This window comes from Chlamydotis macqueenii, chromosome 20, assembly GCF_036417535.1.
Source record: "Chlamydotis macqueenii isolate bChlMac1 chromosome 20, bChlMac1.mat, whole genome shotgun sequence".
NCBI lineage: Eukaryota > Metazoa > Chordata > Aves > Otidiformes > Otididae > Chlamydotis > Chlamydotis macqueenii.
Window position 1 is genome coordinate 243,212 of NC_141575.1, and position 277,498 is coordinate 520,709.

General features: G+C 41.2%; 5 protein-coding genes across 20 annotated transcripts; 1 reads left to right on the forward strand and 4 right to left on the reverse strand.

Moving 5' to 3' along the window:
- Window positions 1-5,170: 5,170 nt before the first annotated feature.
- Window positions 5,171-11,348, reverse strand: LOC104481695 (uncharacterized). Its single transcript, XM_086763909.1, has 2 exons — window positions 11,201-11,348; window positions 5,171-7,328 (listed from the first exon to the last, which is right to left on the reverse strand). Exon 2 carries the CDS (start codon window positions 7,265-7,267, stop codon window positions 5,948-5,950), a length of 1,320 nt encoding a protein of 439 aa, XP_086620035.1. The 5' UTR covers window positions 7,268-7,328; window positions 11,201-11,348; the 3' UTR covers window positions 5,171-5,947.
- A 10,551-nt stretch (window positions 11,349-21,899) lies between these two features.
- RALGPS1 (Ral GEF with PH domain and SH3 binding motif 1) lies at window positions 21,900-133,667 on the reverse strand. Of its 5 annotated transcripts, none has more exons than XM_086763667.1 (22): window positions 133,562-133,667; window positions 127,538-127,658; window positions 122,088-122,183; window positions 117,842-117,968; window positions 114,480-114,582; window positions 110,867-110,917; window positions 106,016-106,099; window positions 105,399-105,488; window positions 103,803-103,895; window positions 101,630-101,756; window positions 60,154-60,291; window positions 58,408-58,501; window positions 47,786-47,853; window positions 33,967-34,093; window positions 32,920-33,071; window positions 31,630-31,681; window positions 31,258-31,338; window positions 29,201-29,306; window positions 28,311-28,403; window positions 28,031-28,136; window positions 26,848-26,939; window positions 21,900-25,612 (listed from the first exon to the last, which is right to left on the reverse strand). In XM_086763667.1, exons 6-22 carry the CDS (start codon window positions 110,900-110,902, stop codon window positions 25,583-25,585), a joined length of 1,569 nt encoding a protein of 522 aa, XP_086619793.1. In that variant the 5' UTR covers window positions 110,903-110,917; window positions 114,480-114,582; window positions 117,842-117,968; window positions 122,088-122,183; window positions 127,538-127,658; window positions 133,562-133,667; the 3' UTR covers window positions 21,900-25,582. The 5 variants fall into 5 exon arrangements, with proteins under 5 accessions (XP_086619793.1, XP_086619791.1, XP_086619789.1 ...); XM_086763665.1 differs by having other exon boundaries at window positions 103,803-103,892; window positions 114,480-114,587; XM_086763663.1 differs by having other exon boundaries at window positions 114,480-114,587.
- ANGPTL2 (angiopoietin like 2) lies at window positions 75,176-97,350 on the forward strand. Its single transcript, XM_086764011.1, has 5 exons — window positions 75,176-75,511; window positions 83,938-84,794; window positions 94,411-94,604; window positions 94,846-95,116; window positions 95,708-97,350. The coding sequence occupies exons 2-5, from the start codon at window positions 83,987-83,989 to the stop codon at window positions 95,905-95,907; spliced, it is 1,473 nt and encodes a 490-aa protein (XP_086620137.1). The 5' UTR covers window positions 75,176-75,511; window positions 83,938-83,986; the 3' UTR covers window positions 95,908-97,350.
- A 7,105-nt stretch (window positions 133,668-140,772) lies between the features above and the next one.
- ZBTB34 (zinc finger and BTB domain containing 34) lies at window positions 140,773-159,142 on the reverse strand. Of its 12 annotated transcripts, none has more exons than XM_086763673.1 (3): window positions 159,067-159,142; window positions 149,092-152,915; window positions 140,773-147,798 (listed from the first exon to the last, which is right to left on the reverse strand). In XM_086763673.1, exons 2-3 carry the CDS (start codon window positions 149,130-149,132, stop codon window positions 146,277-146,279), a joined length of 1,563 nt encoding a protein of 520 aa, XP_086619799.1. In that variant the 5' UTR covers window positions 149,133-152,915; window positions 159,067-159,142; the 3' UTR covers window positions 140,773-146,276. The 12 variants fall into 12 exon arrangements, with proteins under 12 accessions (XP_086619799.1, XP_086619803.1, XP_086619796.1 ...); XM_086763677.1 differs by having other exon boundaries at window positions 149,092-152,478; window positions 159,067-159,136; XM_086763670.1 differs by lacking the exon at window positions 159,067-159,142 and adding an exon at window positions 157,866-157,970 and having other exon boundaries at window positions 149,092-156,241.
- A 364-nt stretch (window positions 159,143-159,506) lies between these two features.
- On the reverse strand, window positions 159,507-170,634 carry ZBTB43 (zinc finger and BTB domain containing 43). Its single transcript, XM_086763682.1, has 2 exons — window positions 170,550-170,634; window positions 159,507-166,121 (listed from the first exon to the last, which is right to left on the reverse strand). The coding sequence occupies exon 2, from the start codon at window positions 166,096-166,098 to the stop codon at window positions 164,704-164,706; it is 1,395 nt and encodes a 464-aa protein (XP_086619808.1). The 5' UTR covers window positions 166,099-166,121; window positions 170,550-170,634; the 3' UTR covers window positions 159,507-164,703.
- Window positions 170,635-277,498: the final 106,864 nt, after the last annotated feature.

Below are 277,498 nucleotides of genomic sequence, written 5' to 3' on the forward strand. Positions count from 1 at the left end.
AACGGCAAATACATCGTAAGAGTCTGCTACTGTCATACAAATTTCTGTTGGAGATTTGTGACTGAGTATAACTCAAATTTGGTAAGTCTTTTTATTAAACACTCTAAAGTCAGAGAAAAGTTTCCCCTGAGCGTTCTTATTCCCAGGTTGTTATATATTTTAGCACTTGTACAATGCAGAATAGGTCACATGTAACATGTTGAATTTATGACCTAAAATATTGTTCACTTAAGAATAGTTTTAATAAAGAAATATTAAAACATGTCAACATTAAATAATACAGTTAATTACCTGTTATTTGTTCTGCTTTTGCTAACTATAAATAATGAACAATTTAAAAATATATATCTTTTCAACTGTGTTTGAACAGTGAACATCTCACAAGAAAAAGTACCTTTTAAAGCAGATAGCTGAGTGAAGTTCTGTCCAGTCCTCCATTTATTTTGCCAAGGTATAATCTAGAAATTGTTTATTCTAACCAGATAAAAACTTAAATATTTTAAGATAAATTGCAAGAATTGTTCAATACAGAGCATCACGGAGGAAAAAATGCTGGTACAATACCTAAGACACTTGCCGACACATTTTATTTCAGATGGCTGGTGTTCTTTAATGTCAGTAACAGCAGCCACACCTACCAGAAAAACAAGTTTTCCTTCTCTTGAGCAAAGCATACAGTTGCCTCCCAATAACTTAATTTAAATTACAAACTTGAGTGTGGAGTTGTTGACGCAAATCAAACCTAGGTGCTGGGGTAATTTTTTTTTAAGGCTACTTAAGTTTCCTTCTGGAAATTAATCCTGCATGTTGATATATCTGCAGTTCACATACATACTTAGAGAACTGGAAAAATATATACATATTTGTATTTCTCGGGCAATCATTTTTTTAGTAACATACTATAAGCCTAATTAAAATAGGTAAATACAAATTCTGATCAGGAACTGTGAGAGAGATCTGAACCAACAGCAGGTTCCAGAAGCACAGAAAGAAAGCAAAATCTAGAACTCAAGACACACCAGAACACAGAATCTTAACAAAAAGAAATATGTAATTATTTAAGGAGTGAAATTTATGGTTTTCCCAACACGTGACTCACGGATTCGGATCCCCTGAAGTTAACAGCACAGACAGGTAATCAGAAAATATATGAAGTCAGACTAATTAGGAACATTACATTTATATTTCCTCACTTCAGGGGATATTTGGCAAATTTTAACTTAAAGAATATTCTTCTAGCATATTTAAAAGGGATTATTTTATAATAACAATAATACCAACACTAATTCATTCTGGGTTTTGTGTTTCTTAATTCCATTTACTATTCAAGTAGAATAGGATACAAATTATGCATATATGCTTTAATACTAAATTTAGCTAATGGTATCATTGGCTACTTTGCATCCGTTTGTTCTTTTTCAGTATCACACTTAATAGTAAAGAACCTTTCTTCCTCCCTATTGTCCTTACGGACTGCAGTTCACCTCCTAGCTTCCTACTCACTACTTTTTCATTAAACCAGACAGGCTGTTCTAATACCATCTCCTAAGAAACACTCTTCCTTGACCAGCTGCTTCTGTGCAGTTGTCCTAGTTTCAATTTATCTCTATCACAGGAGAACAGAAATCTCTGTTCCTTGTCCATTTGTACATGACAGTGCTAAGCCCTCATCATTGTTGGAAACTTGCTAGGATTATATTTTTTGCAGATGCATCACATTGCACAGATACGTCTGAGCTTGTCACCAGCCGAAGATTAATACATCTACCCAGTCCTTCAGCCAAATGCAGTTACACAATGTGTTTTCTTCTGCAGCAAGGTCATAATGAAGGGCTCTCGTTCCAGTTAAAAGCACAGAATGGTTTGGGTTGGAGAAGACCTTTAAAGATCATCTAGTCCAATCCCCCTTCTGTGGGCAGGGATATCTTTCATTGGATCAGGTTGCTCAAATTAATCACGTTTCTCCTTATTTCTTTTGCCACCATCCTCTAACATCTACTCTAAAAACTTGGATGTTACCAAGATGGCACTTACAAACTTGTGTATACTTAAATAATATTCTTTTTTCCCCTTCCTAAACTGAGGAACTGCTCATGCTTTCTTCTGCCACACTGTACCACTATACTCATGACACATTTATTAAATACTCATTATAGGTTCTTCAATAGCTTGTCTGTCTTCTTAGAATTCTGGAATGGAAATTATTCAGTATCACCTTCCAACTGGAATGTTGTTTTTACCTTTGCAGTACAACTTCTATTTTCAGACCGCCCATTCCATCATCTTTCTTTAACACTTCATATTAGCATTGTCCTTACTAAAAGGTGAAACAAAGTGCTAATTTAGTTCAAGAGCCATTCCTAAATCATTATTAATCTCCCCTACAAGTTCTCTGCATTGCGGCCTTCCTTTGTAATTTTTCTTTGCATTGAGACAGCTGAATAGCTTTTATGCTGCTTGTTTTAGTACCTTCACAATGTCTACACTGAATTTAAATTTTGGTAACTCTCAGTTTATTCCTTTATCTCCCGATCTACGGTGAGGGTAGGGGGCAATTAATGAGGTGACTGCAAAGTTTCAGTTGCTAATATGCAGTATTAGATTCAGCAGTACAGGAACAATAAACAGCCTAATCCTTGGTTTATCCAGGAGCTAACTAAAAAGCCACCACTAGCAAATAGCCTTATTAATTCATCATTTTTTTAAAAGTTATTCTCTATCATCTGCTTTATGGTTCTTGTCAAAAGTAACAACACAAACCACTGGTGGTTAAATAAAAATTCCAAAGACTAACAATCATTTACCAACTTTATCTAGATTATCTGTTGCTAATCTTTTGACAGTTTATCTTTTTCAGAAAGGCTCTTTGAAACACCAGTGTCCCTCCTCTCCTATACGATTCAAAGTCAGAAGCAGACTTTGTCTGAAGGCTTAAACTGAGGGCAGTATTATTCCACTATTCATAAAATATTGCTCTAAAAAAATTAAGCTGGCCATTTCTATTCTAAATACAAAGAAGGTAAGCCAGACCAACATACAGTGTTGCCATATACTTAATTTGTGCCATCAGAACTGACAAACTACACATTTCCCTATAGGCTCCTAAACTTGTTACAATCTGCTGTACATCCCTAAGGCAAATTTCTCCTATTGTAAACAATTATACTTTTTGTGTCTTTTGAAAAGAAACAGATAATGCAAAATAAAAATTGTATTACAACATTTAAAGGATTGTTATTTCAACTTTTTGTCTTTCACACTGTACTTGTTTTAGCTGGGACAGAGTCAATTTTGTTCATAGTTGCTCATCGGGTGCTGTGTTTTGGATCTGAGACCAAAACAGTGTTTAAAACACACTGATGTTTTAGCTATCATTGAGCAGTGCTCACACAGCATCACGGCTGCCTCTGTTCCTTGTGCTGCTCCCCATCCCAGGAGTAGGGCGGCACAAGAAGTTTGCAGGGGACACAACCAGGACTGCCTAACCAAACTGACCAAAGGCCTGTCCCACACCATACAATTCCCATCAATAAAAGCTCATCAATAAAAGCTGGGGGGAGGAGGAAGGGGGAAACACGCAGCATTATGCCATTTGCCTACTCAAGCCACTGTTACAGGTGATGAAGCCCTGCTCTCCTGGAAACGGCTAAAAACCTGCCTGCTGATGGCAAGTAGTGAGTAAAAATCTTACTTTGCTTTGCCTGTGCACACAGCTTTGCTACAGCTCTTAAACTGGCTCAACCCACGAGTCTTCTCACTTTTGCCCTTCTGCTTCTGTCCCACATCCCCCGGCGTGGTGGCGTGGAGTGAGCGAGTGGCTGCCTGGGACTTACCTGCCTATCAGGGTTAACCCACAACAGACACTGAAACCACTCTTTTGAGGAGTTATGCATTCTTTAAATTTAAAATTAAACTCCAAGCTTGGAATGTATTCAGACGGAGACTTCAAAACACTAGGTTGTACAATTAATATATACCTTTAGCTTTAGCTTACCGTTAAGCAGTTAGCACCAGTATGGAAGAATAATGGTACAGCTGACCACCATCGTATTCGCTGATTCTTGAGTGGAAATAAAATCCCGAGCCTCTTCTGCGAGTGATGCCCATTACAGGACCGCGAGCAGGAGCCGCAGCCCAGCACCCTCCTTGCTCCCAGCCCAGACGAGCACACCGACGACCGCGCGCCCGCCTCCCTGCTCCTCCTGCTCCTCCGGCCCCCGGGTTCGCCCTTCCCGGGCGGGACTGGGGGCACCGACGCTTCCGCTGCCAGAGCCTCAACAGCGGCGCGGCGGGAAGGCGGGCTGGCGCCGCTGGAGCCCTCGCCCCACCTCCGCGGCCCCGAAACCAGCAGCCGCAAGAGTCACCCCCACCTGCGCCGGGCACGCGCTGCCGCTGCGGCCCGGGGAAAGGCGGGAACGCTCGATCCTGTCACCTGCCATCGGCGACGGCGGAGGGCGGGAGAGCCCCTGCCGGCCCCTGCCCTATCCGTGCGTCCGGAAAGGCTCCCCCCGCCCCCGAGCTGGTCCGGGTGGAGCCGTTCGCACGCACCCACCGCTCGCTTGGGGCTGGCGCACCGGGCCGCCCGGGTGCCGCCCCATGCGGCTCGCTGCGCACGGCGCCGGGGCCGGCTGGGCCGCGGTTCCGCCAGAGCGCGGCCCCAGGGCGCTGTCGGGCAAGCAGCGGGGAGTCGGCCGGGGGTGGCGGAAGGCTCGCGGCGAGTCGCGCGCCCCAGGGCCGCCAGCGCCTCTGGTCGCCCCAGCCGGATTGCGGCCGCACCCGCCACCGTCGCGGGCTCCCCGCCGCATCTGTCGGGGAGCGGGGGGGGCCCGCGGGAGGCCGGGGGGGGGGGGGCGGTGCGGGGGCCGGTCGCGAGACGCCCAAGCGGGCGGGGCCACCTGGCAGCGCTCCGGGCCAGCAGGGCCGCTCGGGAGCCGGGCCTGGCCAGCCCGCGCTTCAGCCGGCCCCAGCGGCTTGGGCTGCGCCGGTCACCCCGGTCCACCCGCCGAGCCCCGGGAAGACCCCCTGCCCGCGGACGACGTCCCGGGAGCTACCGGCAGGGCCAGCGCAAAAGCGGAAGAGAGACCGCCGTGGTGCTGTGCCTTGCTGGAGGAGGTCTCTGGGCTCGACCCCAGCGTTCAAGTGTCTGTTCGCCTAATCACCTTGCGTAAAATGGAGAAACACCAGCAAGCCATTATATTTTCAGAATGCAAATCAACTGGAAAAAAAAGTATGGAGAAATGTGATTATTACATAGTGATAAAATTCAGTCATTTACACCTGTGCTTTTACTTTTCAGAGGCAGCAGCTGCTAGTTCAGTCATTCCTACAACAAAATACAATGTCAACTTTTGTGCGAGTTCTATGGTGGGATTTTTTCTACTGCTGAAGGCCATATATTACAGACCTTTGTTCCTGTAAGTAGTAGATTATTTTAAATATACACTGCGTATATTGTTGGGGAGAACATAGCATTAAACGCCTATTGCAACACCTTTAAATTTCATACTGCATTTTAAATTGTAGCATACCCAACACAGTTAACTTTCAGAGCCAAAGATGTATAATACCTCCAAAGGGATGTGTCCCTGATAAGAGGTACGTCACACCAGTTTCCTGCAAAGACATATAACAACAATGTCATCAGGCTTTTCCCAGCCATGTGCAAACATCTCTAGTACAGGCCTCTCTGAGGCCTCAACCACACTTCTTGGGTAAAATAATTTTTTCAGTTTTGAAAATCTCTTCCCTGGATACCTTGTTTTAGTTCACCAGTCAAATGCATTTACCTTTGTACAGTACTTAAGAGATTTATGAGAACAGCCCTTTTAAGATGTAAAATTCATGTGGAAGTGATTTTAATAGGATCTCTAGATGATATCGCCTGCCTCCCCACGACACAGGTAGCTCTCCACTTCCCCTCCTTAGAACCAGGGTTTCACTTCTGAGCTTACAGTACAGTTTGATATAGCACCTTGTTAACATTCATGATTAACGATGAGTTATATCTCCACAGTGTTGTATCCCTAATGAGAGATTTTCTGGGAAGGTCTCCTTGAAGGGGCACCCGACAGTGATAAATTAGGGCAACATCCATGGGAACATTCACACTGTTCCCATAAGCACGTAGGACAGAGTGGACTGAAGTCTGAATCACCTTTCGTGGATCAATTATCATTTTCCTGGGATTGAAAACCTCTTTCCTGTCAGGCTCTCTGTGAACATGATGTAATATATTAACACCTGGCACAGCATTCCATAATGAAATGTTGAACATGTGAGTAGATACGGTGTTTGGGAAGATATGGTTCTCAAAGAGGAAAACGCCAGTCCCTGGATTTTGCTTCTGAAGACTGCTCATCATTGTTTTCCAGTCAGGGTGCTTAAGGGGAAGAATTATTTCATCAGCATCATTAAGAACCACAAACTTGCTCCTCTGCATGTTACGGTATATACAGTCATTCAGAGCTGTGATTTGTCCATAGTAGCCAATGTCTTTTTCATCCATAGAAAAGTGCCATTTAGAAGAAACCTTGAGGTATGAGTTTATTGGCCAGGGAATTACCTCTACAGTTCCTTCTTCCATATAAAACTGCAAGACTTTCTCCATCAGATGGCTGCAGTTGTTCTTATAGATCACCACTTTCTGTACCCCAAGAATCTTGTACATTTCCATACTCTGTATAAATTGCAAGATGTTGTTGTAATTCCCAAACATGGCAGAAATGCATACAGTGAAGTCAACAGAAAAGGTCTCAGCCTTCCGGTTTTTAATTTCAAACCTTGGCAGCTGGTCAATATTTCCACGTGGAGACTCGTGAATTGATACATGTGTTGGATCGCAGTTTTCAGGTTCCAAACAAACTATATCTGTTGCACCGTAAGGGAATCCAAATCTATCTGAGTGAACATCAATTTTTGCTTTTGATACATATATCTTTCCATTGGGCTGACAGCAGAACCAGCAATATAGCTGTTTTACATCTTCATTATGAACAATCCCAATCACACGAGTGACTTTGCTTTCTCTGTCATCAAAGTATGGGGATATAATAAAAGTTCTGTTGTCTTTTAATGGTGTTATTACATTTTGAGCAGGTTTTCCCCTACAGAGCTGTCCTGCTGGACTGGCAGTTGTTTCTGGGGGAAAGGTTTTTCTAGTTATATTATTCTGTAGCTGAGGATCTTTCCAGGAGCAGATTAAAATGCTTGCAAAAATAAGAATACATGCAAGAACAGCAAAAATCTGTTTTTTTCCACAGTGTATCATTGCTGAATTTCACAACTTGGAACTTAACAGACCTTTACAGTCAGTCTTCTATTCACTTCCTCTAAAACAAAACAAACACAGACAAAAAACACTCTGAGTGATTTGCTAAAAAGAAGTACAGTTTTGTATTGAACTATATTATCTTATGCACAATAGTTACTGTTTTGATACTTCAAACTTTAGTATGAAGACCTGATTTTTCATACACGTTTGGAAGAAATTGAGAGATTCTCTTACACTTCCCTATTCTGAACTTCATTATATTTTACTCTACAGCTGGGCCCAGCACAACTGTTTCATCTGTTTTGGTATACAGTAATGGTAATATAGCGTAATTGGAATTACTTTGAGGTCTGGAAGAAATTTTATGTTAGTGAAAACTCACATTCTTTACCTTTTGATATTCTGAGAAGCTTGTAAAACTATAGAGTTGTCCTCTGCCCTCTTCCTAAAAAAGGTGCTGTGAACACAAATTCAAACTGCATTCTTTTGTATTGGGTAGGACTAATCCTGTCCCAGTCTCTCAGTGTCCTGATTCCCAAGTTACAAAAAAAATGTTTTCAGAGCCTAGTAGGATCCTATGGTATTCAACATTGTCTACAAAAAGAGGTTTGAAATTAATGGCCTTTTTACTTGTTCAGGTGGCTGAGATTACCTTAAATCTAAATTGCTTTTGCCACTAAGATGCCGAATCTCATACCATAGCTCTAAATCAGCAGCTGATTTCAGTAGGACTTTATGAGAATATTGTGACCCTTCATTGGGACCCCATGCACTACTGAACGTTTAACCTTGCCATGGGAACTTCAAGATGTTACCAGATCGGACTAGAAAGTGGAGATTCTTAGTATACAGTCACAGCTCGGTATTTACACATACTAAACCATCAAGCAGATGGAAGGCAAATTAAAACAAACCCAAACTAAATCAAACTTGCTTTATTCTATGAGCAGCCATGAGGGCGTGATATAATGTGAGACATCACAGCAGATCAGAACAATTAACCATTGTACCATTTGTAGGTGTTCTGCTCTCTTTTGTATACACTCAGTCTCAGCTGAATAACAACTGCTTTCTAATTATGCACAAAATCACTACTTGAGTTACAGCTCTATTCTGACTTCAGAGTACTAGGTTTGAAGAACATGATGAAAGCACTGCTGCCTGGTGTAATTTGCAAATCCAAGATGTTGCTTAACTGTTGTTTTTCATTTTTTGGCCTCAAAAAGTGTAAGAAGTTATTTTGAACAATGTATAATGATCCATTCTCTAAAGTTAAAATCTTGTGTTGTTTTCTGCAAATCGTCGTGCAAGCTGTACATTTTCCCCTTTCATGCAAGTGTTGGTATTCACCAATTTTAAGACCGTACTTCATGTGCAGAATTATTTTTCTATTATGCTCACAAAGTTTAAAGTTACTCAGTTCTGCAGATGTTTCCTCATCTGCTTTAAATACTTCTAATACTGCCTCCTCAATTAACCAATAAAATTCAAATATGCATTTTGTCATTAGCTCACTAGTAGCTAAGCAGGACCTTGCAAGCAATGTTTGCATAGAAGAGTAGGACTGCATCATTGGTTGTCAGCTTGCACCAAAGTTCTTCAACTACTTCTTCCTATTTTTGTCTTGGAAACAATTTACAATTACTAACATGCTATTAGAAAACTAAGAGAAATAATATTTTAGAGTGAAGTGGGTTTTTTTAAATGAGAGTATTAATTGGGAGGTGAGATTGAAAAATGCTTACAGAAAACTTTGGGAGGAAAAAAACACAAGAAGAAGAAGCCGACAACAACAAGGAAAAATAATCAGTTCAAGTTCTATTCAAGTTCTTGTTTTTTATCCATAATTGCTTCTGTTCCCTCCCCCCCCCCCCGGCCCCGGCTTTGGAGGCGGCATTTAGCTGTCAGTGTTCTCTTGGAGGAAATCAACAGAATTATTTGCAGAGATGGGAGTAGGTCTGAAGATCAAGAGGCATGTAAAAAGGACAGAGGACAAAAGCTTCAATGACGTTGTAAAAGTAGAGTAGTTTATAGGTCCAGTCTTCCTATCTAAGAGAACAACAAAGTCACTGAGGAAGAAGGTAGAGAAAATAAGAGAATCCCAATATAAACTTTTCTGGGGAGGAGATGGGACAAATTTACTAAAGGGTGAGATGAAACAAAACACTAATAAAGTTCCTCACCATTGATGTCCATCATGTTTATTTACAGAAATGCAGGGTCTAGGTTTTTTTTTTCTTTGTACAGATGCCAAGTGCAAAAATTGTTACACTGTTCTGGTGAAATATGTTTTCAAATGTCAGTCTTACACCAGGCAGCAATACACCTTAAAAATTTCCTGTTAAATTAGGCTTGGGAAATTTACATGAAAAGTGCATTTTTAAGATTTAAGAAATATTAGAAAACCAGTAGTCTCTTCCTACAATAAAGACCTCATGTTAAAATCCACTCATGGCAAGTACTCTAATTTGCCGCTCTTTCCTTTTGGAATACCACTACTTTCTAGCCAACGTAAAAAGAGAGCAATTCTTGTATATCCTTCTGCACAGAAGTCTCTATCTTAGTTTTACACGCAAGTTACACAGAGCAGGAAGTTCACTCAAATATTCCCTTGCATCTCACGTCTTACAAGTGAAACAATCTTTTGTCAATTTTTAACTATGTGCAAAAAAACTTTTGATATAATTTATCTTCACAAATTTTGTATACATATGTTACCCAATCTGAGCAATTGAAATTCATCCTAATAGCTTATTTTTAGGCTAACAACGAGTAGTTTTAGCATGCCAAAAGCATTATTAACTACTTGATCTGGAAAAAAAGTAAACTAGCATTCTTATTAGAAACCAGAGGCCTCCTAGGGCATGAATGATGACTGCAAGTAAAACTTTACAGACAGGGAGAATAAACAAGTAAGTCTCTTTTACGTAAAGAAGTCTATAAAAACTACAGAGACACATAGAGATCTATATACTCTGTTTAAATAACCTACTGTTTTCCTTTCAAATAAATTGTTTAGTTTCTGGAAATCTCCAGTGGTTGCTAACCTTCATCCCATTTCTGTCTTTCATCTTGACCTACTCAAAGGGAGATTAGTTGATAGACGAATTTTCCAAGAAAGGGATGGCATCAGTTCCTAAATATGAAATACGATTTTGGGTTCAAGCTTGTGCCACCTCTTTTGGAATCCACAGGCTGCAACCCGATGCAATTGTCTACTGAACTAGGTGATTAAAAACACCAAGTTTCTCTTTTTGTAGCTGGGATGGGATAATTAAAAAAACTCATCTCAACTATTGTCAAAGCAGTAATTTCTGACCAGAAATAGCTACTGTCATTTTGAAAACGGATTATACATGTGGAGTTATTGAGAGATACTTATTGTACTGCTTTGTACTGTCCTTTGCTCAAATGAACATATGTCGGCAAAGCCTCACTTCATGTAAGATGACATCCCAGTGTTGAGCAAATGACCACTGTTTCACTGTGTCTGATATCGCTACTGTCTCTGTTACTGAAGAAAATAATTGATGTGCTCTGAAACTGAAAAATATCCCTCCTCTTTAAAAGAGGAGCTTTAAAATATGTAAGCAACTCTGGACCTTCTCTGCCTGTTCAGGTGAATACCACTTGCAGTACAGAGAAGAAACTGAAAGACGACATTTTACTGCAAGGTATCAACAAAGTTCAAGAAACTTACACAAAACAATAAGAGCCTTGCTTTTAATAACTGTTTCAGTGAAGCTTTATAACACAGTCACTCATTTTCCCTGGAATAGTTAGATAACACCTCAACATTTTTCAGTTGTTACGTAAAGAGAAAATAATGGAGTCCATGTTTGTTACGTGCAGTCTTGATATTTCACCAGAACGCACAAAATCATGCCCTTCTGAACATAAGAGGAATCAAATTATAATGTATTTACTCACAGTTTTAAGCTTCTTTGTCTAGCACTTCATGCTTTCCAGTACTCTGCTTCTGACTTATGCTCCCACTGAAGTGAGAGACCTTGCAGACTAGCTTGTTCCCCAGCATCTGCTTCCTCTACAACTGTATTAGTGCTTTTGACCGTCTGTGGGAAATCCCGTGACTCGGTTAGCTTCCTGTACGGCAAACCAGTTTGCTTTCTGTTCTGTCATTTTCTCAGATAAACAATTTTCACTTAATTGGATGATATATTTGTCAGTTGATATTTATTCCATCTCAGACTCTCAGCAGTCATGTTGGTTAACTCGGAGAATGATAGATGATCATTTTCCCCTATTTATGGTGTCTGTGTGTATGTTCTTGGAGATTTATCTAGATCAGGACTTAAATACTACCCACTAGGTTAACTGTAACCTAATGTGTTTCAACAGTCTAATCTTAAATAGCCCGTTGTGTTTTTCAGAGGGGCTTTTGGGTAAGCTTAGTCCTCTGTTAAGATTATCTCTTTCACTTTATAATGACACAAAATCAACACAGCAATTGTGTGCACAGTTGTGAGACCAGAAAATAAGACTTATATTTAATCACAGCAAACTTTAATCTACCATAACAAGTGTCTGAAATAGTAGGTGGATATAACTTGAGTCAACACTTGATTGGCCGGTGGAGCTGTATTAATGGCTAATGTAAACACTGACTTAAATGGAAGGAGTAGACTGACAGGGTGGGGAGACGTGCAAAAGAACAGAACAGTTTATTTTGGGGGGGAAAACTGGATGTGCCTGCTTTATTAGCTATTTCAAGAGAAAACCTCCTCCTTTCTATCAATAGGAGTGTTGTGCTTGCAATTTTTATTTTAAATAACTTTTATTTCTATGGAAAGACACACATCTTCAGCTGACTTAGAGGGAAAAGGGGAAATTGTAGAGGTGGCTTGGTTACACCTGAAATATTTTGAAGAGGAAACTCAAATTGTAACTACACAGCAATAGTAATTCATGACTGAGGTTGGACAGGGCTCTGAGCAACCTGATCTGGTTGGAGATGTCCGTGCTCCTTGCAGGGGGGTTGCACTAGATGGCCTTTAAGGGTTGTTTCCAACCCAAACCGTTCTATGATTTTATGGTTCTATGATCTGGCATGGAGGGCAAGAAGGCCTAACTGCCAAATGGGTTAGGCTGTCTGGGAGCAGGAACACCAGGAACAGAATGACTCTGTAAGGAGAAAACTCTCCCTCGCTGATAAGATAAGAAATGCCACAGCAACAGTCATATACTATGGATCCAGTGTGTAGGAGTGCTTAGGAGCCACCTTTGGCTAGCAGAGCTGGCACAGGGGGGCGGACTCAGGGCTGGGCTGAGGAGCCCATGCCAACGCTTGGAGGATCGGTGCTCATGCAGGTGTATATAGGGACTTTGCTCATGTCACATCGTTGCAGACTCCTTGTAGAACTGCTTATGGCAGTGGGACTCTGTCCAATGCATTATTTGTTAAATTTCTCTATAATTAAGCACCAATGTGTGCTTAATTCACCTCAAGGGGAACAATAGAAATTCTCCAACAATTTTCACTGTTACTTATGCTTGCTTGTTTCTCTACCATCATGTGTCAGTGCACTTGTGGAAAAAAAAACATAAATAAGTTTAAAAAAAAAAAAAACAACAGAAGAAATATGCAGCTTTCACCTACCTCAGAAGTTCTTCAGCGTTGTCCAGGAGTAAAACAACCAGAAAGAACTGTCCATCGCTGCTGCTGCCTGAAGTGAGGCTGCTTGTGTTGCATAGTTCTGCCCTTTAGGTAACAAGTCGCCATACAACAGTAATGTTAACAAATCTTTGTACACATTTTCCCAAGTCAAACAAGATAACAACAACTAAGCTAGCCTCAGGAATCCATCAGTAACTTTGATGCTGAGCAAAACAGTTTATTACACAACTAATACCCATTTCCCTATACCACATGTTGACTTAGCTCAGTTCAATATTAGAAGTTTTGATCTGCTTTAACAGCACACTGTCGGCTGAACTAGGTCAATATTTTCAAAAATGTATGTTAAATGTCCTTGAATTCTAGAAAAAAAATTACTATTATTTATCAAGTCCTTACTGGAGTTATTTCCAAAAGGAGTGTGAATTTGTGCTTGCCTTTCACTTCAAAAGAATTCAGCTGGGTGGGGGGGCAAGGGAGGGGAGGAAGTAACAAGCACATTAGCTTTTATGACTTGCTTATCTCTTCTCATTAACACACCTCGTATTGAGGCAAACTGTAACACGGAAAAGCCACTGCCAGTTGACTCTTCTCAGAAAGCAGTTTCAAAGCTCTGACCTGGATCATACCTTTCATTATGAAAGCTTTTCAAAGATTGAAGCAGGTTGCCAGTAACTAATTAATTTTATTTGAATGCTATTGTTATGAAAGTGGCATGTCATGACTTGCCTATTTAGTGCTTCTGAGAGAGAAGCCTGTACAGTAGCAGCAGCACACACCTCTCGGTGCCTGGTAGGGCTGAGGCTGTCCCAGTCCCAGGGCTGTTCAGCTGCTAGGTACAAAGACTGGAACAGGACCGTTTTAAGTGGTTAGCCTGTGTAAGCCTGCGCGTGTGAGTTGATGGAAACAAATTGCTAAGTCCTGAAAAAAAGTGGTGGACTTAAAAGTGTTTAGTTAGTAATGCAGTAAAATCTTCCCTTACTTCAGCTTGTTGTTACTGCTCAGCAGCATAAGCAATAAATGTCACTAAGAAACTATTACGATCAGTGAATTTCTCATTTACAGAAAACAAAGGTTTCAAAACCACACCAATAAATAATGTTTATTTTTTTCCCCCAGTTAATGCTAAATGTATAGGCTATAAGAGTTTTAGGTAAGGTTTTTAGGATTTATGTTGTTGTTCAGGGGTTTTTTTTTAAGGTTTAGAGTGACTAATTCTACAGCTATGTAATATGAATGATAACCTTCAGTAGGCTAACATGAAGAGGGACTCTGCCCTAAAAGTACTGCAGTCTTTTTTTTTTTTTTTCTTCCTGAGTAGATTCACATTGTTAAACACTTGAGCAGCAAGGGCTGCTGTGTACACACAGCCACTTCTAGGGAACTTTCAGGCAAACACCATAGCCACCTGACTGGAAATCTTAAAATCCCAACAAGTTTCTGGGTTTCAGTGTGAGAACTAGAAAAGTCTGCACTAAGACTATTTTAACTAGCTGTCTGCAGCTTTTCTATGCACAAGAAAGATTCATATTAAACAGAATTTTGTCGGTTAAATTTGGCTGCCAACTGTGTTTTCTTAGCAATCAAGTGTTAGTAATTTCCCTAATAATTTTGATTTCCATAATTCAAAAGTAAATTAAATACTTGGCACTATCTTAGCCACTCTGTTGTGGTTTATACCATCTTGCATCTCTTGTGTTTTACTTAATTGTACTAAAAGGTCTTTAGGTAATAATGAGAATGGAATGTGTAACACTAGTGGCACATTCTTCTTTGGTGACTGCAACCAATACTGATGAACTAGAGAGGAAACCTTGGCAGAAATAAAAGCAAAATTAGTTTTATTTGTATCGTACAAAATTACCAAGATGAACGAAGTAACACAGCTGGGTAGCTGCTTCATTCTCATCCTTTCTCTGGTATTCTTTTTGCCTTTTATTTAAACAAACAAACAAAAAAGTGGGTTTTTTTCTTGCTAAACAACCTGTTTTAGATAATTAAGCAACCTCTTATCACCATTCTGTCATTGTTTTCTCTTCCTGTACATAAGGAAGCAGCCCACTCTTTCCTCATCCCATCTCCCCACACATCTGTTCTCGCGAAATCCTCCTGTGCCACTGTGCAGTTTGGAAATGTTGAGTATTTTTGCTAGAGGGAAACACACATTTCTGCTTCTATCCTCCTTTTCTTTTTTTTCTTTTTTCCTTCAGAAAAGGCATAAACTAGGCTTAGAATTCAGGGCAGCGGTGGATGCCTCAGTTTCCCAGCGTGGAGACAATCACACAGAACGTGTCAGAAAGCAGCGAGGGCTGTCAGCTCTGCAAGCAACAAGCAGCTAGGCCCTGAGGGGGAGAGGACAGCTGGTGGGGCAGGGGCCTCAGCAGCTGGGGCTCAGCTGCTTCATACCTGAGTGAGGTGAGCAGGGCTGGCCACAGCCGTGGCCAGGGTCAGCCTCCCCATCCGGACCACCCAGCAGGTGCACGGGGTGCGTCGAGTCCGAGGCCAAGCTGGGAAGCCCACCCACAGGTCAGGTCCAGTGGCTGCTGGGCAGGTCCATGGGGACAAGGCAGGATCAAAGCCAAGCCGGGAAGCCAGTCTGGGGCTGGATCCACAGGGACTGCAGAGCTCAGGCAGGGACCAGAGCGGAGCTTAAATGGGTCCTGGGTCCACGGGCAGGGGTGGGGGGGCTCAGGTGGGGCCAGTCAGGGCCATTTGGGCAATTAGTGCCCACAGGGCCCTGACAGAATGCTTTACAAAGGTACTTCCTTTTTAACTGAGGTACAAGAACTTAGCATACGTGTTCATCATAGAGGGCAGTTACCTAGGGAAAAAAAAACAAACCCAAAATTAAAACAAAACAACAAAAACCCACGAAACTACCAACACCATGACAAACAAAAAATTATTAGAAAAAAAGGCTTTCACCTTCAAGAATTCACATTTATTTTCATAGAACTATACCACAACACCAGAGCTGCATTTATTTGCCTGGGCACTATAGATTTTCCAAAGGGCTTGCGCTCATGCATGGAGTCCTCTTCTCCCTTCCTAAAGGAACTGAGTCACCTCATAGATGCAGGTGACTCCAAACTTCTATGCTTATCCTTCGATTCAGTGAAATATTTTCTTCAGTGAAATCTCCATTCTAGGAGGTCTCTTCTCCTGGCCCTGATCGTGATGTCAGGAGATTACTAAGCTGAAGGAAGAGTAGGAGTCAGCAAGAGGCATACATCTCAGTCTGATCCTTTTTGACTTTGTGTAAATAACTGGCGGAAGGAACCAGGCCATTGTCAACTGGCCTTTGTACTGATATGTCCCTCTTTCCTGGTACAGCTTTCTGGTGGCTACATTAACTGTTAATTAACCAGAGAGAGAGGAATGTTTGATCTCGTTTAAAAAAGGTCCTGAAATACACTGACAAGTTTCCAGTGTTTCTGTGGAAATGGAAAGTTCACTGAGCAGCTCTGCTTATTCTGCCTAGTAAAGGGTAAGAGAGAACCAATGAAGGTTAGAGGCAGGTAAGAAAGGAGACTAAAGGTTCACTTAAAGGCATAAAGGAATCACTTAGCCCATTTACTCTAATGGGCTAGTCAAAGAAATTAGCTCATGACAAAGATTAACAAAATAATAACTGGAGGAGAAAAATTAAAAGAAAAAAAAACCAAGAAGAAAAACCTCCTTATGGTCCTTTCTTCTCTCATTCCCTCTTTTCTCAGGTGAAAAATCTAGCAAATTTAGAAAAGTTTTAACCTCAGACATAATCATCACTTGGTGATCTCTGTAGGAGTTATGGAGCCCTATGCCCCTCATAGTGCGTGCCAAGGTTGGCAGGTGGGCATAAGCCCGAGTGTGAACTGTGTTCCCTGTCTGTGTGTGTCTCCCCTCACCTCCCCTTTCCATAAATATATAGAGGAAAATAAAAAAAATATTGCTTTAGCAGGCCACTATGCTAGCAACATAAAATAATTGCAACTAGCAGTTTAAAGTCCTGTTATAAACTGCAAAATATACAAGACACTGCAAAGTCACCTTAAGCTTAGGGTGTGTTAAGACTCAGTGTGGATGTGTGTAACCAGAGAATATATATGGATATGGGAACTGCAACCTGCACAGTGTAAGCTTGCTACAGATCACATTCTTGTCTCCAGTATACATATGTTCCTTGCACTTTTAAATATGAGTGGCTATATCGATGCTAAAGAGTAGAAAGGCCAAGCAAAGACACCTGACTAAAAGCCATGCACATACCCACAAAGGCTTTGCTTGTATAGTACATTCTTGCTTTATTTCTCATTTTGCCTTGCTGTTTCTAGTTTGGTTTTGTCCAACAGTTTTTTGATATAATACCTGAACCACCTTGGAATGCGGCTATACATTATCTAAAACTCTTACCATTACAAAAATTTACAGAATACCAGAATATACCTTTGAGATTAAGATACACTTTGATTAATAATTTATCTAACAAAGATATAAACTATGTAAAAAACTCTTCAGCCTCCTGCAAAGCTTCAGTTGGCCACCAGATAACAGGACAGGAGAGAATTATCCCACAGTTTGAATAGTGCCCAATGGCAGGTACAGGATTTCTTGCTGCTTCTTAGAAGGCAGCTGAGCCCAGTCACTAATGAAGATGGGCGATCAGACAAGACCAAGCTTGCTTTTCACCCAGACATGTTATTGTCCATGTTCTCACAATAGGTACAGGACTTGCTGAACATTTTTTTTTTTTTGAAGAACACATTTTTTTCTGTGATCTTCCATATGTAGTTATCACCAGCTGAAAACTTACCAGGTTCACAAGATCAAGTCTCCTTAGCAGTTACAAAGGTACCCTCTCAGAGGCTGGTAGCTGAACAAATACTATTCTCTCCCCTCTCCCAGTTCTTGAAAGAATTAAAACAGTTGCACTACTAAACAATCCAGATAGGACTATCAGGACTTTTGAGTATTTTGTAACTGAAAGCAGCAAAGAATGTCTTGTACTCTAAAAGGAAGTGTGTGGTTTTTTTTTTTGTTGTTGTTGTTGTTTTGTAATCTTCTCCTACTCATTTCTGCACCAGCTAGTCACCCCTTCCTTCCCTTGCCTTTTTTTTTTTGTCTCTTTGCCCCATGAAAGAGTATGACATTACCCTCTAAAAGACAAGGCATACGTTCATTATGTTCGTGTCAAACACATTCACATAAATAGTTTTGTATTATTACAATAAATGGTAACCATTTTGCTACAACTAACTTCCAGTGTTTCCAAGGCTCTAGGGTGTTCCTCTGTGTTAAAAAATTAGATTTAGCATTCTCTTAAGATAGTGGTATAAGTTAAGAGATCATATGTAAAATAATTTATCTAGCTGGCTGTTTACTTGTTTTATTCTGCAGAATTTGATATACATACACTAGAACAAATCTATTTGTTTTCTGACCTTGCTTGTTTGCTTTACATCCAGTTACATCATGCTTGCAGATCCACACCATGCCATCATCTGAAGCGAGTAATCACTTGGAACACAATCTACTCTTCCTTAAAGCTGAAAACCTGATTTCTGTCACTAAGAGCATGGCTACAAAGTCCAGAAATCCAAAGGATACTTCTTCCAATTCATTACTGTCCGCACTTTTTTTTTTTTTATGCACAACTGTGTTCTAGTTGACACAAAATGGGTGTTTTCATCTTTCCTAATACGCTTATCTGACCTGGTCTCACATCTGAGGTCTACTGAGACCTGTAAACTTTGGCTTCCTTACTTTTTTAATTACACTCCCCCTAAGGAAAGGTCTGGAATATTTTCAGAATTTGATAAACAAATGTTCATAGTAGTAGATCACAGCTATGGCAATACTACAACAACCATCACTGATTTCAGAAGAAAAATTAATGCAATTTACCAGTGCCATCACTTACACACCTAGCACAGCCTGATGTCTAAAGTAGCATCAAACTTACTACAGATTTCATTTTGTTTTTCCTTTCCCAGGTTAAAAACAAGACGCTTGGACATAATAAGCATTTAATGAGGTCTTCAGTACTCATCTTTGGCTGTTGTATCACAAAAAGCATGTTACCTTATAGTAAAATACTGCAGTGCAGAAAGTAGTCCTCTTTCTCCTCTTCAGTTTGCCTCTGTAACAACGATAATGACAATGTGGAATATAGGGATTGTTGCTTTTCCTTCCTTATGTGCCTGCTTTGTTTTCTATCCTGTTGCCTATCGGGAGGAGAGGAATTCCAAACAATTTTTCAATTTAAACTGAAGCTATCAGTGAAAAGAACCATTTGGTAAAGTAAGAGACACTTATTGATGCTTCCTTTATAAAATATTCACAACTAAATACTGGACATGACCCTGGAGGAAACTGCATAGATCCAAGTGATTTCCAAGACTACAAAGTAATAGAATAGTCTTCCTGTTTCTGCAGGATAACAGGAAAAGGAGTATGTGCTTTCTTTTTCAGCTCTAAAAGTAGCCATTTTATATGAGCTTGTCTTGCTCCCACCTTCACATTAGATAAATTGTTATCTCTTGGGCAACTGGTCATGAAATTATCTTTCTCCAGAAATTAAAGCACCTTCTTTGCCAGTCACAATGTGGAGCTTATTTACCTTGAATGGGGAATCATACAATTACACAATCATAGAACCTTTAGGTAGACCTTTAAAGCCCATCCAGTCCAACCCCCCTGCCAGGAGCAGGGACATCCCAACCAGATCAGGTTGCTCAGAGCCTCGGCCAACCTGGCCTGGAATGTTTCCAGGGACGGGGCATCCACCACCTCTCTGGGCAACCTGGGCCAGTGCTCCACCACCCTCAGTGTAAAGAACTTCTTCCTTATATCTACTTCAAATCTACCCTCTTTTAGTTTAAAACCACTACCCTTTGTCCTGTCATATCATGCCCTGCTAAAGAGTTTCTCCCCATTTTTCTTACCAGCCCCCTTTAGGCACTGGGAGGCTGCTCTAAGGTCTCCCTGGAGCCTCCTCTTCTCCAGGCTGAACAGCCCCAACTCAGCCTGTCCTCACAGGAGAGGTGCTCCAGCCCTCTGAGCAGCTTCATGGCCTCCTCTGGACTTGCTCCAACAGGTCCACGTCCTTCTGATGTTGGGGGCTCCAGAACTGGATGCAGTGCTGCAGGTGGGGTCTCACCAGAGCAGAGTACAGGGGGAAACCCCCCTCCCTCAGCCTGCTGACCACGCTGCTTTTGATGCAGCCCAGGATGCGGTTGGCCTTCTGGGCTGCAAGTGCACATTGCTGGCTCATGTTGAGTGTCTCATCAATGAATGCCCCCAAGTCCTTCTTTGCAGGGCTGGTCTCAATCCCTTTATCCCCCATGACCACTGCGATGTGGATGTGACTGTTCAGCCAATTCCTTATCTACTGAATGGCCCACCCATTGAATCCATCTCTTTCCAATTTAGAGAGAAGGATGTTGTGGGGAATTGCATCAAAGGCCTTACAGAAGTCCAGGTACATGACATCTGTAGCTCTTCCCTTATCCACTGATGTAGTCACTCCATCATAGAAGGCCACTAGGTTGGTCAGGCAAGGCTTGCCCTTGGTGAAGTCATGCTAGCTGCCTCAAACCACCTCCCTGTCCTCCATAGGACAGGGACATAGGACAGCATAGCTTCTAGGAGGATCTGTTCCATGATCTTCCCAGGCACAGAGGTGAGGCTGACAGGTCAGTAGTTGCCAGGATCCTCCTTTTTACCCTTTTTAAAAATGGGTGCATTGTTTCCCTTTTTCCAGTCAGCAGGGACCTCATCTGCCTGCCACGACTTTTAAAATATCATGGAGAGTGGCTTGGCAACTACATTAGCTAGTTCCCTCAGGACTCTGGGACGCATCTCACAGGTCCCACAGATTCAGGTTCCTCAGGCGGTCACAAACCTGATCTGCTCTTACCACGGGAGGGACTTTGCTCCCCCAGTCCCCATCTTGCGGTCCATCCTCTCAACAGGTGTGGGAAGAGGTGTTACCAGCGAAGACCAAGGCAAAAACGTTGTTGAGTACCTCAGCTTTCTCCTTGTCCGTTGTTACCAGTTCACCAGTCGTGTTCATCGCTGGGGTATACTTTCTTTGACCTTCTTTTTCTGGCTGACATACCTATAGAAGCCCTTCTTATTATTCTTTGCATCCCTTGCCCAGTTCAGGTCCACCTACGCCTTGGCCTTCCCGACCCCATCCCTACACAACCAGGCAGCATCCCTGTACTATTCCCAGGATACCTGTCCCTGCTTCCACTGCCTGTGCGTTTCCTTCTTGCCCTTTAGTTTGACCAGTAGGTCTTGACTCATCCATGCCAGTCTCTTGCCTTCCTTTCCTGATTTCTTACACCTGGGGATTGAGAGAAAAATGATACATATAAGAAGAGAAGTTATCAAAGAAGATGGACACTGGTCAACATTTACCACATTGATCTTTTCCAAGAGAAAGTTCTATTGAACATCTGATTGCTAGACTATCCCTGTCAGCTGTGCTCGATGTTTCAAGGTTCTGACTAAACCTTAATTTCATCACTGAAATTAGAAAAGGAAATTTCAGATTTGAATACCAGAAGATATTATTACACGTCTACAGTGATATGCTGTGTAATGCAGTTTGGATTGTTTTGTTAGTGTATGAAATATTTTTTCCTGTTGATTTCAGTGTGTGGAGTTGAGAATCCAAGTGTGTAAATAAAGTATAATGGTAAGCGCAAAGAAATTTACCTTGCTATCCAAGTCAACATGCAAGTTTGGCAGTGATAAAACATACTTCTTAGGAAAACAATAGGATAGGTTCATGTCTACCTCTTTGGACTTTCCAAATCCAACTTGAAAGAAATGCAAATTTGGAGGGTTTTTCAATTTTCTGTAACGCATTTGGATTCTGTTGTATTTACACTATTAAATGGCTACACACTGTGCACTATAAAGTCTATTCAACTGTATTACTACTCATTCACAAGTAAAACATGATCACTATCTTTGAGCTAAAATGTTCCTTCTATACCTCTACTATTCTTTTTCAGAATATTTTATTGTTAACAGCATACATACTCTGCATTTTTAAACTTACAACAAAATGCAATTGCTGTTGAAGTAAACAAACTTTTTTTACATTAAAGTATTTAATTAGTGAAACAATCATTATCAATGTGACAAACTGAAAAATACAGCAACTTGATACAAGACTGAGGTAACAAAATACTTGCCAAAAACCTAGATTCCAACACCAGGGTTATTATGGGTGAAACAGTTCACAAGAATTATAGAAAGAATCCTTAACACAAATGGCATGCAGTGGACTGTTGGAAAATACAGCCAAAAATAGTGCAACAATTTTCACACAAAACAAACCAAAATGTTGAAATTGGTTTACATTATAATGTGACAAGTAAGTCGCAATTTGAACACTGCTTTCTTTGCCTCATTTTAGTGCTATTTGGAAAAACATGCATTTTGGCACTGAATTACATCAACATTAATAAATTAGAAATATTGCCTATGTACATTTTCTGTCTTCACAATTCTGAAAATAGTGATGCTGAGATAATTATTTTTACACAACTACTGCAGTTATTTTCTTCGATGGATGAAAACTTGTGCAGTTTGTGGTATTTTTGTGAAAATGCTGTATTAATCAGTACTGACATGCAATATGTTGTATTTCAACAGCACCTTTCAATTCACATTAAAAGTACCAAATGACAGCATAAAATCTCAAATTAGCAGCTACAAACTGTTTAGTACTTAAAAACTCATTTAAAATTGGTTTAAGATATTTTAATAATATTCTAACACTGCCATCATTCTGAATTTTTTTATATTGTGCAGCAATGTCACAATTGTGCTATACTGAAAAGATGTTTACTTAACTGTTGTGTAAAACTATTATTTGCTATGTTAATCTTTCGTCTTTATAAAGCTTTTTACATTCAAATGATAGTAGTGTGAGGGAACTCAAGTTACTTTTGACATATTTCCAAATTCCAAGGTTTTGAGTAGGACTGAACGGTTTAATTTCTCCACAGATTCATCTTCTGTCAATGACAAATGACTCGGTGTGAGAATCATTCATAAACATTGCCTTTCATTCATGCCACACTGTTTTGGGGACCTCATAGTTTCTGGCAAAGATGCTTCCTTCCTCTGTTTTACAAGGAACTGAAAATGGACTCTTTTGTAATTTCTCCAACAAGCTCTATGGCTTGTAATTTTAAGTAAAAGTGTATTTTTGAAGGCTAGAACACTGCACCTCTTGTACATACAATGACATATATAGCACTTCAGAGACCCTTAAATTCTAAAAGCCACTAAATACTGAGTGTGTACAGGCTCATTCTATTGCTACTGTATCAGTCAGCAGTTACTGTTCTTTCCAAGGGAGGCTTGTTAAACATAACTGAAAGTTGTTACAACATCCCTTAATTCATCTTAATTGCAATATGCTGGAAAAAAGTCACGAGTCCTCATTGGTGTTTAGTTCCGCTGTATCACATGAGAAATAGTAGGTATCTACATGCTTCTAATGTATGTACATTTCATTCCAGTAAGTATTCCACTTTACATTTAGCTTATATTTAGAGACAGATCACGTTATTCCCTTTTAAGGGGAAAGGGCTACTAATAAAGTAACTTAAAAAAAACCTCCTGATTTGAACAGTTCTATTTTGGTTAGTGTGTCATCATTTTGGTCACTGTTCTGCACATGGTTCAAACTCTATGAATGCTAATAACACAAAATACACATGGTCATACGTGGCACATTCATCAAAATGGCAGTCCGTGTAACACTTGCATCTTCATGAATAATCTCATGGATAACTAATCACAAAAGTCCACAGGTGTAGAATCATTCAGATTACGTCTTATTCTAACAGTCTGAAGCCATTTACTGGTGATAGGACTTCACCACATTCAAAAGCTTCTCCACTGTCTCTAATGGCACTGGGATGCTCTGCCCTCACAGATACGGCTGTTTTTCCTAGTTCAAAGTTGTGTTAATTCAGCAAAAAAGGAGAAGAAAGGTATAAATATATTTTGTATTACCACTCTTTTCACACAGCTCCTGAGCGATCAAAGAAGCTTTCTCAACTTTACATACACTTTCACGCATCCCAGGATCTAAATGCAGTTGTCATCAGGAACTGGTTTTCTTGAAAAGCTGGTATATATTAGGCTTCATTCTCAGGATTGTAATGTGAACACTTAAAATAATACAAAATTTACAGTTGACCTACATTTAACAATACAGGCATTTTTTTGTGGTTGTTAGAACTAAGTTTCAAAATAAAAATTTAGAAAATTAGGCAAGTCCACAGAATAAATACTCCTAATGCCAGAGAGCTTGTTCTAATGTAGGCTCTGTTCAACTAAACTGACTTCTATTATTTCATGGACTGTAAGCTAGATGTTGGCTTGCAAATTTCTCCTCTATGCAGATCCTGGAAAATTCGGACGAGGTTTTCTTCTGATGTCTTATGGTAAAAGAGTTTCAAACAGAAAAAGTGCTGAACTTAGCATGGGAACAGAAAAAAACTCTGACCACGGACAGCAGGGATACAGGTATGGATGTAGAGAGAGTTATTTCAGAGGAGAAGGCTCAGTCACATTTTTTTTGTTGTTGTTGTTGTTATTGTTGTTGTTCTCTGGACACTGGTATGGAGGCTGCTTTGTACTTGACGCACTGTCAGACAGTCTTGCCTAGCATTCATTGCCATCGTGAGTTCATAAAAGTAGTACCATGTGCCAGTACTGAATATCATAAAAGTGCATCATGTACTGGAATTGAGTGGAGCCGAGTCATCCACAGAAAGACAGAACAGAAACAAAGATACGGAATCATTCTGAGGAGTCAGGGCCATGTGATACATAACACCTGATTACCTGCTTCCCTGTACCAAGGAACTTCAGATGAACAACATTCAGACTGGAGAAAAAACCAAACTTGTAAGCAACTATGCCACTGGTAAGAGAATGAAAGATGACCTTTAGCACAACATTAAATTTAAACAGCCTTAAATGCATTGTCAGGGCATTTCTGAGCAACATAACTGAATGAAAAGAAAACCAACTGTCCTGTGCCAAAATACATTTTTCCCAAATAGCTCAAATGTGAACAGCAGAATTGTCCAGAGATTTGATACAAAATCTGAGGCAGCCACATTGCCAAGCAACTCAGTGCACTTAGATTATAAAAATGTTGTTCCGCAATTTTCTACTCTAATTGACACTTCGCAGCAAGTTAACACTGTCAGTCATTCTGTGCATTAGAAAGAACTGAAACCCAACATGGGCCAAATATTCTTCAGTCACACAAAGCAGCTTAACAATAAAAAGAACCGTTTAAAAAAGAATAGGCAGAAGATAGGATGCTCAGTTAGTGATCAAACATCAGTTCATGGCAGTCTCTGACCACAAAAAGTCGAGTGCTCTAGAATCCTGCAGGAGTCAGGATTAATCTTCTGGCCATCTAACTTGTTTGCTTTCACTCAGTGCATGAGACGATATCTGGTCCTAAGGACAACATTCACTTTCTGCTTTTAAAAGCTGTGTCAGAATCACTTTCAAGTTACATAGCAAAGTGCTGAAATATTTGTGGCTGGCTCATGTCAGGAAAACCATTCTCCTCTTCCTCCTTAGAGAACAACAGCCTGTTTCTTCAGTTTGGCACTTGAAGTCGCATCGATTCGGAGAGCAAATTATTCAAATGACATTAGATTAGCCGGTACCTGGAAGAGGATGTGAATTATTCAGCAGTATAATGCTCCTCAGCCTATTACAGCATTGGGAAACTGCAAAGTTACAAAGCAGAGTGGGCTAATCATTCATCATCCAATGTGTATTGGAGAAGTGTAATCAGTCCCAAACAGGCCCGGAAGAGGGCTAACCCCATAACTGAAAGGAAAGTTAAAGACTCAAAGGATTTTTCTATTCATGGACCAAATCCAGCCAAAGTATTCTAAGAAGTCATCAGTATGCACGGGTGAGGATATGTGTGTGTAAAGAAGATTCTCAAGCTGCATCCTGTTTTAGGTCCCATATGGATCAGCATTCTATTAATGTAACTTTTGGAAATCCTTTTAAGAGTGAACATTGGGCTGGAGCACCTCTCTTATGAGGACAGGCTGAGAGAGTTGGGGCTGTTCAGCCTGGAGAAGAGGAGGTTCCGGGGAGACCTGATAGCGGTCTTCCAGTACCTCAAGGGGGCCTACAAGAAAGATGGGGAAAGGCTGTTTAGTAGGGCCTGTTGCAATAGGACGAGAGGTAATGGTTTTAAAATAGAGGGGGGTAGATTTAGATTAGAAATTAGGAAAAAATTTTTTACGATGCGAGTTCTAGAACACTGGAACAGGTTGCCCAGAAAGGTGGTGGATGCCCCATCTCTGGAAACGTTCAAGGCCAGGCTGGATGAGGCTCTGAGCAACCTGACCTAGTCAGGGATGTCCCTGCTCCTTGCAGGGGGGTTGGACTAGATGACCTTTGAAGGTCCCTTCCAACCCTAACCATTCTATGATTCTATGATTCTATGATTTTCCTCAAGAGAAGAATATGCTGCTATATAAAGGACAAATATAGCATTTTATAGAACACTCTCTTCAATGGCACTTATAGACCCAGTCACTGGAGTAAATGCTAGCATGTTTGCTTTCTTTGTCCATGAGACAGTCCCTTCTGAAGTAGAGATGGGGTTACCTCACTTGAAGCAGTGAGTGTAGAGGTTATATGCTGTTAAGGTAACCAAACCTACAGCTAGACCTGCACAAATCCTGATTTGGTGGGAATTCTGTAGTTTTAAATGATTTTTATTCCTCCTATTGAAAAATTTGATCAATGTACAAAATGAGGAGTTATGTCTATCCTCACAGGACTGTGTGTGCACACAGACTGAAAAGAGGTATCTTTTCTAGTAAGTATCTTCTGGAACTTTTGAAAAAGTGGGCAGAAATAAGTTTCACAACCTTACCTGAGGCTTGTTGCTTTTGCATGCATCATCCAAATGCTTATGCCATAATATTGCATGAAACCTTGAACCAGTCTGGAACTTGTAAACATTGCCTACAAAAATAAGACAATCAAAGGCTCCAAATTTGCAGACAGACATGTAGTTTTAAGGGATTCTAATTTCTGTGCAGAAGCCAAAGTCCTGAAGTAAACCGTTAAATTAATTTGTACCTCAAATGCTCAAACAGGATCTTGCTTATATAATAGAGACAGTGTGAGGCATGTTATCCAATAAACCTTGAGTGAAGGGAGTATGAGAACACATCTGGCCTGCAAAGCTAAGAGGAGTGCATAGGCACAGAGGCCAAATTACAGCTACTTAGGTCACATCTAATTTACTCCTGGCCGCCTTTTCGTTAAGACTGTTGCGGTTACAGACAAATTTCTTATGAACGTTTTTCGCATCTGTGAACTTAGTTTTCTTTAATGTCCTATTGTGAGTTTCCTCTATGCCTCATTATTTTGTAAATTGCTTCTTGCAATCAAATACTTTGTGCATTTTAGTCAACATCCAAGAGATGCACTTTGCACAGTAGATGCAAATCCATGTCCAGCATCAAAACTGAAAATGTGAAAAGTGAAGGAAGCCTCAACAATCTTTATGTAACCACTCAAAGTGCAAAATAACTCCAGGGGCTTTCTGATCTTTCGAACTTTTTGAGGTTTAACCAAGGCAGAAGAGTTACGGCACTTCAAAATTAATTATAAAAAAGTAATTAATAATTACTTTAAAGACTTTTTTTTGGTAAATTGTTTGATGTTTGAAGAATTTTCATAATGTATTAATTGGCCTCAGTGTAAGTCAAGATTTTATATTCACCAATTTTAAGAAAGCTATTCAGAAACTTAGAGATCGGGGTATGCAGGCACATGGACACGCAGCAATCTCATACTGGTTGGGCAGTTTCTGCAAAACTTACAGTAACTGTCAAGATACGGCAGTACCTCTGTAGGCACCACAGAAGCACCACAGGATATTGTACAAATATGTTCAATTTCATTTGTACCCTCCCTTGAAAATTCTCTATTGAAAATCTCCCTCGGCAGTCTTTTAAATGAGTGCCACTGCAAGTTCTGTAATCTACAAACTCAATAATAGAGATTAATCTACTTCCTGTCACAGAAATATACACTGCAACATCTACCTTTGTCAGGGTTATTTAGCTGGAAAATATCAGGATGCTCAGGGTCGTCAGGCAGTGCCACCATCCAGCCCACAATGGAGACTTTTTTGCCAGGTGTTGATTTATACTGGAAGAGACAGACAAATCAGCCACAGCTGAGACTGTACTAGGGATTAACTTTTGACTGTAAAAGCTGTGCAGACATAGGGCTTAGCCTGGAACAGCAAGTACACTTCAAACACCCTTCCAGATCTGCTTATAAATACGCAATTTTTGTTTTTAGAACAAATTTAAAACTTACATGTTTTCTTTCAGTGCCTCTTAAAGATTTTGCTCCAAAGTATAGAAGAGTTGATCCTGAAAGCATAACCCAGTATCTAGTCCATGAGGAGAGCTGAATCAGAAAGGAAAAAAATTAGGAAAAACTCTGCATATCTACAACATTTCAAAAATCTATTAATAACAAAGTCCAAGTGCTACCAAAGTTAATTTCAGAAGCAAGGAATGGAGAGTTAGATAGAGCGTCTCCTGGTGTAAATCAGCCCAGCTACCTAAGTTTGGATGGCTGGCTGTGAATACAATCCATCTTACTTAGGCATCTCATAATAATATCAGGACTGATTGCTTCACAGTAAAACAGTGTGCTGCCTTCTACTGGACAAATCTTAGACTTCTGCATCTGATCAATAAAATTTATTGAGATAACATCTCTGCAATTCTTCAAATCTTTTGGCACTGAATGGTAGGGTTGCATATAAAAAATATCAATGAACTCTACAGAAAAGAAAAAATTACCAAATCTGTAGGACCAGAACCATGTGAAACCTGTGAATTCAGGTTAAGTATGAATTATGATGACTTTGGTGCTATGGGTGGATGCCCTGCAGCCTTCCCATTTCACCACAATACTAAATTTCTGCCCTAACAGCAACACATGCTGATTTATAGAGCTGCTCTGCTCTCACAACCTTGCAAATGCAGGGAGAAGCAAAACTGATGTAGATCAAATGACACACAAAGGTTACAACCTTGTTATAACCAGGTTAAAACTTTGAACAGAAAATTATTTTACAATTGATAACAACAAGGAACATTGTTTTCTGTGATATCAAGCTGCAAGTTTAATCAAATCCTGGAAATTAAAACAGCCACTACTGAATTAGAATCACAGGAAGAATTAGAATCACTTACAGTAGGTTTCTTTCCCTCTTTGAGTAATGTTTTTCTTCTTAATGGCCCTTCCATGGTAATGACTCCTGTGGAACTACCTAATGTACAGCTGCAGGCCCCTGTTGGGCTGGAGAGACAAAACATCGCCATATGTATTTGAGCAGACAAGTAAGGACAAGAAGCAAGCAATATAATTTAGCTCTGAATACATTTTTCCTCCATTGCCTTATATATATTGTATTATCTGACACTTGACCTATAATATGTATTTTCCTAGATACCATATACAAACCAGGATCCTTGAAAAACAGCATATCAACAAAAGGCTTTACTCTGGGGATTTAGATGTGAAAAAAAAAAACCCAAACCCCAGGAAAACTACTGAGGTCCAAAGTCAAAGGAAAAATAGGTAATTTTCTATTTTATTCTGGTAAATTACAGAAATTATCTGCATTTCTAGAAACTTAAGGCTTAAAATTTGGCAATAAGAGCTCCCACAAATGTCATTTTATCTTAAAATAAACTTTATCTATCAAAAAAGAATGTAGGAAATCACCTTGTCTAATTGGTAAAACTATATAACAATGCCAAATAATTTATTGTACAATGATTAAAATATTTTTTCCTTTTCCAGGATGAAGATAGAGCTTCCCACAAAAAACAGTGAAAAAGTGCTAGACTGAAAGAACCCAAGGACAGGCTAAGTTAGAAACGTAAACAGCCATTAAGAACATAACAACCAAAGACTGATTGGTAGTGATGACCTGTGAGAATTATCTGCTGCTAACCTCTCTTCATTGCCATGTGATCACAGCCCTGATGTTCTTGTAAATGTAAGGGCCAATGAAGTTTACCAGAGCCAACTAAATCACATCTAATATTGAAAAGAAGGAAAAGGACATGTGCATGATCTACCATTCACTTGTGAAAGGAACACTATTCTGTCTATGAACAAGTATGATAGTGTCATATAAACACAAGCGGGTGAGAGTGATACAAACAGCAACAACACCTATGCAAGAACAGCACTTCAAACTGGCACGAGCATCTTCTTCAATTAAATGGAATTGCTTTGTCTGTGCTAATGTGTATTCTTGCCAATTCTAGTTTTCTGACAGGAGCAGTAGATGATTCCAGAAAAGGAAGAATGAATGCAAGCATTAGAATTACCTGCTGGTGGATAAATATAAGAAATGTATTTTAGGCAATAATTCTTCTTTGTGGTTATAATAGGCTTTTCACATTTTAATCTTCTTCTATTTTTTATTTCTAGCTTGTATACATTTTGGAAACAAATCTACCATGGACATGCTAAGAGAGTATTTTCCAGAAGCAGGTATATTAGCTGAAGTACTGTTCCAAAATGTATTCCTTATTTATAATGTATGCATTTTTACTCCTGTCTAACTTCTTCTAACTTGTGCTGAAATCAGATGTTACTAGCTCAAGTAAAACGGCTGTACTTATGTTTACACATTAAATCAACATTTCTACAATGGCTGGAGCAAACTAATTTACACAAAATAAAAAACGACTTTTCCTGTCACCTCTCTTTGGGCTGTAAATGGATTACCTGTGTCTGAAAAGTGACAGTGTCTTAGTGACTAGCAACACTGGGAGTGCCTGCTACATGTGCATTGCAGATCTTCCATCTCTTTACTGTACAAAATCAACATATCATACTATAGCTCTCTGACACAAACAGATGTTACGAGTAGCTGTCCTTCAAATCAGGAAATAAATAGTGAGAAAGGGTCAAGAAGGTAATCTTCTAACATCATTATTTGTCACAGAAGGCAAGGATGGCCTTCATAACAAAACTGCTTCTGTAATGTCATAAAACCCAAAATAAACAATAGTTTTCTGCAATACAGAAGCCAGATATAATTAGTTAAATCAATAGTTAAACTGCTTTAGCATTAATAGGAATTTTTACAAGCAGGAGGGGAAGACTCCCATGAATTGATATGGTCATATAAGGATACTTTTCAGCACAAAAGACATTATGCTACGTAAGTGTAGAGACTCAAATGAAAATTTAGCACCATACAGTGAGCAAGGCAGACCCTGAACTGTACCTGTAGACACAGCTTCGACTCCTAGGAGAATTCCGGATCGGTACCCTCCAGTTAGGCCCCAGTGTGGCATATAAACGACCCCTGTTTGTGAATGCAAATATCTGATGAGGGAAATTCTAGTCTGTGACTTCAACAGGTAGGGTTTGGTAAACATGACAGAGAGAGTTCCCAGTCTTTTCAGGTCCATGGGAAAAAAACCACAATAACTTTACAGTGCTTTATTTCAAAAAGTTTTCAATTTTTTTTCCTAACTAATCAATAATTTTATAAAAATAACTACTGATTTAGGGCTTACCTATGTTAGAGAGCATTTGTGAATTTCTTAGCTAAGTCTGTAGAGTGCTCAGTGAGCGTACATGAAGACTAACTCACCTTTCAAGCCCTGATGGCAGCTCCTCACTAAATTCTGAGCTTTCACTGCTATCTAGAAAAAGAGTAGCAGAGAAGGAATAAGAAAAGCATCCAAGGGAAAATACAAAGCCAATGTATGTGGATCACCAGAATAATCTTTATATAGTACCATGGAAATTGCTTACTCAAATCATGTTTTAAAGGTGAAGTCTTGAGTTCACGGTAAAATCTAGAATTGGAAGAGGCTTACATGAGCCTTGCCATTTATAGTATCTCACTGACAAACAGAGTAATTGTTACTGCTGTGTTTAAACACCAGACATCTACATGTTACTTTGATTTTCATGATGCTGCTTTTCCTTCAAAAGCTAAGCACTTCAGGGACACAAAATCTACTTACTTTGTAAGACAATACTTCTACCACCACACCTGTAAGTCGATTCAAGTTTTTAGACATGATATCGTTGTTTGTTTTCAACAAGCAAGCACACCTGTAACAGAGGATATGCCAGCGGTATGCTGCTGCTAGGAGCCATAACAAATCAGTATGATGGTATTCACAGTGATAGTCCCTATTTCTCCTCCAAGCCCATGACTGATTTTTTTCTCCTTCCCTGGCACAGCTATTTAGCTCACAGTTTTAATTTGCCCAGAACTGATCTTCTAACGTTCAGTATAACACAGTGAGCTGTGCCTGTATTTTGAGAAGTTCAGAGATCGTCTCAGTGCCAAACTCTTCTTGGTCAAGTACCCTGCTATCCTTCACAGTCTATTTCGTATTCTATAAACAGCCTGAGTCACTTAAAAGGTAGCTTTCTCTTGCTTAGAACACAGATTCTCAATCACTTTGTTTTTATTATAGTAGTTATTTTACTAATTATAATACCAAAATGTAATTGTCACCATTTGTCATCATCCTCTTTCACGAGTTCATTTCATGTTTCTTTTGACGTCTTGGAGAGCACAGCTCAACTAGTCTCCATCTTCCAAAGCATACTGTTAAAATTAAAGTTTTCTTTGCAAAAAGGTAGCCTTCAAAATACACATCTGCTTTTCAGTAGCACATTTTTTTTTCCCCCTGGTGAAAGCTGACAGCTGCGCTGTGTCACATACAGAGCATCTACAAAGACAGCCTTCCCTCGGGCCACTTCTGCCAAAACCACCGGCACGCAGCGCAGCAGCGCCCAGACAGGGCCCACCAGGCCGCTGGCGGTTCTGGTCGACTCTGCCCGGCGAAGGGGACCGGCCCTCGCACGGCAGCTACCGGCCGCCCCGGCCCCGCGCTCCCGGGCGCCCCGGGCCGGGCCCTACCTGCGGACAGGCCGTTGGCGAGGGCCGCGCCCCGCGGCTGGCTGCGGGCCGGGCTGGGCGGCTCCAGGACGCTGTCGTCCAGGAGGTGGCGCGGCCTCTCCGTGGGGAAGGTGGCGCTTCTGCTCTCCACCACGCCGAGCTGACACATCGTGCTGGAAAATCGCAGAGGGAAAACCGCGACCCCTGGTATGGCACCGACCGGCACCCCCAGCGCCCCAGACCGCCGCTCGGACCGCGCCTCCGCGGCAGGCCGCGGAACGGCACCGCTCCCACCCTCCCGCTGCCGCCCGCTGCCGCCCGCGTGCTCCTCGGCTACCGAACCGCGCTTCGCATTTTAGTGGCCTTTGTAAGTAACAATTATTAAATTTCTGCAGATGGAAAGTTTTAAGTTTTTTGGCTCCTCTCTATACAAAACCTGAGTGGAGGCAAAGGTAGAAAACCAGAAAAAGCAGATCCCAGCTAAGCTGCTGCTTAGTGGTCCTTCACTAAGCTGAACTAAGACATCACCGCTCTATGACCGTGAATAAGTCATGTGAACTTCTTTTTCTCTAAGCTATCAACTGGGAAATTTGGTGGTTGCTGAAACCTTAACTGAGGAGCAGGTGCCCTCACTGAGCTGGGTAAAAATGTTTCTAATCCATACTGCCCAGGTAAAACAGTGCAAAAGGTCACAACTTTCCTGAATGGTAAGGTGTGCCAAGCAGCTAGTAAGTTTCCTTGGATTTATTAGCAAGATGTTTATTAAACAAAACAAAACAAAAAAATCAGTTACCAGTTGCTCAGTTGCTTACCAGGAATCCACAGACCAAAGTGGATGCACAGCTTTCAAGTACTGCCAGCATCTGACACTAGCAGGGAATAGTCCGCAAAAATAACAAACTGTCAAGAGAAAACCTAGAGAAGACCCAGTAAAGCCTGAAGGAGTCTTACAATACAAGAAATGGAGGGACAAATACCAGTGTTCTCAAACACCAGTGTCCTGCTGCTATCTTAAACCTTTGTGATGCATGAAATTGCCTGAGCGTTGAGACAGCCCAGAGAACCCACTTGTTTCCCAAGCTGTGACTCTTCCTGTGCCTTGGTACAGGAGGCGTAGGTAGACTTGCTGCTACTGAGGCATCAGGACACGTGGGTCTCCTGCTGAATTTCATAATTACTGACACGTCCGATGGACCTAAAAGACAGACATAATTTAACTGATTAAAATGAACTGTTACAGATAACCAAAAGGCACCATTTCTGAAGAACTGTTTCTTGCACATTAGGGTTACACCATCCATTTCTGTTACGAATTCATCTCTATATTCTTGAACTGTCTGGAAGTAATTTTTAGAACAGCTTTGTGCATACTTTAAACAATGAACTCCTACAGAAAGTCTTGGCACCCTTACAACAGCTGGATGTGCCAAAGTGTAATATGCAGAGCCATAACGTAAGTTTGTATTTTGGGCGTGAGCAGGAATGCTCACACATGTTTTGAATTTTGTTCACAACTCCATGTTTTGAATAAACTGTAAACAATCTGCTCATACTGACTCACAGCTTGAGCATGTAAGAGAAAGCAGGGGTTCTTCATGTATCTAATGGCCAGACAGATGCATTACTTCTCAGTCATCTGTGAGCTCTAGAGATGTCTCACTACAATTATTCTTCCTCTCATTTTATAGATTTTATGAGGCCTCACAGAAAACATGGACAAGCTGTTGCAGTTCCTTGATGCTGTTCACAAAAGGCTGGCAGTGAACTTTGCAATACAGTGGATAACAACATGGCTTATCATCATCCTCAGTGAATGCAAGGCTATTCTTGGCTTCACAATAAACAGTTGATATTTCACTTTTAAGCATTTAGTTGCGACATTGATGCTTGTGACAGAAGTGGGAATAGAGGTCATGAGAGTGGCTGTCCGCACCATATCTATCTCCAGACTTGGTACAGCTCAGCTAGCAGTTAAGCAGGCTTCTCCCTACATTACAGGAACCACTTCTTGGAGGCTCCAGCGACCTTAGCTTAGTCAGCTTCTGGCCTCTAACCTGAAACCACCTGTTAAAGAGGTCTACAGAGACAGAAACTTTGTGATGTGAAGAACTGCATACAACTATCATCAGAATCCTTACAAAAGTCTCTAGCCTCAAATTAGTGATGAACAGAAATAGAAAAAAAAAAACTCAAACAACTCCACAACATTCCAGGACACAGTTTGACAACAGGAGGTGAAGGTACGCTCGTAACAGAAATGGTTCCGAGAGGGTGGTTGGTCACTGGAACAGCCTGCCCAAGGAAGCGCTCACGGCACCAAGCCTGTCAGAGTACAAGGAGCATCTGGACAACGCTCTTAGTCATATGGTTTAGTGTTAGGTAGTCCTGCGAAGAGCAGGGAGTGGGATTCGATGATCGTTGTGGGTCCCTCCCAACTTGAGATACTCTGCAATTCTCTCTTTTATATAGGCTACTCCACCTCTCCCCAAGCACAGAAGTTATTAATCAGTTTCTTCTGCCTTGAACTGAGGATTCATGAGACATAAGGAGAAACAGGAGAACCAGTAATGAATTTGTCCTGGTAAGAGGCAAAATCCAGTACAAATACATGCAAGATGCTTTACTGTTCATATTCACTCTGCAATATCGACTTATATCAAGTTTTATGAAATACAGGAATTAATTTTTTCCAAATTAGTTGTATTTTTATTTCCCCATAGCCTAGACTCAGGAATGTCACTATGAACATCACTAAGAAGAATTGCAAGGGTTTTTCCCTAGCAATAATAGTAAAAATCTCACTCACAGTGTTCTGCGAGTGAGCAGATTTGCTCACTCGCGATTTGAGCAAACCGTTCATTGTGCTGTTTAATTAACAATGAAAGGAGCCTCAAGACAAGCAGAAAGAGGAAACTGCTTCCAGCAATAGAGAGAGAGGAAACGAGTTAAGTAGAGGAACCTTCAGTAATACAATTCATCAGATCATTAATTTTGTGGGAGAATAAAAAGAGAAAACAGTTTGTAATCTTGTTTTCTACCTTATTCCTATATACCATCTTATAAAGGACAGCATTTTTGCCTGCATGTCTTTGCTACCATCACACAACTGAGAATCTGTGAAACATGACACCAGTGGCATAGTCACTGGCATATGTGGCTTCAGAGAAGGTCTTATCCTTAACTGCCACATGCAGTTTTAAAAAAATGCACTTTTAATCATTACTTGATCTGGAGAGCCAACCAGAACTATACACCTGGGAGGTCGGAAGAGGGCTGAGTACAACATTCTGCTGCATTTTCAATTAAAGTTCTGTTGCCTTTGTGCTGTAAGACGACATCGGAAGCTTTTTCCATAAAGATGACAGGGTTTGTCTTCCTTTCCTTCTGTGGAGGCTAAGCACAAGTTAAAATATAAAAAGTATGAATCCAAGCCCAATTAGGTGGTGACTAGTTTAGAGTAAAAACTGTTTGAATTAGTATTTTACCATTAGGTCTGAAAATCTTGTCCACTGCATTACTAACCAGAATGTACAATTCACTAAAGTCCTTCACCACAAGTTTTCGTTATGAATTCTTAAAATTCATGCAGAGACAAATCAAATACATTCAGAAGTTTCAGAAATTATTACAAGTTCTTTTATTTGAAAACCTCCAGCCCTTCTGACAAGCTAAGGTTCACGAAAAGGAGTTATCTCAACATGCTTTGTTTGTAGTGCCTTTCCATCAGATATTTTTCAACTTGTGAACAGTAAAATACTTAGGACTACTGAGGTGTTCGCTACCTGCTAAGAAGCTTAAAATACATTAGAACTGAGACCCAGTACGAAGATAATGGCAGGTGAAAGAGAATTTTCCTGAAAATTATGAGCATGTATCAGCAGGAGTTTAGTCTGAAACTCAGCATAAATATCAGTGTTAATGCGGCCACTCTGAGGTTGCCATCACACCTTGCAATGCATTAAGTCACTACTTGTCCCTTAATTTGGCTGCAGGATTGATTCAGTTTTCTATTGCTTCCTGTTGTCTCACTCAGCTCTTTCTCTCTGGCATCAGTTCTAAATCCTGATTTACATGAAATCTTTTTTAAGTGGATGACATTATAGTTCACTGAGAGCTACTGAAGCATTATGTTTAATGAACTGTTCAAACTACAGCCTCTGAAAGAGCAGGAGTCTCAAGGCACAGCCCTAAATGAGTACAAGTATGGTGCAGGGCTTTTTCACACAGATGCTATGCCACATGTAAAAATAACAAATTTTCTAATACATAAGACTTTAAATGTTTAAGATTCTCACCGTGGAGAGTCACAGAGCTGAAAGCAGTAAGACTGTTCGATTAATTTGATTTTAAGACAATGTTCATTTGAAACAAAGCATGGAGACCACATCAAAACTACTTAATCTAGAGAAAGGCCAGCAAAGTAACAAGTCTTGTGCTGACACAATCAAGTGATTACAACATCAAAGTCAGCTGGATTTGACTCCAGGTACTTAAAAGTATTTATAGTTTCAAATGTTATCACTATCAAAATCTACAAAATGAAGATATGTTGTCTACCAACAAAAATAGTTATTTGAGAGTTTTCACTCTACATTCCCTTTTGTTGTGGTTTTGTTTAGTAGGGGGGGGCCTAAGGTGGTAGCTTCTGTAGGAAACTGCTAGAAGTCGCTCCCCTTTGTTTAGTGGACTCGGCCGGGCCTAGGGTGGACCCGCTGCTGGCCAAGGCCGAGCCGATTGGTAGCAGAATGTCCCGTGATAACGCCTCTGCGATAACGTATTTAAGTAGGGGAAAATAGAAAAAAAAAAAAGAGAGAGAAGATGTGAAGAAGCTGAGCGGGGGCAGAGGTGCAGAGGGGGAGGCGCAGGCCTCATGGGCCTTGCAGGCCTCACCCTCTGGCCTCCCGCCAGGCAGCCAACTGGGCCCGACTCAGCCCGGCCCGGCTGCAAGAAGTGGAGAGGAGATGAGCTGGATGATGTGAAGAGATTCTGAGAGGCGTCTGCCAGCCTGTTGTGAAGAACTTTTCTTGTGAGAGGAATGGCTGCAGACGCCAAGGTCAGTGAAGAAGGAGGGGGAGGAGTAATGTGGCTCCTGGCCAAGATTCCCCTGCAGCCTGTGGTGACGACCATGGTGGAGCAGGTTGTCCCCCTGCAGCCCATGGAAGCCCACGGAGGAGCAGAGATCCACTTGGAGCCCGTGAAGGACCCCACATCGGGGGAGGTGGAGGCCTGAAGGAGGCTGTGGCCCGTGGAGGGCCCGCTGGGACAGCCGTTGTAGAGGGACTGCACCCGTGGAAGAGATGACCCATGCCGGAGCAGTTCCACGAAGGACTGTGGCCTGTGGGTGGGACCCCACAACAGAGTAGGGGAGGAATGCGAGGAGTTCTTCCCCCGACCATGAAGCAGCAGCGTGAAACAACGCGTGATGAACTGACCACAACCCCCGTTCCCTCTTCCCCCCTGTGCCGCTCGGGGGGGAAGGTGGTAGAGATAATGTTAAGCTTGGGAAGAGGGAGGGGTAGGGGGAGGTTATCTTGTTCTCTGTCTTATTATCCTGCTGTTTGTAGTAATAAATGAATAGTTTTCCCCAAGTCGAGTCTGTTTTGCCCATAACAGTAGCTTTAAGGATTTCTCCCTGTCCTGATCTCAAACCTCGAGCCATTTTTCTTATATTATCTCTCCCTATTGTCTTGGAGGGTGGGGGGAGTGAGAGAGAGAGACTGCGTAGTCTTGTCCCCATCGGGGCTGAACTACGACACCTTTTATTTGGAAATTAAGACTCCCATTTAGGAAGCATGGAGTGAAATTTGCACTAATATGAATACAACACAAAAATATTTAAAGATTGATCATTGTAACTTGATTTTAATAAGAGCTTTTATTACCTGGACAGCTCCAGAACAGAAAAAGTTTGTTTAAAAAAACCTGAAACAAATGATGTAATGTGTCTAAAAGGACTGCATATCTAGATGGAAATAAGATTATAGAATTAGACTTCAGGTCAGGTTAAAATACTGCCTGGCTAAGGTGAGACGTGGCAAGGGTGACAGAATTTGTGGAAACAGGCCTTACAACTTAAGCCACCAGTTCCAGCTTGGCATTATACATGGCAATCACAAATGCTTTCATCAGTCCTGTGAAAGGAGGTAATGGACTTACTCTAATTCCTAGTTAGGTGTCTTTAGTGAAGATCCTGATGACAGAAAACAGAATGCTTTGTGAGGTAAGATGAAGACAGAAGTATCAGCTGTGTTGGTATCACTGTCTGGAGCGGCCATTTTCTATGTAGTTCTGCATCTTCCTCATCTTGAAGGCAAGAGAAGGAAATACATACCGTTTGGCTCTGTTAACCCTGTGCTAAGTTAAAAAGAAGCTTAAAAACCCTTACAAAGTCTTTGCATCTGCTCTGCTGTCAAACATCTATGAAGAAGAACTGTGAAGTTCAGAGTCCTCGTTAGACAGGCCTAGTGCTGCATGGTACACCCAGTCCAGCAAGAATCTGGGGTGCAGAAGGTGTCAGGATGAGTTATGGGGCACAGGGGAGATGACCTCACTTCTGTAAAGGGGTAAGAGACAAGAGAGCCTGTGCCAAGAAGAATGTCAAAGAGGGTAAGTGGTGAGATACTGATGAAAACTGCACAGACCAAGGGATGTTTATGGACATACCAGACTGCTGAGCAATTAGCTGGGGAAGCTATGCCTGATACTGCTGATAACAAAATTCCAATATGTGAATTCATTTGAGATTGAGTTATTTTGCTTCTTTTTTTTCCAATAAATGAAGTCATCTGCTACTGCTAACTCTCCTCTTTACTCTCCTGGCTCCACTCCTAGTGCATACTGTTACCATGATTGCTATTCTGTTATTTTGCCTTTCATGGAGACAAAGCACTCTTAGCAGGATTTTCCACTCAGCTGGCATGAACAAGGGTTAGTTTGGTTTTCATTATTTCTTAGCATCATTTTCAAGACTATGCTGACCTGCACAAAAATAATGTATAAAAATATTGAAACATTATTAAAAAATTGTTTGCGTTAGGGAACGTGAGACAACTTCATCAGAGTGAGCTGAGTGCTGTTCAGAGATCTGTGGGAAGAACATTTGGAAAAGCTTACACGTATCCCAATGGATCTCACTGTTTTTTCCTTTGCATAATTTTTCCATGAATAATCCTTCAAATGTTATAAATGAATGTTACTTTTGCAATCCTTCAGTAGAACATGTGAACATTTACAGTCTCCAGAGCTTTTAAAAAAAGCAACAGGGTGAAAGAGTTACAGTTCACAATTTTTCTCCACTAAAAATCTATCAATAAACCAATACTAGACATCCAAACAGAAAATTGAAAATGAGTTGCATGTTATATGCTGAAAAATGGAGTGGTTTTTTAGTAAAGTAAAACAGTCTCGACTATTTACTATTGTTTGGTGAGCAGCTAAGAAGTAAAACTGATACTTACCAGCTCTGTTTCTAAAACTTAATAAGGACATTCCAAACCACAGACTCTCTAGTTAAATCTTCGCTGTAAATTTTTACTGTTCTGTTGCCATTGTAACCAAAGTCAGTGGGTGATAATTAAAACTTTCAAGTAGAAAGACCTACTTTACAAAACACACAATAAAGAACTTGAGAAGAATTTTGTGCACAGAATTAAGAATGATACACAAAAAAATATCTAGAATTATGGCTATTGTAAAAGCATAGTTTTAATTGTTTGAGCATTGCTTTACAATTCAACTAGAGTCTATTAATGCATACAACATGCTAGAGACATGTATGTTATGGCTGCTTCTCAAACAAGAGCAAACTAAGAACAAGAAGAAAAAGAATCGGAGTCTTCGGCTGCACCGCTCTGTGCTCCCCCAAGTCCCCTCAAAGCCTGCCCCCTCCCTCCAAGTTTTGGTCAGACAAATTGAAGTCTGCCTGCTCTCTTTGGAAACATTATGCAACGGCCTCTTGCTGCAGAGGTCATGAAGATGACTTTGCTTTCTGAATGAAAGGACACTTTTTTTTTCCAAAAGGACTATGGACTATTTCTAATACCATGCCCTGGGAGTAAAGGGAACATAAACAGGATCATGATCCCTGTAGCTGTAATTAGTGTTGTTTTCTATTCTCCACCTCCACTCTAAGTAACAGCAAAAGGTACAGATCCATTTATAAAAAGTAATTTGGAAACCTTATTCTGCAGTGCATTTTTTTTTTACCCTAAGAACAATAACTGGTATAGCATATTGGTCTAATTTGGCAATCAAGAATTTCTAATTCTAGAAATATCAGAAGAAAAAGATTAATTCACTGTTTCATTCCAGACTTTATATTTTTAATCTTTCACAAATCCTCATTCTCTTTTCATTTTTTGCTCTTAAGAAGAATATGTAAAATCCAGGGAAACTTTCAGTAGAAAGCAGCATTATTAAGATGGCTGCAAATAAACTGTCTGGCTTTGCTGCACAGTTCTTTCCTTCTCTATATGTTTTTCTTTCACTGACAGTCCAGATGGACCACAATTTTCTCAACTGCCTTCTAGTTCTAATATGTGTAAAGAACATCCTGCTATCTGTTTACATTTTCCTTCAAATAATTCTCAGTTTCTTTAGTTTCTATTATCTTTTTCCTGAATAGAGGTGATACTTTCAATTTCAGGTGCTATTTTTATGGATCACGAATTGTCAGCACTTGTGTTACTTATAATGCATCAATGGAATGTGCAAAACCCTGACTTACACTTAAGCAAAAATGTTGAATTTCTTGCAGCTGAATCTGGAGGGTAGTGCATGAGCTTGGATGACATCCATATTGGCAGCAAAGACATACCCATTGTGAGAGCATAGCTGCAGGGAAACTCTGAAGTTTGAGTTCAACAAAATATATTAACCAATCCATAAAAAAAAAAAAAAAAACAAAACAAACCAAAACTTTTTGCATAAATTATTTCAGGTGACTGCTCTGAAGAGACACACACAAAAAAAAAAAGAGCAGAAAAGCCCCTTGTACTCTGGCTGTTTTATATGTTCTTAACATTCCTAGAGAGTAATAGCGTGGTAGTTAAAATAAGTATCAGTAAACTAGGACATTTAAGAGACTTGTAAGGAAGTCACAGAAAGTAACAGAAAGTGATAAAGTTAAAAACTAAGCATGATTGTTCTCTCCCTGATAACTTTATATTTACTTTGACAGAATATTTTTCTATAATTTCTGTGAAGCTTTGGTCTGTTAAGGAAAAAAACCACAGCACACTAATTCTGGCTGGATTTAGTGGTTGATAACAATATGTGAATCTCACACATTTGTCTGGTAGGGCAAGTATCACAGAGGAAGAGATTGGAAATGAGTACAAGTTTGAAAGCGAAGAGCAAAGTTTTCTGGATCGTCTGTAAACTTTTGTGAAGAAAACTTAGTTCTTCCATTTCTACCTTAAGTACGGTGTAGGGAAAGCAGACACTATGCACATGAAGCAATAACCAAGCACTTGCAGGAGGATTAGACAATCCTCATTTCTACACAACGATTGGCTGCTAAAGCACTTAGCACAAACTATTTATTAGTTGCCAAAGCAACCAGTAAAACAAATGGCAAAACTAAATGTCAACTCAGTGTTTACATGGAAAATGATGGTGTGGGGTTTTTTTAAAATTCTAAAATGCTGGGACTGCTGTACAGATGTCACCAGTGTGCTTCTACTTCCTACTTCTGGATGGTTACAAATGTGCAAGCATCCCAGTCTTTCTTCCTCCTGTTTCTAAATTTTCTACATTTTAAACTCCTACATATCACATACTTTACATCCGATAATTCTACTGCTTCTAATTAATTAAAATAAATATTAAAAGTTCTTTAGCAACTCTCAAAGCTGAATGGACTCAGCCAACGGTCTGAATTTTACGCCAATAACAAAAAAGAAAATACAGATTATTCTTTGTATACAGAATGTTTCAGATTAATTACTCCAGATTCCTAGTAGAGTGGTAACATAGTTACTTATTCTCCTCTCAAGAATTATATCAAGACCTACTTGGAAAAAAAAAAAAAAAAGAAAAACAAGGAGGAGGTGAGGGTCCATTCCAGACTACGGCATAGCGAAAACCCCAAAATAAGGGCTACCCGCAGCTGAGGCCTGGCTGTTGCTAAAAAGGACTTGTAAATGCTACCTTTACTGAAGAGGTTCACTATACATCACAGAATCATGAAGACTAGTCTTTGAGTTACTTAGTAATAGATAAAATTTTCTGGATATGGTAATTATTTTAACGTTATTTAATCTTTTAATATTGTTTTCCGAGACAGGATAAACACGTATATTTCAGAGAATGAGTAACCATTTTCTATATTCTGATTAGCACTGTGCCCTGAACTTTTCAAAATAACATTAAGATGATAAATAACATGCATTCAGTTTTCCATACTGAGCTACACTTGGTGTGCAAATTCTAAGGAACTTCATTTGCTTAGAAGGGTAACTTATTTATCATATATTACATTAAATCTTTTCTTTTGTTCTGGGAAAAGGTATTGAGTTACACCTTCCAAAACAACCTGTCTAATAGCTGTACCATAAATGCTGGGCACCTCCTAGCTAACACTGCAGGAACACAGATGTCTTTTACAGCTAATCCAACTGGAAACTGTGAACAGCTAGCATACTATAAGCTCTCCAGCTACATTCTCTCTCAAACCGAAGCAAGGCAGAATGAACAGACTTAAGTTGCTGCCAAGGAAGTTGTGTGAATCACACAGTTCCTGAAAGCATAGAATTAAACTGTTTCAAGCTCCTTTTAAAATGCTACTTGCAAGAGACAAGAATCTCTGCAGCATTATGCAAGGCATGAAATCCTCCTGTGAAAGCACTATTCACAATTATATATGCATTTGGTAATTACAGGAGACCATCTTAGCCACTGATACACAAAACATAGCTTGTTGTGAGACATCAACGTTAATCAGATGTCTGCCTCCTGTTCGAATTTACTGGAAAACCAGTTGGCAACCAAAGTGGAAAATGGACACATGGTTTTCTCTAGTACTTTGCAAACAGAACTATTGAAGGATTTAACTGTTTTTATTGAGCCTCACATGCATAAGATACTGTAAGGGGAAAAAAAAGAAACCCACAATGTCCCTGGCTAGAGTAAACTGTTAATCTTCTGAAAGAGAGAAAACTGATGTTGAGTAGAAGAGAAAGTCACAATGCTGGGAAGGAAAATCCATTTCTACCATCAACACAAGTAATTATACTTTAGGACATGAAGAAGACACTATTCCCTGCAGTTAAGACCATTACAGACTTTGGAATTATTACCACAATATCAAGCTTTTTCTCTGTATCTGGAGCACATGGCAACCTATACGAAGGCAGTATGTCACATGCAGAACTCAACTAGACTTATTGCTATTAGCAACGTATTAACTTTTTGACTATCAGGAGAATTGAACTGATGAGTGCCCTTACGGGCCAAGAACCTTTATTTTACCTTAAAATCACTATATTCAGACTCTTATGCCTTAAACAATTAACTGGAACATTAAACTACTGCTTAAATTATTTTAAGATCAACCCTTATCATTATAGCATGCTGATTGAAAAGGATTTACTCCTGGCACACAGTGGCTGAAGTGGAAATAATCTCAAATTGTAATCTGAATTCAAATAAAGTTGACTAAATATCTTTGAATGTGCTATTTTTAATTCTCCACGGTCAAATATCTCATTACTGATATTTGAGTATTTTAGCTAAGAATTATTCAAGACTAACATGACCATATTTCTATTTATTAATGTTGTGAAACAAACAATAAATTATTGCCTTTATGCTTAGTTAAATTTCAATCTGAATTCATGCTAATTTATGTAACTAACCTTCTCCAGGAAATATATATTTTTTTTCAATAAAGTACACTGGGTTCCCTTCAGTAGATTTTTGCAGCCACATAGGTGCAGGTCACTGAAAAGTCCATGTGGGTATTACTAAATGCTGATGGCATTCATTGTCTAACTGGCAGGGAGAACCCTCTAGCTGAGCAAGAAACACAGTAGTCCGCAAGCATGTCAAGCTTTTGAAGGAAATACTAAGAAAAATGGAGCAATAGGAATGACTCAAGACTTGGTTTCTAGTCATCATATTAATTATCTGTCTGAGTAAAGCAGCCTTACAGAGCATATAGAGACACTGCAGATTCAGAGGGGAAGTTCACCCTCTCCTAATACTGCCAGATAAGATACCATGCGATCACATATTCAATTGAGTAGGTACTACTGATCATTGTCCTGATCAATGTTTGCGGGCTCCAGCTGAGCTCACTGCAGTATAAAGCCATATTACTTGTTTGACTCAGGAGAGTTCAAAGTTCTTGTTTCCAACTTTGGAACTGTATTTTTAATTGCCTTCCATTACAGCTGTAATGAACTCTAAGCCCTCCATTAAGAACTACCAAGTACTGGTGATGATCACATACTATGCTGCTACGACCCGAGTTTGAACTTCCACAATCATCCTAATGAAATGTTGACATCAAACCCCCTAGTGTAAAGTATTTAAACACAAGCAGTACAAAGTGAAAGCTAGAAAACAAAAAAGTTCCCTCGTATGTGTGTTTCGCATATGTAAGCTATAATCATATGTGAGGCAATGTCTTAGTTTTAAGTATGAAAAAGCAAATCCTCACAAAAGCAAAATCAAATATTACAGGATGTGGTAGGCTGACCTCAGCTGGCTGCCAGGTGCCCACCAAGACACTCTATCATCCCCCTTCCTCCACAGGACAGGGGCAGAGAAAAAACGATAAAAAAACCTTGTGGGTCATGATAAACGCAGTTTAATAAAGAAAAGCAAAGGCTGCATGGGGAAGCAAAGGAAAACAAAAATTAATTTGTCTTCTACTTCCCATCAGCAGGCAATGTCCAGCCACTGCTTAGGAAGAAGGGCCTCAGCACTCGCAGCTGTTGCTTTGGAAGACAAATAACAAAGCTCTAATAACAAATACCCACCTTCCTCCTTGCTCTCAGCTTTTATTGCTGAGCAAGTCATATGGTACGGAATATCTCCTTGGTCCGCCTGGGTCAGCTGTCCTGGCTATGTCGCCTCCCAGCCTTTTGCCCAGCCCCAGCCTACTGCCCTTTTTGCGGGGGGCGGGTGTGGAGAGACAGCCTTGATGCTGTGAGCACTGCTCAGCAGTAGCCAAAACACTGGTGCCTTATCAACACCTTTCTAGCTACCAATACAGTGCACAGCACTATGAGGGCTGCTATGGGAAAAGTTAACTCCACTCCAGCCAGACCCAGTACACATGTCTGTACAAAGAAAATGTTAACCAAGAACTCCTTTTGAACTTACCCAGTTAAAAAAAAAAAAATCAACCTGTGAACTACTTCCTTATATTTTACACAGCAATTAATAATATCGAGCATTGAGGGGAGAGGGGGAGAGCGCCTTCCCGAAGAAATGTTTTCTTCCAAATTATTATTTCTATAGATTTTATTCCTTCTTCCTTAGAACCGAAGGGACTGAAGACCAGATCGAATGTTTAACTGACTCTGGAAATAGTATTCACAATGCTGAGATGAACGAGAGGTTGCCTATAAATGACTGGCTATTTGACACTTAGAAAGGGTTTCACAGCAGCCAACATGAAGAGCCGGGAGGTGGAGGAAAAACACTTGTATTTATTTTTCTCCTTTCATATTTAGCATCTTCCTTTTTCTTTTTCTCTGTCATTCACTTGTCTCGCTCTCATTTAGTGAGAAGAAAAGACATTTTGAACACCAAACTTGTCAGATGTGGTCTGGACCCCTTGAGTTTTTTACATTCACACATGGTTTAACATAATGAGACAGAAAATTGGCCGTTCAGGTTTAAGAGATTAAAACAGAACAGCTTTTGAGATAAGGGTTCCTATAGCAGTAAGTACATTTCACATAGTCTGAAGTTTGTTTAGTCTGTTCATAGAAATAAACTGTGCAATTGTTTATATGCAAGTCAGCAATCTTCATCGATGACTCATGCAACTGAGAATACCTCTGAATTACCAGATCTAGCTTCTGGACAAAGAAGCTCACAGCAATACTTCTGGGAATCATGGCGCCTCAGTAGACTCCCATATGGTAACAGGGTTAGCGGGAAACTTGGTATCGATACTGACAACCTTGGCAATTTGCTCTGGTCAATTCCAGGGATTAATTTTAGACCTACTATGCTGTAGGTGGGGTTTTAATCTCAGTAGAGGAAAGTCCAGTACATTTTATGCTACCTATTAAAAATGTGACACCTACTAACAAATAATCTTAAAACCACTCCTCTTTGTCATCCAGGTAAACCCATTCTCCAGAAAGGCAAATAACAGTACATCCCTCCTCTACAATCTGTGCAAATTAAGTCTTACTTCTGAAATCAAGTTGTTTTCATCCATTTAACACCAACGTATTTATTTTGCCTAGCCAAATGAATGTTGATATGTGTGAAATCAATCTTGATACGTGGGATATAATTTGTTACTGTAAGAACTTCCAAGGGTGAATATCATAAAGGAAGAAAATTATTCAAGACAAAGGACACTGCTCACCCAAGTACAAGCTGGCTATGTAGAAATTTGCAATAAAAATCAGAACTTTTACAAGTATCAGCGGAGTGGTGTTCTGGATCAAGGATGTTCTGAAACTGGGCATATGCATGGAAAGGGATCAATTCTCTGACAGCCTTTACCATGACAATTCTGTAATTGCAACAAAAGCCCATATTTGAAACTGCTCTTTTCCTTTTTCCTCAACCTTAAAGATTCTATGATAATTCCTCCAAAATCCCTCTGATATAAGATGGGTTTTCCCATACACTTCAGCGGAGGATTTCTGTAACTAAAATTATTTCCTTACTCAAATTTTCAAATGTAGTTTTATACCTGCAAGATCTTCTTTGGAGGAAACCAGTCGAGGAGAGCTGTTACCTGGCTCAATTCTTAAGGATAATCTGGAAAAACAAGTTTTTAGAGAAATTAACAAAAAAAAAAAAAAACAACCTCAAGAAAAGTTGAAAGAAACTGAAGAAAGTATTTATTTTGGCAGAGGTAAGCAGGAATTTTACTTTGTTGGAAGGGCAGTTATTTATTTTATTATGTAACAAAACAGTATTTTTTTTTTTAAAGTAAATCACTGCTTGTTAGATCCAAGAAAGAAACTGTGAGGGAAGTCTATGAAAACAGAAATGGAAATTGATATTTTATACTCCCTATCAGTGTAAAACCTAAGTTCATATAATCTTTCACCTGAAAAAAAAACCTCCAACAGTTAGTAAATTTAGATATAAACCTAATAGCAAACATTTTATTCCCTCTGTTTGTGAAAAGCAAATTTATTCTGTTACCATGTGGAAATGTGCACTCAGAAATAGCTATTTAGAAATGTCAATTACTGTGACTTACAGAAAAGGAGCATAAGTGGGTAAAGTGACCAACACTTAATAGAAAAAGACGATAATTAGAAGATAGTTATAATATTACGCGCTCCTGTGCCTCACTCCATGTGTTTTATGATGCCCTCACTGTTGCCTTATCTCAGCACTCCAACACGTCTTGATCTTCCAGTGCATATGACTTCTGTCACCTCTCAAGTTTATGTACTCTCAACTTGACATTCATTGGTCCTTTGTTCTGTACTAGTTTGACAAAAAAGTATGGAGGACTATAATGTCCAGTAAATTTTAATGGAATAGGTATAAAACCAGAAGAAATAACTGCTGTCATTGCACAGCATTAAACACACAAAAAAAGTTGTAAAGGTTTCAAGCTACAGACTGCAGTACTCCACCCATATAAGCACCAGTGAAAGTCTTTTAAACTTTAGATAAAAGTACACAAAAGCGCAGGGGGAGGGAAACCTATGACACCATTTCAAAATATCACGTATGGCTGAACTATCACTTTCCTTACTACCTTGTCTTTCATGTACAGAGAGTTTTAGGGGGAATATCTTCCAGTCCATTCTCCACAGTATTCAGTAACTGTCAACTATCTTCTACTGTGAAGTTAGTTAACAAACTTATCATCCCTTTTCATGCTTTAGAATTTATATTCTTCCAATAGTACTAGACTTTTAACTATCCAAAGTAATGCATTTCAAGTAGGTCATTCCTTTCCAGACTCTCTTTTCTTTCCACCAACATGATTTCCATGACCAGGAAGTGGCAACATGCCTCTCCTAGAGGAGAACAATGAGAAAGCTACAATAATATAACTCAATGCACAATTCAAATGTTAATCATATAGGAATTCCTTTCAGTATGGAAAAAAGGCAAAAAACAGTAATCAAGTATTTCCCTGTAAATAGGGCCCTACTATGTGAATTCCTCTTCCCTGTCTGTAGAAATGTTCCAGTTGCATCCCTTGCACAGTAGTTACTCCTTTGTTCATTTTTGAGGCTGATTCGTTCATTACTGTATTAGAGGTTTATTGTTCTGAAGCTGTGAACCTGATTTTTGCACAGAAAGCTTTTAAAAAAAAATTATTGGTTTTAAGAATCTCCTGCAGAATGGTGCTATTTACAGATATTGAGAAATTTGGATATTAATCTCATTATACTGGGTTAACTCATATTTGATGAAACAAAGTCCTTATGCAAAACAGAACACCCATTTCAACTTCTTTCACATAACAGTTGTTCTCTAAACAGAAGCAGATAACCCTTCTCCTGCTAACCTATCTCTGTTCCACAATTGCTAATTTCTTTCTTCTATTTCTGTCCGTACAAGAGAGCTGTTACCTTTCCTTCCCCATTACGTGGTAACTGCATGTTTTGGTTTCTCCCAGCTTTGAGGAACTCATCTCTGATGCTCTTTTCTCACCCTGATATCAAATAAATTACTCAGTTTTATTAGTCCCCTGTGGCAACAGCCACAATTTATTCGGTCACTGTGGAAACATTTGTCTAGTAAGTCCATTGCAAAAAGATATGACTGCAATTCAGTCCATGTAAGCGAATAGCTTCTCCCTTGTACAATTATCTAATTTGTAATGTATTCCTCCTGAAAATTTGTTGCTTTGTTACACTAAAAGGAATTTAAATCTCTGTGTAGGGATTACAGTATTCTTCAGCATGCTGAAATAAATTGTGCTCATTAAACAGGTCTAGTATAATTTCAGATAACTATTTATAGAATCAGGTATTTTTCAGAGTGATTGTGGCAGACTACCTCACACACCTGAGGAGGCCACAAATCACTCATCCAAGTTTACATTTTATATCAACTTAATCAGCTTATTATGCATCAAGTTCCAAGACCCAGTACAACTCTTACATGTTTGAAAAACAGCACAGGTGAAATACTGCGTATGAATACATACCTAAGGGGAAGTGCCATGACCTGCTATCAGACTTAAGGCCAGAACATTTGACAAAAGCAAGTAAGATCAACTTCCATGCAACTACTTATACTATACTATTTCTCTCTTTCTGTTTAAAAATATTCTTACAAAAAAGAAGGAAAGATAACAGCAGAAAGCAAGACCTAACAACTTTATGCTTTTAACAAGGTTTTAGAAAGAACAGTTATCATTATACTACCTAGAAAGTTATCATAGTTATCATCATAGTATATAGATATATGAGTATCATTACACAATCTAGAAAGCACCTGTGATGTGCGCTGCTCAAAGCTCACTGACAGAGCAACAAGTGAGCATTCAGTGCTATAAAATGAGATTATATCACTCTCCACTGGTCGTCTCTTGAGAAAATGCAAAGTTAGATACTGTTGCTTTTCTGTTTGGTTATGTTAAAGTACACTCCGAAATCTTAGCTCTTGTTAATTATCTGACCGTTTGGGCATTGACTTCAACAATGACAGAATTCTACAATGTTTTCAAAATAACAAAAATGCAATTTAGCTATTCAACTTAGGAAAATACAGGATGTATAAAAAGAACAACAAATAAATATGAGCCTAAATTTGAAGTCTGGTAAATGGAAAATACTCATGATGACATGTTTAACAAAATGGGTTAGTTTTATTCAGTGGGGGGAGTGGGGGGAGGGCCTATGGTGGCAGCTTCTGTAAGAAGTTGATAGAAGTTGTTTCCCCTTTGTCCAGTGGACTCGGCCGGGCCTAGGGCGGACTCGCTGCTGGCCAGGGCCAAGCCAATTGGTAGCAGAATGTTCCCTGATAGCGCCTCTGGGGAGGTGTCTTTAAGAAGAGGAAAAACAGAAAAAAAAAGGAAGAAGAAGAGAAGATGTGAAGAAGCTGGAGCAGGGGTAGAGAGGAGGAGGTGCGAGCCTTGTGGGCCTTGCAGGCCTCACCCTCTGGCCTCCCGCCGGGTGGTGACTGGGCCCGACTTGGCCTGGCCTGGCTGAGAGAAGCAGAGATGAGAGGTGAAGAGAACCTGAGAGGTGTCTCCCAGCCGGTTGTGAAGAACTTCTGTGAGAGGAACGGCTGCAGATGCCAAGGTCAGTGAAGAAGGAGGGGGAGCAGTAATGCTGGTTCTGACAGAGATTCCCCTGCAGCCTGTGGTGATGACCATGGTGAGGCCGGCTGTGCCCCTGCAGCCCGAGGAGGCCCATGGAGGCACAGAGATCCGCCTGCAGCCTGTGGAGGCCCATGGAGGAGCAGAGATCCCCCTGCAGCCCGTGGAGGCCCACGGAGGAGCAGAGATCCACTTGGAGCCCAGGGAGGACCCCACGCCGGAGCAGGTGGATGCCTGAAGGAGGCTGTGGCCCGTGGAGGGCCCGCTGGGGCAGCCGTTCTGGAGGGGCTGCACCCCGTGGAAGAGATGACCCACGCCGGAGCAGTTTCACGAAGGACTGTAGCCCACAGAAGGGGCCCCACGAAGGAGCAGGGGAGGAATGCAAGGAGTTCGTCCCCCGACAAGGAAGCAGCGGCATAAAGCGACATGTGATGAACTGACTGTAACCCCCGTTCCCTCTTCCCCCCTGTGCTGCTCGGGGGGGAAGGCAGTAGAGATAACGTTAAGCCTCGGAAGAGGGAGGGGTGGGCGGAAGTTATCTTGGTCTCTTTCTCATTATCCTGCTTTGGTTTTAGTAATAAGTGAATAGTTTTCCCCAAGTCAAGTCTGTTTTGCCCATAACGGTAACTTTAAGGATCTCTCCCTGTCCTTATCTCAAACCTCAAACCTTTTTTTCTTACATTATCTCTCCCTATTCTCTCGGAGGGTGGAGGGAGTGAGAGAGAGACTGCATAGTCTGGTCCCAAGGGGGGCTAAAACACAACACAAAATATTTAAAATAAACTGTGAGAAAAGGAAATACATTCTGACAATGAGATGTCATTCCTGGTCCACCTTCTCTTCTTCCCTCTCTCCCTCAGAAGGCTGTAAACAACCAAAACCATTTTAATTTCAAATCAGAGATACTGACAGTCAGTACAATTTCAACCAGTCTTGGCTTGTTTGTCACTGCTGAAATTAATTTTTTCAATTCCTCTGACACTGCATTTTCCACTGAGAAGCACAGGTTACATGCATGCACACACATGCTCATCTGCTCTCACCTTGCTACATGTGCATATAGTTATGCCAGCAGCATGAACAATGTCTCCCAAGTAGCACTCATGGAGTCAGAATCTTTGGCCCCTCAGAGGCTTAGTGTGATACTATCAATAGGTCTAGGTCTGTGCAGACTTCGACATCTGATGTGCTTACAACCAACATTCATCATTCAGATCCATCACATACCAAATTATATTCTCACAGCTCACTGTCCCCAATGATATTCACTAGTATTACCGCAAGTGAAAAACCTTTGTTCTAGCATGCCTAATAAACAACTCATAACTGATAAAGACATTCTCTGTTTTGTGTTTGCACCTATATACAATCAGAAATTCATCTTATAAGTCACTGTATTCTTCCAATATCACAGCACAGATAGAAATTTCTTTTTCAGGAATTATTTTCAAAAACAAAATCTTTGCTTACCATGGTGACAAAGCCTAGTCTTAGTTCAAGGTCTAAGTGTCTAAGTGCTGACACAAAATTTCAACATTCCAAAGTTACGCAGCAACAGTTCAGAGACATGCCAGGATAAATTCTAGATATCAGCCTCAGAAAATGACCATTAGAAACTGAAATTCCGAAACGGAGGAGTTAGTGTTAACAAGCTAAAGTGAAACCAAAACTAGAAGTAAAATCTCTAGGAAAAAATCAGCATAGAGATTTGCTGAATTAACAAACCACCAGTTTACCTTTGGGAATTAAGACAAAGCTTTTAAAGAACAAGGCATAGGGAGAGTATGTGAAGGCTTTGATCTTGGACAGTAAAAAGATGCCATAAACAATATCTTTTTTTTCTTAAAGGCAGATATTCAAAATACTTTCTGGAACGTGTTAGGGCTGGTAAGCTTTATAAATCAATCTGGACCTCTATCCCAACCTAGTCTTAAGTAACACTCTGCTATTGAGTGCCACCTTATAGCTCATTTAAGAGTAACCTTCCTGATAAGCAGGAGAAGAAGAGCCTAACATAATGCAGAAAATAAATACCCAGTCTGCTTCATCGTTCTGCTTCATGGGAATATGCTCTCCAGTACAGGATGAAACTACCGCTAGGACAGTAAAGCTACTTTTATTCAATTCTCCTAATATTAACCAAGCGAATGAAGCCAGAGAATAGCACTACATGAACAAGAAATTTAGCTGCTCCATGAGGAGGCTGAACAAAACTTATTAATCTTTCTTGAGACAAGGAAGATCTAAGTTGCAAAAAAGCAGTGCAGTCCTCAAAGCTGTCACTCAAGGCACTGCTGACCAGTACTTGTGTACAAAGCAAAATGGGCTGACATATCTGGAACATTTTGGACTGCCCGTGTAGCACTTAAAGAGTAGGTCCAACAGTTTCTGGAAGCTTCACTGTCTCTGAGAATGTCTTGTGGAAGAGGCAGCTAAGTCACAACTACAGCTATTGATCCATATGGCCGCTGGATCACTAGAAATCTCAGACTAACAGTGAAGGTTTCCCCCTATCCCTGCTGCTGACAACAATTCTTAGTGGAACAGGTCCAGGGAACATAGCTGCCTGGGAGGCCTATTTAAGATGGACCTTGGCCAAGGTACTAATATTTTAAGCACCTGCCATATAGTTCCTGTTATCACAAGACTAAAAATAATATGGCACAACTGGCACTTTTATAGCATCACCATTGTTAGGAGTCAGTATAATGTTTTAATTTCCTATTAATTTCTCTTGGATGCTTTCCCATAGCATCCTGTCTATCTGAATCTAAATTTGAACCGATTTTTCTGTAAATCATCTTACTAGAATATTGGAATATCAGTGTCTTGCCTAATACGCTCCAAAGAACTGAATTGTATGTATAGATAGCAGCTTACAGAATGAGATTCCAATCCTGATTGTCCTGTCCAGATAACACTGCAATACAAATAATAGTCTTCAAACTGGCTTTACTCAAAGAAAATACCAAGGCCAATTTAGACCAAGAACAACTGTGGGGAATACTAGGCCTGACTAATCATACCAAAAGGTTAGCAAAAAAAATTGTTTTGGAAGCGCTGCAAGGCATGGCAGGTTAGGAGAGGACGTGGCATGATGCCACAATGTTCGGACAGCGCTGTCTAGCTCAGGGAAAAACTGCATACCTGGGGATAAGAACTCTCCTCTGATCACTTCTTACACTCCTGGAGGAGGAAGCAGCTCCTCCAGCAGCTGCGTCATGGTCTCTGAAGGCTGTTGGCTGCCATTGATGCCCTCAGATAACAGTGATTAGCAATACATTTTGGGTGTAACTGGAAGGAATCCTGATCCTTTAGGTCCTATTTTTGCCCCCTTAGTCTAGTAACTAGCAGATGTTATAATTTCTCAGCTTCTGCAGAGAACAGCATATGGGCTGAGTAAGAAAGATCTTTTATTTTTAGGATGTGACATCATTGTCAGGGGTTTTCTGGAGCATTCCTACTTGCTGACAAGCACAAACCTAAAGCAAGCAATTGGACTGGCACTAAAAATTACAGAGAAAAGCTTTGTTTACGTGAAGTGGCTGCCAAATTCTGCTTTTCAGAGTAACTGAGGTTCTCATTTGGCAAAAAGCGTGTTGGGATTCTGCCAATACATTTTAGGGCAACTATCTACACTCCTCTCCCTGACAGCCTGGTACTGAGATAGGTCTGTTCTCCCTGCCAAAGGGCAAGCATACGTCTCTTCAGAGTACACTAATGCAGTCCCTGGCTCAAAAGAGTGGTCACTGGAAAGAGAAAGAGAGAGGAAGTTCTTTCCCACTATAAAAACTTAGCACTCTTTGCCTTTTTAAGGCTTACAGTTTCTTCTGGCATGGGACCAGGAAATGCTATGAAACTGAAGATCCATTAGGGAAAACTGAGAGGAAAATGTGAAATCAAATATTCAAAACAAAATGCAAAAACTTCTTATCAAATACAAAGATGGAAGAGGATGAGAGTTATCTTCAAGAGTAGTTTTGATGAATATAAACTTCAAAGTTTTATTCTGATGAAACACACATGGTAAAAAAAGGTCAAAGTTCTCCACTGTACATAAACTGCAGCAACTTTACTATGCTAAAAATCAAATCTTTCCCTCTAATACTGCTTGTGACTTCAGTCCAGTTTTTCCTTGCCATAGTGAAGCCTAGAAAGAAAACTGCTAAATTTGATTGAAATATTCTCACAAATAACTAAATCAAAATAAAAAGTACTGAATTATCTTTAAGATACATCAAATACCTTCCAGCGTTATCAGCAAGGCTGCTGCTGAAGTTAAAATGATTTTAAAATTTAAACTGGAATTACTCATGACTTGAAGGTCTTCCAAATATAATGTTACAGTATCATATACTTATAGAAACCACTTGTTTAATCTATTTTTCCTGAGATATACAGCTATTGTATATATAATGTTAACATTGATGCATAATCAGGAAACTCTATCTAAAAATCAAATTAAGCAACTTGACCAGTTTCTTGAATCCAATCCCGGGGCTGTGGAACATTCTTCACCTTTACCAGTCTAATTACGCAGTTTAATTTTGCTCTATGTCCACGACTTTAATAAAGCATGGAAATTTGTGCAAAATTAGTAAATAATGACCATTTGTTAGATTTTAACACTGAGATTTAAATCTCAGACTACCCTTAACAGAAGTCATGGACTGCCTGACCTTTTCAAAGAGCTGTGTGCAATGCTAATGCTCAATTTGCATCTGTTCCACAATGCATCTCTATTTGGGAAACGTATACAACATTGTGAGACTGAGAAAAGGAAGAACGTACGCATTCTACCATCAGTACTCTGGCAGGAATTCTAATTCCATGAAGAAGATAAATTTTGTTACAAAACCAGTTACAAATACGTTATTTTTTTCCAAATAATTTTTCTACAGAAACATCACTATTCTTAGCATCAGTGATCAAACAGACACAAAAGCACAAACCTATCAAACCACAGCCAAGCGTGACCTTTTGCAGTGAAGTCCCAATGCTGGTTCCGCTTCTTTTGCTGATGTTTACCCTAAGCAAGGGGATAGATTTGGGACATTTTCTCTTTATTTGAAGTATATCCTGATAATACTCGGAGAAGTTCCAGAATGATACCTTGTCTGAATGGTTTTTTTTTTAGAATTATTCTCTCAGGAAAAGCAAAGTTACACACACACACATTTATCACAAGAATCCACACTGACAGATTTGGCTGAGGAACAGTACTGCACGCACGGTGGCCTGAACCAGAGCTAAGTGGAACAGCTTTGGCAGCTGGAGTTATCACCAACTGCAGTTATGTTCAAAATCAAAATGAGAAATTGCTTGACTCATACTATGCTCAAACATGTGGGGTTTTGTCTCTGTTATGGTGATATCTTTTTTTCCTGAACTGTCTCAGTAGGATTTTGTGTCTGTATGCCAGCAATAACAGCTATAATTGCAGATGAATGTAGAATGATTAGAGTAGGTCATTCTTTATGCTCATATGTACATGATCCCACACTGGTAATACAGTCTTCTGAACCACTGAATCTGCTCTTTTCTTTTCAAAAACACTAACATGCAGCCTTCATTTCATTAACTGATAAAGTTTCAACTTAAAATTATTTAATTCTTCTTCTCACTACTCCGATTAAGAAGTAGTTCCAGAATTCCATTACTCTGATTGTTAGGAATTGTATTTCAGCATTCAGCTTCTAAATTTTTGTATTCATTTATCCTTGTGTTACTATTACAATTTAGTTTAAATGGCTCTTTACCCTTCGTATTTTCTCCCAATCGTGTTTATACATAGTGATTCTATTACCTAAAACTTCTCATTTTCTGTGCTAAACTCAAACCTAGTTATTGAAATCTGGTGTTACAAGACAGAATATATTTACCTGATTGCACCAGCATTTTTTAAAATCCACTCTAAGCATGGAAGGTCAGAATTGCACACAGTACTTCACAAAAGGTCTCACTAGCTCCTTTTGAAGCAGTATTAACAGTTTAATTTTTTATAGAAATATTGTATTTGATAGGGTGTAGGGATGAGTTTGTCTTTTGATGGTTCTATCTCACTTCTGACAGACATCTACAGATAAGCACCAAAAATGATTGTCAGGAATAAATACATAATATTTTAATTTCTGTGTCACTATGACTTCAGTCATCAGGCCATCTGATTCTTCCTTTGTGATATCCAAATCATCTCCTACTTTGATGAACCCTTCCAGCACTGTTTTATCAGCATATGGTCTAAGTACGCACAAATTTGATGACAAAGTTCTTAACTGAAGTATTTAATAAAACTGGTAACAAGACTGGTTTAGCAACATTGCTCTCCAAAACATATTCTAAAATCTTTCATATCACCACCATATTACTGAACATCTGGTTGCCTTGAGTATTTTTAATTCTGCTCACCTAAATAGAGGTTCTGTATTTGTCAATAGCTAATTACATAGCAAGGCATCTACCTTGGTTGGGTTATTTAAAACTTTGGCTGCTAAACCTATAATTTAATGTGCTACTTCTTTCAGAATTATTGGACAGCGATTATCACCTCCTTTAACTGGAGCATATTCACATATTGACCAATGTGCTCTACCTCACACCATTGTGTGGGTTAGGTCTTCTCCACCTCTTTTGTAAGCATTGCTTTAATATGCTTAAGCCCCCATGGTTGTCAGGTTTATAATGTAAAGTAATTTGAAATTGGAAGATTTTTTAATGTATTATTTACAATAGCACAGAGTCAATCCTGGAGATGGCTTTAGGGTTCCTGAACAAAATTACCAGAATATAACCATCATGTAATTGAACAAGACTAGATTTTCATCTGCTTTTAACTTTTACAGAAATACTTCATTTTGGAAATCTGGTTAGAGTCATGCAGGAAGACTGTCATTCTGGATTTTACTCAGGCATCCTAGTATTATCGGTTCCATTAATAAAATATTAAGAACACCAGACAAACCCCAAAACATCGTCAGCCAATTGCTTTTTGTTCAACTCTTATTCAAACTAGCAGCCAAGTGATCTTTCCACTAAATTATCTAAAAACTGAAGAAAATAATAGTACTTACTTATAATTGTCATCTTCTACAAATTTCTGAAGTTCTTCAATGTAACGGACAGACTTCAAGTACTTTTGCACATGAGGCAGTGTTATAAGATGGTCTGTGGAGTGTTCAAACAAACAAACAAAAAAAGAGTAACGTTCATGTCATCCAAAATTAATTCTTCTTTCAGGTTTCTTTTTCCTGGTTCTTATGGTTATCTTAATGAAACCAGAGAATCTGAGCTTTCCTCAAGAATAAATCAGGCAGAAATATTACTTTGACTCTAAGAAGATGTTAAAGATTGATTAAGCAAAACTGATGCTCAGCTGTTAAACAAAACACAGATGCATTTCATCATCATGAAAGAGAGTGCATTTTATTATGTGCTATCTCACAAAGGGAAAAGAGTCATTTGCTGCAAGTCCTGCTCCAATTTTGTGCTCACTGTTGTAGGGGAAATTAAAGCCTGCAGCCATAGCTGTTAGTAATTCTCATATGAACACAAACTGAAGAGACTTAAAAATTACAATGCTGAATACCAAGAAAGAAAGACACTAAGTTCAGAATGACGCATGCAGCATGGACAGCAACACGCCTTGTAATACCTAACCTAAATTTTATGCTCTCATAAAGGCAACTGTTTTAAAGGCACCCATTATTTCAGAATATTGTTTTGCCAAGGTCGTATTTTAATTCTGATTTAAAAAAAAACCCCACTCAAAATTAATGCATAGCAACAGAGGAAGCCACCAAAACTATAAAAAGGAAAGGGTCAGTGAAATAATGAGGTTTCTTTGTCATTCAATTTATTCAAAGACAAAAACCCTCACAATAAGAACATGACAGCTGAATAATCTAGCTATTCAGAATCATACATTCTGAATGTCTAGACTCTACCTTTAAATACTTTATAATAAAGAAGTTCACAACAGAGGACAAGGGCTGGATACTTAAGCATACACAAGTAATTTCTCACGATTTAACATTTAATTTTCTTCTGTTCAAAACTCTCCAAAACTGTAGCACTTAAATGTTGTGAATTTATTTTATTTTACAGCTGCTCTCAAGGTCTTCCAGCTTCTTTCATGTTTAAGCAAATGCAAAGTCATGCTCAGTCACTAACGGTATGCTGAGTATTCGTCAAGATCCCCAAACCAGCACATTTCTTCACATAAGACTTCACTAATTGCAGAAATGTATTTTAGAGTAAAATCTTATGAACAAAAAGCAGCGGCCCCCTCATGTCCCTTACTTCATCAAAAAGTGAGGTATGTGTAAAAGCTTAACACACAATTTAACAACTGTTGTATAGATTGAAATACTTGTATTTAGTTTTGTAAATATATTATCAGGATACTAACAATAAAATTACAATTAAATTAACATATCCTACACTTCAAAGACATCACATGTACTGCAAAGGAAAGGAAAGATATTAAGGTAATTCCTTCTGACTGCCTCTGGTGGAAACAGAATATAACCCAAATGCAATAGCTGTACTTGGAAGTATGTCATTTGTAGTCCACATGTAGCAGTAAACTCTGCGCAACTTCTGTTATAGCTCTTACAATTTAGAATACGTGCTTATTTGTCTAATTCACTGGTCAGATTGAAACCGCACAGAAGTGGAAGCTACATCTCTTACTAGTGTTTAACCCTACCAACGTCAGCCTCTTGTGTTGCCTTTACACAGGGCTGAAACCTGCTTTCACAATGTTGTACTAAAGAAATTTTAGTTGAGGCTTAATAGAGGTAACAAAATTTACCAACCATAGTTACAGGAGACTTGCAGATCAGCTATTATTCGGAGAATATTGTTCATTTGATTGGATCTTTGTTCATTCTCCATAATGCTGCCTGAAGCAGGATATGCAGAATCAATGTAGATTAAATCCAAGAGATAAATTCCTGAAAGAAACAGAACAATCAACTAATTGATCTAGTGTTTCAATCAGAAACAGTTGCATAATTTTTACCGAATGTAACGGTCAGCAACTATTTACCCCCATTGCAGTCTGGGTCCATTAAACAAAGGAGAGCTTGGGATTTGCATGTTGAAGAATTGCATAATTAGCGCCCGAATTCTATGACATCTCTTAAAAAGGGACAGAAAAGATTTTGCTCATGTGCACTTATATAGGGCAATGTTTACTATGAGGAATTTGCAGGACGATAACAAGGACAGTAAAAAAAGAAAAGAGTGGCAGCTGCCACGAACCGCTGCTGGCAGTACAGGCAGTCTGCGTGGGGCTGACAGCAAGCACAACAGCCTCTGGCCACGATGAAGAGAGCTCTGCCCTGCACAGTAGTGCCTTCTTGGGCCGCCACTATTTACCACATTACGAAATTACTGCATGCTTGGGCTGAGGCTCCAGGCTGCATTGGGTGGAAGACAAAAGGAGATTACATTTAGATTTTGATCATGTGATGATTTAAAAAAGCATAAGGAAAAGGTTTTTATTTATTAATTTCTTAATTGAAAAAAATGACATAGGTATTTACCTAGACCCAGATTTCTCAGTAAATACAGAAAGATGGTGATTATTGTAGTTGCCAAAAATGCTGATTGTTCTTATTTGTATTGCACTTTTCCAAAGCACTGGATGACCAGACAAAATGTCATTTTTGGTTGGTAAAGAAGCATATTATATACAGAAGTCCTGTTTGGCAAGATGTCAGCTAGCTTCATAATCAAAAATATACCTATATCCAATGTTTGGTAGGCAGGTATTTTGCAGAGTTAATCTCTTTTGTTCAGTACTTTTAACTTTACAAATTAGATAAGAAAGAAAAAGGCAGGCTTAAGGTAGAAATGAATTCATGATACAGCACCACATTTCTTGTGTAGCACCCAACTGCTTTTTATCAATACATGCCATTCAGTTTCACACGTACCATTATGACTCGTAGCGGGCTTTTTTACAGCCCTAGAAGAGTTAGAAAGCAATCACAAACGAAGGGAAAAATACTGACTGGGAAGTACATACAATATACAGTCATCAAGTTTGAGAAAACTGAATCATACCTGAGATTGCCTAAAAAGTTTTAGTTTTTAACTCTGGAAAACTGAAAGACAATTCTGCCAGTCTTGCAAAACTCATGAAAGCTACTATAGAAGCATAACGCAAGGCTCATCCATTTACTTCAGAAACTAATTGAATGCATTTAAATGAAGATGAGGAAGAGTAACACTCTTGCCTTTTGTAAGGATACTTTAATCAGTTTTAGTATTTCAGTCGTATGAATGCAGGAAAGGAGTGCAGAGGCTCTGAGTGTGTGTGTAAAATTAATTTATTTTTGGACTTCTAGCTACTCTCTCTGTTGACCAGGCCTTGGGTGGAGAGCATAGGAAGGAACCAAGTCGTAAGGCACAGCAGTTCACGTCTTAGGGAAGTGGAATAGCTAGTCTCCTGAGGCAGAGCTGTAACAACACACTTCATCACCTCCAGCGTGCCCTTGGCCACCTGGGCACTCTGTGACTAAGATCTCCCGAAACAGGTGCGGGCAGTCACCCTCTAAAGGAGACTTGCTGCTCTTTTGCCTCTTCATGGAGCCGCACAATAGCCAGAAATACCCAAACTAGACAATACAAAAAAGAAAGCGCCGTTTCATAGGTTTTACTTTTTTTTTTCTTTAAAAAAAATCCTGTAGCTGCATGCTCAACCTGCAGGAAATATGAAATGCTTACATTTGTAATCACGTAAATTTGAACACAGGTTTAGAAGCAATTTATACAAAATTTACACAAAACCAAAGCCATTGCCAGTAGTGATAAATAATAATGAAGTGGATGCAACCCAAATACTGTAATATCACTTACAGTAGAAATCTTTTATATACAGTCTTCAGTATTCATACTTCTACTGATAAAACAAAGAGCAGATCAGATTCTGCTGGATGTGCATTTCAAAGAGGAAACCACAGTTTGCGCAGTGAACTTAGAGCAAAATATAACAAAGTTCTAGCAGGACTAAATCAATCTTTTTGCATTATCTCAGTCAGATTTTTCTTTAAAGGATACGCGATACATGAGCAACAAAAAGGATGGGAGGAGTTAGCATAGGTCCTGTAAATTCCAAATAAAAGTGTAAAGAAATAGGCTTTTTGTGGGTAGTGGGGTGCAGGAAGAAAGAAACCAAACTGACGGATGCCAATGAAAAATTAAACTGAATGTAACATGCTGGAATGTAACAGAACATATTCTTTGCAAACACAAATCAAGCTACACCTTTTCAATGGTGTTCCTCTCCCTCCCTCCTTGTAAAGCAAGAGGGATGATTAGTTTCTTAACTAATTTTTTTTTTTGTGTGTTACCAGCCTGCGTTTGGGCAGTGGCCCTTTGAACTCTTCTATATATATGATGTGACAATAGGAACAGATGAGAACCAGTTTATTTTGCTCAGAGGAATCACAGAACTATTCCCTTTAGCAGAAGATTTTAAGACCTTCTCAAAGGAAAGGCTCAGGGTTGCCATATGCCAAATAAAACACACAGCATTAGCTTTTCAAACCTTGGCTTACATTCGTGCTACTGTGCACTGAAAAAAGCTCTCTAAGATGTGAAGCCATCAGGATATTTTCCAGAGGGTGAGCTCATGGGCAGCTGCTTCCACAGGCAAAACATTTTCCAGTGATACTGACTTTTCTCCATTGTTACTAGAACTAATTTTGCAGCTGGATATTGTATGCAGACAACAAAATATTCATTGGTTTATGGTATCACGGAAATAATTACACAGTCTAAGGAAAAGCATGGCCAAATAACCCAGAACTAAATTTATCAATAGAAATCACACTGTGTAAAGGGGACCGATCATTTTTAAACTGGCAAAAAGAACTGTAATATCTAGCTCTTAATTTTTTATTGTAGAGCTCAAACAAAGTAGTAATATTACTGACAGTTTAAAGACGGGGAAACTGAAGTACGAGAAGGTGAACTTGAAATGTAGTAGTCAATACCACCCAGATCATGCATTTTGACTGCTCCATCCACCAGATAACAACTTCCAAGGATAAATTTTACTGAAAAAATGGAGAACTACAGCATTTAGCAGGATGCAAACCTAAGGCTGTATATTTGTGTCTTGACTGACAGTTAGGCTTCTCCTGTTATTTCTCTATTCAATACTCAAGGCTTCTGATAAAGAGAAAATAACGCTGAGACAGTTAATAAATAAGCATACTTTGGAGCCAAAGCCTTCTGAAATCAGTGGTTATCCAGCTATACCCAATTCTGACAAACCTCAGCTTAAGGGTATAAGCTTTAAAATTTTCATTAACAGCTATGGTGTGTGATTTGTTCTTCACTAAGAAAGACTGACCTAACATGCTATGAAAGACAAAATTCTTTCTGTTCACCACTTGTACAAAGTTATACCAATGAGAAAAGCTGGGAGGGTATTACTTTAAATTGCAGTAGCAGAATCAAATGGAAATCTGTTTTTTAAGGCATTTGCCTGGAAGTCAGAAAATCTAGGTTCAAATTTTCTGTTCTGTCACAGGTTTCTTTGACCTGGGAAAGTTATTGTTATCCCTATTTTCCACAAGTTCAGTGAGAGAGACAGCATTTCTCTGGCAGAGAGACCTGATTAAAATAAACATTATGACCGGGAAGATGTAACAAAAGTGGAGTTTAAAATCCTTACAGAAAATATGGAAAAATGTGCACCCTGTAGAAGTAGTAGCACCATTTATCCTTAACAATTCAGAATTTCAAATCTCTTTTAGGGGTTTATGACAATGTGCAGGCACAAGGTGTAATCCAAAACTTACAATACCTAAAGTCATCTCACAAATACACACTGGTTTGCTTACACAAATGCGAGAAAGTTAGGAAACAGCTGCTGTATGGTATTTTTGTTAGTCAGATATTCACCTCTTCGCAACAAAGAATAATTAGCTGATGGGGAAGTATTTCTGATTAGCCTGAGTACTTCAATGTGTTATTCTTACTTAGTATTTTGATCAAGTACTATAATAATCTTCCACATTTGTTTTGCAAATTGTACTGTTACTATGACAACCACAAACACGTTATAAGAGAGAAAAAAAAAGTTACATGTTTTAATGAACAAATTTAGTTCCACAGTTATCAACACATACACTTTCTAAAGATATTCACAACCCAGAAGTCCCTGCATGCACATACGCTGCCGCATAACAAGGATGTCTGGGTACAGAGCATTCTTTTAGTACAGGAAACGGTGTCTACAAGACACGCAGTAACTGGCACACGTAACAGAAAGGAACCTATGGAAAGTAGTTATTTTCCCTTTTTGCTCCCCAGAAGTTGAATAATGACACTGGTTTGATAGGAAAACCAGAAGAGACAAAAATGTTTCCAATTTGTAGTCAGCTATATTTATGAAAACCTTTTCCCACATACAGTAGAGCGGTTGTATCATACTGAATAAAGCAGAGGACAGAGAGAAAGCAACTTATCAATTAACTAAGTGGTAGAAAGGCCAAATCACTACAGTCAGCAGTCTGTAAAACCAAAGACACCATTCTTAGGAGATTAGCTCATAGTCAGAAAAGCCAACAGTTTTGTGGTATCACTGGTTTCAAGAAGACTGGATATTTTCCATGGACTAAGGGCTGGAAAATTTTTCTACAAAACCAAATGTATATACTGGTTAACCTTGGTAGGACTTGGAGTACTCTAAAAACAACTGAAGATACATCTTTGCCAAGGCGACTACATGTGATCTGTAATACGTATTGCCAGCACAGCAGCCAAGTGAATGGGATACTCACAGGAAAGTAAAGGTGGGATTATGACCAGGTTTATCCCTTCTATCTGATGCCAGCTAGCCTGAACATAGCATCAGTATCACACATGTGCACAAATGCAGAATTAAAATGAGCCTGAGTCAAAAGGACAAAAAACTTTCTCAATCAAAAAGATCTGTATAATTTTCACTTACACAGTTCCAAATTCCAAAACAGTCATTCTGGCCATTCTCTGGCATCTTCCCTTGCATATCATCAGTTTAATGAGAGTGTGAATACTCACAGTGCCACAAAAGCTTTTTTTTTTCCAAAAATACAGGTAAAAGCCATGTCTATAATGATGTTGCTAGTAAGTTACTAAGAGGGGAAGTAGCTAAGATGATTGCTTTCTGAACACTTTTTTTTCAACACAAGGATGAATTGAAAGATGTGTTTTCTGTATTTGCCGGACTTTTTTTTGTAGCTGTTGTTTTTGTTGCTGTTTTGTGAACATTCATCTACATGAAAGGGAAAACAATTATGGCTTCAAACAACATGATTTCTGTCTTTCAAAGAGAGTAATGAGAAACATATTAAAAACATATCAAAAGCAGCATCTTCCTGACACAAATCCTCATGTAAGTAGAGTAAAAAGGGAAACTTTTAAAATAGATGCCTTTCTTAAACAGATTACAGATATATTAATTAGAGCTTTAAATAATTATTTAAATGGCTTTAAAGCATTTTAATGATGGTCGCTACAACAAGAGTTACCAGAAATAGCTTGACATGAAAATACAGACCGCAACTGTTTTCATGTTGAAACTGTAAACTATACAATTAATTGACTTTTCAGTTCTTGATAGGCCTGAGAACCTCTGCTTACTATTTACACTTTCAATAGGGAGGAAGATGCAGATTTGCATATGTATATTTAAATCAGAATCTCAAAACTGTTCCCCAGTGCAGCACCATGGAAAGGATTGAGAGTATAGCTTTGTGTCTACATTTTCTCCTTGAAACAGCAAAGATGTTTGGCAAAATCCACACTAATAGTGAAATCACTAAAACAGGGATTGAACTAAATCCAAACAACTGCTGAAGTGAGTATCTTGTTTATTGTTTCTTTTCGCACACAGAAATATATTATTGATTAAATGTCTTAAAAGATACTTTTTTTTTTTTTTGCCTCAGTCTTCACCCATAAGGGTTCTTGTCTCACCACCCAAGCTGTGGAAGGCACAGGCAAGGACTGCGAGGATGAAGAACCGCCCACTGTAATCAAAGAGCGGGTTCGGGAACATCTGAGGAACGTGAAGGTGCACAAGTCCATGGGACCTGATGAGATCCATCCGCGGGTCCTGAGGGAACTGGCGGATGAAGTTGCCAAGCCGCTGGCCATCGTATTTGAGAAGTCGTGGCGGTCTGGTGAGGTCCCCAATGACTGGAAGAGAGGGAACATAACCCCCGTTTTTAAACAAGGAAGACCCGGACCTCACCTCTGTGCCTGGCAAGGTCATGGAGCAGATTCTTCTGGAAACCATGCTAAGGCACATGGAGAGCAAGGAGGTGGTTGGTGACAGCCAACATGGCTTCACCAAGGGCAGATCGTGCCTGACCTGTTTGGTGGCCTTCTGTGACAAGGCTACAGCATCGGTGGACAAGGGACAAGCAACAGACATCATCTACGTGGACTTGTGCAAAGCTTTTGACACTGTCCCGCACGACATCCTTCTTTCTAAACTAGAGAGACACGGGTTTGATGGACGGACCACTCGGTGGATAAGGAGTTGGCTGGATGGCCGCACTCGGAGAGTGGTGGTCAATGGCTCAATGTCCAAGTGGAGACCGGTCACAAGTGGCGTCCCTCAGAGGTCCGTGTTGGGCCCGGCCCTGTTCAACATCTTTGTCAACGACATGGACAGTGGGAGCGTGCACCCACAGCAAGTTCACTGACAACACCAAGCTGTGTGGTGCCGTCGACATGCTGGAAGGGAGGGATGCCATGCAGAGGGACCTGGACAGGCTGGAGAGGTGGGCCCGTGCCAACCTCATGAAGTTCAACCAGGCCAAGTGCAAGGTCCTGCACCTGGGTCGTGGCAATCCCAGGCACAAATACAGGCTGGGCAGAGAATGGATCGAGAGCAGCCCTGAGGAGAAGGACTTGGGAGTGATGGTGGACGAGAAGCTTAACATGAGCCGGCAATGTGCTCTTGAGGCTCAGAAGGCCAACGGCATCCTGGGCTGCATCAAGAGAAGCGTGGCCAGCAGGTCGAGGGAGGTGATTCTCCCCATCTACTCTGGCCTGGTGAGACCCCACCTGCAGTACTGCATCCAGCCCTGGAGCCCCCAACATAAGAAGGACATGGACCACTTGGAGAGGGTCCAGAGGAGAGCCATGAAGATGATCAGAGGGCTGGAGCACCTTTCCTATGAGGCCAGGCTGAGAGAGTTGGGGCTGTTCAGCCTGAAGAGGAGGCCCCAGGGAGACCTTAGAGCAGCCTTCCAGTACCTCAAGGGGGCCGCCAGGAACGATGGGGAGAGACTTTTCAGGAGGACCTGTTGTGATAGGACGAGGGGTAACGGTTTTAAAATAGAGGGAGGTAGATTTAGATTGGATATTAGGAAAAAATTTTTTACAATACGAGTTGTAGAACACTGGAACAGGTTGCCCAGAGAGGTGGTGGATGCCCCATCCCTGGAAACGTTCAAGGCCAGGTTGGATGAGGCTCTGAGCAACCTGATCTGGTTGGGGATGTCCCTGCCCCTTGCACGGGGTTGGACTAGAGGACCTCTGAAGGTCCCTTCCAACCCAAACCATTCTATGATTCTATGATAAACAATTACGAGATGGTCCCATGGATGGCCGTCAGGATGACCACAGGGCCGCAAAACTGGAGAAGGAAGAAAGGTTACAGGAACTGGGTTTGTTTAGTCTAGAGAAGTGAAGGTGCAGGAAAGGGATCTAGCCAGTCTTCCAGTGCCTACAATGCAGTTACAGAGAAGATGGAAATACTCTCTTCAGACTGATAGACAGCAACAGGACAAACGGCGATGGTGGAAATTCTCTCTGCCTGTAAGCAAAAATTCTTCACTGTGAGAACAATTAAGTATTGGAATAGGTTCCCCAGAGGAGGTGTGCAACTTCCCTTGCTGGAAATACTGAGATTTGGCTTGACAGCACCCTGGGTAACCTAACCCATGGCCCCGCTTTCAAGAGAACATTGGATCTGATGAACTTCAGGGTCCCTTCCAGCCATGACTCTATTATTCTACAATAAATGTGATAAATGTGCTAGCCTATGCCTACACATCTATTACTGTAGGGCAGTTTGGAGTACAGCAGTTACATGGACCAATGTGTTGTAGCAGGGCTATGCATGTACAAGCAGATAACTGACACTGATTTTAACTGCCAATGAAGCAAGTACTTCAAGCAATTTCTGTTACCATGACATATAAGCAAAACTGACCTTATAAAAATGTACAACTAGAGAGACAGGACCTTATTTTAGCTCAATCAACCTCAGCAACATCATCTAACAAAATTAAAATTTGATATTTAAATGTTACACATTTAAATATGTTGTAAAGCTAGTCCGGTGAATAAGCAAGAACACATTAATAACTATTATAATTAGAGATAATAAACACCAACATTGTACCTGAAACAGTGTTACATCTTATGCTGAGAAAAAAAAAGTGGAGTATGCACAGCTTGCAAGCCTGCAGTATTTTTTGACTTGAAACAGCAAGATATCAAACAAAACCCCAAAGATGTTCTGTACCGGACCATTTTCTAGACCATATGTAATTTCTTAATTGAATCAAACTAACTTCTTCTCATACCAATAATAATGTATATGCTTACTATACAAACATCAGTTTCTGTCTTTTCTGGTTTCAGAACCAGGAAACGGTACTGGAGGGCCACATTACCGCTCTGGGCTTGTCTGTACCTGGAAAGCATAGACAAACTATTTTGGAATATTTACTCTGGAACAGACAGTCTATTACAGGCCCAGCATTCCTTAAGAATGATCACATCCAAATTGAGACATTCACTGGAATAAGTACTTCAGTAAGTTTTCGGTGTAGACAGCATTCACCTGAATAAAACTTAAGGATCATTTAGGCAAATGTACTTCATGGGTTCAAAAACTGTGTCAATGTAACACCTATGCATAGCATAACTCTAGTATACAACTCTACCTCCATTAATCAAGCACAAAACCTCCAATAATTCAATAATTGGAGTGAACATTCTGAAAATTATTTTACTTCACAGCAAACAAGAAGATGTAATTGCAAACAAAAAAATGGTACTACATATAATTAGTAAAAAAAAAAAGTTAAACTAGTTGTAGTCTGTTACCTCTGTCAGAGCATAATCTAAAATCAATTTATAACTATATTTTTAAAAAGACAATATTTCCATAAAGTATTAAAAGATTTGTTCCAACTGACACTTAGAGTAATGGCAAATACATTTTTAAAGAAATGGATAACAGCAGTAATGGAAACTATACTGTGATTATTATAGTGCGGGCATGAGTACAAAAGCAGTTCTACTCACAAGCAACAGCTTCTACAATGGGATATGATAAGCAACAACAACGTTATTCCAAAACAAGTCCCTTGAAAGGTATCTTTAAAATCAAGTAGTCATTCAACAAAAATCAAAACAAAACTCCAGCATTGATACAACTTTTAATTCCACCCTCTACCAAGAGAATCTCCTGTGCTGCCCTGCCTCTTTTGGCTCCCTCGCTACTTAAAAAAAGGAATAATGATCACCAGCTCCAGAAAAAAAGAAAGGGTTCAGATCACACTGCCTTCTCGCAAGCTGCAACATTACAATCTCAAGGCAGATTTTTTTAAGGCAGATTATAACATGCAGTTTGCAGGAAACGTTGCCGAGCAGTGTGCCTCCTCATAAAATGCAATGTTACTGCGGGCACAGAGGTGACAACCAACAGAACACAGTTCATTTTCCAATAGGTTGTAAAGGTTTTGTATCTACTTGGCAGCCGTGAGGCCTCATCTGGAATACGGCAGTACAGTCCTGCTGCACCTCTGCAGCGGGCAGATGTTGAAGTGGAGGGGCCAGCGCAGGACCCCCAAAATGGCCGGGGAGCAGGGGCGCTGAGGACAGGCCCAAGGAGCGGGGCTCCTGTAGCCTGGACAAGAGACGGGGCCAGAAGCAACAACCTAACTGAGGCTATTCCCCTGCAAGAAGGAGCGTGTGGGGGAGTTGTAGAGAACAGACACAGATTTTTCTCAGAGATTCACTGTAACAGGACAAGAAACAACTGGCACAAGCTGCGGCAATGGAAATTCCAATTAGAATAGGGAAAACATACCACCACGAAAAAACAACCCCCCCAAAAATGACTTTAAGAGGGGTTGCACTACAGCATGGCTCAAAAGGCCTGTGAATCCCCATCTAAAGAGGTTTACAAAACTCAGCTGGACATGGTATTGAGTGACCACATCCAGCTCTTCAGAGGCCAGCCCTGCGGAGGAGGCTGGCCCGGCCGGCCGCCACAGGCCCCATTCCTGCACGGTTTTTTCCTAACCCCTGTCACTTGCTGATGTGGCTATGGAACTGGCCTGCGTACCGTACTATATGCGTGCTGACAGAAACTAGAGCGAGAACACCAATTGTGACAGATATTTTATAAGATTATGCCCTTACTAAACGCTATACTTTTTACAGTAATATGAAGGTGATAAATGCTATTTGTAAAATGTATCTTTAGGTAAAACATAACTATGCTGTGAGGAATCAATTCAGCATATGCAAACAAAAGAGCTGCGCGGTACAAGAATATATTCTTTCCTAACACAGTGAAATCAATTATACTTTTGATGTGTGCATCAAAAAGGAATCAAAATTATTTTCACAAAATTTACAGGAACAGCACTAAAAAGAATCTAAGTGGGAAATTACAAAACTAGTCTACCCCTTTCGCTCTAGCGGTCTTTTTTCCCCCTATGTCTAATCTGGATCTACCTCCCTCTATTTTAAAACTATTACCCTGCATTTTAAAACCATTAGAAGCAGGGCTGCTAATCCGAAAGGCTGCTCAATAGTGTCTGTGAACATCCAAGACTTCTCAGAAAGTCACTATCACCTGGAACGCCAAAGAAACCCGTTCAACTCAACTAACTCGCTCAGCCATTCCTCTCATCTATGTTTAATGTAATAAATAAAATATTATCATTGTTCCATACTTAGACATCCAAAAAACTAAAAGAAGGAAACAATCCCATGATGTTTCCTGAATAACCTCACCCTAATGGATCCGTGGAATTAATCATTCCTCCTTTGCCACTGTAGCAATGAAGCCTAACGTAGAAAGAGACAAATAAGTGCAGCATAAATCAAGCAACTTTCAGATAAGATACCAGTGTGTGGAAAAAAAAAAGTTACCAGTAATTCAGCTGGAATTATGTTCAGGAATTTATGACCCAAATCACATCTGACTGGTGCAAACCATCCTCTCATCCACTGAAAGAGGAAAAAAAAAATCTGAAGCTGTTTGGAGCTTCCTAGCAAAGCTTTCCCTGTGAACAAATCAGATTTTCTCAAAAGGGCTGACAATTCTTTTTTCCCCATTTTCCCCCCAAACCCAACTATTTCCTAATGCTTTTCCCACAAATCCAGAAAAATATATTACAGAACATTAAGTATTGTGTTAGTGATTCATTTCAACATTTTAAAACATACGTTACCCAGTATCAGAAAGCAGAGAATGCTTCAAAAAAGGATATAAGAAAAAAAGCACAGGTACAGTAATTGTTTTCCAGATGTAGCTTCCTACCAGCAGTGAGCTGTGGTTTAGGGACTTCCTGAGACAGATCTTGTATAAACACAAGATTTTGTGTCTGCGTCTGGGTGGTATTTTTTCTTTACAATGTTTCTTCTGTGAATCTGTCTGTTCCCTTTCCTTTTTCCTGCTATTCCTCCATGCACAGGATTTTTAATTTTTTTTTGTTTGTTTCTTGTGGCAAATTAACTCAGCAATTGAACTGCACACCATCTGAAAAAATTATCAGTTTGAATTCTCAAAGTTTGCCTTTTTAAGATTGGCACATTCTTATCTATTTTGTTTACCTTGAGCTTCTGATCACTGACTCAAAGTCAACTTCTATGACCAGCTGTTTTACAGTATTTTCACTAGTTCTCAAAGCCAAGTCTAGCATTAGACCACTCCTTGCTGACTGAATTATTCTGGTGAAGACAACTGTCAGCTTTCACAGCCAGAAATAACTGGCTATCAGTATCCTGCTATTAGCAGATCTGTTATTCGCCAATCATATTTCAGCGTAAGCTGATCTCCGAGATTCTCAGTATGAAAGGCAAATGGAACAACTATGAAATGTTTTGAAAATCACTTCATTCAGCCTAAAGCCTTTAACAAAAGCAATAAACTCCACTTCATAGCACTATAAATCCAAGGACAAGGCATTAGCGTTTCCTCCGAGCAGAAGGCTAATCCTGTTTTTCTCTTCAATCCTTCCCAAAGGGCAAACACCTAGTGTTACCCAAACAATTCAGATATCCTATGAACACTTAGCACATCCAAATAAAAGTTCCCTGTCACCTATCAAGTTGGCACAACTTTATTTTTCCCAATAGACAAAGCTGCAACAGACTGAAGAAATAAGCTAGCTTTTTCATACACAATTTGGAATGACCCATATACAAAAGTTTCCAGGAACAGGCTATTTAGCTAAAAAAAAAAAAGACAAAAAAAAAAAGCACTTCGCACTTCATCAGAAGGCTGATCTGTGTAATAATATGTTGTTTCTTGTTCAGAAAAAAAAAAGGAGGATCAAAGAAATAAGGTTGGGCTATTTTTCATTTTTCAATTTTTTTTTTTTATAACACAATTGTCTGTTGGAGAACATTAATGACCAAAAAAACCACACCACAAGAGAAGTCTCTATTTAGTCTCCTTCATTAGGTAAAATCTTTAGGCATTTAATTGCACTTATTTAAGTGCCCTAAAATCACTGGAGCTTAAGTATATGTTGAAGAGCTTAAAAGTGGTTATGGATGATTTATAAATATGGTCCTAAATGAAAACTTTATTCTTGGGAAACTTTGTATTTCCAAGAACCTTGGTGCTCCAGGGTACAACAGCAAGTTAGAAACCAGTATTTTTCTACAAAGGCAAAGAATCCAAAAATGTTCACTTTTACATGAAAATGAATCACTCAAGTAGCAATCTAGGGAGGGAATCACCTTCCTAGCTCTGAAAGTAGCTAGGAATTTGAGAAATTATGTCCTGCTCCTTGCAGGGGGGTTGGACTAGATGACCTCTAAAGGTCCCTTCCAACCCAAACCATTCGGTGATTCTAAACCGATCTGCAGAAGAAACAGCCACCTCAACACCTTCGGAAACACGCACGGCAGCCTGCTCCCTTCACTCTTCCAGCTCCCCGCTTCCCTCCCTTGAGATGCTCTGCCTATCTGTAGGCTGAAAAGGTACCTTGGAAATGAAGGAGTCTGAATCGTAGGCAAGTTGGCCTATTTACTGGCAATTTATTTGGCCTGCTGCTAACTCTGTCAAAAATGAATAGAATGATCACATTCCAGTTCAATTAAATCAGCTGCTTCAGTATAAAACTAGTGCATTGGAAAAGCTTTGGACTGCTTTAATCCCGAGTATCCAGACTACACTACTGACACGAGCACTTCAGTCCTCGGTTTTGTGTCCTCTCTCTTTAGATACAGAAAAGAGTAAGCTGTTGAGTTAAATTAGAAAACAATAACGTAATGACAGTAACTAATAAGAGGCACTAATATTCCCTGTGGGAATCCCAAGCCATACAGTAAGGGTACAAAAAACTTTAAAAGCCGAAGGCATACTGAATTGCTAGTGTAATATATTTAGATGTGTGTTTTTTTTTTTCTGATACATTAGATGTTCAGATTTACAATGGAAATAATTTGTTACTAGAATAGCCACTACTTGTCCATGTTTTAATTTGAACAGAAATAGCGTTTGTTTTAATCCAGTGCCTTTAAACCTCTTAATTTGTCCTTTGATTAATCTAAGTGTTCTCATATTGGTTTCCTCTGTTTCTTCAAAACCCAAAGATCTTTAAAGCTGCTTGAAAAACTATGACTAAATACATTATGTCAGTACAGCATAGCTTTCTAAAGATAGCTATGACGTATAGGGACAGTGAAATAACAGTTCGGTTTGTTAAACTGTTGATAAAAAGTAGCTTTAAAAAAGAACATTTTTATATTGTGGAGTTTCACATTTAATTTTGATAATTTCTTTGTACATACATCTTAAAGACAAATTTTACATTAATTCAAAAAATCTTTAAACCAGAGGTGACAGCTAATAACCAAAGTATTCTACCCACAGAAAGTTCGGTAACAGCAAATTTTCAGAAAGGGTCCAGGGAAATGTTAAGAGTTCACAGCCATCACATGAGAAACATGCTTCAGATGACTAACACGAGTAGCAAGCAAACATTAAAAAACACACTGGTGTTCAGCCAAATCATGGATTCTCAATCTGCATTAGATTATTTTAAGAGTTTGCTTGAATCTGGACAATTTTATTTTCCTTCATTTCTGGGACCATGCTGTTTCCTGATAAAAATTACCTAGGAAGTGGTAAAAAGGGAGAATACCAGCGCTACTTTGAGTAAAGCTGCCTCGCTTTATTTCTCTAACGTGAAGAGAACGGTCAGTAAAAACTGGTAGAGAACAAGAGCTCCCGGCTGGGGAGGACGCTGCGGGTACGGCCACCAGCGCGCAGCACCGCGGCCCCGCGGCCGGCCCGGCGCGGCCCAAGCGCGGCGCCTGTCCCCGCCCGCGCAGCGCCCGCCGGGAGCTCACGGCGCGCCAGAGGGCCCGGCCCCGCTGCCTGCGGCGAGGGCCCGCGGGCGGCCGCCGCGGGTGGATCCGCGGTGCCTGTGGGCGGAGGCAGCAAGCTCGTCCAACCAGAGCCGGGCAGCTCGTTGCGGCGTGCTCCCCCTGCAGGATGTAAGTCTGCCACAAAGGAGCTGAAGTTCAAATAAGGCTGCTCCGGCGCCGCTCGAACGATGGGTTCCCCGCGTTAGCACCGGAACGCGGAGCTCTCCCCTTCCCCCGCGCCGCCACAGCAGCACTGTGCGGACGGGTGCCGTAGCCTGGGTACTCGAGCTGTGAAAAATCTTAAGGAAGAAAAACGGGGACAAAGAAAAGAAAGAATTTTGTAGATCGCCCCGTTATTTCCGAGCCCAACTCGGCGCAGCACACGGAGCCGCCCGCCCGCGGCCCTGGAGAGCTCGGCCCTTGCCAGAGCCGCTCAGTGAGATGTCACGGCTCCCGGGGGCGAGCTGCGCCGAGGGCCTTTGATGAAAGCAACGCCGAGGACGGAAGGAAGGAGCCGGAGGAGACAGGGTAAGGACGGCGAGCGGAGGTGGGTGGCGCGGGAAGCATGCAGCTGTGTTGTACGCGCGGAGCCCGCCCGACCGCCGCGGGGGCTCCGCGAGTTGTCAAAGGCAGTACCGCTCCCTCGTACAGAGCGGCAAGCCTGCCCCCTCTTTTTTTACCCCTTAAAAAGCCCCCAGTCAACCATATTAAAATAGTTGTAAAGACATTTGAGACATTTTATCATGCGAGGAAGTAAACAGCCTTCGTGCTATTATTTTCAAGAATATGGAATCTTAAAAAAAAATCTTATTTAATTCTGCATGGAATTTTGCTCTTAATGCTTCCTCAAACTCGCTGAAAATGCGTATGCCTTTCAACAAACTTTCTAGGACATACTAACTTCTAGGATAACTTTTCTAAAGGACTACCTGTATTAAAAATTACAAAATCTCCATTCAGTCTTTCTTACACTCATGTCTGATCAAGGAAATATAAAAGTTCCTGGAACTTTAACAGAGACTCTAAAATAAATATTTGAAAGATTTTGCAAAAATTTCATTTAAAAAAAAGAACCTAGCATTTATCAGTACCTTTGTGTAAGCATAAAATATTTACTATGTGATCTAACTACCATTTTTCATGGGCAAAATGAGTCACATTTATTAAAATGTGAATCTGCTTAAAGGCTATTGTGTACAATGTGCATGCATGTAAGCACACACGCAGATAAGCACACAGTGTGAACACTTTTTGGTCGTGATTGGATTAAGTGAAAATAAGGTGAGGCCACTGTTAAGGGAAGTAACAACAAAAGCAATGCTCTCCTTCAATAACTACATTCCACATCTATGACAGAAGTTCAGTAAAGCACAAAGAACAATCCACAAACAACATGACTAAAATTCTTGGTAATCCAGAAAGAAAACTTGTACTTCATTTAACTAAAAAAGCTATCTTTTGCCAAAACTTGAAAAGTTACATGGCAGCAAAAGCTACATAATCTTTTGAAGTTTCTTGCAGCACTTGACAGTATTTCAAAACAAAAGTTCTCCAAGAGCTAATTAAGATACTCTCATTCTGAAGGGTTGCTTTAGTCATCCCTTCCCCTTGGTGACAAAAGAAGAATGAAGTAGTGCTGGAACCGAAGTTTCACCACAGTTTTAAGTGAACAGAAAAGCTGAGTATAGAATGCATTATAATAAAAGTATCTAAAGCAATTAATTGGTTTCTGTCAGTGTGGCACTGCTAACAATGAAATCAAATAACTAGTGGCAAAAACCACTCCAAATTCATTCCCTCCCGAAAGTTTGGAGTTATATTTTTCAACTTACTTTTACATCATGTTTTCAAAACTGAAACTGCATGCTACTATGTGTCAGCCTTTCCCTATTATATTTACTTTAAAACTTCAAACAAAACTTTAAAGCTTTTCCTAATACAGCTGGCATATGCTACTCTGCTGTATTTTCACTGTGAATTGCTGTTTCCTTTTACAAAACTGAAAAAAAAATAAAATAAAAATCAGTGTTCAGGTTTTTCCACAGCAGTACTCTTCATCTAAAAAAAAAAAATCTAACTACATGTTAACTCTAAAAGAAAACCTGTAGCAGTGGAAGTCCCTTTCCTTAAAAAAGAGTGAAAATTTTAAAACTCACATTAAATATGAAGACTATCTGAAAAATTGAGAGGGTGGATTAATAAAATTCCATGCAAGAAAATGCTTGGGAGAAGGAGTAAGAACAGAGCATGAGCTCTGAGAAGAGGGGCAGGGAGTAAGAAAGCAAGCTGCTTCAGAAAATTAATGCTTATCTATCTTATCAGAATAGTGTTGTGAAATCCAGATCGTATTACTGGCCCAGTGCCTGGAACATGCCAGCTAACTAAGTCCACAAACACTGAGTATCAAAGGACTCTACAGAAGCAAAACCTAATGTTTGTTAACAAAAACCAAAACCAAACCCTCTGATCTTTTTATAGTAGGATTTTACATTTTCGACACCCTTGCTCCATTTGCTTTTACAATCCAATTAAAATGTGAAACTGCACTAATCTAAAACCCCCTTTTAATATCAAAGACAAAAGTATTAAAGAAACAGTGAAGATCTGTTACTAGTTTTTAATTTTTCTTCTTTAGAATGGACAATTGTCACCATATGTGTGAATTCACAATCAAATAAAATAGTTTATCTTTTCAAGAAAAGCTAACACTGTACCTTTTGTCATCGTGCCTTCATTTATATGTCCAGATGCTTGAGGAATCTGCACAAGAGGTGCCATAGCATCTAGGAAAAGCCAGCCCATCAAATGACTGCTAACCTCATCATATTAAATATGACCAGCACACAAGAACTCATTAGCCCACAGAACTGAATTTTGGAAATGAGCAATCTGAACGTAGATCGCTGCTACTTTTTTAAGTTAAAACAACTATGCAGGGAAATGTCAGAAAATACTGGTGTTGTGCAAAAAAAAGCATATCTCATCCTTCTTAATACATGTGTGTTTTCATCTGAGTATTTCTAAAAGGCTCTGAAGTATCAGTTTAATGATGGTGCATTCAGTTCTGGCGTTAGACCTGCACACACTTAGCGATACAGCCGCTAGACTGTAACAAGCCCTTCCGTCAGAGCGGTTTACAAGGATGGGAACAAACTGTACGTCCACTGGACCTTGCCTGTCCACTCCCTAACGAAGTGAAAGTCACCTATTGCCAAAAACCTGAAAATATGACACATAAATAAAACCATATACAGAAAATAGAGTAAAATAACAAAAAATAACCCCCCAAATTCTGGAATTCACAGGAGGCTGAGTGACAATGATAGAAAATGGTAGCAGTTTGTTGTAAAAACAACAGTTGTTATCCCAAAGATACAATGACTTAAATGGAGAATCCTGTTGTATTTTGACAGCTTACCGAGTACTCCTGCTTAAGTATAAAAAGTCACATAGGAAACCTACTCCATCTTGTTTACAATGAATATCATAACTGAAGCCCAATAAATTAAAAATGCCTCCTTAGTTCCTGATCTGCGACATACAAGCCAATAAGTTTATTTTAACTTTCTGAAGTGAGAATTGCTGCTATCTTCATCATACACCAGGTTCTGATGTATTACCTCCTCAAACCAAATTGATAGTGTTTTTTCTTAATTAGAATATTTTTTCAAGAAATTCAACTATACTGCAATTCAAATAGTTTACCGAAGTCCCCAGAAATCCGCATGTTTTACCACGGAAAATTGCCTCCTCTGTAAAGCAGCCTCCAACGGTAGACACAGTGTCACATATCACTTGTACAAAAGCTGCATTTATATAGCTCAGTGCATCACACTTTCATACCTACAGTCCTCTGGTTTAATAACAGTTTACTATAGATAGATAGATCGATAAACAAGAGCAGCAGCAAGAAGCAACTCTATTGCTTTTACCTACCAAGTTCTTTTATGTTCCTTTTCTGTAGGCGTAACCCATACCAATGCAATTTAAGATACAAAATTTAGATTCCAGTATGAAACCCAGGCAGTTATTTTCCACATTTGTCTTAGTTAAGGTTTTCTACACAAGATTTACATGGATCATTATTTTGCTTTTGTATTTCTCCAAAATGCTATAGTACAGGTGATGTCTTCCTTAAACGTCAAAACATTTCCTCCTCAAACCGACTTGTAATCCAAAGTAAAGCATAATAAAGTTCAGTGCTTAGCCACCATCCAGTGGTCTTCCTACAGTCTCAGCTCTTTTTTTGCGGAACATTGAAAAGTGCAGGCGTAAAAAGAACACTAAACTCCCAGAGACAAGATGCCAATCTCTCAGTGGTTGAAATACTCAACATTGCAAAGCCATTTTAGACCCAGACGCACAGTGTTGCACAAAAAAGCCATAGTGCTGACATTGCTACCTTTAATGCTTTCTCTTAAGGTACCCTGACTTAAAAAAAAGTGAACAATTACGAAACCATAATATTTTGCACGTAGAAATATTTTTACCTTTATAATTTCAGGATCATGACAGCAATTAAACTATAGGATGTGAAACATCTCTATAATTTTAGATGGTAAAATACTCTAATCTTGTTGAAATATCACATATAAATTTCAAGATATTTGTAACAATCAAAAGGTAACATATTTTGACTAACTGAAAGTCCCATATAAGCATGACAGACTGCAGGACAAAAAAAATACTTCAAAGCAAAGCTAAAGGAAGATTTTATTTACTTTTTTCCATTAAGGGACAGGAAAAAACAATCAAATGCTGAAACATCTGATATCCCTTTCAGAAAGTTTCTTCCCTCTTTTTTCACCAGGTCATGGGAACATCCTCAGTTGGGCAAACAATGAATGATCAGACAAACCAACTTACTACCTACTTCCAGTTACATACATAGATAGGCCGACATTTCATCTACAAAGTGGAATTTTAACCAAAGTGCTTATGCTGGCTAAAAGTATGAAGATTACTATGATTATACAACAATGCTGCCACAAGTTTTCATACAGATGCAGTTATACTGGCAAAATACACATAGAAAAAACCCAAATTGCCCAAATAAAGTAATATATACTGCCAAGTAGGGTACACACACACAAAATTGGTATCAGGTGCATCTGCACTAGGGCAAGTTTATCCCAAGCCAGCTCCCACTGAAAAGTGCTTTTACGAGTACACAAGTCTTGAACAGCCAGAACCTAGAAATGAAGTTACTTCAAATGTCCATATTTTTTCTAACTAGAAGTTCTACCTGATTTTTAATTAAAATTACACATATCTTTCTTTTTAAGTGTGCTTCTTTCACTTCTGCTTTTTTGTTTGTATGCTTGTTTGTTGAAGTTTTGTCAGGGTGCACAAGGATAAAAGACAGACATGCTGTATTTCAAATAATTAAGAAAATTTGCACCAAACCTGCAAGCATACCTTTATATAATGTAGTTTTGTGCAATGACAAAGTTGAAAAATTCTGCACTGGGGACAAATATAATCCCATTAATATAGCTCCCTCCCAGTCCACTGCAGAAGAGCTACTGGGAGACGGAGAGAGGCTGAGCCAGAGAAACAGGAAGAACCGAGTGATTGGCAAGCAACAGCACAAGTTAAGCACAAAGAGTATGAGCAATTACTTGGCATAAGTGCAAGAGAAGAAAATGAAAAGCTAGTGTGCTAGACATCAAATAAATACAATCTTCCTCTCCCATGGGAAGGAATTCTGATGTCCTAAGAGTCTGATGTTCTCCTACTCAAAAAGGAGAGGAAGATACTAAAACACATTAAATCCTTCCTGAAAATTGTTTCTCTGGCTTCCCTCCCCACTTCTTGTAGCAAGCTTTTTTCTCCCCGAAAGATTAGTCATTGAGAGTTGTTCAAACAAGCATGTTGGTTATGAACTTCACTTGAGTCCAACTGCAGGAAATAAGTAAAGCCATGTATGTTATGTAGTCCATCACCATATGCAACAAATAGGCCTCATTCTGAGCACTTTTTTTTTAACTGAGCAAGTACAGACTTAAGAGACCACTTCATACACAGACTCTGCAGGAAGAAGGACATCTGAATACAGCAGTTCTTTTTTCTGTTTGTACAGGAGGATTCTCTTACAAATGTACTTTTCCTTCACTGTTTTTTCTTATAGAAAGAACACCTTAGAAAAGGTGACATGCAGGCAAGATCATGAGAGAGAAGCATTTCAGCGCGGTCTAATCATGCTGATGTCATTCACTGAAGGCTTTACCTTCGGCAAACAGTGGTCAAACCCTGGAACAGGCTTCCTAGAGAGGTGATGGATGCCCCAAGCCTGTCAGTGTTTAAGAGGCGTTTGGACAGTGCCCGTAATACCATGCTTTAACTTGGTCAGCCCTGAAATGGTCAGGCAGTTGGACAGATGATCGTTGAAGGTCCCTTCCAATGGAAATAGTCTGCTCTATTCTATTTTGAAAGATGTTTGAACTAATATATTAAGATGAGGCTAATGAACTCTGTTCCATTTTTTTCTTAAACAATTCTTTTAAAAATTGCAAAAAAAAATCAAACTTATATGTTGCTCTGTATTTTTTCAGCCTGGAAAATAATGTGCACCCCAAATCCTGTCCTCAATTAGAGACATGAGATGCTGTAACAAAGACAAGTGAACCTTGAAGAAAAAAAATTAATTTCTTTTCAGTGGTCACAATAAGGGAGGAAAAAAAAAGATATTTCAATTCAAATAGTGAAATAAAACTCATTTTACACATATATACGAGAGATCTGCAAAAACAGTCCATCTGTGCAGAAATATGAGGCCTGGAAAACTGCCAGGGTTTCCAAGTGTGACCTGCTGTGCAAATGCTGATTATACAAGTTAAAGCTGTCTGGGGCAAATTTATGTTCCTGGTGTTCCAGGGCTCCAAATAACATTCTTTTACTTACAGAAACCATGTCACAAACTCCAAACTTTATCTGACAAATTTTAGAGATTCTTGACAACTTCTGTAAAGTACAATTCCTTTCTGTTTGCAAAAAGAAAATTGGTTTATTACAAATAAGAAACTGAGGCAAAGTTTATATCAAAAAACTTTAAGAAGGATCAAGTCTTGGTCTGAATCATTTACAGAAACGTCTATGGTTTATTTCAAAACAGAAAAATGTGAATGACTGACAACCATATCTCTTCTCAGTATGAATAATTATTTAAGCATACACATCCATCATTATATTGAAACTCTAAAAAAGATTTCTTAAAAGCCAGCAGCTGCCTAGAATCATAGAACAATTCAGACTGCATGGGACCTCATATTCGTCTTACAAAGCAAAACTAATTTCAACATCAGATCAGGCTGCTCAGAGCCTTGCCTAAATCACAACTTTACATATTTCCAGGAATGAAGATTCCACCACCTCTTTGGGTGACTGCTTCAGTCTTTTGTCACCACCACTGTGAAATTATTTTTTTTCTAAAACTGAGAATGAATCTTTCCTGAGGCAATTTGTCTCCATTGACCACTATTCTTTCATGGTGCACTTCCAAAAAGAATCCATCTTCTCTACAAACACCCATTAAGTAGTTGAAGACAGCAGTAAGATGTCTCCTTTGCCTTCTCCTCAGGAGGCTAAGTGAACCAAGCTCTTTCTGCAGCTCCTCATCCATCCCGTCTGCCAGCCTCTAGCTATCCCTGTTGGCTGTGCTCAGCTGGACTCATTCCAGTTTCTCCTGTTACTATCATCATTTCGTGTCACTTAGAAAATTTAATTGCACTAAAGGTGATCAAGCAGTAAGGTGACAGTTACTTAAACACGGAATGGTTATTCCATGTGAAATGTTTTAGAAGCAAGGACAAATATGATGGTAACACCACCTTGGATTTAAAAAGTATAAAGCTTTATACACTGAAAAAGCTCCATACTGCATTTGTTCCCCACATTTATTTTTTAAAAAAAGCTACGTTATAGATACATATGCCTATTAAAATTCAACAACAAAAAGCTGTTAGAAATACCCAATGCCAAAGTGCTTTTCAGACAGCTGACAGGAGAGGGATTTGTGACAAGGGCATTCCCGTCAGTAGCAAAAATGCTAAGCTCACGTTTCCAAGATGACTGCTGCCTATGAAGCTCTGGTATTGACTTATTTTTTAAGAGATTGTGATGGCCTCAAATTTCCACCTGGAATATGAATCTGCTCTGAGAAATAAGTTAGCATAATTTCACCAAGAGGGGACTATTGCAGTATGTCGATAAAGACCAGTAGGCAATAGTGGAGGGTCACCTTTGTGCGCCATGCACATATGCACGTGTTTTATCCCTTCTGAGAAGAGGCTATGAAGTGAAATGATCAGGATGAGCGTAAATACAATGTCTCCAGTGGCGAATCACAATAAATATTTTAGTTATAAATTCTACTATTAGAACTAATGTAGAGTAAGTTTTTCCCTTTTTTTTTTTTTAATTCTTAGGTTTAATACTGCTGACTGAAGTAAAATTTTTACATTTAATCTATAGCTATATCTCCTGCAATATACATTCAATTGTAAAATACTGCAAATGAGCTATTTGATATTTTTAGAACTTTTAGCAGCACATACTAACTTCCATTCTGCTTACATTTAAAGGTTGTATTTGTAACTGTAAGAAATGAAAATGTAATTCATATTTAAATGAAAACACCAATTTTGGAAACTTTTGTGGCACTTTCCTGGAAGAAAGGACTCTTCAAATCTTGATATTTATTACTTTGTCTCTTGCAGTGCCTGGCAAGCTTTAGATAAACTAGCAACTAGTAACTACAGTGCTGGCCACAGAATGATAAAACTATTCCCCATGATGTCCTCTTTAGCCAACATAAGCTCATGCTGGACAAGAAAAATATCTCATTTGTACACAGACATCCTAGTTAATATGTAATATTTTTAGAACAGATTATCAGTTGTGAGTTTGCATTGATTTCCTATTTGTTACTTACTGATAAATTTCTTTTAAAACAGATTGTAAAAAGTTCTTTGCAGAAGAATATTTGACCAGAACTAGAGGATAATGATGACAACAAGACTCATCTGTTTAATGCTAATAGCTGTTGTGGGAGCTACTGCAAGCAAAACACAGGAATTCGAAGGCAATGACAAGGAAACAGAACAAGAATTCATTTATATGAACAGATATAAGCGTTCCAGTGACACACAGGACAAATGCACTTACACCTTTATTGTACCTCAGCAGAGAGTGACAGGTGCCATTTGTGTTAATTCTAAGGAGCCTGAAGTTCTACTTGAAAACAGGGTAAATAAACAAGAATTACAGTTACTTAACAATGAACTTCTTAAACAAAAGAGACAAATAGAAACTCTCCAGCAACTGGTAGAGGTGGATGGTGGGATTGTTAATGAGGTTAAACTCTTAAGAAAAGAGAGCAGAAACATGAATTCTCGTGTCACACAACTCTACATGCAGTTACTCCATGAAATTATCCGAAAACGTGACAACGCCTTAGAACTTTCTCAACTTGAGAATAAGATTTTGAACCAAACTGCAGATATGTTGCAGCTTGCAAACAAATACAAAGACTTAGAGCACAAGTACCAACATTTGATGTCAATTGCCAATAATCAGTCAGTAATAATTGCCCAACTGGAAGAACACTGTCAAAGAATGCCATCCATAAAGCCACTGCCACAAACTCCACAGCCACCAAATAAAGTGTACCAGCCTCCTACTTACAATCGCATTATTAACCAGATATCTACTAATGAGATTCAGAGTGATCAGAATTTAAAGGTTCTGCCACCTACCTTACCAACCATGCCTGCAGTTACTAGTATTCCGACTTCAACTGATAAACCATCTGGTAAGTACGTTATTGATAAGTCTACATTAGTTTATGGTGATATGCAGTGGGTAACATTTTAATTTTAATATTAAAAACACAGACAGAATTCATTTATTTAGCAAAATAAATGCAAATGAATTATATTGTACTAATTGAGATTTCTTTGATCTTTGACGTTGTCTCTGTATTTATCTTGTGTATTTTTAATATGCATGTTGTAGTACAAGTGCAGAAAGAAAAAAAAAAAAGAATTCTGAATGTCTAGCAGATTCAGACTTTTCTTTCTGTCTAGCCCCACAGATTTTTCTGATGTTACTTTGCCAATGCAAACCCAACATTTATATTAGATTTATGAGATAAAGGAACTGCAGAAAAATCTTACTAATCAATAATAACCTCAATTTTATTTACCTGTGTCCAAGACCAAACTTGTATAATTCATGATATCTGAAGGGGGTTTGATACTTTTAATGTAAACATTTATGAAGTTATTACAAGTTTGCTGATGTAGCATGTGATAATTTTTATACTTGTGTAACTCAAAAAGGAATACATATCTGTTCTTTACTTCACACAGGGCACTGGCGCTCTAAGACAGGAGCAAAGGGAAGCCAAGTGGTGGAATAGTAAGGGATATTATATACAGCCCTCACTAAGATTCTAGTTCTGCTATAAGCAAGATTAGAGGTATCTGAAATCACATAAGAGATCAATTGATCTACATGATAAAGAAATGACAGGTAAAGAATCCAGTTTCACCTACGGTCCCACATATTTCAGAGAAATAATTCAAGTATTATGTGTCCCATACAAGAGAAGGCTGTTCTTCAGTGTGTGGGCAACAGGTACTTGCTTCAGGAAAAAAAAAAAAAAAACGGGACCAACAGACATCTGACACTAAGACTTGAAATGGAGGAAGGCACATGAACTGCACTCAGATATATTTCAAGGCTATCTGCAACATTTTCCAAATGACATTGTCAGAATCTTTAGAATTATCAAATAATGCAACCACCACATTAAAAAAAAAAAAAAAAAAAGGAAAAGGACTTTTCTCCATGGAAATATCCACAATGAAAGAAACTTGAGCAGGTGTTTCAGTCAAAAGCACAGTCTCTGAAATACTTCGCTACAAAGCAGTTATTTCATAACATTGCCAGAGCTGAACTCCCCAAAGCTGGCATTCTGGCATGTGGAACCCTAGCCAAGAATATCACAATTCTAGTGTTCTATGTAATAATAATAATAATAATAATAAAATAATAATAATCAGGAGAAAATCAAGTCTATCAGAATTTCTTTGGAGTAATACATTAGGGGATGGCCTCTTTAATAATTACACTTTGATTTTTCTCTGAAAGTAGGTTCAAGCTTAGTACAATATTTCCCTGTCTTTCTGTAAGTGAAGTAACTTTCAAGCATTCTTTTAAGACATTTCTCCTCCTGTTATTCTTCTGAAAAGTCTTCTATTGGTCCACACCCTGTTTCTGCTTTTAAGTACCCAAACTGAAGTTGAGGCTTCACCATCACACAGCAGAACAGAAAAGTTCTTTCATGAGCATAATACTTTTGTTACAGCATTTTGCTTTTTTACAAAGTAAAACATTGGCTTGTGACCAACTTGCAACCCTGTAGAACCCCTAGATCCTCACCTGAAGAAGTGCTGCTCATCCAGCTATTTTTTATGTTGGTTTCCAGAGGTCCCTTCGAAAGTCCATGACTCAAAGATAAGGTTTGGTATCTGCTACTTCTCCCTTATCTACATAACTTATCAAAGAAAGAAGTTTCACATTTCTTCTGCACAAATCCATTATTTTCTTATCTGCAGCAGTTTGATTCGATCAAGCACATTTCCAATAACTGAAGTTAAGCTATTTAACCTTTAATTTCCAGGGTAACCTCCTCCTCCATCCCCACCTTTCTTTTTGAGTAAGGCACATTTAATACCTTTTCCTCATCCTCCAGAATGTTCTTCACTCACAAAGCACATCTCAAAAAATCCCTCCCCACAATTAATGCTGTAAATAATGCTTCAGACAAGCGTCTGGAATGAACTAGGAAAAATCCACAAAAACACGTGCTGCACCACCACTCCCCCCCCCCCCAACCAGCACCCCACAAAACAAACAAAACTCGCTACCACCACAACTACCCAGCCACTGGGCTGGGGGGGGGATTCACCTATATCTTATCCAGTCCTTTCTCTACTGTGTCTTGAGTTCTCAACCTTTGCCAAAGCTCCTGGCTGTACCACCCAGCTGATCACAGCCAACTTGTGCAATGAAAACCGAAGCAAACTGGAAGAAAAATATTAAATGCATTCTCAGTTTAATCTGTTGACAGCTCCCCTTCCTCACAGTAGCAGACCAATATCTTCCCTTGATCATAGACTTACTACAGTCTTACTACTCTCAGTAGCTTTTTAAGTTTTGTCTATTTGGTCCACACTGTTGTTTTCAGGAGGAAGGCGGGGGGTTGTGTGTGTGCTGTTTTGTTAAAAACAAACAAACAAACCCCAGAAACAACCAGTCATGCCTAATACTTTGGGTGAGCATCTACTTCATCTGAGCTTTCTTCTTCTCAAAGCTACTGGAAAGGTCATGATTTAGCTAGGTCAATTTCTGACCATGTTCCTTACCCACCTCCTACAATAGCAAAATCCATTGCAATGTCCTTAGAGACTCTTCAACAAACTAGTAAACTCTTTGCTTAGACTCCCTGTCTAAAGCATTTTCTCTGCACGCTCCCTGAATATGCAGGCATCTGTTATATTTAAGTTAGTTTTCTTTGTTTTGCTTTTCACTTTCCTAAGAATTGTGGCCTCCATTATTTCACGACCAAGATCACCAACACTGCTTTCCATTTCACATTTTCAATCAATTCCTCCCTACTCACTAGGTTCAAATGTAATATATCTCATGGTTTTTTGCTTCCTGTATTTTAGGTATCTATAAAAAACCTACCCCTAACAAATTCAGAAAACTTACTCTATATGTTTTATCTGCTGTATTCCTCTCCCAGCAGATAAGATGGTTTGAAGTTGGTAACTCACTGAAAGAGGTTTGGGTTTTGACACTTGTTGCCTACAACATTTAAGTTAATTATGCACATAAACTGAGTAGACAGTAAGACTTAAGTTACTTCACTGTTTTAAAAGGAATCTCATATTTCCCTTTCATTTGTATTAATGATTTCAAATGAATTAAAAGCTATGTCCAAGCCATATCCAAGCTACCAGTGCCCCACAGACCACTATGTACGATTACCAAGTCTCACCAAAACCATAAAAGACATATGCAAGAGCTTGAAATATGACACCTCATTTCTGTAAAACATTACGCAGTGTGAAAATATCAGTGCAAAGCAGAATTAGGTGAGTCTCTAATTCATAAGAGCAATTACATGGACTTGTTTGGAGCAGGTCCAGAGGAGGGCTACAGAAATGGTCAAGGGGATGGTACACCTCTCCTGAAGAAAGGCTGAGAGAGTTGGAGCTGTTCAGCCTGAAGAAGAGAAGGCTCTGGGGAGACCTTACTGTGGCCTTTCAATAGTTAGAGGGGACTTGTAAGAAAGATAGAGACAGACTTTGAGCTGGGCCTGTAGCGACAGGACAAGGGGTAATGGTTTTAAGCTAAAAGGGTAGATTTAGGCTAGATAGAAGGAAGAAATTGTTTACAATGAGGGTGGTGGAGCACTGTCCCAGGTTGCCCAGAGAGGTGGTGGATGCCCCATCCCTGGAAACATTGAAGGCCAGGTTGGCCGGGGCTCTGAGCAACCTGATCTGGTTGGAGATGTCCCTGCTTCTCACAGCGGGGTTGGACTGGGTGGGCTTTAAAAGGTCCCTTCCAACTCAAACAGTTCTGTGATTCTACAATAATCCCCCCTCCCCCTTTTTAATTACAAGTTTAAAAAAAAAATTGAGAAAATATTTGTTTAGTACAACTTAATTCTTCAAATTAAGGTCAAGAAATAAAACAATTGGAGACTTTTTTTCAGAATCCAAACAGAATTAATAACTACACAAGACAGAAATTAAGGAGATGCAAGTCAAAAAGACAGGACTGGGAACAGTAATAACGTGGCTTGGGTTAGAAAAAATACAGACACAGTTTTAAAAACTTATTTCACATTCCTCAACTTGGCACAGATGGGTGCAAGTTCAAAGCAATACCTCTCACACAATTGGTTATCAAAACCTATTTTGGTCTTCATGTAAGATAAGTGTGTGGTCTCTTCATTATACAGCTGTCTCTCCATCCTGTACATCCAATACTACAGAAGTATTTTTGTAGTTAAAAGTGTTTGTGCCAGTGAAGAAGCACTGTTCGGATTACAAAGGTCTGCTTGACTCTGTACAGGTGATTTTATCAAAACTACCCACTATCTGAAAATCAGGATGCTCTCACTTTTTCAAGGGAAGATAAGATGACCCTTGTTTGTAAAGCATGCTAATACTTCAGAAGGAAGATATGTATTTTATTATTATTAAAACACTAATTACCAGGCAGATCTAGTAAAAGAACTGTCCTTTTCTGCTAACAGCAGCACTTATGCTATAGAGGAAGTTTATACAATTGCTGCCCAACTTCTTTCCCAAAAAAAGGGCAGTATCTGCTATAGTTGGCCCACCAGTAATATGACTGGGACAGTCACATGTACCTCAGTCAAAAACCAGGAATCTGAATTGGAGAATGTAAGAACTGCCACAGAAATGAATTTAACCACCTTACAGAGAGTTCTATACACATCACTTATCATAGAGTGCTCATATTTTTTTTCTACATAAATATTTTTGAAACAACCTACTTGATAAGTTACTTAGAATTTAAAATCTTCAGAGCAGCCACCCTTTTTGCAATGACTTTATACAGTGCTAGGTTACTAGGCCCCTATGCCTACACCCAGAGAAAGGTACTTCAGAATAAAACATTGTGACGACTATGATCTAAAACAAGACAGTCGTTTGGAAGTATTTCTGTCATGTTTGAAGTGTCTTTCCCTACCTGCTATTAGAGATTTACCATGTAGCATGATTTGAATGTACAACTGAATATTTTCTCCATATTCCCAAAGGTAAGCCAAAACAATTAGCCAAATAAAAAAATAACGTGACAGATTTTGAGAGGCAAGGCATAGAAGAATAGCATCTTGTTAAAATTTTATTAGGAATATTTGAAATGTTGGCTATTTCAACAGAGACATCATAGTCTATTGCCTTTAAGATGATAAAAGGTGATGACTGCATAACAACAATGTCAGTAAATAATGAAAAAATTACGTAGATAAAGAACCACAGTATAGTAAATTTAGAGGTAAAAACTTTATAATAGACAAGTTAATTTCACTGCAAGTACTGGTGTCATGCTTTGATCCATGCACTTCCCAGAAAATCTTATTTTATTAGGCACAGAAATGCCCCAACGTTCCTGCTGCTGGTTCTTTTCAAAAATAAAGGAAAATGTAAAAAATATGTGGGTTTGATTCTGAGAAGACTTTACAGCTTCATCCATAAATTATTTACTTCAAATTCTTGTTTGTGCATTCTTGATTCCCACTCATGCTCAAAAGAATAAGCTGGGGAGGTTTAATTCTGTCTACAAAATACTGAACACGTACACAACACTGAAATTCTACAGAAAAAAAAAAGATTAAATAGCCAGTAAGTAACCTGACATCAACACCAGAGACTGTTCAAAATAAATACAATTGTATTTTACTCCATTCTACTACGCAAAATAGTAATTCCACGTAAAACTTCTGTAGTCCTATTTAGGAACATTGCTCCTTAGACTTGCCTGAAAGAGCTAAAAAACCTAATAAAAGACTTAAGGATGAAATGGTTTAGCTGTGACACTAACAACTCTGTTCTTGGAGTTACTGTCTAGAGGTTTGGGGTGGGATGTAGGGCTATGACACACTGAATCCCAACAACTTTCTATGCATTAATGCTTAACAGCTACAAGTTTTAATATTGCAATGCAAAAAGCAGATGTGGTTTCTCGACAATGGGTTTTAGTTTACAACATCAAAAGGTTTAGCCCACAGGGTCAATACTTCAAGTAGATCTGAAACAACAATTTATTAAGAGTGTAGAATTCCACACACAACAAGACAAACACTATTATGTGAAGAACTGCTCCATTTTATGTATAAAACAGACTTACATTAATAGCTTATCAAACTATTCTGCTTTGTATCAATTTGCTAGGGCAACATTGGAAGATGACACACAATAAATGAAAGCTGAACTTGAAATAGAATTAATTTGATTCATCATCCTTACCCAATAAATCAACAAATCTTTTTCTGGAACAAAACATTTTGTAGCCAGTTATACCAATTATGAAACGTACGTTTTCTTGTGCAATTGCTATAGAAGACGTTTTTCCTAAAAAAACATGCACACAAACCAGTTTATTATGCTCTACCAGATAAAACTTGCAGGTAAACATTTTAACCCCATGCTGCATTATAAAAAAAAAAAAAAAAAAATTAGTTAAACGATAAACAGCGAACAGAAATGGCTACGGGTAAAGCAGTATTAACATACAGTGTATGCTATGGTCACACACTTTTTTTATAAAAAAAAGCATTATTAGTATACAAAGATAAAAATATATAGTAACATTGGTAAGACAGAAAATATATATTTATACTGATAATTATGGCTTAAGGAAGCAGATGGTTTAAACTGATAGACCTTTTAGGTGAAGTAATGCAGATTTTGTACTATCAAGTAAAATCTTGAATAGAAGCAGCAGACAAAATTTGAGTAAAAAAATGCTGAAATGTAATCTGAAAAACAGATTATTTAAACAGGGCATAGAAATACTACGCCAATATATATGTGTTAGCCCAAGTCAAATATATATATGCTTCTAAATAAATATTAACACTTAAACAAAACAAAAACGTACAAGAACTAGAAAGTTGGGGTTTTAGCAAGATTTGATATGATAGCCTATCAGAAACTTGGAGACACAAACGACACAAAATGTCAGAATATTATAACAACTTCTAGCAGCTTCATGCAGAAGCTGCCACTGTTGCTCCCCCACTAATTAAAACCAGGACACCGATGCATAAACTAAAAGTGTTAACTGAAAAGGTAAAATGTTTTCAAGTACCACAGAGATTATTTAAAGATACGCTATTAGAAATTCAGAACTGAGAGGACACTTCGAGGTTCCTGTGTTGACTAGGTTAGTGGCAAGGAGGATACACCGCAGGATTTATCTCAAACTGAAATGTTGGTAGAAGGTCATAAAGCCAATGAAAGAAGTGAATACTAACAAACTGCAAAGGAAGTTAGTATTCCCCAAGAGTCCTAAAGGAAACTGAATGAAACACAATTAACTACCATGTAATCTCTCATCAAAAATTGCCTTAGTATGTGAGGAATGAAAGCTGCCAAATGGGACACTGAAAAAAAAAATTCCACTAATTGATAGAAAATATGCTAAGAACAGTAGAACAAGCAGTAAACAAATCTGAATCATGTATCATCATCCAGTCACCTTGAATAAGAATCAACTTGGTATTTGTAATACCAATTTTTTATCACTTTTAGAGATATTTGAAGGGCTCAGTGCCTATGCAGATAGTTCTGGTTGATATATAGTCCATACACACTTCCAGACAGCACTGAACACATTTCTTACTAAAGATGTTTAAATTAGGCTGCTACAAAGTACAAAAAAAAGAGCCTAACAAAAATAAGCCGTAAAAATCCCTTCATTATTAAGTACTTTTTTCATTAGGCAGAGTTAACCATGGCATCTTTCAGAGATCGTGCTGGGGCCAGTCATCTTCAATACTTTCCTTTTAATTTCTGATGCCAGAAGACAAATCTGTACACACCTTAGTCAAATTTTAGAAAGTTAGTATCTGACAGAAAAACCACCTGTCATGGAAAATGAGTAGCAAACTCTGCTTTGAAGTATTTATAATAGTTAATCTTTATCTTAAAGCACTTATAGAGAAAAGAATCATGTGCAGTAGAGCACTGTTGCCACGTGGCCTAGAAAGAAACTGCAAGATTAGAAAGCTGTAAATACTATATCGTATACTGCTTGATATTTATTTTTATGAAAACAAGATCAGAGATCTGAGGTTGACTACTTCAGGAGTCTCTTCAATAATGAGTTTGAGCTGACATGTTTGTTTTTGTTTTTAATAAGTGCCACATTGTGATGAAATAAACAAGAGCAATTTAAATTAACAACATTCATCACATTGGTCTTCTTGCACCTCTCATAATAAGCCATGTCATACTGCATCTACAACTGCCAGATACCTGAACAGTCAGCCGCAAGAGAAATGGGGAAGGGCTCAGAAGCAGCACTCTAGGTACAGTCTGTGAACGTGACTAAGGAAACAAGAACAACACAGGGGGCCCACAGACCAAAAACTTGGATTGCCTCCTGGTACACTGACTTTTTGATTAACTAGTTAAAAAGACAAAAAACCCCCTCAAACACCTCAAAACACTGAGGTTCTTTCTATAAAACTAATTTATTACTAACCCATTTACTGAGTACAAGGGTAACTCTACCATTACCAATACTGGACAGTGAACTATGAAAAAAAGAGAGATGAACTGAAGTAATTTAAAAGAGAAATTACTCTTCATAGTAACAGATGCTTCCAGAGGACTCCTCACGAGAAGATCTGACAGGCCTTCCTCCTTCAGTAGTTGGGGGGGGGAGGGAGGGGGCATGGAAGGGGATGGGAATCAATAACAAATCTCTTATCCTGAGGGTTCTTGTTGACTTCACTCTTGTGCTTGGACAGCAAAGCAGCTGGAGGGGTCTTATCTGCAGATATCAACACAGACTCCTAAATAATTTACATTTCAGTTTCTCAGACTCATTAAAATGGAACCTTACTATCTTCCTCTTGGAGAAAATTTCTTTAAAAACAATGAATGTAAGATACTTTCAAAAAGAGGAAGCTCCTTATGGACTCTCCTAAACTCAAGGAAAAAAAAAAAAAATGCATTCTCCTTTTGAAAATAGGAGAGCATTATCTGTAATTTCTGTGAATGCAAAGTATTTTAAAAGTCTTCTCATTTATCTAAAATTTCTTTCACTATGTAAGTGGATGCTTCATGTTACAAATCTTAATTTCTATTTTGTGTTATCATTTATTAAGCTGACAACAGTAACTCCTACATTCTTAATTTATGTTGGCAGTTCCACTGTTAACGTCCACGCCAATGACATTTTGGGGGATCTAGAAAGCTGAATTTCTCAAAGACAGAAACAAAGTCAAACTTACCATTTTGTTTTCTAAAGGAAATTATTAATATTAATAGTTATCGATGGAGTAATTAATATTTTGTTTCTCTGAAGATATAATAAATGCTATAAGTCCAATTGCCTTAAATAAAACCAACTTTTTTAAAAAACTACCTTTATCAGTAATCCATTGAGAACTGTTTCAAAAATAAAGTTACAACAAATCAATCTGTTTGAAAACATTTCGTGGACACTGTATCTTCAATAAGAACAAAAATAAACACACTACTCCGCAGAAGCAAAACTACTGTAAAAAGCTGCCAATTCAAATACTGCCCTGCATTAAAGAGACGCTCAATTACATTTTGATGCGGAGTCCTTCTGTTTTGACACAGGACCCTGGAGAGACTGTCTACAAGCATTAGAAGATGGCCACGATACAAGCTCCATCTATCTTGTAAAACCAGAAAACACAAACCGGCTCATGCAGGTGTGGTGTGATCAACGGCATGACCCTGGTGGCTGGACAGTCATTCAGAGACGGCTGGATGGGTCTGTCAACTTTTTCAGGAACTGGGAGACATACAAGGTTAGGACAAATGAGCAGCTTAATGTCTTCTATCATCTAAAAATTATTGATAAAGTTAATTTAAAGGGTGATTGTAGCATCCGACCAACAGCTTACTTGAAAAGGAACTTGTGTGTTTACTCTTCCAGAAGAGGAAGTCTCTATAAAATAAGTCACTTTGGTTTTCTACTTAAGAATACACTCAGATTTATCACAAAAATAGATGGACGATATTAACATGCTTCTCTTGCTTCCTTTACAGCAAGGATTTGGTAATATAGATGGAGAATATTGGCTTGGATTAGAAAATATTTATTGGTTAACAAATCAAGGCACCTACAAACTGCTTATAACAATGGAAGACTGGTCAGGTCGAAAAGTATTTGCTGAGTATGCTAGCTTCAGACTGGAGCCAGAAAGCGAATATTACAAGTTGAGACTGGGACGCTACAATGGCAATGCAGGAGATTCTTTCACGTGGCACAATGGTAAACAGTTCACCACGCTGGACCGAGATCATGATGTATACACAGGTACAAAGTCCCTTGCAGTTGACTTGGATTTTTTGCCCTTCCCCCCTCCCCCCACTTTTTTTTTCCCCCCCTTTTTTTCTTTTTTTTTAAAAAGGAAAAATACTTATGGTCATACGCACAGACAAAAAAAAAAAGAAATTACATTTTTAGAGATTTGTTAGTAACTTACGAAGCACAGACTGATGTGTCCACCCTTATACATACTAACACTGAAACAAAAATTCTCACTGAGTTATCATTTACACTAAACAAGGGTGTGTAGAATATGCTATGGGGGTTATCTGAGACATTAATGCAAACAAATCTTCCACCAAGGGAGAGTATAACACTCATGAGTTTATCTGTCGAACATAACTACAGAGCTGGCTCCTCCCGAAGAAGCCTTAATTCACCTTGTACCACATGGTATCTACATGTCAGACACAGTTTGGGGGGGTGGGTGGTGGGGGGTGTCAGGGGGACAAAAAAAAAAATTTTAAAAAAAAAAAGAAAGAAAAAAGCAAAAATGAGCTTTGTGTTTTGATTGATTGCTTGCTTGCTGTTAAGATTTTCCATTTGCTCCTAAGTCTGAATCGGAGTTTTCTTTTGCAGGTAATTGTGCTCATTACCAGAAGGGAGGATGGTGGTACAATGCATGTGCTCATTCAAATCTCAACGGAGTTTGGTATCGTGGAGGACACTACCGCAGCCGGTATCAGGATGGTGTTTACTGGGCTGAATTCCGAGGGGGATCATATTCACTGAAGAAAGTTGTTATGATGATAAGACCTAACCCCAACACATTCCACTGAAACAATTTTTCTCTTGGTTTGCCTTCTTGTTCTAAAAATAATGTAAAGCTATGATGTCATTACCCAGAATTATTTTTTCAGAAATTAGGAGTGTAAGATATTGTACATTTATTGCTAAGAAGTGAGGGCTTGTATATTGTATTTTCGAGAATCATTCCAGGAAAAAAAAGCTGAAGAAAAAAAGGAACTGAAATGACATAACGTTCAGAACACCTCTTGGTCGTAAAAGTAGTTACATCAAGCCTTTCAGAACTGGCAGTTTAGATGGACTGTAGATAAACTTTCTGGTTTTTATTCCCTGTAAATTAAGTTTGGATGGTAAAAATACTGCCAAAACATTTAAATATTTTTGTATGTTATATTATGTATAAATATTCTCAAATACAGGAAATACTACAAACTGTACAGCAAGAGTTTTATTATTATTATTATGAGCAATCATTTGACACAGGAAATCAAATCCTTTGAACTGTGCAGCTAGTATATGTACATTAGTGTGATTATTCTAATTTAATCTTTGTTAACTGCCATGAATAAAGTTAGTACTATATAATTTGATTTTGAGAGCAGATACTCAATTACTGGTCGTGATAAATTCAGACTTTCCCCTTCACTTTGAACATTCTAATAATCTGCTCCTATAAATTAGAATTCACATTTGATTCAAATACTTTAGATTAAAAACACTAATGATTTTTCTTACCAAAATGAAGTAGCTACCTGCATATGGAAATGAATCCAAATGTACAACAGATAGTGTGCTGTATGGCCAACGTGTTATACTACATTACAACTGTCACAGTATTTTGTACCCGACTTCAGTCATTACCTGCTGTGTAGCATCTGTAATCAGAAATGGCTGGATATAAGTTAGAGGGACTATCCAATTTTGCAGACAAATGATGGATACCAATATATAAGCTACTTAATATCCTTAGCCAGTAGACAAAAATTATATAAAGAAGTTACTTGTAGCCAAGATAAGTTATATTTACCATATTTCACAATTATAACATATTACTGTCAAATTATTAAATACTCATTCGTATTTCAAGGTCAGTCACAACTATGAAATACTGACTGGGATAATTCTAATACTCTTCTGAGGTAGGTTTCTACAATGGATTGTTGTAACACCCATTTCCAAATAGCAACTACTACAAAATGTAAGTTTAAGAATGCATATAAGAGGGAGAGCAAAAGCCTCTAGAAGTTCAATATATTTTTCACTAAGCCTGCAAGATACTTAACTGTGTGTCCACGTGTGTGTACTTGCACACTTTTTCCCTTATTACCTCATCACTTCTTGACAACAGTATGATGTGCATTAAACTGATGTGTGATGTAGCATGTGTTGTATAATATACAACATATATTTTTTAATATATTAGACTACCCCTGTAATATTGTAATCCTTTAATAAAGCAACAAATGTTATTTTGACATGTTCAGATTTCCTCCTGTTTTAGTTCAGATTACTCGTAGCAAAGAATAGAGAATTACTTAATTTCACACCACTCTGCCTCATGACTCAAATCATACCAAACCACAAGTCTGTCACTGAGGATTGTGAAAAACTCTTACAATAGAGGAAATAACCTGGATTTTGGGTGATAGGGCAGTGTGGGTAGAACAAGCAAGGTTAGTTTACCTACACTTACATTTAACAAATTCACTAACAGAAAAAAAAAAAAGTTGGAGAACAGAAAAGTTTTGAAAATGGAGGAGAGAAAAAAAAAAGATTGTGCTGTTGTATCATTGGCCAAGAGTGATGTTCCCAAGAACAACTGTGGAACCCTGTCTCCGCAGGCTGAGAAAGAACTGAGGACATCTGACACATTCAAACCAAGTGGGGGTGGGAAGGAGGGAGAGGAAAGGATGCAGAAAACAAGGTCCAACTGATCAAGAATGTATGTCCAGCTGTACCTAGCAAGTTAGTGCCTATCATATTTTAAAAGTCATATTTACATCACAGTAAAATACTTCGCAGAAGTGTTGTGTGCAAAGTTTTAAACATACAGATTCACTGAAATTAAAGGCATCGGAAAAAGCTGCCTATGTTACTACACAGGTTCTACTCAGGAAAGGTATCTACCAATTGGAACTTTGCTTGGTCGGTGGGGACCATTGAAGTAGGACAACAATAAGGACCATATCATTATTTTGTCATTTAGCTAAGGCTTAGTCAGATAAGCCCTCTAGAAAATGGGAAAAAAAAAAAAACAAACCAAAAACCCCAACACACCAAACCCACAACAGCAATCCACAAACCCACAACACACAAAACCCACATCCCAATGTTTAACGTGGCATTTTTTGCATAAAATAATTTTAAACAAACCCAGAGGCTGGCACATCAAAACAATTAAACATATGGAATCTGGAACTTACACAGTGAAGGAAGTTATGAACAAGTATACTGGCAGAATCACAGATTTTCAAAATTTCACTATGCCTATTTTTTATTTTCAAATTCACACAACAGAACTCAGTTTGTACTAGATCCACCATTTCACTACTATAAACTGTGAAAGGTCTTAGTTTTTCCTGTTTCTCTAATTATTTCCAATTGTTTCTATTACATTCTTGTTTCACCACTTGCCAAAGAAGTACATCTCTGACAACACTGCGCTGCCTAAAAATCACATACAAAACATTTTCCTATCATTAGCAAAAGCACGCATCAGATGAGCTTATACAGGAGAGAAATGCAGCACGATGGAAGAGTTTAACAGCTTCAATTCTCCTGTACTCCCAGACAAAAGGCTATCTCACAAGATTTAAGTTACTTCAGAAGACAACTCATTATTCTCTTAAACACATATAGGACTTCTTTCCTGAAACTGTTCTGTTATCAAAGTTCTCAGCATTATCCATGTTGTTATATACTAAGAAAAAAACCCAACAAAGCAAAACACCACAATTCAGTGAAATACTTAAGACTTCAACAGAACATACAGATGCAACCTAGAAGATCACCTACAGCGAAGACAGGAAAAAGCTATAGCTAGCCACTGTGCCCATGAATTTTCAAAACAATGTGTCTACTATTTCTTCTTAGACCACACTGTGGCTAAATGCTACCAACAGCCCAGACCACAGCCTTGTCAATCTCATTGGTTTTTTTTCCCCTCTTTTTTTTTTTTTAACCTTGGAAGACACATCTGAAAAGAAAACAACTGTTGTACATTTTTAATACAGTAGTTTTAAACATAGTAAGGAATGTAAACAAACTGGTCGTAAACATACCAGTTGCTGTCTCCTGTATTCATCTGGTTACACAAAGGTTCAGCTGCACCTCTTAGGAAGCAGGGAAAAATCTTACTTTAAAAGGGCAGTATCACTGCTTAGTCTTTGCAATTGCCGGGGAGAGGCTCTCTGTGATATATGAACCTGAGGTACAACACATGCAGGAGGATAGGAAGTCTAAAGCAGGTTTGCTAGACACCAGTGGGAATTTCAGGTTCAACCCAGCAACATGCAGATTTTTCCCTTTCACTTTCATTACCTATGTCTTTTATTAGGCTTGTAACACTTTTGCCCATTTCACAAATATTTCCATTTTGAATTTCACTAAAATTAGCTTGGAGTGATGTCCCAATAACTGGATAGTACTAAAGCATTTCTTACACAAGCTATGAGCCAACTCTACAAAACAGAGTATTTGGACAACTTAAGCAGTTGTTTAACTTCCCAGCGCATCCTCCAGTGCATCTCACACAATCTCAGACAGTCCCAGATGGAAGGAGAACTGATATTCCATAACTAAGTACCTACTACAGTGAGAGACAAGAGGCTCTACAGCATGAAATGGGAGTCCTATGAACTCTGCAAATCTTCAGAGACTTTGTGACTCTCATTTCAACTTCACTACCTACTCCTAACATAGATGTACTGGTCTACGTGTTCATTTAAGCAGACAGATTAAAGAAGCTTTTCCATATCTAATTTTCTCTCCTCCGAGAAGATACTTATTCACTGAAACAAGTCCCCTTTCAATATTCTCTTTTGATAAGCTAAACATTTATTCAAAACCAGAATTATTGTCAAAGAAGTTTCAGTAACTCATACCAATTTGTCAACACATTTTTTTAAGTAGGATGGCCGTCAAATTTATTTATTAAGAAATATTTTACATAAGTAGTGCTGACTGTTATCCACGGGAATTTGTGCTGGGACTCATGCTGTTCAGCATCCTCGTAAGTGACCTGAAAATGGAAGCGAACAATGGAACAAAAATCTGCTGATGATATTAAGTAATTGAGGGGAGCAAAGAGTTAAAACCTTAACATAGCTTGTTGATGCACCTCAACTGCACAACATACAGAAAACAAGTGATATCTAAGAGACTACTAGAATGCTCATAGCAGCACTACAGTTGATGCTGGAGTACAACAATACAGGGAGGTACCCCAGACAATTCTTATCAGGCATGTATCTCAGCCATGCAGAACACATAGTCCCTATTGTTACATAAATTCACTAAGGATCACCAGAAAAAAAACAGGATCTTGTGTCCCCTCAAACTTTCAGCTAGAGATGCTCTCTGGACTTGTGCACTGTCCATTACAGATGCAAGTAAAGACTAAGGTATATTTTACGCACATCTAATGTGAAAGCACCACAGGGAAGAAACAAAATTCTGCTTTCAGTAATCAAATCTACCAAGACTTTGTCCGTTTTTTTTTCAGCTAAAGAATAGAAAAGTAGCATAAACACAAAACCAATACAAAAGCAACCATCAACTCTAAGCGCTAACAAAGCTGCTGTAACGCAGGAAGGCTTAATGCAAAGAGGTTGCATGATGCAAGAAGTCTGTCCAGATGACCATTTTGAACACGCTTGAAATAAACGGAGGTGAGATCTGCTATGTCATGTAGACATAGCCTTTTCAGACCTATGCAAGCAACCTTGAAGAGAAGATTAGTATAAAAGGTGTAGCATTTTGCGATTTTAACTTTGACCAAAATGAAACCAAGCCTGAATTACTTCAGCAGGACCATGCTTTGCATATGCGGACATGGTTAAATACCTCTTAGAGTAACTCTTTCTTTTAAAAACTCCATCACTAGAAAGACATTCTAGTGTCTGAATGGCCTTGTTTAAAAAGAATCTGGTTTTTGCAGTGTTCCTTAGGAATGCCAGCACAGTTCAGCAATGGGCAGGAACTGCAAGTTAAAAGAGCCACTGGGGAAATAATGAGACAGTATCTGCACGAATAATAGAAGGAAATACTGAAAAAAAAAAAGGTCAATCAACTGAATTTACTATTTTGTTTGTATCTTTTTTTAAAGCATTTACAAGAAACTGACACAAACCAACAACTACAGTTTAGAGATACCAAGTTATGAAGTATCTGAAAAAATAGTCCAGCCAAAATGAAAACTAAAGGAACAAGGTCTTAAATCATGCTGTACTCAAAGACACTGCTGAAACCCTGTGCTCTTGTGAATTCTGAAGACATAAAAAGGACAGTAAACAAAGACATATCTGTAAGTTTCAGATGTCAGTAATGCACAAAACTTCTACAAGACAGAGATCGTAAACAGTGTACGTAAAAATCTCCATCAGATCTATTTTTTTAAAATATCAAATGACATGAATCGTACCTTATATATATATATATATATATATATATAGTGTTCCTCAGGTGCACAACATCCTACATTAGTTCTTGTCAGTCAAAATGAGCTACAGATAAATAAGGTAATTATTCACTCACCTAAATATGGAATAGTAGGAACCATTTTTAAGCTTCTAATGTACTCTCGTGTCCTTTTATAATTATCTTCCTTAGACAGTAAATAATCTAACTTCTCAAAGGTGGTCTTGTCCTTGCGATTTAAAAGCTACATAAAAAAATGAAGATGATAATAAACTTTAAAAAGACAAATCTGCACAAAGACAACAACATACAATAAAATTCGTTGAATCACCCACAGTAAAGATAAGCATAGTCAAGACTAAATTCATCAACCCAAACCAGCACAATGTGTGAAAATGTGCTACCTGTTAAGAAAAAAAAAAAAAAAAAAGTGCAATTCAGTGTAAGTCAAACTACGAACAAACATGATTATTTATGAATAGTTTATCAAGGGTCTACATATCACTACCTCAGAGTTTTGAATAACTTCAGTAATATTAAATTTTTAGAATAAAGATGTATGTTATTATATAGTCACGGACATTCTCATAGTTTATCAGAATTGCAAAAAATCCTCTTGAATTTGAAAGTAGAAACAGCAATGTAAAAGGCTCTAAATAAATAGAAATCGTACTACTTCAACAGTGTCTTATTAAAAGTATGATAAAACCTTTTGGAAAAAAATGTATAAGGAAAGTAAGTCACTATGATACTTAAATCTGTGTTTTCCATTACTGGACTTACTACAGAATATCAGAAAAATATTTAGCAATGCAAAAGATCCTAAGGTGACAGAAGATCGAAAAGTAAACTTAAAATACACAACTGTAGCTATAAAAACACCTTCCTTATTTCAGTTTTAGAAACACCAGCAATATTTTAAGATTATTTTAAAAGCCAGCCGAGTCAGAATGAGTGGAGAATTACAGCACTGTACATTGTTGTACTGACAACAGGCAGCTGTTCCATAGCACGTATCTTAATAAACCTCTTCCTCTGTGAAAATTCAACTCTTGTACTACAGAGCTCATAAGCCGAGCTGTTCTGTTTCTAGAAAATGGTGAGTCTGCCCATTGTTATAAAAAATTCTGCAATGGATTTGCATTGACAGGAGTCATCAGTAAAAGAGCATTGTAAATGGGAGCCCTGAGGCCCTTTGCAGCTCTGGAACAGTGCACACCACATCACAGTTAAATAACAGCTGTTAATAAAAAGTAACAAAATGTACAAGAGTGAAAAGATTTCAGAATAATTTCACTGTTTTCTTTCTAAACAGTACTGAGAACTCCTTGAGGCCCTAACTCTGCACTGTACTGTATTTCTGAACTACTGTGGCTACAAAGATCCTTACATCTCTTGAGGTCTAAGTCCTGCAATGAATTATTCACACGCTTAGTTTCACATGCGAGTGATTTTCCTTATTTAAGTTCCAACTTCATCAAGCTGCTCAAAACAGCAAGCACTTACATTTTTATTAGACTATAGCCTAATTTTGAGCAACTAAACCATTAAAAAGTTACAGGTATTTTACAGACATAATAAACTTAGGTTCAAGAGTTAAGTATAGCCACCTTTATTTATCAGTTCTGAACAGTTAATGGGATTCACATTGGGTGGAGTACTAAATTAATGAGAATGATCTAATACTTTGTATATTTAAAGATTACATACAGCAGGACTACATTGTAATTGTGTATTCTACTTTAAAGAAATAGCAAAACTTACAGTAAATGTAAGTGACAAATTCTGCCCTCAATAGACTAAATTTCAGAAAATGGAATTATCAATGCTTTTAATTTCTAAATTAAATGAAAACTGAAATTCATTGTACAACAACCACAAAATTATTGCTTCTATATTTGTAATGGGTCATTTTTCTTTCTTTCCATTCAGGCAATATATTAATGACATACACAATGATTTGGATAAGGGATACCGATACACACTCTCTAAGAGGGTATTCCAAGATTACTTATCAACTAAAGTTCTCTTAAGCATATAACCAGTGGCTTCTAGAACAGACAGGAAAACAGGAAATTCTTACAGGAAAAAAAGATTGTTCAAAAATAAGCAGCCATTTAAACTCTACTTTCACAAAACATGTAATAGATTACTTCTCCTACGATGGTACCACAAAATCAAGAATATAAAGAATCTTCTTCCAGAGCACGCAATTCAAAAATTCAAAAGAGTTCAGAAAACCTCAGAATTCAAATAAGACAGAAAAGACAATGGTCAAGGAATAACTTACGGCCCAGGTTTTGGTCAGTCTGAAGATAGGTGCACTTTGCAGTGCTGACACCACAGACATAAGAGAATGAAGGTTATTCAATTCTAGAAGCTTCTGAAAAAAGGGAGTAACAGCTTTTAGCACATCAAAAAGGGAAGCAGGATTAATTATCTCAAAGTTGCATTAATAAAATACAAAGTTTTCATCAGTGACTGCACACAACATTATCCAATGTTGTCAATGTGCAAAAACCTTAAGACCACTTTAAAAGTTGCAAATTTTCCAAACACAACCCTCAAAATAATAGGCATTTCAGTAGTGAGAATACAACGTGTATTTGAGTTTATTATTTTCTCAGGCTCTTCCTGAACAAAAAATATGAAAAAAATATTTGATTAATTGTTCTTGAAAATTAGTATAATTTTGGAAATTAAAAATTTAATCAAGCCAAAAACATCACCAAAGATGCTGATGTCCCTTTCAGAATTATTACAACTTTTTACTTTGTAATCTGTTTTAAAGGACAAATTTTATTCACTTCAGTGTACTTCAAATTCACTCTGTGTTGACATTTACTTAAAACACATTGATCTCAAAAGTGATAATACTTTGGAATAAAGCTGTTTTAGATTATAAAATTTCCTGCAACATAGTTCCAGAAAGATAGAAAAATGAGAACTGCTGTCATGTAGTTTCTTCACAAGTCTTAAAAAGAGGCTGGATTCATCCTTGAGTGATTAATTTACTCATTGCTCAGGAGTATTTGAGGAATATCAGGATTTTATGGAGGGAAAAAACAAGCCCCGCTTTTTTCTAACAACAACCAGGCACCTCCAAGTTGACCATCCTCCTAGTACTAGGACTGCGTTTGTGCCAGGAACTTACTCAGATACATTCTCTTCTGCATAGCACAAACCTGCCAAGTACACTGATGGGAAATATTCACAACACACACACACAAAATTATTTTGTATTACATGGAAAATATTATTCTCATTACCTACACACACACACAATATTACCACTCAGGCCTTTGATCCAAGTGCGATCTTCTTACTAATATTGGTAAGTGTCACACAGTGTCATAAAAAACAGAACAGCCACAGGTCACGAAGCAGAAAAAATTTTTTTTCAATAAATATATTTGTTAAAAAGTTAAGAATTACTTGTAAAATGCAGTGCTCAAACTCGTTAAAATAACCGAGCTTTAACAGTGGTACTTTATACCAGCAGCTCCATGTTACAAGTAGGAATACAAGTCTCTCAATAACTGTTTTAGAAGTAGGAGATTTCTTTTCATAAAAGATAAGTTTGAATGGTGGCGAGAAAATACAGAACAGTTTACAACCACGTTCAGTGTTGGCAACACATAGCTGGCCATCAACAAGACAAACCACTATTAAACTTGTTAGGCAAAGGTACACTGAACTGGGCATTTTTATTTAACCAAGTAAAAACAACAGATGCCATATCTTTTATCTTATTCATGTGGTACACCATAGCAAATATGCTAACGAAGAACACCACCTTCTGTAACCCAATAACTGTTCATAGGAGTAGTGCAGAAACAAAAAGGAAATAAGATTTTGAATAACAGTACAATAAATTCACACTTACTTTGGCTATTTTCACAAAATGGCTCAATATTTCTGCCCTTATTTTTAAGGTCTGTGCTGTTAATATTTCTCGTACAACCCAAAAACTGACCTATAAAGTAAACACATGTAACTGAATTTATTTACCAAAAAAAAAAAAAAAAAAAAAAAAAAAAAGAGACTTTATTAGATGAAATATTTGTAAACTTTCATCATGCTCCAGGGAGAAAACAGGGTAAGAAAGAAAAGAGTTCTATCTTATGAATTCTTATCTGTATAGCTGCAGCTACCCAAAAGCATTACCACTAGATATAAGATGTAGGTAGAGAAGTGAAGCAACACTAAGATAACTGAATGAGCAGGTGAAACACTAAAAAAGGAGAAAAAGAACTGCTGATGTTGTACCATGACACATCAGCAAAAATTATTAGGAACTAATAATTAGGAACCAATGGTCTAAAGGAACACCATGAAAATCTAGATAAAGCAATTGAAAACAGGAACTGCCATTTTAAAATCTCAGTCCTCATTTAAAAAAATATTCTTAAGTTTTAATTCGTAGGATTAGTTCTATTTAACTTTACACTCAAAGACAACTGTCAAACAGTACCTGTTCATCGCAGTAATCAAATAATTTACCTGGTTAAACCTCCTAGTAAAGGCAACAATATTTGGTGCGAGGATATGTTTTTCTTTCTTATTCCATCCACAGCTGGCTAGTTCCTAGGACACATGTTTTAAAATTGCCTTTAAAATCAGTAATGCTTAATAACATTTGAAAACGTAAAAACTGTTACATGACAGAAACATCTAACAGATGGCTGCTGAAACCAATCCAAGGCACCGATTTGATGACAACTAGTCTAAGCAAACACTTCTGTGTTTATATGATTCGTATATTATCCCAACACTATTAAAAATATACATCATTATTAAAATTCGGATACAGAGAGAGTAAGCAATCAGCCACAAATAATGCTTCTGAATTTTTATTCTGCATTGATTATTTCAGTCCAGGATTCCCTGGTATGAGCAAATCAGCAGACACAGGAGTAAAGACTTTGCTAGTATATAATTTTACCTGGTTCATAACTGAAGCTAAAGCTAAATATATCAATAAGCAATATTAGCAGTAGTTAGATTATAAAATTTAGCTGTGCAACTAGAGGTGGTAACCTCACTATTATTCTTGAATGTCATCCTCATTATTACAGTTAGTAAAACTTCCATGAATACACCACAGCTTAGCATATCCAATCTTTAATGTTTTCTTAATCAAAACATGAGATCTAAAGCATTTGAAGAACACAGTTTTGGAACAGTAACATTATTGTTTATGGTAGTTAAAAAAAAAATTTAAAAACCCTGAAATCTCAATATGTGATTCTCAGACTGAGATAATTTATCATCTGGAAAAGGCTGAACAGTAACAGTCTTAGGGGTTAGAACTCTGTTTTATTTTGGTTGGTGGGTTTGGGGGTTTTTTTGGCTGTTTTTTTTAAGCCAGAAAAGTTTAGTCAGACTTGACTGAAGTGTGGCATGTAGTTACAAATACAGACTAGTACTTTGGTGCCAATAAAGCAAAAAGTTGCCAGTAGGCTGCATAGTGCAATCACAGCACGCAAAACAAGTCTTTGAATGCTCTTTCGTTATGATGATTACTTCAAAGCCAGCCCCATACAAAATAATAAGAAAAACTGCAAATTCTGCAGTATACTCGTAACCACTGCCAACCAATTTCAATGCATAATAAAATCATAGCAAATCTATGGCAAAAAATAATCTTTCACCCAAACTGCAAAGTAAATAGTAGCAATCCTTATGGGAAGTAGAAAAGCTAAAAAGTAGATTAATTATTTTCTCCTTAAATAAATTATATTAAATTATGTAGTAAAAGAAATTTGAAATTATAACTACAAATTTGATTTAGACAGAAGGAAAGTGTCCATTTTCCAACAGTTATTTCAGGCAGTTCCAAATATATTTAGACAGCCTGGTTCTTTATAACTACAGATTCAAGTTACCACATATATATACACTCTTTATATTCAGATCTGACAAGTGGTAGATACATACATACTGGAAATGAGTTCTCCGTAACACCCGTTCTAAATCACTCTTCCGTTTTTAGAAACAGAAATTCCAGTTTCAAGCAAAATGTTGTTCAACTTTCCAAATGTACGCTATTAACTTTATAGACATCTTCACATGAAAAGGCACAAAGGCAGCCAAAGTGAATTCTGCCTCTGAAAAGCACTTTGTACATTCTGATAAACCAACACATTCTCGAGATGCAGAGGTCTGCATGTTCCTGTGTGAGCACCAGGAAAAGCATTTCCAGTTCCAAACATACTTTGTATCCCAGTCTTCCAGCATTTAAGCCTTCTGCAGATAAACATGCCAATTTGCATCTGTCAAGACACAGATTCTCCACACGACTGGTGCACATCTGGTCTTAAGAGTCTGGAAATTATATATTTATGTGGAAACAATGGAAAATCCTGTGCATGGTAAAATCATCTGACTGGGTTTAAAATTTGGACTGAATAAGAAAGGTTGATAAGACTCAGTGATTCAACATGTCCCTGCTGATTTTTTTTTTTTAATACTGCTAAAATGTAGTGTGTTCTAGCACTACACTTCATCTTTTTGTACGGAAGGATGCAGGCAACTTCCTCATTGCACAAAATCACAAGACACTTTTCAATAAAGTATGCAAGAAAATCCTGAAATTTCTGGAGATTGCAATTTCCAGGACTTTGGGAAAAAAAAAAAAAAAAACAAAACAAAAAAACCCAACCTAAATAAACTTACTCAGCAATGTAGAATGTAAGCATAGTTGTTTCTGTTGCGGAACAAAGAATTGTTAATTAAACGTCCTCTGACTGAACTCTTGCAAAATAACATGCAGATATGTTTTTAGTAATAGCTCAATTGAAAAGCAGAAAAAAGCCTCAGCAAGTGCTAACTTTAAAGGGTGTTTGTGTGTTTGAGACAAGACTTGGCAACCAGAACTCTCAAATCTTAAGTCCTCTCATCCGTGCATAATCTCATATTAAAGACTAAAACCCAAAGAAAAAACAATAAAACACTCTTCTCTCAAACACAAAATTCAACAGGTAGCTCACTAAAGCAGTCAGCCCAACGGCCGCTGAGAGAGGAAACCTTCTCCGTGCAGAGTTCTACCCTGGAACTTCGCTATGTGACATCTAGCAAACCACATCAACCTCTCCAGGCTTTTTTCACACCGCCTTTCTAGCACTGGAAAGCGGAAGTAATCACTCTTATTCACACACCAGTGTATTTACCACCACGTCCTGCATGCAAAAGCCGATCCAGCAGAGCAATTGTGACCACCTTGCACAAGCAAGCATGGAAAGAAAAGTAGGACCCATAACCCTGCCTTCATCATACCCAGTGATGTAATAAAACGAGTACACCATGAAACACAGGTTTCAACCAGAATATTGGCCTTTTCTTCTTCCATGCAATACAAGGACACCAACGGAAGACTCTGACAAGGTAGATCTCTGCTGTAAAATTAGCAGTGTGCGAGCTAGCAGTCATCCACGTGAAGCCCTGCAGGCCTCAAAGGAGTAGTTCACCAAAAGGTATCCAAGTTTACAGACACAGAAGAATGAATACTCCATCTTAATTTAAAAGGCTACCAGGCCTCAAACAAATGCAGACATTTACAGACTATACATTAATATTTGAGCTGACTGGAAAATTTTAACCTTCTTAGTCTAACAACTTCCCTAATAACAAGAGGCAGGTAGATAACAAATACACAGGCTGTATTTTGCTTTAAAACCTAGTCCTACAGTTGGCAGAATTTCAGGACAAAACTAGTCGTTTAATTTTAGCAAAGAAACAATTAAATTATACTGGGAATTCCTATAAGATGAAAGTCAGAAAATACAAATAAAAACTAATAGTCTATGGCAACTGCTACTTTTACACACACCTCTATTCTAGCAGAAGCTGAAAATACAATGTTAGTTTTTTTCTGATCATTTCTCACTAAATTAATTACATCTATCTGCCAATCAGAGTAGCACTTCAGGGAATTTCATTTCCAAAAGGCAAAATGAAGCAATGACAAAGGAAAAGAACAACAACAAATCAGAATTTTGTTTTCCTTTAAAATTCCACGGCACAGATATTTCACAGCAATTAAAGCAAATGCAAAATTCACTTTAAATATGAACATCTATAGTTTTGTATTTTATTTTGTATTCATTCATGTTCTCAGAGTATCACACTACCTCTGCTTTTGGTGAAACCTCCATTTTGTTCTAACTGATGTTTTTCTTAGCAAAATTTTCTCATGAAAAAGTATCTGTGTACCTATTTGTGAATACTGATATTTTTGTGTTAACAAATTTTTCTGCGGATATTGGTGGTTTCTTATTGCATTGTTCGTTTGTCATGTTTTTCCCCACAGTAAAAAAAAGAATCCCCAACTGCCTGGAAGGCCAGACACCAGAAAGAGAAATTTTTATATTCCTTCCTACACTTTCTCAAGACAAAAGGCTGCTAATCTCTCTGAACCACTGTGTTAGTCACAACAAAAAACCTCACATAAATTAGAAGGATTGAGCTTCTACTAAGAACCTTCTAAACTGAACTGCCCTTTCTGATGTCAGAAATTCAGTACTGCTAATATTACTGGGGGTTTTTTTTTGCCCTTTATGCATCCATGATATTCCACCTAGGCATGAGAAGACAATAAACCGTAATGGATCTAAGGACATGTTTTTATATTAAAGAACTTGAAGCCGAAAACACTAAACTCTTGTACCTTTTGCAGAAAACAAATTTATTTCATCAAAATACTGAGATGACATATCACTTGTATGGAAATTTAATATATTCTCATAACTACCTTCATTCTTCATTTCTGAAGTTCTTACTTCTGATTTTCAAATGTCTATATTAACTTTGATTGCTTTTTCTCAACAGATCTTGACTTTCTTTCTGTGTCTTTCTTAAAAGGTTAAAAAAAAATGAAAGGACACTAATATGTTAACTTTAAGGGTTTAGGCTGATTTATTCCCTCAGAATTGAATCTTAAACATGATAGTACAAATTAAAAAGTTTACCAAGCAGCTGATGCAAACTAAAATACAGGTTTTGACTAGAGGCATGAGTCAAACTCTGAAATCAGATGTGAACTGAAAAACAGGAGCAGAAGGAAGAGTAGAGAATTTCGGCATTTGATAAATTCATCCTGAAGAAACACTCAACACAAAACAGGACCAGAAGACTTCCAGAAAAGCATACTTGTCACTTCCGGCAGTAGATGACAAATCAAAGTAAATCAGGCTAGGTTACAGATTCGAAGAGCTAGCAAGGAATAAGCCTAGAAGAGTATTAGTGCAGTGCAAGAAGCTGAACATTTCTGAATGAAAAAGCATTATTTAAATAGTTACATTTGCTCAGGTACTGAATTCCAAAGATGTAAACGGATAGTTTAATAAAACTTACCTCAGGCTGTATAGCTTTAAATACTGGCATATCCATCAATGTAATCTGGCTCTGCAATAAACATAAAACTTTAAATAATGTAATACGAAGAGATAACAATCATGTATTTACAGCTGCCTGTTAGTGAACTATAAACCATACAAATGTACTTCCTCCATAGACCAGAACTGACCAGAATTTGGCCCCCCCGTCCAGGCTGACACATCACAAGCAGAACCCTCACCATCCTGAGTGGCAGCACATCATCATATTATCTTACATTTACCGGCTATACTGAAGTGAAGATTTATAGTACCTGCAGCAGTTTAAGAGGAAAAACCTGTATCTGAGAGTCTTACTGTTCAGGCCCTTTATTGACATAAGAGAAGTAGCAGGAAGAATTATTTGCCTTTCACCCAGAAAGCAGCATACATTTTAAATTCACTGGGTTAGAAAGCAATAAAGCATTATGATGTGGTAATTAGTTATGATTGGAACATGCTTTAAAGGAGCAATAGACAGATTTTCAGTCACAAGTATGTCCTGGTAAGACACTGTAAGGCTGTTTCAAAGTCAATGATGGGGGGGGGGGGGGGGACCAAAAAAAACCCCCAAAGCATTTATAGAACATTTTTAGCATCTGAGGGATGAGATACTTGAATTGCTTCAGTGATCAAATGACATTATGTATTTGGAAGTTATGTAAATTATTTTTAACCAACAGGTACTTCAATTATCCTGTGAGTGTATAAACCTACAGAGCTTTGTAATTTACATGACTGAATGTGTAAAAGAAAGTCCCAAAGAACACTACTTTGGATCTTCCCCCAGCAAAGCTTTCCTGTTGGCCACTTTGTTATGCTATCATCTCTCAAAGTGCTCATTTGATTCCACCAATTAAAAATGATTTAAATATATTTTTAATTACCTTTACACTATTAGTATGATTCCTCAGACATAAGTCTAGAAAAGTTAATGCCCCCTACAAAATCTGACAAGACATAAAAAAAAAATTATTTCGATAAATGGTTAACTTACAATCTCTAGCTATGTCTTGCTTTTATATTATGCAAAGTCAAAGATTTTGCCACAAAACTCTAGCTGACTGCTCTTAGCAGCACTCAATTTTGCAATTTATACTTCTAAGTAATGGCTAGGTATTTACAAATTCAGTTGTCATTAAGATCTCTCTCTGCTCCAAGAAATAACTGCAGTCACAAACGCATGTTTGCAACATCTTGATTTGTCTCTTAATAAGGTGCCCAGCAGAGGTTCCAAAAAGCTGCCTATAAGCCATATTATGTGACATTAATAAATAAGTTTTCATCAAGAATTAGTAATCATTTCAACAAGACAGAAGGCCAACCGCATCCTGGGCTGCATCAAGAGGAGCGTGGCCAGCAGGTCGAGGGAGGTGATTCTCCCCCTCTACTCTGCTCTTGTGGGACCCCATCTGCAGCACTGTGTACAGTTCTGGAGCCCCCAACATCAGAAGGACATGGACCAGCTGGAGAGGGTCCAGAGGAGGCCAGAAGGATTATCAGAGGACTGGAGCACCTTTCCTATGAGCACAGGCTAAGAGAGCTGGGGCTGTTCAGCCTGGAGAAGAGGAGGCTGCGGTGAGACCTTAGAGCGGCCTGCCAGTGCCTAAAGGGGGCTACAGGAAAGATGGGGAGAGACTCTTCAGCAGGGCCTGTCATGACAGGACTAGGGGTCATGGTCTCAAAATAGAGAGACGTAGATTTAGATTAGATATTAGGAAAAATTTTTTTAGAATGAGGGTTGTGAAACACTGGCCCAGGTTGCCCAGAGAGGTGGTGGATGCCCCATCCCTGGAAACATTCAAGGCCAGGTTGGCCGGGGCTCTGAGCAACCTGATCTGGTTGGGGATGTCCCTGCTCCTTGCAGGGGGTTGAACTGGATGGGCTTTGAAGGTCCCTTCCAACCCTAACCATTTTATGATTCTATGATTTACTGAAAAAAGAAATTATCTGCTTCTCTGGATGGAACAGTAGCTCAACCTTCCTTGAGCTGTCAACAACAAAAAAAAAAAAAAAAAAAAAAAAAAGAGGATGAGGGTAAACCAATGAAAGACTTTAATGGGGCACAAGGAGAATAGCTAATCTGGCTAAGTAAAGTTAAAATCAACATCATCCACCAATCAACATTAAAATCCACACCAGCAAACAAACCAACCCCAAACAAACAGCCCTACCACTAGGGTTTACATGAGATCTTTTTCAAGCTTCACTGCCAGTCCTACAGCCACACATTTCAATTTTTGGTTTTTTTGGAGGTTGGTGGGTTTTTTGTTTATTTTATTCATGACTACAGGTGGCAAGTGGAACTGGAGAGACAAAAGCAACTTAGAGAAGTTTGGACTTCAAAGTTAAAAGACATGTTACAATGACCTAAGAGTGTGTGCGCGCATGTGTATGTTTTTGAAGTGTACCATTAAATCAAGACACTCAACAACAACCTTCCATCTCAAACCAACAGCTTTAGGAATTACGAATGTAACAGAAAACTGAGGAGCTGTTAAGTTACAAACAACCTTACCTTGAGTTGATTGTTTTCTAAATACAGTTCTGAGAAAACTTCAAATTCATTTTTGCCGGTGTAGACTACACACTATGTTCTGGGCTATATTTGGACTTAATAGTCAGTCTCCTCTGATAAACCTAGACATCTCTATTTTTGTGCAATTTTACAGGCCTGTCTAAATTGTGGCTTTTTTCACTTCTGAAGGTAGTCCTTGGCCATGGATCATCTGAACTTGATGAACAGGCGTGGAAGCATCAGGCCATTTTTTAACTGAGTTGATAGAGATTTGCCAACCAAGTATTTTTATATTTTTACCCAATAGCCCTCATCTGTGTATTCTATATTAGTGTTATTAAAAAGACTCAGAGTTAGTGCTGTTAAAAAGACTCATCAGAATTTGTTCCAAAGTGACAAACTTACAAGAATAATGTAGGTGTATCTCTGGGACTTTTTTTTTGTGAATGGTTATTACACGATCTTACGCCAAATGAGGGAAACATCATTTTGATGCCCAGAATGTTAATGAAAATGTTGAACTAGGTTCAATAACTTTCATCCTCACTCCTTTCTGCTCCCCAGCAAGTTAACGTATAAATTAGAAACAAGGGGCCAAGCACAAGAACTATACTGGACTTTTGCCAAAACTGCAATTCTGCTTTCAGTTTAGTACTGAAAACCTGTTATTAAGGAATGAAAATTGCTTCCTCTATACAAGCCTCTTTCCTGCTTTCAAGAAACTGATTTTTCTGAGAAAATAATGTTTCAGCAGAAAAGATGAGTATTCACGGTTTCAATTAAAAAAAAAAAAAAAAAAAAAATCAGACTGTGGTAGGGTCTTCTAAAACACTAGGAAAAATTCAAATGGCTTTATACAGAAAAACAAATATGCTGTCAGGTCAGTACGGAATGCTTAAATCTCAAGACATGTTTATTTTATTAAAGAGTACATAATCAGGAATTTGTTTTCAACAATACTGGAAGTTCATTTAAAAGATTTTTATTTTAAGAAAAAAGTTTGATGTATTTTTTAGTATCCTGCAAGCCCTGAATATTATACGAGCTTAAATGCAAAAATAACATTTCTACTTACAGCAAACTCCTCAGGAGTTACTTTCAACACATCAAATACAACTGCATCATAGCTTTTATTGGCATAATCTGAACTTCGCCCTTCCAGAGAATCTGAGCTGCTACTACCCTAGGGAAAAAAAAAAAAAAAAAGTAGGCTTATCTGCAGAATGATGAAATTTATGTCAAATTCAGAAAACAAATGTGTAAAAATATTAAGAAATTACAAGAAAATGCATGAACTTCAAACAGCTTCAGACACTGAATTATAAAATTTTGATTAGCACAGTTCACGAAAGTTTCCAACTAACTTTTTTCTCCAAAAACTATAGTGACATACAGTTTTAGCTCTATGAAGTTTCCAGCTTTAGAAAGCCATTTAAAAAATAATAGACTACATAAAAGAGCTGCCACACAAAACAAAAGGTGTTGGGATTTTGAAGATTCATTCAATCGAAGCTTTTAAATTAAACATGCAAGGTAAAGAGTGGCTAGATCCAAACCATGCCGCTCTATCCATAACATTATAAAAAAGGAAAAAATGACACATCCTGAAATTTAACCCAATGTTAGCTCCAGGGTTCTTCAGAATATTACTGTGTCTTGCCTTAAAAACTGGTGCTTTTCCTTCCTTTTGACATTTCTGTCTTTGGTGTTTCACCCCAAGAAGGCTCTGACACCTTCTGTGCCTTTCAAGCCTGTCTGCAGGCACTTGTGGCTCATTTTTGTTTCTTCAAGAATAATGTGATTTACTAATAATAGCATTATTTTTCTATTTCTTATCTTAAAACTACATACTGAATAAAAATGTATGCACATAAAATCTTAAGCCCTTTCCTCACTGAGGTTATTTGTTTGCTAGAAAAACCTTGTTGCCAAAACAAGATGTTCTGGCATCTTAACTATGACATGTAATTCTCACTTAAAACTGAAGGGTAGCAAAGAACTAGAAGGTGGTAAATGAGATGCTGATTTTTTTTTTTTCCTTAAAAGGATCTGGGGAACTACTGATTAGGAGGTCTGATATTTGTACTGGGCAAACCCAAAAACATAATTAAGAGGAATTAGTAGAAATACAGATAGGTATGCTGTATTAGCAAGTTGACAAGTTAGCATTTAGAAAGAGCAGCACTGCCTCAGTATCTACAGACATGTGGGTAAAGGAACATGATTAATACAGTCTTATTTGACTTCCAAAAGATTTTTGCCGTGGTTCCTCACCCTGAAGACATTAAGGAAACTATGTAGCCCTAGCACAGAGACTATCCTTCTAATTACAATAATTAATTACAAGACATTGTTACAAACATCAAGAATATGTGCATCAACAGAGAATTATGCATGGATAAGTGATAATTACTATTATTCAACAACCTGAAAAAGAAAGTGAACAATGAGGTGACAAATTGTTGATGAATATGGACCTTCATTTTATTTATTCAGTATGGTAAAACAAAAAAAAAAAACCACAACTCAAAACCTGACAATGAAAAAATGAGAAAAGACTTCACAAGATTTGGTAAGTCTGGAAAAGGAAAAGAGAAAATATGTAACAGAGTATGAATATGCTCCTTTACAAATCCATAGTGCACCCAAACCTAGAATACATATGCAGTATTAGTCTTCATCTTAAAAGACACATCAAAGAACTGGAAAAGTTTCAGAACAAGGCAACAAGGATGCTAACAGGTACGGAAGGAAAGACTGGCTATGCTAGCAATCTTCAACCTGGAAATGAGGTACTAGGTTGCGGGGAGGAAGAACAATAACCAACAAAGTAAGAGGAAATATAGGAATGGTCTCTCTTTGCTTCATCTAACACCAGGAGAAGGAATTCTCAGTTAGAGTTGGATTTTAAATAAGTAAGAGGATATAGGTCTTCACACAGCATGTAGTTAACCTGAAAACCAGCTTGTTATGGGATTCTGTATAAACTAAAAGGTAACACAGAGTCAAAGAGGAGACTAGGTGAGGAGACTATGGAAGACAAATACATTGAGAGATAGCAAACAGGACCTTCCTCTCAGGAAGTCCCTGGGTTGCAAACAGCTGAGGCCAGGATGGTACTAGCAGGATGTTTCCTGTGCTTGCACTGCTCTTCTTCAATATTCGCTGTTGGCCACTATCAGAGGCAGAATAACAGATTAGAAGAATCTTTGGTTTGACCCTGGAGACTTCTTATGCTCTGATCTATGACAGATACTTCTGTTTTGAGAAAACAGTGTGAAAAAGTCTTAAAGAAATTTTTTTTTTTTTTAAGACAAATTTCAAAATTGTGTGTTCACATACCCAATTCAAAATGTCCACCATCTTGAGAGAATGAAAAACTGTTTTTGTTAGTCTGAGGGCATTTACACATTGAGAACACGATCATGTGCAGGGCATATCTGTGTTATGTATTTGTTTTGTTATAAGATTTTTAAAGGTCAGCTCACTACTGAAACAGCTGATTTGATTCAAGAAAATCAGGACATCTGTTTTCATAGAATCAAGTTGTGCATGTAAAAGGCACCACTACAGTGGAAACACTTGCTTCACACAGCTCTTCAGCTGTCTTAAGAGATGAGGAAGTAGAATTTTTCAAGCAGGGAGGAATTTAATCAAAATGTTACCTTTCTAAAAAGCAAAAAGTGCCTCCAATCATATATTTTAAATATGTGCTTTTAAACATGTGCTTTACTGGGCAAGCTTTACTGTAGCTGATTTATAGTATTTCATCATAATATTAAGTAAAAAAAAAAAAACAACAAACAAACAAAAAAAACCCAGAAAAACTCAACAGGGTAACTAATTCCCAAGCAGTCGTCAGTTGACACCCCTGGACCTACACACATAGGCTGTTAGCTGTGCACAGCAGCTCAACGCGGAACTAGGTAGGTTTTGGAAACAGCATGACACTCTGCCTGGTCTCCAAAAGATACAAAGGCTTAAAATGAACCAAATCTTAAAGAGCACTTTCTTACTAGTAGACTAGTAAATTATTAAAAACACAAACAAAACAAAAAAAAAAACCACAACCAAAAAAACCCACCAAAAAAATCCCCAAACAAACAACCGGAATATTTCAGACTGGCTCTGTTTATATGGTATGTGACATTGCTCTTAACTCAATAATAAATGGCTGCTGTAAGTAATGGAGTAACAGGTCAAAAATGCTATTTAAAACTAATCTAAATCAGTAATCATCACCAATAACAATAAAAAAAAATGGCTGCGAACGCTCAGAACCATGGAGTATCCTAAAATTACTCTGTTGTCAAATACTACACCTTTTGTAAGAAAAACAACTGACACGACTGGTAGTGGAAAGGGCTTCTGTGAAAGTTGAAAGTAGTCAAAACTTCCATTTTGATACAGGAGCTAACAAAAATCAAGGAACTGTACCTCTGGAGTGGCAGAGGTGACCATCACATTGGCCATGAGGTCATTCTTTTTATACATGCTCTCCCCAAGACGCAGGAAGCTTCAGCTCAGCCAGCACTGGTGAGACAACATGGCGAAAATAGAATTCCTGCAAAGCAAATGTATTGGGTGCAAATAAACACATACAATTTTTTAAAACCCCACAACAATACAAGAGATTTCATTGTTCTTTCTCAGAGACAAGAACTTCAGAAACAAGATGATCTTACGAGTTAGATTCTTTTTCAGGTACCAACTGTGAAGGAGTATAACTGAATATCACTAAAGCCACATCAAGTCCTTATCTCCACTTCCAATCAACTCAAGAAAAAAAAAAAAAAGGTTATTATTTGTCATTTATGTTGAATTAGGTTTTACATGAAGTCCATGCTAGGCAGTATTCATCCAGAAACTGCAGGTTACCATAACATATTTTAAAATAAGAAATCCAAGTTATTAACTGACTGAAAAAAATAAAGGTGCTTCTTCACTTTTCCTTGCTCATCACTTGTATTAGTCTCGTAACTGGTGATTTAAGTCACAGTGTCTTTGTAATGCACAAATCCTATTTCCAGCTGCTTAGGTCTCCACTAATATCTATACAGACAGGAGCACTTGAAAGTATTTTATGTCAGGCCTCAAAGAACAGAAGAGAAGAGAATGAGACAACATCATCCTTCTTAGTTGGAAGGATGAATCTCAAGGATCTTGGCTAACCCAGGAACAGCACTGTCTGAGGTGAGACTTTTTCTAAACTGGATTAAGCAGACAGATACAGTTCCAAATTGGCTGCAGACTTCACACATGTAACACACCTTAAGCTTCCTCCAGAAACCAAAAGATTGGACTGCAAAAAAATCTGAGTATGTGGTACCACGAAGAAGCTGCCTCTACCCATTTGGATCAAATAATCCATTCCAGAATTATGAAGCATTGCATGTAAATGAATACAAAGTGTTTCATGAAAACGGGAAAAAAAAAAAAAAAACCACCAGCCAAAAACTCCCATATTGCAGTTCTGAATTAACAAAGCCACTGATCACAACAGTAATACTTGTATTTAAAGGAGTTATCAACCCTTGAAGTAAAGCACAAATAATTATAAACCAGCATATTCCTGAGTATTGACAAAGACAAGTATTATGTGTTTACAAATATTTACCTCCCTGATATCACAAAATCAGATTTCATCTTCTCGGACATATGCTAATTATTATACACTAAAAGCTATGCACCATATGGACATAGGTGGATATATAACTCCACAAAACTAATCAAGTTGCATCTCATTCAGCAAAAACAAAATTTGTACATAAACAAGCACAACTAAAATGAGAACAACTGACATGATTATAGACTCAACTCAGATAGCAAGGGTACTCATAAAAGAATTACACATACATTTTTAAATAAACCAGGCATAAAAGCATTCCTTTTGGTCAAAATTTTATGTAAGGGGAAGTGAAAGGAATCCTAAGCAATTTTGTTTTCAACACAGCAATGAAAATTTTATCCTAAGATTGGCTAATTCAGAAAATCGCTCAGAAGGCTTTTTCAAGTCACTTAAATAATTGTCACCAATGGATACTTCTGGTCCCTCCTCCACACTAGACCTCCGATTATTGTTGTAAAACTTAAGAATTAATTAATTGTTCCTACAGAAGATACTGTTTGGAAACAAGCATTCCCTGTATTTATCTGAAATGAAGTAAAAGACAGAACCAAAATTCCAGTGCTACTCTCAATCACAGCAAAAATAGGCTTCACACTGACAGTGTATTCAGAGTGTTTTGGGCATCCATACTAACTACTAGCTTAACAGGTTGAAGCTCCCTTCCATTAATGGCTATGACAACTAGCACAATGACAGCACCTGCCAAAGTCCTTCAGTCAAACGTTCAGATTAATACATTCCGCTCTTACCTTCACCACTGACAATTTTGTCAGCTTAAACATCATAATGATATAATTGAGGTTTAGGTTCATTGAATCATTAATCGGAGTTCATATAATCTCAAATCTAAGACTACTCTTACGTTGTAAATAATCTCATAGGAATACATGAACAGACCCTTCTGGCTACAGTGAAATGGCTAATGAAGTGTACAAGGGGGTAGCCATGGATGTCTACAAGCCTTACTGAAGTTAGTGCTCAACACAATCCATTGCAAACTTTTTTAATAGCAAAGGTCTTAGGACAGGATCTGCCTATCCCTTTGTCAAGTAAGCAATGCTTTGTAATATTCAAATCTGAAAATCCAAATGAATCCTTAAGTGAAAGCTTGTTAAGATGGGCATTAAAAAGCTAACAGAGTCCAGACCCATAGGATTTCATAGATGAGACTGCTGAATGCACCTGTCTCAAAGGAAAGAGCTCTTCCTCCCAAATTAAATAATCAGTATTATACCCATGAGGTGAAAACTAAACTACCTGACTATTTCTAGTTATTAAACCTAAATTGGCTGCTAAGGACAGGTTAAAATATAGACACCATATAGCCCTATTTCACTGTGTGAGGAACTAGCAATGCTGCAGAAAGTTCACACGCTTTTAAGCATGCTGCTAGCAGACAGCCAGTTAAATTTTTTCAGGTACAGCACGCATATACAAATTAAGAGCTGATCTATTTGTGTGTGTCTCTGCATGTGTTAAAGTGTACGCACACACAAAACTCAAGAACTGCTTACAGAATTACAAAAGTCAGCTCAAGCTCCGATTCACTTTAAATAGAGAAAACAGCATGGTTGTTTCATCATTCCCCACAGCACACACAGATGAACCCCATGACAACCACTGCCCCAGACTCCTGCACGTGTACTCTTAGCCAAATCTGCAGTTGCTCAAACATGCAACTAGGGACACTGCCACATCTCCCTTTGTGTCCTCACCCTTTCCCACAACACTCTGATCACGCAAACAGGAAGATGCTGACAAAGCAAGCAGCTGAGAATAAAAGTAACCTCTTATTTTACTCCCTTGAGAAAGAAGAGGTCTTTGCCCCACCTGTCATCCCTACAAGACCTTACATGACAAGCAGCCACTCTCCCCACGATCTCATGGTCATGCAGGAAACAAAGCAGTGACTGTGTTTCAAATAATGCCATTATTTCTTGACTAGTTTAACTGAGGAGATTATTTCCTATATCTTGTGTCCTGATAAAATTAACTCATATTTTGTGTACTAACAGACTGCAAAGTTTTTCTAGGTCTGGAGTTCCTCCTGTTAATAGCCATTAGAGATACTGAAGTGGAAAGAAATTTTCATAACGCAATTTCTTTAAAACGTGGCATTTGCATCAAGGCCACAAAAGTATTCTCGTTTCCTCCTTCTCAGCCTTTCTGACTAGGCTTTCCAGTGTGTGGGGGCTCAAAAATGCTCTGAAAGGGGAAAGAAAAATCCCATATGTGATCTTGTATCCTGTCCAAGCTGTTTTACGCCAAGTTTTAATGTTCACTAAACCAAAAAAAAGAGACAAAACTGCTTTAATATCTGAAACAAAAAAACACTAACATACTTTTGCCTTTCAACATTCAGGAAATAGAAAAAGCTTGGGAAGTTGGATCCTTTCATTCTAAAGAGGATCAACATAGATTTTTTTTCCCCCCAAAATGTTTCAAATATAACACAAGCATTAAAAATCCACTGCTTTTTCCTATGTGCATAGGTTTGTCCAAGATTCACATCTCCTATGAAAAAGTATGTTTCTACACACCCATTTGTTTTGCTGCCTTGAGGAAAATCATACAGAGCAATTAATCTTTGCAAGTCAAATTCAAGAAGGAGTTTTTATTCTTATGACATCACCTGGTGATGTGCGGTTATTTCCACACTTGCTATCACAAAAGGTATTACTCTGCAAATTAAGTAACACTGGAGTTACTACTAAGCCTACCGTAACAAAAGGCTGTCAGATTACATACAGAAAGATATTAAAAATAATTAATATAAAAACTACTCCCCCATACTTTCAATATTTCGTTCCAACAACATTTTAAAATGAATCCTTGAAATTCTGAAAATTATCAAAGGTCCAACACGTTGGCAATAAAAGGTAAAAAGTCACTAAAATGACATATAATTTATTTTCATAGCTTTTGTTTCTTAAAAATTCTTTCAGCTTGCTCAGGTTGTCTGTTTGTACAGAAGGCTTACAGGTACATTGCAGGAGATCTCATTCATAGATTGCTAGAAGCAAAGTGGATAAATCAGGATGGAAACATACATACCACCAGAGGTTGTCTGTTCTTCTTGGCCAACTTAAACCCATTTAGATATGCAGTTCTCTCTGAAGCAAAATTCAAGACAGTGCAAGAACAACTAAACTGGAAAAAAACAAAAACCAAAACATCACCATCAAAACTGAGCACAAAAGTAATCCCTATAGCCATTATTTTATCAGCATTTGTCAAATTTTGTCATCTATGGCACAGAAGTGACATTCTCTGAGGGCAGAAATGCAAATTTTACATTGCTATTAGTAACACGCCTCTAATCCAGTTACAATGACCTTATTACTAGTCACCAAACTCACAAGAAAGTCACTAAAAGACTCTTAGGCACAGATACCACCTCTGGTCAAGGAAATTCCTGTGCCCTAATTTCTGAATGGTAGCAGAGCAATCGAGGGAAGACTGCTCTCAGCAAATATGAGAATAACCATGTAAGCAAACAGTGATGAGCATTGTTCTTATTTATTTTCTTGTTGGAGGAAAAAATACTGAGCTAGACACGTTGTTGATCAGACCTAGTACGGCCATTCTAGGCTCCAAAACTTAACTTAGCTGATTTAAAACTCCATTTACTTACTAATTTAATTAGTTCATTATGGTTTTCCTAATATTCTGGAATCATGAGCTGCAGCTGTAGCATGCTTTTAAGAAAACATACTTCACTATTCTACCAAAAGGTAAGTGTTCTTTCTTAAGCTTAAATTAGCTGCATAACTGGTTCAGTGAAGAAATTAAAGAGCACTGAGGCCCCATGTGGGCACTGAAACTTGGCTGGAACAAACAAAAGTTAACAGTTCAGTTTTGCCTTTTTGTTTGGTTGGTTTTGTTTTTTTTTTTTTGAAGTAAATTTAGAATAGAACAGTTCCAGTTGGAAGGGACCTTCAACGATCACCTGTCCAACTGCCTGACCACTTCAGGGCTGACCAAGTTAAAGCATGGTATTACGGGCATTGTCCAAACGCCTCTTAAACACTGACAGGCTTGGGGCATCCATCACCTCTCCAGGAAGCCTGTTCCAGGGTTTGACCACCCTCTCAGCAAAGAAATGTTTCCTAGTATCTAGTCTGAACCTCCCCTTGACTCAACATTGAGCCATTCCCACACGTCCTGTCCCTGGATCCCAGGGAGAAGAGATTAGCACCTCCTCTACATCATCTTCTCAGGAAGCTGTAGAGAGCAATGAGGTCATCCCTCAGCCTCTTTTTCTCCAAACTAGACAAACCCAGAGTCCTCAGTCACTCCTCAGAGGACATGCCTTCCAGAATTTGGTATCAAACATCAGAATGGCTAGCTGTCATCAACCAAGATGATGGACTGAAGAATACTGAAAGAATCTTGCGTTCTACCTCCAGCAACACCAACAATACACTACTCTACTTCATTGACAACTGCCACAACCTAAGTATACATTTACAGCAGACCATATTCAATTCTGAATTGTTTTCCATAATTGCGCTCATTATCCTCTTTCTTCATTCCAAAACTATTTCTCCAGCTGTTCACCATTAGACTCTTTCTTTCCTTGATGAACCATGAACAGTCATATTCAGATGCTGTAGGTGTAGGGTACAACTGAAAATATGTTAGTACAGTTAATGTACTGGAAGAGGAAAATGGGACTGTATTATTAAAACAGGATGAAACAATAATGTGGTTATACTCGTGCCCCTGTGCTTGCATTCAGCCACTGACGTGAAACTTTTATCATATCCAGCTTCAGCCCAGAGGCTCATAAAAGGTGGGAAAAAAAGTCCCATCTTTTTGTATTATTGCTAAATAAAAAGGCAATTAACTTCAAGGTATCTAAAATCATGTGTTGCTTGTTCTCCTTATCTACATATTTACATACATTCTTTCCCCTTGCTAAGTTTGTTTAGTATCAGCATTTTAATATTAAAAGCAGAAAAAAAGTAAAACTTCAAAATCCTTCTGAGCCTGAGCAATTTACAGCTGTTTTTTCATTGCAGTGACTGAGCAAGCCCATCTGGAAGGGTTTCTAGAGAATTTATTTAAATCTTTCACAGAAGTAGCTGCTTAGTCCTATGTGGATACTTGCTAACCTAGAGAAAAGTTAATGCACAAGTCTCAGAAGCACTGAGCAACACCGGTGCAAAACCACTTTAATTCTGACAGCATCCCCTTCCAAAAGTTTAGTACATTCAAACACTACATCATATCTTCACTTTCCTGAGTGTCCCTGTCCAGTCAAGTATGACCTCTCAAATCTCATTTCTCATCCCTTCACATATGATTTCTGCAAAGTGGAGAGGAAAAGGACCATATCTCCTACGGTAAAGGCATGTGAACCCCAGTTCCTTTGGAAAATAGTAATCTTTTGGATGCCATTCTGAGCCCTTTCATTGCATATAATACCTGCACAAATGCACATATAGACCAGACAGTCGAGTTGTCTAAATAGTCATAATGCTTTACATAAAAGAGCTCTTTTCATTTCAAAAGTCCTTTTGAAATAATTCAACATTAGACCTTGGTGGCCATTTTGCATAACATGAAAAATTCTGAAGTATTCAAAAGGCTAGATTTAAATAAGAATTGCCCACTAACAGTTTAGTAAGGAAAAAAGCAAATAGGCTATAGAAGATTAAAAAGCTATTACATTTATATGACTGAAGATCCTCCTAAGCAAAAACTGTCTTGTGTATTTTCAGTATCCGTTTCACTGGAAACTCCTTAATAGATTTCATTGTGCTTTAGGCAACAGTACCACCTACAGATAAAACATGCCATTAACAGTTTAGTAGAAGTCAGCAGGAACATCTCACATGTTCTACTATAAATAGGGAAGGAAAAAAAAGCGGCATTTCTTAAACAAAGAATAATGACTATAAGCTACTCCAAAAAAAGAAATCTAGTCTCTTTTGTTGCAACTTGGAATCTCTCATTCTATGTCAACCATTAAAATCTGTGGAGTCTCTCTCCAAATCAAGTTTTAGAACACTTCGAGGTTTTCAGCATTCCACTAGGTGGCAGCGACTCGTAACTGCTTACATGCCTGTTTTCAAAATGTCTTATCTCTTTTGTTTTAATATGTACTCATCTTTAACAGATTAAGAAATTAAAATGGAAGAAAGTGATTTCTAGGTTTTATATTTTTTATGCAATTACTCTGAGAACCTGTTTTACAGCATCCCTTAGAAAAATAATGGAAATAAATACACAGAAAGTGTCACAACTTGGTCAATGTGAAGTCATTCAGAAGACAATGCTGAATTCCACTGTACTGTCCTAAGTCCTGAAGAACAGAATTAACACAGGGCTAGACAATAACTTCTCCCTCACAGCTTCCATCATTCCAAACTACTTTCATACTTGTACTAATTTTGTCAAATCATTTTGGCTGAAAAAGCAAATATTTTGGAAGAGATTTGCAACGTGCAGGAGGCAGTGACAACCATTACTACCTTGCCTGTGATTTAACCTATACTTCAGTGACCAAGGTGTTCACGTAGGACTGTGATAAATACTCCCTCCTTAGCACAAAGAGTTACTTACCACAGCTACTGCCACGCATAATACATATACTGAGAGAGAACATATATATAGCATAATGCTGAAGCCAACAAAGTGAAAAATACATCTAGGTTAACAACAGTAACTACAAAAGCAATACTTGTCCTTTACAAAAAACAAATAAAAAATAATGAAAACCTTCAAGTTAAGAACCCAATACCATCCTGATCCCTTCCCAATGACTGCAAGACGGGTGACATAATTCCCATTTTTATAAAGAGGAACAGGGAAGACCCAGGCAACTAGAGGCTGGTCAGCCTCACCTCTGTGCCTGGCAAGGTCATGGAGCAGATTCTCCTGGAAACCATGCTAAGGCACATGGAGAGCAAGGAGGTGGTTGGTGACAGCCAACATGGCTTCACCAAGGGCAGATGGTGCCTGACCTGTTTGGTGGCCTTCTGTGACAGGGTTACAGCATCGGTGGACAAGGGACGAGCAACAGACATCATCTACCTGGACTTGTGCAAAGCTTTTGACACTGTCCCACACGACATCCTTCTTTCTAAACTAGAGAGACATGGGTTTGATGGACGGACCACTTGGTGGATAAGGAGTTGGCTGGATGGCCGCACTCGGAGAGTGGTGGTCAACGGCTCAACGTCCAAGTGGAGACCGGTCACCAGTGGCGTCCCTCAGGGGTCCGTGTTGGGCCCGGCCCTGTTCAACATCTTTGTCGGCGACATGGACAGTGGGATAGAGTGCACCCTCAGCAAGTTCGCTGACGACACCAAGTTGTGTGGTGCTGTCGACACGTTGGAAGGGAGGGATGCCATGCAGAGGGACCTGGACAGACTGGAGAGGTGGGCCCGTGCCAACCTCATGAAGTTCAACCAGGCCAAGTGCAAGGTCCTGCACATGGGTCAGGGCAATCCCAGGCACAAATATAGGCTGGGCAGAGAATGGATTGACAGCAGCCCTCAGGAGAAGAACTTGAGTGTACTAGTGGATGAGAAGTTCAACATGAGCCAGCAATGTGCACTTGCAGCCCAGAAAGCTAACCGCATACTGGGCTGCATTAAAAGCAGCGTGACCAGCAGGTTGAGGGAGGTGATTCTGCCCCTTTACTTCACTCTGGTGAGACCCCACCTGCAGCACCGCATCCAGTTCTGGAGCCCCCAACATCAGAACAACGTGGACCTGCTGGAGTGAGCCCAGAGGAGGCCATGAAGATGATCAGAGGGCTGGAGCACCTCTCCTGTGAGGCCAGGCTGAGAGAGCTGGGGCTGTTCAGCCTGGAGAAGAGGAGGCTCTGGGGAGACCTTAGAGTGGCCTTCCAGCACCTAAAGGGGGCTGCAGGAAAGATGGAGAGAAACTCTTCAGCAGTGCCTGTTGTGATAGGATGAGGGGTCATGGTTTTAAACCAGGAGGTAGATTCAGATTAGACATTAGAAATTTTTTTTTTTTTACAATGAAGGTGGCAGAACACTGCCTCAGGTTGCCCAGAGAGGTGGTGGATGCCCCGTCCCTGGAAACGTTCCAGGCCAGGTTGGCCGGGGCTCTGAGCAACCTGATCTGGTTGGAGATGTCCCTGCTCCTTGCAGGGGGGTTGGACTGGGTGGCCTTTAAAGGTCCCTTCCAATCCAAACCATTCTGCGATTATAAGACAGAGCTGCAGCTCTCTCTCCAGCAGAAGTCCTACCTCAAAAGCCATTACCCTTCAAGCAAGTCTACAGTCTTGCACAGCTTAGAACGACAAAATGTATGTTTAGGAGTTATACTTTAGGGGTATCTCAATAAAACAGTAACAGAAAAAGAAATAGATCTCTGCTATATTAAAGTATAATACCAGCATGACTAACACGACTCTAGGTTCTCTAAACAGAAGAGAACCAATGGTCACTTCCATAATCTCTGGTATCAAACATTAAGTGAAAATAGGAAAATACCTGCTACTTTAATTACAGTTGCATACTTACAGTGGCATAAGGTAGTTCTGCACTCCCTCAACCCATTTTGCTGTACACCTCCATCGGTCTGTTGCTGGGTCTGGCTCTGCCTGTTCAGCAGGTTTCTCTCTTGTTTAAAAGCATGACATTCCTGTAAATTAACAGGAAATAGGATAATGGTGATGTTTATTATACAATTCAGTTCTTCTCAAACTCTGCATTCACCACCTGAAACATGCACTCTGATATTTTTACTCTTAGCTCTCCCTTCCAGCTTTGACGGCTAGTTCCCCATGACAGTTTTATTGCTATCTGACAAGCTCCAGAACTCAAAAGAACTAAAGAATATATCACAGAGGAAGGAGAAACATAGCATGAATTTTGTAACTAAATGTTCTCCAAATATGCACCTGTAACTTTTCTTCACTCTGTCAATCAAAACAATGTCCAAGCTGATACAAGTTTGCTTATTGGTTTTAATCCCTTCTTTCAATCCCTTCATTTTCACTAAGTTAGGCTTAACCAAACAAAGCAGAACGGACACAAACCCAAATACAGTTTCTCTACACTGAGAAATCAAGCCACAGCTCTTCCATCAAACATGATCACCAACAAACCTGAGAAAATACCATTTAGGTAACTCGCTCTGGTGATAATTTAGGCATAGCTCTTCCCTTTTCTCCTCTTTTGCCTTATACTAGCTTTTATAACAGCTAATATTTAAGAAAATTATACATCAAATGAGAGGAAAATAATCTCAAAGACGGTTACTTTCATGTGGAAACTGATATGAAAATCCTGTTAAAGCTCATGTTGCTTTGATAAAGCTAAAAAGCACTGCAGATCACATGGTGCTACTACTGTGCCTCTGCTACAGTCTCTACTCTTCCACAGTTAAGGAACATCCACTTACAAAAATGTGTCTTCTAGTCTTTAAATACACGTAATTGCTCCTGGCATCAAAGTTCTCTTTTGCTGGAAGGACAGCATTCTCTTCATACACTCAAAACTCATCCAAACTCCGAGTACACATATAGCAGACATTCCCTGCACGAGCAAATGATCCCAGTTCATAAAAGAATCAAAATGACAAGTTACGAGTGAGTTAGCATCCAAGTGATGACCAAAATTACAGACATATTGTATGACTGGCTCCCTGGCAATTAAGTTTTTGTTTTATGTGTGCATGTCTGCCTGTGTGCTCTACCCCGTCTACTTCTGAATGTCTTTGAAAACTAACTTCCCAAGCAAAATTTTGATACATCTGAAAAAATCGCCTTTGCAAACTCTGTGCTGGCAGTCTCCAGTGCATCTGAACTCTTCAAATAGGCAGCACTAATTTTTCTTGTGCCTCCATCTCCCCTGTGCTGTTAATAGTCAAAGGTCCTTTGGTATTGAAGACGGACAGCAATTAGGCAGATAGAGAGAATTTATCAGGAACAGATACACACGCTACCCGACATCAGCAAACAGAAGTTCATGAAAACATTAAGAAACAGGAAAGAGAACAGCCTCTTCTTGGAAAAGAAGTCATCATTATTTGGAATCCTGCATTAAAGAAGACCTCTGCACCTCACCACAAAATAACTGAAAAACTTTTAATGAGACTAACATTCACTCAAGTTGAAATATGCGTTTCACACAATAAACCAAATAAAAATATTTTTTCCCTATAATCCAGTTATCCACTATAGTTGATGAAAAGCTTTCAGCCAAGGAAAATATTTAGGACTATGTATAAAAAGAAATTACAGGAATCAGAAAAAAAAATCCTATACAAACTAGATAACTCCAAACTATGTCTTAGGAAACTGTAAAATAGTGCAAAATCCTTATGTTTCATATTACTTGCTAAAGGAACCATTAAAGCTTCCATTAACCTTTCATCTTCCTTAATTTCTTTGGTGCAACGTGTTCCACAGGAGAGTCTAAATGTTTATTTTGGAGAAATCTCTGTGAGACAGGAAATTGCTTTCAGATCCAAACATGACAAAATACACACTTTTTTTTTTTTTTTTAAAAAACCCAACAAACCAACCTCCAACTAGTTTACTTTCTTAGTTAAAAATACTTGTACTTAAGAGAGGTAATACTTCTGAATATCTATTTCTGACTGCTTATGAAATCAACAGATGTAGTCATAAAAGAAAATAATTGAAAGTAGCATAATTTAACTGTGTTATTTAAGCAGTCTTTTTTCCTTTGGTAAAGGATCAGCTATGCTTCGATAAAACACAAAAGTGGACTCTATATTCACATACCAGTTGGAGAATTTTTTTATTTAACATTTAAAAACTGAAAATACTAATTGGTAGTCAAAAAAACCCTAAATCTTTCTGCTGTTCATTTTCTGTCACTTGAAGATGTCATTTATAAGATAAGTCTAAAGATACTAAAGTACTATTAAATCAATCATTAGTCTGTTGAAATAAGAGAATTTTCTGAAAAGCCATCCTAATGAAGTCTCAGAAAACAAATCTGTACTGAAGACTGTATCTAGCATATTGCTCAGGAAACAGAATATATATGGAACATATATCTATATACAAAAATATATAAAAACCAGGAATATATATGACATAAAGGCCAACTGAAGGTTAAATAAAGGCAAAAAATACAAAGGACAGTTCAGATGCAAGAGGAGAGGCTGAGAGAACTGGGCTTGCTAATCTTAAAATGATCTTGTTGCTAGCTTTAACTGCCTAATGGGAAATGACAGAGAAGATGGAGCCAGACTTTTCTCTAAGACAGGCAATGAAAAGACAAGAGGCAACAGAGACAAGTCACAGGAAGGTAGATCCCAATCATACATCAGGAAAAATACATTCACAGTGAAAACGCTTAGGCATTGGAACAAGTTGCCCAGAGAGGTTATGGAATCTCAACATTCAAAAGTCAGGAAGATGCCGAGCAACCTGCTCTAAACCAGCCCCGCTCTGAGTAGGGATTTGGACTAGATTATCTCTGCGGATTCCTCCCAACTTACATTATTCTATGACTAGAGTAATTCCTTATCCTAAAAGTTGCATGTTTTCCTCACATGACATCACTTCAGTCCAAGCTCAAGACTGCGAATACCTAAGCATACTGTTCCATATCCCACCCTAAATGTCTTAGATTAAGTTTTGCATAGTCATTCAAGAAGCATTCGGACAATGCTTAGATACATGGTTTAACTTTTAAGTTGTCCTGTACCGAGTCAGGAGTTGGACTTGGTGATCCTCAGGGGTCTCTTCCAATTCAGGATATTCTGTGATTCTATATTGCATCAATACTATGTCTAACCTTCTACTCACAGCCATTAAAAATCACTTAGATAATTAAAATCACTTAGTCTGATCTTCCGTTTCTAGTGACAGGTCTTTAAATTTTACCCAGTTGTTTGTGTGTTGGCCTCAAAAATTTGTCTCAAAATGAACATAGGATGTTTTTCCTGAAAGAGAACAGACAGATCTGAAGTCCCCCGTTTTCCTGCTCCAGGACTGCATCCTAATGTCTTATTTAAACTGTTTCAGCTTCAGTTTCATTTGTTTGTACTCTGAACATAACAGCAGCTCTACCAGGAGAACCCAGCCATCTGTGCAGCACAGCTTCCAAACTCCACACTGGTTCAAAGGTAGAATGTACTCAAAAACAGAAGATGATGGAAATCATGTAACTTTACTTCCTCAAAATATTTTTTCCAGTCTAGCATGATTTGCAGTTCAGGGACTTCCTAAGTCGCAGATAAAAATCTTCACTCCTAATATGCCCTCTAGACTTCTCTCTTATGAATTCAAGCTCTAGCAAGTACAACTGGCTCCAAAATCTTTGGTTATCTTTTCATCTATGGTACTTCAAAAATTCCAATTTATACTGCTACCTAGTTGCCCTACTCCCATTTTTATATATTCATTTTTGCTTCTAAACACCTCCATTCTGAAACTAAGTCAGTGTGAGCTGCTGATGAAAAGTGCTACTCTTCTCAAGCACAACAGGAATGGAACACACGATTTTTAAATGGGACAGTCTCTCTGTTGAATCCCATAGGCTAATATCCCAAATATGATGAAAAACAGCACTAAAAATTTGCAGAATATTGGTTTTAGAGAAATGTTGTTGAAAACTGGTGTTTAATTAAAAAATCCCAGGTTTTGGCAGTTGAGAAATAGAAGCTTTTGCTGATTATTAATAAAACATATTACTTTAACCAAAGAGATCGAAAAACTAAAAATAACCACAATTCAATTTCACCACTGTTAGTCACAGAAAACACTGAATGGGACAGAAAAGAGAGCAAATATGGACACTTAAAGACTTTTTTAAGAATAAGTTTCTCAGTCTCCTAACCTGACAAAAGCTGTCTTTCCTATATAAGTTTGCTTTAAAGACATAATTATATACATGATAAATTAAAATATCTTTTATTTTCTAAAGTGCTCATTAGTAACGCTTTTAAATGTACTATCGTATCAACATGTAAAGTTTCATTACAAAATGTGCCAAGGGCCTGGAAACGAAGTTGACATGGAATAAAAGCCAAAGCTCATAGCTACTGCCCATCTTGATTTCTAGATGTCACCCCTTTACTAAAATAAGGTAAATTAACAAACAAACAAACAACAACAAACTTGGTTAAAATATTTTTTTTTCTAATATTCTTCTTCAAACTGGTTCTACACCATGCAGGATGGACAACGTACAGAAAACGACCAAACAAGTGCACATAGTTCTGTCCTTATTACGTACTCTTCCTGCCCTTCTCACACATGAAGAACAACTACTAGCATGGCATGACTGTTCAGCATGAAAACATATCTGACTTTCAAGGCATCTGTTGGACATAAAAAGCACAGACTGCTACATTCAACGGTAAGGTCTTTAAGACAAGGAGTATCTTTCCACATTGTAAGAGGGATCAACTCAGATTGAATTTGTTTTCCATAATAAATAAGCCAAGAGACTGCATATGTTCCATTTTCTTGGGTTCAGAACAACAGACTACAGACGAAAAGCATGTCATGGTTCTGCAGCTGAGAATTTCAACAACAGATCCTTCTCCACTACATGCCAAAGCCTTACACATATTGAAGCCTGCTGAAGCCAGATCAAAAATTATTTGAAGTTATTTGAAAACAGACCTCAGCCAACGAAGGCTCCTTAACTGCATCTGCACAATATCATCCACACCGAATGCAAACAGTCTTCAAATTTATTCCAAAACGCCAGTGAGGGCTATGGCCAAAGTCGGAAGGGTTTCATCTGCTCCCCCCATCACACTACACAGCAAATACGCCCCTCCGAAAGGCCGCTCTCAGTGTCTACCGAGCCTCGGGAAGCACAGACCCCTCCGAGCCCGCGCGGCCCCAAGTAACTGTCCCGCTCGCCCGGGCCTTGGCAACCCCTGACTCGCGGGGTGCCGGCACGGGCGGCGCACACAGCGCGCAGCTGCTCCCTCTCCCGCAGTGCGCAGGGCTCCCGGCAGCCGGCCGAGCCCCGGACCGCGCACGGCGGAGGCGGCGGCACAGGCGCCCGGGGGGTGCGCGGCCCCGCACGAGAAGGCCACGGGGCTGCCCGCGCGCCGACGGGCCAAGAGGCCGCTCCCCAGGGCCGCCCGGCCGGCCCCGACGCTGGAAGGCCGCGCGGCGGCCAGCCGCCGCCTGCCCCGAAGAACAGCCCGGCGGAGCTCGGGGCCGCACTGCCGCCCACAGGGCGGGGCCTCACAGCGGAGAGCGCCGGGAGCGGCTCGCCCCCCGCACCTGCCCGCGGGCCGCGCCGGGCCCGAGCCACTGCCGGCGGAGACGGGCTGCGCGCCGCGCTCGCCGCCCCTGCGGAGGGCCGGGAGCCGCGGGCTCCTCGCGAGCAGCGCGCCCCTGGAGGGCGGGCTCCCGGCCGGGCCCGTCGCTGCAGAGCTCCGCCCGCAGCGGGGACGGCGGCGGGGGCCGCGGCGGACGGGCACCCAGCCCGGCGGGGCAGAGCAGGGCGAGTGCAGCCGCCCCGCGCCAGCGGTGGCGGGGAGGGTCCGTCCGGGTCCCACCTGTCCCGCCAAGCACGCAGGGCTCGTCCGCGTCTCACCTGTCCGGGGCGGCTGCCCCCAGCCGCTGCCCACGAGCCCGCCGGCACGGGGAGGGGGGGGGCGGGGAGGAGCGCGCCCTCAGCGCCGCAGGCCGCCCGCCCGCCGCAGCCGCCGAGGACGAGGCCCACGGGGAGCGAAGGGAGGGGACGGGGCGCGCCGGACTGACGGGCCCGCCGGCCAACGGCTGCTGCGCAAGGGAGCGCCCGCCAATCGGCGCGGGGCGGGGCGGGAGCGTGCGAGCGCGCAGGCACTGCGCAGGGGCCGCCGCCGCGCGCAGGTGCGCCGCACCGCGTCGTCCCGGGTCACGATCGCTGCCTTCCGCGCTGGCGGCCTTGGGCGGCCGCGGGCTGAGAGCCGCTTGGCTCGGCTCGGCTCGGCTCGGCCCGGCCCGGCTGGTGAGGGCGGCGGCTCCCTACGGCGCGCCGCGCAGGGTCAGGGCTCTGGGGCGGGCCCTCAGCGGGAGGGGCTCGGCGGGCCTCCGCCAAGGCTGCCGGCAGGGCCAGCGTCTCCCCCGCGGAGCAACGTACTTGTGCCCCGGCCCGGCCTCCGGCCCGCCGCCGGGCGGGTTCGAGCGCTCCCCGAGGAGACGCGGCCAAGTGTGTGCTCAGAGACGAAGAAGCGGTTGTCCGTGATCTGCTTGCCACCTGCTGCAGCGCGGGCCGTGACTGCGCCCGCCCGCGGCACCGGAGAACATCTCACAGTCCCCAAACCGGGGTTCGGGCTCACGTACCAGCGCTAGTGCTGGAGCTATCGGACAGTGACGGTAATGTGTTCTTCCAGGGCAATTAAACAGGGCTTTGTGAGCGTCTTGAAGGTACTTGAGAGTGAGAACTGTTCCACAAAACTACATACAGCTCCATTTGCCACGGGTGGAGGAGAACGGAACATGCTAAGTGTTTTAACTCTTCTAGAACTGCTACAGGGACTTTCAGTGCTTGAAGCTACATGGCAAAATGAAGGCGTGTCGTTCTCTGCATTACAGCTTCTCTGAAAGCAATATTCAGAGGGCAGGTAGTCTGCAAGCATCACTATAGGGAAAATGTTTGCTCTGTGGATTGGTCGCTACGCGTAGGATTGCTTTCCGGTCCATCAGACTGAACTGGAGTTTTGAACGTGAGAGAACAAAAGCCTAGTGAGGTTACTGAGAGGGAGAGACTGTATGGTGTCCAGAATACATGTAGAAGTTGTCTTTCCAATCTCCTAGTTACTAATAAGTCTTCAATGACTATCAAGTCCAGAGCAGTTTAAACATCTTCAGGTACCCCAATTAAGCATGTATGAGCTTTCTTTCCAAAGCAGAAAGATTCAATTTGAGAATAAACTAAAAACAACTTTAAATATAGATTTGGGATCTGCTTGTGAATACTGATGCTCACAACTCCAATATCCACATCAAATGCACTATATGGAAAGATATTTTGCCTACATTTCCCTGCCTCAGAATGTCTGAAAAATTAGAATTAATTTCATATTAATCTCCAATCATTTCATAGGCATAGATTATTCTTTACTTATTAGAGTTTATCCTATTGGTACTGCTAAGCTATATACACTTTCCTCTAAAGCCTCTAGCATCAGCTCCCACTAGAGCAAGAGAACGGGATCCTCTGGCAAAATGTTTTCCACTGTCATATATCACTATGCCAGGACATTAAAACAGCACTTCATGGGCTATAGTCCTATTAAAATATATATATCTCTCACTACTGGTATTTCTACAAGGATTCAGAAAAAAAAAAACAAAAACAATTTGAAAGCTAGTTACCTCTTATCCTAATAATTATGAGATTCTAAGTCAGAGCTTGCAAACTGGTGCTTAACGTACTGCTAGGTGATAATGTCCACTCCCTAAATAGGTCTTGTGCCTTACAGCAGGACAGCCTCTGAAATCATGGATATAAACACTGCCCCGCTAAGAACAGAATTACTCAACAGCTGCTCCTGTTGACGGTTATCATAATAAAAGAAGACTGGAAACTTCTTTTTTAGTTCCAGTTTCAGGTTTCTGCTATGGAGAGCACCTTAAATTATCCCTATGTAACATATATTTAAAAAATTGCCAGCACCCTCTGGTGGAAAAAAAATGCATAGACAATTTAGGGTTGTGCTGCACTGAGTTATTTGAAAAGGTTGTCAAAATGCATAGATGAATAATGTCACTTTAGACAATGTCATTAGCCATCTAATTTCCCCAAATTTTAATGAAATGTTTATAGTTCAACTGACATGTGATTGAATATTTGATTTAGATTTTTCCTAAATCTATGCACAATACAATTTTAATATCCTATTTCATATAGTTAATGAAATGTAGCATCCATAGGATCAAGCTCCATTTTTCCTGCATGATTATTGCTGAAAGAAGATAAATTCTATTATATGTTATGTTCATTGGCTATTCTAGCTTCCCCTCAAGCTGTTTTCAACAAGTTTGCATTATGAAAAGTTAAACAATGAGGAGTGTGTCTGCATGTACACAAAGATCAGTTGAACAGAACTGTGGTTTTTAACCTAAAGCAATTTTTTTTCTTAGCCTTCTTAACATAACTTCTTTACAAAATCTTTGTCTTCTATCTCCCACTTTGCTAAAAATTGTGTTTTATAGCACCTTTTTAACAAATATTCAATCTCCGAGTCTGTTTTTCCCTTAATGCTGAATTCAGATGTGCCAGCAAAGATGAGGAAAGCTGAGGTATTTCAGAGCATTCATAGAATCAGAACGGTTCGGGTAGGAAGGGACCTTGAAAGATCATCTAGTCCAATCCCCCTGCCGTTGGTAGGGACATCTGTCACGGAGGTAAGTTGCTCAGAGCCCCGTCCAACGCGACCTTGAACACTTCCAATGATGGGGCATCCACAGCTTCTCGGGGTAACCTGTTCCAGTGTTTCACCACCCTCATTGTAACAAATTTCTTCCTTACGTGCAATCTAAATCTACCTTCTTCCAGGTTAAAACTGTTGCCCCTTGTCCTGTCACTACAGGCCCTGGTAAAAAGGTTGTCCCCATCTTTCTTATCAGCCCCCTTTGTACATTGAAAGGCCACAAAAAGTCTCCCCGGAGCCTCCTCTTCTCCAGGCTGAACAGCCCCAGCTCTCTCAGCCTGGCCTCACAGCAGAGCTGCTCCAGCCCTCTGACCATTTTTATGTCCCTCCCCTGGGCCTGCTCCAGCAGGTCCATGTCTGTCTTGCACTGGAGACACCAGAGCTGGACACAGCGCTGCAAGGGGGTCTCACCAGAGTGGAGCAGAGGTGCAGATCCCCTCCCTCGACCTGCTGGGGATACAGCCCAGGATGTGGTTGGCTCTCTGGGCTGCAGGCGCGCATTGCTGGCTCATGTCCAGCCTTTCATCCACCACTACTCCCAAGTCCTTCTCAGTAGGGCTGCTCTCAATCCTTTCATCCCCCAACCTGTATTGATACCAGGGATTATAAGTTATTATAAATAGCATTATAAATATCAAACCATCAAATGCATCAAAGATATACTGGCACTGGGGAAGTAAGTACAAAGAAGTACAAATTGACACTGAAATTGTCAGTAATTAAACTCAGAATTAATATTCCATTCAGAGTAACAGAACTTTGCATCTCGTAAGTGGTTTCTACTGTTGCTTTTTAATTCTACTATCCTCTGATATTTATTCCGTCCCCATTAAGGCTTTGCATGGGAATGGCCACATCTTTCCTTCCGCTGACTCTGCTACATAAATGGTAATTTCCAGCGAAGGAGATACATAGCAGTGCAGAGCAACATCCTGTAAATCTTTATATTACAAGAACATCTATACACAATAGCTAGAGTAGATTTAGAATGGTGGATACCCATAAAACAAAAGGTAAGTCCCTGCTTATAATATTTCTTCTACTTAAATTACAGGGACAGTTTAGGGAAGCAAGTTACACTATGTATGAAAGTAGGAAAAATGAACCAATTGAAAGTAGTTCTGATATGCAGTTCAGGATTCGTGTTATCTTAGATCAAGAAGTTCTGTTTGTTATTTAAAACGATGAACTATTAAGTAGTTTCAATAACCAAACATTTTTGTGTATGCATTTGTCTGCACTGCTTGAAACTGATTTGGAGAAAATCTTTTTCAGGCTTTACCAAGTTAGTGCTTTGGAAGTAAATTACTTTAGTTTACGCAATACAATTCTTTTACTGGATATCTCTGCTGAAACAGCCTGAAGTATTTTCCAAGTTATTAGGGACAAATTCTAAACAAGCAGGTAAGCTGAAGTTTAACCACACATACTGTACTATGGCACTAATTATTGCCACGGATTGCAACTTCAAACAGATACAAACTGCCCAAGGTCAATGGTGTATCCCTAGAGAGAACTAGATGAAGTTACAATCTTATGCAGCAAAAATGCAGTTTAAAGTTAGCTAGAAAAAGAGGAGTTAAGGAAAAACCTGAATAATTTCTAAGTGTTAAGTGCAAAGAATAGCAGAATTATTCTGATAGTCTAGAGACATTTTTAAAAATCTTAAAATAATCTCATATACACCACCACAATTTATCTTATTTCCACATCTTCATGTGAACAAAACAGACGAAGGGTCCTTTAAAGCCCCCAGCCAGTTCGCACAGGCAATTGACCTACATCATCTCATATCTGAGCACAGTGGAACTCCCCGTCTTTGTATCAGATTTTTCCTCTCTATAAAAGGAGAGAAACTAATCTTAGAAAGACTATTCCGATACTGTGAAGTCTGCTGATGTATTATGAATGGCTCTTGAAGTGATAGCCACTGTCTTTTACATGGTGTGAAAATTTGCTTGTAACATCGTAATTTCAGCTTTATTTGACTAGCTTGGCAAGTTTGCCTCATTAAACCCACAAAGACAGTTTTCTAATCTTGTTGCTTTGATCATTGTTTTTCCAGGTTTTTCTCTTCCAAAAGCCATTGTGTATCTTCACATCTAAGGGCTCCTCCATTAATCATAGAATCATAGAATAGTTTGGGTTGGAAGGGACCTTTAAAGGTCATCTAGTCCAACCCCCAATCCTCTGTTTTCTTACCGTCACATTTCACTTGCATCCAGCCAGGGTTACTGTCCTTTGCCTGCTTACTATGTTTTCAAACAGTCACCTTTGTACTTTCTCTGATACTGCCTCATACTGATGAATTCTCCATCAACCTTGTAAACTTGCCTCAAAAAATCATCCTTCAAAACTTTTCATTTCAGTGCCAGAAAAAGTCCACTGGGGGTGACTGCAAGTTGCCCCTCTGACCAAAATCCTTTTATCTTTTCCTCTCCTGTCTACAACCGTTGTCTTTTGTTTTACACAGTGCAAGACTTCTGGGGAAGTCATACAGAAACAGGTCTTTCTTAAACATGAGTCTGATCTATAGTACCACGGTGGTCCAGAGCTCCCTACTGCCTTCGTAAGCCTTCTGTTACACTCTCTCATACAGAAGATCATCCCTGATGCTATTTTATGCTTTTTTTTCTCTGATGCCAGAACTTAAGATGTTTGGCAGAAAGGGAGATCTCTTGTGGCCTCTCAGCATTATTAGCTCCTGTACACATAGTTCTTTTATATAAAAACAAAAAAACCCCTCAGTTTGCATGGTGACATAGAAGAATGAGCCTTCATAAAAGTAACTTTTCTCTAATGCCCTTGACCAAACTCCATTACATTCAAGGACAGGTGACCCAGACCAGTAGTTCTTCCCCCTGCGAGGCCAGGCTGAGAGAGCTGGGGCTGTTCAGCCTGGAGAAGAGGAGGCTGCGGGGAGACCTTAGAGCGGCCTCCCAGTGCCTCAAGGGGGCTGCAGGAAAGATGGGGAGAGACTCTTCAGCAGGGCCTGTTGTGACAGGACAAGGGCTCATGGTTTTAAACTAGAAGAAGGCAGATTTAGACTGGACATAAGGAAGAAATTTTTCACACTGAGGGTGGTAGAGCACTGGCCCAGGTTGCCCAGAGAGGTGGTAGATGCCCCATCCCTGGAAACATTCCAGGCCAGGTTGGCCGGGGCTCTGAGCAACCTGATCTGGTTTGGGATGTCCCTGCTCCTGGCAGGGGGGTTGGGCTGGATGGGCTTTGAAGATCCCTTCCAACCAAACTATTCTGTGATTTTATGATTCTATATTTGTATTTTGGTAATGCTACAATTTTGTACTTTCCAAGAGAATACAAATTTAAAATGTACTGGGAAAAATGCAATTTAAAGGAAAGAGTATTTTCTTTCATTAACAATTTAAGTTACTTTTATAACTCACCATACCACTCATGCTACAGGGCACGCCATCCAGATGCTGCTGCACACATTACACATGTATGTTGCTCGGATGGTGCCAAGACATACATCCCATTCTTACTGATAACCACATTTCCAGAAGCACCAGACGTACCACTTTTAGGTGGAAGAAGTTCCTTGTTACTTTCCCTTCCCCCAAAGCTCCCAGAAAGTTTGGTGCCCTTAGGAACAGTATCTGTTCTAAAGGGTAACTTGATCTAGAACTCCGTAACTTTGATTGTATGCAGCATGTTCGTTTTGCTTGACTAAAGGAAGTAATTCCCAGATTGCCCACTGTTGTGTAACATCTGTGCCAGCATCCAGTGGACAGACTATCTGCTGCAAACAAACCTGTGCACGTTTCGCAACTGTTGAGGATCATGTCAGCTCACACTCTTCCCAGCTCACAAGTCTGCACTGGAAACAGCTAAAGCTCTTTGTGTCACTGTCTGTGGACAGACACCTACGATGAAGGAAACAGCAAATACTTTCTGAAGGGACTGGTGAGCAGCTTGGCTCTAAAAGTTACCTGCATCAAGATCCATGGACACAACCTTGCTGCATCTTATTTCTAACCTTTATGGCTCCCGGACAAGATGAAACAATTCTACCACCCCAAACAAAACAAAACAAAACGAGACAAAACAAAACTAGCTGTGGAGGGCAGTGTAAGAACTATGCTATGTTCTGTCTCTCTGCTCTCCAGCTAAAAGCAACGTTACCTTTATTCCTCTCCTGGCAGTCACGTCTTGTTTACCCCATTCTGCGTTACTTGAGTTTTCAGACCTTACAAGCAAGGGGATTTGAGCAGAGGTTTGGCTACAATAGTCAGTCATTCTGAGCCTGCCCACAGGGCGTCTGGGGACCAGCCAGCCAGTAAAACCCCCAAACTGCAGAGCCAGCCAGGACAGCTGTAGCCTTCAGCTGCATTAGCGTTATAGAAACACACCCTTTGCTGCCACGGGAGCTTAAAACTCATTTAATGCAGTTTTATTATAGAACAGAAGTCTATCTCATACACAATGAAAATCTGGCAACAATGTTGAAAAATTTTAACCAAATTTAATATCAGCTGTGTTTTCATAAATATAGAGCAAAAGTTTTCTGCAAAATTCCAGTTGTCCCAGGAAGGGTAAGTCTGTCTCAGCAAATCAGTGATAGTTACAACTGGGCTGAGGACACATTAACTCCTCCAAGAAGTTGCTTGTTACAAAGGCACTGACGGAGCTGCCAGCAGCCAGCCGCTGTGGAACCAGGTAGGGCTGTGCCAGCAGCTGAAAGTAACTGGGCAGCTGCTGGCTGCCCGTCCTAAGTTCAAGCTCGTCGGCGAGGAGGAGCCGTACCCTACACTTGCTGACAACAGCATTAGCTCTCCTGTCACACACGGCATCACGTCAAATGCAAATGCTGCTGTGGAAATGGAACAGTGCCTCCCTACCCAACTGACTTGCCTCTGGCTTGGTGTTAGACAGATTGCCACCTCCCAGTCAGGTTTTTTTGTTTTGCTTTGAGAGTTGGACAAGGTTTTGGAGCACAAAACTCAAATCATCATCTGTTGAACTCAACAAGCAATGCTGGCAAAAAAAGAGAAACTTGAGTAGTTAGTCTCTAAAAATTTTGATTCCTAGTTGGTACATGAGTATTAAACTGCAACTTTCTATAACACTTCAGCAAAAGTATATAAATGCAAGCCCCTTAGTAATAAAATACCTACATGTAGACACTGACACCATAGATTTGCTCTAGAAGCATTTTAATTTACAAACAGCAACTCCCATTGACTTTATACCATAAAAAATGCAATTTACAAGCAAGAAACAAATTCATCAGAACAAAATAAAGCAGCACTGAAATATTCATGTCACAAATCTAAAAACAAAGTGAATACAAGAGTAAAATATCATTTGAATAAATATTTTTAAATTCATGCTATAAAATAATCCTTAATGGCAAGTTATTAATTGTTACAGCATCAGCTTAGCTAGCTTCATTTACTTCACATGTTGATGAAGTGTGGAGTTGTGAGGTTACCGGTTTGTATTGCAAGATAATGACACCAAGTCAAGTCATTCAAACTGTTCAATTATTTACCATGAAAAAGAACCATACAAATAAAAGTTATTTAATTATTTTTTTTTTTCACTCAGAAACAAACACTTGAAATCGTGCAAGAGCTCTACCTCTAAGCAGAGACAACCAGAGGCTTGCCACACAAGTCCCAGGGCTGAATCCATAGTGTGTGGAAACGGGAGAGACGGCAGTTTCTGGCATCTCCCACAGCAGGCGTTACTCACAGAGACCGGAAGCAAACCTGCTCAGTTACGGACACTTCACTTCACATCCCCCGGAGAAATACAGGAACACGTGTCCCAGGCCTACTTGTTTGTTTAGCATTTTTTAAAAAATGTAAACTTGTGTAACTTATGTTAATGCTGTCACAGGGATGTGCGAGTAGTACTAAATCTACAATATTAAATACAACTATTCTGGCACTTGTTAAAATATCTGTGAAATGTACACAGATTACAAGCGTTGAACATTTTGAATGACTTCACTAAACTTCCAATTCAATCACTGAGTATTATGAAATTTACAATTCATGAAATAAACAGATTCATATAAAGAATTTACATAATTCCCCAAATACTTTCAAATATAAAATTTAATAAATAACCCTGACCAGTCAAAAAGCACCATTCAAGGGTAAAATTCCCTTGGAAAATAGATTAGGTGTTGCATATTTGAGTCCCTTTCAGTGGTTTCATGTGAAACCTGTTTAGAAAAACGACAATAAAAGAATCACAGTAAACTAATAGAAAAATTCAAATAAGATATATATATATATTTTTAAAGGTAAAGCTCATTCAATTTTTTCCCAGCCCTTGATTTTTATTCCTGCTGTTCTTCCCGTAATTCAGCCTGAACATATTAAGAGGCCTCATTGTTTTGTCTAAAAGTGAACCAACGGCTGCAGCACAAACGAGTTTCTGCTTGGGAAGACCGCGTGAAGAACTGCCGGCTGAGGCCTGCAGTACGTTCTGCCGAACAGTGAACTGACAGCATCCTTTACGCTACTGAAAGGGTTCACACTAAAAAAGCAAAGCCAATCTTGAGGCCTTATTGATCAAACGGAACTTTTAATATACTGTATTTACAAAGATATCTTCTAAATTTATTTACAAGTTTAAAAGAACTAATATGGAAAATAACTGATTAAGAAAACTAAACTAGCTGTTTAAAACCACAAACATTAGCAAAGGTATAAAATCCTTTATTTTCACAGTTTGTCATAATAGGTTAAACATCTAGAGGAAAGGACACTGTCACTGCTTTCACATTTGTCTATAATTAAAAAGGTAGATTAAGAAGAGACTCAATTATGAACCAGCCTATATAATTTCATTATTTATTTTGCTCTCAAATATTTCTTCACATTTTACTGACTTCTGCATTAATTGTAGATGAAATGTGTAACAGCTCTGTGCTAACTTAAAACTGTACAGACAGAAGACACTGTACAGTACTTCCATAATTTGCTTAAAATAATACAGCTACTCTGTTTTGGTGGACTTGTGAAATGAACTTCAATTAGATAATGCGTCACGTTTAATGACAATGTTAATCCTGGCATACCACTATGTGACAAGGCACAATTTAATTGCTGTTGCCAGGTTTGAAGTTCGTTTTCTACCAGAGTCACACACTTTGTAAGTGTAAATGTAATGCTCAATGATGTTCTATGCTCACCTACCTATGCATCTTCTGAAGCACTGCTGAACTTTACAGTACTGTGTTATGGCTTGGTAATTACTAACACTGCTAGCAGTGGAAAGGGTAAATGGCATATCAACACGAACAGGAGCAAGCAGAACTTGCAAACTGCTGAACCATGATTTTGCAGAAAAAGCGATCATCTCCTGCCCCTTAACAGTCCCGTTAAAATGTTTTGAACCTGAACCTGTACAATCAAAGTTACGTTGGTTTTGTGTGTGGTTTTGTCAGAGACAATTTTGGATAAGTCACTCTTTGGTAAACTCAAACCATTTAAATACATTTACAAGTACAAAGAACTAGATTTCAGTAATGTTAAGATTGTGACACAGAGAAATTCAAGAAATATAAAATTAGGACCCATATCCTGCTATCCTCAACTCATACTTCCATGGAGTCACACCAAAGGCACCACAGCACAGGTCCAAGATAAAGGGTTAACAATAACTGTACATTTCTTGGATTTTGCATGTCTCAAACTTAACTTATCAAAACACTTTTTTTTTTTTTTCATTTAATTACTTAAAACAAACATTTAGGAAAAAAAAAACAGTATCAGAAACACCAACATGTTTCTAAGTGGGTAAACATATAGACCATCTTCCCTAGACACAGACATCATACTTTCCCTTACGGGAAACAAAAGTTCTGTTGTTGCTTCAAGGAGAGAAACATCTCCCCACCCCCTGCCTCTTCAGTAGGCAGCTTTAGCACGAAGAGACAAACGATGTGCTCAAGTGAACTGAGCCTGCTCCAGTGGAGCAGTGGGGTCTATGCTGTAAATCTGTATTTAGTGAAATGAATTCTTATTGCAGACTGCCACAATATTAAGAACTAGTGTCTTTAATAAAGCTACTGCACAAATATGCCCCAATTTCACAGGAGCCAAAAAAAGCCTTACAAAATAGCAGACCTACCTTTTTGCTTTTCCGCAATTTAGGAATGAGCTTTTATTTTTCCAAACTTCAGGAATTAAACAGCATGTTCATAGATGTATTTTCAGTATTTTCTAAACAAACATATGGCCCAATTATATAAACCCTGCATTTTAAAGAAGCATGTGATTAATTTAATTCTGTTCATCAGGTAGAATTTTACACAGTAGTGTTTGCCAGTTGATGCTTTTGAGGTCTCTTAAGCTATTGCGATTTTTTTTTTTTGTGGTGGTTTGTTTGTTTGGGGTGGGGTTTTGTTTGTTTGCTTGTTGTTGGATGGGTTTGTTTTTTTTTTCTTTTGCTTAACTGTTACCTTAGGTTTCACATTTTATATATTGTACTGACCTAAATGATGAAGTTAGCACCATATTATAAAAAACATTTGGTGAAACAAAAAGATTTAGAGTATTTTTAAAGTTGTTGGTGGTTCCTTTATGCAGAAAACAACCACTGAAAATAGTAGGGAAGCCATAGCAACTCTGTAATACTCACACATGAAATAACAGACATATTGCTCGAAATTCCCATAGAGTATTTGTGGGTTTTTCTTTATACAAAAAAAAGTACAAATTCCAAGTGCTGACATGTCACCTGGAGCTTTAAGTAGGAAGTCAATGTGCACCTGAAAACAGCTCTCTGTGAAGAGACCTATGAAAACACTGCTTGGAAATACTGTAGTTTAAACTCCAACATCTCTCTCAGGCTTCAACCAACCAAGAAGAGCGATGAAGTTAAATTTCATTACCTGGTATGGTTCTACAGTACGAAATGAAGGTAGATTCTGAGGCCAGTAAAAACACATTTAAAACCACAATGCTACTTTTAGGTTTGCTAAATTTTTTTTCGTGATTTTTTTTTTAAATATATATATATAGATATATATAGATATATCTATCTCTATATATATAAAAAGGTCAGCACCACAGGTTGTCCAGCTTGCATTCTAGACAACTAACAAAACCCCTCAACAGTTTAACCATAATTTAATACATTTATGGCATTTGGTTTACATATGTTATAAAGCAAAGCTATTAAAACAAGGTAATTCGCTTTGCTCACTTTTGCACACAAAGTAATAGTTTAATAAAATGAAAACCAAACAACATTCTTTTAAAACTAAAACCATTCTCCCAAAGTCCGAAGTCCTAAAGCCTAAACAGAGAGGAGACCTAGCAGTTGAAAGAGTGGTACATGGTATAAACCTTGACATACTTTTACATTCACCTCAACCAGAATAAGAAAAGTGAAAGCATTTTATATATATAAACAGACTAACTACCAAAAACGGTTAGTAAAAGCAAACTGATTTCATTGTGACACACGAATCAAAGCTATGATCTTCTCTCTCCCCACTGCTGTGTAACTCACTACCAGCAACATGATTTAGGAAATAAAATGAGGGAGATTACAGCTTCTTGGTGCATCCAGCTGAGCTGCCAATCTTATTCTAATATCCTTCTCCACTGGAATTTATGTCTTGCCAGATCAGCCATTACGGACTCTCTTCCTATCCTTTCCCCAGCACACTGTCTCTTATATTTTGAGCATCTTCAAAAGTAAAATAAACCCAAACAACCCAGCCTCCTTCAAAAACAAAGAATACTTATGTAGTCTTCTCCAGAAACCATTTCAAACTGATTTCCAGAAGGTCAGGAAAATTAATACGCTGTTATACTTGTACTGAAGATTACTAAGAGAATAAAAGATTTAAAAAATACATTAGTCATGTGCTTGTTTGTGTTGCACTTAGAATGTAATATTTTAATCAGATGTGTTAGACATTGCATGAATTTCCATACTAGAATCCATAGCTTCAGAAGCTGAAGTATCATTATCTACTTTCTGTTCCACAAATGCTTCTGTTCTGTCTGGAGACTCTACCCTGTTTCTCACTTCTGTTACCCCAGGGTGATTTTTTCGCAAATGCTGGTTTAGAGTACCCTGGAAAGGAAAACATTTTCCACAGATCTCACAGCGAAAGGGCTTGTCATCTGTGTGACCACGAATATGATACTCAAGTTGGTCCTTGCGGGTGTATTTCTTCCCACAATACTTGCACACAAAAGGAGTTATTCCCATGTGCAATCGCATGTGACGATCAAGGCTCCCTTTCTGGTTGAAAGACTTTCCACAGTAAATACAGATTAGCCTCTCATTGTATGGATACCAGTGACCTCTCGTATTTCTTTCCCGTGGACTATTTTCATATCCTGGGTTACTCACCATGGATTCACTGTCAGCCCCCTGCATAAAGCCCTGAACATCACTATGCAAGTGACCAGTGGATACCCGTTTTTGGCGTGCACGACCCCCTCTGAAACAGCTCAGCATTGATCTTGAAGGACTCGTATTGCTCAGGCTTCCGAAGGTTTCAGACACACCTGTAGCCTGTGATGAGGCATGAGTAAACGAATAAACATGTTGTAAGACAGACCCATAAGAACCAACATTTACTGCCACCACTTGCTCTCCATCCACCATTTCCGTATGATATCCATCATCACCAAGGGAAGAGCTATCAGAGCAGCTTGGCCTGTCAGACTTTTCCATTTTAACTTTCACCTCTGCAATCTGACTTTCCCTTACTATCAGGTCTCCTTGCTCATGATCACCTTCAATCTGAATCTCATATTCAGAGATACTCCCACTGCTTCCTCGATCTGAATGCCCTTCTTCTTGCAGACGACTACGTAGAGTTTTGCCTGGAGCAGCTTCCATCCTAAGATCGCTGCTTGCTGTTGACTGTCGCACCTGAGAGCAATAAGGGGGAGAGATCTCAATAGGATTGGCAAAGTAGCTGCTGTCTTTAACTCCGTTGCGATTTTCTGAATTTTCTTCAGCACCAACAGTGACAGAGTCAACATCACCAACACTGATCTTTGAATGAATACTCTCCAGTATCTGTGTGCATTTATCAATGACACACTGCATCTGTAGAAAGCTAGCTGCAGTTAGAAAACTAACAACATCCTTCAGCTGTAAGGACATCCTTCCAGTGTAACAAAAAGAAAGCAACTGTTCAAAAACATTGGGATTTTTAATAACTGATATTGATAAGCCACTCATGGTGCTTAATGCTGAATGGTCACGGAAATACGGAGAACTGGCAGCTAAGACAGCTTTGTGGGCTCGAAATGGCTGACCCTGAATATGCACAATTATGTCACATAGCTTTCCTTGCAAGCGGAGTTCGTTTAACTGGCTCAGAACAGTGTTGCTGTACTCAGGCACATCAAACTGAATGAAACTGCTGCTGTCCATTTCTACTGATGTAAAGAGTAATCTGAAAGAAAAATGAGAAAATTTACAACTGAGAACGAATACAGAGTTTTCCATTTCAAAAACAAATGCTTGCACATGTTGAAGGTTAAATTACCACATTGATCTGTTTCAGGTGCATTACAACAAAACAGTTGGTGTAAACACTTGATATAATACAAAAAGTAGAGTCTTAATCTACCCTTTTCTTGCACTTCTATATTTTGAATTATCCCTCTGCGACATTCACAATTGAACTGCGCATAACACACCAAAGGCGCCCTAGCACAGTCTATGTCCTAGAAGGAACTTTGCAATTTCACTCCCTGGTAAGAACTGCAGAACAACACGCCTGCCCTCACAAAAGAATAGTAATTTTACAGTCACTAGGCAAGTTAAAAACTTCAGAATCTTTAGTAGGTCTGCAATCTAGATGCTGCATCGATACTTGCAAGGAACTGCACTGTTAAATTGCCCAAGAATAAATTTTGGAAGGTACTTCATGCAGTTTGAAGAAAAGCCACAGGTGCATATATGTGTGTGTGTGCGCACATACACACAAGGATCTTTTAAGAAAACCCATTCCTTAGGTCTAGATATGTCAAATTTGTTTCAGAGGAGATCAATATAGTACACCAGTGGCATTTCTGTTTAAGCATTTGCCTCTGAGGAAAATAATCTCAATAATTATTTTTTAAAAGTAAAAATCGATCTTTCAATATTCACATCACAAAACAAGGAAGTCCTAGTGAAAGGAAACATTTAAGTGTGGACTCAATTCCAAACTGTTTACCCACTGTGCCAGAGGTTCCCAGATAATAAAGAATTTGTGTTGACATGCGAGGCAGCATTGGGAGGAAAGGGGTTTGAGCCATCTATGGACTTTCATTTTTTTTTTTAAATTTCCTTTTTGATATTTTTTTTTAATAAACCATGATGTGAACCTTGAAGCTTATCTGACACAGCAGTGATTTCCTAGCTAGAATGATCTGACATTTAAATTCTACCCTAACTCAAATGTCATGCGTACTCAAACTTGCCTGATACACTGGGAAAGGATGTTCCAAGAGACTTTAGAGGAATGTATAGATATCAGAACAAGATCTAAAGAAAAGCACATTACCAATTTTTCATAGGGTATTATCATAAAAAGCACACACACACACTTGGCCCCATGAGAGTGTCTCTCCGTAGCAGACAACACCTTACATTTCCAAGACTGGGCCCCTAATCAAGTGCCAAAAAAATCTTCAGGTTTTTATAGCTATTCTTGTTCTTACTAATGCAGAAGTCTGAACACATAATATTGCCACCATACCTGCTTTTCCAATTGAACAAACAGATCTCAACATCATCCATTGACTTCTGATGCAGGAAGCATGTCCAATGTATCACAACATACTAGTGGATTTTTTTTTTTCTATTTATGTCTTATGTTACATGCTGTAATGGGACATATGAACAATTTAAATCAAATTATGAAAATTCAGGCACTCTAAAAACAAAATCAACAGGTAGGATTATGATAAAAAGCCTACAAGGAAGAACTGGAGCTATATTAGCTGACTGTCACTTAAAACTAACATTCATAATCTTCAGAAATGGAACAACTTTTCAGCATAGAAACAAGACAGCAGCTTCCGGCCCTGACTAATATTATGTCTGATTTAGGAAACCGTCCAAAACTCTCACAGAGCATTCAAAATCCGGTTATCAGAGTTGCTAAACATGCTCTGTAAGCTACCAAAGTGTCATAGATAGAATGGGTAAACCAGACTTCATCTGAGTTGTTAAGTAAAAGCGGGGGAAAAGATGTTTTATACGCTCTTGTCTCTGACGAGGGAAAGAGGGACTCAAAGGCGGTTAACAGAAGTGGTACGACTGCAGCCATCTCTACAAACCTTGCTATTCTGAGCATCCCTGCATGTTGTGCAGAGAATCACTGTGCAAGTCCCTAGCAGATGCACCCACTCCATTGGGAAGTCGCAAGTCTCAGCAGTTAGGATACGTCTTTGTCAACTTCCATCTCATTTGACAGGGCAGCAGGCTTCCTTACAAACACATCGGTCACTACCTTTAATTTGTGGGGCTTATCAGCCATGCACAGATGCAACGTCAAGACATTCCTGATTAACCTTCTCTTTGCTAAGTGGAGGAAGAGCTTTTGTTGACTTGAAGTTACATGAACCGACAAGTTACCTAGGTTGAGGACTGTGTACAAACTACAAGACCAGTCTCCAACAGCAATAATTTGTCATTCCTGCATCTTTTTGGATCCTTGAGCTAAGAAATGAGATCTTGGTCAAGGCTCACTCAAATCCCATTAGAAATTACTCTTTTTTTTTTTTCCATCTAGAATGTACAGGAAGTTTGTTATGTATAGAAAGTGGCCTTCCTCCTTGCCCCATACTTCCCCAAGGGCTCCTACTCACCGAAAAGAAGAACAGCTTAGTTCTAGACAAAATATTAACATACAAATTGTCACCACTAGCACTAGTCCAGACAGAAGGAATGAATCGATAGGTGCCCAAGTAGAAAGTAGATGGACATTTTATGCCCTCCCATGGAGAAAATTGTTTTGATCATGGCATCTTAGCATCTTTAGACGAATTCATACACCCTAGGACATGGGCACACATGGAAAATGGAGTGTGAACAAAGAAAGCACGAGAACCAGGAAGAGAGGGACACCAAGAGGAAAGGGATCCTCAGCGATCCTTGCACATCACAACTCTGTTAGAACATCTAATTATCTCCATAGGCATATATTTCTGTAAGTAATTCTACATCCTTGTTCTCAGAGTTGCTTCATCTTTCTTTTGGGAAACAAAGAAGCTTATTTTCCTTAAAATGTTACGAGTAAACAACACAAATCCTAGTGGTGAGTGGAGAGGATGATGGAGTTAAAGGTCTGTAAGTCTGGCTGTCAGTGTAGCAGATAAACAGTAAAAACCAGAAATAGGGATGAAGGGAACATAGAGTATTGCTTTGAAAGCAAACAAACAGATCAAGTACACAAAACAGAGCCCAAAAAGCACTGGATGTTGAGTTTCTATACCCATCTGCTCTTAAGAAAGAAAGTGAACAAGCTACAGCACGCACTTGTTGCGACTACTTTTCCACCTCAGTTTCTTCCTTTGAAGACACACGGTTCCTGTGATCTTGAAAACATCTGTAGAAGGCTGGGGTTAAATAACAAGAATTTTGAACAGCAGCAGCACTTGGCAGAAGGGAACTCTTCTTTCACTTTCAGCCAAACTCTGAAATCTCTAGTTGAAAAGATCCTGGAACTGATGACGTTGCCACATTCACGAGTATGCAGGACTGTAGCAGGAACATCACTGAGACTGCCGTAATTTTGATGAAGTTAGAACCAGGGCACTCCAGCTTTCTTGCATCAATATGGGAAGGCAAGACCCAGGGAAAAATCTGGGCATTACACATGTGAGAGAAGCAGGCACCACTGGCAGTGTTTTATTGATGAATAATGGTTAGAAGAAGAACAATCTTATTTATTCACATAAATCCCCAATGTCACTAGCTAGAAAATAAGTAATCTTTAGATTATATTCCCATGTACAAGGTTTTATTTTACTTGTATAAAGAATAAAGTTAGCAGTTCCATAATCAAATTCCAGTAGAATTAATGAAAATTTGTTCAGCAGGGTACTGCACCATAACAATACTCAAGTATTTATCAATGCTGGCAGGCCAGTAGCTCTTTCAAGACAATATGATTTATGGTTGAAGAATTTCTGAAACAATCCTGGAAGATCACTACAGTTTGAAAAAGCTAGTAAGAAATCTCCAACTTCCTAACAGCTTCCTCTAAGTCAAAGTGTCTTCCTAACCTCTTCCCTTTCGAGGTGAGGCAAGCAGTATTAAACTGAAGCAGAAAGGGACTCTAAAATGCAAATTAACTTTGGACACATCCACTGTACGCTCTAAAGAAAAACGTTATCTCTACAGTTAACCAGACTGAGTTACCAAAGCAATGAGAATGTAATTAGTTTAATTCACATAACAATTCTTCACAGAATTAGCAGAGATGAAGCAAAAAAACCCCATTCTGTAGTCAGAAGTTGTGTCCAGTACCTTCCATGATGATTCAGCACATGGGAGGTAACCTGTGTTCTTTAGGTCCAAGACCACAGTATAGTACTTCAGAATGAAGACAATTTTGTTTGTTATACAAACTCAAGCATTTGAGGGGGTGGTGAGACAACTCATAGCAGTGTTAAGTGCTCTCATTGTTAAGAAGTAAGGCATTTTGTCTTGCTTTAGCTTTCGCCCCAGATTGTGGGATAGTGTAATGTTAGGTTAAAGTCCTGTAAAATTTGAGTCCACCTCTGGGCACCTATGAATAGGTCCTCTCTTAACATTCCTGCATAAGTATATCAAAGTATTTAAGGTTTGCACAGATATTATGGTTCCAAGAAATTGGCCGAAGGCTTTCTAGTTTTAAAGCACAGGCCAGAACTGGACACTAAGTTCACCAAATTTTAGCAGTGCTCTGTGTTGAGGCTCCTGTCTATTTCTGTAGGAGATGATCCAGTCATACTCAAAAGAATCGTATCAATTCTCTTTGTGTCTGTGTTACATTTATTCATGAGAGTCTTATACAGCAAATGTAGACCATAGTACGGATTTACTAGTAGCGCATCGCTGCCCTATGTCTTCAAACAAAAATGTTCATTGAAGTAACCTGTGAACATGAGAGTGATATGGATTTAACATTTCTCATTAGATTTCAAAAGAAACTTACTTTAAAAATTACATTCTATGAAAGCTCTTATTTCACTTAAAAAAACAAGAATAGATGGTGATAAAACATATTTGGTATTTAATTTTACTGACATCATACAGTAGCAGCAGGGAAGCATCATATAACTACAACATGAAGCTGTATGTCTGCCAACGTCGTATTAGTTTCTGCTTCTAAGTCTGCACCTGTTTAATTTCATTCACTCACTGATGTATGATTTGTCGTTCTCATAGACAGGTGAATGATACAAATTATGCCCATTTTAACTCTCACAAAGGTGTGAGAAAAGGTCCCTTGCATTTTCTTTAGTTAGCTCAGCAATACGAGTTCCTTGGGAAACAACACACATTACAAGTAATTACAGTTGTTCCATGTGTCTGAAAACAGAAATACATAGAAAAGTTAGGAGGAGCATAATGCAAATTAAGACTAAAACAAAAAAAAAGTGCTCCATGACACCAAGAATGATACTCCATACACTACTGCTGAGAATACAGAGAAAAAGCAAGAAAAGAAACAGGTATTTGTATAAATCAGTGCACTCCTCCCTTCCATTTTGTAGGATTCAGTATTTACTACACCATCTGTGAGAACTTAAGACATAATTGCAAAAATGTATCATCAGTCAAGAGATTTTTAACCTAGGAATGTAATCCTATCAGCTGTGATCACAAAAGTGTTAGGGCAAAAATCTTCATCACTCTCCCTCCTTTCAGTTTGCATTTGCCTGAGCCTTCAGATGACAGCGGCCACAGTAATTAACGCTAGCTGTACCAAAGACAAACTGCAATCAGATGTGTCACAGCCTAGGGACACTTCTAAAACAGTCCTCTTTAATTAATTCTTGAAAACAGGGAAGAAACTGATCATACAATCTTCTCCCAGTTCACAGCTCGCATAACAGTAAAGTATTACATTCTCTTTCAAAAGTCAACATATAGTGCCCTTGGATGGCCTCAGGTAGTGTGACACGCAGCACTGCTGCTTCACTGCAGATCTGGCCCCTGAAGTATGGCAAGCTTCCCTACAGCTAGAAAACAGATTTTAATATTGCAGAACTAAAAACCACTTATAATAATATAACCAGTAACATGTAAATATGTAGCATTGGTTTTTACACTAATTCTTCCTGAATTCAAGCAGACATTTTCTTAACGACTTTCCAGCCTGTAAAGATCATGAAGGAGACTAAATTATTTTATATTTATCTCAAGCTAGATTATAAGGTAGCACTGTTTTTTATAGATTTAAAAATCAATTGCACTAAATGTTTTTCCAGAAACACACACAATAAATAATAAAAATACAGCCATGCAGTCTGTTTTGTGGTCTATACAACACACTGCCAGAGACATGCTCCTGGTGACAGAAAATGACCATCTTAATGACACACTTCTCCACGTATTTATGCATTAAAATCATAAGGATACATAGGCATATATATTTATAAATTTCAAACAACTTATTTCGACCATAGAAAGGGTGATTGAGGGAATCTTTCCCCTTGATACCTAAGGGAACACTTGGAGCTTAATGGAAGGGATTTACAAAGTAAGTCTTTGTGTACTAACCAGATTTTTCTAGGATTTGACTGCACTACATAGAACTAACTTTTAAAAGCTCTCTATCGTAACATTTATCACACAAATCATAGCACTACAGTAAGCAAAAAAATGTTGAAAACTGTTCAGTCTGAATTTGGTCACCTAGATGTTACCTCATAGCAGTAATTCCACAAGCGCATGACTGTTAACTAAAACCAAAGAAGTTAATGACACAAGGCAATAGGCATCACGATTGGTGGTAAAATTGCGAGTATCTGCTTGACCACAGAAAGTGATAGTTTCATCAGCTTTCCTTCAAAGCTTCCCTTGAATGGAACATTAAACAAGTATGGACTTACTGCTCAAGTATTTGTCATGTCAAACACAGTCATTTCTTAAATCACTCGTATTTATACTCTTCTTTTGTGAACCCTTGGTTTCCAGGGAATTACAAAGCTGAATTCTAGAAGCATTATTATCCATAGAAGAATAAATCGAACCGCAATCTTTGTTTAGGGTGATTTGTATTCTTTGCTTTTAAACTCATCAAATATATTTAAACTTAGACACAATGGAGAGTGTAACTAGAGAGACTGCTGCACATAAAGATGAAATTTTGATATCTCAGAATAAGTTACTATCATGCACTCAGACAGAAGTTTAACAAAGAGTTGATATGCAGATCCCAAGAGTTGCTACAGCACAACAGAAAATTCTGTTAATATTGCTGTTGCAGCAGGAAGTTTCATTTTGTTTGCAGCTTCTCCAGTAGCGTACAATGCACATTATTTATAGCATCTTTTAGATCTACAGTGATCTTGAAACCCTTTCCAGCTCTGTTCAACACATCATTCTGTTAGATTCCCCTCTAACAGGTAAATAAACTGCCAGCATGATTAAAAACAACCAACACAAGCCTATGTTTACATATAGCCCCCCGCCCATACTTTTGTTAAGCTCAGTACTGTTTTGAAGAGTCTATAGTATAGCTGATTCCTGATTCAAAAGCCATCCAAAAAAACCCTTAAATGAGAACTAAGCTACCTTTCTAGTGGTCTAATAACAGAGTAATGCAAAAGTTATGGAGATGACCACATCTGTCAGAAAGAAATGGCTGTGGAAGTAATTTGTTCCTTTCTTAACAAAAGAGGATTTGAAACCCTCATTCTTCCAAATATTAACCATTCACAAATTATGCTACAGACTAAATTCACAAGGCATATTAAGTTTTGGGAAAGTTTGAACTAAGCGAAAAAAGTGCCCATTGAAATAAACGGAAATATAGACAGTTTGTCTTGAAATAGTGAATTATCTCTGTAGTACAGCATACAATAAAAGGCACATATGCCTTGTTATTTATCAGAAAACAGCTTTGAAAGTGAGTCTGCTTCACTTCTATTTTAGCCTAAAATACAGGATCTGTTATAGTAGTGGAGACTAACAATTTAAAACGTCATTACATTACCTTATAAAAATGCAGGAAAATCCTAGTTTCCTCAGAAACCGAAGCCAGTTAGTACAGGCTGAAATGCAGTTACTAGAAAACTCAGTTCTTGCACACTTTAGTCAGTAAATATCAGAACACTACAGTGAAAGCCAATGTCATTATTCCTCCTCTGCAGAGAGAGAGGCAACATTCTACTCAAAGTACTAAATATCCACAGTGAAATGAAGAGTAAAACTCCTATCTGTCAAGCAAGCACTCCTAAAGAGTCGCAGAACACAACCCCATCCTTTGCATGGGTGAGCAATAGAGTAAATCCCTACATTTTTTTCAGAAAATTTTTTACTAATTCAGACTTTCGTCTAACAAAAAGTGAAAAGGATTTATTTTTACCTCAACAACATTCACAATGCGATGAATTGAAAACCACTTGAAGGAGTGGTTCAAAATACAAAATATTCACATCAAAATAAAAAAAAAATTATGTAAGTATATACATATGCACACGCTAATATTGATAACACTACAAACCTATTCTCAATGCTTACTATGGTGCAGCAGGGAAATTATTGGAACTGCATATTTAGCATTTCATAGAAAAAAAACCGAGCAGCCTCTTATTTGAGCAAATATCCAAAGAAAGCAGTTGTGAAACTGAAGTCCAAGGGCCACCTTCGTCCCTTATTCTCAAATTGTCTTCCTCACAATTGCTTGCCTGTATGGAAGTGATTAAAAGAGTAAAAATGAAACAACTATTGACACATAAACAAAGTTTCACCCAATGACTAGAATCCTTAATACAAATAATCTCTAAATGTTGACTCTAGAACTCAAGTTACTATAAAAGCAGTTACAGGTATGTATCTATTTCTGAATACAGAAAAAAAAGTTACTAGAAGGCAAACCGGAGAGCCAAGATCAGCAGAAGTATTGTGTTAGACAAATAAAACAAAGGGGCACATTTATGACACATAGACTTAAACCAGCAAGACCTTACAAGTGATGATCACAAACTTTTTTGTGCACCAATTTAATAATATACCCATTACGTAATCTTAAATAGTTACCGTCCACTTTTCTGAATATCTGACAACTTTGAGATGTATGCCTTGAGAAACCACTATCAGTATAAAAAACCCCACCTGACAGCACGAGACTTCCAATATATATACCCACCCAGAACTTTACGGGACGGGCAGGGAGGGGAGGGGGAGAGGGCTTTTGTATCTTCTGCTATTACAATAATAAATTATTTGCTACCAGGGTAATACTTGCTTAGTAACATGCACTTGAATCCACTACTTTTTTTTTTTTTTTTAAATCTTAGTCACTCTTCATCAAATCATAGCTTTTTGGCTCCAGTGTTTCTTTTAAGCAATGAAGTAGGTATATTCTCTAGATATCAGTAACATTTTTTGCCGTAAATTTAAAGTAGCTCTGAAGAACACATTTCCACAGAATTTTCCCAGTCTGCTACATCTGACAGACTGAATACGGTGTAGCTCTCATCGAACAGGCAATGAAGCGCATGCATATCCCGATTCCAGATGTTGAAAATTCCGTAACATCTAACAACTGCAGGGCAGCCAGTCCTATGTCAGGTTTTTTCCTGGCAGCCAGGCTCTCCCATATCAGTGTTTCTGAGACTGTTCGGTCTTGTTCCAAATTCACTTTTAACTTTGGTTTATTCTAAAATAAATCCAATTCTGTACGCTATGCACGCCTGCGGCATTCTGAAGGGCCTTCTCAGTTACAGAGACGGGCGGCCGCTAGAATTTCCGACCGCTCTAACAGAACGGCCGCAGCTGAGGGGTCCCCCACCTTCTGGCACTAACACTGCAAACGGCACCGGTCCCGGCTCGCTCCAGCCAGCCGAGCCCACCGCGCCAGTTATCCCCTCTCTCGCTCGGGCTACAGGGGAGCAGGACAGCGAGCCAGCCACAACCCCCCGCGGGACGCGGACCCGGGTTACGCGGCGGCTTCTGGCAAGACGGGGCTGGGAGCTGAGCGGCCCCGGCGAGCCGGGGGCGGCCGCCGCAGCAGGGGGGCGGCAGGGGGGCAGCAGGGTAGCGGCAGGGCAGGGCAGCAGAGCCACCGCGCTCAGGCGGCCCAGCCTGGCGGCTCCCCCCGCGGCAGCCGGGCGGCCGCAGACCCGAGCCCTCGCCCGCCGGCACGAACCGCGGCCGAGCCCTGCGCGGCGCCCGGGCCGCCGCCCCCGCGGGGCCTGTCAGGGCGCGGGGACCCCCGGCCCCGGGAGCGGCCTCCGTCCCGCACGGGAGCGTCGCCTCGGCCCTCGGGCCAGCCGCCCGCTGCGGCGCGCCGGCCCGCCCGCTGCTCACCTGGAGCTGTCAGGGTCTCTCACATGGCGGGGGCCCGGCCCGGCCCGCTCCCACGGCCGCTTCCCGCCCGCTCCCACAGCTACTCGCACCCGGAACTGATTCCGCTGGCAGCGCTTCCGCTTCCTGGTGACGGGCGGCGGGCGGAGCGGCGGGCAGCAGCGGGCCCTGGCCGCGGACCCCGCCGGCCCCCGCTGAGGCTCCCGGCGGCCGCCGCCTCCCTTGCGGCTCGGCTGCCCCCGCGCCCCGAGTGTCCGGCACAGCCACACAGAAAGGAAGCTTAGAGCAGAGCCCCGCCCCGGGGTGACCTACCTACCACCTTTGTTGAGCAGTGTAAGCGAGGAATTGAAAGGGTCACCTGTGTTACCCTGTCCTCACAACTTGACACAAATTGCTTTAGCAAGCACACACATATTTTTTGAGCTTATCCTGCATATGTTCCTAGTTTAGGTAAGGCAAGAATTCACTGTTCTACCAGACTTGGTAAAAGTCAAGAGTGACTGGTGCCAGTAGATTCTGCTGGGATATCCACGTGGTCTAACTTGGGACATCCTACTTTGTCTTCTGGAGGCATCTTCCTCTCCCTATAAAACATACGGAAGACAGTCTTCAGAAATTAGGTGCTGAATGGTGATCAGATAAAAGCAGCAGCCTGGGGGAGCATCCTGAGCAGGGCATGAATAACAGAGTTATATAACAGGTGCACAAATGGTATTTGTTCGCTCATATCAAAGAAAATCAAATGACTAATTTTGAACAGACAGAATACTTTGAGCTTGTTCTTACGTGCATTTAGTAAGCGTAACCAACAGCAATAGGAAATGAATTTTCTTGTAACCATGTTCATGTAAAGTTGCTGAAGACTGAGGAATGTGATATACAAATACTGGTTTCTCCAGGAATTACCTGAATATGCTAATATGCTTTAAATGAGCTCTTTTTTGTTGTTGTTTAGATGGCTAGCATTACGCTGCTGAGTGAGAAGCATCAGCTATGACACTTCCATGAAGACTGAATAGATGGAGGTTGGACAAAGTAAATTTTTCAGTGAGAGTACCTAAATTTGGTCAGGGAGAGGAGAAATCCTCACAGGAAGATAATGGAAACTTGATCCTTAACACTTTTTCACAGTATGAAATTTCTTTCGTACTTTCATAGACAAGAAAAAAAATCTACACGTTTTCTGTACCTACTTCAAATTTACCTGTAGGCTTTTTGGACATGCAGTTGCTGCTTCTGTGAAGTGAGTGTTCTGGAATTTTTCTATCAGCCTGTACATTGTAACTTTTTGTGATCACCATTCTGCAAAAAAACCAGTTATAATAAAACCTGTTTGATATTTGGACTAACATGGGAAATAACTACCGAAGCACCAAAGAAACGGGCCCAGTTCCACAAATTCATCAACTTGCTGTGTTATAAAAATCAAGTTTTGCTTTAGTGTTTTCTTAGGCTAGGCTGGCATGTTCTCAGTATTTCAAGAAGACACGTTACTAGATGAAACTTTTGCTTTATATATTTAATAAAGTTATATATCAACAACTTTTGGATTTGTACTTTTGTTTGAGCACTTATTTTGGCAAAAGTGAAATATTAAATACTAGTACTAGACATGCATTCCTTTCATTCAAGCTTAAGAAAACATTTACAAAGTTGACAGATGACATTTATTAAAACATGTTATACAAAAAAGGGGCATGGGACTCTTCTATAAGAAGAAAATATTGAACAGTAACATTAAATTAAAACCATGCTGTACAATTAAGACAGCAATATTTATAGACAAAACTATCCAACCTCTGCAATACAGGCATTACATCTCACATAATATCAAGATATGCAAATTTACTATTATAAATGACTTGTTTAGAATAAAAACTTATAGCTCATTAAGGAAGATTCACTTGACTTGCATAAACAGTTACATTTCTGGAAGAAATAGGGAATCCCATGAATAATAAAAAAAGGAGCAGCAGTTGACAGACACAGGCTTCAAGCAAAAATTGGAACTTATATTTTAATCATATTAAAAATACACCGTTTTGTTTTCCAGCATCTTCCCCTAGGGCACTGACAGTTTACAGCTTATAGCTAAAGAAGCCTAGCTATCCAATGAAGCATTTAAATGACAAAAAAACCACTTTCCTTTGTTGCTTTGAGAAAGGTTCTAATTCTGTTAAAGCTAAATACTGAAGATACTGCTGTAGGCTCTCATAATTCAGAGACAGGTCACCTTTCTGGCACCAATGCAGAAGTGTTGACAAGACCTGATGTACCTCCATTCTTTCAGGCTTAATAATACAGGGACAGCAAGTATTCTTTTTGTAATGAGAAGCCCAATACATCAGCCTTTGACCATCCACCTTGCTTTTGATACAGGACAAAGTTTCTCAACCCCAGAAACAGAGATGAAAAATCTAAGACCAAAAATTGTACTGACAGTACCTTCTGGAGCCTACCTGCTCACTCACAAAACAAACAAGGTAATGTTTAAAAACCAAAACAACAAACAACCCCAACAGTGGTGTGTGAAATGGGAACCTCCTCCCTCAAAAGGGTCAGATACACACCTAAGCCAAGATCTCAACCCTGCTAATAGTTGAATTTTTCAGAATGGCAGTTACACAGATTCCACGGTAATTAACATCTTAGTTACAAAATGGAATTAAAAAGAACTTAGTTGTAGTATCATTAAGTGTTCTTACCACTGATTGGAAAATGAATGGCTTCACAGCAGCGGGAAATTCTGAAAGCCTCCTGTGTGTACAGTGATTCTGTTTTTCAGAAGACATTCACTTCGCTACAGCCAACAGCGAGTAATATAAAAACACACAAATGTTTCTAAGCCATATCATTAAAGGTGATGAAGCTTAAGGGAAGATTAATGGAATTCATAATATACATATGCATTTATATTTTATACATATGGATTCCTTCCCTCCTCCCCACAAACAAGAAATCATTTCTTGTATCTTGAACAAGACCACTCCAGTAGCAAAGATTAAGAGCCTGACAGAAGCTGTGTATGCACATCTTGGTTTATTATGTACAACTGTATTCCCCACAAATTTCAGGGTTTCAGTAGCAGGGGGCTGCAAGGGTGACACGTGGCAAAAGGTTGCGAGCTGGCCTGTGCTAGTCAGAACAGCTTCTAGCCTGCACTGAAACTGGATGTAAACAATCCACTGCATGGCAAAACTTCTCAGGTCCGCACAGCACCTCCGCCTGAACGTATTTAAGGAAGAGTGGCAGCTGCTAGCAAGAGGTGCCGGGAGATGCATAAGGAGAAGAAACACATGCAGAGAAAGTGAAGAGCTGCTCTTGGGAAAACACATGGAGAAAACACTGAGGACATTTATAGAGACACACTCACAGAAGGACACACTCTATGCTTCAAGGAGATTCACTTCTGAGGGGACTTTGGCCATGCCAGAGCAGGTACACCTCTGAAGTAACCGAGGCCCGTAGGAGACCCAAGCTGGAACAGGCACATCCCTGAAGGGACTATGGCCCAGTGTCACCATGAACAGTGACACTGACCAGCCCAGAGCAGCAGAGGACACCCACAAAGAAATGAAGAGCATCAGAAAAGCTAGCACGCATGAGCTCAACCTCCTGTGTGATCTGTCACCTCGCTGAAAGAACTGGCACAGACCAAGGGCAACTGTCAGTCAAAACAAGGGAAACAGACTACAAAGGCAGGGAGGAGAAGTGTTAGACCTAACTGGAGCCTGAGGAAAGGGGAGGAAAGATGTTTCCTTAAGTGTTTAAGTAACTTCCGTTATCTTTTCCCCCCAATACCTGAATTAGTGATTAGAAGTTTGTCAAAGGGCAATAAATTAAATTCAGGAAAAACACAAGCCAACTGTTTTGCCTGTGATAAGCAAAAGTAAGAATTTTAGATGGGTATCTCAAGCTTCCCTTAAATCATCAACTCTCTCAACTAGATCTCATGACAATCACATCAGTATTGTCCTGCAATCAGTTGGTTTCATGTAAATTAACATCAGAAAGCCAAGTGCTACAAAATCAGCAGAGCAACATTTGCTGGACTTCCCAGACAATGTCATAATACGGGCTAAAACAGTAATAGACAAATACTAAAAAGTTACTATTCATGCTAAGTCATTAAAAAAAGGACATGGTTCTATAATATGATCTACTGGACCTGTTATAAAACCTTTAAAGTGTCTCTCGCAGTACATTTTATTTTAAAGCTTTATTACAAAGTAATTTAACTGCAAACAGGAGTAATGTGTAACTTTGAAATGTCCCATATAAAAGTCATTCCAAGCTGGTAAAATAAACAGTTTTGCTGGCAGCTCTGTAGGATGGCCTGGGTTTAACAGAAATACTTTTTGCTTGACTATGGTTTTTCAGCCTGGTGTTTCTGACCAGCCTTTTTCATGGTTAAACGGGAAGAGGCACCCTTAACCTTTTGATGCAACACTGAAGTGACAATTTGAAAGGGGTTGAGAACTAATGTAATATACAAGATCATTCTTGAAATGAGTGTGAGAACAGCTTCCCTCAAACGTGATGACGGTACTTGCAGAAATGACACCCTGTATGTAGTAAGGCCTTGGAGAATGGAAAAATAGGGCCACTGAGTGCAAGAACCCTTTCCTCTACACTCATGTAAACAGGCAAGCATTATAATATATTTTTTTTAAATATTAAAAAAGACAGTATTAGCAGTGTGGAAACAAACCATAAAGGGAATATAATTTCTAAGTTTAAAAAACATACTTATAAAGTTTTATGGTTTGGTTTTTTTTTTAAATACAAAGTGCTTCTATACATTAAGCAGGTTACAGAGTTAGTGAGCAAATCCCTGTCTAGTTACCTTGATTACAAGGGTTATATATGGCCACCATCATATATTGTAGAGTTCAATTAAGTGCTAAGAATAAGAACTCTGTGGTACTGACCATTCATGCCCATTGCCAGCAATGGGTTCACCATATTTGGGAATATCTGTTTTAACAAAATTCCATATGAAAAATATCTGAAGCATTAGAAGATTAAGAATTAAGAGCCTCTTAAAAAATTAAAGTTTTTAAGTAGAATGTCAGAAAAGAAGTTACAGTAATTACAGCCTACTGAGTAGTAAACCCCCCGCTTGTACCAGACATTCATGTTCAGGATACAGTTCGGTTGTATCACAAGATAATTTGTAACTGGGAGTCCAAAAAGCATCTAAATAGTAATTATCTTTGTGTGGTTTTGCTTCACCATACAGGGGCATCTGTTTAAGTACATTATCCTGCATATTGCAGTATCTAATACGTAAGGTGGGGCCAGACAGGCTTAGGCCTTTGATGCTAGTTAACTTTTTTCCCCATGTTACCAGCACTGTAGTTGGACATCACCTCTTTCTATTACACTCTATGTGTGCTCTGAAGGCTCTTTCCTTTTTTATAGGTTTCAGTAAACTACAAAGAAGGGTTAATTGCTTTTGCATACGACTGCATTAAGCTTTCAACCCCAAAATCCTGTTGCCACCTTTAAAATTGATGCATTCACTCTACCTGCAGAGCTGGCAGCATCTCTCAGAACTACGAACACTCCTCCATATGTCTCCAAGAACGAGAGTCCAGCATATGGATCCTCATCCTAACAAAGCAGAAGTGCCACTTTCCCAGCAAAAATCCAGACTTCGGAGATGAGCGTGGTACCATATTCTGCAGTACCATGAATAAATCCAAATATCATACTTTCTACTTTTTTTCCACAAGCAACTTCATTTGAAGAGGTAAACAACTCTGGCTGCCTGTGATCACACATAATCAGTCACAGTAGTTCAGTACCAAGAATCTGTATTATAGTTCTTACTATTCAAAGAGTAAAGAATTAAAAGTATAAATACCTACCAATGACTAAATAATTTTCCTAAAGCAAGTTTCTAAAACTAGATAGAAGTTGTCAAATAAGTTTTTGTACCAGTAAAAAGTCAATTTGTGAATCCACGGAGTTTGGTACTTGCTACTGTAGTAAGCCACAAAAATCTGAGCAGAAAACTACAATTTAAATGTTTGATTATTTTGGCTAAATTCCAAATGTTACTTTTTTTTTTTTGACAAGACATTACATACACTTTTAGAAGCTCTCATGATAGAGCGAACAAAATCAAGTCAAGCCAAGAGTCATACAGCATTAGACACTAGAGGAGCAAAGACAACTTATACTTAATACAGATTGACATTTATATAGTGCTCAACTATATTTAAGTGCTTTACAGACTCTAAAGAGAAATTGGCACAAAATTAGACATTTGTTTTACTGAAGATGGCTGAAAAAATTGGAAGATTGATAAAGGAAAACCAAACCATCTTTAACACAGCCTTTCATTAAGCACTACAGCAAAGGCTATTTAATGATGCAGACTTTCTAATGATGCATGTTAAGTATGTTGGCAGTCTCCAGTTTGAAGTGGAATCCTGGTTTGGTCATCCTAGTCCTCTTTTTCATTAAGTACTCGAATTCATGCTTCATCTAAGTATTTGCAGGATTTGGCTCAACTTTCAGCTGGGTTTTACTGTGAATTTAAAAGATTTAAAAAAAACCCAGGGCTTTTAAATACTGCTGTGATTACAATCAATGTCACAAACACCTTACAGACCTCATTTTGCAAGCACCTTTCAGATTAACCAGTTGCACTTCACACATCAAACATCTGAAGTAATACTGTGGAAAAAAAATAAAAATTTGGTCTGCTTATACCAGCATAATCATTAAAACTTTTTTTTATGTTAAGAATTTACAATAGCAAGTACCAGACATTATTTGCATAATTGGTATATTTTGCTTACTATACTAAACAAATATAAACACTAATGTCTTAGTTCATCTCAGTAGTACTCTGCTCAGCTTTAGAAGCTTGATATGACTTGGTACAAGAGGTCACATGCCGATGAAAACTGTCCCGCCACATAAATCTTTTCCCACAGATGTTACACTCATATGGTTTTATGCCTGTATGAATTTTCATATGGCCTACAAGATGGTGTTTCATTTTGAATTTCTTACCACAGACACCACAGCCATAAGGTCGAAGACCAAGGTGCATACTCATATGCCGATCTCTCTGACTTTTGTGTGTAAAGCTTTTTCCACACTGACAAGGATACAGCTTATCAGCATGTGAGAATCCAGTGAGGGATGTTTCTTCTTTAATTCCTGTAGCCATTTCAATGCCTTCACCATAGCCCGCTGCTATCATAAGATCCTGTCGGTGAGCACTTACATTTCCATCTGCCCTTTCACCAGAAAATTCTTCCATTGAAGAGCCATAGAAGTCAACTTGTTCATCGTAATTACTTTCATCTGCCTGTTCATCAAATTCTGCTTCCATCTTTTTGTCACCTATATGAAAGTCTTCAACACCTGAAGACTGGATTGAATGATCTGCCTGAATGGCATTCATGGATTCAGAAACTTGGTGTTCATCATAAGGATTATCGACACCTTCACAGTCTTGTTCAAATCTTTCTGGTTTCACGTGGATCCACCGCTTGTGAGACATGATGCTGGGTTTGCTATACATAGGTCTGGTATACTGATACTCTGCGCTATCACTAGTTCCTTCTTCACCATCCTGACTTGTCATTCCAGTGCTAAGTCTGTCATGTTCCGTTGAAGAATTACTGGGAAGGTACTCATGTTCTGTCAGTTGACACGACAGTTCATCTTTAGAGCTCTCTTCTTCATTTTCGCCATCCCTTAGTTCCTGCACTTTGTGGAATTCTGTCTGTCCTCCAGAGCCAAGTTCAAAGGTTTCAACAAGGCCATTGTAACTACTACTGCTCGGAGACTGATGATCACTGCCATGATTCATCTTCTGACAGAGAACTGTTGGGTTCCCCTCTAGCACTTCGGTGCATTTATCTACTACGTGCCACATCTGAAGGAAACTCGCTGCTGTCAAATAACTAACAATTTCTGGAGCAGGCATTACCAACCGACCGGTATAGGTAGAGAGAAGAATGTTTTCAAATACTCTGGGATTCATCACATCAGGCAGGACTATTCGCCTGCTGTTCTTTAGGAGAACCTGATCACAGAAGTAAGGTGAACTAGCTGCAAGAACAGCTTTATGGGCTCTGAAAAGATGGCCCTGAACTACAATGGACACATCACATAATTGTCCTTGCTGGCGCTGCTGGTTTAACTTCTGCAAAATGGTGCTAGAAAAATCTGGAAATTCCACTCGGAAAGAGCTTGACCCAGACTCCATTTCATTACAAATTTAGTGCTGTGCTGCAAGAGAAAAAAAAAAAATAAATAAAATCAGAAATTCTGCTTAGTAAAGTACTGATCTTTCATTTCCTTCTACACTTTTTCTTTAACAAATAACACTTAAGCAGATTCATATGGAACTCAACCCAACATTTTTTGGAACCTATGTCACTGCTGTACTTCTTTCTCCCACCCCACCTCATTTCCCCCTCTTTTCTGAAAGTTGTACTGAGGCCACAAATTGCTATGTATGCCAGCATATTTTGTTGTGTCTTCTGTCTAAGAGGACTCATCAACTATAGCAGAAGCTACAAACAGCATGGCACTCAGTTGAGATAGATCAAACATGAGTTTAGGATAACAAAACCAGTTATTTGATGAAATTATAGCAGTAGAGTTCTAACTCCAGGATGTCCCAGAGTTTACAACAGCATATGAAAGATTCTGCATTTCAACTCCCAACAAATCATCTCATTGATCCCCCAATAAAGACTGTACTCTTATGAAATACACCACTTCAAATGAAGTTTTAAAAAGTCAACATACTGATTCATACAATGACAAATAAAGCACGGATAGAATTACAGTGAAAATGAAGCTTAAGACTCTTCTAGAGACTTCATTAACTAGTCATTTTATTAACTGAAAGGTGGAATAGCAACATCCAATTTTTAATTCTGAGCTTTTTCAGATGTTATTATAGCATTCCTTACTTTAAGAAAAACTTTACAGAACTTAAAATGTTAATCAGGAAAGTGTATTCTGCTGTACAGATTTTTTTCTGCATCTACCTTGTATATTTGTAACAACGCAACAATCATAGAATTGTTAGAGTTCGAAGGGATCTTCAAAGCCCACCCAGTCCAACTTCCCTGCCAGGAGCAGGGACATCCCAAACCAGATCAGGTTGCTCAGAGCCCCGGCCAACCTGGCCTGGAATGTTTCCAGGGATGGGGCATCCACCACCTCTCTGGCAACCTGGGCCAGTGTTCTACAACTCTCAGTGTAAAAAATTTTTTTCCTAATATCTAATCTAAATCTACGTCTCTCTATTTTGAGACCATGACCCCTAGTCCTGTCATGACAGGCCCTGCTGAAGAGTCTCTTCCCGTCTTTCCTGTAGCCCCCTTGAGGCACTGGAAGGCCGCTCTAAGGTCTCCCCGCAGCCTCCTCTTCTCCAGGCTGAACAGCCCCAGCTCTCTCAGCCTGGCCTCATAGGAAAGGTGCTCCAACCCTCTTGTCTTCGTGGCCTCCTCTGGACCTTCTCCAGCTGGTCCATGTCCTTCTTATGCTGGGGGCTCCAGAATATACTAGAAGCTCAGCTAAGAGCTCACAAATTTTAATGTCTGTATTCTTGCACGATCCAGATGTCCTACCACAAAGTTAACAGTCTTTTAAGCAGTAATACAATGCAAATTTGAGATAAATTTGCATGTTATTATTATTAGACATAATGACCGAAATTTAAATGCAACTACAAAGACCAATGTTAACTGCCTGAATAAGTTAAACTTCTGCAATTTTTCAATTTGATACTGCATAAATTGAATACAATGGAATTCCAGAAGAGCCATGGAGTAGCAAGGAGTTTTCCTCTGTCAAGTTATTTTTTTTCATGTGGGAAAGTGTCATTCTGTATACATACAGAATTTTAAACATTTGGTGCAAAAATAGAATTTGCATTACAAACAGTTGGAGGGCTCAGAAATGAAAGTACTTCTATGGAAATACAGCATCGAGAAAATATGATTATGGATTTCTGTACAGATAGCCTGTACAGTAACCATAGTACTTTCCACACAGTTACGTAACCACCCGTAGAAAGCTGTTCGTTTGGTGCACTGTGTTAAAATGCCGGCACATTGGCACAAATGTATGAGTGCTAAGTGCAGAAAAAGCAGTACCGTTTGCTTATGAAATGCAGACTACACAGGAGTCATTATGTAAACCACTCAATGTTCAATCAACAGCTGATGGTTACATAATCCCTTCCCTTACCATTCTGATCTGTTTTCTAAATCATGACAACTCTCTCCCACTCCCCAAAAACCTCAGTGTTCCATCTCCAGAGTTTCACAGCTAGAAAAGGATGACAAGCATACGGAGCATAGGTGAACACAGATTATTCACTGTTATCTTACATAAAGGTGAAAGGTTTCCATAGAAAAGCAAGCATGGCAGTCAGAAAGCCATCAAGACTCTTAGATAAATACAGGTCTTTACAAGGTAAAGGAGTTTACAACTCCTTGTAAACATTGAAACTGGAATCTTCTGCAGAACTGTGAAGATTAAACTTTTAGATTTCCTTTTAATTTTTCACTAGAAGCATGGTATCAATCCGACTCTCTTACAAAGCTCTCTGAAGAAAACAGACTGGGAAGAATAACCTGTTATTTATGAAATCTATTTGTAACCATAAGTAATCACAGCAACACAGTCAAAAGGAAAAAAGGTACATTTTTTGACCAGTTTCCTCCTTTCTTCAAATCTTACACTAATTTCCAATGATAGTTAGCAGGAGGAACTGAAAGGATCAACTCAGTGTTTACCAGCTACTTTGGGATCCTCAGATTTAAGATAAGAACGAGTCATAATTTTAATTTTTTTAATTTTTAAACACTTGGTGGCACATGGCAGTTTTCCTACAAATACTGCCTCACATAAATCATGGGTGAGCAGTTACATTCTGCTGAGACAGTAACCAAGACGCATCAACTGAGGAAACAGCCTAAAACTTGCAAATCTAGCACGCCCCTACTTTCAAGTGCTTTGACTAACAGTGTTAAGCATTACAAAGCACCACTCCCCACAGAGTCCTCACCTTCAGTCTTCACAGCTTGCCTAAGTATCTTACAAGCTAAAAATAATAATGCATATCGTTGAACAAACTTCTTGAGATGTATTCCCAAAAGTAAATGGAAATTTCACATGAAGGTGCAAACCAGAAAACAGCACCATTTCCCCACCTTTTAAGTGAAACAAAAAGTCTAGGGACAGTAACAGACTCACCAGAAGTGAATTACCACAAACTGCCACACCTCAAGTATAAATGTGGAATTTGGATTGAGTATTGCTATATTTATAACTTAGCTGTCATCTAACCACTTTTAGTTAGTCCAACAACAATCTGTATGATTGTGAATATAAACTGTTCAGTAGTCTGAATGGTTCTTAATTTAGTAAATAAAATGGAATATTAGAAACAGATTTTTAAATTACTCCCTGGAAAAGGAATCTGTGAAAAGCTTGCAGTTCAGCTGATGTTCTTGAAGTTGTCACCTACATAATAGAAGACGACCACCTTTAAATTTACTGTCTTCAGCACTCTTCAGTTTTTTTCCCCTCAAAGCACCAGTCCTGCCACGTACTCATACAACCAATCCACCTCAGGTGACCAAAGCAGCTACTGATGTTTTTCCAGAGAGTAACAGAACACTGTGCCTGACAGTTGAATTGTTAATTTTGCCTAAAACAACTTGACAATGTTATTAAGTATTTCAAACAGTTATCTTATACCTAGCATACAAGATCTCTACTATTTTAAACAACCAGATTTTTTAAATGCATAATTCTTTACCTCCTCTCAGAATATTCTCAGATTTAGAACTCTATTTTTCAATACTTGCCTACAAAAAAGGTAAGCTTTCAGGATACGTTCAACTAAAACTGAACGAGACATGTCTACAGACCTGACGTAATTACTGCTAGCCTGAACTGCCGTCTTTCAGCAAGGACTCAGCATGCCACCACAGAAGCAATTCCAGGTGGGAGCAGATTTTTGTATATTTTAAGTTCTCATGAAAATCAAAGCCATCAAAGCGTAAGTAAAATTATTTTCTATTAGTAAAATCACACACATCAGGAAAACTTTGTTTTTCCAAAGAGGTTCGACTTCCTCCTTTTACAACTTATTCTGTTTCTGCATTTTCTTTATCTAAACTCATAAGGAACAAAGTCTTCCCATTTTAATTAAAAAAAAAAAAATTAGTCCCCATGCTGCAACACTACCTGAAACATACAAGACACCTACTACTTGCTTAAAAAAGAAAACTCCTTTAAGAAGTGCTGGCAGGGAGTTACTCCACTTCTCCGCACGCAGGGCTCCCGAAGATACCGGCCTGCCACGCCTGAGCGCCGCGGCCGCAGCGGGGAGGCCCGGCCCGGAAAGCGCCGCAAAGCGCGGCCGCAGGCCCGGCCAGGCTCCGGCGCCCCCCGCGGCCGAGCGGCGGGCGGACCCGCCAGTCGGCTCCGCCTGGCGCGGGCCAGGCCGCGCGCCCGCCTCCCGCCGCTCCCGGGTCCGCCGGGGAGAGCCGCCCCGGCGCGGGAGCGCTCGGGCGCGGCGGGGCGAGGGAAGGCCTCGCCCGCCGCCCCGCCCCAGAGCGGGCCCGCGGAACCCGGCCCGGCGGCAGCGCGGCTTCCCGCGGGACACGAGCGGGCAGCGTCTCTCACCTGCGGGCCTCAGAGTCTCTCGCATAGCGGGATGCGACCCCGGCCTCAGCGCCCGGTACGCCCAGCTCTGCCTCCGCGCCCCAGCCCGGCCGACGCCGGAAGCAGCCCCCTCTCCTCCCCCCCGCCCCCGCCCTGTGGAGCGCTTCCGCATCCCCGTCACGTGACGCCCCTCGGCTTCCTGCCGCGAGGGGAGGGCGCGAGAGGGGGCGGCCGCTTAGCGGCGCGGGCGGGGCCGCGCGCGACTTCTTGCCGGGGGCGGGGGCGGCGGCGGCGGCGCCCTCTGCTGGCGCAGCCTCCCTGAGCGGCGCCGCTTGGCGCCTTTTCTGTCTCCGTACGGCCGCGCGCCGAGGGGCGCCATTTGCTGACGCCCCGGTTGCCAAGTGCCCGTCAGGCCGTGACGTTTCGGTAGCTTAAGGCGGAAGGGCTGGGATTCAGGACACGGCCTCCATTGCTCCAGGAACCCCTTGTGCCGGTTTTGGCTGGGGCAGGGTTAACATTCCCCCCACCCCCCGCGCCCCCCCTGCGGAGGTTGTGTTTCTGGAACCTTTCTCTTGGCGCTGGCAAACGGCGGCCGGATGTGCTCGAGTCCCGTGGGAGTGACGTCACAGGCGCCATGTTCTCCCGAGGCCTGGGGCCGCGCCCAGCAGGTGGCGCCCCAGGCCGGGCCGCCCGCCTCAGCCCAGGCCTCGGTGCAGAACTTCTAAACCTTTACTCTTCAAAAAAAGGAATCAGGCGATCATATCTAGATTGTAAAATTAATCACGAAGACTTCTACTAGATTCGACTCCTCACTGAAATGCGGCAATCTGGAGAAATACTAGGGACGAAATACGCACTGGGTGTATTTGTAACGGGTCCGTCTCTTACACCAAAGTGGAACCTGCGTTTGCCTCCTGTTTTCGTTGTCAAAGCTCTAAACCAGAAACTTGCTTTTCTGTTAAGGCAAAGAAGTGGAGCATGGCCAGGGCCAGTGCTCAGTACCATCACGCTGATTTAGATCATTCACAGGCTGTGGACGTCTCATCCCGCAACTCCTTAAAATTTCCCCAGGCTGAAACAATAGAGATTTTTTTTTTACTTAGCTTGAGCAAGAAAACATGTTAAAACACAGAAGGGAAGAGAGAGAGCATGCTGTTCCACAGGGGCTGAACGACTTCTTTGAGACAGAAACCATACTCATCAGGTACTATATTTGAACAAAATTTGGTCTGTGCGTGTATTTTCAAGTCTAATAGTGCACAATCACAAATATTAAGTCCATATCCTTCCTACATTAATAGGAACCCTAATAAGTACTTTAATACAAACATGAGAAAAGGAAAAGTTGGTATTTAATACACCACAATTATCTAGTTGTCTTTTGGAGTCATTATCAGAATACGTTAGCAAATTAAGCAATATATGAGAATGATAAGCAGTAGGGGAAGGAAGTTTTCAATGAGGAAAGACTTATTTTCAGATAAAATTTGAACAAGGAAACAGTTTCATAATATCACAGCACCTCTAGCACTTACAATGGCAAGGTAGGGGAAAGAGAAGGCTTCAGTACTAAAGACGGGCAGATGAAAACGGGTACAAGTGAAACAAGGTCTAGGAGGGACTCTGGCACATTTATGTTGGAAACCTGATTGAAAAAAATTACCAGAGAAACATTGTTACGGTGTTATTGTACAGTGTTTTGGAAAACTGTAGAACTTCCAGATGAACGCAGAATATACAAAAAATAGCTTAGGATCAAATCGGATAAACTAATAAGTCTCAACATACAATATAAAATCTCTGTATTGAAGTTGAATTTTTTTTTTCAGCACACAGCTGACAGTTGCTGAGTCTGAACTGCTCCTTGCTGCTGGTGGGCAGTCTCATGGACCAAATCTCCATGCTAACAGCAGATGGGAGGTTTGGGGCCAGGGTCAGAGTGCTGCTGCATGTGCTTTTAACGGACCAGATTAACAGGTTTTGTTTAGCATTTTGTATGTCAGAGAGAAAATTCCCATCAAGAAAACAGGCCCTTGTGTGATTAGAAAAGAGTTCTTCCACCTTTGACAGGCTATCAAGCTGTTGATAACATTTAAAATGTCTTTTAATCAGTTTCCTGTCTTTCCTTGTAATCTTTTCTGAAAGTTGTCTTTGTTATCTGCCCTACTGTTTGCTTGCCCAAAAAATCTTTCTGATCAAGCTAATGAGGATGATTGTCTCAAGATGTCATGTCTTACTGTTTTGCAGAACAGGTAGCAAATCAGCTGTTCTAGACCAATTTCCAGATGTTGGCTGCAGATGCCAACACTTGCAGCTCTGCGTCAAAGAGAAAAAAAAAAAAAAGAAAGGAGTAGTTTATTGGAACATCTTTTTATTTCTGCTTCTGAAACAAGCAGTGCCAGGTACTGTTCTGCTGCCCACGCCACCTATCAAGAATTCTTTTGATACAATTTACTTTCACTCAAGATGACAGCAGCAAAAACTTCTTATTTACAAGCAGGAAACACTTGATTTGTTAAAGAGCAAGTTTATGCCACCTGCCATAGTTTTTCTTTTAGGTGACAAATAAACTGTAGTTGAGAGATGAAATGGCAAACAGCTGAAGCCTGTGTTTTGGCCTGTGTAGAGGACAATGTGATCCCATAGAAGTGCAAAGTGTTGCAAAAAGTGAATATTGATGCATAGAGCAGATGTGAAAGAAACTCACTACAGAAAAGAGCTCAGCCCAGCCTTCGCTAGCACAAACCGCAGTAGCGGCTTCCTTGGCTGCCCTGGCAGTCCTTGTTGCATGTTCAGCACGCAAACAAGATGAGAGAGGATTCAGTTTGCTCCTGGTGTGGGAGTCAAGTTCTCCCTACAGGTAGGCAAGCTATTCAGGTACAGCCTCAGAGCGTTACCGCAAGGGTGATCAAATTTCCACTGTAACTGACTGCACAAACCACCTTTGTAGAGATATATTGTGGAATTTCTCTCTGGACTGTCATAGCATTAACTCTGCACCTTGCTTGGCCTGTCAGGTAGCTTTGATAAGCATTTGGATAGGGAAACAACCATGTACTCCACTTTTAAAATGACAGATTTCTGTAAAGAGACAACAACGCAAATGCAGTTGCTTGTTGACCCAACAAGCTCCATCCTCCGGTTACAACAGCACCAGAATTCCCCAGCCAAAAGCCCCCACCAGCAAGTCTCACAGTTCAGAACCTATCTCAACTAATGCCCAGTTCATACTGCAACCTGGGGCCTCAGTGAGATTCTTAAAAGCTCCTGCTACTTGCTCTGCTAAACTAGTCAGGTGCTGATGATTATTCACCTGCTGGACTCCTCTCTCACCCTTTCCTTGAAATGAACTCTGACTCTGCATTGTCTAATAGAAGCCAGCTGGGGTGGGATATGTCTGATACAGCTCAGAACTAAGGATAGAATTCTGAGATCATGGTGAAGAATATAAAATTAAACCCTCTTTGTCTCCCTCATACTTTTGGAAGCTACGAAACTCTCTTCTTTAGATGGGTTTTTTAGATCTCTATTTCTGCATTTATATGATACAGAATCTTAAACATGATAAGGAAAAAAAAAAGCATTATCCTCTGTCCCACCTGATTCTTTGTCGGTCAGGAAGTATTGCATTTTCTTTACATTTAAGGAATGCATGCTACATTGCTCTTTTGCATAACACTGTCAACAAAAGATCTGAAATATCGTATTGGCTCAGCATTTACACTGAGTTAGCACTGGCAGTTTCTGTTAGATTCAGGATCCCATAGTGCCAAGTAATGAATAAACACAGGATGTTCCTGCCCAAATATTTGTTGAAGAAGGGGTGCAAGACGTGGCAGCTGGCTGCAGCACACTCAGTGGATGGAGTAAGTGGGAGAAGGGCATTGTGGCATGAGGAATATATGATTATGATTTTAAATACAGACAAAATCGTTCTATATAGTTAACGGACACTTCTCCTGTTAGTATCAGAACTGTTGTGCTGTGAACTCGTAATGATTCACTTTGCAGGATTTGGGAAATTAACAGGTACTTTTGCTAGATTCTTCTGATTTCCTGCTCCTGCATTTTCTTCAGAAAAAAAAAAAATAGTGTTTTTAAAGGTAAAAATCTGCCTGTAATGCCAGTTACGAGTAACCATGAGTGTGGCCTGAAAAGCATTTTGGATTTCCTTCCTGTGATCAGTTCTGCAGTTACCATGTGATCACACTGACTCCAGGAGCAGAGCTGCAGGGTCAACGCTATTTTATTAAATTAAGAGTTCTATTTTACAAGGGAAGCAAATGGGAACAGCATTGACTATTTTTTCTATGTTTTGCTTTTTGCTGAGGTTATAAAAGTTTGGATCAAACTCATGAATATAAGCAAGTATATTACAATTTTCGGCACTTTCTGGTGTTCCCAGACACCTGTAAATAGTGAAGTTTCAGTTTGGAGTCTGCGGCCATGACAAAAGTATAAAAGCCTTGTGGATACCAAACCAAATGCTAGATTTTTTTTTTGTGTATTATTAGCATGTCTCAGTTTTTACTTTGCATTTTAATTGCAGCGCAAACAAGGGCCCTAAAGCTAGTGGTTGTTATAACCAGTGGTTGTTACAATCAGCATTAAAACCAGAATAATAGAGTTGTAAGTAGAATTGTACTGCTAAAAATCACTGTAGCCTCCATCTCTTGCTGATGGAATTTAGACCGATGGCTGAACTTCAGGTAGGGAAAAGTCACGTGCTTCTATGAAGCTGTGTCCTTTGGTGTGAGGTGTCAGTCATTACAGATAGTTCTTAATCTCCTAGGATCCATTTCTTTGCAAGCTGAGACAGGCAATTCATGTACAATTACAGGACGAAAAGAGGAAGGGCCTGTACTGTTGCACTTCATCAGAGGCACGGAAGGTTTCATTTGTAGCAGAGCAGGTGTACTGAGCTAGCAGACTGCATCTATGTTGCCACATTTTCATCAGTGCCCTGAAGAAAATAATTTCATGGCTTATATATGGTACCTCCTGATGGTCTGGTGATTGCTAATAGAAGAGGTATTTGTGGGGTTTGTTTTGTTTTGATTTTTTTTCCAATTTTCCCCTCATTTTCTTGCTACAACATGGCTTTATTGGTTCTTCCTATTTGGAACTGCTCCTCTTGCATCTGGCTTTTTGAGGTGCACTGAATACAAGTTGTTTAATGCAGCGAAGTACTCTGCAGGCAACTAAGATAATTTGATGATAAGGAGAAATTCAGCGTAACACTGCCGTCATCAACTTGTTTCCAGATCAGTGTCTGAGTATTGGAAATGTGCACTTGTAAGAGGTCATAAAAACCCTGAATGAATTTGAACTAATCATTGTAAGAGCTGGTCTAGTGAAAATGAGTAACATTAAAACTGAAAATCCTCTGCTGAAAACACTATAGCTAAGGAAATATTTTCCTATATGTTTTGTGAGCCTTACAAAACCTTTGGCGTGGGCACCCGCGTTTCAGGCGTTGGGCAGAGGGCTTCGGGAAGCTGTATGCCCTGCTCTCCAGATGCCACAGGCACCTCCTTCACTCCATGGCCTGGCCACAGGGAAGAGCTGAGAGCTTTGAGTCCAGTTCTATACCAGCCTTCTAGTAAAAGCCAACTTTTGCTCTTTGGAAGAAATTTTACCTGAAAATGCAATAGAAATAGCTGTCTGTCAAGCAGCTGCACCTTGCATTTGATATACCATGACATCTCTAGTGGGAAAATCTTTGGGAAAGGTGAGTTTGCACCAGCACAGTTGAAAAGACAGGAGCTCTTATGTCTGCAGGACTTCAGTACCTTGCATAAAACAGTCTGCAGTGGTATGGGGGGTATATGGTGGACAACTGTAGCCAGGCCTACTCTACAGCCTTCCAGTCCCTGCACCAGCAGTCAGTCTGTCCTCACTCAGAGGACGGCGGAAGAACCATCCTTGGGAGGAAACTGAACTCCCGAGCCCCCCTGCTCTGGGGAGATGGCGTGTGATGCCTCCCAGTGCCCAGCGCTGTGTTTAAGACAGCAGTTTCAAAGCACTCGCCATTCTTTTACCTCTTTTTCCCCACTGCATCAGCTATGGGCTAAAATGCCATTTATTGGTTATTATGCTTTTAAAGTTTAACTAAGTTGTGAAAAGTCTTCCAATTATCAAGGTGTAGCTTCAATTGCTCTGTTTTATTTGCTTCTTCAGGCAAACTAGTGAGACATTCTGGCAAGGCCCGTGATCCTGCATCTGGGCCTGAACCACTACTGTCCTGCACGGTATATAAGTGCCAGTACATGTATAGACCCACTGTGATTCAATGTTTTTTTCAGTGGTATATCTGCTTTGAATGGATAAAAATGATTTGGAAAGGAGAAAAGCAATTTGGTCTATTGCTTCTGATATAAAAACTCCTAACATTTAACCTCCAAATTCACAAACATACAGAAATATACAGTCACCAGATTGCACGTCTTGAAATAGCAAAATGACAATGCCAAAGGAGAATTTTATCATTGGGTTTTGGCAGAAACCAGAAGGCTGCAATTATTTTAGGAAGGGATTAGCACTTACATGCCAAGCTCTGAGTACTAGGTCTGATATGGATGGTATTTAGGAGTAGGTTTCAAATCACCAGCAATTTGGAAACAGAAATCTGAGATGAGTCTATAGCTCTCATTCTTTTCTTTTTTTTTCCTCACTCACATCTTGATCATTCTAAGCTTAGAGACCATCATTTTTTCTTCCTTGAATGCTTTTTTAATAAGTGTGGTTTTTTCCTCCTCTATACTCCCTGCTGTGATTCATTTAAATAATTTATTTTTAAGGTGGTGTGTTTTACACTTTTTCGTAGTGAGAAATATAATGTTCAGCTGAAAAGGAATCCTTAGTTGACATCTGATGGGCTGACATAGGTGTCTTTCCAAAGCATACTTATTTTGATTTTGAGATAGAGATACTTTGCATCACCTTCTGTTGGTAAAAAAAAAAACCACCTTTATTTGTAACTCTTACAGTAAGCACAACAATGGCTTTAGCTGCACAATGATGGTGAAAAAATGTATTTAGGTCTGTCCCATGGTGTTCAGATACTCTGAAAGTTTTTATCCTCATTTAATTTAATAAGATGACAATAGTTAGTACGTTGATGTATGTGTCAGACTTTAACTAGCAACCTACTGAGAAGGGCAGCCTCCAGTACCTATGGATTCTATGTGGATTCTGTGGATTCTATGTTGAGGCATAGAAAAGTTTCCTTCTCCAGGGAACTTGGGTTTTGATGCCACACTCTCTGCTCAGATAAACCTCTTACTGATTTTCAGTGCTGGAGAACTTGTCCTACAGACTGGAAACAGGGAGCATATTTTTTCTTTAATCTGAGTCCGGCTTCTTCATAGTTTTCACATTTTTTTCTTCAAGTGAGAAGAAAAATTTGACACATCTGCAATTATGCAAGGTAGTTCATTTGCATGTTGTTAAGTTTGAGTTTTACATTTGTATAAAATTTTATATTTCAGCAGACAGTCGCTGTCACTAAATCCATTGTAGCACTATTGTTCAAAAATACAACAATCCATTAATCTTCATGTTATCTTATATTATTGCAGAATAATAAGGAAATAATTATGTATGTATCAAATATTTATTGTTTGCTCATAAAAAAGGGAATACCACAATTATAAGATAGATACACTTTACAATGTAACAAAAAATTATATGTAGAATTTTATAGCACTAATCAAGAACAGGAAAGTATTGAGTTCCACAACACCTTTAAATTTTAAACAGACACACATTGTGAAATCCCTTGAGCAAAACTTAAATAATACATTATAAAGATATAAATTTCATTCTGCTTCTCCCCAAAAAGGGAGGCTGTGTGTTGAGAAGACCAGCCTGTGTTGAAAACAGACTCCACAAGGATGCTTACAGAAAACAAACCAACCAAACCAAAACCCGTTTATGATTCAGCTATAGACTTGTCTTTATTGTACTTATAAAATATACATAGCCTTTTATTGAATTGCCTGCTGTCGAAATCTGCAAGAATTTTATTGCTTTTTACTGTCCTGGAGAGGAATAAAGGAGCAGCCTCTGTGTAATTTCATAAGAAGCAAGGACAGTAAATCTAATTTTGCTGGATATGGGATCGATGATAAAAAATCGTGCAATGACCAAAATTTAGAAGTTTTGGAATACACAGTATCTGTGTGTTTCTCCTCATTTGTATTTTCAAAACATTTAAAAAAATATTTATGTCTGAACACATTTCATATTACAGTGCACTGTATGAGCAGTGTATTTATAAGCTTTGTATTTATGTATTTCCCACAATAAGTACATTAGCCTGTTCCAGTATTAAATCAGGGTTTGAGTCTGTGCAGTTTACAGCAGTATCTCCTTTCTTTCACTTTGAAATGGGATGTAGTGGGCTCTGCAAGATGATGGGAATAAGGCCATTTAACAAAATCCGTTCCTTGCCTTCTGCTTCCTTTCTTCTGAACTGAATGAGAGATCAAAGCATGATATCCTCAAACTGTCTCCACAGAAGTCACTATCCTGGAACTTGAAAATGGGATATAGTTTTAAAGTAAAATGTGTCGCTTAGGATCTTTTGACAGTATCCTGCTGTTGGCTGTGTTTCTAACCTTGGGAACCCTCTGACTCTTCCCCAAATTTCCTGGATATCCAAAGGAATACTGGGCCAATATATGAGTAGCTGCTTTGTCACATCCTTTCACAAGTGAAATAAAGCTCTGAAAAAGTTATTTGACCTCCTATCTGCCAGATACTGATGTTCAGCAACAAGGTTAGTTTAACAGTTCAAAGAAAAAGTAGGAAGAAAAAATTATTAGCCATTGTAAATTTTGTAGTTTTGCACGAGGAAAGGACATTCAGGAGCTGATATCATAAGATATGGTCTATCTGTTCTGATTCTGAAGCCCCTCACAGTTTAAAAGTCTGATGCAGTTGTTGCAACTGCAACTTTGGGCACTGGGAACTGAGGACATACAGAATCAAGCTGTTAAACTAATAACATTTAGGACAGAGAGTCAAGAAGAAACAATAATCCCACTGAAAATTTTGAATGACGGGATATGAAAGGAGAAAATTTGAAGAAGGGGTGGTACAAGGCACAGATGGCTGAGAAAAAAAGGAAAAACAACATCTTAGCGTAAGACATATGAGTAAGAGACTACCTGTTGCTACCAGGAAACTACAGTACCTCTACCTCAGTTACAATAAAGTATGGAATGGCCTGGGAGCAAGATTTTCTTGTACCATAAGCTGAAAAGCCCTTCAGTCATAATAAAACCTGACCGTGAGTCATCAACTTGTTGCTATCTAGAGTGCTGAAAATCCTGACTTATCTTTTTATCCAAGTTATGTTTGTAAAGGTCATTAAAGTTTGAATTTTGTAGAAGAAAAATATAGTGCAGATCTTAGAAAGATGCTACTCAGTGTGATAAGCAGAAGCCTTGCAAGTCCAGACATTTGTAATCTGAAACGTGAAAAAAAAATCAGATTAATTTAATCAGGGACACATCATTTTAAGGTACTACTAAGTGAGCACTTGTTTGGCATTTTGGAATGGGATCCAGCAGAGCTCATGTCTTTCCCAGGTGCCCAGTCAGCGCCATGGGGGGTGCGCGAGGCCATGGCACCGGGGCAGTTCTCACCCGCAGTGGTCCAAGCACTCTCCTGGTGACTGGCAGGTGCGCTTTTGAACATGGAGCGGAGGAATGAGAGTGCTAAGACGCAGCTAACAGGAAGCAGCTCTCTTTCAGTTTGTGGCAGAATTGTCATCATCAGTGTCTAGATTTCACATTGAAAGGTGGTGTGAAAAAATCTGTGAACAGTTTTTAGTGGAGCACTTGGAGTCTGGCACTCCCTCCCTTGGACTGAATTCTTGAAATGAATGCTGAAAGTTTGGCTCCAGGAACGCCACTGAAAAGCTGAAAACCTGTTCAGTTTTCATGATGGACTTCTGCTGCCATAGTCTTCTCCCATGGGGAAGCTGAGGCAGCTCAGATGCTCACGCAGAGTGAGTCTGCAAAGCCCTCTCGTAAACAATGACTCTTCTGAATGAGCTCCTTTGAAACCTCTCCAGAAACAAGTCCTAGAACAACTTGCCAGGCTGTTGAATGTTGCCTTTGTGGAAATTAAATGACTGCTGACCTTCCACAGGTGTGCAGCTGGCTGTGGCACTGCTGTGCTTGGGTTTCCCTGGGTGTGGCAGAGCAGCTCCATGAGCTGAGGATGCTCATTATGTTCAACAGTGGGGCTCTTGCACATGCACGTCTTCTAGCTCAAATAGTTGAAGTTGAAAATCACTACGCTGTGGCTTCTAGATTTGCACGTTTTCCTATTCTACTGATATCAACTTTAGTCTCTTTTTGGAGGCAATTTTGTGTGGCTGCATGAATACCCGTAACTTTGATTTTGTATGTTGGCTTGCCAAAGCAACTGGTGTACTTTAGTGTGTTTTCAAATAGGTAAGAAATTTCAGCATGTGACGGTGATTAGAAATCTGTGAAAAGCCTTTAGTCTTGACCAGGAGGCTATTGACACTCATTTTTTTTGTTTGCAGGGAGAAGAAAATGGTATTATTATGAAGCTAGGCTATGCCTTGTTAGTCCATGAAATAGATGAACTATTCCTGAAAAATGTTGGTTTAATTGTGTTGCTTTAGTTTCCATATCTCTGCAAAGGGCATTCTGAGAGAAGTGTTCTGAGGTTATATGCATTTATTCCTGTATAAGAAAGTTGAAGTGCTTTTGGCCTCTAGAAAATTTGACAAGCATATATTCTTACATTAGCTTCAATTTTCTTGCTGGTTTTCTTGGCAAAAAAATGTTATTTATTCCTGTAATGTAAAGTAGTTATTTTGTGAAACACAAACAAGCCTAACAACTTTGGCAACAGTTAACTTTGTTTTCATGTAAAAATAGTGAGAAACCTGCAGAAAGTTGTCAGTGGAAATAGTTTTTATTTGAGCAAATAGAAGAAATTCTCCCTATGGTGAATTTGAGTACCCTCACAAAATTCTGTAAAAAGAAGTTAGTGTCAGTATGGGAAAATACATTTAAAAAAAATGTATAAACCAGAAAAACATTTAAGCTCAGCTTTAATACAGCAGTAGAGAGGACCATGCATCTTTCTTGTCAAGATGATGTCTTTGGCAAATGTATCATTGTCTTGTCTGTCAGCGGTGATGGACAGAACTGATGTCTCAGGCAGGCAGCAGACCCAACTGCCGTGCGAGCCTGCGGGATGCCAAAGGGCATGCTGAGAAGCCGAGGGGAGATAGGCTCTCCTGTCCCACTCTGTTCCAGTAGCAAGTGAAAGGCAGCTGCACATAAACTGTAGATGTGGCTGGAAGCACTTTGAAATTCAGTTCTAAATTGTAGGTGTTGTTATAGAGATTTTCTGAGGGGGAAAAAAGAAAATTCTGTGTCACGTGTCTCAAAAACAGTGCGTCAGACACTATTCTCAAACATTTCTTCTTTATACAATGGATCTGCTTTCTGTCTGAACTTGGTTTTGGTTTTTTTTTTTTTTTTAAACCGCACAGGTGATTATGAGAAGGTGCTTATCTAGGGGCACCAAGGCCAAAAAGAATCTTAAAAAATTATTTGGCATCACATACTGCATCCTGGTATTATCAAGAAGCAGCTTGTTGCCAAATGCCTGCAAGTAAATATGTATTTAGGAAAAAACTGATACCAGGCTCCTGCAAGAATAATTTGTTATCAGATGCTGGCTCTTTAAAGCTCTTAGATACTGGATACCTGCAAAATTCAATTCATTCTTTCTTGTGAAACAAATCTTATTTTAAGTGTTTTACTGTCTAAATTCTGTCATGAGGCCAGGAATGAGACATAGAGCATTGTATTAATACTGATGCCGTCTCTTTTCTTTCAGCAACCTTGATGAAAAAGGAATTCCAAGGAACACAAATGGAACTTACAAGTCTAGTCACTGGAGGAAAAAAAGCAATGTTAACCTTTCCTTAGATACATTACCTGAGAATTACCGATGTTCAACAGGCCGAAACTTTTGGTGTGGCACTGGCGATGAGGCTCAGAACAGGTCAGTCCTGCAAAAATCACCTACATTAATGTATCCTTTGAAACTTCTGCTCAGTTCTTAAAAGCACATCTCTGCAGAACTGCATAGACTGTGAAGTATGCAGAGCTGCTTATGCAGGGCCTGGTCTTTACATCTGTGTGCTGTCTTCCGGGACCTTATGGGCTGTGCAAAGGTATTTTTAAAAAAACTCTTCTAGAATGTGAAATACTGCCTTTAAAACCTGTCTGTTTGGCGAGTGGTGGTGATGTAATTTTTGCTTTTGTGAGACTTCTACCTGGCCTACAACTGTCCTGCACATGGGGAGTTTTTCTGGACATCAGGCTGAGTCCTAAGCAGGGAAGCATACAGACACTGCTAACCGCAGTAACTTCACTGATTAACTCAATAGATCACTCTCGCTGCGCTGGAATCGATGACAGTGGTTAAAGGTCTGTCCAATTGCTGTTTTTCCAGTAATGAGTTTATAACAAAGCTGCCACCAAATAGTTTAGTGTCATGTGTTTTCTCCTTTATTGATTTCAATAAAAAGGCTAATTTGGAGATATGCTGGATTGTCATTTCTGGGAGGAGGGTAGTTAATATAACTAATGGCATTGCTGCAGCACAATGGCAACACCAAAGTTGCCTCTCTCACAGAAAACAGACTGAGTTTAGCAGACAAAGGAGGATGTTTCAAATGCACATCTTCAGCTGGACAAGATGTGGCAGCTGCCATGATGCATGTGGATTGAACTGCACATGAAAAGCATAGACAAATCCGTCAGCATCTTGCTTCTCCTTGGTTCTGGAAAATCAGTGCCTTGTTGCGTATTGCCGTGCTGTGTATGTGGCAGGACTGCAGGCCCACTGTCATTCTCGAGCACAACATGAAGGGACTGGGACGCGGAGGCCTTGCTGCAGGCACGCACGTGAAGCCTTTCTGGCGTGTCAGGGTTGCAGCCCTGTTTAGGGCTGCAAGGCGGCAGTGCTGGCACCTCCTGGGGCACTGCCCCCGCGGACCTGAGGCAGGGGCTGGCTCTGCGAGACGGGACTCCCGTGCCCAACAAGTGGGGTGCTCTACACGCAGGGCCTGAGTGCTAGCGGGCCTTAGTGTCTGGAACCGCTGCATCTTTCCAATCAAAACTGCTCTTCTCCGTGCTGCGAGACCAAGGCCGCAGTGTCTGGGTGGAGCAGTCTCTCTGCAGAGCACTGCTTAATCCTCTGAGCCAGGAAATTGCACAGGGCCCCTGAGTGCAGCTGGGGTGGTTCCTTCACCTTTGCATGCTGCTGGCATTCTAAGGGATTATTCCTTCCTGGGCTCACATTTCCTTGGGTTTAGATCCCACTCTGTTCACTGCATCCTCTCATGAGTATTAGGATTATAAATTCTTACACTTTTCAGACTGCCATGACCGATGCTTAGGAAAAGGCTGCCATATTGATGCAAGAATTGCCACAATAGTTTAAGAATACAGAACTTGCCTAGAGTAAAAAAAAGTTTTAGCATCAGCCTTTGTGGTATGTGGCTCTGAGCCATTTGAGATTGTGCCCTTAGCTTTTTAAAGAATTCTGGCTTTGGAAATATTAGCCTAAGCAGTTCTGAGTAATATTTCAGGAAAGTATTATATTGGCTTTAGCTACTGTAAGTCCAGCATTAGTAACAAAACTCCAGTTAAATATCTGATGAAAACAAAGCCATTCTCAAAAGACTGGATCAGTTTAAAAACAGTGTCCACTTTAGCTGTATTAAAGGTTCCCTTATTTTAAAATAAAAGGATTTTTATTTTAAAGATAATTTTTTAAAAAAAGACCAAACCAAACTAAACATAGTTTGTCAATGAAGAAAACCTGTTTAGCTGTGACCTCTTCTAAATACTAAGCTTCATTCAGTGCAATGGGAGTATGCAGCTGCCTGCTACAGACTCTGTGGTTTGCATCCTCTCAGTGTCTTGCTGAAAGGTGAATTAGTCCCAGTACCAGCTACTTGAGCAACAGTTGCTTGCAGCCCCATACCCCAAGCACACTGCATCCAGTGGAAGGACTCCCACTGATTTCCACAGGGCTGAAACTAAGCCTGTGGAGGTGAGGCCCTGTCCTGATTTCCGCTCTAGGCCCGGGGCAGAGAACGCACCCAGGAGAGTGATTGGTGAATCATCACGTCCACCACTCTGCCCTGGCTCCCTTATCCTCTCATCAGCCCTGCACCCTCAGCTTCCGCTCCCACAGCTCCCAGTCCCCTCTCCCTCTTTTCCTAGCCTGGGGTGGAAGAAGCAAAGATGTTCTTCCTTTTCCCCTCACTGAGGAATTGGAGCTGGCAGCCCTTCATAACCTCCTTTTTGTGTGGGTGGAATGGAGGGCAGGCCGCTGACAGCCTCTGGGAGAAAAGAAGTCGGGAAAAACAGGATAATAAAGGTGCTTTCTTCAGGCTACACGGGAAGCGTACTCTGAAATGTACCTTCCCCGCTGACTCCAGGGTAGAGGTCCCATTTCCAGCCGCGGTGCAATGTACCCTGAGCACTAGTAAGAGCTAGTTTTGAGGATTACCTACTGATAGCCCAGCACTGTGGTCTATGCTTTCCAAGAACCAGATGACAAAACTCTGGATGGGGATGTGGCTCTCTTGTCTTGAGAGAACAGGTAGACTTTTGCTGTGACTCAATACAGACAGGGGTATGAAGCTCAGCAACACAGGAAGCTCTTCATATCTGGACTTTAACAAGAGCTGTATGTATATTGTTGATGATAAAGACGCTTGTGGAAATCATGCCTTTAAATAGTGGGTAGCATGTGATTTATTATGGATTGAGAAAGATACGATGTCTCTCCCCTTTCTTAATGCGGAGCTTTTGCACTTCCTCCAAAACAGGTGGTGCTGGCCATGGGGATGTACGGAGACGGGATTCAAGCTGGTAACTTCTGAGATTATTTGGTGCTAGAAGAGACTCTTGTACAGTGGGCCCAAGCCTTGTTTTTAAGCAAGAGTACATCCAGTAGCACTAATCCGTGGCTTTGCTTATGGTTTAGTTTGTCATGACAATAAGATAGTATTGGGATGCATTTGCTGTATGCTTAGCTGTTGTATGTTGCATGTGCAAGCCTCTATACATGTGTGACCACACTCACGTGTATCTGAAGACAAGTAGCACATGGAGACCTACTTTCTCATTTCACCTCCTTTTACTGTCAGGTAAGTGGACACAAGCGCACAGGTGCGTATCTCCAGCTTACGTGGTCTGATGGGAGCGTTCTTAGTTTTCATCTCTGCTTATAAATGAAATTGCTCAAAATCACTGTGGTTTAAGATAGAAACACACAATAAAAGCTGCTCAGCTGAATGATTTTTGGCACAATATGAAGAAAAAAATAGATGCTGGCTTCTCTTTCAAATAAGTGCTGTGCTCTGCAGAGCAAAGATCAAGCCAAAGTTCACGTTATCAGCTCCTGTACCTCACCTGGGGCTCTGTTATTGATAGGTCTGTCATCCTCCCTAATATTGGAGGGGTAATAGCAGCCGATGATTAGGCCACTCTCAAGCTATTAACTACATTTCTTATCCCCTTTATAAGAGCTTCTTAGTCAGATGGGAAACAAAGGCTGCCTTCAGCGAACAAGAGCCCAAATTGTGGGCCTGCATCCTGCAACCTGAAAGACACAACTGTTACACTTAGAGAAGCCTCCGAAGGCAGCAAGGGGGTGGATGTCAAAGGTTACCCCATGGTGTTATCTGAAATGAGCGGGCTCTGACTGCCTCTCGTGCTGACAGAAGCTCGCAGAGAAATTACAGAAAATTGCCTGTTTTGTCAACATTTTCTCGGGAGGTTTAGGAAAAAAAAAAGGACTCTAGTTTCAGAGAGTTAAAGGGGCTCAGTCAGCCTAGAAGTGACTGACAAACACTCTATTATTCATCTATGTAAAAAAGTGATATTTTATATCATTTCTTTGAGTGATTGTTAAGTGACTGGATAGTGACATTGACGTGCAAGATAATCCCAGTAATATTTCCAGTTCTTGTTTGAAGGCAGACTCCCACATTTGTCAGTATTGACAATAGATAGTCAAAAAGCAGTGGTGATGAACAGCCAGCTCCCAGTACAAACCCAAAACACTGGGAGGGATCTGCACCCTCAGATCTCAGCACAGAGTGGATTGGAAATGCACTGTACTGTGATGGAAAAAACAGGCACGCAACCTCCTTAACCAGTCATTTTAGCTTGGGTAAAACTACAGATATGACCAACAGGACTTTTGCCACACTGCAGCTCAAAAAATAGCTTTTCCTGCATGGCTCTTGTTTTAACAATACAGCAGATTTTTTTCTGTATAGACTGTTACTGAGTTGGAAATGTTTTTGCAAGAATGAAACAGCTGGTAAGCTTGAAAAAAAATGGCTTTGCTAAATATTAGTTTACGGATGGTGGATGGGTCCACTGTGAAAGAGTGCGATCTGTAATCCTCCTTGCTTTCTCGCAAAACGTGGAGTCTTGGTCGCTCTTGCCTCAAACACATTGTAAGGAGACTGCCCTGTGTAGTTCAGCTTCAGTGGTTCCTTGTTGGTATCACAGGGAAGAAAGGCGTCTTTAGCAGGGTAAAAATCTAGCTAGTCTCCCTTATCATAAGCCTGAAAAGTAGTCATGTTACAATGATCTATCCCTGCCGTTCTACTGAAATGGCCCTGTCCTATCTTCCAGCACTGATCCATCACTCAGGGTAGTTGCTGGCATATGCAAATTGCTATCTATCATAATCCAGTCATCGCCGGCTAGTTCCCCAGTCCTGCCTCTGTGATGGAGGCTTGGAACTGTGATGCCTCCCCTCAGCCTTTTGCATTCAGCAGAGCAGATGTTAGAGGTGACTTCATGAGGCCCGTGAAGGCTATTTACACCTTAGCTGAATTGGTGTCTCTTAGCTACAACTCATAAAACCATCAGTAAGTTGTTGGATTTGTAGTGTCGCTGCTGGTCAGTAGACATTGCCAGATTGCCAGATTGCCAGAGAAAATGTTACAGAGCAACTGAGCTAAAAAGACAACTTGGAACAAATACGTATGAGCTTCCTGAGGGACGCTCTCTGGGATCAAGTATGAGTTTTATAATAGATGTGGCTTTGAAGTATTCTACTGACATACTTTCTGACAAAATAGAACTTTACTTTGGTGATAAGGTTCCTTTGTCATTGTTGCTGCTGGTGACAGAAGGCTTACCGTCAAGGAAATAGATGCAAAAGCACAACAGAGAGATGCTGCTGTTCAGACCAGGATTGCACTCTTGGAGGGCTCACCAGATGCTAGTGGCATTCGAGCAAGTCTGCAGTCAGTGCAAAGTGAAAGCTCTGGAAGTGCAGATAGTGTGGATGTAGGATGCATGGGTGCCCTCAGCCTTACAGAAGAGTGACAACATGTTTTGGCTGCTGGCAAGAAGGAGAACAGATTTGGGAGAGCAAATTCTGCAGCAAAAGTGTAGCCCTTAGTCAAAGAAAAGGGCAAATAAAAATTAGGCAAACAAACTAAAACATGTTATAATTACATTACTCAGATCCAAGCTCTAGGGCTACTCTGTCCACTTCTCTCCTCATTGTTAAAATGATACAATACAAAAATCAGCGAGTCCAGAGGCAGGCAACAAAAAGAGGTCAATTTTACTGCAAATAACTTGGCTTTGTTGAGAGAAGAGATGAAAAAGAATGAATGTAATAATGGGAAGTCAGAAAATTCCACAGAAAATCATGCTCTCACATTTATCCTTTCTCATAATGTAAGAACAAATGCAGCTGAGGACAAGAAAGGCTTTTCTCCATGGTCATCCTACAGAATTCACAGGATGCTTAGCAGATTTTGAACAGTGAAAAAAATAACATCCATTGTTTCTTTCACATCTTTAGAGATATTAAAAACTGTGGCTTGAGGTAAGACAAGCACTAAACAATCTGTTTAGGAAGAAACTGGCACTCGAAAGGAAAGCCAGATGAGACACAAAGCATGTCCGACTGCCAGAATGATACAGAGAAGAAGGTTTCACCTCACCTTGCCTCTCCTCTCCAATTTGAATTTCTCTCTTCCTTACCACACAATGAAAGTTTTTTTCAGCCACCTCATCAGCAGGGTAGGAAGGGGTTTTTAGACTCTTGGCATTTTTTCATGAATGCCAGCTGTGACAGCACAGCAATTAGTCACAAAAGGAAAGGTGAAATTAGAAGATATATGAGGGCTGTCTCCAGCAACTAGGTAATAAACAGCCTAGTTTTATATACCTGTATTAAATAAGCCAAACTTCTCAGTCACATGATTACATTAGCACAGTTTAGGTAATTACTGTATATCAGCAGACCCAGCACATCTAACTCTCTGCACTCAGTGCATCGCAAATGCAAACCAAAATAGATTACTTTAAATTTCCCCCATGAGAAGAAATGAATGTGTTGCACCTTGCGTTTGTGGTGTTACTTGGCGTACCTGGGGTATTAATGAGGGCACAGCTGTTGCTGTTGGACAGCCTGAGGCCCCCACAGAGCATGTGGAGGCACAGGCGAAGGGGCGGCCGACGGTGACCGTCATTGCCAGCCGCACTTCTCAGCCAAGGCCTTCACACCAGGCCGTGTCTGTTCTCTCTTGGCTTGCTGCAATGTGCTGGTTTTGCTCCGCAGCACATGGACTATATTTCTTCCATGTAAACACCATGAAGAGCCCAAGGAACATTTTACATCCTCCTAATTTCAAAAGTAGTTTCCATAATGCTTTTCTCTTGCTGCCAGTTTTGCCAGGAACATATGTAGATGAATAGAAGAATTAAATAAAAATGTGGGAGAAATTGTATAAATGTCTTTGTCTCCGTTGGTTAGTCATTGAGTGCACCTTGCGGGGACTCGTTATTCATTCATATTGAGCATATTACTTTAAAAATGTATGGCTTTCAAATCTCTTCAAAGCTAGGGAATTTGTTGGAAGAATACTGTATGTTTAAGCACTGCATTCAGAGGGAACTGCTATTACGACCCATTTATAACAGTGGTGATGTGTATATGACAAGATGTCAAGAATATGCTCAGAAATGTGATACCCTATACATGAAATCTCCTGGTTTGTTTTATTCAGGGACTACGCAACTCACCTTGTGACCTCTGCAGTAACATTCTTGGCTCTTTCGGAGCACCAGATGTCAGTTCACAGTTAACCATTTTGCTTCTCTGTGTAGCAGGGCAGTTCTCAGCTGCACAAAATATTCTCTAGAGAGAGCCAGCAAGAGAAAGTTTCAATAATGCATGATCATTTAATCTTTTAATTTTTTCAGTACCAGCATTTTGCTCTGTGTCCACAGAAGCTGACATCAGCTGTGGGAGATCTAGATCTTGGTTGCCACTGCTGCAGGACTCTATAAACATTGCCAACGATGTTTGGTTATAAAACTGTAAACCCAGATGTTTGGCCACCTCATGTACAACTAGTATTTTGTAGGCACTTCTGATTGCCTACTGCCATAAAGTTCAAATCATATAAAGTTTCTTGCATAACAAGTTTAGTATGGCAATCCTTAAGTTTTCTCACTCTAGTAACCTGCATGTTAATATTTTCCTTCGCATTTGTTTGTTGCCTGACACCTTTTGCGTGCGGGGATAAAGAACAATAAAAATAGCAACTCTAATGGCAATATAGTATGCCATAGTCTATTAGTTTTTGTTCATCTTTGCAGAGGATGCTTTATTTATTAAAATATACCTCACACCAAAGTCTGCAGTTTAAAAGGCTGCAGAGTAAGACTGCTCACACATCTGGGCTTTTACAACTTGTCTTCAGAGTTGTTTCCTTCACATCAAGGAGTTTGCATGGGCTTTTACAAAAGTGCTCTTCTATTATTGTTTTACATTGCAAAGTCTGGATGACACTAGAATAAAGAAAAATGTCTTCTGATCGTGACCTCTTTTGGGTGTGATCAGTTCATGTAATTATTTTTAATCAGTTGCGTAGTTATGTTAGATTAAAAAGAAGGAGTAGGACTGCAAAAAAAAAAAAAAAAGAAAAAAAAAAAAGGAAGGATAAAACATAGAGTCTATCTAGGCTTCAAAACCCTGACTACAGACTGCAGCCAAAGGGTCTAGCATAACTGTGATTTTTCCTCAGTTTGTTTCTGGTTTCAAAAAACATACAGGATGCGCACTTGGCGTTTGGGGAAGAGGAAGAGCCACATGCCCTGAGGTGCACCTCTCACCACCCAGCCACTGAAGATCACCTCTCTCCAGAGAGGTTACACCATCCTTTCTGCTGTGGGTTTTCATGTTTTTCAAGGGTCTGAGGGATCCTTTTCCCTGGGATGGCTGGCCAAAGAGAGCTTGCACACCCTCATATGAGACAGGAGTGTTTTTACGGTGCTGCACCTTCATCTCTCCACCAAGAGCATGGGTTTCCCTGCATGCTTTCACTGGCTAATGGAGGATGTGGTAACAAATCCTCATAATCTTCAAACGCAAAAAGTATGTGTAAGGCATCCACAGCTGCCTCATGTTTCCCACAACAGTTGAGAGATGGGAAAGTAGTTAGACTAGTACTCATTTTGTAATGGCCACTGATTTATTCCTGAAGTGGATTTTACTTCCAGCACTTCTCTAAGTGCCTCTCATTCCCTCCATGGTTCCTCTGTGCATGGTGAGAGACCTCCTGACAGATACTTCCCAGCTCTGCTCCTGTCTCATATCCTGCTCACATTTTCTATCCTGAGAAACGCAGCAACCGTATCTGCAGCAGGAATAGCCATGAAGTCCAACACTAGAAGACACATCAAGGATTGCTCTATTTTCTCTTGCATATACTATGCAGATAAGAATTTGTGATCATTGCAGACTTGTTGTACAAATGTTAGACTTTTCATTAGCAATCAAAATAATTCAGCTTGCTTGCATCAGCCCCTGCCACACTCCCAAGAAGATCCAGAAATCTTAGGTTAGCATCAGCAGCAAAGAGGTAGATGAATAAAGCATTGAAGGTCTGTGGGAAAGTAATTGTTAATATCCCAGAGATACCAGTGTTTCCTAGAGGAATGCCAGCCAAGCTTGTTAGTAATGTGAAAGAGGCTTCACTAACCTCTATGTCTTTCCCCACATGCAGCAGTTGTTAGATTGCTGCTCCTTAGCTAACCCCGATGCTAGGAGCAGTTTGTGTCAGGATAAAAGGGGTGGAAGTAACACTGCAGCTTCTGGGTAGGCCCTGAGAGGTGCCCAAGTTCGAATCACCCAATTCAATTGCAATCTTAGTTTAGCTCTATTGACTGATAATGAATTTGTTTTATACGTATTTTTTGAGGAGGGTTATCTTAAACCCACGTCACTTCAAGGATTCAATTTACAGTGCAGTCTCCTAGAGAAGTGTATTGGAAGAGGTGAGGATGCAGCAAGGGTGGACCAAGAGAGACAAGAGTATGTGAGAAACCTCACCAGCAAACTCTGACGGGGAAGCTGCAACGTGCAGGTTTATTCTCAGGAGCCAGTATTTTGACACCACCGTTGTGTGAATGTTTTGGACTCCTGCGACATGAGCGACAAGTGTGAGTATGTCCTTGATGTTTGCACTGCCGTGCAGAAGGACCACTATACAAGCAAATGTCTGCCTAAGAAAATACACAGCAGAGCAAAGGAAGCACAGGTAGCAGTGCTGCCGGCCAGGTGAAGCGTGTGTCTCGGTCACTGATTTATAAAGATTGTAGGGGAACATGGTAATCAACGGCTCCAATCTCCCACAGAACATACGGCATGGGACTTCCTGAAAGTCATGACATTGGAACTAAAGAGTTATTTTTAGTAAAAGTACATAATCTCAATGGAAAAAAAGTGCTCTTAGGGAAAGTCCACTACAACTCTCAATAAGTGACTTAGCTTTCCTCACAGTAAAAGGAAGAAAAAAGTCCAAAACCCAACACTGACTTAATGTTAGCCTGAATTTACATGGTTTCAGCTTCTTTCTAGACCCACACCTACTAAGCAATGGTTTCCTATTAACAACACATTCTGACATTATCCATTAGCCATTTTCAATCCACTTTACATGTTGCATATTCTTTTGTTTCAAGTTTTTTTTTTTTTGCTTCTAAATTAAAATTTTGTCTTATAACAAGTCAGTTATTGTGGTGAAGTCTCTTTCAGCAGCACTTGTATCAATCTTAGCAATCCATGTGGAAAAAAGATGGATTTAGTGTCAGAATTATTCTCCATAAATTTAACTTTGCTGGCACTGATTCTAAGTCTACCTTTCAACCATTGTCAAAATACTGGTGAAACTGAAGACTGGTTTTACTGGCTTACAAACCCTTGGACTACCTCATATACTCTTTCTAAATAAAAATTAATTTTCTTCCAGACTGCCAAATGTTCAAAGGCGTCTTGAAAGAATTAGCATTGGAAGTTCAAGTCAGTCTTTACTTATTTCTTCTTGAATGCTTGGATGTAAATGATTTGGATTTGCTGATTTAAAAATATCTGACTTTAAATATTGCTCTTTAGTAACATTCAGACTCTGATGAAATTTGTTTCATCACCTTTCATCAATATAACTATTTTTGGTGATTTTTTTCTCACATTTGGGATAGAGATATATGCTGAACACTGCCTTTTCTGCCTTATCAGACAGTTTACCATTTCCGTGGGAAACAGTAAAATCTTAGAACTCTTTGTCGTCCTGCTACATACAACCCCCCCCATAAGTGTCTCAGTTAGACAAATATGTGACAAATTCTGAGCAGCAGGGAAGAGAAAACCATGATCTTTTGAAACCATGGAAGTTCAGAATTCAGTGTTCTACCAGCTGGCAATATTCAGTAGTGTGGTTTTTTTATACAATTCTCTTTCCTTCTCTCTCGTAGCTTATGCTCTCTGTTTGGAATATTTGTAACTTTAAATGAATCTGATTTCTACCTTCTGCTTAGTGAACTGGGCAGTGCTACCTTTAGAATTTTTCATGTACAGGAAGAGTTGATATGTAGAAGTAATGTAAACATGACTGATGTTCATTGGCACCCCATATGCCATGTATGATTTTATCAAGAGAACAATATTCTTTAATGAAGTATCAGGAACTCTAGTAGTATTCTCAATAACCACAAAGTCACGCACACAGTAACGTCATGACACTCTCTTGAAGACTGGACTTCCCTTCCTTTACTTGACAGCAATGGTAGTTCAGATTTACCTGCTACAGAGCACTGGGGGATTCTCTGCAAATATTTCTTCTTAAAAAAAAAAACCAACAAAAAAAAAAAAAACCAGAACCTTTAATGTGCTCTAAAAAGCCTTTCTAACTTGAGTTTTCTCTCAGTGTTATTAATTTTTTTATTACAGATCTTGTTATTTTCAGGGTTCCCAAAGGACCTATTAACAGCAGACTTTTATGGAAAAGAAGCATGGTTAAAATGGTGAAAATAACTGTGCACAAGTCATAAGTAAGTAATATAAGCTGTGGCAAGGATACTGTGTGTTGTTTTAATTTCCAAAATAGCAACAGTTCAGACATTTAATTGCATTTTTTATGACTTTTTTTCATAGCTGCCCAGTGTCAAATACGTTGCCAGTAATATATAACTGCTAACAACTTTTAAGTTTCTTAAGCTGGCATTAGATTTCTTATCCTATTGAAAAGGAAGGTCACTTAATGTACTCTTCATCCTGATGAGGAGAAAAATATGGATGCTGGATGTATGTCTCTGTTTTTATGTTCTTATGACATCAGTATTACCTGAAGTCTTTTCTACAGTAAGAAAGATACAGGACAGTGAATTACTTACGTCTTCTCACAGTCTTAGGTGTGCAAAGGAAGCTTTTCCACCAAAGAGATTTTACGAGAAGCCAGCTTAGCTTAATTTTATACTAACTGACTCCTAGTGCCGTGGACATGCAGATCCCCAGTCCCTGTCCCCCCCATTATTGTGCCGTAATGGCCGCAGTGTGCCTCCTGCTCAGGGCTGGGCTGGAGGCTCTATTCACCTTGGAGTTTTTGAGGCCCCAGCAGTGCAGCATCGCTGGCAGGCCCTGTGCAGACGCAGCCTTCTGCTTCAAGGCAAAGCTGTGTTCGTTGTCCCAGAGCAGCACCTCTCCACATGTCTAATCATCTTGAGATAAGCAGTCAGGAGACGGAAAAGCAAGCCTGGTGGAGCAGGGCAGGACATGTCTTTTCCCCTAGACATGGTGGTGAAAGTTCAGCAGCTGACAAATGTCTCCTTATGTTTTTCTCTTTCCCTGTCTTTGGCTTTTTTACTTTTTTTTTTCTTTTTTCTTTTTTTTTCTTTTAGCCCTGGTGACATTGATAGGAGAGCCTTTCATGTGCTCTGGGCATTCAGCTGGTACCAGTTCCCCATCCTATGAACTCACTGGTAAAGGCCCTTTAGGGTTGGAACTCCCTCTGAGATTTACCTTTATATTGACCTACAGGAGCCTCTAAGATCATGCTTGTTATGGAGGACCAGGAGGATCAGAGCTTGTCCTAAAGCTTTGGCTCAAGCATCGTATTGATCTATTTGATCTGAAATTGAATAAATATTGGAGGAGGGGTGTGTAGAGAGAGAGAAGAAAGTGGGATAAGATTTCTTTACCAGGCTGCTGGTTATCCAACTGCGTACTGACATTCAGCAGCTGTGAACTTTGCTATCACCATTTGAAAACGGCAGATGTGTACAGCTCATGGAACATTTGAGAGACAAGAATAGTTCCCCGACATTGAGTTTGTTTTATCCATGCACACCAGCTGTAGCCCCAAGTTTGCTCAATAGTTTTAGTATTTAAAAGTTCTTACTAAAGCTGTCATCATTTTCTGCTCCAATACTGCAGCCTGCTTTTCTAGACTTCCTCTCCCTGTCCCCCTGCCCAAACTACAAAGATTATTTTCACCTGAGCTCTCTATTCATCCTTCCACTGGCTCTCTTCACTGCCTCAAATGTCTGCCACTTGACTCCCCTCCATGGTCCATCAGTTTATAGCATTTTGCTGCCATATCTCACTTGCTGTTAGGGTTGGGAAACTACCTCCAGTCAGTTAATTTTGCCCATCACTGTCCACATTTTCCCTTCTTCAAATAAGCTTTAAAATAAAGATGTCTTCTATGCTGCTCCTATCTCTATCCTACTGTGCCTACCAGCTCTCATTGTGTAGGGATACGGACTGTAACAGCGCTTATCTTGGTCCCTCATATTGACCTATACAAATATTAATACTCATAATAGCTTGTAAAACAAAACAATCTGACCATTGACTTTAAATAACTTCCTTTTTTCTCTGCTTCACATCCTCAGTCTTAATACCATTAAAGATACATAAATTCTCTAAACTCATAGCAAGGTATTGACATCAGCTGCCCATACATCTTGCCACTCTCTCTTCCTCTTTGTCTTCCATCCACTGGCTCCTTTCTAAATCACTGACGGTGTGCTAAGGAGTTGTTGTATTTATTAGGATCCAGTAATGCATTACACATTCCTCCATGTGATGCACTTCTAATTATTCCCTTGGTGATTATTCAAGCAATACTGATGTTGGGAATATACATTATGACTGTTCAGGTTAACAACCCTGTGATTCATTGGACAAGACATTCTTGGAAAGTAATTGATTGCATTAATTGTTTCACTGAACAGTGTGAACCCCAGCTGCTACATGGCCTTCCCAGCACTGGCCCAGAGCTTCTGCTGTGGCAGAGTCAATGGGGCAAGTTGCTGCTGGTCGTCATGCTGTAGGTGCACTGAATCTTCTTGTTTTCCTTTGCTGCCTTTGGCTCTCTTTGACTGTTTCTAATTCCTTCAGGAGATCTGCAGTGTCATCTCAGACCAGGCTAGGTGCTGGGGCGTGGGGAGGGGCACGTAGCAGGCAGTGCTGGGGGCTGCCCGCTCTTTGGCACTGACCAGTATTAGGCTACTGGATAGTCTTATTCAATAGGGTTGAAAAAAAGGGCATTTTGGAAAACTTTATTATGCTCAAAACAGCAAATGCCTTGGTGAAAGTCGTATTGCTCAGAATGAAAGCAGCTGTGATTTAGATGGCTCTTGGTGGTGATGGAGGTGAAGACTACATGGCCTGCAATAGAGAGAGATAAAGGAGGATGGCAGGGACCAGTATGACCATCTCTTATGTCATGCACCCCATTTTTCACATGGTAATGTTCCCCTTGGTTTTGCTGCAATAAGCTAAGGAAGACAAACAGTAACAACACAGCTCCTATTATACCCAAGATTTAAAACAGCTCATTGGTCCACACAAGCTGTTAGTTTTCCTGCCCTTCCCTGCATCCAGTATGCTGTGCAGCTTAAGGTGAGATGTCTGCCTTCTGGGGTTTGGCTTTAGGGTTGACACTAGAAAAGGCAATGGAGCAGGAACTTCAAGCCTGTCAGTGCTTGGATGGGTTTCTGCAGAATCTTCCAGTTTGTGGTTAATTCTTGTCTCTGATCAGAGATTTATAGCCACTCCCTTCCTAGTCTGGCAGCACAAAAGCTGACATTTGCATGGAGTGGCTAATTCCCCTCTGGGGCTGACTCATCCCAGTAGCTTTGTGTAGGCGCTGTCTGTGTCATATAGCTCTGAGGGCCCATCCTCACGGGTCAGAGCAGAACCCAGGCTGAAGTATGTGCATGACGCTGTATGGAAAGATCTGCTTTAGTGACGTGGGGAATTGCTGCATCCAGGCGACAAAAGGAAGGTTTCTTTTTGGAATCAGCTCACCACACAGCACCTTGTCCCAGTATGAAGGGTAAGAACTCTCCTACTTAAGGAGCAAAAACTAGTTCTTTTTCTGTGTTGCTCTGGGCATACAGGTGGCATGGCGTGGGCAGGGAATAGCCGTGCTTACAAGCAGCCCTTCCGAGGTGGCATCACGTGGCATGGCACACCTGTGTGTAACATCCCCAAGATGTAACGGCCACCTACCACACAGAAAAATAAGCTGTTTCACAGAGGCGCAGAGATCCTACTGGAGAGCAATGCAGCCAGCATGTACTCTGCTTGCAAGGGGAAAATATGTGCCAACAACATAAATATTTATTGAAGTAAAAGCAATGCAAGCCGTGGCTGCAACCCTCTAAGTGAATTACGCATCCCTGCTTATTAAACCAGCACTATGGCAGTGTTGATTGTGATCCTTACAGCATCTGGCCTTGCAAAACATAGAATGTATATCAGGCAGCCTAATTTCTGAGCATTTTAGGTGGCAGACCAGAGAAATTTGGCAACTTGTAAGACAAATATAGCCTGGGAAGCTATAAATTATAGGAGACTTGATGATAAGGAATATGCAGTTGAAAGTATCATAGATAGTAACCTTTCGTAATTATAGTTTGCTTAAATACTCCCTTGGAGACTTCATCATTATAATTTACTCTTGCTCAGAACGTTATCTTTGTGAGGAGTCATGGTGATTGATTACTTGGTGAGTAGCTGAGCAGTCAAATGGGGAAGAGTTGGGTAACTTCTAACAGAGAGGGAAGCAGAATCCCTATATCCTGCAAATTCCTGACAGGACAGTTCTCTAGATATTGTGTACCTGATCCAACGGCTTTACCTGGCATATGAATAATGTTGCTATATCTATTTATGAAACCTGCACACCTCCTAAAGAACATTGCCTACACATTTGAACAGTGCTCTGCTACACACACAAGGAAAGCAGTCTATTAAAGAAAAACAACAACCAAACTGGAGGACACTTTGGAATTTAAAGCTGCACATTCTGAAATGCCTTGTCATAGACCATATGTCATGAAAAGACATATGAAACTCTTTCTTGCAAATGGAAGAGAAATTAAGGCTGCTTGTCAGAGCAGCTTCCTGGAAGCCAGGCATTAATGACCACGAGGGTGCCCAGCCATACTGGATCGGATCAAAAGTCTGTGGTCTTCTTTCTGGCAGTGGCTGCCGTGGATGCTGAGGGAAGACCCTAAGACCAGAACATGCAAATAGCAGTTCTTCCCAAGGCATACCTTCTCAGACTCCAAAGACAGTGGTCGGGAGGTATCCCAAGCTAGGGGGGAATCAGGACAGCTCTTCTTGTCCTAGGGTCCCTGTAGTCACAGGGAGCTGGTCAGGGTGCGGAGAACTGAGCTCTTCATTGCTGTTGGGTGAACATACATGTTTGTGTGCATGCATAAAAACTCCATGTATTTGTCTGTTGGACATGTAGAGTGAAGTAGTCTTTCAGAGAGATGCTGTAAGACTGGCTTTAGAGAGAAGTTAAATAATAACCTCAGTTAATCTGAATTTGGAAAATAGAGTATATGTTTCTCATATGAAAATGTGACATCACTGTCAAGAAACAAATACCTCAAAGAGCATACTGTTGTTTTTCGGTGACTGAAGAAAGTAATTTGGTACTTTGGAATAAATAAATTTGGCTTAAATGATGCAGCTCAAGGCAATCCTAACTAATAATTGTTTTTAAAGGTATATAAAATTCAACAAAAAGCTTTAAAAAGAGATATCTTAGACACAATATCAATGTCAGGGGATAGCAAAATCTTCTTTGAACTTCCTGCCAACTGCTAGTCACTTACTGAAGTTTTATAGCATTAGCTTAGTAGTGGCAGCCTTCTGTATCTGTCACATCTTGTTTTATTTGCATCAGAGGCTATAATTATATTCGTACAAACTTTGCCTTATTTTAAAAGCTGAAAGCAGCCCCTGATTTATGCTCCCTACAAGGCAATTCGTTCTCTTCTGGATGTAATATGTCACAAAAAAGAGTGAAGCTGCAGTATTGCCGCTATCCCTCTGCCTCCTCCATGCACGCCTCCAGGATACTGCAGATACATTAAACAGTGACAGCAAGCCCTGGCTTCTTTCTCCTCTCATGCAGTGCTCACACCCAGGGGTTGCCTGTGCCTTTGCAGTAGAATTTATAAGTGATGGCTTCTCCGAAATGCTAAAACATGTTCCTGAGAACCCATACATGTCTAGTCCTCTCCGCTTGCAGGAGACCCCTCTGGGGATACAGCAAGGCCCATGGGGGCAACCACTTACTCGTTAGCGAACAGGTGAAGAAAATGAACACAAGCATAAGCATGGACTAAAGGCCAAGAGAGGCAGTGTACCTGACCGGGCTAACGGTGGCCTTGGGGAAAGGTGCCACTCTGGCCATGAATCTGTGGGTAGCCCAGGTGCTGAGGCTGCGGTTCTTTAACAGATCCCCGATAGCCACGCGTTTGGGTCTGTGCGTACCCCTTGGCTGGCACTGGAGTCCTCACCCTTCTCTGGTGCTCCTGGCGGTGAAGAGCTCCTTTGTCCAGGGCAGGTTGCAGCAGTGGGTCAGAGGGCTGTCAGCTCTCCGACACAGGTCTCAGAGTGGGTTTTGCCAGCACAGGCACAGGTTATTCAAGCCACGAAAGTAGCATGCCTGTCTCTTCTGGAGAGCTGCGTGTGTGGGCTGTGCCACCACGGGGAGGTGGTGGTCCAGGGTGCGGGGAACGGCGGAACCGGAGGTGGCCCAGGACGCAAATGAGAGGTATGGTGAGGCCTGATGGGAGGGCTGCGAAAGAGCCCTGACAGAGGCTGGGAACAGCGCTGTGGTTGCAAAGAGGCTGCAGGTTTAAACGTTAAGGTACGAGGAATGTGGAGGGCACGGGCGCATCACAAACCCCTCTGTCCGTATCCTGTCTGCCTTTGGCTAAAGCAATGACATCCTTGTTTGATCTGTAACTTTACTCATAAAACTTCTAAAATACATTGTGGACAATAAAGCTTTTTTGAGAGAGCAGACATACAACACCAGTGCTCCCATTTCAAAGGCACTGGTGTGAAGAATTTTGCCTCTAAACTATTGGATCTTCCTGCAGTATCTCTTACTTTACTTTACAGAGATTCAGCTGCACACCCTGTCAAAGTGCCATTAGCTGACTAGGAAAATATGGCTTTTGGCTAAAAGATTAACATGAAGATTTATCGCCTGTGATGCTTCTGCCTAGGGTCATTCCCCAAACTTTCACACAGCAGGAGTGGGGTGATACTGTCTCCTTTCCATAAATATGTTTTGACAACTTTTTCTTAAAGCTTGCTGGTTATTGTCTCTTAAAACTGCTTTAAAAAAAACTTTCTGAAAACTTTTAGTGATGTCAGTAAACATGAAGCCATCTTTCCATTGCTGAGCCAGGACTTGTTTGAGGTTGGCTGGTATGTAAGAAATAAACATTTAAAAAGGAAAAAAATAGAACCTCTAGAAAAAATCTGAGCTGAATACTCACAGAATGTACTTCCTATGCACAAATATTGCATGGGTTTATATTTCTAAATGAATCAGGTTTTTACACTTCTGTAGAAACAATTGGGAAAGGAAAACCCAGCCTCAGAAACTATTCCTGTCAGTTACAACAGGGGGAAATGCTCGGTTTTGAGACTTTTTGCTTCTTTTTATTTTACGTGGTTAATACGGGACCCATGGCCTATTCAGCTGTCATAATGCACAAGTGGCAATCATAACAGAGGCAGAATTCAGGGGCCCTGACCAAGACGAAGGCGTGCTTGGATATTTGTGACACTGGAAGAAAAGGCGGTCCCTTGTCCTGAGCCACGCAGGTAAATAGATAAGGCATGGACTGAGAGTACCACTGCTGCTGCTTGATTGAACAGGAACCAAGGGTCACAGAGATTAAGGGCCTGAGATGAAATCAACTGCAATCAAGGTTAAATCCAGACAATTTCTTTCAAGTTTGAATGAGACCTGAAGTAATCAACCCAGTAGTATGGAGAGGGTGCTACTGGCCCCACAGCAGAACTCACAGTTGTCTCCCCAGTTCAGGGTTTTACCAGAGCCAGCCATGGTGTATGCGTGTGTATATGTGTTTACTGGAGAACAGTGTTGTGGTTTAGCCCTGGTCACCATACAGTTTCTCACTCACCCTCCCCCTCCCCAGTGGGATGGGAAGAAATGGGAAGAAAGGAGAGCTCGTGGGTTGAGATGAAGAGAGTTTACTAGAATAGCAAAGGAAAATTGCAAGAATAACAAAATGTCAGGATAATAAAATATACAAAATGAACAATGCCTGATTTCTCACTACCCGAAGTCCCAATGACTGATACAGCCCATCCCGAGCAGCGACCACGGAAATGAAACCGAGCAGCAAGGGAGCGAAGGGGAGCCAGCAAGGTAGAGATCGATGAGATGAGAACAGAGCTGCCCCGCTCCATGGGCAACCCCCACTTATATACTGAGCATGACGTTTCTGGCATGGAATACTCTCTGTGGCCAGTCTGGGTCAATTATTCTGTCTGTCTCTCTCCCAGCTTCCTGCATCTACACATTAGCGAGACCTGGAAAGACGGACAGTGTCCTTGGTCTCATTAGCAACAACTCATATCGTCAGGGTGTTTTACCAACATTCTTCACAGCAGAAATCTAAATCACATCAGATAATGAGGGGAAAATTAACTCCATCCCTGCTAAAACCAGGACAAACAGTTAGAGCTTTTCCAACTTTGGAAGAAACAGGGAGAAAATTTCCAACTTGATTTCAAAGACAGACTCTCGATCTGTGTACAGAAGGTTTCCTTGGGTTGATCTGTATTCCAGAAACTTCTACCTTCTTTCTTTCTTAGCTGATACCCCCATTTGGTGTTTGAAGGACAGCAGTTACCTTATGTTATGCATTAGAAACACCCCGAGCCCCTGTCCTGTGACACTCGGTGCCATTTTGCAGTGCAGCATCACTGCTCTGCTTTTGCTGATGTTCATTCTCACAGAAACACATTCACATAAGCAGTGTCTGCAAGCGGTAGCATAGAGGTAACCTTCACTGAGCGACACTTAAAAGTTTAATACTGCAGGGAGTTTGCTAAATGTCTTTAAAATCCTGGGAACAGTTGGTAGAACTGCATGATTTATCCTGTGCATCAGCTTTCCCTTCCTATATTCCCTGTTAAATGTGACAAGCCTGATAAAGGCATGATTTTATCTGTGATTTCTGTGCATGTACAGAAGTCAACATATGGTTTCTTGTGGGTTCACTTCGGGGTCCGTTAACCATTTACAATGAAAAGCTGCTGATTGGGGTAGAGTGTGATGTGAGCAAACAGCCGCTGCTGGGCAGCAAGCCCGTGAGGCTGGGCCTGCACACACCTACCCTGCATTTACCCACGACCTTAGCGTAAGTCACTGTTGAATGAATGGCTGGCCATGTCAGAAGTATGGCCGGAAAAGCAATGCTCATGTCTGTTTGGCAGGTTTCTTCTGAGGTCGTGACAGAGACCTTCAGAAAAAGAGCAGTGCTGGATGTGCATCAAACCCCTTGTGTTCCTGAGCCAGCACTGGACCTGCATTCTCCAGCATCTTCCCAAGCAAAAAGGTTTCTTTCTGAAATCCCTGTTCTTGCTCTCAGCATGTTATTTTCCCAGCAGCTTCCCAGACCCTCTCTGGACATGGTGAGACTTCTGAGGAAGCATGGCTCACGGAAAGCTGCAAGAGGAGCAGGCCTCCGGAGCTGGTGCCCAGCGAGCAGGGCTGAGGAATTTACAGCACTTCCAATGCTCACACTTTATTTCTCTCCACGGTTGTCGTTATTGTGCAGCCATGTGAGCCTTCTGTGTAGTGTCAGCCAGAGACCTCGGACACTGGAGGAGAGTACTTTCCAGTGCCTTGTTTGTTGCTGTTATTCCGAGTTTCCCATCTCCGAACTTGGGGAATATTTCAGGTCCCTCACAGGGTGTATTGATGTCACAAGTTCAAGTGCTGCGGCTGCAGCAAGTGGGGGTTTGTTCTGGGGGGCGAAGGGGTGTGCGGCTGCTGTCGCCCAGGAGGGAGGCACAAACCAGGACCGCGTGAGGCCGCGGCCTGAGCTTCCCTGCTGGCTGCTGGCCTGGGCAGGGGAGGGGGACCCACAGCCCCTCGCTGGTCCTTCGGCTCTACCATCTCAGGACAATACGCATTTCTGCATTGCTCGTAAACAAATGTATCTAAAACACCACACTTTATATCCACTTACAATTCTGAATACCTTTCCATTTATCTAAAGCTTGCTGAGGTGAGTTCCTATAAGGGAAGACTTATTTCATTTCCATGAAATGTTTATATTTTCTGGGAAGTTTCTCTCTCACCTCTTTAAATTTTACTGCAGTTGGCGTGCAGCCTGCAGCAGGGTCCTCCCAAGGAAGCTGGTGAGGCAGGGAGGTTCAAGAGGGACTATAAATTTCAAACTCTCTGGGTTAGAATAATTTAAGTGCACCAAGTTCTTAACCTTAAAGGATCAATACTGAGTTATTTTTTTTCTTGTAGTGCTGTAAAATTCGAGCTAAGAAAAAAAACTTAAAAAAAATCCAAACCCAAACTACCCCCCCGCCAAGCCCCCAAACCAAAGCAAATAAAGATTGTATGTGAACAGGGGATTGATCCTGAACTATATTTCTGGAGTTTCAAATTATATTGTCAGAAGGACGTCTGTTTTGGCTGTTCATGAGAATAACCATCTCGGGAAGGTTTTCTTTACAAAAAAATATAAAGACCCATGACCCAGTACTCATCCTTGCAAAATGGATCTAGTTCTCTTTCTGCATCGAATTTCTTTTTTTAAAGCCCAGAAGGGACTTGGCCTTTTCAGCACTGATTTTTGTAGTGGATTAGGGCTGGCAGATATGATATGTCCCCATGGGTGATGAGGCTGTGGCTGTACAGACCACTTTTCTGCATTTCACTCTGCTGCAATTACATTTTCTGACTAGTTTGCTGAGTGTCCAACTTAATATCAAGCATATATATGCAGTTTTTATGTCTAATATGCTCTTTTATGGCATTTGTATTAAAAAAGGCATTGACTAACCTGTTTTCTTCTCAGAATATTAATGAATTGCATCAGTGAAATCTCTAGCAGTATATTCAGGCACCTATCTTTGTTTTGGGAAAAAAAAAACCAATACCTTCAAATGTGGCTCACAAACTTATACCAAAAAACACACAAAGAATTCTGATGCAGTATAAAACCTCAGATGTTGTTTATCCAGCAAGCATGTAGGTAAATACATCTTAAAGGAAAGATTTATATGCCATGTTTCATTTACTCTTTCAGACAGAACTTGGGGTTAGGATTTTCCATATTTTTCCTTGTGGCATCACAGGCACCTAAGCCAGCTTTTGTAATCTTATTTTAGCAGAATAGGTGAGATCACCAATCTAATATAGAAAATATAGGACCCTGAGATCAATATTTGACAAGTCAATGCAGGAGAAGCTGTTTTATAAAATACAAATTCCTGTTTAACCTCTAACCCTACACACAGTCTCCAATAAATAATTTTCAGGCCAAAACAGTTCTGTCGCATGGCACTCCTACAGCCTCCAAAAATTACACTCATCTTTTATACTCACCGAAGGGAAAGATTCTTCATCGAAGACATTACTAGACACAACTAGGTCAGTGTGTTGTGGCTGAGCGCTGTGCCACGGATGGAGCTTGGTGCGTGCTTCTGGGGGGTACCCACAGCTGCCTCTGGGGAAAGGTGCTGCTGAGTCTCCCTTTCCCAGTGGGAAAAATAACAGGGATGGGAAGTGCTAGTACAGGCTACATCTATGCTGGTATTTAAACACTCCAGGGAGCTGGAGTTCATTCATACCTCCGGTTGAACTGTTAGTGTGGTCCTTGGCCCGGTTCTGACTTACACCAGCTAGCGTTCTCCAGTCAATCCCCAGGCATGGTTTGGAAGTTAACCCAATTTGGGAACCATTCCTGCTCTGCATTTTCCGTGTGCCCAATGTTTCCGCAGGCTGAGACGAATGATACAGACACTGGTGGCTCTGTGCCAGCTGTCCTCAGTGCCATTGTCACTGGTGTTTTATTGATGGATGTGTGGCCTCCCTGTCTGAGGCAGATGCTCTTGTCTAGCATGGCTCCTCCAACCCAAATGGGCCCTTGCTTGGTTTCGTATCTGGCACCACTGAGAAGCCCTTGACAAACAAATCTTATCAAGGGAAAGTCACCTGACATGAGAGGTACTACTGCCAGTCCAGCACAGTGGACTGAACTTGCGCTGTGGTACTGAGTCACTTAACCTCTTTACTTGTTCCTCACAGCTTGCCCCTCAATAAAAACGGGGAACCTAAACAAAGAGAGCAAACTAGAGTTACAGGGTGCATTTTGGGTCTCTCTAGGAGCTGCCCTGTAGAGAAAATTCTTCAATTAATCTTCTGGATGCCCTCACTTGACCTGGGATTACAGAGATGACGCTCATTTTGGCATCTTATCTAGAAACTTGATTTGTAGATGCCAAGAACTGCTCAGAAGAAATAAAGGATACCTTGTGTGACAGTGACAAGGCTTTCTATAGAGAAAGCATCATCTTTACAAACTAGATCCGTAGCACAAAACAACCCAGTATGAACTCTACTGGAGTAATGAGAGCTGGTGACCGTGCTTCCACTGCTGCCAGTCTCCACAGGCTCAGTGGCTCCAGAACCAGCGTCTCGGTAAGGCACTTCCTTTTTCAATGACAATCCTAGCTTTGCCAGGCTTTAAGAGGCATAGCTGAATCCAATCTAACCTCTGTAAAAGTCTGGGAACAAGCTGTACTGACACCTCTGTCTTCTAAGGACTTGGAATACAGGGTAGAAGTGGCAGGGTTTCTCCTGATAGAAACATTTGAATTAGGAGAATTCAGCCAGTGCTGAAAAGGGACAAAAAAACCCCAGTGTATTAGATTTATTCATCTAGAAATCCTATTCTCTATATTTTCGGACATTTTTTTCTGGCATAGTTTAACCACATCCTAGATTGTGTCAAGAGGAGGGAGCGTGGCCAGCAGGTCGAGGGAGGTGATTCTCCCCCTCTACTCTGCCCTAGTGAGACCCCACCTGCAGTACTGCATCCAGCCCTGGACCCCCCAGCATAAGAACAACGTAGACCTGTTGGAGCGAGTCCAGAGGAGGCCAGAAGATGATCAGAGGGCTGGAGCACCTCCGCTGTGAGGCCAGGCTGAGAGAGCTGGGGCTGTTCAGCCTGGAGAAGAGGAGGCTGCGGGGAGACCTTATAGAGGCCTTCCAGTGCCTAAAGGGGGCCTACAGGAAAGATGGGGAGAGACTCTTCAGCAGGGCCTCTTGTGACAGGATGAGGGGTCATGGTTTTAAAACAGATGGAAGTAGATTCAGATTAAGACATTAGAAAAAAAAAAATTAAAATTAGGATGGTGTAACACTGGCCCAGGTTGCCCAGACAGGTGGTAGATGCCCCATCCCTGGAAACATTGAAGGCCAGGTTGGCCGGGGCTCTGAGCAACCTGATCTGGTTGGAGATGTCCCTGCTCCTTGCAGAGGGGTTGGACTGCGTGGGCTTTAAAGGTCCCTTCCAACTCTAACCATTCTGCAATTCTATGATAGTTTGTAATTCCCAGAATCATCTCTGGCCAGTAAGATAAATATGAATTAATACTCAGAAATCCTCCATTCACCTATGAGTGGACTTTCTGAGGAGCTGAAAAATAGAAGAGGTAGAGTTCATGGTGCTTTTGGTCACATCAACTTCAGTTGAGACTGTTCTGGTCTGTCATCAGCCAGCTAAAAGCAACAGGGACCACTTAGCAGCAGTAAGATCCACAGCTGGCTCCTCAGTGTGCATGCAGCCACTGCCTCTGTATTTTAACCACAAAACCCACCCCAAATCATGTTCTAGCTGAGCACGTTCACAGGCCTGCCACAGCCTTTCCAATAGCTGACTGCCAGTGTAGCACGGGACAGGTTTGTAAAACCGCAGCTGGCTGTTCTGCAGGAGCATGGCAGGAGCCAAGGCAGAGATCCACGTGGATGTAATTTGTCCTCCCATAGCTTTCAAGACAAGGAGGGAAATGTGGTAGTGATTTACCTGGCAAAAGTGACACCCCCCAGCATGCGGAATCCATCCCTGCTTGTCCCTCAGGGCTGCTCTGCCTTTTTGGACAAGGTGGCTTGTACGTGTGAAGTTAACGGGCAGAAGCATTGCCCAGCCTGCCAGCCAGCTCCAGAAAGGGCAGGTTTCCCACCAGTGCGAAGAGCCTGTGAGAGACCCAACAGCACTGAGCAGTGCGCTGCAAACCAGGCTGCAGGAACATGTACAGACACCTGAGTCTAAAGAGACATATTTCTATTCCTGGGCACAAATCCCATGAGAGGGTTTAATTAATGATTAATTTAAGCTGCTTCTATTCCATGTACTTATCTGACAAACCTGAGTGATATTCTTATGAGCTTACACTATGGAGAAAACCTTACAGAAGAAAAAGCTTAGGAAATCTATCCACAGCTAATCTCATACAGAAGAAAAGGGGTCAGTGGCTCTTGCCTTATATATGTCACAGTTTTCAGGTGTATCTAGTGAATAATTAAGGCTGATCACATCACCTGGTTAGTAGTTCCTCCCAGGGCCTGGGGCTTCTGGTAATTAAGGCTAGATGGAATGGATATTTGTCCTTTGTTGATGTTTAAAAGTGTGAGAGCTGGAACTCAGGGGCCAGTGTTAAATTCAGTTGTGTGGTAAGGTCACTTGGTGTCCTGCTTGTCCTTTCCCTCTCTTCTTCCTGTCTGTCTCTGCCAAACTGTTTGGCAAGGAGGCAGAAAGGAGCGAGGCCTGTCTCCGAGCTGATCCGGCGGCAAAGCCAGGAGGCTGCAGCCAGCTCAGGCTGAGCAGCCACCACGGGCTCTGAGGGGAAGTACCTGAAAGTAGAAGCTGGTAAGCTTTATGCTAACACGGGAAGTAATAAATAAGTGGGATTCGATAGGTAATTTACAGCCCTGTGAGCCTGGCAACAGTCACTGGAATGATCTACATCAACTGATACAAGATTTAATCAATAAGGTGGCAAAGACAAAGTGGTTATTAATGCTGATCACCTGGGTTATGAACAGCAAGGTTTGTCAACTAGCTGAGATTTTTTTTTATTATGAGAAAATGTGGAAATCCATAATGGATGGTAGATGTGAAATGGAGATTTGTCCTGGGAAGGCTGTTATGTGTGTTTCCCCTTAGCATTAGCTAGTGACCAGGCTGGGGATGTTCAGACAGGATGAGCCCTGAGCGCTGCACGGGCAGGACAACAACCCGAGCAGAGCAGCCCCAGGTACGTCATCTGGATTGGTACCATCTACCATTTTCTTCAGGAAAGCAGCATGTCATAAGCATGCACAACGTGGTGGATACTAAATGTGGAACGTGGAGTGGAAATGGGGAGTTTTTATTTTCTATGTGTTTGGCTTTGTAGCTGAGGCTGGATATTTATTCTGGTATCTTAGTTCAAAGAGTGGATCTGTGAAAGAAAGAACAACAGAGGAAATAACGGAGGTATGGCAGTGTTCTGAAAAGTGTGTCTTGAACTTTTGCACCCCGGTGCAAGCCCTGGTGCAGTGCCTGCCCAGCCAGGTTGCCTCTTGCTTGGCTGGCGCTCGGGGCGCAGCCTCGGGGATGGGCCTCCCTCCGCTGGGCTCCACAGCAGCGGTCCCGCTGCAGGGCTGGCTCTTTTGGCAACAGCCAGGATTTCCCTGACGTTTTACTGTTAAACATAGTATTGACGAGAGACTTAAGGTGGGACTAGTTCAGGTATTCCCCTCATTCTTGGTCTCTTGCAGCTGCCATCTCCTGCCATCACAGTCAACTTAACCACGCAAAGCATCTGCCTTTGGCACTTGTGAAGAAATGGTGATCTTCATTGGTAAAGGTCCTTACTTAAAAAAAAATCACTTTAGTTTTTCTAGTTCATGCTGGGTACACTCCCTGCTTCAAATGATTTTTCAGCTAGGAAAGTAATGATGTAAGTAAGTAATTACAGATTGTGGTCATTATAATTACAGTGAAGAAAAACTGTTTCAAATCCTTTTCTTTGCAAAAGAGATTTTCTAGGATAGTTAACAACAGTGCTACTTGCAGAGGCCTCGCTTACGTGAATGTCTCTCTAGTGAGAAGGAAAAGAGAAAGTGACACCGAGGAAACGTAATTGTGAGCAAGGTATTCCTGAACTGAATGTTTTTCACGCCTGTTGGGAGGCCCAAGGATCTTAGATGACCAGCAACTTAACTGTTCTTGCACACAACTTACTCCACCAGCGAAAGTTTCCTTTGCAGTGGCGAGTAATGTGAGCTCCAGAGCAAGATGCAGAGCGTTCTCTCAGGTTACCGCTGCTGTGTTCTAGCGTGACAGAACGAGCAATGCAAACAATAAATAATGGCAGAAGCAAAAAGCATGGAAGCCCTTTTCCTGTAACAATATATATCTTTTGGTGAAACACTCTGATCTCACAAAAGTAATGCACCTTTATGCCCCTGAGGCCACTCTTCTGATTCTGCATTTTATGGACAAGCTTTTTATTCCTAAATTCAGCAGATGCATGGCTTATAGCTGGTCCCAGCATGGAATGCATCACAAGCAGCTTGTCTATTACTGGTGACCTGCAAAAGAGAAGAAATAGCGTTTTAATCCTCTGTAGCATTTTTAAGGTTAAAAAAGATGACTAGGAAGATTTCTTTTTTTCTGGATCCTGCCAATTGCTCAATATTAAGTATCTGGAATATTAAAAAAAAAAAAAACCTGAAGACCCATCATTTGTTTATTTTTCTGATAGAGGGGTGGAAACAGGATGAGTAGTGGAAATCCTTGGGAAGGAGACCGCTTGAACAATAAGAAAACTAGAAATTATCTACAGCTGCTCTCTGGGATTTTGGCTCCTCACATGGAACTTTAAAGGCTTTACTAACAGTATGATTTTAAAAATAATCTGTTTAAATTGCTGTGGAAAGTTTTATAGTTTTTTTTTTTTTCAAGAGTTCTGTTCAAATAATCCTTAGTCTTTTCCATTTTAGTAAGAGATTATTGTATTGCTTGTTATTATAGCATAGAATACACTAAGTAACCACAGAAGCCTCCTTATGTCCTTAAAAATGGTCTATTATACATGTGTCCTTCCAGATTAGACTCCTCTACCTAGTGATTACTTTTGGGGTGCAGTGCTGGGCTGTCTGCCAGGTTTAAATTGCAGTAATAGAAGTGATGTGCAGCCTGTAATTCCAGTTAACATCTATGCGAATTCCTGAGATAACGCCAGACAAATCTTTGTGTGTGTGTTCACCTATATATACACACATATATATGTATATATGCATCAAGTCACTGCAGAAATGTTCTGGAGTACAGGGTCCACATGATGGCTAGAAACACAAGCATTCTAGACCAGTGGAAAGTAAAGGCTCTAGCTGCCACTGCCCAAGAGCTGGGGCTATGCCTGTCTTGACTGACAAGTGCCTGTCTCCTGTGAAAATTAATAAAAGTTAGCTCCTGGTCACTTCTGTTGTGCCTCTGGTTGTGACTTGGCCATGAGCAGCACAGCCAGTCTCCTGTTCTCGTGGTCATATTGCTTTTTGGCAGGCAACACTGAGCTGGGCACTGCGAGAAGCATGATAGACTCCAAGAGGACCTAAGCAGCATTACTTCAGGATCTTTCCGCTTGCAATATTTTTCATGTTGTTCCAGTCCCAGAATTCGACAGCTTAGTCATAACAATATAAGTTGCTTTAATGGCTTTCTCCAAATTTTCTTCATCACACCCTTGTCCATTTCATTCCCAGAACTTATTTACAGCTCGGCTTTCTCAGTGTTTTTGGACAAGTACTTCAAACAAACACTCTGGGGCGGCTCAGAGCAGACACTGATCTGTGAGGGAGATGCTAGATGAAAGAGGATTCATATATGCATATGTGCTGGTTAAACACCACCCGCATACTGCGTCGTGTCTCGGTTGTGGCATTGCACGGGGACTCTGATTTTCACTGTAGACTGACTATTCTGAAACAAGACACCAAAGCATATGGCACAAAGCAGAGCTACTATTTTCTTTGTCTCTTGTTTTCCTTCTGCTGGCTCCAGCAACCTTCTGTGGCCTATTCACAAAAGCCAGCTTTGCATGTGAAGACATAGCAGTCCAGTGGCTTGCCTCTATAATTCCTGCATGGAGATTAAAAAAAGGCAGAAACAGCGGGGAGCTATGAATTAAGGAAGACATGTGCTGTGGTACATTTACTGAATGAACATGTGCACCCTAAACCAGTGTGTTCAGGTTTGACAGAGGACAGGCATAGCCGAGAACTGGTAGTTTCAATTCCTTCACAGTAAAGACTGGAGCTGTGTTCTGCAGTTAAGAAGTACCGGTGATATAATTAATATTTAAAGAACACACTTGTACTTTTTGAAGCTAAGTTTCATAACTTCTATTTCCTTATGGAGAAGTCAAAGCATCCTGGAAAGCTCTGTATTACCAGATTGCCCAGCTTGCTCAGAGTGCTTCCTATGTCAAAGGGAGTTTGAAATTCTCTCTTTACTGGTGGTTTTTTTTTTTTTTTTTCAGAATGTGTACTGCAATTTACAAAGTAATAATGTTTTAAGAAAGATAACACGACAGGCAAGGGAGAAGGCAATGGAAGGACTGGCTCCCAAGTTATGGAAGAGCCTGATCTTGGTTACCTGAAACCATATGGGCATCCAAACACAACAGGACTGCAGCAGGAAAAGGGAGGGAGAGCTTATTTCTTCCCTGGAATGGAATGACATGTCTCAAACTAACGCTTTGCCAAGAAGCTTTATTATTGTTGGTGTGATTTCAGAGTTATAAGGGAAAAGCTCAGAGTGCTGATGGGAAGGACTTGTACTCTTGCTTCGTGGTGCCTAGAATTTTAAAATAATCCCTTGAAAGAAGAGCACAATTGGAATCACAGTTGAATGTGTTGATTCTTCTCCCTGCAAAGTCTACAGAGAGCCTTACTAGAAGGAGGAAAATCGTCTGTGTGGCCTTGAAACCTTATATAATATTTCTGTGTTGGGCCAATAAAAAATATCCTAACTGTTATTTTGTCTGAGCTCAAGTCTTGAAGGAAATGTTGGGCTGAGTAGGAAAAAAGTTCTATGGTTACAGCTCTTATAATTCTCAGAGCTTTCCCCCAAATACCCCCTACTTCCAAGCCCTGTCTCCGAACACTCAAACTGTGGAAGTGATAACCTGCAGACTTGGCAGTGTACATGACATTTTACTAAGGGAGCTTACACAAATATTATCTCAAGTGAAATGAGGGTTTAATTCTATTATCTGTGGCTTTTCTTTCCCTGGGGTCAAAAGTACAGAAAATGGTCATGTTGTCTTTATAGCCCAAGAAACAAAAGACCTGTTTTTAGATGAAATAATTAGTCATCCAGAACTAATGTCCCACAGCACTAACCACTAAGGGAGCTTTAGAGTGATCTGAACCACTTTGCAGCTCTCCAGACACATCATTTCAGAAGTGCTGGTAAGAATGCGTTGCAGGGGATTCTCTTGAGATGGCTGACACTACAGTCAGGGAAACAAGGAGTGGGCATTCTGCGGGTTCTGTGAAGAACCCCTGCAATGGCGTGTTTCTTGAAAAGTGCTGTTCCTCATGTTGCCTGAAAAATTCCGTTCCCTGTTGCTTTAGCTTGACATTGTGCAGGTTGCAGGAGTGTGGCTGTATGTGGCACGCCCTTGTGACAGCTAGCCGTCCACCGCGGAGAACAGAGGGCAGATCTAGGGTGATGCTGGTAGAGCTCAAATGTGAATAGTGTGTGGTCTAGCATCCTACAAGGCATCTTAAATTCTGCAACTGTGATCGGAGCCATTTGGAAGAAGAAACCTTCCAGCCCAGCACCCAGAATGGGGATTGGCATAAATCTGCTCCTTGGCTTTGACCAGTCACTTGCTTTTAGCAGTTGTTGGGCAAAACAAAAGGAGTCCAGACTCAGTTCTCTGCCTTTTAAACTGTTCATGATCCAGATTTGGGAAATGTGAAATTTGCAAAAGACTGAAAAGCACCAAATAAGATTTTTTTTAGCTGTGGAGCTAAAACCTTAGTAACTCCAGTGTCTGAATCCTGTCTCCTCCACTTTTGCTGAGGATGTGGGCTCCACGGAGCTCACAGTCTAGAGAAATGATGCATGAAAGTGCTGAATCACTGTATTTGCTCTACATCCTGTTTGGCCCACTGCTGTAGTGTTACTTCTCTCTAAGTAATGAGTACGGTAGGAAAGAATTGACACAAACTCTCTCTGACCAGGATTTCTGCAGTGGATCGGGTCAGAGGTTGTGCAAAAGAGCTTTTGGAACTGGCATGATCTAAAGGAATGAACTGGGAAGGATGCCTGTGTCAGTAACGCGCACGTCCATCAGCTTTGCCTTTGCTGTCAGGTGTCACCGTGGAATAGAGCTGCGCAAGCCTTCTCCTAAACAGAATAGAAACCCTGAAAGAGTCATAGCGGCCGTGACACTGGCTCAGGGGCTTACGGAGTTAGTAACTTGCTACAGTTCATGTCCAGGCCAACTCTTTTAGCTAGTCATTGATTTACAAGCAGTGCCCGCAGCTCTGATTGTTATTGTTCAGAGGAATGACTCTAATCTATCCAAAGCTTTCATATTGCTTCCAACGCAGATATGCATCGCGAGGCTAGGAGCTGGATCTTCTTGTTCACTGCAGGTTCTCAAGGAGGAAAAAATAATAAGCAATTTGAAACTCCTAGAAATCTCTGTTTTCTCCTAGCATCCGCTATGATTGTGTATGATTGGCCAAAAATTTTACAACTACTTGATTGTACTGGTTTTGGCTGGGATAGAGTGACTTTTCCTCATAGTAGCTAGTATGGTGCTGTGTTTTGGATGTGTGACCAAAACAGCCTTGATAACACAGTGATGTCTCAGCTATTGCTGAGCAGTGCTTACACAGCATTACGGCCTCTTCTGTTTCGTACACCGACACACTAGCTGGGAGGGGACACAGACAGGATGGCTGACCCCAACTGACTGAGGGATATCCCATTCCATGTGACATCGTGCTCAGCAGCAAGAGCTGGGGAAAGAAGGAGGAAGGAGGAGACATTTGGAATTACGGCGTTTGTCTTTCCAAGGAACTGGCAGGCATGATGGGGCCCTGCTTTTCTGCAAATAGCTGAACACCTGCCTGCTGGTGGGAAGCAGTGAATGAATTCCTTATTTTGCTTTGCTTGCGCGTGCAGCTTTTGCTTTACCTATTAAACTGCCTTTATCTCAACCTGTGAGTTTTCAGACTTCCACCCTCCCAATTCTCTTCTATTCCCTGTCCCACTGTCGGGGAGTGAGCGAGTGGCTGTGTGGGGCTTCGCTGCCTGCAGGGGTAACCTGCGACATTTGTACGACAGCAGCTGAGACTTTCAGCTCACCTCACATCATTTGTCAGGTAATAACTGCAGTCCCCTCTCAGGATTCAAGAGATACTCTCCACTGTCTCCTACTCCCAAAGTCATCTCAGACCTTTCTTTCACATTGTTTTTTCCTCCACACTGGATTGGGAGCTCTTAATGAATGCAAAAATGGTTGTTTTAATGAAGAGGAAACTGCAAAATGTGTTTTGTTTACAGCATGTAAACATCTACAGCATGTGGTGGAATAAGATCCGATGATACTGCTATGGTAGTTACAAATGAAATAGTCCTTCACCCTAAAAGATACTATGCAGGCTCTGTTTGTTGAGATGGCACACTGTCCTTTTGGTTTAAAGCTATTACTTAAATTTTCCACATAACAACTTCCCAAAGATGCCTTTGAAAATTTCTAAAGACAACATGTACTTAATACTTTAATATAAGCAGGTTTGATTCAATACAGATTGTTCAGAAGCACCAAATATCTGTGGATGTATCTTGGGTTGTATCTAAATCTGTACTTCCGTGCATAGTTTTGTGTCTGAAAGCAATCCCAAGCCACATGGTCTGTGAAACAGCACAGTGAGCTTAGTAGAAATATGAACCATGTGAACTGTGATGCCACTAAACCACAGATCTTCCTTTTGTCTGTTTTGATAGCCCTTGATCCTCCAAGGACGTGGAAGTATTTTTCAGTCCAGCAACTGAAAAATAAGGCCACTTTGGATTCTGGAAAGAAAAACATTCTGTTTAAATCCACCCCTCTATACTTTTGTTTTCAGACACTGTCTGTCAGTCTAGCCTTTGAAATTAGCACAAATACCCATGAGAAATATAATCCTGCTCAAGGCTCTGAATCAAATACATTGCAGCCGATAAATACTTGCCCTTTGACTTCCAAATGATGTTTAATCTTTGAAGCAGGTACAGTAACCTTGGATAATCTGCTCATCAGTTTTCTAGGTTAAATAAATGGATAGATTAGTTTCCTCTAGATTTCATTGTTCTGTAATAGCAATGGGAACATAAGATCAGGACCACAAAAAAGAACCAACAACTATCTGCTACGCTCTGTGGGGTCTATTAACGAGCCCCAGAAAAAAGGATCTCTGTCACCCGTAGAGTGACTCTATGCTGCCCAGCGAGACAGTAGGCATTTCTGGGGTGAGGAAACTCTACTGTAGGAATGCTAGGTCTGCCTTGGCCAGAGGGAACTGGCAGCAGAGTTGGCGACTGTTAGACTGAAATGAGATGTGCTTAGCTTGGGGCCACAGGAGACACTGAGGCTGGCACCTTTGCTCTGCTTGAGGTGGAAACGGTATCACCGAGTTTCTCTTCTCAGAGTTTGCCCATTTATCATCTGTATCCCAGTATCCCTCGCTCTGCACCGAAACTTGTTGGAGACTAGTTTACTTGGAAGAAAGCACAGAAAAAGAACATGATCACAGATGTTTAAAGAAGCAACATAAAGATGATTAGTTAAAAGAAACTTTTATACAACATTGTGCATGCTAATTAAAAACTTCTTAGGAAATAAAAATAATGTCAGTATATTTAGATGAAAATACTTTTAAAATTCAGATTCAGCTCAGAATTAAATGAGTGGTTGACAGAACCCCTTGCCTAGTCTATAGAACTCACACAGCTCCTAATTTTAACGCTTGTAAGATTCTTCATTTTTTCCAAAGCAAATCAAGAAACAAAAATGAAGCTCATCTAGTACAAAGTATTCCCAATGAATCCTAAGGACACAGCAGCCACAAGCTCTGTGAGCATCTGTGTTCAGGAGGTGGTGTCCTGCTGAATTATCTTTTGGTAGGACACTTACACATCGCTTTGAATGCGAGTGACAATAGTCAGCTTGGCTTCCTTGTCATATAAATCATCAGAACGACTGCAGCATGTACAATTACCTGCCTCAAATCCATACCTATGTAGGACAGACAGTCAATGGGGAAACTGTGTAAAATTCATTGTTTAATGCAATTTAGAGATCATTTGGAGAGATGATTTTTTGAATTATAAAGGTCTGACATTCGTTGATCACTGAATTGCCCTTTAAATTATTAAATGCTTTGGAGATTATCTGCTGACCTGTGGTGACCTAACCTGAGTTGGCTGTTGCAGCAGTGACAAGCATTGCCTCTGCTGTGGTGCAGGCAGGTCACATGCAGATTTTACACCCTGTTGGTAGTAAAAACAATTCATTAAGTCCACACTGGTTTTGCAATATAAAGCTATAAAAAAGCATTAAAGTGAAGGTCACATCAGGTCAAGAGTCCCCAAATCCTCTTCCAAGAAGAGACCAAGCTGCCCACACCTCTAATTTATCAAGGCTGAAATCGGGTTAGGTCCCTATTTGCCAAAGACAACAAGCAAAGCCAGGCATTTTTCAAAAGGTACTAGAGGTACATTGTACTTCTGTCACTCGGAGCAGGCAGAAATCATCTTAACCTGGTACATTGTACTTCTGTCACTCGGAGCAGGCAGAAATCATCTTAACCTGGCTGTGAAGGAGTTTTTGTGAGAAAGAAAGCAGATTGGACATGCTTGGTGGCAGTAACAGTGGCACTAGCTCTATACTCCAGAAGCACTTGCTGCAATAATAGGTAGTTATGGCATTTTTAAACTTTTGGTTGACAAGTAGATCTCTGAAACCAAAGAAGAAAGAAACAGGAACTTCCTAGCTGGTTTTTTTCAGTCTAATACTTGGAGATGACTTTTTTGCCTCAGTCTTCACTGATAAGAACTCTTGTCTCCCAACCCAAGCTGTGGAAGGCACAGGCAGGGACTGCAAGGATGAAGAACCGCCCACAGTGCTCGAAGAGCAGGTTCGAGATCATTTAAGGAACTTGAAGGTGCACAAGTCCATGGGGCCTGATGAGATCCATCTGCGTGTCCTGAGGGAACTGGCGGATGAAGTTGCCAAGCCACTGGCCATCATATTTGAGAAGTCGTGGCGGTCTGGTGAGGTCCCCGATGACTGGAAGAGAGGGAACATAACCCCCATTTTTAAAAAGGGGAACAAGGAAGACCCGGGCAACTACAGGCCGGTCAGCCTCACTTCTGTGCCTGGCAAGGTCATGGAGCAGATTCTCCTGGAAACCATGCTAAGGCACATGGAGAGCAAGGAGGTGGCTGGTGACAGCCAACATGGCTTCACCAAGGGCAGATCGTGCCTGACCAATTTGTTGGCCTTTTATGACGGGGTAACAGCATCGGTGGACAAGGGACGGGCAACGAGTATCATCTACCTGGACTTGTGCAAGGCATTTGACGCTGTCCCGCACGACATCCTTCTTTCTAAACTAGAGAGGCATGGGTTCGGTGGATGGACCACTCGGTGGATAAGGAGTTGGCTGGATGGCCGCACTCAGAGAGTGGTGGTCAACGGCTCAATGTCCAAGTGGAGACCGGTCACAAGTGGCGTCCCTCAGGGGTCCGTGTTGGGCCCGGCCCTGTTCAACATCTTTGTCGGCGACATGGACAGTGGGATAGAGTGCACCCTCAGCAAGTTCGCCGATGACACCAAGCTGTGTGGTGCTGTCGACTCGCTGGAAGGGAGGGATGCCATCCAGAGGGACCTGGACAGGCTGGAGAGGTGGGCCCGTGCCAACCTCATGAAGTTCAACCAGGCCAAGTGCAAGGTCCTGCATCTGGGTCGTGGCAATCCCAAGCACAAATACAGGCTGGGTGGAGAATGGATCGAGAGCAGCCCTGAGGAGAAAGACCTGGGAGTGTTGGTAGACGAGAAGTTCAACATGAGTGGGCAATGCGCCCTTGCGGCCCAGAAGGCCAACCGCATCCTGGGCTGCATCAAGAGGAGCGTGGCCAGCAGGTCGAGGGAGGTGATTCTGCCCCTCTACTCTGCCCTGGTGAGACCCCACCTGGAGTACTGCGTCCAGTTCTGGAGTCCCCAACACAAGAAAGACATGGACCAGTTGGAAAGGGTCCAGAGGAGGGCCACAAAGATGATCAGAGGGCTGGAGCACCTCTCCTATGAGGACAGGCTGAGAGAGTTGGGGCTGTTCAGCCTGGAGAAGAGGAGGCTCTGGGGAGACCTGATAGCGGTCTTCCAATACCTCAAGGGGGCCTACAGGAAAGATGGGGAGAAGCTGTTCAGTAGGGCCTGTTGTGATAGAACAAGGGGTAATGGGTTTAAATTAGAAGGAGGTAGGTTTAGATTAGATATGAGAAAAAAATTTTTTACAATGAGAGTTGTAGAGCACTGGAACAGGTTGCCCAGAGAGGTGGTGGATGCCCCATCCCTGGAATCGTTCAAGGCCAGGCTGGATGGGGCTCTGAGCAACCTGATCTAGTCAGGGATGTCCCTGCTTTTTGCAGGGGGGTTGGACTAGATGACCGTTGAAGGTCCCTTCCAACTCTAACTATTCTATGATTCTATGATTCTATGAGATGAAATAGTCTGTGTCATATTTATAGAAAAAGAAAATTGAAAGTTTTGTTATGAATTTCAGGCTATGTTAAAATGAAAGCACTTCCTTGGCACATCATGCTAAATAAATGAGATTGATGGGAGGATTGCTTTTCAGAGAGCCACTGAAATTGTTAGGAAATGAACAAACATTTAGAGACCTTTGTGCAGAAGTTACTGATCCTGATAGAAGCTGTCTACACCTCACACACAACAGAGAGACATTGGAGAGTAATGTCTGTGAGAAGATGACAAGCTAAAGCAGGTCTGGGCACATGGGTGGCAAAGGGCTATTGTGTGAGAAGCGCTTTGGTATGAGTGAAGAACCCACCACAACTATACTAGTGACTTTTACACTGTTGGAAGTTTTTCCAGAGTTAGACTTGCCCAGTTAGCATAAGGAGAAGAGATATTTCTTTTTAAAGTTTTGATGAGTACTTTTGATGAGAAAATATTAAGAAATCACGTTTCTTCCAAAGTTCTAAACTGTGACCCGAAGCCTTTCATGCAGAAACATAGAAGTCCCCTTTTTCCCATGTGATTTTACTGATGTAATTGTTAGCTTAGTTCTGTGGCCTTCCTGGTAGTTCCCAAAGAGAAGCACTTCAAAGTGGAACAAGCTGTCCTGTCAAGGTGTGTACAGTAAGCTGGTGAAGCTGCATGACATGAGTCGTGCCTCACAACTTCCATAGAAAATGGAGTAATTGCCGCATTTCCCATCAGCATGCTATAAAGCAGTGGGTAGAATGAATGCCTTCCTAGGTAAATTAGAAGAACATGCTCTGTAGAGTGTCTGTCTCTCCCTACTCCCCACTTCCCCTGTGTTTCAAACAGCCTATGCTGCTCATCCCTGAACATTTTACACGTACAGAAATGAAACTGGTGAGCTGTTAGGGGTTTTCCTCTGCTGAATTTATCAGTGTGAGGAATGTTCATCTAGAAGTTACTTTAATCTTACTGTGAACTGTAATCAACAATCCCAAATATCCTGGAGTTCCCAAAAGCAATCCCGCTCCCGTGCAATCTCTACACCTTTAGGGACTTCAGGACTGGTGGTTGTGTGTTTTTAGTTTCCTAGCGTCCTTAGAAAGCAGAAGGATCAATTTTATTCAATGAGAAGTTACACGCTGATTTCACTAACTGAGCGATTTTTCCTTTAATTTGTTTTCTTCTCTCTTTGTTTTCCCTGTGACATCAGAAAGCAAAATCCTTGGGCTAAACATATGAGCCCATGAGAAAAAAAAATGATTTACTGAGATAAACACCCACTTTGAAGTTAATTTAAAATTTTGAATAGGACTTACCAGAGGACCTGTGTCTATCCCCTTTGCAGGTCTCCAGCTGAAATACTGCTCAGCAGGGAGAGGCTTGATTGTCACTACAAATCCTGGACTATAGGCAGGGCTTTTTTCCTCTCACACTAGCATAACTTAGTTTCTAGGAAATTATGTTTAATTACACACACAGTTGGTATAAAACCTTCTTTGCTTAATTTTCTTTCTTAAGATCAGTTATGTGCAGGGGTTAGGGTGTGGGTGTGCGTTTGTGTGTAATGTGAGGTCCCTGGTCAATCCTGCCAGTGTTCAGGGTTGGCAACAGACCGTGCAAACTCAACTGAACAGTTCGAGTTTCTCTCTGCTCTCTGTAGTGTTGGTGTGGGTATAATAAGTAGCCAGCTGCAGAAAGAAAAAGCCCAGGGTTGGAACTCACCGTTAGGTGGTGCCCCTGCCTTTTATTAAAAAAAAAAAAAAAAAAGGAAGCACACACAAAAGACTCTACTGTCTTCATTTTAATTATGCAAATAGGAACAGCTCTAAGAAAGAATCTGTAGGGGAAGATTAAGTTCTAATGTGGGAATAAATGAAAAATATACATATATTTTTAATGAAAGAGACTTTGGCTGTTGAAATGGTTGGTAGAGAAGAGTGGCTTCTTGACCTGAGCTCAGTTAGGACGCCGCGTGCCAGAGCTGAATAAGCGTTGCGCTGGTAGGGCTGCCGCCCGCCCTTGCCCCGCGCGTCTCACGTCCAGCCTTTCTCACTGCAGGTTCTGTAAGTTACAGAAAACCGACATCCAGGAGGGCATCTCTCTGACCCACGGAGAGTCATTTTACACACCAAAGCGTGCTTTCTTCTGCATCGTTGCCTAAGCTTACATATTTGTCTACATTATTTGGGGTTTTGCCAATTTACCTGCCCTGTCTTAAATCTTGTGAAAGTGACTTGCCTTGTAGCCTGCTGATAGGAACGCCACAGAATAAAATTACTTCTTTACCTGTATTTCCTATTGACCGATTTTTGTTTTGTTACTGTCTGTCCCCTTGCCCAGTGGGACAGGAGATGGATATCATTCAGTAGACCCAATCAAGCCCATGATGTAATCTCTCTAGTTGCGAGGTGCCCACACTGTTCACCATAATGTCTTTTTGTACGTCGTCTACAGGCAGCTGGCATTGTTTGCTTTGTTCTCAGGCTCAGCTCATGGGATGAGGTAAATAAGCCAAATACTGAACCTTTGCTAGTGACCAACAGTGGAATGAAACTCGGAGCTGCTGGCCACCTGATCCTTTAACCCCAGTCCCATAAAGCCACCTGAACAGCTGGCTCAGTTGAAAGAATTTTGGCTGCAACCAGGGAAGGTTTTAAGAAAAACAGTGTTCCCTGACTTAGCTATTTTTGTGTCAGCTGCTTCCTAGATAAACTCCACTGTATAGCTTCGAAAAGTGGCAGGTGGGGCGGGGGAACTGTTCAAGATATCTGAGCCTGGCTTGATTTAGACCTTTTTTTACCTTTTTGAGAAAACAAGCACCCCCTGTTTCCTGCCCACGGATCTGGGATGCTCTGACCAGCTTGGCAAGAGTGGCTGGTAAGAGCGAAGGCCTGGGGAGGTGCCTGGTACTCCTGGGCTCCAGCAATCTCAGCAAAATCAACAGCCTCATTTCTGCACATCAGCTTTGCCGTTAGCATAATTGAGAATAATGAGCTGAACAAACAACCCCAAGGTTGACTAATAACTACAGCTTCTCTGATGATGAAAAGCATTCCATATCCAATTATTAGCAGATCAATGTGAATAATTGGCTGATATACAACAAAAGCTACTGGTCGCAGAGATTTCTTTATAGTATTCAAGTCAAATTTCAACAGCTACATTTTTATGATTTAAATATTCTCTCTGATTTAATATCTTGAAACTTTCAAAATTACTATTATTTTTATAATTTGCTTATCTGCAATTACAGAAACCAGAGTCTTGTATTTGTTCTGTCCTCTTATTTCTTACACTTGCATCACTCTCACTGTCCTTGGGATTGCTGTCACAAACCTGCCATCCCAACATTGTGAGTCTCATCTTGGTACCCGCAGAAGCAGCAGCTGCCGCTGCGTGCTCCCTACCTCAGGGAATTACCCACTGCGCTGGCCTTGTTCTCCTGGAGCCTGTGCTCAGGTTTAAGCAGTAAGCTGCTTAGTAAGAGAGATTTTCTGCAGTTCTTCTGGCCTCGCTGTCAGGGAAAATTATTTTCGTTCCTGTATGTCTGCTGAGCATAAAGCTGCAGTATTCAGCTGGAGTAGGGGAACAAAACAGATGTCATATTATTTTTGAAATAGAGATCCAATCACCTGCAAACTCGAAGAAGCCGGCACTAGAGATCGGTGCTTTCTCCACTTTGCAGGTTGTTGAAGAAGGTACCTGGCTGAACGGGCAGCTCCTGTGCTTCGCCTCACCCCTCTTGGTCAGCAGACCCAGGGGTGCACGCTGGCTTTGTGGGGAGCTGCACGGAGCTCGCTCCTGGTGTGACCGCACAGAGCGCTGCCGCAGCTGGTGTGCAGCGTGGTGGTCCCGCGGCTGCAGAGACCACATGGACTGTGCTGGTAGGCACAAGCTACAGGGCTCAGCAAAGTCCTCATGCTGGAAAGGAGTCATTTCAGTCCCCTCCAGCTCTGGCAAACCCCGTACCCACAGGCACAGGTGAGGAGGAGTAGGAAGAAGTATTCTCTCTGAGATGCCATCACTTTTATCCCTGTACTTGTCCCTCCAAGCTTTGCAGGATCTGGCCACTGTGGCAGCATTTTACGTGCAGTTCATGCTAGCCATTCTCCTGATCCTCACCCTAACTGGGCTGGGTGAGGGCTGAGGGGGGGTGATCAGCACATTTTATTTATTTATTTTTATTTATTTATTTATCCTGTGTTTTATTTTTAAAACTACAACTTGTTCCTTTTGGGAGTGATGTCTTTTTTTCCTTTTTTTTTTAGGTTTCCCAAATTAATGTAACTAATATGGAAAGTATCTTGCACTAGGAAATTTGTAGATGCAGATGAAAATATGTCTCTGGTGCTAGTTACCTTCACTGGACCCCACCCTGACCTGGGGATTGACTTTGTGGCTTGACCCTGGACCTGCCTCATCACTGCAGACTTGCCCGATGATCTTCACTCTTGGCTGACACTGGCTTGCCCAGTCCCTGGGCTTGTCCTGCTCTGCTCACCTTGCTCAGGTACTCCAGGACAGGGCATGGCTAGAAAAGCATCTAATCTGCCAGGCGCGCGGTCACGCTCGGCTCCCATCCCTTAGCAAGCAGGTGGCCTTTGCTGCTCTTTGGCACCTGCTGCCTTTCTCATCTGCATCATGTTGTCTCCAAAATATGCACACTGCGTAATCAGCGGTGTGTAGCTGATACTATCTCTGACTTCTAAGTCTGCAGAGATGTTTTTAAACAGAAACTAAATTTGATGTTCCTGTGTGCCACACATTCCTTCTGTTTCAGAGTTTTCTGGGAATCCTAACGCAGCTCTTGCCCAGGAAGTTTTCTGTGCTGATGCTATGGTGAGTGGCTGCTGTGCATGGTGAGGCTGTCCCTTTGTTCCCTGACTCTGGTGGAAACAATACTTGGGAACGTGGTTTGCACCTGCCTCCTTTCTTGCATGTCATATTTGGAGATGAACTTTTAGGCTGTTTCAAACAAAAAAAAAAACCCTACCAAACAAAAGCTGTAGTCATTGGTGTAGGATCTTCTTTTTTGAACTTTTCCCAACATCACTAGCTGCATGTTACTTCATCTGCAGGTGAACAAGAACATTCTCTGGGGCAACAGCACGTTCCAAAGACAGAAGCAGTTGCGTTGTTACTGCATGTCTTTATAAGGAGGATGTGAATCCACCCTGATGCCAGGTGAGACAAGAAAGGCACTGAGAGAGGAGGACTGAGTTTGCTGTCAGCATTGCTCTCAGCAGCGCAGCTCCAGATCTAACCGGAGCCAGGGCACAGCTCCTTGCGGTGCATGGGGAGGGATTCAACTCAACAGACATTTTCCTTGTCTGGAGTACCAGGTTTCTGCTAAATGAGGGCACGGGGGCAGCTGAAAGGAAAACAAACTTCTTTTAGATAAGCATGGTGCAATTAACATCTGGTTTGTTTTCCTTTAAAGTTCATTGTATTCTTTTGTTAATCCTAACTTTTATCCAAGACGAATTCTGAAATTTGTAAGTTGAAATTGCCCTTAAAAATCTATCCTGTGTATGTGCTGGGTTTGTAGAATCTGCTTTAAAGTCACATAGGCAATCAGTTTGCACCTGTAAATCATCTGAGCCAGGTGTTTCCCCAGTGCTTTCAGCTTTTTCACAATTCAAAGGGCTGGCACAAGTTGCAGAGTCTTTGACCTACGAACAACCAAGGAAGTGAGAAGATCTCTGCTGATTATGTCCCTAGGGCCTCTGGGTCCCAGGAATGACCTGAGTGCTGAGGAGTGCTGGTGCTGTGGGGCAGTGAGACAAAAATGACACAAACAGCTCTCTGTTGGGGAAAAGCTGCTGTGGCCAGTGGACCAGGAAACTTCTCAAAGGCTGTCTGACACCAACAATCCTGAACTGAAAGGGATGGGCTTGTTGAAAAGGTAAGTGTCCAGAAGGGATGATGGTAAGAAAACTATTTCGCAAGGGCCAAAAAAATTTCCTAGGGCAAAAGAATACTTCCGTTCCAGTCTCTGTGCAGTGGGCTGCATCTGCCTTGAGAGTAGCAAGGAAGCCTTTACCTGGTGGAACGATCTTAATACATCCTTGGCATGTTGGAGAAACATGGCATTGGTGTACGGCTCTCAGAGATCTAGCTCCAGAGATACTACTGACCTTTACAGAAAACTGGTCTGAATGGGATGGCGATGTCCTAGGTCTCCTGTGTGCCCATCGAGCCCCACAAAGCCTCAGGGCTGGGCCACCCTGACGTGTCACACGTGCTCTAGCTGTCTCTCCCTGTTGTTTGTGTGTGTGTTTGGTTTTGAGGTTGTCATAATGGTGCAATGAAGTTGATGAACCTTTCTATTATTTTCAAAGTCATTAAAGACAGTTGCTATTTACTTCTAATTAGAACAAAAACTTTTTTTTTCCCTCAAGATCAGATTTATTGCTAAATTGTTTCATTATAGGCCCCGCAGATGGTAGTTTGTTGCACATTACTTCTATTGTAATGTACAAGTAATGCAATTCTACAGCAAGGAATATGTAAAAAAAAAAAATGCAAGTAACAAAAAATGAAGCAGGCTCTATAAAACACTGAAAAGGAATTTTTAAAGTGTTCTAAAGTGAAAGTTCTTCTGTGGAAGTTTTTGTCCTTGGAGTTGAAAAACCTTGACAGAAAAGTTAAGGTTCATCAGAATAGACTTTTTGACAAAAAGCCTTGTTATAATAAAAATTTTTCTGCGAAGCATTGCTGAAGGGGCTTGTGTGCCTGGTGGCAGAGACAGGCCCTGTGTTTGCAGCCGCCCTCCGCTCCAGCGTGTCTTCTGTTTCTGTAGGCCTTGCCGGGAGAGGGGACAGTTTATATCAAATCTCGGCTTTCTGTAGGCTGACTGCGCTGCAGGTTGACTTGATGGAGTAGGAAAAAAATCCACCTCTTGTGGAAATTTTTAACGTTCAGACATAATATATTGAAATGTAAAATGCATTCAAATTAGAGACTAGGTGTAACAGTGTTAGTGGCTTACCGCAGCTGGAATTCAGTGCTGAGCAAGGGAACCCAGCACAGGCCTGCTCTAATTTGGATCAGATGGCATGCCAGCACACGTGTGCTGAATCTGGAAGGCTTTCTGTGGGTGTGGTAGGGGGACTGCACCACAAAAGCAGCGTAGACTTGCAGTGGCCAGCTCTGCGCTCTTCCATGAGACCGAGGTCGTCCCAGCAAATGGGAGAGTGCTCTCAGCAGGTTGGCCTAGTCAAATAGTTGTGCATAAATAAACAGAGGGAGTAAAATATCTTCTAATTTTACCAAAAAAACCACTGGGCCCTCCCGGAATGGGGCTGGTGGGGCAGCGCAGCAGCGGCCCGGTGGCTTTGGGCTGTGCTGTGACAGCCCGGGACCAGCTGCCTGCCCGTGCTGAGTGGCCGCGAGGCTGGGGCTGCCGCTTTCCAGCCGCAATGGCCATTTCAGGGGGTGCCCTTGGGCAGGGAGCTCCAGGTCCGACTGGTGTCCCTGCGGTCTGGCAGGACGGCTGGGGCAGCCTGTGACCTAACTCTCCCGCTGCCCCTCTGACAGCCAGGCCACGGGCCCGGACTCGAGCGCGGCTGTCCGTGTTGTCCAGACGCCCTGCGTTTCTGCAGAGGAGCAGCTGCCCACCGTGCCCGGCCTGCCGCACGGGGTGCTGCCAGCTGTCCCAAATGTTTTGCCCGGTCCCGAATCTTGCTGAACATCCAGCATGACTTCCATGCAAAAACGTCAAATCCTTCTTTGAATTACAAGGAGGTAGAGGGAAAACTCTTCAGTGTCACTCACAGAATTTTGTAACAGACTTGATGTACAGGAGTTCACACCAGTTGCTGTTTCACCAGTCTCTGTGTGAAAATACTGCAATCGGATAGTGTTGGTCTGGGCAAGGCAGCAATACTAGATTTGAGGTTTTTTGGCAAGGCAAAGCATTCTGGGGCTTTTGCTGTGTTCTGCTGCAGAAATATAAAGTCAGTCTCAGCAGCCTTTTGCTCTGTGTGGCTCAGTGATGTTGTCGTTGCTTCTCTTTGCTTTCCATTGCTGAGTGTGACTTCCGCAAAGGCCCGTCTGTGCTGTGCGCTGCCTGGAGTCAGAGCTGTGCTCGCTCCGTGCCCCACACAGCTACCGAACGCAAACTGTGAGGCAGCGCAGCAGGGGCCGCGCAGTGACCTGCGATCAAAGGGAGATGCTGCTCTGCTGGCCCAAGCACCAAGTGATCTTGTTTTAACTTAAGAATGTCAAAATAATATGGAATAAAATACGTGAGGAATGATCTCCCATTGCTCATGGAGGGATTCCTTCTTGCCTTCCCGCAGAGTCCTGCCAGAGCTGAGTCTCGCTGTGGGAAGGTGGGGAAGGAAGAGGCGGGAGAGAAGAGGAAGGGCAGGGAGGAATTGAGTGGAGGGGTGGTGAGAGAGAGCAAGGTTGCCACTGATGAAGCACAGCTACAGAGCAAGCGTTTCTGAAGGGATTTGCCCTGCTCCCAACTCATGACAGGCTGGGTTTTCAGCAGTTAGGAGGATAATGGCTTGGTTACTGACAAATATCAACCTTCTTCCCTGCTGTTGTGGGTGAGGATGGCCTTTCTGACTGTGTTCTTATCTATTTGAAAGTGCAGCTTTTTGCCCCCTCAGACGCCCTGGCAAGTGAGGCCTGGCAGAGAAGTTAGGCCAGTTGCCTCTGTGCTTACACATTTGTGCAACACCGATAGCTCATGGTGCGGGCTCACTGCCCAACTCGGATGCCAGAGGCTGCAGCAGGGGCAGTCAGGTGTCGTCAGGGCAGACTCTCCTGATTGCTGTCTCCTATCAGTATTTTGTGCAGGAAACAGAAGAAAATTGGCCCACACTTTCCATGGCCTCCAGGAAGAAATAAAATTCAACCTGAGGTTCTTGGGGAAGGCAGCCAGCAGCGTGCCTCCCTCAGGTACCCCTGAACAGGAGGGGTCTCCCCCCGGGATGCAGTGGCTGCACAGAGCACATGTGCAGCGCAATTCTGAGAGGGCCTGCTCTCCTGCGTGCTTCTGGCTGACCGTGAAGGTGCTATTTGACAGCAAGACTCCCTGCAGAGAGCCGCTTTTACTTACAAAGGCCTCTCATGTATTTTGTGCTACTTGCAATGGTCACGTTGACAAAGAACATAGGACAGAACAATATGGGGACCAGGACTGTGAGGCTTCAGATTAAAAATTGCATAGAAATTAGGTTCAAATAGAAGATTTTGCATTTGCCGGTGCCTATCTGCTGGAGCCCAACCCCTGAATTTTGGGTGCTGCAATGCAAATTCACAAAGTCTGTGTGGAAAACCATGGCGTCAGTTCGTCCCATGGATGAGGCGGAGGTAGTGCTAAAGCGCTGAAGCCACGGTACAGAGGAGCAGCAAACACTCAGCTACAGTTTGTTTGTGAATAAGGGAAGGTCACCATTCAGCTAAGACTTTAATATGGAAATTGCTGTTAATAGAGACATTCCAGGGAGGTGAAAAGTCAGACTTGGAGCCGACTGCATGGATTTGGAGGTTCCTTCAGTCTTGTCCATCTGTCCTTAGGCTGCTCTGCTTGGCCTGGGTTTTGCTTCGGTTTCAGATAGATGTTTAAGGCCAGGAAGTTAAGAGAAAGTAGCAGCATTAGCTGTAAGTGTCATGACATATGCAGGTGGAAATTGAACCCTTAAGGTTCAAGTGCAAATGTATTCTTTTGTGGTTTACTGTAAAAAGCTGTAGGAACAGACAGCTTTTTAAACACAGGGTAATCTAGCCAGAGCAGACAGCTTCCCACTTGATTCTGACAGTTCTGGAATTCAACCTTCAGCTCCATCTCTGTGCTTTTTTGGAAATGCTCTTTTGTGCAAAAGAAAAAAAAATTGCAATTTTGAGACTTTTTAATGGCTTCCTTATCAGGCCAGTTAAGCAGAGAATGAAGTAATTTTTAATGGGATCTCATTACCTGCCATTGCGCTCTCTGTCTGCTGAGAGGTGCTGTGGGACACGTTCCTACTTCTGACAGGTTGCTAGCTCTTGCTAATTGTTTGTAGCCCATGCCCCAACTGAGGTAAGCAACAGAATTATCATTTAGGCAATTCCTGCCTTCTGCTGGGAAGTCTTGAGCAGTGCTAGAATAGTACTGGTGCAGTAAAGGAGAGTTTTAAGGGGGAGAGTGTGTACTCATGAGAAACACTGAGTGAAAAATTATTTTGAACCCCTGGTAGTGCTCTGACACAATTGCTGAGCTTGGTGGGACAATTGGGCTTTCCTGCTCTCTGTGGATTTTCTTGAGAGGCTGAGAACTACTCTGATGTGAGGGCAGTAAGAGAAACTCATCTGACTAAACGTCATGGAGCACTCATCAAAATCACCGAGTGCAGGTGAACCTAGCTGAGAGCCACGGGTGTGTGTGAAATGGGAAACCGCTCTCCCTACCCACAATGCGATAAACCTTTCCCACTTTCAGAGCACAAGGCTTTTATGCTTCATTAGCTAATTAGAGGCAGGAGATTCGTTCAACAGTATTGATAACATATTGCTACCTCCACTTGATATTTGTCAAGAAAATATCACACCTGTCTTGGAAAGGAATTTCACCACATCCTCTGAAATGGGAGAACTGTGAAGTATCCCCATGGTAGATAAACTCTGGTATCAGAACCTGAACTAAACATTTTCTTTTTTTTTTTTTTTTTTTTTTTTTTTTTTTTGCATTTTGTGTCTGGTTTCTTTAGCTAATACGAGGACTCTAGGGAATTATCTCCAGCAAATAATTTCTTTGACAAATTTATTCTCACTTTCTGCCTGTGAAATAACATGAATGTATGGTGTTTTTAAAGACTAGCTCAAATGCTTTTCCATCTTTTGCATATTTGGTTGTAAATATTTGGAATTAAAGCTGTGCTGCTTAACAGGGAGTGGTCAGACAACTTCTGTGATGCTTTTAAATTTTCTTTGTTAGAGACTGGTTAAGAAATCTGGTAGCACATGAGCATGGAAGTTTACTTCCACATAGTTTTGAGTTCCTTCACCAGAAATGTCCTTGCTGGTTTGACTGTTTATCGCATGTGAATCCCAAAGGGGAATGAATGTGCCTGTGGCCTGTGAACATAGAAGATGAAAGGATGGCTTTTGTGCTCAGAAGGGTGGGGAACCCCCCCAGTGTCAGCAGCCCTGCAGTCCTGCACTTCTCCCAAGCGGAGCGTGTCAGGTTTGTGGGAGCGGTGATGAGCTGGGACCTGGCGAAGAAGCTTGTGATGAGCTTCTCCTGGCGAAACCTGCGTCAATGCTGTCTGAACTCAGAGTGCTCAGCCCTTGTTAGCTGAGGATAAAATGGTGTCTTCAAAATGCTGTTTAGTACAGGAATGCTGTACAGACCGGCCATTTTCTTTGGAATGGTATTAATGCCAGACTTGGCCTTTTCCTAGAGGAGGCTATCCGCTTGTACCCTCTGCTGTCTCACTTTTGGCAGGATTGCTGTAAAGATTGTTGAGACTGACTAGAGTCTGGGCCTTTGGGGAAAGATATTCATCTTCAGAGCGGAGGAGATTCTCTGCATTGGAAACTTCTTTCTTTATGCAAAAGGCAGGTATTGATAGAACAGTACGCAAATAATATGTCTGATGGTCCAATGCGTGGCTGCATTTTGGGAGAAGAAAGAATAAAAATCCCTGAAGTTTCAGCAAATTAGCTTGCTTTAACTCCTCCTTTCCTTGATCTGGGATCCCTGCTAGCTGTTAGTATAACCGCAGCTGATGCTTGTGGTAGACTCACTGACTCTGCCTTTCTTGGTCTCAAGTATCCGCAGTAACTTCACCTTTATTCTGCTAAATAATACAGCCCATTGTCTGCAGTTCCCCTCAAGACATTTCAAGCAGTTCTTAGTGTCAGCTGTAATTCTGTCAGTAACTCAATCCAGGATGGGCTCTCACTGTTTAGCAATGCTCTTGAACTCTGTAGCTCCTTGGAAGCAGTTGCTAAATTAATGTAAACAATGCCCTCGGGATAATAGACGATACTACTTTTTTTTTAAATTTATTTTTTATCTGTAAATAAAATAACACTCATTTCCACTGGGAATGCAACTGGCCTGGTAATGTGATCCCAGCCTGGGCTATCTTCAAAGTCCACATTTCTTTATCATAAGAGGAGTCACTCCTGAATATGAACCTAGTCAAGGTCCCAGACTTGGAAAGAAAAGCAGGTGTGATAAAATAGGGCATAAAAATATGGGAAGTCATATTTTCTTTTCTTGTAGTGTGATCAATAGATGGTTTCAAGAAACAAAGCATGTGCAGAGATGCCAGCTCTTCTGTGTCAGCTGCTGAGCACTATTCCTGCCCAGTTGTTGGCAGATTGACTAGCTCAGATCAGCTACAGAAGAGCTGTCCTCCTGGCAGCTTCCTGCACGGAGATGAGTGGCCTCCCCCTTGCTGGCCTTGGTCGGGGACCGGAACGAGATGCGCCCAGGCAGCGTGGCCGAGCCCCAGGAGCGCGGGAGCGAGCCGTGTGCTGCCCTGGCGCATCGCAGACCTCCAGCAGCCAGGGAGGCAGGCGAGCATGGCAAGGAGATACCGTCCTGCCCCTACCTCACCCTGCCAGTATTCGGCCTGCTCTCAAACGTTCTGTGACATCTAACCTGTTACTGCAGGTATACAGCTATGGGCACAGAAAACGTGGCTGCCCAGTAACTGTCTTGTGTAGCACAGTAATGATCTACTGCCAAGGTAGAGGTAGCACTCCCTGAGGAGATACATGTGCTGCTGGTGAAATCAGGCTTGCAGGCATAGCTCTGTGTGAAGACAGCATAAAATACCTATATGTATTCCAAGTCCATCAAGTCTTCAAATACTTTGCAATACTGAGAACAAAACCCAGTAAATTTCTCCAGTTTTATACCACATTTGAATGGATGATACATTTGAAATTTTTTTTTAATTTTAATGAGAGTGGACTGTGTGTGCTTTTGCAGAGTCCAGCACACTGGGTTACTTTGGCACTCGCAAGATGTAGGCATTCCCCGTGCCTTCCTGTGCACCAAGGCGATTCTGGATGTAGAAACCTGAAATTAGCAAAGCAACCTCCGCCCTGTGTACTGTTGTAAAACTCCAAGTTAGTAGCAGCATGTTACTTAAACCTAGTTAGTTGTGACTGCCTTTTTGTAACACAGCAAACTCAGAACTAGCACAAGCAATAAGAGTAAAAACACAAGTGGAAAATTGCAGATGCCATTTTTCCTTTTTTTTTTTTTAATTAAAAAAAATATTTTTCCCCTTGTTTCCTGTTAGTCATCTTCTTCTGACTCTCTTCTTGCAGCTGATGGGTCACATGACAGAACTGAAGTCTGGCATGGCACCAGTGCGTTGATCTCTCCTGCAGACAGGATCCCTATCGTAATTCTCTGCAGGACTTTCAAGGAAGTTCTGCTTTTCCTGCTGGTTGCTTGAAATCACTGGCTATGTTGTTCTGGTTCTTACTCTGTATTATTTAATAATTGGATGGCTTTTTTCAACTAGTGCCCTGACCTCTTTTTTGTTTTAATTTTTTGAGGTAATCAAAGGATATATTCGGGCTTTTTCCAATACATGGCAGACAGAAGCTGACGTACATAGAAATGGTAGGCAATGTAAACAGCTTGTTAGATTTTCATATTTGGCCCAGAAAATCAAAGCACATAATTTCTGCAATTAAAATTACTTGTATTTCTTTATTAAATGCAGTTGACTGTGAACATTTTGCCTGTCTCACATAGACTTTTTTCATATGATTGTAAGAGCGTATTGTGACACACCAAAGCAAGCTCTCAAGTTTACTAAAAACCTCCAAAAATCACTCAAGCTTTTAATGTTTCCTTGGGGTCTCATTCATCAAGTGTAACCCATGACCCCAGTGAAGCACTCAAAAACTGTCCCTCGTAGGAAGGTAGGTTGGGATGGAGAGGAGAGCTGCCTTTGAACAGAGAAAGCATCCCCTCAATGAAGTGGGCTGTTTCTGTTTCATCTGGCTTGTTTGGCTCCTTGTAAAACCAGTCCAGCGATGGGTGTCTCCTGCGACACTGTGGGCTTCATGACAACGAAGTGTCATCTTAGTCTCTGTCTGCGTGCTCACATGTGCTCAATGGAGGCCAAGACCCCAGGGGTTTTCTCTACCCCTGCATTTGGGTAAGGTGGCCCTGAAAATGAAAGATTTGAACAGATACCTTGCACCTCACGTTTCCTTTTGTATATTAACACAGCATCCATACTCTTCAGTGGTAGCACTGGGGCAGTCAGAAGCCATCAGACATGGCTTTCCTTTGCTTCAGGAAGGTGCTGCTGCATGCTGGCCAAACAAAGGATGAGCATGTGGCTCGGGGTACTCTGATCCCCCTCTTCCCTTTCACTAAAAATCGGACACGGAGTTGTAATTGTTATGCAAATCCTTGTCTAAAATGTCTTCTTTATGTTTGAATTTTATTCTGCAGCTCAACAGTGTGACACCTTGGAACCTACCAGCTTAAATGGATAGGCAGGAGCAATGGCTTTTGTAGGATCTTCAAAATAGTTCTTCTGTTTTCAGGGTACAGAAAGTTGTTCTGGGGTGGGGAGAGGAGAATTTGGTGGAATATAGCTCACGCTGAAGGAAGTCTTATCTTTGGCAAAAGTACTTGTGTTCAGGCAAGTAATACCCTGAAACCTCTCCCATGCATCCCATTTCTCAAATGCTGGAAAACATGATGCCTAAGCGTACCCAGCACAGTGTGCACACGCTTACTGGAAGTGGAAGATTTCTTATGACTTCCTGAGAAATTTCTCTCCTCTTCAGTAAGTTTTTACAAGTGTCCTGGATGGAATTTTTAGGATTTTTCAGGGTTCTTGAGATTCTTGAGACTGTTAATAATACTGCACAGGGCCTCGGGGAATGAGCAAGATGATCTAACAGGTTGTTTCCATCTCTTATTTCTGTGTCTCTTTGATTTAAGGATTTTCTGCATTTATTGGCTGCTGCTTCTGTTGGCCACTTTATACACCATCTAGTGATTTTACCAATCATAGGTAATGGCAGAGGCTACTTGAAACACCACGTTGCCATAGAAACACAATAGCATCTAGTTGGGTTTAACCTCTCTCTCTCCCATATCAGCCCTCATGGGAAGCAGAAATTCAGGCTTTAAAAATTAATCAATTTGATGTTAAGTTTTAGAAGTTATTTTCTTTTGGTTGCCTGGGTTTCCTGCTGGATGTTCTCGTGCAGGTTTAATAATTTACACTACTAATACTATATTAAAATTACAGCAACTAATTATTAGCACCAGTAACACTGCAGTTAGCAGAGCCATCATAATTCCTGTTACTACTCCTATTGTTATTGTTTGTTCGCTCAAAACGCTAATTAGATTCCTGTTTCAGTCATCTACTGATGCAGCCATGGAGGGAAACTTTCAGCATAACATGGGTGATGTGAACCCAGAGAGACCTGGGCGAGACCTCCAGAGCGAGCGAGGCTGATGAATCCTGTGCAGGAATGTGCCTCTCGGCCAGGGGCCCGGCACACCGCTGCCTGCTTGGCTCCATTACCCTGAAAGACATTTCTTGTGTTTGCAGGTGTGAGTTAGAATTGCTTCCCAGCCCCCTGCAACCTCTGTTTAGCCACACAGTGCTATGGCCCTCTGTTTGGAGATGTGTGACTCAAGGCTGTTTTCCCCCTGTTACGGATGGTTTTCAGATTCTTGTCCCTTTTCTGGGGAAGTGCTGGCCATCATGTCCACTGCAGCCTGACACAGGCACTGTATGAGCACCTTGTGATTCAGTGATCACTTCAGCCTGTAGAATTCTGTTATTTTCTCTTTTTAGTCCCATCCAAGAACGGCAATATCTACAGGTCACAAGGGACAGAAAGCACCTTTATAGTAAAAGTGCTGGGGAGCGCTATTCCTACGGTATTTGTCTCAGATAGGCAATATGACTTTATAATTGGGTGCATAGAGAACAGTAATTTCAGGTAATCTTTAATAATCTGCAGCTTCAAGGAGCCCATGGGAACCAGAGGCTTGTGTTGTATTCAGTCCCTGTGCGCTGCGGTGCCTGGATCAGTTTACTGAGGTTGCACACACGAGTGAGGACGCACTGTGGCGTCAAGGGGCGGGCTAGGGCTGTGGTACTTCAAACAGGGTGGGGAAAACCATACAACTAGTGTTTTAAATTGCCATTACGGATTACAAAGAGATAGCAAAGGCCTATGCTGGGTGAGCTCTGCACCATAAAGAGCCGAGCAGATCCAGGCCCACAGCAGATTGTGTGGGCAGGTCACTGGAATTGCCTGCTTCTTCCAGTTGCTTTTCTACAGTGACTGCTGCTGTCAGGGAAAGCTGGAGAAGGAAAAAAAAAAAAAAAGGGTTTACAATATGAATGGCTTTTGGCAAAGAAATACCGTGTCTCAGCTCACTCAGAGATGACATCAGACCTCGCAACCCCTCTCTTGTCCTGGCCTATGGGAATAGGAAGTCTTTAATAATTTTACCTAAGAGTTGGCTTTTACAGAATTTGTTTAAACTCGAGGCCAGTAGTTCCTCGCAGTGAGAATGCTGACAAACTTATCTCTAGTTAAATAAGTGAGGAACAGCCCTCTAAGAATGGTTTATGCTGCAAAAGCTTAGTCTTGCCAGGACTGGATTAGGAAATTACAGATGCGACTGCGCGGCCCCTGTCTGCCGTGCTCCCACGGTCAGCTCCGGCTGTAACCTTTCAGTACAGAAAACGGAACCACTCTGTATCCGTAAAGCTTTAGGAGACAACTTTAGGATGCAAGTGGAATATAATCAGCTGTCTCAAAGTATAGAGACAGCTGCCTGTGTTCGAAGAGAGTCTTAAGCAGTAACCTTGGCATAGCAAGGACTCCTGACGTGGTTCTCAGGAGCGGTCACTTCCAGACCAACAGCTCCCAGGGCCGCCTGTGCCTCTGGGGCCAGCGAGGAGGGTGCTGGTGGCTTGGACGCCAGCAGAAGCCGATTGATCGTGCTGCCCCCTTAGTGGGAACACTGGGATCACGCTACTGTGTCTGGAATCAGCACGGAGCCCCGGGCCCTACCGTGACACGTTAGTGCTGGGCGTTGCTGACACTTTCATTCCTGTAACAGGAATGTGTATGTTTTTATTTTGTCAGCAGCGACAGCATTGATGTCCTTGGTCTCATTAAACTGACTTTGCCCCTGTACGATCTGCGCATAGTTTTTCTGGAGCGTGCAGTTCATCTGCCCGCCCTGCACCTCTACGTTTCTTGGAGAGCTCCAGTTACTTCACTCCTCCCTTCCCTCTCCTGGCTAATGTGTTTCTGATCTGTACCAGCCCGAATGAAAACTCCGAGAGGAGAAACACTCTCTGCTCTCTTTCCATAAACTGGTAAACCTCTTCCTGAGACTTCACAGCCCTTGGGAAGCACACAAAGTACATTTCATACTTTCCAGGTACAGTGCATGAAAATTCTGCTAAGTAAACACTGTAAAGTAGGTTTTGAGAAAATATTAGTCACCATTATGCAATTCCAAACCCAAAACCACAAATAAAGTGCTAGTATATTTTGTTTTATTGGTTGTGACTGCAAATACTGTGTACACAAAGGAAACCTTTGAAAACCACCCAGCCTACAATTGTACGCATTTTACTCTTACCAGGCAATTTGTCTAGTAATCTCAGTGTTAATTTTTCTCATCTGATATACACAGCTGATCCACTGGACGGTGTTTTCTGTAATACACCTGAAAAATCCATATAAGGTGGGTTTTTTTCTTTTTATTTGGTTTGTTTTTTTTTTTCTTAGCTCTTTCTCCATTTAAAAAAATAATCTTACCTGCCTTTCTTTTTTGTCTTTGCTATTAAATTTAGTGAAAATGATGTTTTCATACGCTGTTGTTTCACTTCAGAGTTTTCAAAGTAAATACAAGCAATGTGCACTCCGTTACAAAAAAAAATGTGCGAAGTATCTAAATCCTAATTTTTCAAGCCTGCCAGATCTGCATCTGTTTAAACATGTTACTTATATGCACGTGTACAGTACAGGAAGCTGGAGTGCTTTTCAGAACTGCCTGGAGTTGTATCTTTTTTATCCTTCTCTTTCTCAAAACAATTTTAAATCTACAAGAAAGGTCAGAGGAGGTCACGATTCCTGACCCAATGCTGAACCGAGGTTGCCTGTACCGTCTTTTTGATGCTCCGACCAGGGTCACTGCGCTGGGGGTTATTATTGGCTCCCTGTGTCTGTGAGGCACAGCCTATCCCAAACAATTTTTAAATTACCACTGGCATGAGACTGTCAGGAAGGATAGTAGCTGGGAATGTCTAGACACCGCCGCCAAGACAAGCTCCCCTGTAGCGGAGACACCGTGCACCGAGGGGGGTCGGAGAGAGGGGCCGGGAAACTGCCCCGGAGCCCCCGGGCTGAAAGACAAAACTCCCATCCTGCGCCCCGCAATTTGCTCCAGGGGTTTAGCCGAAGAATTTAAGATAAGGAAATCTATAGGCCTTACAACGGGGAGAATTTTTAACTGCTTTATTGCTTTCCAGCGGTTCTAAAGCCAGCTGTCTGCTTTTATGAGCTCTTTAAATCACACATCACAGCATCTCGTTTCAGTCACACTGAACTGTCTCTGAATTTATACCGCTTCTTCCTGACTTTATTCTTTAGAAATTAACATTGAGGTACGGTTTTAAGGGTGTATCAAAGAACTCTCATCCTTCTGCAAAGCTGCAGCACTCTCCAGTGCGGGTCAGCTGACTGCTCTGGTGCGAGGCACTGCGAGGTCACGGGAGCCTTTAAAGGGCTTTTTCCTGTTCATCACCCTGCTTGGGCAGAACTGCCCGGGGAGAGAGATCAGCTCCGCTCCCTAAGCCCTGCAGCTCGGGGTCTGTGTTTTCATTCCGGGTTTCTTTGGGGTGTTTAGGAACTTTCATCCAGAATATGCTGGCAACTTATTTAATAATGATATATCAAAATCTATTAATATAATAATTCACACATTAATAAACACCATGTTTTTAATAGCAATACAGGCATTTTCAACTTTATACTTTTCTTTTAAACAGAAAAATGCCCTGATCAGTAAAGTTAGATTGCATCTACTATTAAACTTTCACCCAGATTTGAAACAAAATTTTGAAATAGAAATTACTAATTTTACTTACAGTTTTGAGAAGCTATTGTTCAGTTTTAACAGCTCTGCCTTCTGACAGATGTTTAAGAGATGGCGTCTGTAATACCCGATTTACTGCAGGGCGGGGGCGTCTGCCGTAGCGCTGCAGTTAGCAGAGAGCTGCCAGGAGCTGAGCCGTGGCTGCGTTTGGGAAGGGGCTGGTATGACCCTGTACGCGAGGACTCCGCACTTTTAGCATACTCGCCTCAGATGTTGCACAAGTGCACATGGCTGAATCTGTCACTTGCAGCTTCTTCGAGGGATACGGTCCTACCAGGAGCCTGCCTGCGTGCGTCCCAGCCCACTCGCCCACTGGTCAGACACCCGCCCGGGACCTCGTTCGGGTCGGTCGTATGGGTGCCCTGAACGAAGCCCAGTCCTGCGGGCCCTGTTGGCTGCACCCCAGTGTGTCCCAGCGGCGGGGGCGGCCCGGGCACCAGGGATGCCCCAGCCTGCCCCTGCTCTCTGTCAGGCACCCTGGGGACCGCTGCTGGGGATTAAGCACTGGCTTTGCATCTCGGTTTGCTTTGCAGTCACCCCCTCCCACAGGTGGGAGACAGCCCCAGCGCCCTGGCCCACGGTGCTGGTCGTGGGCGCAGCAGCTAACACAGCAGGACTCCGACTCCTTGTCACGTGCTGTAGTTGAGCACACAGCAGACTTTGGCACAGAGCAGTAAGGACATCAGCTCGCTTAAAATGGAGCAGTAACGTTGTTTAGCACACCTGTTACAAGGTTCACCCGCTCACTGATAAAATGTCAGTGCCCCCTTTGTCACTGAGTAGAAAATGGCCTAACGCAGCCAAAGCCACACTTGCAGTGTAAATTAATGCACGTTTCAGTTGTTAGCTTATGTGGAATTTAATTACAGAAGAAAAACAACCCAACGAGATGATACTATACATGCTAATAAACTTTTTAAAATATCAGTGGCGTTAGGGAAATGACAGTCCTTACCTTGCTCCCAGCAGCAACCTTTCAGTTAAGCAATTATCACATCCGTGCCTAAGCCACAGACGGAGGATCGCTGATGTGTTTATGGAAGGAAAAGAGAGATGCTTCCCATCACCCACGGCTGCCTGGTAGCCCATTCAGGGTGTCACTGAGGATGTGCTGCTGGGAAGTGGTAAACAGTTGCTAAGCTCATCCTAATCCTCCAAGGTCACAGGTAAACCCCTGCCTTTGCCGCTGCATTTTCACAGGAGGGGCTGGGGTGCAGCCGTGTCCCACGGGCTGGTACCCCCGGGGCCTCCCTGCCGTCAGCGGGCTGTGCTGGGGGCTGCGGCGGCTGGGGCAGCAAGGAACATCCTCTGCTGCAGCCTGTTGATGTTCTGGGAAAGAAAAGCTCTTGCACAAAGTACAAGGACAATTTTTACCTCTTCCTTTTGTTGAACTATATTGGAAAATCAATGCATATAAAGTAATTCACTTCAAATTCCCCACGTAAGATTAGCTCCTGCTATGGAAACAATTTTTTTTACAAAACAGTCTTGTTCCCCTCTTAGTTTAGTCCATTTTTTAAACACTTCTTAGCTGATTAGGAAAAAGATGCTTTTGTGCCCTCAAAGGGAGTTAATCAAGAACAGTTGAAGCAAGTTATTTTACTGGCTGGGCTTCCGGAGTTGCTGGGATTTTCAGCCTGGGTAGGACTACGTGTCAGTGTATCTTGCATCTCTTTTTCTTACATCCTGAAATAACTGTGTAGTAAACCAGGATTTTTTGCTAAAGTTGCATTTGCCTGTGAGTAATCCTATTTTGAACCAAGCCTCTTTCTTATGAACTCAAGCACAGCTTTGTGTAGATCCCATTTCAGAGGATGCAAGAAAAATCGTCTACTTCCCTTAAGCAAATGTTTGCAGAGAAGTATGTTGCTCAGCTATGACCTGCCTATTACTGCTTCAACCTGTTAAGTTTGGGATGTAAGTGCACGTCAAAATAAGGAGCTGTCATGTGCGAGCCTCCCCTGCTCGCCATGACAGCTCCTCCCTGCTCTGCTGATCCGGGCTGGGCCCGGAGGTGCCTGACGGCTCACGCTGCGGGCTGGTCCCCTGGCGCAGACTCGGGCTTTCCTGAGTGTTCTGCATAGACCGAGTGACAAACTGTAGTTGGACAAATCGACCCAGCATGCTTTTAGAAACTGAGGGGTGGGCCACTGAGTACGTGAAGGGGCAGTTTAGCCTGTGCTTGGCCAGCTGGGGTAACTGATGGGCAGGGCAGCTCAGCAAAGCAGCTGAGAGGGAAGTGGGCAAGAGCCCAGCCGAGAGCAAAGACTCCCCCGAGGTCCCAGAAGCGTTACCTGTGAGAGATGTGAATTATGTAATCTGTGACAGTCCTGCTAGCTTTGCCGAATGTATGACACCTGCACGTGGCATAAAAATGCACTTATGGCATAAGAAGAGGTTAATGATGTACATAGGTGATGTCAAAATTTGTGAGCAGAAAAGTGGATCTCTTATTTAAGGCATGGGATGTGGTTTTGATGCTTGCCTTTTAGGAATATTCTTCTGAATATTCCAACCTGCAAAATGCTGTTGAATGTCAAAATGCAGCAGCTGAATGTCTAATTCAAAAGAGAAAATACAGAATGAGAAAAAGAGACTGTATTAGCTACACAAAATACAAACAGAAAACACATAAGGAAGTAGCACTCCCCAGAAATCAGTCAATAAAATATCCCAGCGTCTCTGGCTACCAGACTGCTCACCCTATCATTGTGGCTCTATTTCCCCCTCATACTTCTTGCAACTATCTCCTATGGAGCTTTCTAGCTTTTAAGCATGAATATAAGTGTTTTAAAGAAAAAGTGGTAGTGCTTTGGTTGTTCAAACAATTTAACTCTCACTGTACACTGGAGTTAGAGAAGCTCAAGAAATAAAATTACTGCTGTTACAAAACAGCGTGGATTAGGTCACTGATTTTCATCCAGTTGACGGGAATACCCAAAAAAACTGATCAGGCCACAGAGTGGACTCTGTTTTTCTGATTTTCAGGGCAATTTTTTCTGATTCCCCACAAGATGGAAACCTGGACATTTCCCTGTACAAAACCTGCCCATTTACGTGTGTGGCACCCAGAAGGGTTAACTCTCTCCAGGATTAAATGTCTTCTCACTTCCAAAGAACACAGCAAAACATTTGAGGCAAGAGCACGGGAACTGATACTCTCTGTGGCAGACGGATACTCCCAGTTTCAAATCAGAGTAAATTTCCCCAGCAGAGCTGCTGCGGCTCTCGAGCTGACGCAGGGCACAACCAGGTCCTTGCCTGGCACAAAGCCCTTGCCAGCGTGTGCTGCGCGGTGCTCCGCTTGTCCGAAGGCATTTCCCTGCCAGTCACAGCTCAGGCAATGCTCAGAAGTTTCTGCCAATGCTTCTGATCAGGCTGCAGAGCAAAACGTTCTTCCGTTCCACGAGCAGCACGGCACGCTGCTGAGCCGTTCGCAGGTGGCTGTCAAGGGCAGGCTCTGCGGCTCTGTCAGCCCGCAGTGTTGTCCGCCGTTTCCTTCCCTCCTGGAGAATCTCATTTACAGCTAGCAAGGTAACTTGAGAATAAAAACAGTACCGTGAACCAGCATCAAGAAACTCACCAAGTAAGAGTGCAGATGAGCCTAGAGCTCAGTTCTTACATCCCAGCTGTGTCAGGCATCAAATATTTATATTAAAAACAATTGCTGTACAAAACCGGAAAAGAGGCATAGTGTGGGAGGAGGTGATTCCCGCTGTCGCAAGGGAAACACTCTCAGGTGCGGAGGGAGCACCAGCTTTGTCCCAGTGCTGTTGAGGAGCCAGGGGTGCTCTACCTGCTGGGCCCAGCTCCGGGACGCCACTGGGGTCTGCGGCGCGAGCGCCCGGTCGGGCCCGTGGGTAAGCTCTGGGAGTTAAACACTTGGTGTGATTCTTCCCACCTTGTCTTTTCCCAGACAGGTGTGGGAGGTGTGGGAGCGGATTCTCTGCGCAGGTGCAGAGCGGCCCGTGCTTGGCTTTGGGGAAGCCCTGTCCAGCGATCCCAGGAGCCGGGGCGGGCAGCGGGACTGATGGGAGGCAAGAGGAGAGGCATCGCTGGGGCTGTTTAGCCTGTGGGAGAGAGAAATATCTTTACCTTTTGCACAAGTTCAGATTCAGTGGAATTAAAGGCAAGAAATTTGAGTAAAATTGGACCCTTTTACAAAGCAATGTTATTGACCCGTAAACTCAGTGCCACCAGAGGATCCCGGGGCTGGGGTTGTTCCAGGAGCCGGGGACGCTCTGGGAGGTGCGTGGGTAACCAGCACACCCAGCACAGATACAGACCTCCTCCCTCGGGCCATGTACAGCCTGTCTGTGGGCGCTGGGAAGGGGCTTCGCTGGGGGACAGTGGTGGGGGCTTCTCCATAGCAGCCACGATGGCTGGGCTCGAAGGGAGCAACCGCTGATCCCGCTCGATCTGGTAATTCTTGTTTATCTATGGCAAACACCTTAAAACTCAACAGTAACGCAAATTGTTGGTGGAGCTAAGGAAAAATTCATATCAGTTATCTTCTTCAGTTACCAAGCACCCCTGTTTGCAACAGATGATATAAAGGAACTCGTGATGAACCATCCCAGAGCCCTTCCCTGCCCAGGGAGCTGTGGGCTGCCTTTTCTGCTGGTTCTTTCCTTCTTTTTTACTTTCCCCCTACCTCCTCCCTAGGCTTTCACGTTGTTTACAGGCAGGTTTACTGTGTCTTTGGTCTGATGCATGAATAACACACCTGATGGGATGTGTGTGTGTTCTCTTTCCTCAGAGGAAAGTCTTGCCCTGATTTGCATCATCTCCTTGCAAACGTCTCAGGGCTGTGGCTAGCTTAGAAATTCATTGTGGAAGTTGCAAAATAATTCTAGGAAGTAAGTGAAATACAGCAAGTTAGAGAAAATGAGCATTTCTCTATAGGTTCCTCAGTCATAGGAATACCATATTCTTAGTGATGAAATACATGGCAAGAAGCAGAAAATTGCAGGTTTAGTGTTAACAGAGTTTTGAAAATAAAAAGAAATCCTTAGAAGGAACATAGAGAATAAAATTATAATATTAGTTTGTGTAAGAACAATTGCCTTTGAAAATATAAATATGAGAAGACTTTCACAGTTGTCATGTTTTGTACACAGTCACTTGCACACCTAAATACTTACCAAGTCTTTAAAGAAAAAAAAAAAAAAATTGTTGTACGTAGTCTGAAAATGTTCTATGAAAAAAACCTTAAAAAATAAATGCACTTGAATGGTGCCAAATTGTTCCAGTCCAAGTCACTTGATTTTAAACTGTAACATTTTGTCTGTCATTTTCATGAGGTTTTTTTTCTAATTTTTTTTTTGATGTATCAATTGCTCTTAGCTCACAGTAAACAAAAGCTGAATGTGAACATGTGTATAAACATTTTGTCTCTTTACATAGGCTGCAAAGTAAATACATTTTTTTGGTGTAATCAGATCAACTGCAAAGCATTCTTATTGCAGTGACAATTCAAAAATAGGGTCTTTTCCTGGAAGCAAAGTTTGGTACTGACTGCCATAGCATAATTTCACATATCTTTGTTGGACTTCTTAAACTACTTCAGTGTATTATGATATATATTAAATTATATATTTTTTAAAATAATTTATATAAATTATATAAAAATTAAAGCTTCAAATAACTAATTTTCATTCTTTAAATCATAAGAGCAATTTCTGTTATAATACAAATCATTTTGAAAGGCCAGCAGTTAGGAATTTGCTGCAAATCTGATCCATACTAATTGTATTGAGTCTGATTTCAGGAACCTAAGTCCTATTATTAGCATGTTTAATAAAAAGAGCCTCTGGATTCTTCCTGTGCATGACTATCAAATTTGCACTAAAGGTGATACTTTCAAGTCTAATACACATTTCAAAATAATTTGTATTTATTGATCTTCACAGCAAACTGCACTGAGTTTTAAGTTTAATTTATATGATGCATTTTAAAACAAAAAGGTGACAATAATATTGATATATCAAATGCAGACTAAATGCTCCTTTATTAGACATTTCCCCTAAATTATTAGGGATAGCAAGTGCCAAACTCTTGCCCTCTTACCCCTCTCCAAACTTAGAAGATGGAGGCTGATTTCAGCATGCCCTAGGAAAGTGGGAAAATTAATTCAAAAAGCCTAGGAAACCGGATGTGCAATTTTGACACGGAGTCACTCAAGAGCAAGAATTCTTAATATAAAATTAGAGCAATAAATCAAGGGGTTTTGTCACAGTTTCTTGTCATGCGGATACTCCAAAGAGGAACACTCACAGTACCTGGTACACAAAAAATGAATTCTGGATATTTGCAATATATCGCTTTTACATAACCCTTCTTTCTTTTAACTTTTCATCACTAAGCAGCTGTGATTTTGTGCTTCTATCTGTATGACTCATCTTAAATTACACTGCCTTTACTTAGAGAAGATTTTAAGCTCTGAGAAGATGAATTTGATTAAACTTCTGTTTTCTAAAATAATATACCAACCAAAAACTCTTTGAGAAGAGTAGTAATAGTTAAAAAGAAAAATAATGGAACTAAATATGCTATTCTTCCCTTCAAAATATTTTTTTTCTCTTTCCACTTATCTCTTTAAGCTACATTCAGATGTAATTTGAATTAAAGCAGATTCTGTGGAGGATTACTTTCTGTTAGCTAATAAAGAGTAAACGTCAGCAGATAAGAGACAAAAAAAAATTTTCTTGATTATCAATGCTGTAGTTTAGCAAATAAATTAGCATTCTGATTAGACAATTTTCAGAGCATGCAGTTTCTAAAATCTCAGCATTCTAAAATAGCTAAATAGCATATTTAGACTCTAAAAATAAAAAGAAATTCATATTAATTTACTGGGAGGGGGAAGCAATAATATAGACACAGTTTTAGCCCCCTTTATAGCTAAGTTTTTCATTATGCTTTAATTCCTCAAACAAGGTATATAAAGTGTCTTTTATCTCTCAGTCTTCAATGTGAATTTAATATTTGTTCCCATTGAATCAGATTCTTCAAAGTCTTAATAAGGTGATTCTTTGTTGTTAATTTTAACATGGGTGAACTTAATTTTTCAGTGTACAAAGGAGCTTATAATAAGTGGTTGTGAAGTTAAATAGAAAAACAAAGGGAGCAATATTTATAAAGAAATGTGGCCAAATGCATTTTAAATGCAGAATATTTAGGACATTGCTAACCGGTAAATCCTTTTCTGTTCTCCGGTTAGCTGCAGCAGCTGGTGATTTTTCAGTTTACAGGTACAGTATCAGTAGCATAGCATTTGTTTTGTGACAAAGGAATATAAGTTGCCTTGGAGATTTTTAATTAACTCTTCTCCTGTAGCTCTGCCTGCTTATCATTTCAGTAGTTATTTAAGCTTCACATCAGATTTTGGATATTGTTCTTCAGAAATGTCTTCTTAATCTCCCCAAATTAGCATTTCAGCAAAACACTGTTGCCATAACGCACCATTCATTCCACTTTTTGTTAAAGGCACAGTTAGTATTTACAACCATTCATTCAGCCTTGAAAAGGAGAGGAATCTAAAGAGGGGAACCTGTATGAAGTCTGCAACCAAAACAAATGAATGTTCTTATTCTGAACAGGAGAAGTCGTGGTGGTTACTTTCCTACCTTTCATCAGACCAAGATACTTCTCAATCACTTCTTATGCTTTGTTTTTCTCAATAAATTAAGGTGATTAGATCATTTTTTGAGGAATTTGGATTACTCAGACTAATTGATTTAATGCAGTATTATTCATTTAGCGAATAAATTTACCTTGCAGAATCTACTTAACTTGCTCATTGCCATTTTGGAATGGCTAATTCTCTCTACCAAGTGGGTAAAGATTTTCTATATATATATATATATATTAATATATGTGTAAAAATAAAATAAAATAGAGCTGGAAGAGGCAGAAAATGCTGCTTATGACAGTCACGTCTGCAGATGTCAGAAATTTTTTCACTATACTGTTCTTTTTAAAAGTATGAACTTCACTATCATCAGACCTGTTAATGTCATTCAAGTAGCAGCTGGGTTTTAGAGGCTTTTTTTTTTTTTTGCCAGATCAATTATAAATGTCATAAATGCTTCCAAGAATATAGAATCGGAAGCCTTTTCTAACCGGAAAATGGAGGGATGCGGTTAAGCAAGCGCGAGTTGGAGACGGCGGGTTAATGCCATGAGCTAGAGGGAGCTCCGCCACAACGAAATGCGAAGGTTCAGCTTCATTTGTCAGTGTGCTCTCTGGCTTTGTCTGCCTCCGAGCATAAAAGACCCAGTTTTATTGCAGATATTATCTACACCATTCTGTGATATGAATGTTATTGTTTAAACTGTTGCTGAGACATAAACCAGCTGAAACCCTCTACCAGCACCGTATTTATGCCAAACCTTTTGATAAATACACAGTTCTTTTTGTTCACCATCACTGTCTTTGTCTTCATCATAATACTCAGCCATCTTTAATGAAAATGCATCCTCTATAAATCCAGAGCACAGATATGCTTCAGGAACGGGTCTTGTACCCTAACCGTGCAAGGTGATGTCCATCAGTCGTGCGAGAACTCTGGGCAAGCCCCAAGCTCTGCGGCTGCAGACGCTGATGCCCTCCTGTTTCAGGTATTTCACCGTGCTCCTTCCAAAGTAATTTACACCACAAATTCACCCTCTGACGACCTGTTTTATTCCACAACTGGGCTTAAAGATCAGCAAAGTGACTGGCTTTTAAAGGAAGTGTGGCTGCTGTGACCGGAACATTAATAATCTGTTTGCCCCTGTTGAGCATCTCTGAGACAAAGTAATCCATTAATAGTCCCAGTAATTCTACAGTAAGCTTGTTACCCATTCTGCTGTACTGGCTAAAGGACAGTATTTGTCCACTCTTACTGTTAGACACAATCTCAGCGGAAGGATGGTTTTTAGTTTATTTGCATCCCTGCCTCACCTCTGCGCTGAAATTTCCTAGCCTACATTTAAGGCCCTTTTTCTCACCTCCTGGTCCTTGATCTAGGCAGACTATTGCTCTAGTCCTAGAGATAATAAGAAAGCACCTAATATCTTCTCATTGATTTTTGTTAATGAAATACCACTTCACAGAGAAAGCAACGGCTGAAGCCATCAAGGCTGGGTCGTGGCTGTGTGAATGAACTTTACTTTTGCCTATATAGGGTATATAATTTATGGTTAATAACTTATTAAATTAATCTGGCCTCTTTCCTGTCTGTGCCATACCCATAAGCAAGTTATGATCTTATTCCACTTTTTAGAAACCCTATTATTGTTTTCTTCTTTGAATTTTATAAGCTTTCAAATGTAATTGACCAACTCTCTACAGCATCTCCATTAGCACAGTGAAACGCATTGGTTAGGCACAGTATTCTCCTACCATAAAATACAAATAAGCTCTCCAAACAACATTGGTACAAATGTTCTCCCAGTATAAATTTAAAACTGGGTTTCCAAAGATGCTGCTAAGAATACATCCACATTTGCTGGGTACCAACATTCCTGAGCACAAAACCTAGTGGTCTTAAGCTCATTTGTGGGGAAAGGCCAGAACAAGGCTTAGAACTGGGCCCATGGAAAATTCCATAGTTGACCAAAACTGTCATTAAAAACCAATGGAGACTTTTCTGAGGTGGTTAAAGAAAGAAAATTAAATGAGAATTCAATCTTGCGTTGAGCCTCGTGTGTTGGAGGTACCACCTCTACGCTGGCCTTTTGTAGAGTGGAAATTCAAGTGTCGTGTCTCAGTGGTGCACCTTCCAGCTTCCCACAGTGGCTGGGAGTTGGGAGATCAGTCCAGTTACCTATGCAGGTGTCTAATGACCGCAGAAAGAAAAGTGGCCTCCATTAAGCATGGGAAAGGAGCCCTCCAGTACGTTTGTAGCGTCTGGTGAAGGAGTGTGCCTTGTGCGCATCCTCAGTAAGACCTGTGCTCTCTCAGGACTAGGTCCCGAGTCTTTGTAAACATGTCATCTAGAAGTCTATCTTGAGAAATTTAGTAACGCTATCATCATCATCATCATCAGATGCTGTGCTCGTGTCTCTGACGCTACCGAGGACTACCATGCATAATTAAATTCCAGTTCTATTTTGCAGCGTTTTCAGGAAAGAGGCTTTTGAGGCCATTTTGTGTTACAGGTTTACAGTATTGGTATAGAAAATAAAGACCTACTGTGGCTTGTCAGAAATATCAGTTCAGGAACTGAGGCGCAACAAGTATGGTCCATAATCAGAGTCCATATCACCCCTATGTCAGGAGGAAAAGGGCGTCCCCTCACAGCTTTTCTGCCTTTCTTTCCTTCTGTGTATCTCTTTATAGTTTTTAAAATGTATTTCTCGATAGAAGTCTCTTTTTCCAGAGGAATTGCCTTCTGCATTACCACCAAGTCAATCACCTGCAAGCAAAAAACCCCACTCTTCCAGGTGTTTTGCCTTGTTATTACCCTGGCCGTACACCTGTGTATCTGCAGTGCAGCATCATTTTTGCCAAAAAGATGGTACTGGCAAGTAAACTCCTAGAAATGTCTGGATGTCCTGCTTCTTACAGGATATTTATAGGACAGCTACACGCTTCGCTGGCAGTTCTTGAGTAACATGTCTCCTTACCTTCACCGCCTCACGCCGGTGGGCCGCACCCCAGCTACTGTGACAAGCAAGGTGAGAGCCCCTGGAACGTCGTTCCTCCTGGCTGCCGTGTTAGGGAGGCCTCCACCAGCGGGCAAAGTTCCCACGGGCTCCTGTGTGCGAAAGCTGACTGAGAATATAACAGTTACAGATTTGTCTTGCTGATAGGAAGACACTTTCATTCCTAATTGAAAACACAAACTCCATAAAATGTTGTTTTAATTGGGGATCTTGTTCTGATCTGAACTGGTACGACTATTGAGACTTGGGTAGCTTAGGCTGCTCTCAAAACTGATCAGACGGATTTGCCAATCTAACCAACACCTCATTCGTTTCGGAATTCCCTGGCTTCACCTAACACTTCAGAAAACACTGCTGGCTGCAATCAGCATTGCAGAAATGGTTATGCTGGATTCCCCCTTGCTTCTTCCTTATATCTTTTGAGCCTTAAATACGCACTAATTACAGGAAAAACCTGATCAGAGCACTGGGGGAAGTTACTTTGCCAAAAGCAGCTTGTTTCTGTGCCTAGCGTGGCTAACATTACTACCATAGCAGTAGCTGCTGAATTCTGTGGTGATTCTGAGAATGGCGACCAGGCAGTCTCCAGGAACATGCAATTCTTCCGGATTTTATTGCATTCACTGTCCAATTGCAAAGTAGATATCATGCTAAATGGGCCCTTATGATAAAGTCATACCCTGCTTTTTTAAGCCTTGTCCAATGGAATTCAAACAACTAGAAAAAAGTTATTCTATTATTCTTGGGTAAGAAGGGATAAAAAACAGTGATGTGCTTTGATTTGGGAGGAGCACAGCTTTCTTTTACCTGTCTGTACAGGGAAGGTGTGGAGCCTCTGTTGTGGTACTGCTACTGCGTGTCATTTTTCCATGGTGTCTGCATTATACACCAGCTCCTGTCCCAGGAAAGTGGAGAAACACCCATGCATGGTGATGTTGCACCAAAGACATGGAATGCTGCCTGTCTCCATAACTGTAGCACAGTTGTATTGGTTTGGGTTTTTACCTTTGACATTTTCAGTCACCTGGGAAAGAAGTGCTGTGTCCCTGTTCCAACCATGTGAAAACTGTGCTACACAGTGGGGAGGTAGAAACCACCGTATTGCCAAACACGAGCTGTTCTGGGGACAGGGAGGCGTTTTTACAGGGACGATCAGATCTTGCCTCCCTCCTTTGTTGCTGGCTCTGAGTAGGAGCCTTGGCTTGGTACCGGGCACAGGGTCAGCGTCTCGGAGTACTGTTCTGCTGACACCTGGCCCATTCTGGACGCTGAGCGGTGCAGCTCTGCTCCTGATCCTGGGGAAGTGATGAAAGTTTTAGCAGTGACGTTAGTGACTGCAGGACCAGTCTTCAGCATTGCCTGTGTACGGGTCAGATCCTTACCTGGTGCGGGTTAATGGAAAGACTATTATCTGCTGTGGTGGGCGCCGGAGCAGCCCCTGGGTGAGTGGCAGATCCTTCTCAATAAGTATGCAAGAAATGTTTATCCTTCTGAGAACTCTGACTAGAGAACGGGCATTAGTTTGCAGGTCAGGACATTTGTTTCCAGCAAAATGCCTGAACTTGTTTCTTGACAGATTTTAATTTCTGTAACACAAAAGCAAAATACTTAATAATTTGTAAATATCCTCAAAGATCACACACACAAAAAAAGGACTTATTTTGAAAGTAATTTTTCTTTTCCTCTCTCAACTTGAAATAAACTTTTCAATGTAGATGTTCTAAGAAAAATATTTTTCAGTCAGAAGTGGCAAAATGAAACTGGTGCTTTGCCACCAATCAGGGCTGCTCACACAAATGTTTACCAACATCTGCCTTGAGACTATGTAACTGCTCTCCTGTATTTCCTTAAAAATATAATAGAAAGGCAGAATGAGATTTCTCAGTTCTGCACCTCTGATATACACTAACGCCTTTTATCTCAGAAATTCTCTCTTGAAAATGTTTTTTGCTTTATTTTCTACTTAATATTAATTTGAATATTGAGAAGTTCTTGCTGGTTTTGTGAACAAACATGCAAGAAGCTGTTCCTAGGATTTGCTGTCACAGCACAGACCCTGGCCGTCATTTTGGTGTCACAGAGACAAGGAGCCGGAGGAAGCAATGTGGTCTGCAAGGCTGTGTACAAGGTCATTTTAGAGCTAGCTGTTTGACAATCTTCAGTTTGTTTTCTGAGTTTGTTGAAAAGTCCTGCTCAACACCTTTGTGAACCGCCTTAAAACAATAAAAGAAGCTTTTAAGCAGTGTTTGTTTCTTTGGCGTATGCGATACTGCCTTCGCCTCCTGACAGAACCACTTGGGATGCAGCCTCATAACGCGGGTTTCCTGTCACACTGGCACCTCGCAGGTTGCCATAGAGACAGACATAAGAAATATTACTTCAGAAATGTTGCTTTATTACAGTTAAAGTGCATTTTGAAACAGGATCACATTTCAAGTTACTCCCTGTGTTTTATATAGGAATAAGCAGAATTATTGGCTTCTACTAACAGGAATCAGTTTGAACCCGCCCACCCCCGGCACGCGTTCAGAGGTGAGGCGAGGCAGGGCACGCGCTTTCTGCTGCCTTTGCTGAACCGGGCAGCGTGCCCTCTGACAGCCGGACGCTGCTGCTCCGCTGCCGCCAGAGCTTTCACACAAACCGCTGTCACGGCCACCTTGGACATGCTGGTGTCTTTTATTTGTAAAGAGCCTCTTACTTCCAACTCCATCGGTTTTGCTCACATTAATGTGGAAGAGACACAGAGGGGGACATCTGGGGAGATTTCTAGCCTATTCCTGGCTATGTTGCATTCCAACAAATTAATCAAATAAGAGGCATTTTGTAAGCAGCAGAGCTGCCTGGCAGGCCTGTGCGGAGCGGTCTCTCGGGCTTGAGAATGGTTTCCCCACGAGCACATGAAGCCCATGGAGACCGAAGCTGAGGGGCTCCTCGGCCGCCCCGTCCCTCTGGCGCAGCCCCCATCGCGAGCTGGGGCAGCTGTGGGGCTGCCAGCTCCCCACCTCCCTACTGAGAGAACCCATCCCCATTTTGCCTGATACGTAAGATTAACGGATGCGCTGGCCAGGGGGAGGAGCAGGGCATGGCGTAGAAACAGATACCTTGAAGGTCTGTGGGGGGAATGTGCAGCCCCCGAGAGCATCCGCCCCTGCCCCGGGCGGTGACCGGGCGCCAGAGACTCCTCACAGGCTGTGCCAGGAAAGCAGAACGAATGAAAAAAAGCAGAATGCCAGAAATGGCCATTGCTGACTCTGCATTTAAAAACCAAGCCTGAGCCAACCACAGAAAACGTCGGTGTTACTGCCAGGGCTGACGGTTGTCCTGTCCGGACGCTCCTCTGTAGGAGAGCAGCTGGCAGTTCCTAACATCACTGTGATTAGTTAATTGACTTCCTAACGTAAGGGGAATGCAGGACAGAAAGATCCTACAGAGCTTAGGTCTACGACTCAGACTTTACAGCTTGTTCTCTGACATCCTTTCCTTTCCGTTTCTGTAACTCAGAAACAGAAATGATCTCTTTCGCAGCAGGTGGCTGCAAAGGCTAGAGGCTGTGGTCCAGTCCCACGCTCCTGGGCACCTAGTCATAGTTGTGCTGATAGTTTATCCTAACAGTTCAGTCACGAAGGAAATGCTGATTTCAAGCCGATCCAGCACGCTCCTTTCAAAACACACTATCCAAGGCAGATTCTTTCATAAGAGAATAGCATTACTGTTCTAAAAGCTCCTTCCTTCCCGGCTGCCGCGACCCCTTGTTCCCTGGGCTGGGACCTCTAATGAGTTACTCTAAAACTCCCTCAGCGCGCCCCATGCTGTGAATGTTAATGCTCTTCCTACTAGGGAGATTAGACTTCTTATTTTACTTTTTGTTCATTCCTCATCTTTCTACTTAAGCAGACATGGCTCTGTTTCAATTTATTAAACACAGATCTTCAATTACCAAGACAAGCAACAAGCACTACCATTGGATGAATTCTTGTCTTGCGTAATTTTACTTTCCTGTCCGTCAGTGAGCAATTGGGCGCAGAGGTAGATTAAAGGGTAATGCTCCAGGTGTGTCTAGTGTGACACTAGAGAACAGTAAAAATAATTAACATGGGAAAAACATCCCTATTTTCTCATCTGGAAAAGTCTGAACCTCTCTTCTATCCAAACTTTAAGAGTAAAAGTAAGAGCAGAAACCTGGCATGGAGGGCTGAGGACAACAGCTTCCGCCTGGCACGGGCGTAATGGTCACAGCAGGACGTGTCCCAGCTGTGATTGCAGGTGACCGTCAGCAGTTCCGAGATTCCAGCCGTTTTGCGAATGAGGTGGACACAGAGCCAAAGGGCTGCCGCTTCCAACAGGGCCTGTGGAAGAAAACCTGTATGAGAAGGAGTTACAGCACCGGCTTGCCCAAAGAGCCAAGGGAGCGGCATTAGGAGAGACGAGGTCGGCTGAGGACTTAACTTCAGCTTGGGTGAAACCGTGCCCTGGCTTCTCCCAGGTGCGGGAGCGGGCGGAGCGGAGGCACAGTGTGACAGGCTCTGTCTGATGGTGTTCCGTGTACCCTCGCGCAAACACTGCCTTCTCTTTCCCTGTATCCCTGCATGAAACCGCACACTTGTGGTTTGCTGTGTAATTGCTTTTGGTGCTGAGAGCAGACAAGAGAACTTGTTGTTGGGTGGATTAAAAGGATCTGTGCTCTACACCATTTGAGTGACAGGAACCACGTCAGACCAGTCCGCTGTCAAGCGAAACAAAGTGACGGCTCGGTCTGAGCGAGACACGTTCTCCCCCTCGCTGAGAGGCGAGGGGCAGGCGTAAACTGGCCCGTCAAAGAGCAGCCACAGGCGCTGGGTCACGACAACCGGGGCAGAGCCGAGAGAAGTCGGTCCTGAGAGCACCCGGCAGGATTCCTCTTTGGCTTAGCTGCAGCTCTCCTGCTGGGACTTGCGTCTTCCTACCAGGAGAATCAGAAAATGCTTTTGGGTCAGAAAGGGGGAAGGGGAGGAGGCTGGCACCGGCTTTGAACAAGTATTTCCTTGGTTGCAGCCACCAGTTTGAACAGTCTTTACACGCAATGTGCCCTAACAGTCAAGTAAAAGAGGATGGAAAGTAAAATACGCTGAGAAACACAGAGCTCCCCTTGCCTGCGGCACAGTGTCAGCGTATCTGAAATCCAGCCTTCAAGTCCATCAGCAGCTGAGGCTAGAATGAAAGTCAGGGGAAGGCCTGAGAGCTTCCCTTTTAGTTTCTTTTCCCAAAAGCTGTGTTCCCAAGTGTCGGTACAGCAGAGAGCGCGAGAGCACGAGGCTGGCGATGCGCAGGGCTTGTGCTCGTGCTGCACAGCCCCTCGTGAGTGCCCGTGCGTGGGGACAGCTCAGCCACGGTCCGCCGGCGCTTCTTAATCCTGCTCCTTGCATTAAGATTATTGTCCGAAATAGCTGGTTCCCAGCTTCACGGACACAAACACCGTGCCAGCAGTGTCACAATTATTCAGTCCTTCAGGTGCTGCAGAAGTAAGCTGGTGAGGAATGAATGCTCCAGATTTGGATTCATAGAATTAATTCCAGGGAAGGAATACCAGGAAACTTCCTTTCCTATGGAAATCTACCTTAGTTCTGAAATCTGCAAACCAATCAAATCTGCCTTTTCTGTCTCTGACCTGTACAAATATATAGAGTTTAATGCAAATTTTCCCAATCATGAAAATCAGTACCTTGAAATTACATGATAAAGAACAGCCCATGAAACAATGGGGTTTATTTAACAATTTCATTCTGAGCGATTGGAAAAGGGACACAGAAGCTGTCACCCAGCCACCTGCACTTGCTAGTGCAAACCAGGGCTGGGGCTGCGCGTGGGCACACAAGAGCTTCCTGTGCAAAACGGGGCTGGGGCTGCGCGTGGACACACAAGAGCTTCCCCCAGCGCCGCACCTTCCCCGTGGTTTGAGGAGTGTGCCCAGCTCTCTGCGGGACACTGCATGCCCTCCCGTGTGTGTGTGTAACGACAGGCACACACTGCTGTGTCAAATCCGCGCCTGTAGCTGTAGAAGCACCGAGGGTGCTCGGGCTGCAGATGTGCTGTGACCACGTCTGACCGCGCGGACGGGCCCCGTCTCGTTGCTACCTTATGTTCTGCAGATCTTTGTGATCTTTACCTGTTGTGAATCAGGCTGTCAGCTGTTCGGGGCAGGTGATGATGACGGCAACATCAGTGAAGCTGCAGTTTAGATGGGTTTGTGTGTGGCTGAAAGACGCATGCCAAAGCAAGGGTGAAGCTGTTGTGAAATGTGTAAGGAGTAACAGGGCGAGAAGGGCAAAGGAAGCGATGTAAGTGCTCTGAAGAGGAATGAACAGCTGTGTAATACTGATGCAGGAGATGAGGAAATAAATCATTTGGTGATGATCAGCAAAATAATGGCATGAAAATAACGAGCAGGGTGACCACAAACCTAGACATGTGCTGGGGGTGAGGCTCCACACAGCAGCATCACAGCCATTTGATCAGTAGTGAGAGTGCTGAAGTTGAAAATTGCACGCAAAGCTGTCAGGGCGCATAGAAGCCATAAAATCTACAGTCTTTGGTTACAAAGTGACAATTGTCTTTTTTTTTTTTTTTTTTTTTTGCACCTTACTCTATGACTTTGAAATGTGGACAAGTTAGTACAAGAACATCAGAGGAACCAGAAATCATTAATCAACAATACCTCCCAGCTATTATGCTCATAAGTGTCAAGACAAAAATAATGAGTAATGATTTTCTGCAGTACATTTTCACAAATTGTTTTTAAAAAATACTTAGAAAAATATCAGCTTTTCTGGACTGCACTTTTTTCCTAGCTGAAAGAAACGAATATATTAAAGCACAGTGATATTTTAACAGACAGATATAAAACGCAAAAGAGGGACGGAAGATCTGGGCAGAAGATCGTGTCTATAGTGACTCTGAGCTCAACAGCAGCAAGGAGTCAGTATGGCATGCTGAGCGTGGCTTTCGGGTGTTAGTTACAACCCAGAGAAGAAGGGCTTCTGCATTCATTTGCCATGTTGTGAAACAGCCTAAAAATCAAGGATCAGACTTTTAAACTGCGTTGTTTAAAACTTCTCACAGAAGCCTTTGAAAAACCAAAATTCATGATGGAGAACAGCCACACTTCTTTTTCACGGATTCTCAGTGCATTGGGTTGTCTCTAGTTTAAGACCATCTTCCAGCTTTTTGGCCAGGAACTCTAACTGAAGGCGTGCAGGCGTCTGATGTTTCCTGTCGCCTAGGGTATTTGCAATTTGATGGATGAACACTCAATGCTTTGCATATGTCCTGCTTCTGTTGCCTTCTTTTTATCATCTGAAAATAGAACTTCTTATTAAAATTTTCCACACCAGGAATTTCTTCATTCCATTTGAGATGAACAAACACCTCAGGAGAAATAGTATCATCATGAAAGGTCAGAGTAGTTGCTCTGTAAAACATCGTAAAGAAAAGAATCTTAAAAATCCATTGGGATAGGTCAGACAAACTTTTCAAAACTCAAATAACAGGGAAATTGTCATCCCACTTCAATTAAATGATCTTACATTTACATTACACCTGAAATAAGTTACTTATTAGTATTCTGTGAATTTTAAAGCCTGCATTTTATATTCTTGAAACATAGCACTAGGAAGGAAAAGGGACAGCTAAAAAGCTGTATCTGGACACAGTCTTTCATGAAAACCTCACTGCCTGTGCACAACGGGTTTGGAGACGGGGCGGTGGCCAGTGCTGCCAGTGTCCCATCCGGGCCGGTGCTGCCACGGGACCTGCTGCCGTGCCCCCGCCCGGGTGCTGCCACAACAGCCCCGCGACTGGCAGCCACAGCGCGACGCACTGGCGGATGCGGAGCACCGGCACACCGGGGGATGCAGGTGTGGTGTTGCCTGGCACAGAAGGCATGTGCCCGGTGTGCCCAGCCGCACCTGCCCGGAAGCGGCCAGGTCCTCCCCACGGGAATCCTCCCCACAGGAAAGCCCGTGGCCGGTCAGCTCCCTAACGGCTCCTTCTGCGTGTTCCTCTCTGAAATATCACTCCTTCACGCCATACCACAGTCAGGATCCCATGTCCTTATCTTGACATTACAGAAATAGATTTAATTGTCAGTCCTCTTAAACAAGCGTTTAATTCCTTTCTGTGGGGACTAAAGACACTCTTAAATAATTGAGCGGCTAAGAGATTGGTTATTTCTGTTTTCATTGCCCATATTGATTTAAGTGTAGTTAATCCTTTCAAATACCCATGTCACACAGGGCCTGATGGCTCTCTTTAGGGCAATATTGTTCCTCTGGCTAGATTATTTGACATCAAGCATTGTAATGTCACAATAAATCCTTCATGTGGGCTGTTCTTTTCAAAGAGAAGTACCAGATGGGGACTTTGCCTCTTACATTAAACTCTTGGTTTTACTAGTCAGAAGTTGGGCTTGTGAATAATTTTCATTAGATTTTCTTTTGTGCCTCATAAAAACTACCTCTGCAGCAGTGACATTAAATAATCAGAAGCCCAATTAAACAAGCATGTGGACATAAAACAAACCAAGGTGTTCCCCTCACTGCAAATTAAATATAGTTGTGTGTAAAATAATCTCATTTGGGATATAACCCAATACAGAGCTTGTGGAATGGATTTTACAGACAGAAGTGGGGATGGCTGAAGCCAAGAACCAAGACATGTTTTACAAGTCATTGCGACTTTTCTTACATCTAGTTAAGCCCTAAATCTGTCTGTCTGCCTTGAGCTCCATCCAACTAGCTGAGTGATACTCCTCTTGTTTCTTACAAATGGATCCAAATGGACCCAATAAACATCTGTTCTCTGAAACTTCCCTTGGTTGAGGCAATCATCTTTGTTTCCTCCTCTATTGTGCTTTTCATCACCACAGAGCCTTTAAAATAACGCTGGCATTACTGACAGAGGAAAAGGGAAAAGCAGAGTCACGTATGTATTTCCCTTGAAGCAGAAGATCTTGCACCTCTGCCTGTGCCGTTCACACAGATGACTGCTCTGTGAAAGGGTTCTTAACTGTTTTGCTTTGCTTGTCTGGTCTTCCATTTGGTATTAATTGCACTGGTGGTTTTCTTGTTTTGGTTTAGACTTATTATGAGAACACTTAATGTTCAACTGGTAAAGAGCCTGCTTGGTACTTCTTTGGCTCGGTCTCCAAAGAGTTTACTGTCTCAATATAGAACATAACATAACAGCAGGAGAGAGCTGGGGCTGCTCAGCCTGGAGAAGAGGAGGCTCCGGGGAGACCTTAGAGCAGCTCCCAGTGCCTGGAGGGGGCTGCAGGAAAGGTGGGGAGGGACTTTTGACAAGGGCCTGTGGTGCTAGGATGACGGGTAATGGCTGTAACCTGGCAGAGGGCCGGTTTAGATCAGATGTAAGGAAGAAATTCTTCCCTGCGAGGGCGGTGGGGCGCTGGCCCCGCTTGCCCAGAGGAGCTGTGGGTGCCCCGTCCCTGGCAGTGCCCGAGGCTGGGCTGGACGGGGCTGTGACCTGGGCTGGTGGAAGGGGTCCCTGCCCGGGGCAGGGGCTGGAACCGGATGGTCTGTGAGATCTTTAATTGCCCTTCCAACCCAAACCGTTCTATAGTTCTATGATTCTATGCAAGAATGGCTGCAAGTAGGTGAGCTCAACAACAGGCAAGAAAATTTACGGTATTTTCCTTCCTGTGGCAATTTCAGCCCGAGCTGCATCGTGCGGGTAAGAAACAGCAGCATGGCTGCTCAGAGAGGTGCAGCCATCACCCGCCTTTCCTTGGCACAAACAGAAGGCCATTAAATTATCAGTACTTCAATGTCTGGATCGCCATGAAGCAGTTGCCTTGAATAAGTTTCCAGTACTAATTATTTTAGCAGTCTGATCAAAACCATCTATACTGCTGATTCAATATGCATTCAAAATGCATTCCCTGCCTTTCCTGCCTGCTGATGTAATCCCGAGTTCACCACGATGTTCACAGAGTATTTCAGAGGTGCTGCACCACACCTGGAACCACAGGCAAGCTGCACGCGGGTGGTGGCTGGCGTAGCTGCCGAGCGAGGTCCGAGGCTGGCCGGCCTCAGGCCGCTGCGCGCAGCGGTTCCCTGCGGGGCGCGCGGGGCGGGCAGGGCGGCGGAGACGCTGCCCTCCAGCTGGGACTCGCTGTTTTCTCACAGCGTTGCTTTGGAAGCAGCAGTAGCAGGAGCGGGGCTCATGGGCACCCGTAAGGATTTCAGTCTGTACTGTGGGGAGAGGATCGCTCTAATATCAACAATCTTGATGCCACCTGCATCAGCAACCTTTATATTAACCAAGGAAAAATGATTATTTATTACTGAGAAATTCTGCTTTTATTATCGCTTTGTTAGTAACAGATGTGTATTTGAATTTCCTGAATTTTATGCATCTGGATGAGGCATCTGGATCCACCTCACGATGCAGCCTTTACTGGCAGAGGGTATTTTGGACTGGCAGCTAAAAGGGAACAGAGGGAATCAGCTGGCAGTGTCCAGCTTGCGCCAGAGCCCATCGGATGGTCCTTAACGGCTGCGCGGAGATGATCCACAGCAGAGGGGAGCTGCCAGCCATGCGAGATACCGGAGTTCCCTTCTGACCCCAGCTCACAGAACGCTGGTTTTCCACATCTCCAAGAGGGAATTCTCACCTGGACTCACTCGGGAGGCAGAAATATTTCTGTGTATGGAACTGGAAGCCACTGGTAAAACCTGCAAGAACAATGAGCTCGCATTTCTATGGACACCTAACAAAACAAAACCTGTTTTCCCCCTGAAGATAAAAATAAATTTTCTCATCTGAAATGCAGCTACAGTGCAGTTGTAGCTGCAGATGGATGTCCTTTTCCTTCATCCCCACAACACTGAGTCTCGAGCAGTAGGAAAACTCTTGCAGCACTGTTTTTGATTGTTTTGATGTATCTGAGCCTGTCACTGGTGCACAACCTCCACGGAGAAGGTCCCCTCCCTTTTCTGCCATTTGAACAACGTTTCCCTTCGGGGTATTCTCTGAAAAGTCAGATTAGTGCTCTGTGAGGTTCAGCGTACAATAAATGCCGTGAACACCTCCCCTCCAGCAAGCTGAGCAATCCCTGCAGACCTGTGCAGGCATCACGGGCCCATGCTTAATATTCCAGAGGTGACTTTTACCGCTGCCTGGTTACACGGCACGCGGCAGGATAGCGTTCTTCATTCAAGGCAAGGGCGCACTGCTGAGCGCTCAGACAGCGCATGCGTAGAGAAAGTCACCATCACTGGCAGAGCGCAGCATCTTGATCTGCCTGCAGCGAGCACCCGGCATCAGAATACGCACGGGGAAGAGCAGCTGGGTTTGTTGGGTGCCCTAAATTGACACGCTGAGCTGGACAGCGAGCGGAGACGTACCTTGAAGGTGGTGCAGCGGTCGAGATGGACAGTTGTTGGCCGAGGTGGACAGTCAGGAGCTCCACCTTGTCTGGAAACCTTCCCTACGTGGATGAAGTTTCCACAGGCACATCACACCAGATTCCTGCTTTTCTTCCACAGTGTGACTGATGCATACAACTTTTACAGAATCCAGAATGTTACACGGACAATTCTTTTAGCACAGTGCTGCATTTTCATTCTCCGTTGCACAGGACAAACATAATTTCCTTTCTTTCCCAGTTTTGCTCTGTTACTTTGAGGGTTGGGTGATTTTCAGGATTACCTTCAGATGCTGAGCTAAGTCAGACTTAATATTTCAAAGGTATAAAACTGTGTCCAGAGGCATGTGGAGGTCTTCAGGGAAGAGAGATGCAGGAAAGGGAGGACGCTTCATGTAGTATTAAGCAACATCTTTTCACCGGTCACTTTGGCAGCGGATCTAGTTCCTCAGGGATCCACAGCAAAGTCCGGTCTTCCCTGGTACTGGCTCTTCTGCATGGAAAGTGGACACTTGGGCCCGAATACACGGAACACTGCAACCCCAACCCTTCACACCTAAACTCAGCGGCGAGCACACAGAACTCTGCCAGCAACGGAAAGGTGTGAATTGTGAATTCCTGGCACCTGTGTGAGGGCCCAGGCTGGACTGCAGACCTTGGCAGAGCCCGCTGCCTTGCTCCTACCATCCCTCTCGGCACCTCTGCGTTGGCTCTCGCTTTCCTGTTCTCGCACAGATTGCTGGTCTGCTCTGAAGGTTGTTCTTGCACGACCAGCATTCAGAATAAGAATGTGATTTCCTTCTTTGGCAGGAGCAGCTCCCGTTGCTGTTGTGTTAAGTGAGGTTACAGTAGGTTACCTCCAGATTGTGACGTCTGCCATGGCTGCTCTTCTTTCTCAGCAGAAAGACAATGTCCAAGAGCAAAAATGCACTGGAAAAGCAGGCAGACAAGGAAGCTCTGCCAGCCCAAATAAGTGTGTACTTTAGACTTTGATTTTGTGTGCGAGGGTGCAGACACTCATTGCACTGGGGTTGTACCAAACCACTTTCACGTTTGTTCACTGGATAGGCTGCGTAAAGAATTGATGTCTACTGCTTGTCTGCTTAGGGTATTTACAGCGTAGTAGTATGCACAGCACTTTTTTTACCTATTGATTGTCTTCCATTATCTTGCCACAGAGCTGCCCTAAGCTCTTTGGGTGGTCACAACAGATCCAGGACCTGCCGCAAAGCGCCGATGAAGGTGCAGTTCAGTCCAGTCTTTCTAACATACGCTCGATCACTTTTTTCACAGTTAATTTTAAGAAATACCTGTTACTGTCAAATCCTGTCCTTATTAAGAAAGAGTTTACATATTTGATACATTTTTAAATGACATTTTGGAGAAGTTTTCTTAAGATTATAATGGAGACAGTCTGTCAAGAATGCAGCGAGCGGCAGCGAAGGGGAGCATTCCAACGGCATTACCATGGCCCTCCGCAGCCGCACACCCAGCACACAGGCTTTGCTTCGTTATGCCCAGAGGTGTAAGAATAGCTGTGAACAGCTAATAAGAATCAATGCTATTGGAGACATCTGTTTCGGTTTTCATTTTTCAGTGTTATTAGTGCTTATTGGTACAAGGCTCAGGAATGCAGCCAATCCCTTTGAAGTGAAGTGCATTGCAGGGCTGGAGGCGTTGTGAGCCTTGTTGATGACCCCGTGTGTAACCTTTCAATTAAACATCCGTAATGCAGGGAATGAGAAAAGACCTCCTTAAAAGAGATGGCTGGTATACTGAAAATTATGTTGCTGGCATTTTAGCATTCATTTTGAATTTTATAAAGTCATCTCCAAACAAATAGTAGGTTCTTTAATTTTTCAAGATTCTTTAGTTTTCGTAAAAATCTGTGACTCTGGTCATGTGAATATGCCACTGTTCTTTTCGTTATTAATAGGTAATAAAAATCCTTAATCTATGCACAGTACAAGTAACCACAGGACAGACAGCTGTTTTCCGTAAACCTAGAAAACAAGACAGAGACTGACCAGAGCTGAAGTCAGCTGCCAGCTAGGGCTGGTTTTCCTCAAAAATCAGTCCTCATCACATGCACCTCCAACAAAAGCCTGGATCGGGAGGCAATTTGACTCATCAATACATTGACCTGCACAAACTACAGAGGCGTTTTGCCGATCGCAAGGAGCTCAGTGCAGCCTTGGGAAGCTCCTGCCACAGCTCAGGCTCAGAGCGGCAGCCCGGTCTGGTCTGGTGGTCCTGCCCGTACGCCGCTCTCCGGAGGCATCTCGGTGCAGAGACCGGGTTGGTTAGAGAGATTGTCACCAACATTAAGATAACGTAATCTGGAGAAAGATTTGAGATTAAGAGAAAAAGAGAGATGAGCTATGTGGGAACAATCGCTACTTTGAAGTCAGAGCTAGCACACTTTAAATGCATACAGCGGAAGAGTTTCGAGCCTGTGACAGTCCGATGAACCGGTTGCTATCACTGTGTAGTAACCCCTGTGAGAGGCACTTTTGTCAAAACAAAGATAATGTATCTGTCAGGTGGTTTATGCTGGGGGACAGCTGGTTGCTGCTCACCCATGGAGGACAGCACAAAGTTTTGCTAGTCCTCTGCACAGATCTAGCAAGTCTCTTGTAGGGTTTGTCTTACCATGAAATGATGCAAGTCCTCCTTCTAACTGTCTTGAGAGAAAGCAAGTGACAGTGTCTGCCCACTTTTTCTGACTGGGATATCTGAAGGAAGCTGACGTTCCAGTAGCACGATGTGACTCCAGGACCTGGCATGCTTTAGTGAAAGAGACCTAGTGCTGACGGAACGCAATATTGGCAAGTAAATGTAGACGAACAGAAGTGGAAACAGCCTTATGACGTGAGAAAAAGTATTGTGGCTGAACAGTGGCAGTGATACCTTCACCACTGTTCTCTGCTTCTCTTTAGCAGTGAGGAGGATCAGCTCAGGTTTTTCAGCAATTGATGTGAAGTTTGAACTCATTAATGTGGTTTTTTCAGAGTGATTAACACAATTACTTAATTGTACTTAAATGGAAAGAGTTACAAATATTAGCAAGAATCAAAATGTAACAAAAAAGGGCCAAGAGGGAGATGAGAAAAGTGGCAGAAGTTAGTTGGCCTCAGAGATGAGACGTTGCAGCCTACACGTAAGTGGGAGAGGAATTACTTAGGATCGTAAAAGCAGGAATGACGGAAGGAATGAATAATGGCAAACCTTGGGCTGGCAGTGAACTCTGCTGGGCTGTGAGAAAGTCTTAGAAGCAAAGGGTGGAGTACATCACTAAGGACATTTAAATCAACCAGAACAAGGTCAAGTAGAAAATGTCTTCTAAAAAAATACCTATCTTAGTCCTTTGGGATGAGATATAAGATGTTACAGTGCCAAGAAGTTCAATCTGTGGTTTAGAATAGAGCACCAACTTTGCTGACATGATGAACCAGTCACACCAGATACACCAACTGAGCAAACACTGCTTCCTCTCTCCTGCTCTGAGAGACTGTTACGACAGACGGAGCCCAAAGTCACGGGCTAAATGACCTCAACAGACATTTTGGAGAGATGGCCCATGGACTAAGGGAGCAATATCTCTGTGTGCGTGCATATATACATACACACCAAAGACAGGGAAAATGGTGGTGATTAACTGGAAAATGTAGGATCTGGGCATGAAGTAGATGGTATAGAATAAGGAGTGGATAATGTCCTCGTTCCATCTGGGACGAAGTTCATTCCCACCAGAGCTGGGAGAGGAGCTGGAGCTGGAGCTGGGGGCCCCTGTGGCTGGCACACAGCTGGGACAGGTCACTGGTTACCCACCAGCTGGGACAGGTTACCCAAATTGGCCAGGGGCTGGGCCCTCCCATGTGACCCATGCCCAGGGTATAAAGTGGGGCTGGGGCAGGGGGGCCAGGTTTGGCTGCTGGGGAGGGAGCTGGGCATTGGGATCCATGCTGAGCTGCTGCGCAGTGAGTGACGTGCTGAGGTGGGTTCTGCTCTGGGGTTTGGTTTCCAGCTCTGTTTTCTCTTCCTCTGCTGTTCTGTTAAGTAGTTTTTATCCCAACCTGCAAGTTTTGCCTTTCTTTTTTTCTTTGCTGATTCTGCTCCCCATGGCAGTGAGGGCATGTGTGAGCGAGTGACTGTGTGGTGTTTTAGCTGTTGGGTAGGGATAAACCACGACAGAGCGGAGGCTGAGGAGCGGTAGCTGCTGGATCTGCCTGTGGTTCCCTGAAGGTCAGCATCCTCTGGTTTTATGCCTGTTGGTGTTGTAGCTCATTTTAGTTTTCTGCAATGTTTGCCTACTGTGAAAGCATGTGAGCAGTGCCAGATCTGTTCTCTACCCTCAACTTTCTCCAAGAAGCATGTCTTTTCTGGTACCTGAAGTTAGCCTGGGACATGGCACAATGCAGCATCTCCCTGTGACACTCTGAGAATTAGCCACACTTGCATTATGCTGTACTTGTGCTATTCCAGATGGACATGGGCACTTCTGTTGTGTTAAATGCCATTTTCTGTCACCGTTATGTGCACAGCCTCCTTCTGAGGCCAGTCTCTCAGTCCCAGCCCGCACAAACCTCTGGCAGGTGACTGCACCATGCTGTACAGGGACAGCTTTGGTGAGTATGTATAGCGTAGACTTAAATTCACCCTGTGGCTTCTGTCAGGAAAGTGACAAACACTATGGGAAACCAAGATGATTTTAAGGACCTTGTTTTCACAAGCAGATTAGGTCACTGAATAAAATCATATATATGCATAATATTTTCTGACACGCCCCTCCCCCTCTTGTTTAAAACCATAGGATCGAAATCGGTGCTTACATAAATCTATTCACTTAATCAAATTTATGAGAGTGGAGAAATGGAAAAAGCTAAAAATTACTTTTACTGACTCCTTATGGGTTTTAGATAACAAGGCCTTCAGCACAATTTAGGGCTATGCTTGCAGAATTCAGATGTGTTTTTACAGTTTACCTGTGTATATGCGTGCATTATAGAAAATGCTAGCAGATACAGGGGAAAATATAACAGACCCATGTGGGGAGCCTTTGATATTCAAGTTAAGTTTGATGTGAAAAATCTGTAACAAAAATGGATTTTTAAGAGTTGTTGGCTAGGTGGCTTTACTCACAGAATATGGATTGGGAGAGAAAATGAAAACTGCGGAGTCCGTACAATGTATTCTAGAATGGTTTATCAAAAGGAAAACCAGTGTATTTTTTAACATTTACATACATCACCACTGAGGAAAAAAAAACCCAAAACTCAAACCACAATAACAATGGCAATTTTTTAAGAAACAAAACTGTCCTGATGGTTTTTTTAAAAAACTAGATATGCAGGAATGTTCCTCATATTATAGCATCATGGCACCAGGAGTGGAAGCATTTCTTGTTTTAATAACAATAACAGATGTGGCTGAAAACAAACTTTTGCTCAAAGACTCCATGAGAACATTTTGTTGTGACAGATGGAAATATACGGTAGGAGCTATAAACATTTCTTAAGGCTCATTGTATTCAGATTTCTTCAGAAAAGACATGGACATTATGAGAAACAAACTGGAAATCAGCGTCCTTCTTTCCTTTTATCAGAATGACCAATCAAACCAGGAAAATGTTATTCAGGAGGCAACTGGTGCAAACTGGAGTACCATTTGTAGAAACCCTTGGAATTTTTTCACTCAGCTTCTGGAAGATGTTTAGTAGCTCCTAGTCTTCCACAATACTGGGAACTTCTATGTCCTTTTATCTCACCAGAGAGACCTCTCTGGCTTCTTGACAGAAAGTTACTCATTAGAAGGTACTACTTTAATTTTCTTTTTTTTATCAGTTGTGGCTCAAATGTTTACCTTATATATCTGTGTTTGCTGAGATGGGAATAGGGTGAGCATCTGGGGATTGTTCTGCGCCGCTGAAAAATAGCATGTAGATTTAGTTAGTGCTGTACAGCAGCATAGAAAGCATTTCTGTCATGCTGCAGAAATACAGATTTGTTTAAAAGTTGTTGCTATTCAATTCATGCTTGCAGGAACCCTTGAGTAGCAACAAATCACGTAAAGCCACCAAGGGAATTTTTCTTTCTATGGCAAGAGTCATCTATGATTTTTTTAATCTTCTAGACACCACTGAATTCGTGTTTCCCAGCACAGAGAGCAAGGACGTGTTTTAAGCCAGGAACATATAATCCATATGGAAAGCACTTACATTTTCTTCACCCAATGACTGGTTACAGGGAAACAAGGTGGCACATGGGGACAGTGGACAGAAAGGTGGAACAAAGCAAACTAGCCCACTGTGAAAGTGGAAATAAGAAAACTACACATTCCTATGCCTGGGGCTTCTTCGCACCTCAGTATCCTTAATTACGTTCCAGGGTATCTTGGCGTTCCTTCCATTTGCATTTAGATCTTTCATCAGGAAGTTAATGTTCTCAGAGCAAGTAAGATCTCAAGCCCCATAAATCCTAATGTTTAATACGTTAATGATCTAGAGATAAGTATTTAATTTTACTTTATGCATGACAGAGAAGCCAATGACAAATAGCTCTGAGTAATATTTATGAGTTCCATGCCTGGAGGAATAATAAGCACCTTAAATTACTGTAAGTTCTGACAGGGCACATACATTGAAGACTTTATAAAACTTTATACTTCATGCATGTAACTACAGCACTGTCTCCCTGCCACAGTGCAGCTCCTGGTACCTCCAGCTGCTGTGATTGCAAATCCATTTCTTCCCAGGCTGAAGCAGTCCGTGGGAACGCCTCTGACTGTCCTGCCTGACATTGCTCTAGCCTGCGGATTCCAGCTGTATTCTAAATGTGCCATGAGAAGGGCAATAAGGAAATCTGTCGGAGTGCTGTGGAAGTATCATAGGGTTGTTATATGTCCATCAAGGCTAAAAACAAAACAGAATGGCTCCTTCCTCCTTTTCTTTCATGATGTGTATATCAAGGTTACATGTTCTGCATCTCCCCCTCTGGAACACAGTTTGCAATTCCTTCTTGCCTACAACACCCAGAGGTTCCTTTACCAGTGAGTGTACTTGAAAAGGGACATCTGTGCTGGTGAACATCTCACAGGCATGGTGTTTGCTTGCTGAACGACAGCTGGAGGAAGAAACCTTACACGTCCATGAGAACAGCAATATCTGTGAGCATCTTAAAACAGTTCAGCCACAAAGAATGAAGAGCTACAGGAACAGAAGACAGAATATAGCAAAGGAAACCTATAGGAAGCCACTTAATTTCTTGGATTTTCAAGTGACTTTATATCTAGATTCAAAAGAACGGTAACAAAGGTACATAAAGGTACCAGTTCCTCTGGCTGTATTTGACTGACAGTGGCGGCAAATTGAAGCTCCCTTGGTAGTTGAAAGAATGACAGCCTTGTGCAAAATGACACAGTTGCAGTTGCTATCAGTGACACTAGCTATACGCTGCAAGACTTAAAAGATGTTTCCCCATGTACTATTTTAAAAGCATTGTAGTAAGGAGCAGCTGCCAGAATGAACAGAAGGTAACCTGCTGCATGAATAAAAATGGTTTTTTTCCTATGTTCTAAAAAAAAAAAACCAACAACAGAATTGGCTAGTTTAACTCAAATAGTTTTTCTTTGAAGTGCGTGTGTAGAGCAGAGGCGGTGGCTGGCACATAAATGGGCACGATTGTGTGACTGGGTTTCATGACATCATTTAACCAAGCATGATGAAATTAAAGGGAGTAGGAGGTGGGAATTTTCCTGTCTGGGGTTGTTTAGACTGGTAATGAGGTAGTTCCCCATCTCTGAATACCATGTCTTACCACCCATCCTTTGTGTGGCTGCCCCACACCAGTGCCAAGGCGGTGTGGCCCACGGGCTCTGCACCACGGATGCACGGGACGCGTGCACTGGGATACCCGCTGCTGCTGGCGGGACAGCCGTGCTGGCAGGACCAGTGTCCTGCTTGGCAGGACTCCCTCTTCTCCTCCCTCTTAGTAAAATCAGACTGTTGGGGATTGGGGAAAAAAACCAAACACAAACCTTAAAACCCCACAACAATTCCCTAAAGCAAGCGTCCTTTTTCCTCTTTTCCTTGAGGGCAATTTACACAACCTATACCTTGGGTGGGACCTCTTCCAACAGGAGCTGAATTTTGTTTTTACTCCGTTAATCAGGCGTGGCAGGAAACTGTTACCAGTTGTGCACAATGCCCCTAGTTTCTTCCCTTCCCTGTTCCAAGTGTGCTTGGATTTATTAAGGTACAGAAGACTTTGAGAAATGTGATGTTGTGGGCTTGCCAAAATAAACCACAAGCGATGATGAAGCAATAATGTATTTAACAAAGTGTCATGGAAAAGACAAGCTGCAAAGTCTATTTGCTGGGCTGCTATCTACACTTTACTGTCTGCAGCTGCATAAACCAGAGTCCTGTCTATTTACTGAGTATTCTACACAGGACTGCTGCTCAGATTTACCCAAGTTCATGTGCTTCACCCAGGTTCTGATCCTGGTTACTGTTCTTTAAATTCTGATACCAGCTTTTAAAAATATGCTGGGTAGAGAAATCTTTGGTCATGTCCATCCTTTGATAACAGCAACAAATTACTCTTGCCAATACCCTTAGAAGAGACCTTGTGAGCAAGATGTGGCCCCAGATGGAAGAAAACCCCTTGAATTCCTCAAACGCTGGTTCAGACACTAGGGCATGACTGTCAGAAGCAGCATCTCTAGGAGATGCCTCCTTGTAACAGTTATGTTCACCTACTATGGGTATAACATTCAGGCCTGTCACAAGGACGGAGGCTTTAATGTTTACATTTGAATGGGCAGAGAAATCCACAACTTATTCTTAGAGCATTCTTCTGGACTTGGTCAAAAGTGCAGTTTTGTCTGATGGCAGCACAAGGCTTAGAGGGAAGCAAACACTGATGCTGAAAGTAGAAAGACACAAAATGTTTGACTCCTGCAGAACAGACAGCCACCGCTTGCTACTTCTGTGGTATAACAAGTATTGAAGTGTGTTGGTTTGCCCTTGCCTTGCTTCAGAGGAAACATGTAAAACGTCTAGGATACCTGGTTAAGTGTTACTTCACTTATGCCCAGCCTCAAGACTGTAAGTTGCAGTTGCACTAGAATCCTAGGTTATGTCATTTAATTCTTCTTTTAATTTCCTATATGATTCTTTTGGGTATCTGTTCCAAAGGAAGATAACAAACTTTGCTGAGGGGCAATCTCATCGCTCTCTGCAGCTCCCTGAGGAGGGGATGTGGAGAGGGAGGTGCTGAGCTCTTCTCCCTGGGATCCAGGGACAGGACGTGTGGGAATGGCTCAATGTTGAGTCAAGGGAGGTTCAGACTAGATACTAGGAAACATTTCTTTACTGAGAGGGTGGTCAAACCCTGGAACAGGCTTCCTGGAGAGGTGATGGATGCCCCAAGCCTGTCAGTGTTTAAGAGGCGTTTGGACAGTGCCCATAATACCATGCTTTAACTTGGTCAGCCCTGGACAGCTGGACAGGTGATTGTTGAAGGTCCCTTCTAATGGAAATACTCCACTCCATTCTCCAAGGGGACCTTCCCTCAGCCTGCACTGTGCTGGACTATGTCGCTGTGCGTAACGCTGTGCTAAGCCGGCACAGGGGATGGGTGACAGGTTTCACACAGCCATGAGGGCTGCACATGGCGCCAGGGTTTTTGTGAGGGCGGTGGCTTCCAGAGTCCGTCACACACAATGTTGGTGATGCCCAGGAGCTATCACCGTGCCTAATCAGGGAAAGGCAACTGTCCCTGCTGTCTGAATTCTGGGGGAAATCCTTCATCTCCCACGGTCACATCACTGCATCCACGTGCCTGAGAGCCCTGCTGCTAGTGCTGGTGATGCCGTGCCACCGCTGGGACCTGGGAACCAAGCTCCTCAAAGGAGGTGATGATACCCAGGCTGTGGCAGCACCATGGCACTGAGACGTGTGTGCAGCAGGGATCTGGGGGGCTGGGCTGAGGGGAGAGCAAGAAGGATGCGCTATCGAGAGTCTTCAGTGTGCGCTGGCCGCTCTGCGACACACCAACCTGGCCTCTCCTCTCTGCTTCTCGATTTGTCTCTGCACTTGACATCTTCCGTTTCAATACTGGTTTCCTAAAAATCAGATATAAATATATGTATCTAATTCTATTAATGTATTTTTAATTCTATTTTTGAATTGAGCAGTGGAGACTGCCTGTCTCTTGCCAGCTCTTGCTATGTTTTGCATTTTGGGTGAGAGACGTGTACATAAAGGGTCTCGAACAAACAGTAGTATTCTGTTGCGCTCAGTGCCCATCTGTAACTCATTTTCAGCTCATTCTAAGGCTTGAACTAATGAATGTGCTGAGGACACTCAGAGCAAAAATAAGACAAAATTCAGAAAGTTGGTGAAACGCTGTTTTTCTTGGCAAGAGGAAGGAGCGTGGACTGCCACGGGGCAGTGCCTGCCATGTGAGGAAGCAACCCTCCCGTCGCCGTGGGACAGGCATCAATGGGTATCATCAGCCCAGGAAAGCTGAGGCCCACTCACGAGAGTGGGGCCGGTACATGGACAAATCCCACCTCAGCTCGGTGCCGGAGCACGCTGTCACGTCTCGTGTGGGGATGTGCTGCCCCGGGCTCCGTTTCCAACTCTATCTGGCTGATAATGGAAGTGTTTTCTAATGCGTTATTTCAATTAATGTGTAACTAACACAGTAACACTGATTTCCTAAATTTAGTAATGCTACCAGGTGAATGAGTTTTCACGTAGATGGGAATCTGTACTGCAGGAACAATGGCAAACATAGAACGGAATATTCCCGTTAGCAGTTTTCATGTGAGAACAGCGTAGCCTCTGTCATGATGCTGACTGCAAGTGCATCTGTGAGGTGAAGTGGTAAATAATTACCAAAAGTCATGCAGCATCCGGAACCCTGAATCTGATTTACTAGTCACTCCGGCACCTCTTTCAAAGCCTGTTTAAGATCACTTCTCTTGCTGCCACTCTCAAAAGGCGTCTCACCAACAGCGGGGACCATCCAGGGCACGCAGGTGCTGGAAGGCGGGCTGGCTGTGTGGAGCATGCAAGGTCAGAACAGAGGGGGTAACTATCCAAACTCCTTGCTTCCCCTCCACCTCCCCTTTGTATTTTTCTGTCTGTCAGTACAGCTTCCGCTCACTCTGTACAAGAGAGTAAGTTCAACAGGCAAGGAGGAACAGAAACAGGATTACATGAGTCCTGGAGCATCTCTCAGGAACTTGGGGCTAAGTTCAAAAAGAAGCTGCCCAAGGGTCATGAGGGGGAGGGAGAAAAGCCAAGAAAGTAAGTTCTGAAAAATAAACTCAAATTTAGGAATGCTGGGAATTAAACTGAGCTGCAAAGAACTCTTTTTTTTTTTTCTTCTCCAGAATAAAAGGTGATAACCAGGTTTTTGTTGCAGAAATTTTCCCAGACTCCTGTTGCTTGCTCTGCTGCCCGTGGTTGTGCGGTTACTTCACGCGGTTCTTTGGTCGGGGCCGATCCAAGCTCCCCCCGCCCACCGTCAGGCCAGCTTGGCGCCCGTTGTGACCGCACAGGCAAGGGAGCTCTCTTAGAGAACAGGCTTCCAGAACCTGCACTCCTAACTTCTCTGTTCCAGCTTTTTTGATGTTCTCATTGTTTTCAGTCTGCCCAACTTAACCTGACTGGATCTAGCTTGCTCTTCATCTTTTCTAGGTCGTTACCAGAAATGGGCAGAAGCTGGAGCCCTAGTAAGAGCCAGTGGCAGTAATGAGCCCTTGTCAGCAGGACAGGCAACACTGTGCAAAATCAGTGCTTTAAGTTGTAATGGCTATTTGTAGATGACACTTTTTTCTGATAAATTATTGTTTATATTATTAGGTCTTATAGCTTTTGCCCTCTTTGCGTTCAGTGAAATTACTTCACGGCTCTCTGCTGTTTCTGAGTTATTGGCATCATTGAACAGGGCAAGAGCAGTGGAAATGTCAGGGTATCTTTTTTCTTTTTTTAGTATCAGGGCTGTATTTTTCTTTTTTCATGATGAGTTTTGCTTCAGTATAGTATTTTCAAACTACGACCTATTAAGTAGGAGGTTAGGGATCAAATTGCTCTTGAAAAATGAAACATTTTCATGAAAAATTCAAAGCAGAATTGTGGAGGAAATGGATGAAGGAACAAACAAGGATATTTTCAAGGATAAGCAAGGGTGATTGCACTTCTCAGCGGTGGTTCAATCAAACTGATAATGATCAGATACGTGTCTGATCAGGTGCAGGTTGCTGGGGGAGTGTGCGATGAGCTGAAGCCACTCAGATTCCCTGCGCAGCGCCAGCCTGTGCTGCCGGAACATCTCCTTCCCCTTGAACGGCCCTGGGTGGGAGCTGCTGGACTGCGCTGGTCGAGGCCAGGCACCTCAGAAACTGCCAGCTCCCATGTCGCTGCCTGAGGCTGAGCACTGGGGCTCGCTGGTGGGTGGTGGTGGCCGAGCGGTTGGTATCAGGGCAATAAATCCACATTTGGGGCTCCTGCCTACTGCGATGGAAGGTCAGCTTCAGGCCACGGGTCAGACAGTCTTTCCTACCCTACACTTAAGAAAAAATAATAATGGAACATAAAACATTTGGTTTGTTGGAAGTGTTGCAAAAAATTTTAAAAACATATTTCAAAGCTTTGCTCTATAAGGATGCGTGGTGCGCTTGCCTTTCCTCACTGGTTTGACGGGATGTGGTGAGGATGCTGTCCCTCTCCAGCCTCTGCTCGAATGACTGAGCTACCCAAATGCGGAGGGGTTTTCTAAGTGTCTGGAGTAGAGGCAACCTGGTAACCAGGCAAGGCCTAAATCTAAGGTGGTGGTGTTTCTCTGCTCTCCAAACTAATGAAAGTATTTCTTTGGGCGGAGAATTCTCCTGCGCTCCCAAACAAGTGTTGCAAGAGAATATTTAAAACACTGCTGTTGGTGCCTTCTAGCACTAACCCTAATTAAGTTTCTTTCATGTCTTGGAGGACTGCACATGCTTGCTTCCAGGAGGACGGCAAAGCGCCGGCACGGCCAGGAGAGCTGTGTCGATGTGTGAGGTACCTCTGCCGTAAACACTAAATGACAGTCAGAAATTGGTAGCTGGGGCTTATAATACAGATCCAAGAAGCTAAGATTGACATTTGCTGGCAGCAGGTTTGTTGTGGTTAAATATCTTTTTTCTTTAGCCAAGGAAAAATACTAACACAAAAATTACTTGATCCACAGCAGAAGACTAGGATTAGCATCAGGCACGGGTGTCTGGTGGCAGGCCTCCGTGGTACGAGCCTCCGTCCCTGAATGGGATTCATTCTTCCCCGGCTGAGCCGGTAGGAAGTTCTTGCTCTTACAGGAAAGTGCTCAGACCGCTGCAGCGGTGTTGTTTTTGCTCTCATGTTCTGCCCTTTTGTAGGGGTCAAGAGTTCTTCCACAAAACTCACTCCAGGCTATAGGCCCTAGCATGAGTAGCCTGTGCTGCCTGTCCTCCCAGAAGGGATTTTATAGATGGGGTGCTGGAGCCCTCGTGAAATGCTTGTCAACCCAGCACTGTTTGCTTATTGCAGGTTCACTGGAAGGAGACCTCACTTCACTCTTCAGCCTGTCGTGGCAATTTTTTTCACACATTTTCTCTATCCTTTTTCCATAGCCATCTCTCAGTGCGATCTCTCCAACACTGCCAACTAGCTCTTCCAGGCTGCGCAGTCTGGCACAGAACGAGACAAAGCCAGACTGAGTCATTTACAAAAACAAGGCGCCGCCCATTATTTTAGCAGGCTGGAGTGGACTACTGCTGGGCGATCTTGAGTGCCAAACAATAAATGAATCCTCTCCGGTTAATCGTCACCCCTGCCAATGAGGCAGAGGTTGGTCGCTCTTGCAATAAAGGACAAAAGTCTTTTCTTCTGTCCTTTGTTGGCTGTAACAAAGCTGGTTGGATGCAGCTGGGATCAGGCCCACAGCTGATCCTCCGCTCCCCTGCCCCTGGGCCATTCCTTTCAGCTCAGCTGGGGGAGCCTGGACAATAGGGAAGCTGTGTTTGCGGCATCTCAGGATGTTAGGTCTATAGCTTGGACAGCCCAAGGATATGTGTGTATTCTCCCCATTGATGTTCAGGGGCTTGATACCTCTTTGTTTGGTTTGCTGTCTTGAAAGGTAAAACGGAAGAAGAGATAATGCGTCTGCTTAGAAATATAGATGCATGGTGACAAAAAAGGGACGAGAGAGGAACGTTTCAGACATGAGACCCGAATCTGCGCTCTGTGCGCGGAGGTGGTACGGGAGGGAGCTGTGCTGCCCTGCCGCGAGGTTTCCTTGGGCAGGATCCTTTCACAAAGCACAGCCCTGGTCCGTGTCCCAGTGACAGGCTGCCCTGGTGCGAGGTGTCAAGATAATCCGCCGGTGCCTCCCGGCCTCTGCCGACAGCTCTCCAGGCAGGAGAGAACAGGCAGGGCTGACTCAGCCGCAAACAGACAAGCCATCAGAGAATGATGGTCAGAAAATAGTGCTCTCTGTTTTCCGGCGTTGGAACTTTGCTTCCCCAATGTGTTTGATGTAGGTGCATTAAAAGTACAGGATAATTTTTTCCACACTCTGTTTCTGTATTTTTGTGGTTATGTTTCTCCCAGCTTGGGAGCCAGCAGACAGATCCTAGCATGTCCATTTTCTACCCACTTGTGCCTCAGCAAGAGACAGAGCCAGCTATGCAAGCTACGCCTGTCTCCTTAGGACCTAACCTCGTTACCTGCTTCCCCGCAGCCTGACCTGCTGGGCCTTCCTGGAGATGAGCTCATGGTATCCTCATTTCCACAAGTGTGCTGCCACAAGAGCATCCAAGCATCTAGCTGCCTTTCCCACAGTTCCTCATATGTGGTGGCTAAATTTCATTTATTCTGCATAACAATCTCAGAAGCTGTCTGTGTTCACACCTGCACTGAACACCTAAGGGACAATGCTCGGTGCTGTGGGTTAAATAAAATACACCCATTTCCAGATCATACCCCAGAAGCTGGAGAAAGGTCAGAACTGCAGCGGTCCGCTTCCCCCTTCTCCCTGCTGCTGAGTGACTGTTTTTATGACAGTAGCGGAGGCAGATAAGCATTCTTAAAGAGATCACTGAAGTTGTATTTACATACGTACACAAATAAAACTTGAGACAACACAGGCAGCATCACATTCTCTGCCATCTAATGTTAAAGACAGGAAAGGCTATTACTCCGTTTACTGTTTTGGAATAACGTATTTCCTGATTTTTCAGGTGTCATTGGATTATTAATAGTTACTGTGTTCTATCTGCATATCAATGCTTGTACTCCCTCTGCAGAAGATGCTCACCTCGAAGCCTGTGGAAATCAGATATGTATTCAGGACTCAAAACAATCCCTGCCTGATGTATTCAAACACAGCAGCAGAATTTCATCACCTACCTCACCACAAAATTCTTTTCAGATCTTATCTTTTCCAGTCATAAGCTAAAAAAGATGCATGATACAATATCCTACCAGTGCTGCAGGGGATGTGACTCCATAGGTAATTTGTGAGATAGATGTTGGGAGTGTCCCGAACTAAAATTGTGAGAGGATAAAATTACTGAGCACGGTGCTGAAATGGTGGATCACCCACTGGCCTGGCCTAGGATTTCCAGAGGGCTTTTTGAATCTAGGTGCCAAAATACTGAATATCAATTAAAATTGTGTTTCTAATTCAATTCCCTGAAAATAAACTAATCCTTCCCATAAGACTCCTTTCAGCTTTTGGATGCCGATTACATTAAAAATCCCATAGACTCTGATGATAACATTGCTATAGCGACTGAAGTACGAAATGCTAGCAACTGGGCTGACTGGACAGGCTGAAAAACTCAGTGTCACCCCTGACGTACGGAGGGTGACTAGACCCAGGGAAAAGTCCTCTCTGCCGGAGCGGCTCACCCTGCGTGGATGTGCCGCGGAGAGCAGAAAAAGGAACAAGCCGGGCCACAGGCCATTTTTCCCCATACGGGGTTTCTTTTATGGCTCTGCTCTGAGGATTCTGAGTGGTGAGAGAGGAGGGGAGGTCTGGAGATGGGGTTTGTGGCTGTAATCTCAGTTTTCATTGAAGCACAGAACATGCAATTATTTTAAGGACCAACCTCTTAGTGTGAGCTCTCTTGTTGTCTGAATAATGTTAGTTCTGCCCCAGCCCTGCACTGAATTCACAAATAACTAGGATTGAAAACTGACAGAAAACCTTTCAGAGTTTCACCAGAATCCAGGGAAGAGTTGGCCCATGGAAGCATTAGAAGAGATGGAAATAGTTTCTGCTGGGTTTCACAGCAAGCTCTATTAAGTGCTACATTTAAAAGGTTCATTTTTTCAGGTTGAAAGGAACGTTGTATACTTTCAGATTCAAGGGGTTCCTGTGGCTCAGCTCCTTACCTGTGTGTTGTCCCCTCTTTGTTTGCCAGCCACATGGCAAATGTGTTTGTGCTCTTTATCCTGTTTAGCTTCCAAGTGAGATCACATACAACAGCAGGATGTAATTCCTACAGTGGTAGCACTCCATACATACACAAAAAAATCACAGTGATTATACCATAGTGCTTTATAGTTTTTTATTGCAACTTAAAACTTTATTCAAAGGACATTTTTGAAAGGGGGAAAGACTATGACTACTGTCTATGGCATCATCTGGTAACACTTTGTTACTAGTGCATTATATACAATTCTTCACAGAAAGTTATTAAAGAATAAATTGCTCTTTAATAGGAAGTTATTAAACAACTCAGAATCTTAATGAGAGATTTTTGCAAATAAATATTTCAACTATTTCAACTGCATACTATATATATGCTACTGCACCTTTTTATTTCAGGGTTAACATTTTTGAAATTGAGACTCTGCTGAACCGTTGAATTGCTTGTTTACTATCTCAGTGCCATGTGAAAAAGCATCATCTTTCTTAAGGGCAGTAATACATCAGCAGTGGTCAAAGCCCACGTATGCTGATGCTATCTCAGCATCAGTTCTTTGTGTCCATGCTGAAACGGCAGCAGAACACATCTTCACGGTGCCTTCCCACCTCATTTGTCTTACACAAAATTTCACTCTTGAATAGCAGCTGTTCACAGCTTTGGCCCTGCTAAGCTCCATGTGAAACACTGCAGGATGAGGACCGTTGTTCTTACCTCCTCAAGGCTGTTCCACGGCTCC

Coding starts and splice junctions, on each gene's coding strand:
- LOC104481695 (XM_086763909.1), bottom strand. CDS start 7,267: ATGATACACTGTGGAAAAAAACAGATTTTTGCTGTTCTTGCATGTATT.
- ANGPTL2 (XM_086764011.1), top strand. CDS start 83,987: ATGATGACAACAAGACTCATCTGTTTAATGCTAATAGCTGTTGTGGGA. Junction 84,795..94,410: donor TTCAACTGATAAACCATCTG/GTAAGTACGTTA, acceptor GTTTTGACACAG/GACCCTGGAGAGACTGTCTA. Junction 95,117..95,707: donor AGATCATGATGTATACACAG/GTACAAAGTCCC, acceptor TTTCTTTTGCAG/GTAATTGTGCTCATTACCAG.
- RALGPS1 (XM_086763663.1), bottom strand. CDS start 117,898: ATGTATAAAAAGAATGACCTCATGGCCAATGTGATGGTCACCTCTGCC. Junction 28,404..29,200: donor AAGAGGGAAAGAAACCTACT/GTAAGTGATTCT, acceptor TTTCTGATTCAG/CTCTCCTCATGGACTAGATA. Junction 26,940..28,030: donor GCTAAATAACCCTGACAAAG/GTAGATGTTGCA, acceptor TTATTTTTGTAG/GCAATGTTTACAAGTTCCAG.
- ZBTB34 (XM_086763673.1), bottom strand. CDS start 149,132: ATGGATGATGTTGAGATCTGTTTGTTCAATTGGAAAAGCAG. Junction 147,799..149,091: donor TTGTTCAATTGGAAAAGCAG/GTATGGTGGCAA, acceptor TTTTTCTTTCAG/ATTACTCTTTACATCAGTAG.
- ZBTB43 (XM_086763682.1), bottom strand. CDS start 166,098: ATGGAGTCTGGGTCAAGCTCTTTCCGAGTGGAATTTCCAGATTTTTCT.